The sequence below is a fragment of the Salvelinus fontinalis genome, chromosome 31 (genome assembly GCF_029448725.1).
Source record: "Salvelinus fontinalis isolate EN_2023a chromosome 31, ASM2944872v1, whole genome shotgun sequence".
Classification (NCBI taxonomy): domain Eukaryota; kingdom Metazoa; phylum Chordata; class Actinopteri; order Salmoniformes; family Salmonidae; genus Salvelinus; species Salvelinus fontinalis.
Window position 1 is genome coordinate 22651874 of NC_074695.1, and position 203435 is coordinate 22855308.

Sequence of the window (203435 nt, forward strand, 5' to 3'; positions counted from 1 at the left end):
CTTTAGGTCCTATCTAATTTACCATAGGCTACTGTATATCAATAGTAACACAGATAATTATAATGGTTTTGATCAGTAATAACAGTTTGTATTAACTGTTGAAAATATTGATAATTATATTGAGAACAAAATTATATAATATTACTAATGACTTATTGTTATATTATTAATTAATGTCATTATCTTTGTTATTATTAGCCTACATTATGGAAATCTAATTATCACAATTTAGTAACAATATATCTAATAATAGCAGATAATATAATCATTCTAAATCCATTTTAAAATCACAAATGAACTACAATAATTATGATCATTATTAACAAGTGATCATCATCATAATCAATATTATCATCAAGATGGGCAGACTTTCTTGATCACCTGAGTCCAACTTGTGACAGTAGGTGGTAGTCTTGTGCTGCTGTACAGTGTAGGCAGAAAGTCTAGCCGCAGCCAGTGTGTCACGACTTCTACCGAAGTCGAAGCCTCTCCTTGTTCGGGCGGTGCTCGGCGCTCGATGTCACCGGTCTTCTAGCCATCATTGATCCATTTTTCATTTTCCATTGGTTTTGTCTTGTCTTCCTACACACCTGGTTTCAATCCGATTCAGTACCTGTTGTGTATTTAACCCTCTGTTTCCCCTCATGTCTTTGTCAGAGATTGTTTGTTATTCAGATTTCGTGTTTGTATTGGTGCGCGACGGGTCCTCGTACCCACTTTGTTTTATTTTTATTCATAGTTTTGGAGTTATGTTTTGTTTACAGCCATTAAACAACTCCATTTCATTAAGTTTGATTCTCCTGCGCCTGACTTCCCTGCCACCTATACACACGAGTCTGACACAGTGGGTGAAGAAACCTATAGAATGAACGTGGCATGTTTCTAACCTATGCTAACAAATACCTGTGGCCATTTTATTGAATTTTTTGAATTATTTTCAAGAAACCCAAATCATTTCCTAATAATTATTTATTGCGAGGCTCTTTCTTGAATAAAATCTAATTTGACCAATATTTTTCTTCATATTCATATATTCAGTGTACCAGTATACCACTTTGTACACATTGTAATGACATTATCAAGTATGGATCAAAACACTATGGTTTGTTTTTAACCTTTATTAGAGGGGAAAGAATGGACCAACAACATGCAACTGCATAGATAGGTTGCTTGTATGTAAAATCCAAATTGAAATATTTTCAGGACTCCATCCAATTGCAATAGTTGAATTCATCTTTTAAACACCAGTCTCAATGTCAACAGTGAAGAGGCGACTCCAGGATGCTGGCCTTCTAGGCAGAGTTGGAAAGAAAAAGCCATATCTGACTGGCCAATAAGAATAAAATATTAAGATGGGCAAAAGAACACAGACACTGGACAGAAGAACTCTGCCTAGAAGATCAGCATCCCGGAGTCGCCTCTTCACTGTTGACGTTGAGACTGGTGTTTTGTGGGTACTCTTTAATAAAGCTGCCAGTTGAGGACATGTGAAGTGTCTGTTTCTCAAACTAGACACTCTAATGTACTTGTCCTCTTGCTCAGGTGTGCACCGGGGCCTCACACTCATCTTTCTATTCTGGTTAGAGCCAGTTTGCGGTGTTCTGTGAAAGGAGTAGTACACAGCGTTGTACAAGATCTTCAGTTTCTTGGCAGTTTCTCGCATGGAATAGCCTTCATTTCTCAGAACAAGAATAGACTGACGAGTTTCAGAAGAAAGTTCTTTGTTTCTGGCCATTTTGAGCCTGTAATCGAACCCACAAATGCTGACGCTCCAGGAACTCAACTAGTCTAAAGAAGGCCAGTTTTATTGCTTCTTTATTCAGCACAACTGTTTTCAGCTGTGCTAACATAATTGCAAAAGGGTTTTCTAATGATCAATTAGCCTTTTAAAATTATGAACTTGGATTAGCCTTCACAACATGCCATTGGAACACAGGAGTGATGTTTGTTGAAAATGGGCCTCTGTACGCCTGTGTAGATATTCCACAAAAAATCTGCCATTTCCAGCTACAATAGTCACTAACAACATTAACAATGTCTACTCTGTATTTCTGATCATTTTGATGTTATTTTAATGGACAAACAAATGTGCTTTTCTTTCAAAAACAAGGACGTTTCTAAGTGACCCCAAAATTTTGAATGGTAGTGTACAGTCGTGGCCAAAAGTTTTGAGAATGACACAAATATTAATTTTCACAAAGTCTGCTGCCTCAGTTTGTATGATGGCAATTTGCATATACTCCAGAATGTTATGAAGAGTGATCAGATGAATTGCAATTAATTGCAAAGTCCCTCTTTGTCATGCAAATGACTGAATCCCAAAACAACATTTCCACTGCATTTCAGCCCTGCCACAAAAGGACCAGCTGACATCATGTCAGTGATTCTCTCGTTAACACAGGTGTGAGTGTTGACAATGACAAGGCTGGAGATCACTCTGTCATGCTGATTGAGTTCGAATAACAGACTGGAAGCTTCAAAAGGAGGGTGGTGCTTGGAATCATTGTTCTTCCTCTGTCAGCCATGGTTACCTGCAAGGAATCACATGCCGTCATCATTGCTTTGCACAAAAAGGGCATCACAGGCAAGTGTAACAGTATAACTTTTAACCGTCCCCTCGCCCCGACACGGGCGCAAACCAGGGACCTTCTGCACACATCAACAACGGTCGCCCACGAAGCATCGTTACCCATCGCGCCACAAAGGCGGCGGCCCTTGCAGAGCAAGGGGCAACACTACTTCTAGGTTTCAGAGCAAGTGACGTAACTGATTGAAACGCTGTTAGCACGTACCCGCTAACTAACTAGCCATTTCACATCCGTTACACTCACCCCCCTTTCGACCTCCTCCTTTTCCCGCAGAAACCAGTGATACGGGTCAACAGCATTAATGTAACAGTATAACTTTAAACCGTCCCCTCGCCCCGACACGGGCGCGAACCAGGGACCCTCTGCACACATCAACAACAGTCACCCACGAAGCGTCGTTACCCATCGCTCCACAAAAGCCACGGCCCTTGCAGAGCAAGGGGCAACACTACTAATAGGTTTCAGAGCAAGTGACGTAACTGATTGAAGCGCTACTAGCGCGTACCCGCTAACTAGCTAGCCATTTCACATCCGTTACACAAGGATATTGCTGCCAGTAAGATTGCACCTAAATCAACCATTTATCGGATCATCAAGAACTTCAAGGAGAGCGGTTCAATTGTTGTGAAGAAGGTTTCAGGGCGCCCAAGAAAGTCCAGCAAGGACCGTCTCCTAAAGTTGATTCAGCTGCGGGATCGGGACACCACCAGTACAGAGCTTGCTCAGGGATGGCAGCAAGCAGGTGTGAGGGCATCTGCACGCACAGTGAGGCAAAGACTTTTGGAGGATGGCCTGGTGTCAAGAAGGTCAACAAAGAAGCCACTTCTCTCCAGGAAAAACATCAGGGACAGACTAATATTCTACAAAATGTACAGGGATTGGACTGCTGAGGACTGGGGTAAAGTCATTTTCTCTGATGAATCCCCTTTCCAATTGTTTGGGGCATTCGGAAAAAAGCTTGTCCGGAGAAGACAAGGTGAGTGCTACCATCAGTCTTGTGTCATGCCAACAGTAAAGCATCCTGAGACAATTCATGTGTGGGGTTGCTTCTCAGCCAAAGGAGTGGGCTCACTCACAATTTTGCCTAAGAACACAGCCATGAATAAAGAATGGTACCAACACATCCTCCGAGAGCAACTTCTCCCAACCATCCAGGAACAGTTTGGTGACGAACAATGCCTTTTCCAGCATGATGGAGCACCTTGCCATAAGGCAAAAGTGATAACTAAGTGGCTCGGGGAACAAAACATCGATATTTTGGGTCCGTGGCCAGGAAACTCCCCAGACCTTAATTCCATTGAGAACTTGTGTTCAATCCTCAAGAGGCAGGTGGACAAACAAAACCCCACAAATTCTGACAAACTCCAAGCATTGATTATACAAGAATGGGCTGCCATCAGCCAGGATGTGGCCCAGAAGTTAATTGACAGCATGCCAGGGCGGATTGCAGAGGTCTTGAAAAAGAAGGGTCAACACTGCAAATATTGACTCTTTGCATCAACTTCATGTAACTGTCAATAAAAGCCTTTGACACTTATGAAATGCTTGTAATTATATTTCAGCATTCCATAGTAACATCTGACAAAAATATCTAAAGACACTGGAGCAGAAAACTTTGTGGAAATTAATATTTGTGTCATTCTCAAAACTTTTGGCCACAACTGTACATTCTCAACAACCACATCTGGATACATTGATTCTGTTAAAGGCTTGATTTCCTGAGTTTTATTACATGTATAGCCTTTCTTTGTGGTCCATGATCATCAATCGCATGAACTTGGTAAGAATACCATTATAACAGGTATAACGGCTTAAAACAGATTTCTAAGCAACTTATGAACTAATAATTAACAGCATGGCTATAAAATACTTATGACCCTTTACAAACCCTTTACAGACAGAATGAATGTTACTAGTATATTACTAGTAAATTACAGGTTTGTGCAAATATTTTAATAAACATTCTCAACTAATTCTGAGCTGGCTGAGCTCTGAAATCAGAAAACAGAACATGACAGTTTTCCCACATACATTTAAAGACAACATGCTTTCTGAAAATGAAGTCATATACTGATAGAAAGTATTTTGTTATGTACAAAAAGACAACGAATGTTGTATAGCACCCACTGGTTGTTTTTTGTAATATAAAATACTTGACATCAAATATCTCTGTAGTACAATACAAAATTTAAGACATGTTTAGTCATATTGAAATAACATCAGATCAGAATACAGAATACACAAGTATGAAAATATAAAATAAAATATTAAAAACTAGCGCAGCAACAGAAATGTTTTGGTAAGAGTGTTTGGTAAGGGGTGTCTATAAAAAGAGACAGAGTCCTTTCCTGTCCTTTTTGGATTCCACCATTCTAATCCCTTATTTCCTCTTCCTAGTCATGTATGTCTGCTCTGGAGCCGCCAGCGGCATATCAGCTCTCTCTGTCTCATATCCACAACTTTCCATCCATTTCTAGCGAGAGAGAGATGGAGGAGGGAGGAATAAGTGGTAGGAAATAAATAAGAAGTGACATTAGCAAAAAACAACATATTAAATGAGACATGCAATATTTGTTTTGAACCCCTGCTGTCACATACACTGACCTTTATTGCAGCCTTTAGACATACCTCTCTCTTTCAGTAGGTTGTTTTTGTAGTCTAAGGATAGAAAGTGCAAAAAGGTGGGTCATTAAATTCGCCATGTCATGATGTACCATACCGTATGAGATCTGTGTAGCGGCAGCCATTATTGAGTCACCCTGTTCAAACTCTTTAGTTTATATGAGGTACAGTACGGCCTACAGCAGCATGGGAACCTTACCTGAATTCAGGTATTCCTGGGTGCAGACTTTCAGCTCTGTGGCATCCAATGCGATGTCATCGTAGCCAGTCACATGACTCCTGTTTACCAGTAAGAGAGGGAGGTGGTTAGTGGTAACATTTCAGTGAGAGTTCAGCTCCACCTTAAAATGAGTCATGTTCTCATTATCAAGTGTGACCATCCACCCTACTAAATCAGTTCTGACCGTTCGGATCTGCGCAGGTCGTACTCCAGCCCTAAAACAAGATTAAACATACTTTAATCACACCATTACAGATCACCAATCACACACAGAGCCATTTAACTGATTTAAATATGAAATTGAGGACATTCATACAAATATAAAGTTTGGTTGTGTGTGATAGAGAAGAGTCACGAAGAGATACATACAGTTGAAGTCGGAAGTTTACATACACCTTAGCCAAATACATTTCAACTCAGTTTTTCACAATTCCTGATATTTAATTAAAGTACAAATTCGCTGTCTTAGGTCAGTTAGGATCACCACTTTATTTTAAGAATGTGAAATGTCAGAAAAATAGTGGAGAGAATTGTTTATTTCAGCTTTTATTTCTTTCATCACATTCCCAGTGGGTCAGAAGTTTACATACACTCAATTAGTATTTGGTAGCATTGCCGTTAAATTTTTAACTTCGGTCAAACATTTCGGGTAGCCTTCCACAAGCTTTCCACAATAAGTTGGGTGAATTTTGGCCCATTCCTCCTGACAGAGCTGCTGTAATTGAGTCAGGTTTGTAGGCCTCCATTGCTCGCACACGCTTTTTCAGTTCTGCCCACAAATGTTCTATAGGATTGAGGTCAGGGCTTTGTGATGGCCACTCCAATACCTTGACTTTGTTGTCCTTAAGCCATTTTGCCACAACTTTGGAAGTATGCTTGGGATCATTGTCCATTTGGAAGGCCCATTTACGACGTCCTGACTGATGTCTTGAGATGTTGCTTCAATATATCCACATAATTTTCCTTCCTCATAAAGCCATCTATTTTGTGAAGTGCACCAGTCCCCCCTGCAGCAAAGCACCCCCACAACATGATGCTGCCACCCCCGTGCTTCACGGTTGGGATGGTGTTCTTGGGCTTGCAAGCCTCCCCCTTTTTCCTCCAAACATAACGATGGTCATTATGGCCAAACAGTTCTATTTTTGATTCATCAGACCAGAGGATATTACTCCAGAAAGAACGCTCTTGTCCCCGTGAGCAGTTGCAAACCGTAGTCTGGCTTTTTTATGGCTGTTTTGGAGCAGTGGCTTCTTCCTTGCTGAGAGACCTTTCAGATTATGTCGATATAGGACTCATTTTACTGTGGATATAGATACTTTTGTACCTGTTTCCTCCAGCATCTTCACAAGGTCCTTTGATGTTGATCTGGGATTGATTTGCACTTTCGCACCAAAGTACGTTCATCTCTATGAGACAGAATGCGTCTCCTTCCTGAGCGGTATGACGGCTGCGTGGTCCCATGGAGTCTATACTTGCATACTATTGTTTTTACATATGAACGTGGTACCTTCAGGCGTTTGGAAATTGCTCCCAAGGATGAACCAAACTTGTGGAGGTCTACAATTGTTTTTCTGAGGTCTTGGCTGATTTCTTTTGATTTTTCCATTATGTCAAACAAAGAGGCACTGAGTTTGAAGGTAGGCCTTGAAATACATCCACAGGTACACCTTCAATTGACTCCAATGATGTCAATTAGGCTATCAGAAGCTTCTAAAGCCATGACATAATTTTCTGTAATTTTCCAAGCTGTTTAAAGGCACAGTCAACTTAGTGTATGTAAACTTCTGGCCCACTGGAATTGTGATACAATGAATTATAAATGAAATGATCTCTCTGTAAACAATTGTTGGGAAAATTACTTGTGTCATGCACAAAGTAGATGTCCTAACCGACTTGCCAAAACAGTAGTTTGTTAACAAGAAATTTGTGGAGTGGTTGAAAAATGAGTTTTAATGACTCTAACCTAAGTGTATGTAAACTTCCGACTTCAACTTTGGAAGACACACACACATTACCTCTCTTTCTACGTCGTCGGGTAAGCACAATGACGATTGTTATGATGAAGGCTAGGAGGAGGAAGGTAGCCAGGAAGTAGCCCATCTGCTGGAAGAAGTGCCCTGGGTGCTCAGGGAGGATGACATTGACTACCCGTGGTCTCTCAAGTTCAACCACCTCAGGGCCTGAAGGTAGAAGGACAACACAGTGGATTCATCCGTCCACTAATAACACTCAATACTTTATAAACACAGTCTGGTGGTTCAACGTACATTGTCTTGTTCACATTTTCTTGTATCCATGCTCAGTGAAATTAAAATGTAATTCAAAAGATTTATCTTAATGACAGTTAAAATTATTATATGTAATGCTATATGTCATTTATATTGCATTTTGAAGGACAATTACACCTGTATGTTATTTCTGCTTCAGTTAAAAACAATTGTGCTTATTTTAGGTTGGTTTTCATTTCTCTCAGGGAGTGTAAGGTAGAGAGCGTGAGGTAAGGAAGAGCAGCTTTATGTCAAAACACTTTTCAGCTGTAATGAGTTCCAGACCTGATGCAATGCAGCTGCTATTTTACTCCTTAAAATAGAAATACAGATTAAGCAAGAAAGGAAAGGGAGAAAAGGAAGGTGGGCGGGGAGAGGGGAGGAATTCTGTTGTGTGCAGACAAGTCTGTCTGAATGAGTTTTCCAGTTATTTACTTCTTCTCATAAACACAGTCAACCTTTTGCACAGTATGGAAAAATAAATCCTAGCCGTTGCCATCTCTCTCAGTCCCTGAAACTCCACCAGTCTGACTGGTCAGTGTGAGCAGACATATGACAACACTCACCTCACAGTCATCAAGCCCTCTGCAACACAAACACAACTTCTGCCAGTTTTCAGGCAGAGTTGTGCAATACACCAAAATATCAGACAGAGAGAGGGGGGGGGGGGGGATTTGTTAATTGTGAAAGCCATATGATTTAATAGATAAAAAGAGCTATTTCAGATTGGCATATACAAGTGTTTCTTCCCACACTGAGGTGTTTCTTCCACTGGCTAGAATCTGCTCAAACCCTCTGCACACAATAATATGTCATCCATCCATACTTTTCCATTAGACAATAACAGTTACTGCACCATAACCCTCAAACAGGTCTCGCTCTCACCTGCTGGGGTGAGAACAGAAATGATAGTCATTGGGGATGATGATGGTGGAGACCAAACTTGGGAAGGCTAATGACACTAACACTACTCCATACCCTGCTGAGACCTGTTAGATAACTCAACCCAACCAAAATAGTAGTGATTTCCATCACCTTGGGGCATTTCTCTAGTTTAAATCTATTGTCCTTGCCCAAAGCGCAGGCTTGTCATGACTAGCCGGAGGAAAGGTACGAGGTTGAGGCAGGCTTCAAATAAGAAATGATCTGAGGACAGGTACCACTCCTGGGTGGATCTTGCAAACCGCACCAGTCTTACAGAACAAATTGTAGTCAATTAATCTAATTTAACACTTCCCAATGGGCATCAAGGTTGCTAATTATCTCTTGTCTGTTTGGAATTATGTTAATATGCACAAAACCGCAGTGTCACGATCAAGGTCAACTATCTCTGGAGAACAATTCGTCAAGCCTCAGTTCTCTCTCCGTGTCTCAGCTGTTGACTGTTTCATTTCCGCTGACAGATAAGATGAGAACGTATACGCAGAAACACAGTGTGGCGTGCCATGCGGACTGCAGGGGTCACACAGGGTGTGGTTTTAGTCTTGTTGAAACAATGTGGTTGATTTGCAGCCAATGAGCTGAGGGAAGACGCTGTACACGCTGTTACTGACTTATGCACGTTCTGGTGGTCACAACAGAACTGAGCTCTACCTCAGCTTGCCATAAATGATTACAGTGTAACAAAAGAGGGGGGTAATGACTTCTGCAATTATAGAGGAGTGTAGAGGTCTGTAAGCGCAGATAAGAGTTGGCTGGAGTTAACAAAGGAAAGGGCACAACTAAGTAGGAGAAAAGTCCAGATAAAGTGAAAGACCTCAAGCCATGTATGCATTGATCCATGTGAATGTCTTCCCTGCATACTTTACAATGCTGTTAAATGGGTCAACCTATCTTAAAAGGGTGAAGCAGGATCCAAATCTAACACAGAACCCCCCCAACTATTCCCTTTTATGTCCCAGCTGGCCCAGATGCTGAACAGATGTAGCACACTTCCTTCTGCTGCTGATAAACACGCCACAAGCAGAGGGCCAGAGAGAAGGAGAGAGACTAGAGAGGAAGTGGGTAGGGATATACTACTGTTCTGTAAAGATAGGCTACTGAAGAGAGTCTGGGAAAGATTATGGATGGATGGAAATGTACAGAATGGTTACCTGGAGAGGGTCATGCTTTTTACATTTTAGTCAAGGGGAGGGTTTAGTATTTTTTAAATCTAGTCCAGGGGAGGGTCATGTAGTCTGTAATTGATGACATTTAAACACTTCTCAGTGTTTTAGAATGAGTTGCTCATTAGGATATATATCAATGTGTGCCTGATGCCGCATATCATCTCTGGGGAATATCAAGTGTGCCTATAGGCTATTTAGTGTGGTCGCTATCAAATTAGCCACAGCCTATAGGCTATAGGCTAAAGGCTATGAAGTACATGTTCGGAGAAGCACAAAGCAAAGTTATATTTCTAAGATAGCTTCTGGGATGGTTTAAATTTAACTAGGCTGCATTATGTACTGCAATGGATATTCCAACCATGAGCCCCGGCCTGCTCTACTCTTGCTGATCAAACCTGTGCTGCCTAACCAATGCTGTGCTGTGTAGGCCTACAGTGGCAGTACAGGAGGAGAGTCCAAAAATGATTCAGAAAATAGTTTTTGATTAGGCCTAGTCCAAAAAATGCAATATCTTGCACAAGGACCAGCCTATAGCCTATGCTCTTTAAATAGCCTACCTCCTTGTCAGTGAAAGGCTGTTAAGTTAAGACCAGGATCCGAATTGAGGGGTATGAGAGGGTATACCATAGGCCTACCTTTTATTAAAGACAATGGCAAAAAAGCACAGGCCTAAACCCTCGTTAGCTTACGATTTTGAAGAAAATAAAACGGATCTGATTATAAAGTGATATATAACAGTGCTTTGGTCCGTGATTATTTATGCTAGAAACAAGCTGTAAAATACCCGGATGCATATGGGAATATCATTGTTTAGTTTCTTTGACATTCAGAGATAGAGCTATAACCCTCTATAGCCGAGGAGACAAAAAATGTACTTTGTTTGGGAAGTAATCTAATTCTGTCACTATCAATTGATTTAGCTATTCACTTTCTGTACCATAAAAGATGTTTAAATCCAGACATCTTTTAGGGAAACACTAGTGACCTTCTCTCATTATGTTAACCCACGGAAGAAGAGTAGCCAGCAGTTAAAGCATCCATTTCTCTGCATCAGGTAGGTCTAACCTTTGAAAGCACATGCTCAGATTCATAAGGATGTCACAGATGTAATTATTTGCAAACAGAGAGTTTTTTGCAAACAAGACAGACTGATTTGGCATTGGATAAATATGATAAGATGAACACATAGGCCTATCACTCTGTCCATTACTAGCCTGTCATTTCAGTAATTTGTGTGGTATTAAAAATATTGTGTCAAATTACATAGAATTGCATGAAATGTTTATAAAAGGATATTTTTTTCTCAAATACGATGAAAGAACAACATTCTGGCCCGCAGCCCTGTGTGCTATCAAAATTCTTGCGTTGCCATGTAATGCTTACAGGATGAAGAACAGTTTCTAAAAAGGCATATCTAAGGCTCTGGTCTGTCCAAAAAGGGAGGGTAAATGGTTCTCTGCTATCCACTTTATGCTTAAAAAAATTCAAGCGCTCAGGGAGGGTTTTGGTCAAATATATTTTGCTGAAGGGAGGGCCATCCATTTTCATTTCAGACAGGTCAGATTTTCTCCATGTAACCCTTACTATAAATAACGTTCACTCCCTAATGAAACTAAAAGAGACTAACAGAGAAATCCCAATGCACCAGATGCAAAGCTTAACCATGCTCCCTCTTTCCCCTGGAGTCTGGCTTTACTGCTCCTGTCTGACTCTGTGGAGCTAAAATGGTGAACTAAGCCATTGCTCAACTGTGGAAAAAGGTCTCCAATGAAAATGAGAGCACTTCCGTTATGGCCAATTAGTGGCCTTCCAGACAGACTTTTTCAGACAGGCTGCCTGCTGTCCAACATCACAGTCAGATTCCCCTTTCTCCACACTCCAAAACGCTCAGTTCTCTCTCGCTCTGTCTCCCTCTATGACGTTTTTTCTGCGGCCAAATGCATTATTTCAGTCTTTTTTTCTCGCTCCCTTTTTCTCAGTCTGTTTCTTTTGTTGCTTCTTTCAACCATTCCTTCATTCCCTCTTTCTCTCTCCCTTCCTCTCGTGCAGACAGGGAAAAGGTTTGAGGAGAGATCTGCCACAAAGATGCACTGATTTAACCAACCAAAAATGCCTATACGTAAAAATGACCCATAAATACATCCCAGGAACAGTGTTCTCAGACTACAAAAACCTCTGAAAAGACAGACACACACCAATCAGATGAGGGAAAGCGAAACGCAGAGAAGATGTGAAAAAGAGATTATAGAGAGAAGATAGAATTAATTATAGTTGAAAAGAGAAAGAGAAAAGAGAAAGTGCTTTCAAAGAACAGAACTGAAGTTGCATTCTTACTTTATGTTCTGATGAAGATTTCAAAAGGTTCACATTTCCCATCAGAGAAGCAATTCCTAAAATAAAGGGTAAGGCTGAGTCTCTTACTTGGGTCATCATTGGGGAGTCTGTGGGGGATAGCAAGGACAGTCGGGACAGCGGGGGCAACAGGGGCAGCAGTGAGGACCGGAGGAGGTGGGGGCAGTGAAGGCCCCACCATGAGCCTGAAGATGCGTCTCTCGTGCAGGCCGCAGTAGTGGTGGTGCAGGTGACAGGAGTACAGGCCCTTGTCGACAGGCTGGAGATTAGAGATGGTCAGAGAGAAATCCCCTACAGAGAAGGCATCCTCAGAGACACTCATCTTGTCCACAGGGAAGAGTGGTCCATACTGCCGGCGCTCTCCAGAGGCGTAAAGGTCCACCATGCGGTCAGCTCCATCAGGTCTCACCCCAGGTGGCTGCCAGTCCCAGTGGGCTACCTGCTGCTGGTCCTCCTGCTGGCCCTCCATCCACAGGGGCCGCCTGTTCACACAAGGCAACACCACAGAGCTGCCCAGCAACACCACAAACACTGTCTTGTCCCCGTCCCAGTAACGCTTCTCCTTACGGACTGAGACAGGATAGGTTGAAATGTGTTATCAAAATAAGCGAAACAAATAGTGCCAATACACAAAATTACTTAGAGTTTTACTATTCAGAAATGTATTGAGGGTAGTCACCTGACTTGGTGGTGTTGAGCTGTATCTTGATGGACTGGTGAAGCTGGCAGTAGTGGTGATGCAGATTACAACTATAAACACCTCGATCAGCTGGTCCTACATCTGGAAGAATAACAGACATTACAAGTACATTTCTAGATTCCAAGAATTCGTGTAATATTAATGCCGTCCAGCATGAAATTACTGAATATTTTATGGAGTGTTTACAGTCATAAGCATACAATAGACCACAGGCCCAACTCACTGTTGATGACGAGGGAGAAGTTCCCGTCAGTGAAGGCGGTTTTGGGGATGGTTATGCGGCCCTTGTTGAACCCATTGTATACTCTCTCTTTGACGCCAGCAGACATGTCCAGTATCCTTTCCACAGAGTACTCTGGTGTGCTCCGGAACAGGTCCCAGTGGACCACCCTCTGGCGATCCTTCAGCCGGTCCCGGGTCCATATCATGCGGGAGCTGTGGCAGGGCAGCACGGCCTGGGTCCCGGCTGGGAGGGTGATGTTACGGGCCTCCACCACCACATCTAACTTGCTGCTGCTCTGGCCCCACGCTAATGCAATACACACACATGGGACGTATTAGTAAACTTGGCAAAGACCTAAAACCCCATAAATCACACACTACAAATCAAAGCCGCAAACACATGCATAAATGTTTTGAATGCAATAAAATGAGTTATACAATTAAGTCATATTTTATGAGGACTTACCACTGGGCAGGAAGAAGACAGAAGAAACTGAAACAAATAATAGAAAATGCAACTGAGTCATCATAGCTATCTGAACAATAACAATCTGTCTGGCAGGGTTTGTACTGAGCTGACCCCTGACTTCTGGTCATGATGCTGTTGTTGTGAACGGATAGCTAATACAGTAGCCAGGACTGACTGGTATTACAGCTGGGTAACTGAGACAACTGGGTGGAGGGATAGAGAAAAATAGGCCAACAGAAAACCAAGAAGAATATGTAAGAATGAAGCAGGGAGGAGGAATTTAAATTAAAGGGAGTGTCAGCACCAAAGGAACAATAAAGACCATGATTGTTTTCATTAAAATACTGTATATGCCTGAATTTGTGAAATAAGTAAGCGAGATGTACAGTACCAGTCAAAAGTTTGGACACACCTACTCATTCAAGTTTTATTTTCTTCTACATTGTAGAGTAATAGTGAAGACATCAACACTATGAAATAACACACATGGAATCATGTAGTAACCAAAAAAGTGTTAAACAAATCAAAATAAATTTTCTATTTGAGATTCTTCAAAGTAGCCACCCTTTGCCTTGATGACAGCTTTGCACACTTTTGGCATTCTCTCAACCAGCTTCATTAGGTAGTCTCCTGGAATGCATTTTAATTAACATGTGTGCCTTGTTAAAAGTTAATTTGTGGAATTTCTTTCCTGTGTTGTGACAAGGTAGGAGTAGTATACAGTAGATAGCCCTATTTGGTCAAAGACAAAGTCCATATTATGGCAAGAACAGCTCAAATAAGCAATGAGAAATAACATTCTGTCATTACTTTAAGATATGGTCAGTCAATTCGTACAATTTCAAGAACTTTGAAATGTTCTTTAAGTGTAGTCGTAAAAATCATCAAGCGCTATGATGAAACTGGCTCTGATGACGACTGCCACAGGAAAGGAAGACCCAGTTACCTCTGCCGCAGAGGATAAGTTCATTAGAGTTACCAGCCTCAGATTGCAGCCCAAATAAGAGTTCAAGTAACAGACACGTCTCAACATCAACTGTTCAGAGGAGACTGCGTGAATCAAGCTTTCATGGTCAAATTTCTGCAAAGAAACCACTACTAAAGGACACCCATAATGAGAAGAGACTTGCTTGGGCCAAGAAACACAAGCAATGGACATTAGACCGGTGGAAATCTGTCCTTTGGTCTGATGAGTCCAAATTTGAGATTTTGGGTTCCAACTGCCGTGTCTTTGTGAGATGCAGAGTAGGTGAACGAATGATCTCCACATGTGTAGTTCCCACCGGGAAGCATGGAAGAGGAGGTGTGAGGGTGTGGGGGTGCTTTGCTGGTGACACTGTCAGTGATTTATTTAGAATTCAAGGCAACCACTGTCACACCCTGATCAGTTTTACCTGTCTTTGTGCTTGTCTCCACCCCCCTCCAGGTGTTTCCCATTTTCCCCATTATCCCCTGTGTATTTATACCTGTGTTCTCTGTTGTCTGTTGCCAGCTGGTCTTGTCTCATCAAGCCTTCCAGCGTTTTTCCCCTACTCCTGTTTTCGCGCTAGTCCCTGTTTTCCCAGTTTTGACCATTCGGCCTGCCATGACCCTGAGCCTGCCTGCCGTTCTGTACATTGTGACACTGCCCTGGATTACTGACCTCTGCCTGCCCTGAGCCTGCCTGCCGTTCTGTACCTTTCGGATTCTGATCTGGATTACTGACCTCTGCTTGCCCTTGACCTGTCATTTGCCTGTCCCCTGTTTTGTAATGCACTTTTGTTACTTCGAAATGTCTGCATCTGGGTCTTATCCTGAGGTCTGATAGTACGAACGGGCCATGACTGACTCAGCAGACCCGCAACACCATCTCCTCCCAAGAACCCACCATTGGGAGACACAATGAGTTACTTCGAGGTCTTCTGGATGGATTTCAGACCTTGGCAGAGCGCCATGACTGTGCCTTGAATACATTGCTGGAGCAATTCCGCAGATTATCAGTGAGGCAGCCGGCCACGACAGTAGCCTTCCAGCCCCCCAGTAACACCGCTGTCAGCAGTGCGTCTCTCCAGGCCACCCCGGCTTCCCGAGAACCCGCTTACATCCTCCGAAATGCTTTGCTGGAGGGTCAGGAACCTGTCGGGCGTTTCTCTCCCAGTGTTCCCTCATCTTCGAGCTGCAGCACCCTGGCTTACCCCTGTCAGTACTCACCTCTCCCAAGGTCCCGTTCACGTGGTCCCCAGCTGCTGACCGGGCGTTCCTGGACCTAAAGCACCGCTTCACCACAGCTCCCATATTGATCGATCCGGACTCATCCCATCAGTTCGTGGTGGAGGTCGACGCTTCGGATGTCAGAATGGGGGCCGTCCTGTCCCAGCGTTCTGCCCTAGACCTTAAGCTGCATCCCTGCGCCTTCTTCTCCCATCGCCTTAATGTTGGGGATGGGGGCGCTGTTTAGACTATTTATGCTAATGTGGCTAATTTTTTAAACGGCTTCCCACAAAATCCTTGATCGTACAATATGCATATTATTATTATTATTGGATAGAAAACAGTCTATAGTTTCTATAGGAGTTGAAATTTTGTCTCTAAGTGGAACAGAGCCCATTCTACAGCAATTTCCCTGACATGGAGTCAGATTTGAGAAATGTTGGCCACTTTTCTGAAGTCAGTTAAAAGGGCACTGTCGTTGCTATGACTATACGGACACTTCTTACGTCTTCCCCTGGATGCCTTTACGTGATGACGATTCCAACGGGGTCGATTGCTCGTTCACAGGCCCTACAAATGAAAAAAACCTTTAGCTAGCAAGTCTTTTCTTGCTGCGTAACGCGCGTGGAAGACACCGACCCTCTCCTGTTCCAAGCGTTAGTTTAGCCTGTTATATTTCTCCGGTCATCTTTTCACTCGTTATAGGAGTTACAAACATCATGAAGTAGTTAATTTAAAGCGTTTTATAGCAATTTATATCCGTTTAGTGCGATTTTGGGACATTTATTTTTGCAACGATGTGAAAAGTTGGGCACGCTTTTCAGTTCATCCCGAACGCAGTTGACATTTCCACATGGCAAGAGGACAGCTTTCCACCAAAAGACGATTTCTCCCAAGAAAGGATCCTTTGCCCAAGATACTGATGGAAGAACAGCTCAAGGTAGGACATTTTTATTATGATAAATCGTGTTTCTGTCGAAACATTTTAGTGGCTTAGGACGCCATGTTTTTTGACGTAGCTTCGCTTGGCGCAAACTGTATTGAAAAGTAAGGATAAATTAAAAAATGTAATAACGCAATTGTATTAAGAATTAAATTGTCTATCAATCCCTGTCCACCCTATATTTTTTAGTCACGTTTATGAGTATTTATGTATAAGAGTAGATCACTGTCTAAGTGGCGCAAGGACAAATTCTGACCAGCTGAGTTACATTTCACATTGTCTAACCATGATTTTGGTGGCTAAATATGAACATTTTCGATCAAACTGTATATGCATGTTGTAATGTGATGTTACAGGAGTGTCATCGGAAGAATTCTGAGAAGGTTAGTGAAAAAATTAATATCTTTTGGCGATGTTGACTTTTATCGCTCACTTTGGCTAGAATCAATGCTGGGCTGCTAATTGCTATGTGCTAAGCTAATATAACGATTTATTGTGTTTTCGCTGTAAGACACTTAGAAAATCTGAAATATTGTCTGTATTCACAGGATCTGTGTCTTTCGATTCGTGTATGCTGTGTATTTTTACGAAATGTTTGATGATTAGTAGTTAGGTAAACACGTTGCTCATTGTAATTATTCTAGTCCATTTGTGATGGTGGGTGCAATTGTAAACTATGAAGTCTACCTGAAATATGCACTTTTTTCTAACAAAACCTATCCCATACCATAAATATGTTATCAGACTGTCATCTAATGAGTTTTTTTGTTGGTTAGGGGCTATAAATATCTTAGTTTAGCCGAATTGGTGATGGCTACTGGTGTTGGTGGACAAATAAAAGATGGTGGATTATGCTAATGTGTTTTTAGGTAATAGATGTACATCTTTACATATTGTGTCTTCCCTGTAAAACATTTTAAAAATCGGAAATGTTGACTGGATTCACAAGATCTGTGTCTTTCATTAGCTGTATTGGACTTTAATGTGTGAAAGTTAAATATTTTAAAAATATATTTTTTTTGAATTTCGCGGCACTGGTTTTTCAGTGGGGGGGGGGGGGGTGCCGCTAGCGCCACGCTGATCCTAGACAGGTTAATGCCATGGAGAGGAATTATGATGTGGGGAACAAAGAACTACTCGCAGTGAAGATGGCCTTGGAGGAGTGGAAAAACTGGTTAGAGGGGGCGGAACTTCAATTCATAGTGTGGACGGATCACAAGAACCTGGAATATCTCCACACCGCCAACTGTCTCAACTCCAGGCAAGCTCGACGGGCACTGTCTTTCACCCGGTTCAACTTCACCATCTCATACCGCCCAGGGTCTAAGAATGTTAAGCCTGACGCTCTTTCACGCCGCTATTGCCCCGCTTCTACACCCTCGGGCCCGGGGTGGGGGGGCCCAGCTAACCCGGATGTTTCTCCCAGATGCTGCCCACTCCCCGGTCTTGGAATGGGCTCATTCCTCCAGGCTTGCCTGCCACCCTGGCTCCTGTCGAACCCTGGCCTTTGTGCAACAACGCTTTTGGTGGCCCACCATGGTTTCGGACGATTCTGAGTTCGTCGCCGCCTGCACCGTCTGTGCTCAGAACAAAGCTCTTCGGCATGCTCCGGCTGGCCTCCTTCAACCTCTTCCTGTCCCTCACCCTCTCTGGTCACATATATCCCTGGACTTTGTCACTGGTCTCCCTCCGTCTGAAGGAAACACCACTATCCTCACGGTGGTGGACAGGTTCTCCAAAGCCGCCATTTCATTCCCCTCCCCAAGCTACCTTCTGCCAAGGAGACGGCCCAGCTCATGGTGCAGCACGTCTTTTCCAGATCCATGGACTTCCGGTTGAAATGGTTTCCGACCGTGGTCCTCAGTTCTCGTCTCGGTTCTGGAAGGCGTTCTGCACATTTGGTCATCGGCCAGCCTGTCCTCCGGGTTTCATCCCAAATCCAACGGCCAGTCGGAGCGTGCCAATCAGGACTTGGAGCCTAATCTCGGCCAAACACACCACCTGGAGCCAGCAACTCGTGTGGGTGGAGTACCCCCGGAACACCCTTCCCTGCTTGGCCACTGGGCTCTCTCCCTTCGAGTGCTCCGTGGGTTATCAGCCCCTGCTCTTCCCAGAGCAAGAGGAAGAGGTCAACATACCCTCTGCAAAGATGTTCGTCCGGCGCTGTCGGCGTACCTGGAAGAGTGCTCGGTCGGCTCTTCTCAATACCATCTCCAGTTATCGTCGACCCCGGCTACCCACTATCATCTTGGGCAGAGGGTATGGCTCTCCCCTCGGGATCTGCTCTTCCGGGTAGAGTCCCGCAAACTTTCACCCCATTTTATTGTCCCTTTCCCCATCTCCAAGATGATTAGCCCCTCTACTGTTTGTCTTCTGTTGCCCCATATCCTCCGTATACATCCCCCTTTTCATGTTCTAGGATTAAACCTATGTCTCACAGCCCTTTGTTTCCTGTTTCCAGGCCCATCCCTCTCCCCCGTCTCATCGACGGCTAACCGACATACACGGTGAGGCGCCTCCTGAAGGTACGGCCGTGGGGCAGGGGATCCCAGTATCTGGTTGGCTGGGAGGGTTATGGCCCGGAGCAGAGGTGCTGGGTCCCCGCTAGGAACATCCTGGACCCAGCCCTCATCACTGAGTTCCATCGTCGGCACCCCGGTCAACCAGGTATATGCCTAGGTAGGACGCCAGGGGACATCCCTAGAGGGGGGGTACTGTCACACCCTGATCTGTTTCATCTGTATTTGTGTTTCTCTGCCCCCCTCCAGGTGTCGCCCATTTGCCCCATTATCCCCTGTGTATCAAAGCATTCTGCAGCAATACGCCATTCCATCTGGTTTGCACTTAGTGGGACTATCATCTGTTTTTCAACAGGACAATGACCCAACACACCTCAAGGCTGTGTAAAGGCTATTTGACCAAGAAGGAGAGTGATGGAGTGCTGCATCAGATGACCTGGCCTTCACAATCAGTTGACCTCAACCCAATTGAGATGGTTTGGGATGAGTTGAACTGCAGAGTTTTATTTTTTATTTTTATTTCACCTTTATTTAACCAGGTAGGCTAGTTGAGAACAAGTTCTCATTTGCAACTGCGACCTGGCCAAGATAAAGCATAGCAGTGTGAACAGACAACAACACAGAGTTACACATGGAGTAAACAATAAACAAGTCAATAACATGGTAGAAAAAGAGAATCTATATACAATGTGTGCAAAAGGCATGAGGTAGGCAATAAATCAAATAATTACAATTTAGCAGATTAACACTGGAGTGGTAAATCATCAGATGATCATGTGCAAGAAGAGATACTGGTGTGCAAAAGAGCAGAAAAGTAAATAAATAAAAGCAGTATGGGGGTGAGGTAGGTAAATTGGGTGGGTAGTTTACAGATGGACTATGTACAGCTGCAGCGATCGGTTAGCTGCTCGGATAGCAGATTTTTAAAGTTGTTGAGGGAGATAAAAGTCTCCAACTTCAGAGATTTTTGCAATTCGTTCCAGTCGCAGGCAGCAGAGAACTGGAAGGAAAGGCGTCCAAATGAGGTTTTGGCTTTAGGGATGATCAGTGAGATACACCTGCTGGAGCGCGTGCTACGGGTGGGTGTAGCCATCGTGACCAGTGAACTGAGATAAGGCGGCACTTTACCTAGCATAGCCTTGTAGATGACCTGGAGCCAGTGGGTCTGACGACGAACATGTAGCGAGGGCCAGCCGACTAGGGCATACAGGTCGCAGTGGTGGGTCGTATAAGGTGCTTTAGTAACAAAACGGATGGCACTGTGATAAACTGCATCCAGTTTGCTGAGTAGAGTATTGGAAGCTATTTTGTAGATGACATCGCCGAAGTCGAGGATCGGTAGGATAGTCAGTTTTACTAGGGTAAGTTTGGCGGCGTGAGTGAAGGAGGCTTTGTTCCGGAATAGAAAGCCGACTCTAGATTTGATTTTGGATTGGAGATGTTTGATATGAAGCAAGCCACTGCCGGCTTGCTTCTGAAGCTAAGCAGGGTTGGTCCTGGTCAGTCCCTGGATGGGAGACCAGATGCTGCTGGAAGTGGTGTTGGAGGGCCAGTAGGAGGCACTCTTTCCTCTGGTCTAAAAAAAATATCCCAATGCCCCAGGGCAGTGATTGGGGACACTGCCCTGTGTAGGGTGCCGTCTTTCGGATGGGACGTTAAACGGGTGTCCTGACTCTCTGAGGTCATTAAAGATCCCATGGCACTTATCGTAAGAGTAGGTGTGTTAACCCCGGTGTCCTGGCTAAATTCCCAATCTGGCCCTCAAACCATCATGGTCACCTAAAAAAGTCCCCAGTTTACAATTGGCTCATTCATCCCCCTCCTCTCCCCTGTAACTATTCCCCAGGTCGTTGCTGCAAATGAGAATGTGTTCTCAGTCAACTTACCTGGTAAAATAACGGTAAAATAAAAAAAAAATAAAAAAAATATGAGTCTGGAAGGACAGTTTGCAGTCTAGCCAGACACCTAGGTACTTATAGATGTCCACATATTCTAGGTCGGAACCGTCCAGGGTGGTGATGCTAGTCGGGCGTGCGGGTGCAGGCAGCGAACGGTTGAAAAGCATGCATATGGTTTTACTAGCGTTTAAGAGCAGTTGGAGGCCACGGAAGGAGCGTTGTATGGCATTGAAGCTCGTTTGGAGGTTAGATAGCACAGTGTCCAGGGAAGGGCCGGAAGTATACAGAATGGTGTCGTCTGCGTAGAGGTGGATCAGGGAATCGCCCGCAGCAAGAGCAAAAGAGTGAAGGAAAAGCAGCCAACAAGTGCTCAGCATATGTGGGAACTCCTTCAAGACCGTTGGAAAAGCATTCCAGGTGAAGCTGGTTGAGAGAATGCCAAGAGTGTGCAAAGCTGTAATCAAGAATCAAGGCAAAGGGTGGCTACTTTGAGGAATATAAAATATATTTATAAAATATATTTGTTTAACACTTTTTGGGTTACTACATGATTCCATATGTGTTATTTCATAGTTTTGATGTCTTCACTATTATTCTACAATGTAGAAAATAGTACAAATAAAGAAAAACTCTTCAATGAGTAGGTGTGTCCAAACTTTTGACTGGTACTGTATATACTTCTCTACATGTGTGTTTTAACTCTCTTGGAACTGAAGGATTCCCTGTTGCAAGTCTTCTTTTTCTAACCCAGATTTTCACTAAGTGCTATTACATGTGCTGTTTACCTAAGGGCCAGCAGCAGCAGTGAGATGTATACAGCCCAGGCAGCACACAGAGGATTTATTCATTCCCCTGATAACCTCTTTCAAGGCCAAGGTCTTGGGGGGTAACACAAAGTGACCACTGCCACAGCCCAGCACTACAGCTGGCTGCCTATTACATAGGTCATATATGCCTATTGTAATACCAGTGTATGTTAGCTATTCTTGTCAAGTCACATAGGTTTAGCAGGCAGGCTTATGTTGTGTTTAAATTAACGCCATAAAAATGGATCCTAATGGTTTTGAGTAGGCCTACAGTATTCTGTTTTGAAGGGGTAGTTGTGGGGTTTATGAGAGACAGTAGAGACCAGGTGCTTGTCTCTATGGACATTGAAATAACATGATTTATTTCAAAGGATCGTTCTGGATTAAAATGACTATAACTTCTGACACTTTAATGCTGATGTTTTATATAACTAGACGATACCTAGAAGAGGCAAGATGTCTCATCTATATGATCAACATGTCTATGCATGTCAATGAGTGAAAAAGTGTGTCAGAGTTTGAGTGACTGCAGTCGGAGGGTTTTGTACATTGAGCTCATAATAGTCCAATACTGAGTATGCCACTGTACTTGCATGTGAGAGCCTACTGGAAAATGGTGGCGTGAGCAGCACTGAAGAGTAGAAAGTATTCTGTCGACAGAGAAGAAACTGTGTCTAAAAGCCTATCATTTTCTCCTTGATCTCTGATGCAGTAGCTGACTGACTCAGGCAGCCAAATTAACACTTAAAGACTTAACTACATGCTACTGGATTGCCATGTTTAATGACTGCAACTTTCACAATAACTTAAATATTAAGGTGAATCCCTATTGTGTTTTATATTCAATGTTCAGTTTTAACATTTATTAATTCATGAGGCCACAGGCAAAAATCATGCACATGGTTTCCTCTCCTACGAATTTTTGCAACCACCACGATACTGGTAAATCATTCAACTGTGAACATATTATCACGCTAATGCATTTTTTTTTACAAGAATTCATGAAGAAATGACTTTTTTTCACAGTTCATATAAGACATTGTTATTCGCTAGGAGTCTAAGGCCCCTAAATGTTTTTTGGAGTGGTAATCCCCTTCCCCTGTATCTCGAGTAACTTCAGCTCATTTATGGCGAGACACTCATTACTGACACATATAATGACAGGCTGCAGGGATTGTGCTGACTCTCCTACTCTGACCGCAGTTAACTCAAAACACATCAGAGTGAACCCATAAGAAAAGCACCCACACACCACCAGATAACTGAGGCAGACATGATAACATTTTTTTTGTGTTTACCTCATTTACACAATGCCTGTCCCGGATAAATTTACATTTGTTCAATTCAGTCTATTTGATTTTTATACACTACTCTATCACTGATCGGTCAAAATGATACGCATTCACTTCATAAGTAGATCAAAAAAATCAATAATTAACAAGGTGGTCAAGATTGTAATTATGATTGTTTTCGGCTTACACCATAAAAGTAAGGTGATGGAGATCATCACCTATAGCTACTTTTCTTCACATTGTACAACAAACTTTTAATTGTCAAACAGAACAAACAAAATACCAATGGAGAACAAATGTTCGACTAACCACAGTACAAGAAACACCCCCTTAACTGTGTATAACATCTTAGAAATGCATTTATTAAAGCTTTACCATCTTCCCTGGCATTGACTCTTTAAAATGGTTTGTATAGCCTACTTCTCAAAGCTTTGTTCTTGTTTTAGTAAAAACATAGTTGGAACTTACTTAGAAACAACCGCCACATGTCTTCCAGTCTTTCTCCTACAACTCTTACTCAAAAAATGGGATAAAAGTAGGTAGGTTACAACACAGTGTTTTGCGCATCAATGGATAGAGGACAGCAACACCTGAAGAAAGTTCATCAACCAGCAACAACAAAACTGCAGAAGTCTCCAGTCTGAACCAGCTGTGTATGTCCCTCCTCCGCTTGCCTGTGAAACCCTACACCTTCCTGGCACTGCTACTGAGTGAGAACATCTTTGAAAGTGATCACTTCTTCTGAGCTAATATCACAGCTTACCAGAATAGTTTCATAACTTTGTCACTGACTGAACAACAATAGACTATTTCAGCTGAACATCTTTGAGACTGCCAAATTCACAATGTTCAATGAAACAAAGGTTGTACAATACTGCCACCCACTGTTTGACTTAGGAAACTGCATAGGAGAAGGTATTAAATAACAGCCTATTCTAAGAAGGTATGAACATGCTGCATGATATATAAGATATAAGATAAGTAGAGTGAATAATCAGGATGTGAAAAAAATCTTATTTTTTTCACCTACTTGCAACAACCATCACACTTAACAGGAGAGGGCAGAACACAACTGGAAAATGTCCACATCACTAATGTCTTATTTCAAGTAGCAGAGATGAGAGCAGGCTGATGAGAAGCATGTGATTCCTGTCAGTCAGCAGCGTGCCAGAAGAGTACAGACATTCAGTCTGTACTCTTCAATCTCTCTGATACTTTGGATTGTTTGTTGAAGATCCTCTGTGTATTCCATCCCTCTGGGGATTTCTTCAGTCCAGCTCGCATCCAGATCCTCTGTGTATTCCATCCCTCTGGGGATTTCTTCAGTCCAGCTCGCATCCAGATCCTCTGTGTATTCCATCCCTCTGGGGATTTCTTCAGTCCAGCTCGCATCCAGATCCTCTGTGTATTCCATCCCTCTGGGGATTTCTTCAGTCCAGCTCGCATCCAGATCCTCTGTGTATTCCATCCCTCTGGGGATTTCTTCAGTCCAGCTCGCATCCAGATCCTCTGTGTATTCCATCCCTCTGGGGATTTCTTCAGTCCAGCTCGCATCCAGATCCTCTGTGTATTCCATCCCTCTGGGGATTTCTTCAGTCCAGCTCGCATCCAGATCCTCTGTGTATTCCATCCCTCTGGGGATTTCTTCAGTCCAGCTCGCATCCAGATCCTCTGTGTATTCCATCCCTCTGGGGATTTCTTCAGTCCAGCTCGCATCCAGATCCTCTGAAGATCCATCTCAAAGTGTTTCTGGATACAAGGACACAGTCACTGTTAGAGATCTCATAATGGCTATAATACAGTAAACAGGTCTGTTCATAATATGTTGAATGCGTTGGGAACATAATTACTGAGGTAAACTTAGAGAGCTGTGCAGTTAAGAGTTCATACTCATAACAATAACAACTAAGAGCACAACATTCTTCCTCCGATCTCCAGCCAAAACACTGACCCGATTCTTTTCCCTCTTGCCATCCAACACTCTCCTCCTCGGGAACTTGGTGCGTTTCAGCAGCTTCTTGTACTTGTACCTGTTCATCTTCCGCCGCCGGATCTCCAGCACGTTCTTACATTAGATTCTGAGCTACTTAGTTACTGAGCCTTCACCCTCCTCCAGGAGAGGGCCTCTTAATTAACGGGGGCAGTACCTTGGTGTCCTCCAGTGGCAGAGGAGCCACTAGAAGGGGAGGGAGTAGTGCAGGTAGAGCCAGCTCTTATGTGGGGACACTGATGGATTACGAGGGATGGGGAACTCTTCCAGCTCTGGTTCCAGTGTTGGGGAGGCTGTGTGTTGTCTGCTGCTGTGTCATAGTGTTTGGGTTTTACATATAGAGAAGAGCAACGAGTAAGAAAGACAGGCAGAAAAGAATCACTCAATGACTGTCCTGGAGTCTAGTGCACCTGAGCATTGAATGAGAATAAACAGAATTGTATTAATTTACTGTTTTCAAGTGATAGTGCCACATTTTAGGTTAGCTATAGATCTGACATGTCTTGACACACTTACCAGTTCCTCTGCAAAGCAGACCTAGGTGAGGGGCCACCCTTGAGATAAACATATCTATGACTATTCAAGTGAAGTCATCAGAAATGAATGAGTGAGTATGTTGTTCCAGTGCATGCAGTACCCAAAGGAAAAATGTTAGATAACAACAGTCATGTCAGATGTAAAACCTGCAATATTAAAGGGAAATTTCACACATTTTCAACTTCATATTCATCATGTCCAGCACCACCACAACATCAACGTATGTGAAAATTGTTTTGTACTACAAAAGATAGAGGAAATAAGTGTTTCCAATGACGTCATCGGTGTGCATTGTGTGATTTTAAACAATTATGAGTAGGCATTGCCTATGACTAACTGTATTGCTGGCCCATAGTTCACACTTCAGGCAGTTACCTGGTAACTAGCCAGCTGCTATCTAACATTAGCTTAGCTGACAGCTACCATAGAGATCCTGTTGATTTCCTTGAATGGTAGCTGCTTTGCTAGCTAGCTAGTTTACGCTACTCTGAACACTCAGATTATGATGAAATAATCCCCAAACAGTATTTCAAGTATGACGTTTACTAACGACACATGATTGAATCGACAATTGAACTAATTGATTCCCAATTACTTACTTGGGAATAGCTACAAGTGTAGCTAACATTAGCATAGATTTTAATTTTTTTATGTTACTCCTGAAAAAGACTTCCGGTCAACCCGAGCCACTTGGTTTCCACTAGCTAACTACCACCAACACAAGTCGAAATTGGCTATACATCATAAAAACAAAAATGTGCTTTATGGTCTTAATTTAAGGTTAGGGCCAGGTTTAAAAACACATTTAATATAGATAAATTGTAAAAAAAAATAGGCAGGGTTTATGACTTTGTGGCTGTGGTAACTAATGACAACCAAGTGACTTCATCTTCATCATCATCTTCTACTGCTGCTGCTTGCTTTTTCTTCTTCTTATATGGTATTACTGCATTCAGCAAACAAGGGAATGAGGTGTATCTACCTCTATAGAAAAAATATCCATAGGTGGAGTGGAAGCTAGCCACAATAAGATTTGTCACAGTAATGGCATTTACAGTTCGCCTTTAAAATAAAGGTCCCCCATTAAAAGTCCATAAACTGGATACCAATAGTGGAATCATGACATATTTGGACTAGATAATGCTAAACAAGGTCAGAATGTTGCTATATACATTCTACGAAAGACAATAATTAGTTAGTTTGACACAATAAAAGTATAAATCTGTTGAAATCGCACTTTGAATGTATTAGACTTAGATTTGCATTGGGGGACTTCCACTGAGCGTACAAAACATTATGAACACATGACAAAGATGGACCAGATGAATCCAGGTGAAAGCTATGCTCCCTTATTGATGTCACTTGTTCAATCCACTTCAATCAGTGTAGATGAAGGGGAGGAGACAGGATAAAGAAGAATTTTTAAGCCTTGAGACATGAATGGGCAAGACAAAATATTTAGGTACCTTTGAACAGGGTATGGTAGTAGCTGCCAGGCGCACCAGTTTGTGTCAAGAACGGCAACCAACGCTTGTGGGTTTTTCACACTCAGCAGTTTCCCGTGTGTATCAAGAATGGTCCACCACCCAAAGGACAACCATCCAACTTGACACAACTGTGGGAAGCATTGGAGTCAACATGGGCCAGCATCCCTCTGGAACGCTTTTGACACCTTGTAGAGTCCATGCCCAGACGAATTGAGGCTGTTCTAAAGGGGAAAAGGGGGCGCAGCTCAATATTAGAAAAGTTCCTAATGTGTTGTACACTCAGTGTACAAATTGGCATAAAAAAAAATTCAACATACCTATTTACTCTATTGCAAAAGTGATATTGAATTGTGTTTGGTTGCCAACACAATCAAACATCAACATTTGAAGGAGATGCATATTCTGCTTGGATAGTTCCATCTGTGCCACTGACTTAGTCTGGCTTTAATTCCAGTTTGTCCACAAATCAATCATTGATATGTTGGATTCACGTCTCCATCTCAACCAAAAACGTTAGTTCAAGAATATGACTAAATCAAATCAAACTTTAAATGCACTTTAAACAAAGTTTTATTTGATTTAGTCCTATTCTTTAACTTATATTTTTGGTTTAGATGTGAATCCAACATATTAATTAATTATTAACTTGTAGATTCAATTTCCTCCTGCTTCAATTTCCTCCTCCTCCTCCTCCCACTCCTGCTTCCGGTTTGGAACGAGCGGTCGCATTTGCATTCGCTCTGCAGGTAGTATAACTTTTCATTTCATTTTCATTACATTTCATTACATTTCATTATAGTACAACGGTTTAATTTGTCTAACCTTAGCAATTTCTTCTTAGCTAGCTACTTAGCCGTCTGTGTATAAAAGATAATTGCGTAATTATCGTATTCCGTCGTCTATCGTAGTCAACACTGCTATCTGCCCAGCAGCTAGCAAACGTCCACCGTCTACCGAATAGTAGTATAAACTTTTCATTACATTTCATTATAGTACAACGGTCTGATTTTCATTTTCACTACAGTACAACGGTTTGATTTGTTTGATCTTAGCTAGCTACATAGCCGTCTTTGCATCAAACATAATTGTGTAGTTATTGAGGTTCGCCAGCCAGCTATTTTCGCCCTAACGTAACGCAACGTAGCCAACACTGCTAGCTAGCCAGCTTGCCACCGAATAGCAGCATTGTAGAAACGAGTGCATTACAACGGAACGACTTGATCAGTGTAGTGTTGGCTGACTACACAGTTGTCTTTGCTATCTTTGATTTGTATTTGTTCGATCTTAGTTAGCTACTTAGCTGGCTACATAGCCGTCTTTGTATCGGTGATAATTGTGTAGTTATCAAGGTTCGCTGAGGTTCGCTAGCCAGGTATTCTCGCCCTAACGTAACGTAACGTAGTCAACCCTGCTAGCTAGCCAGCTAGCCACCGATTAGCAGCACTGTAGAAACGATTACATTACAACGGAACGACTTGACTTGTGTAGTGTTAGCTAGCTACATAGTTCTCTTTGCTATCTTTTTATCTAAGATAATTGTGTAGCTTTGAGTAAGTATCGGTTAGCTAGCCAGCTATTTTTCGCCTGCCGCGCTGCCGTCCTCCTACCTAGCCAACACTGCTAGCTAGCCAACTTCTACCGAATAGCAGCACTGTAGAAACTTACATTACAACGGAACGACTTGATTAGCGTAGTGTTAGCTAGTTGTCTTTGCTGTCCTTGTATCCATGATAATTGTGTAGTTTAGAGAAATTTAGTGAAATTGTCGAGGTTACCTAGCCAGCTTCACTTTCAACAACGTAGCCACTGCTAGCCAGGCTACTTCACCAGCCAGCAGTACTATATCATTTTAGTCAATAAGATCTTGTATTTTATTTTTATTTTTTTGCAACGTAAGCTTAACTTTCTGAACATTCGAGACGTGTAGCCCACTTGTCATTCTAATCTCCTTTGCATTAGCGTAGCCTCTTCTGTAGCCTGTCAACCATGTGTCTGTCTATCCCTGTTCTCTCCTCTCTGCACAGACCATACAAACGCTTCACACCGCGTGGCCGCGCCCACCCTAACCTGGTGGTCCCAGCCCGCACGACCCACGTGGAGTTCCAGGTCTCCGGTAGCCTCTGGAACTGCCGATCTGCGGCCAACAAGGCAGAGCTCATCTCAGCCTATGCGTCCCTCCAGTCCCTCGACTTCCTGGCACTGACGGAAACATGGCTCACCACAGATAACACTGCTACTCCTACTGCTCTCTCTTCGTCTGCCCACGTGTTCTCGCACACCCCGAGACCTTCTGGTCAGCAGGGTGGTGGCACCGGGATCCTCATCTCTCCCAAGTGGTCATTCTCTCTTTCTCCCCTTACCCATCTGTCTATCGCCTCCTTTGAATTCCATGCTGTCACAGTTACCAGCCCTTTCAAGCTTAACATCCTTATCATTTATCGCCCTCCAGGTTCCCTTGGAGAGTTCATCAATGAGCTTGATGCCTTGATAAGCTCCTTTCCTGAGGACGGCTCACCTCTCACAGTTCTGGGTGACTTTAACCTCCCCATGCCTACCTTTGACTCATTCCTCTCTGCCTCCTTCTTTCCACTCCTCTCCTCTTTTGACCTCACCCTCTCACCTTCCCCCCCTACTCACAAGGCAGGCAATACGCTTGACCTCATCTTTACTAGATGCTGTTCTTCCACTAACCTCATTGCAACTCCCCTCCAAGTCTCCGACCACTACCTTGTATCCTTTTCCCTCTCGCTCTCATCCAACACTTCCCACACTGCCCCTACTCGGATGGTATCGCGCCGTCCCAACCTCCGCTCTCTCTCCCCCGCTACTCTCTCCTCTTCCATCCTATCATCTCTTCCCTCTGCCCAAACCTTCTCCAACCTATCTCCTGATTCTGCCTCCTCAACCCTCCTCTCCTCCCTTTCTGCATCCTTTGACTCTCTATGTCCCCTATCCTCCAGGCCGGCTCGGTCCTCCCCTCCCGCTCCGTGGCTCGACGACTCATTGCGAGCTCACAGAACAGGGCTCCGGGCAGCCGAGCGGAAATGGAGGAAAACTCGCCTCCCTGCGGACCTGGCATCCTTTCACTCCCTCCTCTCTACATTTTCCTCTTCTGTCTCTGCTGCTAAAGCCACTTTCTACCACTCTAAATTCCAAGCATCTGCCTCTAACCCTAGGAAGCTCTTTGCCACCTTCTCCTCCCTCCTGAATCCTCCTCCCCCTCCCCCCCCTCCTCCCTCTCTGCAGACGACTTCGTCAACCATTTTGAAAAGAAGGTCGACGACATCCGATCCTCGTTTGCTAAGTCAAACGACACCGCTGGTTCTGCTCACACTGCCCAACCCTGTGCTTTGACCTCTTTCTCCCCTCTCTCTCCAGATGAAATCTCGCGTCTTGTGACGGCCGGCCGCCCAACAACCTGCCCGCTTGACCCTATCCCCTCCTCTCTTCTCCAGACCATTTCCGGAGACCTTCTACCTTACCTCACCTCGCTCATCAACTCATCCTTGACCGCTGGCTACGTCCCTTCCGTCTTCAAGAGAGCGAGAGTTGCACCCCTTCTGAAAAAACCTACACTCGATCCCTCCGATGTCAACAACTACAGACCAGTATCCCTTCTTTCTTTTCTCTCCAAAACTCTTGAACGTGCCGTCCTTGGCCAGCTCTCCTGCTATCTCTCTCAGAATGACCTTCTTGATCCAAATCAGTCAGGTTTCAAGACTAGTCACTCAACTGAGACTGCTCTTCTCTGTATCACGGAGGCGCTCCGCACTGCTAAAGCTAACTCTCTCTCCTCTGCTCTCATCCTTCTAGACCTATCGGCTGCCTTCGATACTGTGAACCATCAGATCCTCCTCTCCACCCTCTCCGAGTTGGGCATCTCCGGCGCGGCCCACGCTTGGATTGCGTCCTACCTGACAGGCCGCTCCTACCAGGTGGCGTGGCGAGAATCTGTCTCCTCACCACGCGCTCTCACCACTGGTGTCCCCCAGGGCTCTGTTCTAGGCCCTCTCCTATTCTCGCTATACACCAAGTCACTTGGCTCTGTCATAACCTCACATGGTCTCTCCTATCATTGCTATGCAGACGACACACAATTAATCTTCTCCTTTCCCCCTTCTGATGACCAGGTGGCGAATCGCATCTCTGCATGTCTGGCAGACATATCAGTGTGGATGACGGATCACCACCTCAAGCTGAACCTCGGCAAGACGGAGCTGCTCTTCCTCCCGGGGAAGGACTGTCCGTTCCATGATCTCGCCATCACGGTTGACAACTCCATTGTGTCCTCCTCCCAGAGCGCTAAGAACCTTGGCGTGATCCTGGACAACACCCTGTCGTTCTCCACCAACATCAAGGCGGTGGCCCGTTCCTGTAGGTTCATGCTCTACAACATCCGCAGAGTACGACCCTGCCTCACACAGGAAGCGGCGCAGGTCCTAATCCAGGCACTTGTCATCTCCCGTCTGGATTACTGCAACTCGCTGTTGGCTGGGCTCCCTGCCTGTGCCATTAAACCCCTACAACTCATCCAGAACGCCGCAGCCCGTCTGGTGTTCAACCTTCCCAAGTTCTCTCACGTCACCCCGCTCCTCCGCTCTCTCCACTGGCTTCCAGTTGAAGCTCGCATCCGCTACAAGACCATGGTGCTTGCCTACGGAGCTGTGAGGGGAACGGCACCTCAGTACCTTCAGGCTCTGATCAGGCCCTACACCCAAACAAGGGCACTGCGTTCATCCACCTCTGGCCTGCTCGCCTCCCTACCACTGAGGAAGTACAGTTCCCGCTCAGCCCAGTCAAAACTGTTCGCTGCTCTGGCACCCCAATGGTGGAACAAACTCCCTCACGACGCCAGAACGGCGGAGTCAATCACCACCTTCCGGAGACACCTGAAACCCCACCTCTTCAAGGAATACCTAGGATAAAGCAATCCTTCTGCCCCCCCCCCCCCCCCCTTAAAAGATCTAGATGCACTATTGTAAAGTGGCTGTTCCACTGGATGTCATAAGGTGAATGCACCAATTTGTAAGTCGCTCTGGATAAGAGCGTCTGCTAAATGACTTAAATGTAATGTAAATGTAAATGTAATTTGAAATCAACAAAGCTTAAAACCCTAGGCCTATTTGTATTGTCTATTTTTAGGTGAATCCTGGGTTGAATTGAAACAATAACTGTTAATGACATCTCATAAGCTATATAGAGGTAAAAAGTATTAATGATGATATACAGTATGTTTCATAAAGTATGGTAACATTTGATTTGCTCTGTTAAACACATACATTGAAATTACTTTAATAGCAACAGTCAATCTATAACAATTTTAAGTAGAGACCTCTCAATAATAATTCTCACCATAGCACATTGGTAGTAGTCAGTGGTAAATATCTAAAGCTAAGCAGGGGATTAGTTAAAACCAAGGTTGAGAGACCAAAGGTGTAGCTGTATATAGATCAATTCTACTGTAGGAGGAGCTGCCCAGCCTACTGACATTGTTTCAAAGGTACAAATTCAACATATTTTATACAAGGTTTGTCTATGCAGAAAATTGGTTACCATGATGACATAATCCTGGGGTTTAAATTTCATAGATTCATGTCACGATACGTTTACAAATTACGTTGAAACAATGTTGATGGTGCCGTGGGAAGGGACATTTAGTTTAGTTTTCCTATGTAAATCTGTGGCTTTGCTGTACAGGCAACAGAAAGCATGATGCACTCACTCACTACATCAAACTCTGCAACACGTAATGCATCTGTCGCAGTCATTTTCACACATTGATACCATTCCTCGCCCCCTTGATGATAAGTTACTGACTCAATAATTAGGCCGTGGCTACGAATACAAAGTTTTCGCTCACGCACCGCCGCTTCGGAAACCTTTTTCTCAAAGCTAAGAATCCGGATCACGTTCTGCGCATGTGTTATTTTACGCACACTACGTAACTACTGCTCACACTCCACCTCTCTTTACGTTTCTATCTTTACCCACCCTCTTCTGAACCATGATGATGTAGCCTATCTTTCTGAACAGCTGAAATTAAAATCCCTGTGGCGATTTGAAGGAACATTCATTATTATGCTGCTCTGGTCCATGTGGCACAGTTATAGCATGTAAGAGGAGAGGAGTAGAGGAGCCTCCACTTCTAGAGGGCTCTACTTTTAAAGACTGGTGGTGGTTATCCACATCAAATAACTTATTTATGGGACATTCCTTCAATGGTTTCATTCAGTACAGAGAAAACGATAAAGAGGTATACAGTAGGCTACACACGATTTATTGTTTAACTGTCACAAGTGTTATGATGGCTTGTGGAAGCCTGTTGTAGTTAGGATAAACCTTGGGAGGAAATACCAAATGATGAATTGCATCGTTCTTTAAGTCATCTCTAAACAGGGATCTAGGGCAAGAGGTGAATGTGTACAGTAGCATTATTCACAAACTATAGATATAAGAATGAAATAATATCCAAAAGGCAATTGAATATAAAAGCTATCAGGGCAATTTTAGTTAGATAGACATATACAGTATCTGTTCAATCAATGCCTGTTCTACATTCAGCCTTTCTTGTTCTATGTTGCCATTTTTCACACATAAGGCAACCACAAGTTACTTTATAGTTCGCTTTTTACCTTTTATTGAGCAGACAGTGTGGGCTAGTTTTTGTTTATTTTAAAACTTATTTTCAAATTGTACTTGAAAGCTAAGGGCACCAGTAATAAAAACCTGGCACACAATGTTAAAATGTGGCAGTACTCAATAGAATGAACAGGGTTGTATGTATAATGTATAACTAACTGTATGACACAATCATGATTTCCACTTAAAGAAATGTCATTGTTGGGCTACAGTAGATCTGGCATGTAGTGTCATCTGAGGTTCTATGGTGGGTAGGACTATACTCTATATAACAGGCACAAACTGAAGTATTCATCTCTGTACATTATCAATCTATCAACAGCCTAAGAATTTTTATAAAACAGTGAAATATAGTGTATAATAATAGGCAAACAGTGGTGCCCCATCTCATCCCCAAATAAAACCAAATAAATAAATACAAACATGTTTTTCTTCGACGGTACTGATGGCAACACTTAAGCTGCAGGATTTGTTATGTAGAGTACTGTAGATCGGCAGACAAGCTGATTGGATTGACTAATACAGTAGATTATCCAATACAGTTATGAATTACCCTTGTAGTCATCAACACATTTCTACATACCTGACCTCAGTAACCTGCTTGATACACAACATAACAGAGAGCTGTTTCTGAGGACAGAAAGAACAAAGCTAAAATTTCCTGTTAGCTTACAATGATACAAATGTATGGTGGTTCACAATAATAAATAGGTACCAGTTAGCAATGAACATCCTGTGTGCAAAAACAGTGTGGAACATAAAACAGAACTTCCCCATATACATGTAATCTGAAACCACACATTGTCCAATTACTGGCTGCTTCTGGCCATGTTGATAATTGTAGAAATGAATAATGAAGGTATAGAAAAACTGTGTTTGAAAGGTTTAAGGCTATGTCCATTCTTTCTTGTTACATATCTATCTTCATTTTCATTTACAGTATGAGCAGGTGAGGCTTGAAGTACATTGTATGTTGTGATGACAATATCCCAGCTATTGTATATTGAGAAGAAAATATTCACTGTCAAAGCAATTGTTTTTGGCTGTACAGTTAAAGCTATGGCTAATAGACAAATTACAATCACTTTACCTGTAAAATCACTAACACATTCAACTGTATTCAACAAAAATCACACATATTTGTTGTTGGATATTTGGTATTTGGAATGAAATCGGTTCAATTAATAGATTTTCTCAGGCAGTGCTACTGTCACTATACTGTACAATCCATGTGACTATACCAACATGCCCCTCCCAAAGTCTCTGGCAGAGTTCAATGTCGCTGTAGCTACCGTGTGATCCACGTGTCTACATACAGTAGGCGTCAACAAAACCGAACCAAAGGTACCATTTGTTCACTGAGACAAATACACCTATTTACACAAAACCAGACAGAAGATGTGTGTACAGACAGAGAGGCGAGGGAGTGAGCAGAACGACACGACACTGTGCAAAAGTTGGCCCCTCTGTGTTTGACTTCCTCTCCTGGTATGAGACGCCACCATCAACGCCACCGCCGGGGCTTCTGGGAAGGGGTGGTCTGGCCACACTGACCAGCAGACTATCCAGGGTCCACCTCCTCATCCTCATCGTCGTTCTTGGTTACGGCGAAAGCCTGTGCTCGTCTCATCTCCCAGAAGGATGGTGTCTTATGGGAATGCTTTAGGGACAGGAGACACAAGACAAGACTCTTAGTTAAAGTTGACATGACAAAATGAGATGCAAATGAGGCTACAGTATTATAAGTGGATAAGCAGGGCAGGATTTGTGTGTTCTTTTGAGGAGTTCTAAAACACTTATGAGGAAATACATGTCCAGTAGTTATAGTATATACTGTATAATGGAGTCCACCGCTTTCTAAATCATTCATCCATTATAGAACCCCATTCGGAGAGAGACAGATGGACACAGGAAATAAGATGCAGATGGACACCCAGGAAATAACCAGGCTAACAGTTCTGGACAGGAAGGGTACACAGACAGAGATGCATAGGGAGCAAGAAGGAGTTACACAACAACTACAACAGTTATCACATGACCACAGTAATGAGAATACAGCAGCAGCAGAAGTACAACATCTGAAAACATCTGAAGTTACAATACCAATGTTCACTTAATAGAATAGAATAAGAATTCATGCAAAGGCAGAGAGCACACATCTATTTACAGTGAGCAAGGAATTTCAAACTGTACAATCTGAACTATTGTATTAGACAGAGGAACAGCTGTAGACCCCTAGCCCTTTGAGGCCTAGACCCAGTATGGATGATGTCTCACCAATGAGGACTGACTATCTTTTGGCCGGTCCAGTTTAATGCGGATCTCTGACCCTTTACCCCCATCAAGTTGACCAGGACCTGGATAATAAAACACATGACCTCAACAGTTATGATCCTGGACCAGGTTGTACTGGGAGAAATGTACAGTATATGGCCTTCTCTGACTCAGTACGCCTATAAATCAGACATATCTACATCATCAAACTGCCAAATGTTGTATTTATTTTGGTATGACCTTTATTTAACCAACCCCCTTTTACAATAACAACCTGGCAAGCAACAGTAACTGACTTCTAGACTCATATGTACCTTATGCCCTCTTTTGTGTACGTCTACATTCTCCCCCTAGCTCCCTAGCCTCCTAGCCCCCCAGGCTTCCCTTCTCACCTGGCGAGCTGCCTCGGCTGGTGGTGCTTGTGCTGCTCATACTGTCCTCTAGCCATGTGCTGTAGGTTAACGAGTCCTGCTTGTGCGGCGTCCCCGATGATGACAGGCTCTCCTGGGGAACACACACGGGCAAAAGGTTAGAAGCATGGGCAAAACACGCACACACACAACGCAGGCATGCACCTACACACACACACAAACACACACACTCACCATGCCAGTGTCATAGTCCTCCGTGGCCTCTGTCTCGTTCTCCTCCACCACACTGGCGAAGCTGCTGTCATTGGAGGAGGAGCGGGAAAGGTCGTGACCCTCAGGGATAGACTGAGCCCTGTTGTTACAAAGAGCAAAACAGTCAGTCAGCCAGCCATCCACAATGTGACAGGACCATGCCTGCATTAATAGTCCACCAATAGAAGCAGACACTGTCACACATACACTGTCTGGAGTAGAAGACGTACATATTGTAGGATACTTGGGGGGGGGAGGTACCTAAATCACATTGTCCTAGGGATGTTGAACTTGATAGTGCACTACTCATGTTGATATGATGTAACGGCAGATTTCCTCCTCTTCGTCTGAAGAGGAGGTGTAGCAGGGATCGGACCAAGACGCAGCGTAGTTAGTGTCCATGTTTTAATAATAAACAACTGAACAAGACAATAACAAAAGTGAATCTAACCGAAACAGTCCTATCTGGTGCAATGAACACAAATAAAGAAGACAACCACCCACAAAACCCAACACAAAACAGGCTACCTAAATATGGTTCCCAATCAGAGACTTGGCTTCATCAATAAGTGCATCGATGACGTCATCCCCACAGTGACCGTACGTACATACCCCAACCAGAAGCCATGGATTACAGACAACATCCGCACTGAGCTAAAGGCTAAAGCTGCTGATTTCAAGGAGCGGGACTCTAACCAAGAAGCTTATAAGAAATCCCCCTATGCCCTCTGACGAACCATCAAACAGGCAAACCATCAATACAGGACTAAGATCGAATCGTACTACACTGGCTCTGACGCTCGTTGGATGTGGCAGGGCTTGCAATCCATTACAGACTACAAAGGGAAGCGCAGCTGAGGGCTGCTTAGTGACACGAGCCTACCAGACGTGCTAAACTACTTCTATGCTCGCTTCGAGGCAAATAACACTGAAAAATGCATGAGAGCACCAGCTGTTCTGGAAGAATGTGTGTTCACGCTCTCCGCAGCCGATGTGAGTAAGACCTTTAAACAGGTCAACATACACAAGGCCACAAGGCCAGACGGATTACCAGGACGTGTACCGTAATAACAATATGTTTTTAACATGTTTTAATCATCTCTATATCTGTGTTAAAATGTAATCTACTCACATATTCTTTGTAATCAGCACTTCTGGTGAGCTTTGACTGGAGGAGTTCTCAGACTTGGGGTCCTGAGAGGCATGGTCACTGTCAGGGGTCTTCTGTGTGCCAGGTAAACACTCCCTACCGCTGTGGCTGCTGCTGAGTGGGGACAGGGCGATAGGTGGATACAGGGAAAGGGCGATAGATGGATACAGAGACAGGGCGATAGATGGATACAGAGACAGGGCGATAGATGGATACAGGGACAGGGCGATAGATGGATACAGGGACAGGGCGATAGATGGATACAGGGACAGGGCGATAGATGGATACAGGGACAGGGCGATAGATGGATACAGAGACAGGGCGATAGATGGATACAGGGACAGGGCGATAGATGGATACAGGGCGATAGATACAGGGACAGGGCGATAGATGGATACAGAGACAGGGCGATAGATGGATACAGGGACAGGGCGATAGATGGATACAGAGACAGGGCGATAGATGGATACAGGGACAGGGCGATAGATGGATACAGGGCGATAGATACAGGGACAGGGCGATAGATGGATACAGGGACAGGGCGATAGATGGATACAGGGACAGGGTGATAGATGGATACAGGGACAGGGCGATAGATGGATACAGGGACAGGGCGATAGATGGATACAGGGACAGGGCGATAGATGGATACAGGGACAGGGCGATAGATGGATACAGGGACAGGGCGATAGATGGATACAGGGACAGGGCGATAGATGGATACAGGAACAGGGCGATAGATGGATACAGGGACAGGGCGATAGGGACAGGGCAATAGATACAGGGGCAGGGCAATAGATACAGGGACAGGGCGATAGATACAGGGACAGGGCGATAGATACAGGGGCAGGGCAATAGATACAGGGACAGGGCGATAGATACAGGGACAGGGCGATAGGGACAGGGAAAGGATCAGGACATCAGACAGAAACACAGGATATTATAACTAACATATAATGGGTATCATAAGTATTAACCCCCCTTGGAGTTTTTCACATTTTGTTGCGTGACAAAGTGGTATTGAAATAGATTTAATTTAGATCTACACCAGATACTCCATAATGTCAAAGTGAAAAGAAATTATACATATTTTAACAAATTAATACAAATATAATAACTCAAATGTAGATCGGGAGTAAAATCTGGCTCAACATAAATTACATGGACTGAAATGTGTGAAATAATTGTATGTCCCCCATACATACAACATCTGTAAGGTCCCTCAGTCAAGTATTACATTTCAAGCACAGACAACTACGAAGACCATAGACCTTTTCAAAAGCCTCAAAGAAGGGCAGTGATTGGTGATAGATAACAAGAACAAATCAGACATTGAATATCTCTTTTAGCATGGTCAAGTTAATAATTACACTGTGGATGAAGTATTAAACCACCCAGACACAACAAAGATACCATTGTCCTTCTGAACTGAGCTGCAGGACAGGAAGGAAACAGCTCAGGGATGTCACCATGAGGCCATTGGTGATTTTAAAACAGTTCAATGGCTGTGATAGGAGAAAACAGGATGGATTAACATTGTAGTTAAAAGAATAATAAATATACAGAATAAAAAGGCACAAAAGTAATACTGCAAAAAAACACGACAAAGGAATACTTTTTTTGGCCTAAATGTTTGGGGCAAATCCAACACAACACATCTCTGAGTAACTGCCTACTTATTTTCAAGCATGGTGGTGGCTGCATCATGGTATGGGTATACTTGACATCAGTAACGACTGCAGAGTTTTTCAGGATAAAAATAAACAGGATGGAGCTAAGCACAGGCAAAATCCTAAAAAAAATCCCCGTCCTTCAGTTTGATTTACACCACTGGGTAGAGGAATTTCTTTAATCAGGACAATGGCCGACAACACAAAGCTAAATCTACACTGGAGTTGCTTAGCAAGAAGACAGTGAATGTTCCTGTGGCCAAGTTATAGTTGACTTAAATCTGCTTGAAAATCTATGGCAAGACATGAAAATCAAATCAAATCAAATTTTATTTGTCACATACACATGGTTAGCAGATGTTAATGCGAGTGTAGCGAAATGCTTGTGCTTCTAGTTCCGACAATGCAGTAATAACTAACGAGTAATCTAACCTATCAATTCCACAACTACTACCTTATACACACAAGTGTAAAGGGATAAAGAATATGTACATAAAGATATATGAATGAGTGATGGTACAGAACGGCATAGGCAAGATGGTATCGAGTACAGTATATACATGTGAGATGAGTAATGTAGGGTATGTAAACATAAAAGTGGCATAGTTTAAAGTGGCTAGTGATACATGTATTACATAAAGATGGCAAGATGCAGTAGATGATATAGAGTACAGTATATACATATACATTATATTAAGTGGCATTGTTGAGTGGCTAGTGATACATTTTTTATCAATTTCCATCAATTTCCATTATTAAAGTGGGCTGGAGTTGAGTCAGTATGTTGGCAGCAGCCACTCAATGTTAGTGGTGGCTGTTTAACAGTCTGATGGCCTTGAGATAGAATTTGCTGTCTAGCCATGATCCCCAACACCTGACAGAGCTTGAAGAATATGTGAAAGAATAATGGGCAAATATTGCACAATCCAGGTGTGCAAAGCTCTTTGAGACTTACCCAAGAAGGTGTTTCTAACATGATTGACTCAGGGAGGTAAATACTTATCTAATCAATGTGTATTAGTGTTTTATTTTTCATAAATTAAAAACATTATGTAAAAACATTATGATAGCGTTTTTCTTCCACTTTGACATTATAGACCATTCCAAAAACATCACAATTAAATTCATTTAAATCCCACATCTTAACGCAACAAAATGGGAAACAAAATGTGAATACTTATGATACCCACTGTATCAACATCATATACAAACATCTATCAACATCAATATTTATGTCTATGAACATTGACCCGTCCCTGTTATGTGACTAGGTCACACTTACATTTTCTGGTGGACTTCCTGGATATTCTCAATACCGATGGCACTGCTGCGTCTGGAGATAAAGGGACCAGACTTTTTCCTGGTTGGACTCTTCCCAGGGATGATCAAAGACTGACAGGACAAGAAGAAAACAATCAGTGAGCATCCATGACATCATATCTTTCACAATAACAGCCTATCAATAGCCAAGAACATGGTATCTGTCTTTAATGCTGTGGTTATTGCATTGTTATGCTCTGTTCATTGTTTTCTAGTACATTAGGTGTTATTACACAGTATATCATCACTTGTATTTTCCAAATGTCATGACTTTCCAGGTATTGTATCATTATTCACTATAAATCGTGAGACAATTTAACCATCTCTGCGGAAAGTACAAGATGTTCTATCTTGCATAAGAATGAATCATTATTATCAGGCTACATACAGAGTAACCATTCTTATGCCTTGGAGTTGTGGCTAACAGAGATAAGAAAACATTAGAATATGCAGTTAGAGGCTTAGCAACAAGCCCCAGTGCCACTCAGATTGGCTAGTGAGAGCAGAGCATGAGATGAAAGATGAGTTGTAGCGCTCCAGGGCTTACCACTAAAATGTGCTTTCTGACTGAACACTTTGTTCACCCAATCTCCCTTTGTAAGCTCTCAAAATAAGGACTTGAAAAATAGCTTGTATCTAATGTGGGCTTCAAAGAGCTTGAGAAGAATCTATGTTCTCTAAACCATTAATATCCATAGTTTTAAACAAATGGAGAATTAGCTAAACAAGATTTGCATGTTGAGAGATATGCTTGTGGAGACTACAGAGAGTGAACACACAATACAATATAATAACAAAACAAGGAAATATGCAAAAAAGACCAGTTAAGTGACGGCTAAGGGCATTAAACGGACCACTTGTCTCTATGCACTTATACAAAACGTTATTTGTGCTAGCAAGGAACCTACATTATATCTGATGTCATATGGATCTGTCACGATCGTCGTATGGAATGGACCAAGGTGCGTACATTTTTCTTTATTTTGCAAATGTCGCCAACAAAACAATAATACAACAAAAATTAACGTGAAACTCCGTAAGGCTATACATGCACAAACAAAGACAACTACCCACAACTACCAAAAGGAAAAAAGGCTGCCTAAGTATGATTCCCAATCAGAGACAACGATAGACAGCTGTCCCTGATTGAAAACCATACCCTGTCAAAACATAGAAACAAACAACATAGAATGCCCACCCCAAATCACAGGGCAATCACAGGGCAATCACAAGGCGTGACAGGATCAAAGGCTAGTGTACAGTGTGTTATGTAGTTCAAACAGTTGAGAGAGGCAAGTCATTTCACAAGCCTCAATAATACCATAGCTTTAAAATATGTGTATAATACTGTGTAGACGCAATCTCCTGCTAAGAAATTCACATATTTCATAATACGAGTCGTCCTTTTACATTTCTGGAGTGGTTGCCCTGGAATCCTAAAGTTGTGGTTCACTGATCAACCACAGGAAAAGTGTTTGTCAGGATGCAGTGTAGTCATGCTGAGAAATAAGACACAGAGAGGAAGAGTAGTAAGGAGGGAGTAGTTAGAATTGGATATGAACCTCTTCTACTGTTCCTATCCCTATGGCACTGCCTCGACGTCCATGTTTACTGGGACTTTTCCCTGGGACAAGCAATGACTGAGTCATACAGAGAAAGAGAGAGAGAGAGAGAAAAACAAAACACCATGAGATTGATTACATGCAGCAAGTTACTGTTTGTTAATAAAACAAAATACATTAAAGCATGTGTTATATCTGAACTCTACAAATAAAAGCACAGTTTTAAAATATAGACAGAGAGTGAGACTTTGGGCACCACGGGTGTGACACAGACAGTGAAATAGGGAGAGACACTTTAGCAGAGAAAAAATGGCCCACAGAATTGGGCGTGTAAAGAAGGGGATGATGGAGTCATGGAGAAGAGGAAGAGTAGAAGACAAGTACACATACATATGTTACAGCGTTGGAGAGCGCAGCAGACATGGTCACGAACAAGAAGAAAGCCTCCAGTAGAGTCACATACAGGTTGGTTACAAATATTGTTCAAAGCACTTGTTATTTGTTTCCTGCTTCATCAGTATGTTTTCTTTGAGTCTTTTCTATGCATGTGGCATCTTACACAAAGTGGATGACTTAATAGAGAAAGATCTTGTGACTTTTCAAATTAGGTTCCTCTCAGATTTGATATAAATGTATATCATACGTTTCATCAAAAATCTTAGTGGTATAATACATCCCAAACATACAGGAAACATTCAACCAGTCATGAGCCACGCTTGTATCACTTAGAAGGGCAACTCTTCTGCCACTGGAGTGTCAGACATTTCATTCCATCTGTCTGACAAATGCCAAAAACATTCTCGCCATGTACGCACTACACACTCCCCTTGAACTCTTATAACTAACAAGCTTGTTCTTGATATAAACATCACAAAGCAAACATAAAGCATGAGCAGGAGCTGGCATGTACACAGAGCATACAGTGCAGGGACCCATTCTGATGCAATGCATATGCATGTAATCTTTATCATGAAAACAATATTAAATTGCATTCAATGTTAAAAACACCTTTGATCCAAAGAGATGACTCAGCTCATCCACTATTAATATAAAGGCAAGGGTAGTGACAGTCTAGTAATTCTAGCTGTGTGAGTGTCCAAGTCTAATCATGTGTCAAACATTTGTGCTAAAGCTCAGACACACCGGTAGGATTGTCAAATGTTTGCCTGCCGACAGTACTTAGCGCCTCTGAACAGAGTGTTGGCAGTCAATCTCTTTTGTGTTTACACTGCCGAACCAGAAGTTGGCAGTAGCACTTTTTGGCAATGCATATCCGTGTGTAATACTTATGGTCTCGATTCCAAGCTATCTGCGCTAATGTTTCTATTTTTATAGAAAGCCCTTGTTGATGCTAGCCAGATGGCCACAGCTAGATAACTGCCTAGCAAGATGACGAAGAAACAATTAAATTCACTCTCCATAATCCCAAACTGCCTGTGCCAGCCCATAGCCAAATGTTTCGCTAGCTAACTAACTTTAACATGTTCGCTAGCTAGCGCAACATAGCTCATGGAAACTAGCTAATCGACTGTGACTTAAATATAATGTCAATACTAGCTACTGGTTAGCTAGATTGGAGGAAGTATTTAGTGTTGTGTGCATTATGTCTGTGTACTTAGCTAACTACCATCCCATAGCCTACATTGCTATGAAGTATGACTGGCTCATCCGTGGATGTACAGAGAAAAGGCCCTCTTTTGTTGGCTCCCGCATGTTGGAGTTTGTGCTCTCTGATTGGCTCAAAGCGAAGTTGTTGGCCATTCTACAAGTAGAAGCGGTAGGTTCGTCACTACCATGTCGGCACGCAGTAGGTACCGCTTTTGTTCTAGCAAGAGAAGGAACGGCCTTCCACTGTGATAAGTACCTATCAGCAGTGAGATTCTCTGTGTTTCATGCTTTAGAAGTTAGTGAGTTGAGTTAGGCAGGCAGGCATGTGAGGGGGCTGGGCTCTATCAATGGTTTCTCAGGGAAGGGAGAGGGAGCATCGCTCTCCTCATTCTGGAAGGGTGAAACAGAGAAGGAAATAACGCCAGCTAATGTATGTCACAAACACATGGTAGCATGCTGCAGACAGAACACAACACCACATAAAGCTTGACATTGAGAAGCTGGTGAGCCATTTGACAGAGCAGCAGAGCACAGAGACAAGGATGTTCCCCAGACAGACTAATGGAGATTGATCAAACAGTTGATGCCAGTGTCCTGTATTATGCATAAGGACATTATTGGAAACCCCCAGACAGACAACAACCTGTACAACCAAGGGGAACAACAGAGAAATAGTGGCGTGTAAAGAACTGTTTCACTATAAGATGGAAAGGATCCTCTGTTTTAGTTTCATAATTCAAATTAATTACAAATAGTTTTATGAGGGTGTTTCGTTTATAACTGTTACATATTCAGGAACAAGTGATCATATGTAAAAACACATTAGTCAGTGCATACTAAGCTTATTGCCCCAAGCCTTTTCCCAGCCGTGCCGGGTTACCTTAAAGGTCTCAAAGAAGCCCCCTCCTCCTCCGGACCCGTTCTCCATCTTGTCCTCGTCTCTTCCCAGACCCATCATGGCCTGGCTGTTGATGTGCAAGTCCTCATACAATGTCTCCAGTAAGGCTGATCGTGTACGCTCCTGATAACACAAACAGGTGACAGTTAATATGTAATGATAGGCTGGCAACACTGTCTACCAAGGATGCTGGCTTGTGTCCCTTAGTTGGCTCCTGAAAACAATGACAGAGATCCTTTGAATAACTCACCTTCAGTTTGGCAAATTTCTCAGCTTTATAGCAGGCATACTCAGCATTGATGAGCTTCGTGAAGAGGAACTCCTGGAATTCTGGACCCTGAGATAAAAGAGAACTGGACTGAGTGACACAAATGAAGGAGGAGAGAGAAAACACTGTAGCTGACCGGTGTTTTAAGGAGTTGGGATTGTAGTTGTGCCAACTTACTTTTCTAAAGACGGCCGGGTCTGGCAGGGGTGGTCCAAAGAAAGGTACGTCATTTCTTGCCGTCACTGACACCTAACAGAGGACAATCAAACTGGCCATGAATGATCAATGGTCACAGTATTGTATGTTTGGTATGATGTTGGTTGGCTAGTTTAGTGAAGATCAAGGAGTGCTTTAGCACCTTGTACAGTACATCATCAGTGCAGCCGTTCTCCACCTGCACCACTACGTAGGAATGGAGGAAGTTGGAGGCAATCATATCTGGTACGAAGGGAGTGCTCTCCTCCTGGAACACTATGGCCACGATGTCATTCCCTATGTGCCTCTTCCTCTGCAACTGCAACACGACAGCACGTAAAGCAAAGCTGTATTGAACATTCATGTCACACGGAAATGCTTTCAAGAACGGTAATGAATTTGTCTGTCATGTATTGCTTGAGTAGGAGTAATAAGAGTTTTTTAAACTACTGAATGTTGCAAATGCCTTTCTCTACCACTCTGGGGAGTCCCTTGTCTCTCCCCCTCTCTCTCCCTGTTTGTCTTGGCAGATTTCTGTCTGTCCACAGATGAGCCAGGGTAAACCAACACCAGTTGGAGGGTTGCTGCTCCACCATATCAACCTGGACAACAGCTCTGATTGACTTAACTCTCAGGGGAACCAATCAGCTGCTCCCACTGCAGCTGTGGGCTCTGATTACACATTGTGTGTTCGTCCTGATAACTTATGGTGTGTGTTCGTCTAGATAGGCTTAAGACATTCTTCTGATAAGGTGTCTGTCTGTGTTGGGACAGTTTCCCTGATGAGTGAAGACTGAGGAAGTTTACACTGTAAGACATTATACAGTAGTGCTCCACTGAAGACTGCACTGAAAGAGAAAGATACTTTTTCTAAAGAAAACATACAATATACATAAGCTTTATGGATGTTTCCAGAATGTTCCCAATCATAACGGATCATATGGATACCAATACTCATGTCATACCAATACACAACTACTCATTTAAAACATGATCCATAACAGAATAAACAGTGTGATGATGACAGTCTGCATCAGTAGGAGGAGATCAGAGGGGTTTGTAATAGTACCTGTTGTGTGTCCCCCTCAGTGTAAGGCAGCTTGGTGGACACATGAAACATGACCTCCTTGTTGCGGTAGTTGTGGTAGACGGACTCAGATCCTGTCTGCCCGTGGGTCACATCCAACCCACCACGAAACCTAGACAGATAGATAGAGGGTTTCACTGAATGGTCCAATCTCCAACACACTGTTCAAGACACAATCAATTGCACAATTGTGGTTGTTGTTATTGAATGTACACTACCGTTCAAAAGTTTGGGGTCACTTAGACATGTCCTTGTTTTAGAAAGAAAAGCAATTTTTTTGTCCATTAAAATAACAAAAAATTGATCAAAAATACAGTGTAGACATTGTTAATGTTGTAAATGACTATTGTAGCTGGAAACGGCTGATTTTTAATCAGTGTCTAGTTTGAGAAACAGACGCCTCACAAGTCCTCAACTGGCAGCTTCATTAAATAGTACCCGCAAAAAAACAGTCTCAACGTCAACAGTGAAGAGGCGACTCCGGGATGCTGGCCTTCTAGGCAGATTTCCTCTGTCCAGTGTCTGTTTTCTTTTGCCCATCTTAATATTTTTGAGACTGATGTTTTGTGGGTACTATTTAATGAAGCTGCCAGTTGAGGACTTGTGAGGCATCTGTTTCTCAAACTAGACACTCTAATGTACTTGTCCTCTTGTTCAGTTGTGCACCAGGGCCTCTCACTCTTTCTATTCTGGTTAAAGACAGTTTGCGCTGTTCTGTGAAGGGAGTAGTACACAGCGTTGTACGAGATCTTCAGTTTCTTGTCAAGTTCTCGCATGGAATAGCCTTCATTTCTCAGAACAAGAATAGACTGATGAGTTTCAGAAGAAAGTTCTTTGTTTCTGGCCGTTTTGAGCTTGTAATCAAACCCACAAATGCTGATGCTCCAGGAACTCAACTAGTCTAAAGAAGGCCAGTTTTATTGCTCCGTCAATCAGCACAACCGTTTTCAGCTGTGCTAACATAATTGCAAAAGGGTTTTTTAATGATCAATTAGCCTTTTAAAATTATAAACGTGGATTAGATAACACACCGTGCCATTGGAACACAGGAGTGATGGTTGCTGATAATGGGCCTCTGTACGCCTATGTAGATATTCCATAAAAGATCTGTCGTTTCCAGCTACAATAGTCATTTGCAACATTAAGAATGTCTACACTGTATTTCTGATCAATTTTATGCTATTTTAATGGAATTTTTATTTTCTATTCTTTCAAAAACAAGGACATTTCTTAGTGACCCCAAACTAATCAAACGGTAGTGTATATTAGAACGTTGTGGTGAAGTTCTTACCCTTTGAAGTCATGCAGCTCGACCTTCTCCCCCAGAAACTCGAGGAATTCAACAAAGGCAGGACTCTCAACACTGTTTCCAAACAGCTCTTCTTCTGATGTCTGCAAACCAGGAGTTTATAGAGGCTAACAGCAGTCAGAAACAGAACACAATACCACTGACCAAAGCACTATGAAGATTATACAACTTATTGTATACGAAGCTCTCATGATAACATACTTAAGATTTACGCTATATTGTGAATAGAATAGAACTATAATACTATAATAACTATAATAATAATAATAATGAGTGAACTATAATAATGAGTGAGGAACAATAACACTTTGATCACATAAAACCTCTCTCTGTGTGTGTGTGTGTGTGTGTGTGTGTGTGTGTGTGTGTGTGTGTGTGTGTGTGTGTGTGTGTGTGTGTGTGTGTGTGTGTGTGTGTGTGTGTGTGTGTGTGTGTGTGTGTGTGTGTGTGTGTGTGTGTGTGTGTGTGTGCGCGCGCGCGCGCGTGTGTGTGTATCCAGTCCTCAGTGTCTCTCCTGTATGTTAATGTCTCTCTGGGTGCTGAGAAGAAGAGGAGAGGGTTCTTGAGGCCCCTGGAGCCCCTGTGAGGTCGAGCCTCTTCTGAGTGTGGCCCTTTGCTTTAGAGTTTAAAGATGAAGGATGTGGAGCTCCACTCCCTAGGCTCCATCAGAGGATACAATGACCCTCTACTGAGGCTATGCTGAGGCTTCCGTAGCTTCTCTGGCTCAGTGCCGTAAACAATAGGGTTGTTATTGTAATGAGAAGGAATATTGAAGAGAAACATATGGTTGGCTTAGGCTTAGAGAGACTCTATTAATGTGATGGGGAGGAGGATAAGCATATTATGCATTTTCTTATGAGATTTGCAAGAGATGGTACTCGTGTTAATGCACTCAGGTCAGCTCTCATTCAGTACATTAACTTTTCCATTCTAGTCATTTATCTGATGCTCCAGATCGACAGATCTTAAGATAGTTAGGTGGGACAACCACATATCACAGTCATAGTAAGTACATTTTTCCTCATTGAAGTAGCTATCAGCTAAGTCAGTGCTGGTAGGAAAAGTCAAGTGCGAGTGTTCGTTCATTTATTCATCTTTTTTGTTGTTCAATGTGTGGGGAGCTCTGTGGGATTGAAGAGTTTGGCAGTATGATGATGATGATGATTTAATTCCCAATCGTTTTAACTGATCTTAATGTATCTCCAAGGCTCACCTGTCCAAATTTCTGGTAGATGACTCCGAACTTGAAGTTGTTGCTTATAATGTGTTCATCAAAATTGACAATGAGTCTTGAAGCCTGTTTAGAGATCACAAATTGAACGAATAGTCAGGAGTACGACATTTGTATTATCCATGTAAAAAAAACATATTTCTGTGGTTAAATATCTGAGAACACTTCAAAACCTAATGCTTACTTTTGGGTAGAGGACAGGGTAAAAACGATCCACATTCACCTCTTCACAGACAAGCTAAGGGTCAAAAATAAAAACATAGAAATAACTGTGCTGAGATCAAATTCATGTAATCACGGTACAATTATGACACTTTTCAACATCTTTTCCACAAACAGTACGTGTTGATATTCATCCCCAACCATGATCTCACCTTGGCCATCTGCACCACGTTAGGGAACTCTGTGAGACAGGATATGGGGATAACATCATGGTATGTCTCCAGTTTGGTCCTGGTGGTTTAGGCAATCACAACAACATGTTCTCGTCATGATCATAGTTATGCTTCTTAGAAGCTGTCAGTCTGTCACATGGGCTGGGCATCTGTAATGGATCATCTACCCACTGTAACTAACCCAGCCCTGGCCCTAGTCCCTACATCCACATCCCTCTACCCTCCACCCACACACTTGCCTAAATCTGTCACATCATGCAGAAATGCCAGTGTGCTGTTTACACTCTCACTGGCTTTATGACTCCTATGAGGATGGGATTATCACCACAATAGGGAATGATTCATAAACACTGGAAGTGAATGGAAATTCTCATTTTAGCAACTTTCCATTGATTACAACAGAGTTACAACTGTGCATTGTGCATTACTCAGTTGCCCAGACACAGAATGATGTGAACAATACCAGTATGTTTACAGTTTAGTACTGTATGTATCCACAGTATTCAGATAAAGGAGAACGTATGGATGGATGAGGAGGAGGGGAAAGGGATGAGAACGGAGAGAGAGATGAGAGCCAGCAGAGAGAAGGATGTGATGGAGGAGGCTACGGGTGTTTTACCTGAGCATGAGGCGGAGGTCTTCCTGGTCCCCGATCTCGTCATACTTCATGGACAACACCAGATGTCCCAGAGCTCCGTCCACTGAGTAGTAATTCAAGTGCTCCTGGGGACACAGCACAAGGACAGAGTTTAGCTGAAGAATACTGTCTTTCATACATGCACACACACCAATCCAAACACATTTGAATGAGTTAATGAACTATGTCTCAACTGTATGTGCTAGACAACTGCTGCCATTCCATTCAGGTCTCTGCTCTCCTCTATGGGCACATTAAATTAGTTCATATTACTCTGACTGGTGTAAAACATGTGGCAAAGCCTAGTGCCTCTTCATTAGCACCCGTCTCTGAGGTGCCACCCGACACGTAGAGTAGCTCTTATTAGGTTACCCAGTTGGGATTGTTCTAACACTCATTCACTTTCATTACCATAATGAATAGGAATATATGTGAGTTATGGTGTCTTCATACCAGTTGTATGCCCTTTGGGCTGCATTATGTTGTATGAATAGAAGGTGCTTAACTTCTCTAGGGTAGGGGGCAGCATTTTCACGTTTGGATGAAAAACATACCCAAATTCAACTGCCAGTTACTCATCACCAGGAGATAAGATATGCATATTATTAGTAGATTTGGATAGAAAACACTCTGAAGTTTCTAAAAATGTTTGAATCATGTCTGTGAGTGTAACAGAACTTATTTAGCAGGCAAAACCCAGAGGACAAACCATTCAGAATTTTCTTTTTTTTGAGGTCATTGTCTTTTCAAGGAGTTTTCATTGGGAAACCAGATTTCTAAGCAACTTGCTTGCAGTTCCTTCGGCTTCCACTGGATGTCAACAGTCGTGAGAAATAGGTTGAGGTTATTCCTTTGTGTAATGAAAAAATACGGCCATCTTGAAGTCGAGGCACTCCTGGTGTCCTAGACATGCGTTTCAATTAAACAGAAGGCATGCTACATATCGTTTTAATCCTGTATTGAACACATATCACCCCGTCTTCAATTTTATCGATTATTAACGTTAAAAAATACCTAAAGTTGTATTGCATAGGTAGTTTGACATTTTTGGGAAAAGTTTACAGGTAACCTTTGATATATTTTGTCGTCATGTTTGAGCAAGTTGGAACCGGTGTTTTTCTGGATCAAACGCGCCAAATAAATTGACATTTTGGACATATATCGACGGAATTAATCGAACAAAAGGACCATTTGTGATGTTTATGGGACATATTGGAGTGCCAACAACAGAAGCTCGTCAAAGGTAAGGCATGAATTGTATTTTATTCTGCGTTTTGTGTCGCTCCTGCAGGGTTGAAATGTTTTCTCTCTTTTGTTCTCTCTTTTGTCTGAGGTGCTATGCTCAGATAATAGCATCGTATGCTTTTGCTGAAAAACCTATTTGAATTCTGACATGTTGGCTGGATTCACAACCAGTGTAGCTCTAATGTGATATCTTTCATGTGTGATTTAATGAAAGTTTGATTTTATAGTAATTTTCATAGTCATTCATTTTAATGTGGCGCATTTTCTCAGGCTTTTTGCCAAGTGATACAGTAGCGTCTTGCCTAAACTCAGATTTTTGGATATAAATATGAACTTTACCGAACATAAAATTCATGTATTGTGTAACATGAAGTCCTATGAGTGTCATCTGATGAAGATTATCAAAGGTTAGTGATTCATTTTATCTCTATTTCTGCTTTTTGTTAATGCTCTCTTTAGCTGAAAAAATGGCTGTCTTTTTCTGTGACTTGGCTCATACCTTACATAATCGTTTGGTGTGCTTTCTTCGTAAAACCTTTTTGAAATCGGACACTGGCTGGATTTACAACAAGTGTAGCTTTAAAATGGTGTAAAATACTTGTATGTTTGAGGAATTTAAATTTGGGGATTTGAATTTGGCGCCCTGCAGTATCACTGGCTGTTGATGAGGTGGGACGCAAACGTCCCACATACCCTAGAGGTTTAACAAATGTTTTATACACATGCAGCCTCATTATTCTACAGACAGTGTTTGTTTTGTCTTGTGTTTTAAAGGCAGTTGGAAAAATATGTGATGGAAGGAGAGGAGGAGACAAACTGCAAAAATGATGAACCTGGAATCGAACCCCGGTCTCCTGCAGTATAACCACTCAGCCAAACTCCAACACAACAGTCCCAGTGTTCAGCCTCACCTTGCCCAGAAAGTGCTTCCTGTACATCTTGGCGGTGGAGTTACTCTCCAGCTTGTGTGTGGTGGGGGACAGAGGCTGGATCTGGTCTGGCTCAGCACTGTCACCAAGCTCATGGTTGTTGCCCTCGATCCAGTAACCCCCAAACTGAGGCAGCAGAATCAGGGGGAACCCGCTCTTTCTCCCCAACACCTGGTTCACAGCATAGAAGACACAAGAGGTTGGAGGGTCATTTTTCAATGTGATAGTGATTTTCAATGAATACTGAAATATCAACCATGAAGCACAAATTGCCAACATCCATGTTACTGGTGAAATGATTGCATTGAAGTTGAGTCTCTGTATGTACCTCATGGACACTGGGGTAAGGAATGTAGTCCTCTTCAGTCTACAAAGACAACAATACAGACACATCAATTATTCATCTGTCTCAGTAAGAGTGAGTGGTGCTCTACAACTGATTTAATTGATGCTACTGATTTAAAGTGATGCTTTAATTACCATGGAATCCAGCCAAAGTGCCTGTCTTGTTTAACGCATAAACAGACAATCATACTGCATGATTGATGTTTATATTACTCTGTAACAATAATTGTATTCTAACCTTGTTAGTCTATATATTAGTAGGTAGGGAGGGCTGCCGGATTTGAGCATACCCACTGGGCACAGAAGTCAATTCAACGTATATTCCACGTTGGTTCAACGTAATTCAATTGAATTGACGTGGAAATGACGTTGATTCAACCAGTTTGTGCCCGGTATGTGCCCACTGAGTGAATACAATTCGACAGTCAGTAGTCAGATACAGAGAGATATGAGGAGTAGTGACACATCGGGTGTATTGTGAGAGAGAGAGAGGTCAGGAGACCCAGCGAGAGCGTACTTTGAGCGGGGGAGGAAAGGTGTATCGCTGCTCATCCATTCTGTTGCCCTGAGAGAGAAAGGGAGAGAGAGAAACACACAGAGAGAGAGAGCGGGAGAGAGAGAGAGAGAGAAGAAGATAATTGTCACACGCTAGTTACACATGACAGATGATGTTACATTCCAAACCCAGGTCATCAGAGGTCCAGAGATGTTCATCATCATTACTGATTCACAGCCGTGTCGTACGTCTTATCTGACAGATTAGTTACATTTGAATTCACAGTTTTAGAGGAAGTAACAAAGTACAGGGAGGACTAATCATATTATCAACAGACAAAGAGGTTACAAAGCCATCCATATGTTTATACAGATAGCAGGCAGAAGAGCAAAGGGATGCAGAGTGGGGAGTTGGGGAGAGATAGGTAGGGAGATGTACAACAGAGCAGCCAGTTAACAGCTATCTGGATGGAAAGGCATGGAAGCAGTAATAACCCCTTTGGGGCTGTGTCACACAGACTTGGCATACGAACAGTAAGTGGCCTGAAATTCCCATACTGTCGCTCAGTCCATGAGTGTGCTACAGACCTATGGGTAAAGGACAGACCATGTGAGGGCTGTGAGTCTGTCTGATATGATGGAGCAGATAGTTGCTGCTGTGAGTTTGGTGTGTTTGATATGCGGTCTGTTATTGAGGAGAAGTGGAATCCCTGGAGCATCTGACATACAAACTGACGAGGAATCTTCTGTTCAAATAAATTGTTTTATACATAACTATGTCAACATACATACAGAATAAAAACACAAGCCCATATATAATATCCCCAAGCCCAAATATTATGTATATGTTTATGAAAAATAATCCTTAAGAAATAGAGAAGGAATTCATTCTCTATACAGACTTTGTATTACAGCTCTTACAATAAAGTCATATCTTACTTTATATGACCCTGTAATAAAAATGTACCTTCAGACAGTGTAAAAAGCACACCCTGTTCACCAATGTTGGTACTGTATCAAACACGATCTTACGTTATGATAAGTAGTAAAATGCTGTAATGTTAACCGATATTCCTCTAGTTTGTGCATGGAGGCTGGTTACAGTTTTCAAAGGCCAGGGGACAGGGGGTTATTAGAGGCTCTCTGAAGTGAGGTAATTAGCTGAGGGTCTGGGAATAAGCATCGAGAGAGTGGCTGTCTAAAGTCAGGCACACTGCTCGTGTCCAGACATCTCCTCTCCAACACTGTCTGTCCCAGCTCTGCTAACCTTCAGTACAGAGCACAAGTAGGACAAGCCGTTGTTACAGGAGAGCAAAGCCAAAAAAGCAGCATTTACAGTAAAAGAGACTAAATCACTGGTTAGTGTACATTGTCTAGCTTAGAAACATGAGTTAATAAAGGAACAGCAAGAGATCCAAAATACATTACCTGCATTTTCTCAATCATTTCAAATAAACCTGTGGTCTGGAGAGAGGAGAATGAGATGAGGTGGCAATTAAACTCTATTCAGTATTCTATCAGCGTTAGCGTGGTATGTGTTCCCATTGTATAACAAACTGAGTCTAAGGACTGACTGTGTGAACTTTCTACTATAAAATATTATTTCATAGAACCATCACATAATTAATTTGTTACACATTAGTTCTCCATGGCATTGCACATCTGGCCCTGCGGAAACACACACTCATTGTTTTCTTCCACTCAGAAGTGAGATGAATCTTTCAGTGGAATAATCCTTTAAAAAAAGACTGTTTACATCTCCGAGAGCAACAGATACATAAATCACCAGTGTGATAAACATAAACTGATACAGTATATTGAAGGGCCTGGCGTGTGAGCCTGAATGGAGAAACACGTCCCATCTCACAGAGAGTCTTGCCTGAGCCACAGCTTTCTTCCCTTTGATGATACTGTTTAAGATAATGTTCCATGACAATAGCAACAACAAAATGATAGTATGTCAGCATGTCTGAGTCTCGTTGGGTTGTAAATCTATATGCTAGGAGATGGTCTGCATCATGCTCAGTCTAGGCAGGTTGCCAGCACACGATTCATCAACATCAAGATGGAAGATGCTGTATCTTCCATGCAGCATCAAAAACGATGCAGTGGCATGTTATGTAGGACTATAACGTCCTAAAGGAATTTTGGCATCGTCCATTTCAGAGTTTCAACACTTTACTGGACTTTTTAACAGATTCCATCTGTGTGAACTAATCCGCCCCTCCCTGGTTGAAGTGGACCCTGTTTCATAGTCAACACACCAAAGTAAAGAATGCTTCAACATGTAATAATATTCCCTTACCATTTCACATGCTGAGAAGTTCAGACATGTCACCTTTGATGTTTTCAAATTGTAGTTGATTAGGGTTGGTACTCAGTATCTTAACAGACGGCAGTCTGGATAACACAAAAGTATGAGAATTCCGGTCTCAAAAGATGTCAGAATCCAAAAGGCACACTCACTCAAGGCTGACATGACCAACCAGTTTGTGTACAGTACTATATGATCTGAGTGTCCAGAGTGAGTATCAGTCCTCCGCCATATGCAAACAAAAGTCTGCAACAGTACAAACTAGTACTAACCCTAAAGATAAACATCACTGACTTGGAAAACACACTGTTGAAAACGATGACACTGTCAAAACAGTATGGCCAGCTGAACTATTCAGAGACACATGACATCCTCATTGTCTACATACAGAACAGTCAACTGTCAGAAACACAACTGGAATATGTATACATTATAGGATTTTTCTTAAAGGCACAAATACATTTACAGTATATTGCCTTTACCACTAAATGAACAAGGAACAATCAACATGGTAGTATTCCATAATACTGACCTGGATTTGAACCGGCAATAACCCAAGCTTCTCATCTAAAGAAAGTTCAGTGAATGAGCTCTTTGAATTAAATCTACAAACAACGGTCCTCGTCTTCTTGAAGCCTGGTTTGTTGTAATGTTGTAATGTAGGCCTACTGTACTTTTATAATAATATGAGAGGGTTAAATCATTCATTTTTGATATGCTAACGTTACTTGATGAAGACATTTTGTTAGCTTTAGATACCAGTAACTCTGTGCTTTTGTCTTGAGGCTAAAATGTATTGAGTGTAGCCTACAGACTAGAAAAAATAACTTTAATTGTCCACACATGCTTGTGAATTGTTTCATTATTCAACAATATAATATGGTTCTGTTCCAATAATTAATAGTGTAGGCCTAATATAGTTTGTGATGCTTAGCCTCCTGTCTAGTGGCTACTGTGACATTTAAGATACTTTTGAGCTGCAAAGCAAGAACGTCAACCGAAACCTCTCTCAGCTCGTGACATTCCCGTCACTAATGTGATTTGAAAAGTGTATGTACATATTATGTAACTTGACATTTCAACCCGATAACTCTCTTCGGTGAGAATAAGCCCTTTATGCTTACTCTAGTCCTAATACTTCATACAATCAAAAGAAGAGATCTCTGTCAGAGGTGTGACTAATCTACCCAAGTACTTACTTCGCTGGGTCTCCTCCATGGTCCCACTGTCACCAGTGGAGCATTGAGATGAATCTGACTTTTAGACATTTTCAAAGTAGACTATTTTCCAAGGAAAAATCCTGCAGCTGAAAAATGATTCAGAGTCCCTGGTTTGTGAGTTCAACTGTTGAGTTCAAGTGTCCAGGATTAGAAGAACACATTGCCTGGTGCGTCTTTGTCCAGCCCCAGAGACATGCCTGTATTCCACTGTGGTACTGCAGAGTTCCTCACCCACAGCACAGTGACTCCCCAAACGACTACAGCCATGACCAAGACTCACAGAGGAGGCAGAGGTGGTGACAGACTCAAGGAATCCTCAACTGCATGTTTGTATAATGAGTATGTCCGTAGGTGTGTGTCGTAGGTTGTTCAGCGATTCTCAGTTAAAAATGGTGTCTTTTTACGCTATCTTTGTCTCTCTGTCACTATCTAGGAAGTAGAAAGGGAGGTAATGCATTCCCGAAAGAGCACTGTGTGTACAACACTCCTCCTCTCTCTCTGTGTGTCTGGCAGATGGCCAGAGGTGGAGCATGGTCCTACTCCTCAGGCCGTGATGTTCTCTACAGCTCAGACAAGTCCCTGCAGCACCCGCCTACCCACACTGGAGCTAGGGTAGTTGTGGGCGCTGCTTCACTTTAGAGAGACAATGTTTTGGGCTCATATAGCTACGAATAACTTTATTGTAATACAATTGTAGGCGTACATCAACTGCCATAATTTCAATGAAATTCCTTTCACTTTTTTGGGCTGCTCATTATAACAAAGCTGGATCAAAGAGAAAGGGAATAGAATAGAGAAATAACACTATAAGATCTCATCCCACATATGGCATATTTCCACTAAGGACTTACCCCAATGTTTTACCCAAAATGTCTCACTTTTGTGTTTCCACCTCCACGGCCTGGCTCCAGTATCTCTCTGGGCCATGGCCTCAGTGGACCTGCTCTGACTGGACCAAGGCCCTGGACACTGGTACTTTTCAGCTGTCATTTACATAAATGGCTAACCGGGTACATGGGTTAACACCTCCCACCATTAACATCTCACAAAAAAACTGTCTTGATGATGCAGAGGTTTGTTGATACTGCTCTTTACAAGTTCTCGGTATCAGCCCAGTTCCCCAAAAATAATACTAGAGCTGTTATTAACATAATGACTGGTGACACGCAAAGCCAGCCAGCCAGCCGGTCTGAGAGGTGGCCCACAGGGAACACCACGTCACTTCAATGTGGATAATTGGGTAATATTTGGTTGAGACGTTGATCAATGAGATTACAACCTATATTCAGCCACTCAAAAAGACAGCCAAAAGTTAGCTGAATGTTCAGTGTGTTATCACTATGTTTTCAACCATCTGAAAGCACAATAAAATTCCAATTGAAAAACAATGTCTGATTTTTTTATTTAATTGTCACCCAAATGACTATCACTGTGCTTTCAACCATTTAAAAGCACAGCAAAGCTCAAATGGTAATATAATGTTAGATATTTAGCTGATTTATATTTGACAGAATAATGTGCTATCCACTGTGCTTCAATCAGTTTGTGCCCAGTGGGGGAGGAGTGAACAGCAGTGTGGGATCTGCCTGGCTCAGCCTCAGTTATAATGCCCTGTATGCAGGCCTAGTGCAGGTGTCAGAGCTGGGACCTCTCCTTAGAAAAGACCAATAGGCCTATCATTAGGATAAAGAGCAATAACTCCTCTCTCTACCAGACCTGTTTGTCAGCTGCTACTCAACTCCACCCACCCACCGTCTGTCTTTCTGAGCTACTCGTTAAAACTTTGGAGAGAAGTATCTCGATCTGTGCATACAGTACATCAGCTGGGTCCAGAGTCCTGGACACTACATAATACACTACATAATACAACACATAATACAACACATAATACAATACATAACAAAATACACTATACAATACATAATAAACTACATAATATCACACATAATAAAATACATAATAAACTACATAATACCAGACATAATACACTACATAATAAAATACATAATACACTATATAATACAATACAATACATAATACAGTACATGATACAATAGATAATACACTACATCATACAATACATAATAAAATACATAATACCACACATAATAAACTACATAATACCACACATAATACCACACATAATACACTACATAATACAATACATAATACAATACACAATAAGCTACATCCTACAATACATAATAAACTACATAATAAAATACATAATACACTACATAATAAAATACATAGTACAATACATAATAAACTACATAATACATACTACAATACATAATAAAATACATAATACACTACATACTACAATAGATAATACACTACATAATACAATACACTACATAATAAAATACATAATACCACACATAATAAACTGCATAATACAATACATATTACAATACATAATAGACTACATAATACACTACATAATAAAATACATAATACAATACATAATACAATACACAATAAGCTACATCCTACAATACATAATAAACTACATAATAAAATACATAATACACTACATAATAAAATACATAGTACAATACATAATAAACTACATAATACATACTACAATACATAATAAAATACATAATACACTACATACTACAATAGATAATACACTACATAATAAAATACATAATACCACACATAATAAACTGCATAATACAATACATATTACAATACATAATAGACTACATAATACCATACATAATACACTACATCATACACTACATAACAAAAAACATAATACAATACATAATAAACTACATAGTACCAGACATAATATACTACATAATACACTACATAATACAATACATAATAAAATACATAACACAATACATGATAAAATACACAATACAATACATAATAAAGTACACAATACCACACATAATAAAATACACAATACACTACATAATACACTACATAATACACTACATAATACAATAGATAATACACTACATAATACAATACACTATATAATAAAATACATAATACAATACATAATAATCTACATAATACCACACATAATACACTGCATAATACAATACATAATAAACTACATAATACCAGACATAATACACTACATAATACACTACATAATGCATTACACTACATAATAAAATACATAATACAATACATAATAAACTACATAATACTACACATAATACACTACATAATACGATACATAATACAATACATAATACAATACATAATACAATACAAATTATATGCAAATAACCGTCATGCTCTAAAGTGTTCTTTTATAATTTTTCTTAATCTGGTTTTATTGCTAGCTTGAGTTACCTGGGGTGGCAGAGAGTTGAACAGACAGTTCAGTACCTTTAACCCATCAACAAGTCACACAAAGGCCAATAGTGATGCAGTCAATCTCTCCTCAACTTTGAGCCAGCTTTGAGATTGACATGCATACCACTGACATTTGCCCTTCGTGTACATCTAAGTGCAATACGTGCTACTCTGCTCTGTACCAACTACAATTTTCCTATGTCCTTCTTTGCCGCACGTGACCACACAACTGGGCAGTAGTCCAGGTGTGACAAAGCTAGGTCCTACACGACCTGTCTGGTGGATTAGATGTCAAGAAAGTAGAGCAACGCCTTATCATGGACAGACCTCTTCCCATTTTAGCAACCATTGAGTCTATATGTTTTGACCATGATAGCTTGCCATCTAGGGTTACACAGAGTAGTTTAGTCTCCTCAACTTGCTCAATCGTCACATTATTCAGTAATATATCTGGATGAGGTTTCGTTTTTGAGATATTTAGCACCTGCCTATTGCTGTTTACCCGTTCAAAAACTGACTGGAGCTCTATGTTAAGAGTGTCAGTTATTTATTTTACTGTCGTAGCTGGAATATGTACTGTACAGTTGAGTCATCAGCGTACACAGACAGACAGGCTTTATTCAAGGTCAGTGGAAGGTCATTAGTAAAAACAATGATGGCCCAAGTCGGCTGCCCTGCAGTACATGCACTCAACCGAATGCTTCCATTAAAGAAACTCCTCTGGTTCTCCTAGATGGGTAGGATGTAAGTCCATGACACCGAAGATTTTTCAGCAATAGGTTATGATCAATGATATCAAAAGCTGCACTGAAATCTAACAAATCATCTCCCACAATCCTCTGATTATCAGTTTCTTTCAGCCAATCATCAGTGTCATTACCGAGCATGTTGAGTGCCCTTCCTTATAAGTACGCTGAAAGTCTGTTGTTAATTCGTTTTCTGTAAAATAACATTGTATTTGGTCAAACACATTTCTTCCCGAAAGTTTGCTAAGCACCGGTAATAGGCTGATTGGTTAGCTGTTTGAACCACTAAAGAGTGCTTTGCTATTGTTGGGCAGCGGAACGACCTTTGCCTCCCTCCAGGCCTGAGGGCACACACCGTCTTGTAAGCTTAAATTGAAGATGTGGCAAACAGGAGTAGCAATGTATTCCGCTATCAACTTCAGCAATTTACCATCCAGGTTGTCGGCACCAGGTGGCTTGTCCTTATTAATAGATAGAAGAAAATCACCTCTTCCACACCAACTTTGCAGAACTCAAAACTACAGTGCTTGTCTTTCATTATTTGTTCCGTTATGCATGAATAGGCACAGCGGTTGTTGGTGCATCATGCCTAAGTTTGCTAATCTTGTCAACAAAATAGTTATTAAAGTGGTTGGCAACATCAAAGGGTTTTGTTATGAACAAACCATCTAACTATATGAAGGATGGAGCTGAGCTAGCTTTTTTGCCCAGAATTTCCTTTAAGTTACTCCAGAGCTTTTTACTATCATTCTTTATATCATATATCTTTGTACCATAGTATAGTTTCTTCTTCTTTTTGTTTAGTTTTGTACAATTTACTGCATGTTTGTCCAATCTGCTGTGTTGTGAGAATTATTTGCTATTCCCTTGGCCTCATCCCACTTTAGCCATAGAGTTTTTGGACTAGTACATCAAGTCATAGGGCTGACATCCTTCATAGATCTAACTATGGGGATTTAGCCGTTCTAACAGTCTGTTTCTTGATGGGCGCATGCCTTCATAAATCATATACACAATTTTAAGTCCAGTCTTTGGAACTTTTTTCTAGATATGCCTATTATATTATAATCACTACATCCGATGGGTGTGGATAATGCTTTAGACCAGCCGCATTAGTAAAGATGTGGTCAATACACGTGGATGATTTGGTTCCTGTTCTGTTTGTAAATATCCTGCTAGGTTGACTGATAACCTGAACCAGATTTCTGGAATCAGCTTGAATCTTCTTTTTGAGTGGACAGCTTGAAGACAAGCAGTTAATATTTAGGTCACCCAGAAAATATACCTATCTGTTGATATTACATACATTTTCGAGCATTTCACACATATAGTCCAAATACTGACTTTTAGCACTTGCTGCTCTATAGCAACTTCCTACGAGAATAGATGAACCTGTAGCCATATTACTTCTACATCATCTGACATGAGATCCTCTGCAGCCTAACAGGAATATGACTCTGGGCATATATAGCAACATCTCCTCCATTTGCATTTCTATCTTTCCTGTAAATGCTATAACCATGTAGAGATACTACTGCATCATCAAAGGAATGATCTAAGTGTGTTTCAGAGATGAACAGAATATTAATGTATTCTGATGTTAGTAAGTTGTCAATTTCATGAGCCTTGTTTCTCAGAATGTAAATATGGGCTGTTTTTAATCATTTTCTGGGTTGCTTGTTTGTTTTTAGTACTATTCTGAGAGGCTGATCCAAGGTAGACATGTCAGTGACATTTACATTTGAGCCAATGGTAGTGAGTGGTCTGCCCGCAGAGGCTTCTTTCTTCCTAAAGCAGGCCGTTTCAGTGCAAACAGTGGACATTCTATGGGCATATGATTATTGCTGACAAAACCCCCGGAACTAAAAGTTAAAGGAACATAGATTGGGTTACTAACATTGATTTCACTTCTCTTTCTCTGGGATAAAATACCATTTCCATGTCCTCTGAGCTTATTATGACAGGGAGGACTGTGCTTGCATGATTGTTCCTGGTCTGTAAAATTATGAAATTGACAGTAGAACTGAAATAATTATAGTAGAACTGTCAGTCTCTACAACTGCATGTTACACCGTGTTGATCACCTTTCGTCAAAGTCAAGTGAAACAATCTGTACCTCCATGAAGTCAGAGCAACAATGTGCTAATATACAGTAATTCCAGAGTGGAGACATTTAGAAGAAAAAGCAGCAGGTCATATTTAATCTAATCTCTGTGGTTGGAAAAAAAGTTGGATTTATTTTATTCAGTTAAAGTTGGTAGGAGTCATGTGCCATGTGACGCAGTCTCTGACCGACCTTGACGCTGTGTGTGTGTGTGTGTGTGTGCACATAAGAATGACTGCCCTTTGCAGAGGGCTCTGACCCTCACAGTACCCACACAGTACCCCTCATTCCAACAACTATCAATAAGCACAACCTACAATCTCTCAGCAATGCCTTAAAAGAATACTTCAGAGATGGACATAATATGAATGTTTTCTGATGTTAGTAAGTTGTCAATTTCATGAGCCTTGTTTCTCAGAATACATACAGGATGTTAATATGGGCTGTTTTTAATCCTTTTCTGGGTTGCTTGTTTGTCTTGAGTATTATTCTGAGAGGCTGATCCAAGGTAGACATGTCAGGGATTTTGGCAATGAGGATAGCATGCTAGTTCGCATTGGCTAGGGAAACTGCCTCCTTCATACTGGACACAGAGACATAAAAACGGTATCCACAAGCTCATCTGACTGTGCGGAAGTAGATAAAGGGTCTCATTGCCAAAATCCTGAAGTATCCCTTTAACACACGTTCTTCTTATTGTAACGCTACAGATGACTGTAATGGTCCAATCCTTCACAGATGGGGTTAATTAGGGATTGGCCTGATTTCACCACAAGGCTCGCTAACTCTTGATCTGGTAAACCGTCCACGACTCCCTCTCTACTTCCTGCTTCTCACACTGTCTATCCATCCCCTCCTCAAGATTCAATCCTTCTACTCTTGGTCTGCTACTTAGGTCTAATGTGGTGAAGGCCTACTCAAAGAACTATGCATGGGTGTTGACTGGATTATCAAGGGAAGTGAATGATTCAAGTTAAATAACCCAATCTCAGAACACTCTGTCTTGATCTGTTTCTCGTTCTAACCATTCCATTCTGTTCAGCCAGCCAAGTGTAAGTCCTTCCTTTCTAAGTGTAGGGAATCCTCTTAAACCTCGCTGACATCATCAAGATTGTATCCTCTTAATCACCAAGCTCAGATACCTTTAATCTTTCTGAACCACCCATCCCGGTTCCGGGATAATTGTCATCAGTAACGCTGAATAGCATAGCGCCACAGTCAAATAATATTACTAGAAAATATTCATATTCATGAAATCACAAGTGCAATATTGCAAAACACAGCTTAGCCTTTTGTTAATCCACCTGTCGTCTCAGATTTTGAAATTATGCTTTACAGCGAAAGCAATACAAGCGTTTGTGTAAGTTTATCGATCGCTCAACAAAACATTAAGTACACTTAGCATCAGGTAACTTGGTCACGAAAATCAGAAAAGCAATCAAATTAATCGTTTACCTTTGATGATCTTCGGATGTTTTCACTCACGAGACTCCCAGTTAGACAACAAATGTTCCTTTTGTTCCATAAAGATATTTTTATATCCAAATACCTCCATTCGTTTGGCGCATTATGCTTAGAAATCCACAGGAAAAAGCGGTCACGACAACGCAGACAAGAATAAAATTCCAGATAATATCCATAATGTCCACAGAAACATGTCAAACGTTTTTTATAATCAATCCTCAGGTTGTTTTTCAAATATCTATTCGATAATATATCAACCGGGAGTGTTGGTTTTTCAATGGGACCGGGAGTAACAATGGCCGCCTTTCTCTGTTGCGCACAACTCACTCTGAGAGCCCCCACCTATCCACTTACGCAATGTGATCGTTCTCGCTAATTTTTCAAAATAAAAGCCTGAAACTATGTCTAAAGGCTGTTGACACCTTAGGGAAGCCATAGAAAAAGGAATCTGGTTGATATCCCTTTAAATGGGTGATAGGGATGCATAAGAACAGAGAGGTTTCAAAAACAGAGGCACTTCCTGATTGGATTTTCCTCAGGTTTTAGCCTGCAATATCAGTTATGTTAAACTCACAGACAAAGTTTTGGAAACTTTAGAGTATTTTCTATCCTAATCTGACAATTATATGCACATTCTAGTTTCGGGGGCTGAGAAATAGCCAGTTTCAAATGGGTACGTTTTTTTTAGCCCAAAACAAAAATACTGCCCCCTACACTTAAGAGGTTTTAATCTAATACCTCCCAAAATATCTGAGACAGATTAGTTAGCCTTTCAGTTCAGATGTAAGACCTGTCAAAAGGTATATATTATTTGAAATGGATCACTTGGAAATGGGTGCTGATGACAAGTATTTTGACAAGTACTTTTGCCACAATTTGAATTGTGAATGAATTTAGAGAGTACATTAGTAAGGTAGGTGACACATTGTGGTTTTGGGACAGGGTCATTTCACCTTCAGAATGAATATTATTCAAACAGGCTTTAGGGTAGAGAATAGAGACACACAGGACCGACAGTATGAGCACAGTCTCATGTTACACAGGGTCAGTACAGACAGAACAGAACAGACAGGATGAGTACAGTCTCATGTTACACAGGGTGAGTACAGACAGAACAGAACAGACATGGTGAGTACAGACAGACAAAACTGACAGGGTGAGTACGGTCTCATGTTACACAGGGTCAGTACAGACAGAACAGAACAGACATGGTGAGCACAGTCTCATGTTACACAGGGTCAGTACAGACAGAACAGACATGGTGAGCACAGTCTCATGTTACACAGGGTGAGCACAGTCTCATGTTACACAGGGTCAGTACAGACAGAACAGAACAGACAGGGTGAGCACAGTCTCATGTTACACAGGGTGAGTACAGACAGAACAGAACAGACAGGGTGAGTACAGTCTCATGTTACACAGGGTCAGTACAGACAGAACAGAACAGATATGGTGAGTACAGACAGAACAGACAGGGTGAGCACAGTCTCATGTTACACAGGGTGAGTACAGACAGAACAGACAGGGTGAGCACAGTCTCATGTTACACGGGGTGAGTACAGACAGAACAGAACAGACATGGTGAGCACAGTCTCATGTTACACAGGGTCAGTACAGACAGAACAGAACAGACAGGGTGAGCACAGTCTCATGTTGCACAGGGTCAGTACAGACAGAACAGACCAGATATGGTGAGTACAGACAGATAGAACTGACAGGGTGAGTACGGTCTCAGGTTACACAGGGTCAATACAGACAGACAGAACAGACAGGGCGAGTACAGACAGAGAGAACAGACAGTACCAGTACAGACAGAGAGAACAGACGGTGCGGGTACAGACAGAACTGACAGGGTGAGTACAGACAGAGAGAACAGACAGGATGAGTACAGTCTTAGGTTACACAGGGTCAATACAGACAGACAAAACAGACATGGTGAGCACAGTCTCATGTTACACAGGGTCAGTACAGACAGAACAGAACAGACATGGTGAGTACAGACAGACAGAACTGACAGGGTGAGTACAGACAGACAGAACTGACAGGGTGAGTACAGTCTTAGGTTACACAGGGTCAGTACAGACAGAACAGAACAGACATGGTGAGCACAGTCTCATGTTACACAGGGTCAGTACAGACAGAACAGAACAGACATGGTGAGTACAGACAGACAGAACTGACAGGGTGAGTACAGACAGACAGAACTGACAGGGTGAGTACAGTCTTAGGTTACACAGGGTCAGTACAGACAGAACAGAACAGACATGGTGAGCACAGTCTCATGTTGCACAGGGTCAGTACAGACAGAACAGAACAGACAGGGTGAGTACAGACAGATAGAACTGGCAGAACAGACATGGTGAGTACAGACAGACAAAACTGACAGGGTGAGTACGGTCTCAGGTTACACAGGGTCAGTACAGACAGAACAGAACAGATATGGTGAGTACAGACAGAACAGACAGGGTGAGTACAGACAGACAGAACAGACATGGGGAATACAGACAGACAGAACAGACAGGGTGAGTACAGACAGACAGAACAGACAGGGTGAGTACAGACAGACAGAACAGACAGGGTGAGTACAGACAGTGAGAACAGACAGGGTGAGTACAGGCAGACAGAACAGACAGGGCGAGTACAGACAGACAGAACAGACAGGGCGAGTACAGACAGACATAACAGACAGTACGAGTACAGACAGAGAGAACAGACGGTGCGGGTACAGACAGAACAGACATGGTGAGTACAGACAGAACAGGCATGGTGAGTACAGACAGAGAGAACAGACAGTACGAGTGCAGACAGAACAGGCAGGGTGAGTACAGACAGAGAGAACAGACAGGGTGAGTACAGTCTTAGGTTACACAGGGTCAATACAGACAGACAAAACAGACATGGTGAGTACAGACAGACAGAACTGACAGGGTGAGTACAGTCTTAGGTTACACAGGGTCAATACAGACAGACAGAACTGACAGGGTGAGTACAGACAGAACGGACATGGTGAGTACAGACAGACAGAACAGACAGGATGAGTACAGACAGAGAGAACAGACATGTTGAGTACAGACAGTACGAGTACAGACAGACAGAACAGACATGGTGAGTACAAAGAGACAAAACATACAGGATGAGTACAGACAGAACAGACAGGGTGAGTACAGGCAGATAGAACAGACAGGGTGAGTACAGACAGACAGAACAGACATGGTGAGTACAGACAGATAGAACAGACAGGGTGAGTACAGACAGACAGCAATTACAGAAAATACAGGGTGAGTACAAAGAGACAGAACATACGGGGTGAGTACAGAAAGAACAGACAGGGTGAGTACAGACAGACACAACAGACAGGGCGAGTACAGGCCGTCATAACAGACAGGGTGAGTACAGACAGAACATACAGGGTGAGTACAGACAGACACAACAGACAGGGCGAGTACAGGCAGACATAACAGACAGGGTGAGTACAGACATAACAGACAGGGTGAGTACAGACAGGCACAACAGACATGGTGAGTACAAACAGGCGCAACAGACATGGTGAGTACAGACAGACAGAAATGACAAAACAGATAGGGTGAGTACAGACAGACAGCACAGACAGGGTGAGTACAGACAGACATAACAGACATGGTGAGTACAGACAGACAGAACAGACATGGTGAGTACAGACAGACAGAACAGACAGGGTGAGTACAGACAGACAGAACAGACAGGGTGAGTACAGACAGTGAGAACAGACAGGGTGAGTACAGGCAGACAGAACAGACAGGGCGAGTACAGACAGACAGAACAGACAGGGCGAGTACAGACAGACATAACAGACAGTACGAGTACAGACAGAGAGAACAGACGGTGCGGGTACAGACAGAACAGACATGGTGAGTACAGACAGAACAGGCATGGTGAGTACAGACAGAGAGAACAGACAGTACGAGTGCAGACAGAACAGGCAGGGTGAGTACAGACAGAGAGAACAGACAGGGTGAGTACAGTCTTAGGTTACACAGGGTCAATACAGACAGACAAAACAGACATGGTGAGTACAGACAGACAGAACTGACAGGGTGAGTACAGTCTTAGGTTACACAGGGTCAATACAGACAGACAGAACTGACAGGGTGAGTACAGACAGAACGGACATGGTGAGTACAGACAGACAGAACAGAAAGGATGAGTACAGACAGAGAGAACAGACATGTTGAGTACAGACAGTACGAGTACAGACAGACAGAACAGACATGGTGAGTACAAAGAGACAAAACATACAGGATGAGTACAGACAGAACAGACAGGGTGAGTACAGGCAGATAGAACAGACAGGGTGAGTACAGACAGACAGAACAGACATGGTGAGTACAGACAGATAGAACAGACAGGGTGAGTACAGACAGACACAACAGACAGGGCGAGTACAGGCAGACATAACAGACAGGGTGAGTACAGACATAACAGACAGGGTGAGTACAGACAGGCACAACAGACATGGTGAGTACAAACAGGCGCAACAGACATGGTGAGTACAGACAGACAGAAATGACAAAACAGATAGGGTGAGTACAGACAGACAGCACAGACAGGGTGAGTACAGACAGACATAACAGACATGGTGAGTACAGACAGACAGAACAGACATGGTGAGTACAGACAGAACAGACAGGGTGAGTACAGACAGACAGAACAGACATGGTGAGTACAGACAGAACAGACAGGGCGAGTACAGACAGACAGAACAGACAGGGTGAGTACAGACAGACAGAACAGACAGGGTGAGTACAGACAGTGAGAACAGACAGGGTGAGTACAGGCAGACAGAACAGACAGGGCGAGTACAGACAGACAGAACAGACAGGGCGAGTACAGACAGACATAACAGACAGTACGAGTACAGACAGAGAGAACAGACGGTGCGGGTACAGACAGAACAGACATGGTGAGTACAGACAGAACAGGCATGGTGAGTACAGACAGAGAGAACAGACAGTACGAGTGCAGACAGAACAGGCAGGGTGAGTACAGACAGAGAGAACAGACAGGGTGAGTACAGTCTTAGGTTACACAGGGTCAATACAGACAGACAGAACTGACAGGGTGAGTACAGACAGAACGGACATGGTGAGTACAGACAGACAGAACAGACAGGATGAGTACAGACAGAGAGAACAGACATGTTGAGTACAGACAGTACGAGTACAGACAGACAGAACAGACATGGTGAGTACAAAGAGACATAACATACAGGATGAGTACAGACAGAACAGACAGGGTGAGTACAGGCAGATAGAACAGACAGGGTGAGTACAGACAGACAGAACAGACATGGTGAGTACAGACAGATAGAACAGACAGGGTGAGTACAGACAGACAGCAATTACAGAAAATACAGGGTGAGTACAAAGAGACAGAACATACGGGGTGAGTACAGAAAGAACAGACAGGGTGAGTACAGACAGACACAACAGACAGGGCGAGTACAGGCCGACATAACAGACAGGGTGAGTACAGACAGCACAGACAGGGTGAGTACAGACAGACATAACAGACATGGTGAGTACAGACAGACAGAACAGACATGGTGAGTACAGACAGAACAGACAGGGTGAGTACAGACAGACAGAACAGACATGGGGAGTACAGACAGAACAGACAGGTTGAGTACAGACAGACAGACATGGTGAGTACAGACAGAACAGATATGGTGAGTACAGACAGAACAGACATGGTGAGTACAGGCAGACATAACAGACAGGGTGAGTACAGACAGAACAGATATGGTGAGTACAGGCAGACATAACAGACAGGGTGAGTACAGACAGACAGACAGACAGAACAGACATGGGGAGTACAGACAGACAGACAGAACAGACATGGGGAGTACAGACAGACAGAACAGACATGGTGAGTACAGACAGACAGAACAGACAGGGTGAGTACAGACATAACAGACAGGGTGAGTACAGACAGGCACAACAGACATGGTGAGTACAGGCAGACATAACAGACAGGGTGAGTACAGACAGACAGAACAGACATTGCGAGTACAGACAGAACAGACAGGGTGAGTACAGTCAGACAGAACAGACATGGGGCGTACATACATAACAGACAGGGTGAGTACAGACAGACAGAACAGACATAGGGAGTACATACAGAACAGACAGGGTGAGTACAGACAGACAGACATAACTGACAGAACAGACAGGGTGAGTACAGACACAGAGAACATAGGGTAAGTGAGTGTAGGTTATGCTGGGGGGTGAAAGCTGAGGACGGGTGTCCACAGCACACAAACCCAAACCTCTCCTACCCCACCCTCCCCTCCTACCTTGTGAAACGGTGGAGCGGTGTACGGGAGTGGGGACAGCGGGAGCTGGAACAGCGGTGGCTCTAGTGTGGTAGAGATCCGGGGGTCACCCCCATTTTGTTTCCTACAAACACAGAAACACACAGAGAGAAACATGAACATCAGACAGATCAGAATAAGTCCCTCATATCACACTGAGGTCATGAGGGGAGAGAAGGGGAATAAACAATGTGTCTGAATGCCTCAGGGTTCTAGGGTTAGAATCCCTTACAACTGCAACACAACACAACACAACACAACACACAGCTCTTTAGGAAACACTGGCTGCAGCGTGGTGCCCATTCTGGGAAGCATCACAATGGCCTACGGTGTAAACAGTACACTGAGGTTGAAGAGCAGTATGAAGAGACTGAGTAATCCAATATCATTCTACATCCTCGTCTCTGCTCTGACTTCCTTCCTCTATTGTTCTGGCAGTAGGGTATTATTAGATCATAGATATGATGACTCAGTGACCGGAGGAAAATATATTGTATTACATTTCAGGCTAAATAAGGTTTCTGGGGATATGAGAGTTGAGCTAAAGGGTGACTTTCAATATCTTGTAGAAACCAATACAAATACTGGACGAGCTTGAGACTGGAGAATATGTTACAGTCAACATTTCTGGTGAATACAAGAAATGTATTGCCATTTCTCCCTGATTGTGAATCCCACTGTGTCCAGATGAAGTTCAAGATTAAACTTGATTTGTCCCAGAGAGCAATTTGTTTTGCAGCAAAGGTGCATAAAACACAATATTAAACATACAAAATCCCCATGGAACACAGTGACACAGTTATAGTGAATACAATGATATTGCTAGTACATCAAGTCATAGGGTTGACATCCATCAATACGCATACACTATATATACACAAAAGCATGTGGACACCCCTTCAAATTAGTGGATTCTGCTATTTCAGCCACACCCATTGCTGACAATCAATCAATCGCATTTATTTATAAAGCCCTTCTTACATCAGCTGATGTCACAAAGTGCTGTACAGAACCCCAGCCTAAAACCCCAAACAGCAAGCAATGCAGGTGTAGAAGCACGGTGGCTAGGAAAAACTCCCTAGAAAGACCAGAACCTAGGAAGAAACCTAGAGAGGAGCCAGGCTATGAGGGATGGCCAGTCCTCTTCTGACTGTGCCGGGTGGAGATTATAACAGAACATGGCAGGTGTATAACAGAACTGTATAAAATCGAGCACACAGACATGCAATCTCCATAGACAAACATTGGCATTAGAATGGCCTCAGTGACTTTCAATGTGGTACCGACATAGGATGCCACTTTTCCAACCAGTCAGTTTGTAAAATTTCTGCCCTACTAGAGCTGTCCCAGTGAATTGTAAATGCTGTTATTGTGAAGTGGAAACGTCTAGGAGCAACAACGGCTCAGCCACGAGGTGGTAGGCCACACAAAATCACAGAACAGGACTGTCGAATGCTGAAGCGGTCCAACGGACTAATCTAGGTTTGGCGTATACCAGGGAACGCTACCTGCCCCAATGCATAGTGTCAACTGTAAAGTTTGGTGGAGGAGGAATAATGGTCTGGGGCTGTTTTTCATGGTTCAAGCTAGGCCCCTTAGTTCCAGTGAAGGGAAATCTTAATACTACAGCATACAATTACATTCTAGATGATTCTGTGCTTCCAACTTTTTGGCAACAGTTTGGGGAAGGCCCTTTCCTGTTTCAACATGACAATGCTGCCAGGCGAGCCAGGCGTAATTGCCCAACATCAGTGCCCGACCTCACTAATGCTCGAGGCTGAATGGAAGCAAGTCCATGCAGCAATGTTCCAACATCTGGTGTAAAGCCTTCCCAGAAGAGTGGATGCTGTTATAGCAGCAAAGGGAGGGCCAAATCCATATTAAAGCCTGTGATTTTGGAATAAGATGTTCGACAAGCGGGTGTCCACATACTTTTGGCCAAGACCCCTAGATCATATGAACACACATACGACATGGCAAAAAGTGAATAATTGCAGGAAATGAGCTATAAAACTGTATTTTTTTCTCTTTGCCAACAAGAAGGGTGTGAACAGTCCAGAATTTGCCACCAAGGAAATGTGTGACTGGACCTTCTCAAATAGTACTTGAGTACCACTCTCAACTACCAATTGCGAATTAATATAGTGGTTAGTAGAGCTATGGGTTAGTTGACACAAACACTGTGTATGGACGGAGCCGGAGTGCACACACACACACACACACACACATACACACTGTGGATGGACAGTGCTGGAGTACACACACACCCAGACACACACCCAGACACACACATGCACGCACACACACACTGTGGATGGACAAGGCTGGAGTGCACACACACCCAGACACACACACTGTGGATGGACAGGGCTGGAGTGCACACACACCCAGACACACACACTGTGGATGGACAGGGCTGGAGTGCACACACACCCAGACACACACACTGTGGATGGACAGGGCTGGAGTGCACACACACCCAGACACACACACTGTGGATGGACAGGGCTGGAGTGCACACACACCAGCCAGCAGACTAACTCCCTAAGGAGAAGGTGGTCCTGGTGGTTGTGGGATGTATTTAATTTAGATGTGTAATTTAGAGAGAGAAGATCTGTCAGAAGATCGGAAAGAGATTAGCAACTTGAGTGAGTGATTGCAAGTGTGCATAGTTCTAATATAGATGACTCATTTTCCCCCAATGACATGAATCAGGAGAGAGGAAACACACTGTACCATGCACCACGCACAAACTGTCAGAGCACATAAATAACAACGATATCACATCAGAGCAGTAGGGGAGACTCCTCTCTCCTCTCCACTCTCCTTACTACCAGTATCATGAAACTCCTTAGTATCGTGGCAAGGAAACAAAACACAAAGCAGATTTCACCTAATTAGGAAAACAGCCCTAATGTTGGAAACAAACATCATTATGTTCTCATCCAGAGTCACATGTATTTATTTTCCAAGCTACAGCACACGATATTCTACATACTGCAGGTTTTTAAAGGACCAAAGAGGTCTCTTTCATCTTTTCATTATTGCCCTGGAAAACGTATTGCTATACTGGTACCATCCCTACACATTACATATGCTCTGTGCGCCTGCCTGCCTGCCTGCCTGCCTGCCTGCCTGCCTGCCTGCTACGTGCCTCTACATAAAACTCATGCATATCAGTTTGTAGGAAGCACTAAGCTGCCAAGCTTCACCCCCCCCCCCCCCCCACCACAACAACACAACACAGATTGCATAACAAATCCAACCTATATATAATGCTACAGAATGAAATCAGAGGGTCATAAAGTAAAAGCTGTAGGTTCTATCAGAACAAACATGATGAAACAGAAATAAGAGCAAAGTAAGTTACTCACTCTGTGTCAGCTGTGAGCAGTGTTGCTCCTGGATAAATGTATCAGAGACCAGTTAAAAAGCAGATGGCTAGGACTCTCTCTCTCTCTGCCTCTGCCTGTCACACACCTGCTCTCTCACGCATTCCCTTTCTCTTTATTTCTCTCTCTCAATGATCTTAGCTCTCTTCTCCTTTCTCCCTCCCTCTCTGACACGGTGCCCCTCCCCGCTCATACTGGGACTGGGAGAAAGAAATAAAAGAGAGAGAGAAGGGAGAGAGTGAAGCCTGCCGCTCTGCTCTGAGATTTCTAGAGGTGTGTTCTCTTCTCCTCTGGATACACCTCACCTTAATTAAACAACGTGCCTCACTAGCTAGGACCGGTTGCTCCGGCAACCAAATCAGATGATTCTCCCCCGACAACGGGACAGACGCATGCAAAAGCACACACACAGGCATGCGCGCATCCACGCACTCACGCACGCACCCACGCACCTAACCAACAACACACCTACACCCACCCACCCACCCACACACTGAATAGTGTACTTCATACATTGAGTGTGTTTCTATAGTTATTCTTCCAGTAAGAGAGAATACTAGAGGAGACATACTCTGCCTTGCAGTACCACAGTTTGGAGTGAGAGGCCACACGCAGAAGAGCTTTTAATTACTAAAATGATCAGTGATTGCACTCCTGCAATAAAAAGGAAAGCTTAGATTTTGTCTATTACTGGAACATGTTGAATGTCAGTTTCTTTTGAAGTCCTCCAACCATATTCCGCTCCCACCAGTCCTAATGTCCCTGGCGATGTTCTCTTCTCCTAAAGCATGTTTGTTTGTCCCCTCAGGTACGTAGGAACACTAATGCACTGTCTGACCTGTCTGCCAGTGAGTGCACTGACCTTTCTGTTCTTCCCATAGTCTGAGTCAAGGACCAAGTGGACCTGCTTTCACTAAAACTTGTGCCTTGAAGCACAGTCATGCAGGAGTAGCATTCATCGTATTAGTAGTGTTTGGTATGCTAGGAGAGATAAAGGATTAGAGTCTTTAAAATTGTGTATTGTAGTAATAATTACAAAAAGTAATCCTCACAGATTTACTTCCCAATGCCAGAATAAAAGTGAACAAAAGATTTACTGACGGCCTGTACAGGTCCGAACCGATGCACTCGTCTTTTTGTTTGTTTTTGTAGCCTATTTGAGCTATTCATGGAACACACCGCCTTACCTGGACTTTAAGCTATAGGGCTGCTAGCTGTGGCTAGCCTGCTTTGTTCTTTAGCTTTATGGCTACCGACAGCAATCCAATGGATATCAATGGCCAACCATTGAGTGTCGAATGCTACCGCTGTGAGATGTTCACTAACCAGAAGGACAGACAGCATACGGGACAGGGGTGTCTGGAAAATGTGCCTTTGTTGTGACCGGATGATGGATGATATCGGGCGGCTGCAGAGGGGCATTCCCCAGCTAACCTGAACAATAAGGAGACTCTCATTGGTGAGTTCACCAATGTAGCTATAGCCCAGGCTAAACATATCCCGTTGCTGAACATCTCTCTCACCCAAGGTGATGGAGAGTTGGTCGAAGTCAATCTGTCCCAGTTCTCAGAACAGGTGGCTCAATCGACTCCACTTCACCACAAATACTGGGCAGAGGTGGTTAGGTGAAAGGGCCCGAGGGAGCCTTTCCTTTTTTTTCTTCTTTTATATATATTTTTTATTATTTAACTAGGCTAAGGGACTAAGTCAGTTATAAACAAATTCTTATTTTCAATGACGGCCTAGGAACAGTGGGATACCTGCCTTGTTCAGGGGCAGAACGACATTTGTACCTTGTCAGCTCGGGGATTTGAACTTGCAACTTTTCGGTTATTAGCCCAACGCTCTAACCACTAGGCCCTGCCTGCCGCCCCTTTCCTGCCTTGGAGGAGTCGCTCCGCCTGGTAAAAAGATTTGCACCGCTGGAACGGGACTGTCAGGCCCCAGGACTCTGCTCTGGTCCTGGAGACCCCGATGCCAGGCAGGTAATCGCCAACATCAAACAACCGGGCGACAACATCCCTCTTAGGGCTGACCCTGTTTATTTGACTGGTCGATTGTTTGGTCAATAAAACTGAGATTGTTTTAGTCAAACAGTTGCAAAAAAAAGGGGACTATTCATTGAGGATTCCGTGGTCCAAGAAGAAGAGGAGTGTGGCTAAGATGCACAAAGGCACGTCTCTTTCCTGCCATTTCGTTCGCATTCATGTTTCATTCACACACTTCATTGTGTGAATTGTTTGCCCTTTGATTGTTAGTGTCTATCAATTCCACATAACATATATCACCAGTAATAGTCAACATTTACTGTTAATTCCCATAATTTCTTATCTACAATGCTTGTTTGGTTACAGAAATGTCTGTTAATGCATTCAATATATTATTATTACAGTGGTTTACCATTCTCATTGTCAGAGTGGACACATGGTTTGCAGAGCTCAAACCTATGCTACACTTGTGAGAAACACATTTTGGTTTATTTCATTCCATTTACGAGTTTTGTCAATTTATTCATTGTCTTTTGTTTGGAGCACACCTGTCAATGTTGGGTAAGGACACGCGCCTGATTACGCATAAGAAGCAGGCCTAGGCTACCTGGCCTGCATGCTAATGTAGGCCTATAAATATGCCCATTTGGGATTGGGGACACTGCCCTGTGTAGTGTGCCGTCTTTCGGATGGGACGTTAAACGGGTGTCCTGACTCTCTGAGGTCATTAAAAATCCCATGGCACTTATCGTAAGAGTAGGGGTGTTAACCCCGGTGTCCTGGCTAAATTCCCAATCTGGCCCTCAAACCATCATGGTCACCTAATAATCCCCAGTTTACAATTGGCTCATTCATCCCCCTCCTCTCCCCTGTAACTATTCCCCAGGTCGTTGCTGCAAATGAGAACGTGTTCTCAGTCAACTTACCTGGTAAAATAACGGTAAAATAAAATAAATAAATAAAAATAGTATTTATGATTGTCTGAACAAAGTTATTTTTTCTTCACCTCAAACAGCAAGTAAACAAAGCGTGTTTATAGAATCCATTGAGAATGACAATAGTTCCTCAATGTATTTCTACCACTCGGCATCAAAGGGAAAAATGTCATAAAATACCTGATTTCTTCTTATCCCTTGCACAAATAGCCTACAGCTGTGTCTGTCCCGAGCTCACTGGTGTGGGAAACTGAGGGCCCACAATATTTGATGCAATGTAGATTTGCATCATTTTCATTTAGGTAGAATTTCAATTAACCACATGACAATGATTTTGAGATACAAAGACTATTGTAAAATAAATGAAATTGTTCCACGAAAATGTGCATATGAAAATCATAATTGGCATGCAATTGTAAAATAAATTGGCACTCCAAATGGAAAAGGTTGCTGACCCCCGGTGTAGCCTATTACTGCCAACTTCAGGAGCATATTGGCAGAATCTGCAAAGGTCAGCAGTAGCGAGAGGAGAAGGGTTGGGAACAGAACGAGCAGAACGAGTAGTATGGCTGGTGGCATTGTCACGCTGGAGGGTCATCGGGAATCTGACCATCACTCCTGGTGAGACAAAACCGCGACTCATGAGTGAAGAGCACTTTTTGCCAGTTCTGTCTGGTCCAGCAACGGTGGGTTTGTGCCCATAGGCAACGTTGTTGCCGGTGATGTCTGGTGAGGACCTGCCTTACAACAGGCCTACAAGCCCTCAGTCCAGCCTCTCTCAGCCTATTGCGGACAGTCTGAGCACTGATGGAGGGATTGTGCGTTCCCGGTGTAACTCGGGCAGTTGTTGTTGCCATCCTGTACCTGTCCCGCAGGTGTGATGTTCGGATGTACCGATCCTGTGCAGGTGTTGTTACACGTGGTCTGCTACTGCAAGGACGATCAGCTGTCTGTCCTGTCTTCCTGTAGTGCTGTCTTAGGCGTCTCACAGTATGGACATTGCAATTTATTGCCCTGGCCACATCTGCAGTCCTCATGCCTTCTTGCAGCATGCCTAAGGCATATTCACGCAGATGAGCAGGGACCCTGGGCATCTTTCTTTTGGTGTTTTTCAGAGTCAGTAGAAAGGCTTCTTTAGTGTCCTAAGTTTTCATACTGTGACCTTACTTGCCTACCTGTAAGCTGTTAGTGTTTTAATGACCGTTCCACAGGTGCATGTTCATTAATTGTTTATGGTTCATTGAACAAGCATGGGAAACAGTATTTAAACCCTTTACACGTCGTGAAATTATTATGATTTTTACAAAGTATCTTTGAAAGACAGGGTCCTGAAAAAGGGACGTTTCTTTTTTTGCTGAGCATCAGACACGCTCAGTACATATACAGTACCAGTCAAAAGTTTGGACACACCTACTCATTCAAGGGTTTTTCTCTCTACACTGTAGAATAATAGTGAAGACATCAAAACTATGAAATAACACATATGGAATCATGTCGTAAACAAAAAAGGGTTAAACAAATCCAAAATATATTTTATATTTCAGAACCTTCAAAGTAGTCACCCTTTGAACGAGTTCCCACATATGCTGAGCACAGCTTTTCCTTCACTCTGCGGTCCAACTCATCCCAAACCATCTCAATTGGGTTGAGGTTGGGTGATTGTGGAGGCAAGGTCATCTGATGCAGCACTCCATCACTCTCATTCTTGGTCAAATAGCCCTTACACAGCCTGGAGGTGTGTTGGGTCATTGTCCTCTTGAAAAACAAATGATAGTCCCACTAAGTGCAACCAGATGGGTCTTTTACTTTTACTTCACTACATTAATGTAAAAATAATGTACTTTTTACTGCATACATTTTCCCTGACAGCCAAAAGTACTCGTTACATTTTGAATGCTTAGCAGGACAGGAAAATGATCCAATTCACGCACTTATCAAGAGAACATCCCTGGTCATCCCTACTCCCTCTGATCCAGAGGACTCACTAAACACAAATGCTTTATTTGTCAATTATGTCTGAGTGTTGAAGTGTTCCTCTGGCTGCCAATAAAAATAAAAATACATTAAAAAAAGAAAATGGTGCTGTCTGATTTTGCTTAATGTAAATCATTTGAATTTTACTTTTACTTTTGATACTGAAGAATATTTTAGCAATTACATTTACTTTTGATACTTAAGTATACTTGGGTGACTTTCACTTTTACTTGAGTCAATTTCTATTAAGGTATATTTACTTTTACTAAAGTATGTCAATTGGGTACTTTTTTCCACCACTTTGATTGTGAAAATGGATCTTATTGTAATTCTGGCTTCTCAAACCAACACGTAAATGTTTATTATTACTGAGACTTGGTTAAAAAGTCTGTGCCAGACTTGTCTTCCTTCATTTATTCCTTCCAGCAGCAGCAGCCAGCCATTCTGGGCTTTAGGCAAAGTAGCACTGCACTGGCAGGCTCCCCACAGCCAGATTGAGTCATCCTCTGGAATATGTACACAGTTGGCTGAGCACCAACAACAAGATATGTGATACTGAACCCCACTTCATTGTATGGGGAAGTATAGATGAATATTGACAGACTGTATGTAAAAATGTGCCACACTGCAGGTTTGTCAATTTATGAGCTGTGGGAAAACGATGAAGGAACCACTATGCTACCTTCTGGCTTTCCGTGTCTCATTTGCTGGTGTGTCAGAGAGAGGCAGGAGAAGTGTATTGCGTGGATGGATGGATCTGTGAGATCTGTCTCTGGGTGGCTAGCTGCGTGTGACCATCCGTTGACCCCAGAGCAGCCTGCCCGGCCTGGCCCGGGTTTACAACCCCATCACAGACATATCACACACGGGATCTGAGGCATGGAAAACATGCCAACAAATCAGACCTCAGTATTACAGAACTGATGGGCTGCTCAACGCTCAATCTCTCTCAGCTGCTCTTTTCTCATAGAGAGCTTACATGTGATGAGATACTGTATTTCTCACAGGAAAAACTGGATACATTTGACCACTTCAAGCTTTGATAAAACTGAAGGAATGAGCAGGTCAGCTGCTCTCTACATCTTCCAGTATGATCAATGTGCTCTATCACAGTTGATAGATTAGCTATTACAGTGTTCATATTGCTCTGCCTAGGATAACAGATGGTCTATTCATGTTGATTAGGGGTTTGAGTGGTGTGATAGCCTGTCCTCCCTCCCTCCCTCCGTCACTACATCCCCCCCATCCCTCCCTCAGCCCAGATGACCCTGCTGTGAAGGGGCCAGGGAGGTGAGGAGAGAACAGATGGGACATCATGTACAGTATGTATGAATGTTGTGTATTAAAGGTCAATGAGAGAAGGAGGGATTGAACATCCCAGCCCAGGCAAGGTAACACGCTCCAGCATCACCTCGGGAGGAATTGGACCAACGAATGGCCGGCCCACACTACACTATTTGGTCCAGTATCACTGTAGATGATCTCTAATTCCTTATTCCCTCCCGGGGTCAACAAGCATTTCAATCAAACACCAACCCCCCCCCCCCCCCCCCCCCCCCCCCCCAAAAAAAAACACTGATATTTAAATATAAGGAGGAAGTTTTAAATGTATGTAGGAGATGTTCTGCATGTCCTCCATGGTCCCCATGTTCCCCCCATTCCTCTAATACATTAGCATCATGACAATGAGTAGCTCAGATGTTTTCAGTCAGCCTCTGGCTTAATCTGTTCTAAATAGGTCACATGACAACATCACCTGCTGCCCTGCTCTGCTTTGGTCCGGTCTGCTCTGGTCTGGTCTGGCTGCCACCAGTCACTCCTGTACTACCCTGTCCTTCCTTTTCCCTCTAACAGCCACAGACAGGAGCAGTCCATATGTGTTGTGGACTGAGATCCACCTGCTCCCTTCAGGGGCCCTTGAAATCTTCACCCCACCCCAGCCCCCAGGCAGTGTGATAGAGCTGGCCGGAATGGGTACAATTTCAGAGGGATGGGAGCTGAGATGATGCATCACTGTCTCCTCTGTCTGTCTGTGTGTGTGTGTGTGTGTGTGTGTGTGTGTGTGTTTCAAAAGATGATGCGCACGCACATTTATGAGTTTCTTTTATTGCAAACATTACAATTCAAGTACTCATCATGGGTGCAATAGTATTCGTCACTCCGTGTGCTTTTTCTGCACGGAGCCAGGCATCATGTGTCACAGGCATCACACGCGCTAGCATACTATGTCCTATCCCATCCGCTCAGAGCAATGTGACACACAGGTCACCTCTAGGCAGATATGATGAATTGCATATCCTACTAAAAGTGCATCATTCTCAACATTCTCCTCTGGCAGCATAATGCGTTTTAAGACCATAATCTCCCCTTCCAAATGAAGACGACTTCTAGCCTTAAGAGACAGCAGATCTTGCTAATATTGGACCGCAGTCAAAAGGCAGATTAGTCTGACAGAGAGTCATTCTTAATTGGTTCCTCAACAAAAGCCATTTGGGAAGGTCCATTTGGCCTGTCATTTAACGATAAGGAAACAGTTCTCTTAGTTGTTCCTTAATCCTTATCAAGAGTTAAAGTGTTTGGCTGCCATGGCAAACATAGCACAGTCTGGGAAAGCTTGAAGCATGACTCTTGTGCTTTCCAATATATACAAATGGGGCCACTGTAAGTCATGCAACAATGACAATCTGTTGGAAGACAAAATACAAACTTTTGCTCTTTCAAAATGTTAGCTCTTTCGATATGTTGAATGACTAAGTAAAGTATTCCATTTGTGAGCAAAGTGTTGTGTGAGACCAGCATCCTAACATGCACCTTATTTACCTTTGCCTCCCGCTGACAGTTGCCTGTATCATTAGTATGCATTAAAAATAGCAGGTGATTCTCAATAAACCATGTCCTCTCTCTTGCAGCTTTAGATTCCCAATCCCCAATGCTTTCACTGCAGCTGCCTCCCTCCCTCCCTGCCTGCCCAGATATTCCTGGAAAATAACACCCTAGGGAGATCACCATGATGTCTTTTAAACAATAGTGGGAAACAAAAACAGTCACTTGTATCTCTCTGTTGTGATGTATTATTCTGCTAGAAAACTTGGATCCGCCCTCGTTATCACTGAGTGCTGTCTGTCAGTCAGTCAATCAGATAACAATAACAAAATAGGAAGAGAAAATCTCTGCAGCATAGTGCAGGAAAATGGATTACACCCCCATGTAGATACTTAAAGAGATTCTCCAGTACTTTGGAATACTTTTTAGCCAGTAGTTCTGAAAGTAGCACTCACGAGAAAGTGATCTCAGAAAATTGTGTACTACTTCACATATGTGCAGATGTAACCGATGTGAAATGGCTAGCTAGTTTGCGGGGTGTGCGCTAATATCGTTTCAATCGGTGACGTCACTCGCTCTGAGACCTTGAAGTAGTTGTTCCCCTTGCTCTGCAAGGGCTGTGGCTTTTGAGGCGTGATGGGTAACGATGCTTCGAGGGTGGCTGTTGTCGATGTGTGCAGAGGGTCCCTGATTCGAGCCCAGGTTGGGGCGAGGAGAGGGACGGAAGCTAAACTGTTACACAGATATGTGCATCAAGTCATTGTTCTCTGTCTTGCGCTCTCTGCTGTGTCCACTGAGCTGTTGGGCCCGCCCTGCAATGTATGGCAGTAATTCTGCTTATAGATTATGCATGTATGAACTACACACTCCCAAAGTGGGAGGTTTAAAAAATACTTTCTTAGTTGCCAAAGTACTGGAGCATGTCTTTAAAGCTCCTCTAAACAGGAACTAGAGTGTAAAATGTACTGGAATCATCTAACCTCAGCTCAGTGTCTGGCCTCTGTTGGCTTAAAATACAAATTCTCCTGTATCTAGCCTTCCCACAAAGGACATCCTATTGTATGCTGTTTAACAATCCACACATCACAGATGTCCTTAAAGGACCTTAATGTGGAAGGCCAACTTATCTAACTTCGTTGTTCAAGTATAAAAAAAACATGAGATACCAGACCTGCTCACAGGGTTGGTTAACTCTTGAAGTTCCTTGGGTCTCCACCGAATTAGGTAAATCCGCCTTCAGTTTTAAATCTCCTCATTGTTGGAACCAACTGCAAAATACACTGCAATTGGATGCTCTGATGCCGCTTGGGCAATTACAAATATTGATTGGAGAACTATTTGCTGAGGAATGTGTTTCTCTTGATTGCTTGTTGTACTGTATTTTAGCGTAATAATCGAATTTACATTTGATTTGTCTACGAATTGTATGTGCAGGGCTCCCTTGTGAAAGAGACCCAGGTCTCAATGGTTTAAATAAAAATATCATATAGGAAGTGTGTACATGTTCAAAGATGTTAACACACAGGACAATAATATTAAAGGGGCAATCTGCAGTTGTTACATACATTTTTGACATATAAATTAATGATATGCACCCATTGATTCTTGAAGAATATAACATAGAAATGCTTCATGAGCTTAGTTCAACTGTCGTACCCCATCATAACCCCAAATATACATTTGTTTTACTCCAAATAAAGAACATTTAAACAAACACTATATAGCCTCACAATTCAATACATGGTTAAAACTATAATTTCTCCAGCCCCATCCCGTAGCTTTTTACTGAAACAGAGGCAGGAATACCTTTGTTATTGTTTCAACTGTTGATTGTCGCTTTAAGGGGAAATTAAGACTAAACTGCCCAAAAGGCTACCAAATTACTTCTTCTAATGTGACAAATTCAAACTCGATGTCAAATGAGAAAAGAACAAAGTTTTCTGTCAAGATTACCACACCTGGTGTCTTACTTGAAATCTGAATGTTCGTTTAAGAAAATCCAACTGACATTTATTTACTCGAGGTGTTTAACTGTTGCACCCTCTATAACCACTGGGATTATTATTTGACCCTGCTGGTCATCTATGAACTTTTTAACATATTGAAGAACAATCTGGCCTTAATGACCATGTACTCTTATAATCTCCACCGGCACAACCAGAAGAGGACTGGTCACCCCTCATAGCCTGGTTCCTCTCTAGGTTTCTTACTAGGTCCTTTCCTTTCTAGGGAGTTTTTCTTAGCCACCGTGCTTCTACATCTGCATTGCTTGCTCTTTGGGGTTTTAGGCTGGGTTTCTGTATAGCACTTTGTGACATCTGCTGATGTAAAAATGGCTTTATAAATCAATTTGATTGACTGTATTTGGACTGGTGTGTCTGTGAGAAGTTAGAACCAGGGGGTTAGCTTGTTTCTCTCTTGCTATATTTAGTCAGACAGGACAGACAGCGGGCTGAAGGAGACAGATAGAAGGTCTTGGCTGATTGGGTATGACAGTGTTCTCCCCCCTGTCCCCCTCTTTCTGCCAGCCAGAGAACTCAGCTAGCTACATGCACAGAGGAGTGTGCACATGCAAGGTAACATCTTAATTTGAACCAGTTAGCCACAACAGGAGAAAGTGAATTATTATGTGGATTATAATTCATGGAAATATTTGTAGTGGTTAATACATTTTTTCGTAAGGGAAAAGGCCAAAATTGAAAAAGTGGAAGCCTTTTTAAACCTCAAATACAACACGTTTTAAAAGTCTTGCACTGTAGGAAAGTTCTCCTGCAAGAGGGTGATCAAATTAAGTTCCTACATCTGTAAGCCTGGGTTACATACTCAGTGACTGCTGGACCTCTTCATTGGTCCTGGAGAGTACACAAATAGAGGAGCGTGCACAATGACATCTCTAACCTCAGTTTACCCTAAACAGAGGGAGGGTTCAGCAATGGGTGTTCACAGAACAGAATGACTAAATCAATTTCCTGAATATAAAATCTTTTATACTTTCAAGCTAGAGGCTGAATCCATTGGACAGGGTACCCTTGGCCACTAGAGGGCATACAACCACAGGCAAAGTCACAGCATACACCACCCATACAACACCCTTTTCTAAACCACCGTGCCTGAAGTGTAATATTGTGAAATATGCCTCAACAAATTAGCAGTTTAGCAGTTTCTGCTCATTTAGACATACATTGAAACAGATAATTTGACAACGGGCATGACATTTTTTGTTCCCCTGTAAAACCGATTCCAAGAATCAGTATCCTTCCTTGAGAGAGAGGTTGTGGTTGTGTAAACCTTGGGCCCTGCGGCCTGTATTGATAGTGAGTGTATCTGCAGGAGTAGCCTGCCTGTGTGAGGTCTCTCTGGGGGGAGCTGAGGCATGGATGGCCCTGGTTGAGGCTCAGGGTCCAGCACATGAGGAGTTAGTCTAATGGATGGAGTCACCGTGGAGATGAAGTTACACAATGTCAGGCTGGCTGGCACATTAATCCCCTTGCTCCATGGACGGAGGAGAGGAGTGTAGTATAGGAGGGAGGGTGAGGGAGGTAGGGGGAGAAGCTTCTTACACAACACCTCAGGCACTCCACTCTCCACTCCATCTTCCTCCCTTCATCCCTTCATATTCATCCTTATCTTCCTCCCTTCATCCTCCATCTTCCATCTTCCTCCCTTCATCCTCCCTCCATCTTACTCCCTCCTCCCCTATCTTCCTCCCTTCATCCCCTATTTTCCTCCCTTCATCCTCCGTCTTCCTCCCTTCATCCTCCTCCATCTTCTTCCCTTCATCCTCCATCTTCCTCCCTCCCTTCATTCTCTATCTTCCTCCCTCCCTTCATTCTCTAGCTTCCTCCCTCCCTTCATTCTCTAGCTTCCTCCCTCCATTCATTCTCTAGCTTCCTCCCTCCCTTCATTCTCTATCTTCCTCCCTCCCTTCATTCTCTATCTTCCTCCCTCCCTTCATTCTCTATCTTCCTCCCTCCCTTCATTCTCTATCTTTCTTCCTCCCTTCATTATCCATCTTCCTCCCTTCATTATCCATCTTCCTCCCTTCATTAACCATCTTCCTCCCTTCATTATCCATCTTCCTCCCTTCATTATCCATCTTCCTCCCTTCATCCTCCTCTATCTTTCTCCCTTCATCCTCTATCTTCTATCTTTCTCCCCTGTCAGCTTACCAACCAACATGGGATTCCAACCAATTACTGCTATCCCTTTCAGGGGCTTTTGGAGAGACGGCCACAGGTTAAAGGGGGTCCAGCTGTTTCTGTGACACAAGTCCTCATTCTAAGACCTTGTCTGACAACAATTAAAAATGTGGATGACCATGATAATATCTTGTGAGTTATTCACATGTTTCCCAGAGGATTATTCAAATCCATCAGTAGCAGCAGGAATGATAAAGGGAGATGAAAGCATGTACAGTAGATCGTTCACAGACTGGCTCTGTCCTTTATCTAACTTCACTTTCCCTTCAGGGTGTTTGCAATCACTCTACTCTACATACTCTTTCACATTGCAGAGGGATATAGGAAGAACATAGACACAGCTAAGTGAAACCAACCTCACTTTGTCCATCACAGATCTAAACATTTTGGTTGCACTTCATAGTGATATAGATTGACCTGAGCCCTTGTAAGCCTTGAGCCGTCCTATGTAGTACATGACATTGAGCAAACACAGAGAAACGGAATCCTGGCTCCACAGTCAATGCTAATGAGCCCATACAGCATGAGGGGAGCTAATCACTCTCAAACTGTCTTTACTGCACAGCTCAGTATTAATGCTAATGTCTCAGGTAGGTACAGGCACTAACCTAAATAACTCAAAGAGAAGACCGACAGGGAGAAACAGACTGGTCACAGAGGATATTGCAAATCAACAAAAGTGCCATTTATCCCAAATATCTGTTGGAGGAAGTAAGCCGTCTACCTGAGAAATAAAAACTGGCACCATTATGAAGAAGTAGAGAAAATCACACTAGTATTTTAGCAGCATCTGCTTCTAATCAAATTCCAATTTGCTGACATGGTTTGCCAATGGGCCAATCAAAGGTCTGAACACAAGGTTATCTGCACTTGGTAAATTCTAAATCTGGCACCTTCAGGCTTATCCCAAGTGAAGTGGGTCAACAAATACCCTTATCAATATGGGATTATGCACAGCAAATGCCCTTGCTATTTCTACATGCAAAAACAATGGAAGAATTTCTTTCTATCGCACAAACGAAAGGTAAACTCACCAGAATTTTTTGGGCCTTCCAATTCGGAAAGGTGAGCAAGGCATGTTGGTGTCTTGTGCTTTTATTGTCCTTGTTAGAGGGTAATAGAGAAGCACTAGGCTTCTCTATAATACCTTGTACTGTGTGATGTTTCAGCAGGCTGGTTTCCTGCAACAAGACCTCTATGTGGGCCTACAAAACAAACAGAACTTTCTGGAAGCCCTCTGTCCAAGCCTGAAATGTAAATGCAGCCAGACGATCCCCTTGGCTTTGTTAGCAATTCATTTTTTTCCCACATTGGAGAGACGTTGAGAAAGGACTTTGAGGATAGCTGATACCAGGTACAGCCTGTGTCATTCAACTTTCAACTATGCTCCGCCCAGTTGGCCATGCTTTTTGTTCCAAGGGTTGATCTGGTCTACCAAGGATTTTTTCAGCCCAAAGAAAGAGGTTGTGCAGACCAACGCAAGGCTACTATTGACCACCAAATTACATTCAGCTATATGTATTACAACAGAAACTAAAAATAACACTGTATTCCCGAATTGTCTGACTCCATCCTTGCATTACGTGCTCTGCAGTGTCAGGAAGTACCGGTCCCACTCCCCTTTCCTCCTGTGTTCCAGGTAGTGTTGAGTAATGCAGGCCTGGCTCAACAAGGCAGAGAATGGAGGGTCCTGAGGGCGTACTCTCACAGGGACAAGGCAGAGAGGCACTATCCTGGTGCGGTCACCTAGAGAGAGAGGGTTGGAGGTCGGGCTGACATCCAGGACATCCAGTGCTGCCTTTCAACCTTCAGGACAGCCAGGGAGAGGTGTGCTCCATCTGCTCCTGTCTGTGTGTCTGCAGTGCCGGTGCCAGGTCCACTCCGCATCAGAACAGAGCCTCAGCCTCACCTTGCCTGCGCATCAGCACCACCCTATCCTGCCAACACTGCAGAACAGTTAGGCAGTGCCTGCCTGCAGTTACTGTGGCAACGGGACCTGGGAGGGGGACTGCAGGCAGGGAGAGCGATTGGGCGGGACAGTGTCCCATGTTCGTCGTCTCTCTCAGTGGCTCATTTATCTCGCTTACTCTGTTGCCTCTTAAGTGATACTGTTCAAATTCGTGTCATATTACTAGTGTCTCACTAGTGTCTCACAAACTGAATGCCCTATAGAGAGCCAAACGCCTTACTTTTCATTCACTTGTATGTACACTACTTGACCAAAAGTATGTGGACACCTGCTCGTCGAACATCTCATTGCAAAATCATGGGCATTAATTAGGAGTTGGTCCCCCCTTTGCTGCTATAACAGCCTCCTGTCTACTGGGAAGGCTTTCCACTAGATGTTAGAATATTGCTGCAGGGACTTGCTTCCATTTAGCACAAGAGCATGAGTGAGATTGGGCGGTTAGGCCTGGCTCGCAGTCGGCATTCCAATTCATCCCAAAGATGTTCGATGGGGTTGAGGTCAGGGCTCTGTGCAGGCCAGTTAAGTTCTTCCACACCGATCTCGAGAAACCATTTCTTTATGGACCACGCTTTATGCAAGGGAGCATTGTCAGGGCCTTCCCTAAACTGTTGCCACAAAGTTGGAAGCACAGAATCGTCTAGAATGTCATATGATGTAGCGTTAATATTTCCCTTCATTGGAACTAAGGGGCCTAGCTCGAACCACGAAAAACAGCCCCAGACCATTATTCCTCCTCCACCAAACTTTACAGTTGGCACTATATAATTGGGGCAGGTAGTGTTCTCCTGGCATCCGCCAAACCCAGATAAATCCATCGGACTCCCAGATGATGATGCGTGATTCATCACTCCAGAGAACGCGTCTCCACTGCACGAGAGTCCAATGGCGGCGAGCTTTACACCACTCCAGCCGACGCTTGGCATTGCGCATGGTGATCTTAAGCTTGTGTGCGGCTGCTTGGCTATGGAAACCCATTTCATGAAGCTTCCGACGAACTGTGCTGATGTTGCTTCCAGAGGCATTTCGGAACTCGGTCATGAGTGTTGCAACTGAGGACAGGCAATTTTACTGCTAATGTTTGTCTATGATGATTACATGCCTGTGTGCTCCATTTTATATACCTGTCAGCAGTGGGTGTGGCTAAAATAGCCTAATCCACTCATTTGAAGGGGTGTCCATATACTTTTGTATATATAATGTATCACTATAAATATACTGCAACTTATGGACAATGTGGTCCTCTGTAGCTCAGTTGGTAGAGCATAGCACTTGCAATGCCAGGATAGTGGGTTTGATTCCTGGAACCACCCATACGTACAAATGTATACATGCATGCCTGTAAGTCGCATGCATGTATACATGCGTCTGCTAAATGGCATACAGTGTACTCGGAAAGTATTCCAGACCCCTTGATTTTTTCCACATTTTGTTATATTACAGCCTTATTCTAAAATTGATTAAATTGTCCCCCCCCATCATCAATCTACACACAATACACTATAACGACAAAACAAAAAACAGGTTTTTAGAAATGTTGGCAAATGTAAAAAAAATAATAATAAAAATGAAATTGACATTTACATAAGTATTCAGACCCTTGACTCATTACTTTGTTGAAGCACCTTTGGCAGCGATTATAACCTTCAGTCTTCTTGGGTAAGACGCTAAAAGCTTGGCACTTTCTCCCATTCTTCAAATCAAATCAAATGTTATTAGTCACATGTGCCGAATACAACAGTGCAGACCTTACAGTGAAATGCTTACTTACAAGCCCCCAACCAATAATGCAATTTTAAAAAATACGGATAAGATTAAGAAATAATAGTAACAAGTAATTAAAGAGCAGCAATAAAATGACAATAGCGAGACTATATACAGGGGGGTACCGGTACAGAGTCAATGTGTGGGGGCACCGTTTAGTTGAGGTAATATGTAAACTCAGCAAAAAAAGAAACGTCCTCTCACTGTCAACTGCGTTTATTTGTAAATATTTGTGTGAACATAACAAGATTCAACAACAGACATAAACTGAACAAGTTCCACAGAACACTGACATTCCTGTCTTGCAGGAAATCACGCACAGAACGAGCAGTATGGCTGGTGGCATTGTCATCCTGGAGGGTCATGTCAGGATGAGGCTGCAGGAAGGGTACCACATGAGGGAGGAGGATGTCTTCCCTGTAATGCACAGCGTTGAGATTGCCTGCAATGACAACAAGCTCAGTCCGATGATGCTGTGACACACCGCCCCAGACCATGACGGACCCTCCACCTCCAAATCAATCCCGCTCCAGTGTACAGGCCTCAGTGTAATGGTGTAACGCTCATTCCTTCAACGATAAACACAAATCCGACCATCACTCCTGGTGAAACAAAACCGCGACTTGTCAGTGAAGAGCACTTTTTGCCAGTCCTGTCTGGTCCAGCAACAGTGGGTTTGTGCCCATAGGCGGCGATGTTGCCGGTGATGTCTGGTGAGGACCTGCCTTACAACAGGCCTACAAGCCCTCAGTCCAGCCTCTCTCCGCCTACTGAGGACAGTCTGAGCACTGATGAAGGGATTGTGCGTTCCTGGTTTAACTCGGACAGTTGTTGTTGCCATCCTGTACCTGTCCCGCAGGTGTGATGTTCGGACGTACCAATCCTGTGCAGGTCAGCTGTCCGTCCTGTCTCCCTCCAAACCTTCTTCCATAGGTTTGGAGAGTCTCCCACATGCCTTTTGGCGAACACCAAAAGCAATGGCTTTTCTGGCTACTCCTCCATAAAGCCCAGCTCTGTGGAGAGTACGGCTTAAAGTGGTCCTATGGACAGATACTCCAATCTCCGCTGTGGAGCTTTGCAGCTCCTTCAGGGGTATCTTTGGTCTCTTTATTGCCTCTCTGATTAATGCCTTCCTTGCCTGGTCCGTGAGTTTTGGTGGGCGGCCCTCTCTTGGCAGGTTTGTTGTAGTGCCATATTCTTTCCCTTTTTAAAATAATGGATATAATGGTGCTCCGTGGGATGTTCAAAGATTCTGATATTTATTTATAACCCAACCCTGATCTGTACTTCTCCACAACTTTGTCCCTGACCTGTTTGGAAAGCTCCTTGGTCTTCATGGTGCTGCTTGCTTGGTGGTGCACCTTGCTTAGTGGTGTTGCAGATTCTGGGGCCTTTCAGAACAGCTGCATATATACTGAGATAATGTGACAGATCATGTGAAACTTAGATTGCACACAGCTGGACTTTGTTTAACTAATTATGTGATTTCTGAAGGTAATTGGTTGCACCAGCTCTTATTTAGGGGCTTCATAACAAAGGGGGTGAATACATATGCATGCACCACTTTGTTTAAAAAAATTATAATAATCATTTAAACAAGTAATTTTTTTCATTTCACTTCACCAATTTCGACTATTTTGCATATGTCCATTACATGAAATCCAAATAAAAATCAATTTAAATTACAGGTTGTAATGCAACCAAATAGGAAAAACGCAGAGGGGGATGAATACTTTTGCAAGGCACTGTAGACAGGTGTGAGCCTTTCCAAATCATGTCCAATCAATTTAATTTACTACAGGTGGACTCCAATCAAGTTGTAGAAACATCTCCAGGATGATCAATGGAAACAGGATGGATCTGAGCCTCATAGCTCATGAATTTCGAGTCTCATAGCAAAGGATGTGAATGGTTATATAAATACGGTATTACTGTATTTTTTTTAAACGTATTTTAATTTTGTCATTATGGGGTATTGTGTGTAGATTGATGAGGAATACAATTAATTGAATCCATTTTAGAATAAGGCTGTAACGTAACAAAATGTGGAATAAGGGAAGGGGTCTGAATAGTTTCTGAATGCACTGTACATTCGATTAGAACGTATTGTAGCTGATTCTACATGACACAGAATCAGAAGATGAGCAACTCACCATATGCTTCTGGCCCTGGAGAAGGTCTTGTCCACTCTGAAAAGAACGAAACAGAGGTGAGAGTTAGTCTGGCTGCTGTCCCTTATTATCCATTTACTGTTGTTCTGTGGAATTGCTGGATTTGGCCAAATTACACTACAAAAACAATAGATTTGTGTTTAAGGTATTGTGCTCGTTAAAAAGCCAGCTTCATACAGCTATTCTAGAAATGATCTGGCTCGAAGGACCAGTGCTAGAACAGCTGTCTAAAGGAGCTGGCCTTTTTAACAATACTTCTCACAATCCAGCCGTCTCAATCTACTATAATCAACCATTGTAATACAGGCGGTAACCCAAGAGACGGGAGCACTGTCAACAACATGAATATTTCATGTTTGTTTGCTTTCTAACAAAGAGAGACAGTGCAGTACACATAGAAATAGAATGAATAGAATGGACTTGGAAGCTCTAACCCTGGTAATGTGAAATGTAAACTAATGGGTACTCTCACAATGGCTGCCTGGTATTGTGATGCAATCATTTCAATGGTAATGTAGAATGTTCATTCAAATGATGCCAACTGACGAGGCTCATGCAATGGAATATATTTTTTGTAATGTCAGTTGAGCTGGCTCAATACATCACAGCACAGATAAGGGTACACTTCCTGATTTAACTTCCTATATAGGTTAAGACAATGTCATCACAAATCTGGGACCAGCACCGTTGCTAGCTACCAGTGCCGTTGCTAGCTACCACAGCTGGTCCCATTGTTGCAAAGAGTTATGGGATATTTAGAATCCCGTTGTCTTAACCTTTGTCATCTTCAACCTAGGCATGGGTGCACTCAAAATGGCTAACATGTCCACCCATTATGCCATCATTGACTTGAATGGAGAGGCCCTTTCTATTCATTCTATTTCTAGGGCAGTACGTAAACACTATAGTACAGAAAATGGGTTGGGGAGTAGCAGTTTCTCTAAATATCTCAGGCCACCTGCTAAAGTGGCACTTGTATGGGTCGGTGCCAGTCCTGCATTTCCTGACCACAAACTCAACTTGATCCATATTGATTGCGCGGCGCACCTGTCTTTCGGACAAGGTATGTATGCATGTATGCATGTATGTATGTATGTATGTAAGAAAGGATTTTATTGTATTTAACTAGGCAAGTCAGTTAAGAACAACATCTTATTTACAATGACGGCCTACCAAAAGGCCTCCTGTGGGGACTGGTGCTGGGATTTAAAAAATAATAATATATATATATATAGGGCAAAACACACCACAACACTACATAAAGACCTAAGACAACAACATTGCATGGCAGCAACACATGACAACACATTATGGAAGCAGCACAACACGGTAGCAGCACAAACATGGTACAAACATTATTGGGCACAGACAACAGCACAAAGGGCAAGAAGATAGAGACAACAATACAGCATGCGAAGCAGCCATAACTGTCAGTAAGAGTGTCCATGATTGAGTCTTTCAATGAAGAGATGGAGATAAAAATATCAGGACTTCCTAAAGACTTCTTATGCTTCAGGTGACTTTCTGAGACCAGATGGGTTCAAATGGCTCTATTCTTATGATCAAATGATCCACCGTGGATGTGAATGAAAGAAACTCCCAGCCTGCTATTCTCAGTTTATGCCAGTAGATGGTACTATGTGTCTTGGTACACAAACCAATTTCTGACATGAAATATTTGGGGGAATTTGGCCTTAGTCTTGCTTTTGAACTCCTACAGTATGCTCTAAGACCAGTGAAGAGGCCCAGCGGTCAATATAACTAAGGGGTTGATGACCTTTAATGATTGTTGGGAACTAGGTTAGTGGGATGTCTAAAAAACCTTCTGCAGATGTCTCCTCTCCTGTGCATCTGATCGCACATTAAAGTTTACCCCCTGCTAGGCTGACAGTACATGATCAGATGTCCAAGGCTCTAGTCAAACGTAGTGCACTATGTAGGGAATAGGGTGCTATTTTGGGACACACTCTAGCTCAACACCCAGTTCACCAGAGGCCCTGAAACCCCCTGACCACAGATAGGCCTCTGACAGGGTCCACCCCAGTCTCCTAGTGGAGCTGCAGGAATCCAGGCCTCTTACTCATCTTTCCAGGGACCTCTGTCTATTTCTCACCAGGATTGGTCTACATTTTCAATGGCATCACAACCCAACTTACATCCCAGGAACCCCAGTGCTGTTACTGGAAATAGAGCTGGTTTGAAAACAACTGATGGGTGACCTCTCTCTGCATCACAAGATAGGCATATTTGTAATTTGAGTTAGAATAGCTTGTTATACAAACAGCAAGTAAGCAAAAACAAACAAGTCAATCACTATCATTCTCAGCCACTTTCAACTTAAACCTTCAACCTTGTCTATGTATAGGATGAATCTTTCAGCGAAACCCGCCTAAGTACTTTAGTAGACATGGTTGATAGAAATAACGTCATGGAATAGTTTACAGCAGTACTTTTTCACTGATATTGTGTTAATTTTGAAGGAAAGCCCCATGTGGTTCCTTTACAGAACCAAGAAAACTCTTAAAGCAACTTCCTCCTTCTCAGAAAATAGATCCTCACTGAGGGGAAACAATGATTCAGAGGGGTAATGAATGTTAATTGTACTTTCACAAATCACTGTCCTCCTCATTCTTAAAGGACTATTGTCAGGCTGTTACAATAGTCCTGAGGGTGCTGTATGCCTGACACACATACTGTAGATAAAAACATTGTACAGTATAGAAAATACATACAACTCCTTCGTCAGAAACAATAATATTATTACATTTCTTGGGAGGAGTCTGCATTAACTTAATCTGGATCTTATTGTAAGAAGGGTAGTGCAGGCTTTCTTAGCATCACAAGCATAATATTTTCTAATCTTCACATTTGGGTGAGACCCACTTCTCAGGTTGCCTGGAATTCCCATAAAATGAAATCGGCTAAATTCTTGGCCAGTGGCTCCAACCTAAAATACCTGCTGGGAATATGTTCTATCCTGTTCTGTTCTCGACTATGGAAGGGGTTGGTCAACATAATAATGTGATTTGACACCCACATTGAGACCGAACACGGGTTGCATGCTAGTGCAAAAAGAAGCTTTGTATCACTTCAAAACAAGATTGTGGCATCACTGAACACTAAGCTACAGTACACACTAAGCTACAGTTCACAGTAAGCTACAGATCACAGTAAGCTACAGTACACACTAAGCTACACTAAGCTGCAGTACACACTAAGCTACAGTACACACTAAGCTACAGTACACACTAAGCTACAGTACACACTAAGCTACAGTACACACAAAGCTACAGTACACACAAAGCTACAGTACACACAAAGCTACAGTACACACAAAGCTACAGTACACACTAAGCTACAGTACACACTAAGCTACAGTACACACTAAGCTACAGTACACACTAAGCTACAGTACACACTAAGCTACATTACATACTAAGCTACATTACATACTAAGCTACATTACACACTAAGCTACAGTACACACTAAGCTACACTAAGCTACAGTACACACTAAGCTACAGTACACACTAAGCTACAGTACACACTAAGCTACATTACACACTAAGCTACATTACACACTAAGCTACATTACACACTAAGCTACATTACACACTAAGCTACATTACACACTAAGCTACAGTACACACTAAGCTACATTACACACTAAGCTACACTAAGCTACAGTACACAGTAAGCTACAGTACACACTACGTGTACATTTACATATTTGTTTGGCAATGTGGACATACTTGTCAACTATCATTGTACATACTGAAGAAGACATGTTGTCAGATAAAATATTAAACTGGATCAGGACAAGAACATGATAGGGGCAGGACATACAGAGTTTAAAAATCTGCCATTGAATTGTGGGGTGTGTGAAGGGGGTGTGAGTGTTTGTGTACATAGTGTATGTACAGTCCAGTATGGGTGTTTGTTTTTCATGCTGTAGGAGGTGTAGCCTTCTGTACTTGACATGATAATTGCCCTAGTTTGATTGACTGGGTGAGGGGTAAGTCAATACAAAAGGAATAACAAGCAATAATGGAGGAGAAACTAAGCATTTGTGAAGGCAAAAAGTCCTATAATAGTCTAATGTCAGACATTGTATAAGACTAGTCATTATGTTGCTAATGATAATATCCAAAAGTAAATGTTTCCACAACAATGAAACCTGACCTTTATCTGACTCAGTATCAGTGCAATCAGCACAAAGTGGAATCCCAGTACCAGGCCAGGGCCAAACTGTAACCTTTTAAGCTAACCCTTCCCCTAATCAGAACCCTAACTCCTTAACCTAACTCCTAAACTTAACCCTAACCCCTAGCGAGCTAGATAATGTTAGCCACCTAGCTAGAATTCGTAACGTATTGCATCGTTTGCAAATTCGTAACATATTGTACGTTTTTACTTGTACCCCTTTTTCTCCCCAATTGGTAGTTACAGTCTTGTCCTATCGCTGCAACTCCCTTATGGGCTCGGGAGAGGCGAAGGTCAAGAGACTTGTGTCCTCAGAAACATGACCCTGCCAAGCTACACTGCTTCTTGACACACTGCTCACTTAACCCGGAAGCCAGCCGCACCAATATGTCGGAGGAAACACCGTCCACACGGCCCGCCACAAGTATTCGCTCGAGCACGATGGGACAAGGCTGGTCAAACCCTCCCTTAACTCGGACGATGCTGGGCCAATTGTGCGCTGCCTCATTTATATTTCACCCTCTTAGCTGTTTCACAACACCTGCAGATCTGCAGTCCACATTTATTTATCTGAGGGGACTAGCTCTACTCATCCATAACTTTTTACTTATCAACCTAGAACTAACTAAAGCCACTGCTTCTATTGTTTGGGGACAATGTGGTTAAGGCAAAAACGAAAGTAGGGTGGTTGGTTTGCGTGGATGGGTGGATGGGTGGGCGTATAATGTGAACGTCTAGCAACCCGAAGGTTGCGAGTTTGAATCTCATCATGGACAACTTTAGCATTTTAGCAAATTATACAACTTTTCAATTACTTACTACTTTTTAGCTACTGTGCAACTACTTACCATGTTAGCTAACCCTTCCCCTAACCCAGACCTTAAGTAACCATTTGCCTTATGTAACCGTACAAAGCGTAACATACTAAACGGAGCGTCTCGGATTTACATACAGAATAATATGAAATGCTATGAGCCCAGGTTGATCATAGCTTCCACCGTGACATGGGATCTCACTTCAGGCAACTGGGTAAGGCCGTGTCTACACTTGACATTTACATGCGACTTCTGCTATCAGAATACAAAGATCGCATTGAAAAGACAGGTGCACAAAATTCACATTGCAGTCTGATTGTGTTCAGATCTGGCTGCCCACCTTCTGACACATTGGGTGCGGATTTCTCCTGTCTGGACGCAATCAGGCTACCGAAAGAGCATACAATGGGCGAATTCATCAGCACTATGCCCACAAGTCTGTGTTATGGGAGCGAGAGGCACCTTCTCATTATAAAGTTGGGGGAAATACGTTCCTAGTGTGTGAGGAACGTGTTTGCTGGGCTCATAAATGCTGTTGAGAAGAAAAAAAAAATTTGTGGGGGGGGGCTACAGTTATGCTAACCTGTTTGCAATCCCTTGCTAGCTTGTTGGCTAGCTACAGAACTGCCATCAAATCAATCAAATACACATATTTAGCAGATGTTATTGCGGGTGTAGCGAAATGCTTGTGTTCATAGCTCCAACAGTGCAGTAGTATCTATCAATTCACAACAATATACATCTCTAAAAGTTAAAGAATGGATTTATGAAAAAGACAAATATTAGGACGAGCAATGTCGGAGTGGCATTGACTAAAATACAGTAGAATAGAATACAGTATATACATATGAGATGAGTAAAGCAGTATGTAAACATTATTAAAGTGACTAGTGTTCCATTATTAAAGTGGCCAGAGATTCCATGTCTATGTAGATAGGGCAGCAGCCTCTAAGGTGCAGGGTTGAGTAACCAGGTGGTAACCGGCTAGTGATGGCTATTTAACAGTCTGATGGCCTTGAGATGTAAGCTGTTTTTCAGTCTCTCGGTCCCAGCTTTGATGCACCTGTACTGACCTCGCCTTCTGGATGATAGCGGGATGAACAGGCCATGGCTCGGGGGGTTGATGTCCTTGATGATCTATTTGGCCTTCTTGTGACATCGGGTGCTGTAGGTGTCCTGGAAGTCCGGCAGTGAGCCCGTGGTGATGCGTAGGGCAGACCGTACCACCCTCTGGAGAGCCCTGCGATTGTGGGTGGTGCAGTTGCCGTACCAGGCGGTGATACAGCCAGACAGGATGCTCTCAATTGTGCATCTGTAAACATGTCTGAGTGTCTTAGGGGCCAAGCTGAATTTCTTCAGCCTCCTTCTTCACCACACTGTCTGTGTGGGTGGACCATTTCAGATTGTCACTGATGTGTACGCCGAGGAACTTGAAGCTTTCCACCTTCTCCACTGCAGTCCCATCGGTGTGGATATGGACCTGTTCCCTCTGCTGTTTCCTGAAGTCCACGATCAGCTCCTTCATTTTGTTGACATTGAGGGAGAGGTTATTTTCCTGGACCCACTCTGCCAGGGCCCTCACCTCCTCACTCCCTGTAGGCTGTCTCGTCAATGTTGGTAATCAGGCCTACTACTGTTGTGTCGTCTGCAAACTTGATGATTGAGTTGAAGGGGTGCTTATTGAGTCAGAGGCGTGCTGATTGAGTCGGAGGCGTGCTGATTGCGTCGGAGGCGTGCTGATTGCGTCGGAGGCGTGCTGATTGAGTCGGAGGCGTGCTGATTGAGTCGGAGGCGTGCTGATTGAGTCGGAGGCGTGCTGATTGAGTCGGAGGCGTGCTGATTGAGTCGGAGGCGTGCTGATTGAGTCGGAGGCGTGCTGATTGAGTCGGAGGCGTGCTGATTGAGTCGGAGGCGTGCTGATTGAGTCGGAGGCGTGCTGATTGAGTCGGAGGCGTGCTGATTGAGTCGGAGGCGTGCTGATTGAGTCGGAGGCGTGCTGATTGAGTCGGAGGAGTGCTGATTGAGTCGGAGGCGTGCTGATTGAGTCGGAGGCGTGCTGATTGCGTCGGAGGCGTGCTGATTGCGTCGGAGGCGTGCTGATTGCGTCGGAGGCGTGCTGATTGCGTCGGAGGCGTGCTGATTGCGTCGGAGGCGTGCTGATTGCGTCGGAGGCGTGCTGATTGCGTCGGAGGCGTGCTGATTGCGTCGGAGGCGTGCTGATTGCGTCGGAGGCGTGCTGATTGCGTCGGAGGCGTGCTGATTGCGTCGGAGGCGTGCTGATTGCGTCGGAGGCGTGCTGATTGCGTCGGAGGCGTGCTGATTGCGTCGGAGGCGTGCTGATTGAGTCGGAGGCGTGCGTGGCCACACAGTCATGGGTGAACATGGGTTGTTGTGCTATTATCATATTTGGCCTATTCCACCGTTTGCAGAATACATACTGGCATTTAAAATGATATAGCGCGTAAAAAGGGAATTAGGACACTATGTGGGCATGGTGGACACATTTAAATGTAAGTGTAGACGCATGATGTGTTCGGAATTCCATGATCAGAACATCATGACCAGAATATAAAAACTGCATTAACTGTCAAGTGTAGACACAGCCTAATACACACAATTCCACTCTGCATTTTAAATGCAGAATAAAATTTGAATAATGACTCTTATATTCCCCATGCAAACTATTTAAAGCTGACAGTTAGCTGTACGACATTGTGTTTTTGTGCATACATCATTCGCATCATGGACATGTGCTTTCTAAAGGTTTTGTAACCATGAATTCAAAGGCTCTATGTTCTGTATAAAATAGCGTTCACTGAAATGAAAGGTGGCTGAATATCTTGAGGTGGTTGAATGTCTATTCTGCATTTAAATAAAGCTGATTCTATCCTTCACCCTTCCTCTATTCAGCTGACTAGAAGAACTGTGATGAAAGTAGAAACTAACTGGGAATCATTCAAAATACAGTACCAGTCAAATATTTTGACACACCTACTTATTCAAGGGCTTTTCTTTATTTTTACTATTTTCTACACTGTAGAATAATAGTGAAGACATCAAAACTGAAAAACAAATATGGAATCATGTAGTAACCAAAAAGTGTTAAACAAATCAAAACATATTTTAGATTCTTCAAAGTAGCCACCCTTTGTCTTGATTCTTGATTACAGCGTTGCACACTCTTGGCATTCTCTCAACCAGCTTCACCTGGAATGCTTTTCCAACAGTCTTGAAGGAGTTCCCACATATGCTGAGCACTTGTTGGCTGCTTTTCCTTCACTCTGCGGTCCAACTCATCCCAAACCATCTCAATTGGGTTGAGGTCGGGTGATTGTGGAGGCCAGATGCAGCACTCCATCACTCTCCTTCTTGTTCAAATAGCCATTACACAGCCTGAAGGTGTGTTGGGTCATTGTCCTGATGAAAAACAAATTATAGTCCCACTAAGCGCAAACCACATGGGATGGCGTATATTACTGCAGAATGCTGTGGTAGCCATGCTGGTTAAGTGTTTCTTGAATTCTAAATAAATTACAGTGACAGTGTAACCAGCTAAGCACTCCCAAACCATCACACCTCCTCCTTCATGCCTCGCAGTGGGAACCACACATGTGGAGATCATCCGTTCACCTTTCCTGTGGCGGTCTTTGTGAGAGCCAGTTTCATCATATCGTTTGAAGGTTTTTGCAAATGCACTTGAAGAAACTAAAGTTCTTGAAATTTTCCGGATTGACTGACCTTCATGTCTTAAAGTAATGATGGACTGTCGTTTCTCTTTGCTTATTTGAGCTGTTCTTGCCATAATATGGACTTGGTCTTTTACCAAATAGGGATATCTGTATACCACCCCTACCTTGTCACAACACAACTGATTGACTCAAATGCATTAAGAAGGACAAAAATTGCACAAATTAACTTTTAACAAGGCACACCTGTTAATTCAAATGCATTCCAGGTGACTACCTCATGAAGCTGGTTGAGAGAATGCCAACACTGCAAAGCTGTCTTCAAGACAAAGGGTGGCTACTTTGAAGAATTTAGATTTATTAAAACTTTTTTGGTTACTACATGATTCCATTTGTGTTATTTCATTGTTTTGATGTCTTCATTATTATTCCACAATGTAGAAAATAGTAAAAATAAAGTAAAACCCTGGAATGAGTAGGTGTATCCAAACTTTTGACTGGTACTGTAGATCGGAAAGAAATAATTACAAAAAGCCTCTGAACAACGGCTTCCGTACCATCCTCCAATTCAATGTCTGAATTTCACTATTGTTGTTAGCCAATAGTTGTATGAGCCCAGGTCTAGAGCCAGCAGGCTCTGTACTATATAACATGGGCAGCTGAATGAGCCCATTGATGGAGTAAATGAGAGTGAAGTGGCTGAATGTGCACATTGATGCTCTGGTACAGTGGAGTACAGTGAGGCTGTGTGGCTGGGACTGTGAACACACACTGGTACAAGAGCAGAGCAGAGTAGAGCAAGGCCATGCTAACAGGGCGAGGCTATGCCATTGCTGGCCTGGCTATAACAGATGACACCAGTCACCTCTGAGACACACACACACACATACACACACACAACCTCAGGAGCCTGAAGGTCAGCACACTTGTTTGGTAACACATGTCTTAAACCATGCATCATTAAGCCTTGATCAGAAACATGACAGCTGTCATAGCTTCTATGATAATTCTTGACAAATGGCCGTGGTCCAAAGTTCTATCTTTGCTGGCTAACCAACTAGCTACAGTAGCTGAGATCTATACATTCTGTTATTACAGGAGCACTGTGTACAGGCATCAATTACAGTATACACACAACTGCAGTGTACACACAACTGAAACAACACTTCCCACCTGTTCTGTGCAAGTCATTATTATGGATCCAAGTTCATCTCATGCTTTTCCCTGTTCCTCTAAAGCAGGGTACAGTAGCAGTCCATTGTGAATATCAATGTGAATGTCAGTGTGAATATAAATACTGTTAACAGTGATTGACTGGCACCCTCTCCAGCCCTCTTGTATGGCATAGATATCCTGCTTGTTTTGCCCTACGCCTTGCCATGTATTCATTGACTGATCTTTTGTCATGCAAACTTGACCATGACAAAGAAATTATGCCCACTCCATGTTGTTTTTGTATAGGGATGGGCATGGTTATTTAAATATTTGAATATCCGAATAGACTTTTGTATTTCTTTTCTTTTTCTATTCTTTTTTTTTTATCTACCTTTTTCTCCCCAATTTCATGGTATCCAATTGTTAGTAGTTAATGTCTTGTCTCAACGCTACAACTCCCGTACAGGCTCAGGAGAGACGAAGGTCAAGAGCCATGCATCCTCCGAAACACAACCCAACAAAGCCGTACTGCTTCTTAACACAGCGCGCATCCAACCCGGAAGCCAGCCGCACCAATGTGTCGGAGGAAACACCGTACACCTAGCGACCTGGTCAGCACGCACCGTGCCCGGCCCACCACAGGAGTCGCTAGTGTGCGATGAGACAAGGATATCCCTACTGGCCAAATCCTACCTAACCCGGAGGACGCTAGGCCAATTGTGCGTCGCCCCATGGACCTCCCTGCCGCGGCCGAACCCAGAGTCTCTGGTGCACAGCTAGCACTGTGATACAGTGCCTTAGACCACTGCGCCACCCAGGAGGCCCTTGGACTTTTCTATTTGATTACTTGGGAGAGTATTACATTTTGAGAAGAAAAAAATACAGGCCTATTAACAATGACAAGGCTTCAAATGATCTATGTGGCGTTGCTAAATAGCCTACAAGGATAGACCATTACATTTGAAATGTAAATAAAACAACAGTTTTATGACAGTTTTTATGAGTGCTCCCCATAAGAAAAATGCACAGGTAACCTATAGCCTCGTTTGACAAGATAATCGATCCATCTGACAGGTCATATCAAGAAGCTGATTAAACAGCATGATCATTACACAGGTGCACCTTGTTGCAGGCATAAATGATCTAACTAGCACAAGTCGGTTTGTCTACTTCCTTTCTCTCCCTCTCTGCCACACATATAGACTGTCACACACACCGGCCCCTGCTCGTCTCTTGCCCCTCCCCCAACCTCCATCTGAAACAAGCAGAGCACAGCTCACCGGCTTTCTTGAGTCGCCCGAGCAAGTCTTAATTGAAGTAGAAAAAATAATAATTACAAAATTAAAACTCATGTATTTCGACTATCCAGATATTCGAAAATATAATGATAATGAAATAATTTCAAATGCCCATCCCTATTTGTGTGTTCTGTAGAGATTCGAGAATTCCATTATTTTTTTAAACTCAAACACACACAAGGTTGGATACAACGCTCTTGTGAGAAAGTGGCATCGTGCGCTTGTAGGTGAATATTGGTTCTAAACAACAATAAAGTATCCCTCAGTAAAAGTAAGGCATCTTTCATTCAATTGACCAGGACTATCATTGAAGGAAGTTCCTCTACTCAAATCAGCTGACTGCTTTGCTATAAATCTACCATTTGTTGCTGGTCTGCTCCACTTTCACAACAATGAGCCTTCCACTCTGCTGTTCTTGAACAGAGTCTACACAAACGGATCCATGTCTTTTATCCCCTCAGTCCTTTGCAAATGCACTGTAGCAAAAATAACAGGAGGGGAGAGATCCATAGTGAGCGCATGCAGCCTCTCTGTCTGTGTGTCTGGTCTTGAGCCATGGGGGGAGATGAGTGTGTGTTCAGGCGGAGGTGTTGCTAACATTTACGATAGCAAATTTCAACTTACAAAAAAAAATAACGTTTTCATCTTTTGAGCTTCTAGTCATGAAATCTATGCAGCCTACTCAATCACTTTTTATAGCTACTGTTTACAGGCCTCCTGGGCCCTACACAGCGTTCCTCACTGAGTTCCCTGAATTCCTATCAGACCTTGTAGTCATAGCAGATAATATTCCAATTTTTGATGATTTTAATATTCACATGGAAAAGTCCACAGACCCACTCCAAATGGCTTTCGGAGCCATCATCGACTCAGTAGGTTTTGTCCAACATGTCTCTGGACCTACTCACTGTCACAGTCATACTCTGGACCTAGTTTTGTCCCATGGAATAAATGTTGTGGATCTTAATGTTTTTCCTCATAATCCTGGACTATCGGACCACCATTTTATTACGTTTGCAATCGCAACAAATAATCTGCTTAACCAAGGAGCATCAAAAGTCGTGCTATAAATTCTCAGACAACACAAAGATTCCTTGATGCCCTTCCAGACTCCCTCTGCCTACCCAAGGACGTCAGAGGACAAAAATCAGTTAACCACCTAACTGAGGAACTCAATTTAACCTTGCGCAATACCCTAGATGCAGTTGCACCCATAAAAGCTAAAAACATTTGTCATAAGAAACTAGCTCCCTGGTATACAGAAAATACCCGAGCTCTGAAGCAAGCTTCCAGAAAACTGGAACGGAAATGGCGCCACACCAAACTGGAAGTCTTCCGACTAAATTGGAAAGACAGTACCGTGCAGTATCGAAGAGCCCTCACTGCTGCTCGATCATCCTACTTTTCAACTTAAAACCTGTTAAGGCTAGGGGGTGCTGTTGTCACTATTTATGGAAATCGTGTAATTTTTGAAACGGCTTCCTACAAAATTCTTGATCGTACAATATGCATATTATTATTATTATTGGATAGAAAACAGTCTATAGTTTCTATAGCCGTTGAAATTTTGTCTCTGAGTGGAACAGAACTCATTCTACAGCAATTTCCCTGACATGGAGTCAGATTTCACACATTTTGGCCCCTGTTCTGGAGTCAGTTTTAAGGCCACTGTTATTGCTATGAGTATACGGACACTGCTTACGTCTTCCCCTGGATGCCTTTACGTGATGACGCTTTGAATGGTATCGATTGCCCAATCACAGCCCCTATAAAACAAAAACACGTGTAGGTAGGAACTCTTTTCTAGGTGCGTCAGGCGCGCGGAGGACACCGACCTACTGTTTTTCCAAGCATTAGTGTAGCCAGTTATATTTCTCTGGTCATGTTTCTACTCGTTATAGGAGTTAAAAACATCATAAGGTAGTTAATTTAAAGCGTTTTATAGCAATTTATATCCGTTTAGTGCGATTTTGGGACATTTATTTCTGAGACACTGTGAATCTCTGGGCACCGTTCCAGTTCATGCCGAACGCAATGTGCATTTCTACATGGCAAGAGGACAGCTTTCGACCAAAAGACGATTAGACCCAAGAAAGGATTCTTTGACCAAGATTCTGATGGAAGAACAGCTCAAAGTAGGAACAATTTATTATGATAAATCGTGTTTCTGTCGAAAAATGTTAATGGCTTAGGACGCCATCTTTTTTGACGTAGCTTCGCTTGGCGCAAACTGTATTGAAAAGTAAGGATAATTAAAAAAATGTAAATCCGCGATTGTATTAAGAATTAAATTGTCTATCAATCGCTGTCCACCCTATATTTTTTAGTCACGTTTATGAGTATTTATGTATACGACTACATCACTGTCTAATGTGGCGCAGGACATTTTCTGACCAGCTGGGCTACTTTTCTCATTGTCTAATCATGATTTTGGTGGCTAAATATGCACATTTTCAAACAAACTGTATATGTATGTTGTAATGTGATGTTACAGGAGTGTCATCTGAAGAATTCTGAGAAGGTTAGTGAAAAAATTAATATATTTTGGCGATGTTTACGTTATCGCTCTCTTTGGCTAGAATCAATGCTGGTGTAATGTTTGCACATGTGCTATGCTAATATAACGATTTATTGTGTTTTCGCTGTAAGACACTTAGAAAATCTGAAATATTGTCTGTATTCACAGGATCTGTGTCTTTCGATTAGTGTATGCTGTGTATTTTTACGAAATGTTTGATGATTAGTAGTTAGGTAAACACGTTGCTCATTGTATTTATTCTAGTCCATTTGTGACGGTGGGTGCAATTGTAAACTATGACATCTACCTGAAATATGCACATTTTTCTAACAAAACCTATACTATACCATAAATATGTTATCAGACTGTCATCTGATGAGCTTTTTTCTTGGTTAGTGGCTATCAATATCTTAGTTTAGCCGAATTGGTGATAGCTACTGGTGTTGGTGGACAAAGAAAAGATGGTGGATTATGCTAATGTGTTTAGCTAATAGATTTACATCTTTACATATTGTGTCTTCCCTGTAAAACATTTAAAAAATCGGACATGTTGGCTGGATTCACAAGATCTGTGTCTTTCATTAGCTGTATTGGACTTTAATGTGTGAAAGTTAAATATTAAAAAAAAAATAATAATTGAATTTCGCGGCTCTGCCTTTTCAGTGGGGGGGGGGGGGGGGGTGCCGCTATTTTTTGATACTGTCGCAAAGCTAACTAAAAAGCAGTATTCCCCAAGTGAGGATGGCTTTCACCTCAGCAGTAATAAATTCATGAACTTTTTTGAGGAAAAGATCATGATCATTAGAAAGCAAATTATGGACTCCTCTTTAAATCTGCGTATTCCTCCAAAGCTCAGTTGTCCTGAGTCTGCACAACTCTGCCAAGACCTAGGATCAAGAGAGACACTCAAGAGTTTTAGTACTATATCTCTTGACACAATTATGAAAATAATCATGGCCTCTAAACCGTCAAGCTGCATACTGGACCCTATTCCAACTAAACTACTGAAAGAGCCGCTTCCTGTGCTTGGCCCTCCTATGTTGAACATAATAAATGTCTCTCTATCCACCGGATGCGTACCAAACTCACTAAAAGTGGCAGTAATAAAGCCTCTCTTGAAAAAGCCAAACCTTGATCCAGAAAATATAAAAAACTATCGGCCTATATCGAATCTTCCATTCCTCTCAAAACATTTTGAAAAAGCTGTTGCGCAGCAACTCACTGCCTTCCTGAAGACAAACAATGTATACGAAATGCTTCAGTCTGGTTTTAGATCCCATCATAGCACTGAGACTGCACTTGTGAAGGTTGTAAATGACCTTTTAATGGCATCAGACCGAGGCTCTGCATCTGTCCTCGTGCTCCTAGATCTTAGTGCTGCCTTTGATACCATAGATCCCCACATTCTTTTGGAGAGACTAGAAACCCAAATTGTTCTACACGGACAAGTTCTGGCCTGGTTTAGATCTTATCTGTCGGAAAGATATCAGTTTGTCCTCTGACAAATCAACTGTAAATTTCGGTGTTCCTCAAAGTTCCGTTTTAGGACCACTATTGTTTTCACTATATATTTTACCTCTTGGGGATGTCATTCGAAAACATAATGTTAACTTTCACTGCTATGCGGATGACACACAGCTGTACATTTCAATGAAACATGGTGAAGCCCCAAATTGCCCTCGCTAGAAGCCTGTGTTTCAGACATAAGGAAGTGGATGGCTGAAAACGTTTTACTTTTAAACTCGGACAAAACAGAGATGCTTGTTCTAGTTCCCAAGAAACAAAGAGATCTTCTGTTGCATCTGACAATTAATCTTGATGGTTGAAAAGTCGTCTCAAATAAAACTGTGAAGGACCTCGGCGTTACTCTGGACCCTGATCTCTCTTTTGACGAACATATCAAGACTGTTTCAAGGACAGCTTTTTTCCATCTACGTAACATTGCAAAAATCAGAAACTTTCTGTCCAAAAATGATGCAGAAAAATTAATCCATGCTTTTGTTACTTCTAGGTTAGACTACTGCAATGCTCTACTTTCCGGCTACCCGGATAAAGCACTAAATAAACTTCAGTTAGTGCTAAATACGGCTGCTAGAATCCTGACTAGAACCAAAAAATGTGATATATTACTCCAGTGCTAGCCTCCCTACACTGGCTTCCTGTTAAGGCAAGGGCTGATTTCAAGGTTTTACTGCAAACCTACAAAGCGTTACATGGGCTTGCTCCTACCTATCTTTCTGAGTTGGTCCTGCCGTACATACTTACACGTACGCTACGGTCACAAGACGCGGGCCTCCTAATTGTCCCTAGAATTTCTAAGCAAACAGCTGGAGGCAGGGCTTTCTCCTATAGAGCTCCATTTTTATGGAATGGTCTGCCTACCTATGTGAGAGATGCAGACTCGGTCTCAACCTTTAAGTCTTTACTGAAGACTCATCTCTTCAGTAGGTCATATGATTGAGTGTAGTCTGGCCCAGGAGTGTGAAGGTGAACGGAAAGGCTCTGGAGCAACGAACCGCCCTTGCTGTCTCTGCCTGGCCGGTTCCCCTCTCTCCACTGGGATTCTCTGCCTCTAACCCTATTACAGGGGCTGAGTCACTGGCTTACTGGTGCTCTTTCATGCCGTCCCTAGGAGGGGTGCGTCACTTGAGTGGGTTGAGTCACTGACGTGATCTTCCTGTCCGGGTTGGCGCCCCCCCCTTGGGTTGTGCCGTGGCGGAGATCTTTGTGGGCTATACTCGGCCTTGTCTCAGGATGGTAAGTTGGTGGTTGAAGATATCCCTCTAGTGTTGTGGGGGTTGTGCTTTGGCAAAGTGGGTGGGGTTATATCCTTCCTGTTTGGCCCTGTCCGGGGGTATCATCGGATGGGGCCACAGTGTCTCCTGACCCCTCCTGTCTCAGCCTCCAGTATTTATGCTGCAGTAGTTTATGTGTCGGGGGGCTAGGGTCAGTTTGTTATATCTGGAGTCCTTCTCCTGTCGTGTCCTGTGTGAATTTAAGTATGCTCTCTCTAATTCTCTCTTTCTCTCTTTCTCGGAGGACCTGAGCCCTAGGACCATGCCTCAGGACTACCTGGCATGATGACTCCTTGCTGTCCCTAGTCCACCTGGCCGTGCTGATGCTCCAGTTTCAACTGTTCTGCCTGCGGCTATGGAACCCTGACCTGTTCACCGGACATGCTACCTGTCCCAGACCTGCTGTTTCCAACTCTCTAGAGACAGCAGGAGCGGTAGAGATACTCTTAATGATCAGCTATGAAAGCGAACTGACATTTACTCCAGAGGTGCTGACTTGCTGCACTCTCGACAACTACTGTGATTATTATTATTTGACCATGCTGGTCATTTATGAACATTTGAACATCTTGGCCATGTTCTGTTATAATCTCCACCCGGCACAGCCAGAAGAGGACTGGCCACCACTCATAGCCTGGTTCCTCTCTAGGTTTCTTCCTAGGTTTTGGCCTTTCTAGGGAGTTTTTCCTAGCCACTGTGCTTCTGCACCTGCATTGCTTGCTGTTTGGGGTTTTAGGCTGGGTTTCTGTACAGCTCTTTGAGATATCAACTGATGTAAGAAGGGCTATATAAATACATTTGATTTGTTTTGATTCAGATCTGGGACAAAGACATACCTCACTGTTTATTTCATGAGTCCCATGAAGAGTGTATGAGGAAGGGGATGTGAGCTGTGTGCTAAGGGAGAGACCATGTAGGAGACTACAACATGGAGGAGACTACAAAGAGATGACAAATTAAACTGTCTCATTTAGTATATGACAGAGACAGAGCCCGTGGCTCACCATGTATTGGGCTGGTCTGCTCGGGGGAAACCAACCCACAACCCATGTTTCGTGTACACAAAATCCCCTGCATGGAGACAGCAGTCAGAAAGAGACCTCTAAAAAAAGGAACTGAGTAGGACTGACTACCACAGCACCACATAATAAACTGTACAGTATACTATGTCAATAAATCCATTGGATTGTGAACAGACTCGATTCTGAGAGGATGGCATACCCATATCAGTATTCATGAAATGTACCTCAATAAATATCTTACATGAGGTGGAAACTAAAAACATTCAAAGGATTATGTGACAAATGGTGTTGGAAGCCCTGATTTGGAGATGAGGAGCTGCTCCTCTGACATTTAAATGAGACAAAGTAGAGTGACGGAAATACCAATCTATAGACAGAATAGTTTAATTCCTCACAGTGAATGCCAAAGGGATGAAGGGGAGGATACAGTGGATGTCACCTGGTGACGTGGGAAATCAGACTGACCTATCAAAATGCCAAAAGTGCAAACAAAGTGGAAAGTGCCAACAGATATACAATTAAAATACTCCTAATTCTTCAAATCTGTTTTCCACAAACAACTGGAACAATCTCTATTCCTCAGGTTTGCACACTCTGAATGATAGGGACACGCACGTACACACATGTCCTTGAGAGAAGCTATTTGGACATACTATAGAGCACCTGTTACAGTTTGCCACATTTTTCAGATGTAAGTGGTATATTTTCAAAACGTCAAAAGTACAAAAATCTAAACTGATAATACTTTTAATACCCCCTATCTTATGTTCAGAACCCTTGCAATATTTGATTAAATAAAGTATAATTTTCCATACAGTATTTGACTATTTTTTTAATAATTTGTATCCAATGGCAGGTTGTGAGCATGTTGAGAAATACTGTATGTCAGTCTTACAGTTTCATTATCCTCAGATAGCATATTTGTAGGACAAATCATCCCAAATAGGGGTATTGAAAAGCAGTTGGCTACTGTAAAAACATAGCACGGTGGTGTATGCCATTTCTGCTCCATGCAACATTGTACAAGATCACCTTTCGATGATACTTGTCGACTGATACAGTATTGCCTGTCTCTGTGCTTAAAATTCATCAGCTTACAGTGAGTGTATCAATGAAATTCAGATAATGAGTGGAATATATTGTTATATACAACCCAGGTATTATACCAGTGCATTGTACACTACACCATAGTTCCAAATGGTAGCACATAGTGACTCTTTCCACTTGTTCCTATTAAAGCATACTGGCTGATGGAGAATGGTGATAGTGTATCAGTTGTCGGAGAAAGTCACATAGAAAAGGTGATCTTGTACAATGTGCAGAAATGGCACACAACACCATGCTACATTTTTACAGTAGCCAACTGCTTTACAATACCCCTTATTTCTGATGATTTGTCCTATGTATGTACTGTATGAGGATAACGAAACTGTAAGACTGACATTTCATAACATGCTCACAACTTGCCATTGGATGCAAATTATTTAAAAAAAATTGCATGTCAAGTTACAGTCAAAAATTGTATGGAAAATTATATTTACCATCCACTATTCTTTATATTCAGTTCATTAAAAATAATTGTTTTGAAATGTGTATCGCCTTTTTGCTATTGGATTAAATGGTAGTTTAAAGCTCCAGTGCTTTTCCTGTGTTTTATATAGATTTCCACACTATGAGGTTGGAATAATTCAGTGAAATTCAGCCTGTTGTGGTGGGATGGAGTTTTGATAGACCAATAAGAGAGTGTTTCCCTCCTGACAGACCACTGTCAGACAGAACTTGCTAAATTCTTGCTTGAGAAATTGTTCTTTGCTAAGAAGCATTTTTTTTAAAACATTTTTGACCGTTTTTATTGAAAACAATCACAGTAAGGTATTTAATTGTTACCCAGAAATGATTTGATATTGAGATACAAACGGCTGCATTGGACCTTTAAATTACTAAATGGTAAGTCTATCTGATACATTGGTGACTAAACAAAATGTTCTCATATTTCATGGAAAACTTTGATTTTGGATGAATGACTCAGGTGTAAAACCGCACTGAATGCACAAATTAAGGTTCTAAACATAAGATGGGGGCATAAGTGTTATCAGTTTTGAGTTTTGTACTTAGAGATTTGAAAATATACCACTTAGATCAAATTTTTTGGGGACAAAGTGATTGAAAAATGTTTTATGTACAGAAACTTTGATTGTACATTCATTGGGGTTTCACATATCTTTCACCCCTGAGTCAACCCACCTCTACCATCCGATCCATTGGCCAGCATGTATTCACTGGAAAATAAACTGGATGATCTCTGTTTGAGATATCTTATGTTTCACCGAGTCATGGCTGAATGAAGACATGGAGCTGGCTTGGTTTTCCATGCATTGGCAGGACAGAACAGCTACATCTGGTAAGACGAGGGGTGGGGGTGTGTATCTATTTGTCAATAACAACTGGTGCGCAATGTCTAATATTAAAGAAGTCTCGAGGTATTGCTCGCCTGAGATAGTGTGATCTACAGCTTATCATAGGGTACTCTATCTACCAAGATAATTTTCATCTACTGTATATTATTTGTAGCCGTCTATTTATCACCACAAACCGATGCTGACACTAAGACCACACTCAACGAGCTGTATAAAGCCATAAGCAAACAAGAAAATACTCATCCAGAAGTGGTGCTCCTAGTGGCCGGGGGACTTTAATGCAGGCAAACTTAAATCCGTTTTACTTCATTTCTACCAGCATATCACAGGTGCAAGCAGAGGGGAAAAAAACTCTAGACCACCTTTACTCAACACACAGAGGTGCATACAAAGCTCTCCCTTGCCCTCCATTTGGAAAATCTGACCATAATTCTATCCTCCTGATTCCTGCTTACAAGCAAAAACTAAAGCAGGAAGTACCAGTGACTCACTCAATATGGAAATGGTCAGATGACGCGGATGTAATGCTACAGGACGGTTTTGCTAGCACAGACTAGAATATGTTCTGGAATTCATCCAATGGCATTGAGGAGTATACCACCTCAGTCTCCGGCTTCATCAATAAGTGCGTCGAAGATGTCGTCCCCACGGTGACCGTACGTATATATCCCAACCAGAAGCCATGGATTACAGGCAACATCCGCACCGAGCTAAAGGCTAGAGCTGCCGCTTTCAAGGCTTATAAAAAATCCTGCTATGCCCTCAGACGAACCATCAAACAGGCAAAATGTCAATACAGGACTAAGATTGAATCCTATCACACCGGCTCAGACGCTCTTCGAATGTGGCAGGGCTTGCAAACTATTACGTACTACAAAGGGAAACCCAGCCGCAAGCTGCCCAGTGCCGTGAGCCTACCAGATGAGCTAAATGCCTTTTATGTTAGCTTCGAGGCAAGCAACACTGAAGCATGCATGAGAGCAACAGCTGTTCCAGAAAACTGTGTGATCGTGCTCTCCATAGCCAATGTGAATAAATAGGTCAACATTCACAATGCCAGATGCCCAGACGGAATACCAAGGCGTGTACTCAGTAAATGCGCGGACCAACTGGCAAGTGTTTTCACTGACATTTTCAACCTCTCCCTGACCGAGTCTGTAATACCTACATGTTTCAAACAGACCACCATTGTCCCTGTGCCCAAGGACGCGAAGGTAACATGGCTAAATGACTACTGCTCGTAGCACTCACGTCGGTAGCCATGACGTGCTTTGAAAGGCTGGTCATGACTCACATTAACACCGTCATCCCGGAAACACTAGACCCACTCCAATTCGCATACCGCCTCAACAGATCCACAGATGACAAAATCTCAAGAGCAGTCCACACTGCCCTTTCCCACCTGGACAAAAGGAACACCTATGTGAGAATGCTATTCATTGACTACAGCTCAGCGTTCAACACTATAGTGCCCTCAAACTCATCACGAAGCTAAGGACCCTGGGACTAAATACCTCCCTCTGCAACTGGATCCTGGACTTCCTGACAGGCCGCCCCCAGGTGGTAAGGGTAGGCAACAACACAACTGACACCCTGATCCTTAACACAGGGGCCCCTCAGGGGTGCGTACTTAATGCCCTCCTGTACTCCTTGTTCACCCACGACTGCGTGGCCAAGCACAACTCCAACACCATCATTAAGTTTGCTGGCGACACAACAGTGGTAGGCCTGATCACCAACAACGATGAGACAGCCTATAGGGAGGAGGTCATAGACCTGGCAGTGTGGTGCCAGAACTACAATGTCTCCCTCAATGTGAGCAAGACAAAGGAGCTGATCGTGGACTATAGGAAAAGGAGGGCCGAACAGGCCCCCATTATTAACATCCACAGAGCTGTAGTGGAGCGGGCTAAGAGTTTCAAATTCCTTGATGTCCACACCACCAACAAACTATCATGGTCCAAACACACCAAGACAGCCGTGAAGAGGACACAACAACACCTTTTCCCCCTCAGGAGACTGAAAAGATGTGGCATGGATCCTCAAAGTTCTACAGCTGCACCATCAAGAGCATACTGACTGATTGCATCACCACCTGGTATGGTAACTGCTCGGCATCCGACCGTAAGGCGCTACTGAGGGTAGTGCGTACGGCCCAGTACATCACTGTGGCCAAGCTTCCTGCCATTCAGGACCTATATAACTAGGCAGTCAGAGGAAGGTCCTAAAAATTGTCAAAGACTCCAGTCACCCAAGTCATAGACTGTTCTCTCTGCTAGTGCATGGAAAACGATACCGGAGCACCAAATCTAGGTCTAAAGGACTCCTTAACAGCTTCTACCCCCAAGCCATAAGACTGTTGAACAATTAATCAAATGGCCACCCGGACTATTTACATTGACCCCCCGCCCTTTTTACACTGCTGTTACTTGCTGTTTATTATCTATGCATAGTCACTTTACCCCTACCTACATGTACAAATTACCTCGACTAACCTGTACCCCAGCACATTGAGTCGGTACCGGTACACCCTGTATAAAGCCTTGTTATTGTCATTTTACTGTGTTACTTTTTCTTCGATTTTTCACTTGAGTTTATTAAGTAAATATTTTCTTAACTCTATTTCTTGAACTGCATTGTAGGTTAAGGGCTTGTAAGTAAGCATTTCACTGTAAGGTCTACACCTGTTGTATTCATCAAATGTAACAAATAACATTTGATTTGATTTGAAAGACCTTGTATATTTTTATGTTCCAGGAATGGTGTACAGATCCTTGCGACATGGGGCCATGCATTATCATGCTGAAATATGAGGTTAAGGGCGGAGGTTGAGTGGCATTACAATGGGCCTCAGGATCCCTTCACGGTATCTCTGTGCATTTAAATTGCCATCAATAAAATGCAATTGTGTTCGTTGTCCTAAGCTTATGCCTGCCCATACCATAACCCCACCACCACCATGGGGCACTTTGTTCACAACGTTGACATCAGCAAACCTCTCGCTCACATGACACCATCTGCACGGTACATTTGAAACTGGGATTCCCACTTGAAGAGAAAACTTCTCCAGTGGCCAAGGTGAGAATTGCCCACTGAAGTTGGTTATGACGCCAAACTGCAGTCAGGTCAAGACCCTGGTGAGGACGACTAGCATGTAAATGAGCTTCCCTGAGACGGTTTCCGACCGTTTGAGCAGAAGACTGTCCGGGTGTTTTGTCTCAGACGATCCCGCAGGTGAAGATGCCGGGTGTGGAAGTCCTGGGCTGGCATGGTTACACGTGGTCTGCAGTGGTGAGGCCGGTTGGACTTACTGCCAAATTCTCTAAAATGAGTTGGAGGTGGCTTATAGTAGATACATGAACATTACATTTTCTGGCAACAGCTCTGGTGGACATTCCTGCAGTCAGCAAGCCAATTGCACGCTCCCTCAAATCATTATTTTGATTCAGTAGTTATCCGTTTTGATCAGTTTGAGTAAGTGTTAGTTGATTTATATTGTTAACAAATGAAAAGAAAATCATATCAAAAGTGAAGTGAATATTGTATTTTGAAAATCAGATAGATTGAATATATATCCAAATTGAAAGATTGATTTGGTGCAGTCAACAGGTGAATTTGTTTGTTGTATTTAGCCAATTGAAAATGTGCTTAGTGTTTTGAAACATGAGCCACAAACTTGTGAAATTGCACCAAAGTGATTGAAAAAAAACTGTATTAGGTAAAAATATAGAAATGCACACTGTTCAGCAGTTATCAAACTATATAAACTCAGCAAAAAAGAAACGTCCTCTCACTGTCAACTGCGTTTATTTTCAGCAAACTTAACGTGTAAATATTTGTATGAACATAACAAGATTGAACAACAGACATAAACTGAACAAGGTCCACAGACATGTGACTAACAGAAATTGAATAATGTGACCGTGAACAAAGGAGGGGTCAAAATCAAAAGTAACAGTCAGTATCTGGTGTGGCCACCAGCTGCATTAAGCACTGCATGAACAGGGGCCCTGGGCATCTTTCTTTTGGTGTTTTTCAGAGTCAGTAGAAAGGCCTCTTTAGTGTCCTAAGTTTTCATAACTGTGACCTTAATTGCCTACCGTCTCTAAGCTGTTAGTGTCTTAATGACCGTTCCACAGGTGCATGTTCATTAATTGTTTATTGAACAAGCATGGGAAACCCTTTACAATGAAGATCTGTGAAGTTATTTGGATTTTTACGAATTATCCTTGAAAGACAAGGTCCTGAAAAAGGTTTACGTTAGCTAGGCACTACATCATTTGGTTCAGTAGTTTTAATTTTAATTGAGTGATAGTTAATTGTATTGATAACAAATGACAAGAAATCGTATCAAAAGTAAAGTGAATATTGTATTTTGAAAGCAGATACTTACAATGAATATGTATTCAAATTGAAACAGTGATTTGTTGCAGTGAACAACTGACTTTGTGAATTTGTTTGTTGTACTCAATGAGTCAATGAGTTGTTATCAATAAATCATCACAATAAGGTGCAGAGTGTTCGATTTGCCTGTTGGGCAAGGAGACCAGCATCTCTGCTTAAACCATTAATAACTGTGTGACGTTTTCAATGGATTGTTAAATAAATGTTAACTATTTGGTTGTAATATCACCACCTCTTGAAGAGCACAGTTTCAGATTACTCCATGCAAAACAATTGTGCACATTTAGCTCTATCATCATCAGACTTATAGGCCACAGCCAGTAACTGCATTCTTTTCATGATCAGTAAACATCACTTGATCATGGAATTTCAGATAAATGAGGGTAGCCTCACGATATCTATCAATATTGGCCACCATTAATTGGATATTTGAGTGATAGAAAATAAAAGTGAACTATACCTGACAAGTATGAGTGGTTTAGGTTGATTTCCCATCCTTTGTGGGCTCGGCCTGTCAAGCATCAGAAGGGCACATTTGCCGATGCACTGTTAACTGATAATGTTCACTTTGCAAGCTACCGGTAGAAACTTTGTACAGTTGGCTAAACAACATAGGCTTACCTAGCGAAGTTAACTAACATTATCCCCTTTTCACATTGTTTTTAAGAGTGTTTCAATCACGATTGTTGCTGACTGACACGATTGATGGACCACGTCAAATTGGCTAGCTAGCTAATAACAGATAATATCAATATAGCTAGTTAGCATGGTCATTTTCAGGGGATAAACTAGATAGCTATATCCAAATGTTGTTTGATTTGCTTGCCATCTATGGTGGTGATGACAGTAGCCCGACTGACAACTTTACTAGGACGAGGACTTGCCCGATCAAGCTCTTTCCAAAAGCCTTATCGCTGATGAAGCAAGTTAAATGACACGTGTTGTTTCCTTAGCTAGCTAGCTACATGCCAAATGGATCTGTCAACCCTCACGTATCTGAAAATACAGTGGCAAGAAAAAGTATGTGAACCCTTTGGAATTACCTGGATTTCTGCATAAATTGGTCATCAAATTTGATCTGATCTTCATCTAAGTCACAACAATAGACAAATATAGTGTGCTTAAACTAATAACACACAACTTCTTGTATTTTTCTTGTCTATATTGAATACATAATTTAAACATTCACGGTGTAGGTTGGAAAAAGTATGTGATCCCCTAGGATAATGATTTCTCCAAAATCTAATTGTTCAGGAGTCAGCCAACCTGGAGTCCAATCAATGAGACAAGATTGGAGATGTTGGTTAAAGCTGCCTTGCCCTATAAAACACACTCACAAAATTTGAGTTTGCTACTCACAAGAAGAATTTCCTAATGTGAACCATGCCTCGAACAAAAGAGATCTCAGAAGATCTAAGATTAAGAATTGCTGACTTGCAAAAAGCTGGAAAGGGTTACACAAGTATCTCTAAAAGCCTTAATTTCTCTCACCAATCCATGGTAAGAGAAATTATCTATAAATGGAGAAAGTTCAGCACTGATGCTACTCTCCCTAGGAGTGGCCGTCCTGCAAAGATGACTGCAAGAGCACAGCACAGAATGCTCAATGAGGTTAAGAAGAATCCTAGTGTCAGCTAAAGACTTAAAGAAATCTCTGGAACACAATAACATCTCTGTTGATGAGTCTACAATACGTAAAACACTAAACAAGAATGGTGTTCATGGGAGGACACCACGGAAGAAGCCACTGCTGTCCAAAAAAAACATTGCTGCACATCTGAAGTTCACAAAAGTGCACCTGGATGTTCCACAGCGCTACTGGCAAACTATTCTGTGGACAGATGAAACTACAGCTGAGTTGTTTAGAAGGAACACAACACTATGTGTGGAGAGAAAAACGCACAGCACACCAACATCAAAATCTCCTCCCAATTGTAAAGTATGGTGGAGGGAGCATCATGGTTTGGGGCTGCTTTGCTGCCTCAGTGCCTGGACAGCTTGCTGTCATCGACGGAAAAATGAATTTCCAAGTTTATCAAGACATTTTGCAGGAGAATGTTAGGCTATGTTAGCCAATTGAAGCTCAACAGAAGTTGGGTGATGCAAAAAACAACAACCCAAACAGGACAACAACCCAAAAACACAGAAGTAAATCAACAACAGAATGGCTTCAACAGAAGAAAATACACCTTCTGGAGTGGCCCAGTCAGAGTCCTGACCTCAACCCGATTGAGATGCTGTGGCATGACCTCAAGAGAGCAGTTCACACCAGACATCCCAATAATATTGCTGAACTGAAACAGTTTGGTAAAGAGGAATAGTCCAAAATTCCTCCTGACTGTTATGCAGGTCTGATCCGCAACTACAGAAAACATTTGGTTGAGGTTATTGCTGCCAAAGTAGGGTCAACCAATTATTAAAACCAAGTGTTCCCATACTTTTCCCACCCTGCATTGTGAATGTTTACACAGTATGTTCAATACATACATGAAATGTATTATTGCTTGTGTGTTATTAGTTTAAGCAGACTGTGTTTATCTGTTGTTGTGACCTAGATGAAGATCAGATCACATTTTATGACCAATGTATGCAGAAATCTAGGTATTTCCAAAGGGTCCACATCCTTTTTCTTGCCACTGTACATAATCAATTGATGTTGACTAATCATGAAAGTATGCAGTTACTTGCTGTATAACTCCGATGACAGAGCTAAATGGGGAATAATTGGAAATGTGTAGTTCTGACTATGCTCTTCCAAGAGGTGATGATATTAAAACCAAATAGTTTAAACATTTATTTAACAATCTCTTGAAAACGCCATGTAGTTGCCAATGGTTTTAGTATAGCTAGGGGTCTCCTTGCCCCCCAGCAGCCAAATTAAACGCTCCGCACCGTATTGTGACGTTTTATTGATAATGGCCTATTGAAAATGTGCTTAGAGTTTTGAAACACAAGCCATTTTGATTATCTGTTTTACATGTTTGTGCCTAGAGTTGTGAAAATGTACAACATACTTGTGAAAATTGCACCAAAGTGATTGAAAACACCTAATTGTGGTGTTAATTCCTACATGGTGTCTATAGGGGAGTATCCAGCAGGTCAGAGGAGGGAGAAGCCACCTGAGATCTCCATTTACACTGTTACTGGAAAACCTAGGATACCGTACAGTACAACCCAAAAACATACAAAGTGTTCACATGATCAGACAGATAGAAGACTTTAGAAACACACTCATACTGTGTAGAGACTCTGCTTATCCAATCTGTAAGTGAGGAACCTGTTGCATAAAGAGAGTCAATCAAATCAAGATCGCTTGATAGATTGATTAAATAGACTGATGTTTGTTTACAGTTAACAACCTGTCTCTGTGTGTGTGTGTGTGTGTGTGTGTGTGTGTGTGTGTGTGTGTGTGTGTGTGTGTGTGTGTGTGTGTGTGTGTGTGTGTGTGTGTGTGTGTGTGTGTGTGTGTGTGTGTGTGTGTGTTTAACTGCAGAGTGAGCCACAGTGTCTACTCTAATTCAATAATCTCTCCCTCTTTACAGTCTTCTATCAGAGTTCCTGTCTGTGCAGCTTCCACTGAAACTCTCTTCTCTCCCTCTTCACCACCCTCCACCCTGCCAACCCTCCCGTGACTGTCAGTCAGTCAGGGAATCAGCGTTTAGCTGGGGTTGAGTCTGTAATAGCTGATGTTAAATAATGCAGCACAACCAGGGTCAACTGCATTGTCATGTTCAGGGAAGCAGGGAATGGTTTATAGCAAGCACAGCGACTTCAAACAGAAATCACACCCCTTGGTGACAAGCAGGCAGGCACACACAATCACATTCACAAGCCTGTGTACACGTGCAAGCACACACAAGCACACACACGCACAGTAAAAGGTGCAGAGTAAGGTTGAACAGCTCTGTAAATGAGAATGCTATTCCCTCTTACCCTCCATACGCTCCAAAGGTGAAACTCCTCTTTCTCTGCGCCATGCCGGCTAATGTAGTGGGAAGTGGACCAACAGTGTGTGAGTCAACTCAGCACTGAATGGAGCCTCTACTTCTGTCACTGACTCCCTCACGTCGACTCTGTATGTGTGTATGAGAGAGAGTGTGTGGCTGCTCTGCTCCACTCCCCCTTCCTCCCTCCATCCCTCCCTTCCTTCCTCCCTCCCTCGTACGCTCGCTCCATAGTAGGGGGCTGCTGACGATATCAGTCTCCCAGAGAACCAGTAGGAGCCCTCTTCATCCCCTTACCCTCGTCATTGAGACCAGAGGGGACAGGAGGACAGGCACCAAATGTCTATCTCCTTATCTCTAATAGATTCATCATCCGATAAGGATTAATTCAATAGTTTGCTGATGGGTGCAATTAATGAGAGTACTATTTATACAATTCAGATGAGGACAGAAAAGGAGTGCCATTGGAGGTAATGTCATAGATGACAGAAGACAACAAGTTCAACGTGGTGAGAAATGTGATGCAGCTCTTTATCTTCATAATCTGTTGGGAACTTTTCATTCCTCTCTCTCTGTTTCTCTGTTTCTCTCTATATCTCTCCGTCTATCTCTGTCTATCTCTGTCTCTCTCTCTGCGGCAGCTGGTCAAACAGCACAGTGCCAGAGGCTTTACTGATCAGGCCAAACAGATCATTACTCTTCTCAAACATTGAAATCACAAAGAGACACCACAAGCTCTAAGATTTCAACTGTTCCATCATAGTGAATACGAGAGCTCCCAGTTACAAGAAATGAGTCAAAAACAGGAAGGAAGTACCACTCTCTCACCACTTACTATCTCTTACTACCACATACAGCAATTCCCCTTAGCAAGTAGTGTAACCCTAGTGCTACAGGAGAGATGTTTAGATCTGATACTAGGGTGTGTTCAATCCTGTAGCGCTGTACATCACTATAGAGATTGACTTCATTGATTAACTGGTGTACATTCTTGGACAGAATAGTCAACTCCTCTGGCAGACAGCTCCACATGAGTCACTGGTAAAGCAGGATCACTGCTACCATAGGAATAGAGTCAAAAAACACTGGGATTATTTTTTTATGCAAGTCAGTTAAGAACAAATTCTTGTTTACAATGACAGCCTACCCCGGCCAAACCTAGACGACGCTGGGCCAATTGTGCACCACCCTATGGGACTGGCAATCACGGGTGGATGTGATACAGCCTGGATTCAAACCAGGGATGGCAGTGACACCTCTTGCACTGAGATGTAGTGCCTTAGACCGCTGCACCACTTGGGAGCCTTAATCTACAAGCAACGTTCAAGTTTTATATATATATATATATAACACTATATAACACTATATATAACACTCCATTCTTAACTATGCTAAAGACAATTACTCATACTGTGAATTACCTACAGAATGCAAAAAGGCATCATTGTAAGTGAACGTAGGATTGGACAGGCAGAGACATTTTCTGTTTGAAATAAGACATGTTTTCCATTCTATCTGACTGGAACTAATTCCATCAGGAACGAGGAACAAAACTCTCCAATCTAGTTGCTCACTTTCCCTTTAGGACCAGTGAGGTCCAACACCATAACTGCAGAGCACTCATTGTAATTAGAAGGATAGGCACTTAATTAATCAATGTAACTGATTAATAAACATAAACAGATAGACAGTTACATCATCTGTTTGCTCAAATAACGTACTGTATGCTAGATTAATTGATCCTATGATCTGTGTACATGATACAGACAACAATCTTCAAAAGTACCAGAGAGCCCACTGTGAAAATGTGATATACTTGTAGAGTATATTGTTCAAAACAATATGTCTTAAAATGTACAAAATCAAAAAGGGTACTTTTGAGATATGAATATTTTATTGTTCAATAAATGAATGTGATATGTTTTATTCCAGAATCTAGACATACTCCATATTTGAGAGCACACTATAATGAGACCAAGATGTCTGTATCACGTACAGTTCATGGATCATAGGGCCTTTATATAGGTCTAAAAAGGTCTAAATGATACAAATGTAAAAAGCATGTCAAATCCTTCCTCCCAATGAAGTTTATATGTGAGAATTGCCTGAACAATCTAACATACCCAAAATATTTCCGGGCTGTCCTAGCGTGGAATCTCCCAACACTGATATCACCCTCTAGCAAAACAACATGAAAAAAAAGAAACAGTGCATTTTACAAAATATAGAGTTGAACTTAAAGAGTAATTAGTCATTGATCCACTATACATCACCCTCCAGCCAAAAAACAACAACATGAAAGAAAAATAAATAGATTTACAAAATATAGTGTTGAACTAAGTGGGGAGATAGTCAATGTTAGGAAAACCCAATTATAACGTATTCTCAACAACAAGCATTGATCAATGGCACAGGAGGTTGGTGGCACCTCAATGGTGATGACGGGCTCGTGGTAATGGATGGAGCGGAAGAGGTGGCATGTTATCAAACACATCAAGCACATGGTTTCCTTGTGTTTGATGCCATTCAAATCGCTCCGTTCCAGCCATTATTATGACCCGTCCTCCCCTCAGCAGCCTCCACTGATTGATGGATACCTTATTAAAAAAGTACAATGAGTGAACAAAATATTAGGAACTTACCATTACATAGAATGACCAGGTGAATCCAGGTGAAAGCTATGATCCCTTATTGATGTCACTTGTTAAATCCACTTCAATCAGTGTAGATGAAGGGGAGGAGACAAGATAAAGAAGGATTTTTAAGCCTTGAGACAATAAGACATGGATTGTGTATGTGTGCCATTCACAGGGTGAATGGGCAAGACAAAAGATTTAAGTGCCTTTGAATGGAGTATGGTAGTAGGTGCCAGGCCCACCGGTTTGAGTGTGTCAAGAACTGCAACGCTGCTGGGTTTTTCGACACTCAACATTTTCCCGTGGGTATCAAGAATGGGCCACCACCAAAAGGACATCCAGCCAACTTGACACACCCCCGGAAGGCATTGGAGTCAACATAGGCCAGCATCCCTGTGGAACGCTTTCGACACCTTGTAGAGTCCATGACCCGACGAATTGAGGCTGTTCTGAGGGCAAAAGTGGGTGCAACTAAATATCAGGAAGGTGTTCCTAATGTTTTGTACACTCAGTATATATTATGAACACACAACAGAGACGGTCTTACTACATCCTCTGTTGTAAATGGAGCAGGTTGTCTCCTCTAGACCGGCAATCTGTTAATGTGTAAATAAGGCTGCGTGCATTCAATAATGTATCTCCAATCTGGGCTATGTGGAGAGAATAGATGGAGAGCAGGAGATATGGCCAGGGAGGGCTGATGCAGATTGGGCTCTGGTTTTAGCAGCCAGGCAGGAAATTTGCTATTAAAAAATAAATCAGCGTGTGTCTGGGCTGGAGGAGCGGTGGCTGATGAAACGAGCAGCTTTCTGTGTACAGCTCCTTTCTTTCAGGTCTGGGACCCCCATTCATCCTTTCTATCCCTTTTTAAAATAAATCACATTTTCCCTGTGGAGAGGTGTAATGTGTTAAAGGCAAGCCAAACAATATCTATCATGTGGGTTTGCAAACAAACTAGGCTGAAATAGGTCTGGGTCCACAGCACAACCTCTTTATACTCTCCAAGTTTAAAGTAGAGTAAAATAGTTGATACATAGATTTATCCTTGCCGATAACCAACAGATTTCATTCATCCAACCCAACAGAGGCGTCTCTTTAAAGATGAAATACGCAGTAGGGGCAACAGGGCCACTATCCGCCCACCGGCATTGTTATTGTTTTTGTTGACGCAGTGAAGGTGAGGAGCGTCGTGCAATGTGGTAAAACAAACTGCAGTTCATATTCTGCTGTTCAATCTCGTGTGCAATGGTGTACGAGAAAAAAAATGGTGTTCGTTGTTTGCAGTAACTTCTTATATCCCCGATCTGACCTGTTTCAATACGCAGAGACAATATCCCTGATCTGACCTGTTTCAATACGCAGAGACAATATCCCTGATCTTACCTGTTTCAATACGCAGAGGCAATATCCCTGATCTTACCTGTTTCAATACGCAGAGACAATATCCCTGATCTGACCTGTTTCAATATGCAGAGACAATATCCCTGATCTGACCTGTTTCAATACGCAGAGACAATATCCCTCATCTGACCTGTTTCAATATGCAGAGGCAATATCCCTGATCTGACCTGTTTCAATACACAGAGGCAATATCCCTCATCTGACCTGTTTCAATACGCAGAGGCAATATCCCTGATCTGACCTGTTTCAATATGCAGAGGTAATATCCCTGATCTTACCTGTTTCAATACGCAGAGGCAATATCCCTCATCTGACCTGTTTCAATACGCAGAGGCAATATCCCTGATCTGACCTGTTTCAATACGCAGAGGCAATATCCCTGATCTGACCTGTTTCAATACGCAGAGGCAATATCCCTGATCTGACCTGTTTCAATACGCAGAGGCAATATCCCTGATCTGACCTGTTTCAATACGCAGAGGCAATATCCCTGATCTTACCTGTGCACATAGCAATCTCTTGCTTTTAGGTAGGTTATACATAATATCTCTCTCACATACAAATTCATCCTCAATGTAACAAAAGGTTCTATGTTGTTGTTGACTGTTTGACATGGGTGGTGTTAAGGCCACTGGGCTGTGCGTGGTTGTACAGTGTCCCACAGGGCCCTGGGAGCTACACACACATCCGCATGCACACGCACACCATTGGGATGTGCTCCACACACTGTGGCCTTTCATAGGGTCTCATTAGAGGGGCAGGATATTATGGCTGACACAGCACATGAAAAGGAGTGTTGTTGTTCAGGCTACCCTATTGGAACTCTCTCTCAGCTATTACCTCACTCACTCTTTCTCTTTCTGTGTCTCAGTCAACACAACAGCTAGGCCTACATGTTTAATGTATACTGCAGATGAGAGGGAGAAGGAGACTCACAGGTGACCAATGGAAAGGGGATGGAAGTGCAGAACATTTTAACCTCCTGAAAATATCTATAATTGAGTTTATAAACTGAAGACGTGACATGAAAGCTATTAGGCATCATATAGTGTATTATGAATGACTTGCAAGGCAGTTCTGTGGTGAGGTGAAGGCGATAGGGACACATTGCTCTTAGGCATCGATTGATCTCTGTTCCCAGAGAGAGAGAAAGATCTATTCCAGTTGTAATGGATCCTCTGTGGCCCAGGCAGCCCCTCTCCCACGCAATCCATAGACCCAGCCCGGTGAAGACAGACCGAACAGCACAGAACATAACACAACTCCACTTGATTTCCCACAGCAGAGAAAAAACAATGGATAAATGGCAGTTTTTAGTCTTTTAACGACTGTAGGATAGTGTAAAAGTGAAAAGCTGACATGCCTTGCGTTGGAATAACCCAGAACAATATTACCTGTTTGGATAAATGAATAGGCATGCACAGTGAAACGATCGTAATCAGATTAGAAAGTATTAATAATAATGAATCAAACATTTAATGTTTTATCAACAGTGTGACTAAATCAGTGTGTACTGTACTGTACCTAATAGCCTAGTGAGGATGTCCATGGGGGACAGGGCAGGGAGGGCAGAGTAAGAGTGTCCTCTGCTGGAAAACTGAGGAATTGATACATTTCATCAGCCATCAAGGAGCTGCCGAAGGGGTGACAGTGATAGCTCTCGTTATATGTCCTGAGCCACAGGCCTACTGGAATACTCCTCAGTATGCCCAGGGGTCCTCCACAGTCACTTTGTACATGAGGGGAGTTTCTAGATGTGTCAGCCAGAGAGATGCTCACAAAATAGTGGGGCGTGAGGGTAGGGGGATAAGGCAGGGAGTTTGGGGCCCCGTCATGTACATGGCACACTTGGGACAGTCACACTGACAGGGGCCTGGCTGGCTTTAACTCCCTGAGACTGTCTGCAAAGATCAGCCTCCTTATGGAAAGAGAGCGAGAGCGAGAGCGAGAGCGAGACAGAGACAGAGACAGAGACAGAGACAGAGACAGAGACAGAGACAGAGACAGAGACAGAGAGAGAAAGAGAGAGAGAGAGAGAGAGAGAGAGAGAGAGAGAGAGAGAGAGAGAGAGAGAGAGAGAGCACAGACCATTCCGTAGGGGAGAGCAGGAGAGTGGAAAGAGCAGAGCAGCTACAGGAGCTACTAAGGCTACTACTTATGAACGTATTATTTAACTCAAAGGGTGAACTAGCAGCCATTGTGAGTTTTCCCATAGCAAAGCAGGAAGTTAAAGCAGGAAGTAAAAGCAGGAAGTGTACCCTTCAATATGTGCTGTGAGTTGTTGATTCAACTCAACTGATATTACAAAAAGTACATTCCACTGTATGAGCCACATCAGTTAACATCATTTGAATGACCATTCAACATTACCATATAAATTATTACATCACAATACCTGGCAGCCATTGTGCGTGCATCCATGAGTTTATCAGTCAAATTGCCAGGGTTAGAGATTTCAAGCCCGTTCTACTCATTATATTTCTAGGATGACTCATTCACGGCCAATTATCATGGTACATGTACTGTATCTAAGTAACCCACAGAAACCTACAGTAAGACAGCAGAGAATACCAATTCCCAGCGAGCTAGTGGTTAGCTACATCAGCAAACATATGGCTGAGGTTGAGGTTATAGAATACCATACTGCATGTATTTGGATAGACATTGTAAGACCAACTGTCAATCTACTATGGTCAGGGTCCCAACATGCCTATGATAGCGATATGAACTGACCAGTGTACACAAAAAGGCAAAAGCAAATGAGTTTCACATGCTTTCATGACAAGGGGAGTCATCAGTCAAGTCATGCCTGAAGGCCACTGATGCAGGAGTCATACATGCCTCCTTGTTGGTTTCCACAGGTGAAAAATGTCATAGTATATTTTATTAATTCATTACTATTGACTGGACTCACCATGTTATTTGCAACTCAGTGGGACAGAATGCACACAGAGAGGAAACACGCAGAAATTATTACATGGGTAGAAACTGGGAACCCACAGCAGGCAGTCAGTCAGCTAGTATATATTTAAGATATCAGGCACGAGGAGGTGCGTTATATGTCTAATATACCACGGCTAAGGGCTGTTCTTAGGCACGACCCCATAATGACAAAGCAAAAAAAGGTAATTTATATTAAAATAATATTTTTGTAATTTCACATTTACATAAGTATTAATACCCTTTACTCAGTACTTTGTTTAGGCACATTGTGTAATCTAAAACAATAATCTGTTTCCATTATGTGGAACTGTGTCCAAAATTGTTGTAGATTCAAGTACCGAATATTGAGCTGATAAGCCAGCACCAACTTTTTGAAGGACCTGCAGTAGCAGATGTGTTAACCTCTTGATGCTAGGGGTCAGATTTTTTTATTTTTTTTAAATAACGTTCCCAATAGAAAACACTCCAAAGTTTCCAAAACTGTCAAAATATTGTCTGTGAGTATAACAAAAGTGATTCTGCAGGCGAAAACCTGAGAAAATCTAACCCGGAAGTGATTTTTTTGTTTCCTGGCCCGTCTTTCTTCCATTTAAAGGGGTATCAACCAGATTCCTTTTCCAATGGCTTCCTCAGGCTGTGACCAGGCTTTAGACATAGTTTCAGGCTTTTATTTTGAAAAATTTGCGAGATTTTTCAAAAGGTGTCCTCTGAATAGTTCCTGCGCGCGAGAGAGGTAGCTCTCCATTTTCGTTTTCTCTCTTATTGAATAGGTTTACGGTCCGGTTGAAATATTATCGATGATGTTTGTTAAAAACAACCTGAGGATTGATTATAAAAAACATTTGACATGTTTCTACGACCATTACGGATACTTTTTGGAATTTTCGTCGAACGGAACGAGGCTTTGGTTTTCTGAACATAACGCGCAACCCAAATGGCGTTTTTTTGTTATAAAAGTAATATTTATCGAACAAAAAGAACATTTGTTGTGTAACTGGGAGTCTCGTGAGTGCAAACATCTGAAGATTATCAAAGGTAAGCGATTAATTTTATTGATTTTCTGACTTTTGTGACCATGCTAATTTGGGTCAGCTGTTCTAGCATTGATTGATACACTCACAAAAGCTTGGATTTCTTTCACAGTAAAGCATATTTTCAAAATCTGACATGATAGGTGGATTAACAACAAGCTAAGCTGTGTTTTGGTATATTTCACTTGTGATTGCATGATTATAAATATTTTTAGTAATATTTTTGAATCTGATACGTTTGGGAATTTTCTTCTGCCTTTCAGGACCGGAACGAGGCTGTAGTTTTCTGAACATAACGCGCAACCCAAATGGCGTTTTTTTTGTTATAAAAGTAATATTTATCGAACAAAAATAACATTTATTGTGTAACTGGGAGTCTCGTGAGTGCAAACATCCGAAGATTATCAAAGGTAAGCGATTAATTTGATTGCTTTTCTGACTTTCGTGACCATGCTAATTTGGGTCAGCTGTTCTAGCATTGATTGATACACTCACAAAAGCTTGGATTTCTTTCGCTGTAAAGCATATTTTCAAAATCTGACACGATAGGTGGATTAACAACAAGCTAAGCTGTGTTTTGGTATATTTCACTTGTGATTGCATGATTATAAATATTTTTAGTAATATGTTGCGCCCTGCAACTCAGTGGTTGTTTAGGAAAATGATCCCGTAAAAGGGATCCGTAGCGCAGAGAAGTTAAACAACAGGTTTCATATTTTGACTAGTTGATGGGAGAGTCAGTACAGGACATACAGTACCAGTCAACAGTTTGGACACACCTACTCATTCAAGGGTTTTTCTTTATTTTGACTATTTTCTACATTGTAGACTAGTGAATACATCAAAGCTATGAAATAACACATATGGAATCATGTACAGTAGTAACCAAAAAAGTGTTAAACAAATCAAAATATATTTTAGATTTTAGATTCTTCAAAGTAGCCACCCTTTGCCTTGATGACAGCTTTGCTCACTCAACTTTGAAAATTTCTTCAAGTGCAGTCGCAAAAACCATCAATCGCTATGATGAAACTGGCTCTCATGAGAACCGCCACAGGAAAGGAAGACCCAGAGATACTTCTGCTGTAGAGGATAACTTCCCTAGAGTTAACTGCACCTCAGATTGCAGCCCAAATAAATGCTTCACAGAGTTCAAGTAACATCAACTGTTCAAAGGAGACTGTGTGAATCAGGCCTTCATGGTCGAATTGCTACAAAGAAACGACTACTAAAGGACACCAATAAGAAGAAGAGACTTTCTTGGGCCAAGAAACATGAGAAATGGACATTAAACTGGTGGAAATCTGTCCTTTGGTCTGTTGAGTCCAAATCTGAGATTGTTGGTTCCAACCGCTGTGTCTTTGTGAGACGCAGAGTAGGTGAACGGATGATCTCCGCATGTGTGGTTCTGTTATGAATTTGATGAATAATGACTAAATGAAGTATACATTTAACGTGGAACTATAACTAACATAATTCTACCCTGTCTCTGTATAATGATAAATAATGTTTGTCCATAAGAAAGAGGGACTGTTAGCAGGCAAGGAACTGTGGCAGACAACTTGTGACCACTGTGGAACTGATAACAGGGAAGGAAGTCTCCCCACCCAGGGAGGGGAGAAACCTTGGGCTTGTAATAGATTGTATAACTTCTTGCAACTATAGGGGGTGCTGTTTCGCATTAGCATAATTTGCTCTACAGATTAAACTGCCTAGTACTCAATTCTTGCTCGTACAATATGCATATTATTGTTATTATTGGATAGAAAACACTCTCTAGTTTCTATAGCAGTTTGAATTATGTCTCTGAGTGGAACAGAACTCATTCTACAGCACTTTTCCTCCCAGTGAGTGAGTTTTCAGAACTCTTGGCCTCTGGTTCCAGATCAGTTTTAAAGCCACTGTAAATCCTATGAGGATACAAACACTGCCCACGCCTTCCTCTAGATGTCAGTAAGTGGTGACAATTTGAATGGAGTCGATTGCGCAATCATGGCCTCTATAAATGACAAAATACCGGAAGTAGCGTTCTTTTGGACTCTGCGCTCAACGCAAGAAGGATATCTGACTGGCCTTTTTCCAAGCCTTGGTTTAGCCAGTAATATAGCGTCGGTCATGTTTTTACTCGTTATAGGTGTTAGAAACATCATAAGGTAGTTAATTTAAACCGTTTTATAGCAATTTATATCCGTTTAGTGCGATTTTGAGGCATTTCTATGTGATGCTCTTTGAAGAGCCGGGCACGTTTCGGGGTCCCGGTCGAACGTTAGTGGGCATTTCGACGGACAGAGGGCATCTTTCGACCAAAAGAAGATTAGACCCAAGAAAGGATACATTGCCCAAGAATCTGATGGAAGATCACCTCAAAGTAAGAAATATTTAAGATGATAAATCGTTGTTCTGTCGAAAAATTTTAAACGCATATTCCGCCATTTTGTTTGGCATAGCTTCGCTTGGCGAACCCTGTATTGCACAGTAAGGATAATTTTAGAAATGTAATTCAGCGATTGCATTAAGAACTAATTTGTCTTTCGATAGCTGTCCAACTTATATTTTTTTAGTCAAGTTTATGAATAGATATCCATGAGACAAGATCACTGTGAAAGATGGCGACCGACATTTTCAGGCTAGTTTTGCTAGTATTGTCATTGTATAACCACGTTTTTTTATGGCTAAATATGCACATTTTCGAACAAACTCTATATGTATGTTGTAATATGATGTTACAGGAGTGTCATCTGAAGAATTCTGAGAAGGTTACTGAAAAAATTAATATATTTTGGCGATGATAACGATATCGCTCTCTTTGGCTTGAATCAATGGTCGGGTAACGTTTGCATATGTGGTATGCTAATATAACGATTTATTGTGTTTTCGCCGTAAAACACTTAGAAAATCTGAAATGTTGTCTGAATTCACAAGATCTGTGTCTTTCCATTGCTATGTGCTGTGTATTTTTAAGAAATGTTTTATGATGAGTAAATTGGTAATACAAGTTGCTCTCTGTAGTAATTCTAGGAGCTTTGGTGAGATTTGTGATGGTGGCTGCAATGGCAAACTATGATTTATACCTGAAATATGCACATTTTTCTAACAAAACCTATCCTATACCATAAATATGTTATCAGACTGTCATCTGATGAGGTTTTTTCGTGGTTAGTGGCTATCAATATCTTAGTTTAGCCGAATTGGTGATAGCTACTGGTGGAGAGAGAAAATGGTGGACAAAGAAAAATGGTGTCTTTTGCTAACGTGGTTAGCTAATAGATTTACATATTTTGTCTTCCCTGTAAAACATTTTAAAAATCTGAAATGGTGGCTTTATTCACAGGATCTGTATTTTTCATTAGGTGTCTTGGACTTGTGATTTAATGATATTTAGATGCTACTATTTAATTGTGACGCTATGCTAGCGATGCTAATCAGTGTGCGGGGGGGTGCTCCCGGACCCGGGGTAGAGGCTCGTGAAAGGATAACAGGTGGCAGTCAATGTATGAGAAGGAGAAGACTTGTGAACTATATTGTCATTCTCTTAGAGGAGGAGGGACAGTTATGATGAAATGAGAGGTATATAAACCAATGTACATGTAAGGATGGGGGGAGCTCTCGTAAATAAACTTTTTTGACTATTGTAGACTGGCCTCTGTCTGTTTCATTTCAATAAGAACCTTACAAATTCTTAGTAACAGACAGAGTAGTTTAATTGAAGTTCAGTTTATGAACATTGAGAACATAATTCTCTTAACAGGTTCCTACTGTGAAGCATGGAGGAGGAGGTGTGATGGTGTTGGGGTGCTTTGCTGGTGACAGTCTGTGATTTATTTAGAATTCAAGGCACACTTAACCAGCATGGCTACCACAGCATTTTGCAGTGATATGCCATCCCATCTGGTTTGCGCTTAATGGGACTATCATTTGTTTTTCAACAAGACAATGACCTAACACACCTCCAGGCGGTATAAGGGCTATTTGACCAAGAAGGAGATGGAGTGCTGCATCAGATGACGTGGCCTCCACAATCACCCAACCTCAACCCAATTGAGATAGTTTGGGATGAGTTGGACCGCAGAGTGAAGGATAAGCAGCCAACAAGTGCTCAGCATATGTGGGAACTCCTTCAAGACTGTTGGAAAAGCATTCCAGGTGAATCTGGTTGAGAGAATTCCAAGAGTGTGCAAAACTGTCATCAAGGCCAAGGGGGGCTACTTTGAAGAAACTTTTTTAGTTACTACATGATTCCATGTGTTATTTCACAGTTTTAAGTCTTCACCAATATTCTACAATGTAGAAAACAGTAAAAATAAAGAAAAACCCTGGAATTAGGTGTGTCCAAACGTTTGACTGGTACTGTATGTGTGAAATTTGTTTTGATGTAGAATGGACCATTATCATGCACCTGTCTCTAACCAGGAAAAGAAAAGACATGGTCTCTCTCTCGCTCACACACATATGTAATTGTTATCCCAGCACCCATCACCAATCTCAGTGACTCGCCCTAAATATAAATTATAGGAGTGTCATATGTACAGGCCCTCTGGTAATCATGTAATGAAACCAGGCAAGCAAGTATGCATCACCATGAGTACACCTTGATAAATAACCACTCACAGAGCCAAGCCAGTGATGCAAGCAAACATGAGGTAAATATAGCACAATTACAGAGGCAGAGGAGAGGATGGTGGTGGTAGTGGTGGGGTGACTCATTCCAAAGCCATCAAAGAGAAAGTACTGTCTCCAGCTTTAATAATCTGCTAGCTGTCAGTTCTTGTACAGTTGACATCACATCTGCATCCCAAACACTATTTCCTACATACTGCACTACTTTTGACCAGAGCCCTATGCACTACTGTCTATAGGGAATTGAGTGCCCACATCGTCAGAGTGGGTGTTGAAACAGCAGCACACAGATGTGGTCTCCAGATAAATCATTGATTGCAGAGGAATCAGATGCATTCATACCACCATGCCTTGTAAAAAAAGACTATTAGTACCAACATCCACCTCTAGATAGTGTTTGTGCTACAGTAGCTAGCTGCCTGGCCTGCAACAGCTATGAAGACCACTGAACAGATGTATAATTACCACTTCATTGTTAACATAGCTATCAGTAGGCACATGTACAGTACATTTCAAACAGGAATAGAAATAGAAAAAATATGACGTTACTTCAGTGTGTTAGTCCTGCAAGTTAAACTCGACCACCGTCTGAGCCTCCTTTAACAACATTGACCCTAGTAATTACAAGCCTGTAATTGAGACAACACTGACCGTGCTATAATTAAGATGGTGTTCATTACCATATTATAGCACAGTACATCATACTGTAGAATGTAATTGGGGAGAGAGAAAATGAAAGAGAGAGAAAGAGAGAATGAGGAAGTGAGAGAATGAAAATGAGAGAGAGAATGAGGAAGGAGAGAAAAATAATCTGATGCACACCGACAGACCCCAATGTCACATAGTTTGACTTCTACAGTGCAGTCAGAATACAAGCAGCATGATAATGAAATAAGCAGAGAGAGCATAATCTCCTGAGCAGCCAGCCAGCCCAGCGGCCTCATAGACTTCTAGCTACCGCATAAATAATCCATGATATGAGATCTGGCGGAGCTTTAATGGAAATTGACTGGGAGAAGTTCAGAGGCTTTTCTCTCTCCTCAGCTAGTTCTGATGCACTGGAGGTACTGGAGGGAGAGTAATGAGCAGCACTGAGGGGCTGACTGACTGGCTACACTGTTAGACAGACTGAATGTAGGTCTGATGAATGCTAACTGATGCTTAGGTTGGAGATAATGTGGAAGGGTAATGTTTTAGGATACACTCTTTTCATGGCACTTCGATACAAAGTGATTTTCGTAGCAGTTTAGGAGAGCATTTTCACTAAACCGTTTCCTAACCTTAACCTCAGTCTCCTAACCTACTACGTTAATTCTCCTAACATGCTGCGTAAGTTCGCCTAACCTGCTATGAAAAAGTAACTTCGGTACCGAAGTGCTGTGAAAAAGTGTTTCCTTATTATTTTTAGGTGATTAGATGAAAATGGTAGGCTATATATTTAGGGTATCCATTTTGTAGAGTACAGTTATTATTTCCTACTTGGTAGACAACTGAGTGGCGCAGCGGTCAAGGCACTGCATCTCAGTGCTAGAGGCGTCACTACAGACCCTGGTTCGATTCCAGGCAGTTTCACAACCGGCCGTGATTGGGAGTGCCATAGGGTGGCGTACAATTGGCCCAGTGTCGTCCGTGTTAGGCTGGGGTAGGCTGTCATTGTAAATAAGAATTTGTTCTTAACTGACTTGTCTAGTTAAATAAAGGTTCAATGAAACATGTAAAAAAAAACACTACAAAGCTACAATTGTCTTATTCTGAGCTTCAAAATCCTTGGCTTTACGCCAACAAAGGTTAATGAGGTCAGGGAAGGACAAAGAAACAAGGTAGGAGATTCAGTGCCATCCATCATAGTGAAACATGAGCCAAGCTTTAAACGAGGAGCAACCATAAATGAACCATTGGAAGTAGATTGATCAAGATGTCTTGTATTTGGACTGATTTACTGTACATGTAAATAAATCAGGAGACCAATACAACTCTAAAAACCATCATGCACTCTATGGCCTTGTAAAGTTTATATAGCCTATATTCATTAACCCTACCAGTAATGACCTACACATACTATATAGGTAAGGAATACATAATTCACACACAACTCCTGCCTACACAATAATACATCATAATAAATGCCTACCTACTGTAAGTATGCAGCAGTGCCAGCGGGATATGTTCCATAAAGTCACCCCACAACAGTCCCAGGTCCCTAGAGACACACAGACAGAAAGACAGAAAGGAGCCAATTATCAGCTGGCCTCAGGCTACTGTCCCCAGAGTCCCCCGTGAAGCCACAGGATCCAGGGTGAGAATGGGATTTCCAAGGTCACTGTTCTACAGCTGAGCCCACAGATTGTTTTAACCCTCTAACTGGCACACCAATAAATAAATATCAGAAATAAATAAAAAATCAGAAATTATGTGTATTTAGCTTTAAAGGTGATGATGATTCCATACATTGAAACTACTGTAGTTAGGTGGAGTTTGCCTTCTCCCTGTAGTCTATAACTGGAAAGCTGCAAAAACGCACTACTAGCTCTGCTGTTGTGAGTCATAGAGAGATTGGGAAATCAGCGAATTGTGGACAAATTCTTAGTTTCATTGAAAGCATATGGCCGAGTTAGCTATTTTTATCAAAGGTACCATCGGTTTTGAGTCAGGAAATATGAACTTTTCCACCTAAAACGATTGCAAAAATCCTTATTTTTATGTAGCCGACTGCATCAACAACAGAGATCTGTAACAACTGCATGTGCGCTCTGGTGGGACATACTCTGTGACATATGTGCCCTTATTTGGAGCTTGATGTCACAGATGCGAGTTTTATGGGGGAAGAAGGAGCTGGCACAAAGTTTTAAAGACTTATCACAGGTAGCCTAAAGTTTGTTCTGAAAAGTGGAAATCCGAAGAGATGGCAGCAAGAGCAAGCTTGTGTTCTGTCCCTGGCTGCAAGACATCTAGAGAACAAGGAACAAAATGTCACTGTTTTCTGTTGAAAGATGCAGAAGATGGCAAGTAGCAATAAAAATCAGTAAATACAATGTAAACACTGCTACAGCCAATCTTGCAAATCTACTGTACATGTGTGTAGTAGCCTAAGCAATTCATCAACGATGACTATCAAAGAGATATACAATCAGAAATGGGGAAAAAACACTGAAGAAAACTCAGACACAGCTGTTCCTTCTGTATTCCCATGGACTGGATATGCTGCCGTGCCAAAATACAGAGAGGCAAGTGTCAAAGCAAACATGCAGAGGTACAGTATGTAGTCTAATCAGCAGTTCGAGTGGATCTAATTCTGTTGTAACCATTGCACCATATTATGTAAACATTACCTAGGCGCTCTACCGGTTAGCGTATGTGCCCTGTGTTTATGACAAGGGGGTTAAGGAGATCATAGACAGTAATTGTGTCACCTTGCATTACAGAATAGACTGAATAAAAATGAAAGGTGTTGTTGTATTTTAATTACTTAGGATCGGTCTACTCTCTTTTTTTCATAATCACAATCTCTAATGTCTGTGTGTATTCGTAACCCCCACCTCATGACTATCCTAAAAATATAATACATTTTAGCCCCATTGCCATAAAAAAATATATTACAGAATGTAAACTTGGTATCACTTTATACTTGTGTTAGGATGGATGTTTTTCTTTGTCAATACACATAACAATAATAATATGGCATATAACCCAATCTATATCAACTGTTAATACCTTTCACATTTAGAAATGTATGTATCATGAACTCACATTGTGTCACAAATAACAGTGAGGTCAATTTCCCCATCTCACTCGCAGGTTAAGTCCTCAATAGATTGGTCTTCAAAGGACCAAGCAACAGCAAGCTCCTCTGTCACCCGTGTGAAATGATGTTGTCTACTAGATATTTTCACACCTTTTCCCAATGTCTGATGTGTTGGCTAGCTATGGCATATTTGCATGACAACATTTCAGGCAACTGTATAGCCTTGTGTGGAATACCTGAACCCAGGAACCAGTCTTTTAGCACAATGGCCATAGTAAAAAAAGTTTTACAGGTTAGTAAACATGGTATCACTTGACTTGTGTGTTAGGGTGGAAGTTTTTCTTTGTCAATACAAATTTAAATTTAAATTGAATTTAACTAGGCAAGTCAGTTAAGAACAAATTCTTATTTACAATGACGGCCTACCCCGGCCAAACCCGGACACATAACAATAATAGTTTGGCTTATAACAATGACAATTTGGGCAGGACACAAGCTACAACTGCCACTGGTACTTGAAGAACTTCAATTAATGGATAAAACCGATTGACTTTATATACATATTTTTATTATAAAATGTATCAAGCATGTAAACTGCATCTACAAAACATTTTAAGAACACTTGCTCTTTCCAAAACATAGACTAACAAGGTGAATCCAGGTGAAAGCTATGATCTGATATTGATGTCACTTGTTAAATCCACTTCAATCAGTGTAGATGAAGGGGAGGTGACAGGTTAAACAAGGATTTTTAAGCATTGCGACAATTGAGACATGGATTGTGTATGTGTTCCATTTAGAGGGTGAATGGTCAAGACAAAAGATTTAAGTGCCATTGAACGAGGTATGGTAGTAGGTGCCAGGCACACCGGTTTGAGTGTCAAGAACTGAAATGCTTCTGGGTTTTTCATATTCAACAGTTACCCGTGTGTATCAAGAATGGGCCACCACCCAAAGGACATCCAGTCAACTTGACACAACTGTGGGAAGCATTGGAGTCAACATGGGCCAGCATCCCTGTGCAACATTTGACACCTTGTAGAGTCCATGGCCCAACAAATTGAGTCTGTTCTGAGGGCATAAGGGGTTGCAACTGAATAGTATGAAGGTGTTCCTAATGTTTTGTACATTCAGTGTACATCGCATTCTGAATACATTATGTTTAACATAATATAAAGTACCATCTTTCCTGTTACAACATAAGCTACTTGTATTTTGTGAAACACCAACATTTAGGCTGTGTTCCTGAAACAGTGCAAGCAGTGGGTTGCCAAAACAATCTATTAACCATAACAATTCCAATTAATGGAGAAACTGGTTGACCAGGTGTTGGAGCGGCGACAAGATCTGACGGTGGTTTACAGGGATCCTTCATCCCACCTGCCCAAGCCTAATCTTCCAGCCAACATTGCCACAATGGATAGACCTGATAATGAGGACCTGGTCAGAAGAAATTGTTCCAGGATTAATGTTGCCATAAACAGACTTTTGGGATGCAAATACAATAGTTGCTTACATTGTGCTGAATGCTAGGTTGTTTTGTTTTCTATATGCAACCAAATGTCTTCCCTAAACAATGTGTTCATTTTGTGCTCCATTTTTTGTGAATACAAATATATTATAAAAACAACAAAATACTTGCTTTATTGATCTATTTGCATGGATATTCTTTATTTTTACAGTCACAGTACCAAACCTGACACACAACATACACATTAGAGGCTGGGAGCAGCACATACTGTACCTGTAACTTTGACTATTCACAAGTCCTGTGAGTCTTCCACTTCCTGAGAACCAGTGTGAAACCCCCATATGGCGATGTTTCGCTCAGATGGCATTTACCACGCAGGATGGGAGAGGAATCATGACTGCTGGATGCAGTGTCTCACCACCGACGACCCACTCCGAAACGATGCGGTATGAGACCAGTCGGAACTGTTTGGAATGACAATTATAGATCGAAGGGTAAAGTGGATTTGATCATCTGGAGCAGCAGTCATGTTTCTTGACAATATGAAAACAGGTTCTTATTTTCTGTTCTTCGATTTTGTGTTACATCTGCTCCTGCAACGCCCTCTACTGCTCATCTTGTGTCTCCTTGATCTGCCACCTCCCCCAGTGCTCTTTCCCTCTGTGTGTGTGTGTGTGTGTGTGTGTGTGTGTGTGTGTGTGTGTGTGTGTGTGTGTGTGTGTGTGTGTGTGTGTGTGTGTGTGTGTGTGTGTGTGTGTGTGTGTGTGTGTGTGTGTGTGTGTGTGTGTGTGTGTGTGTGGAGACAGGTGTGCTGGAGTCAGAGCAGATCCCCACCAGCTGCACCCTGTTCCATAATCAAGACCTCTACTAATACTCAGCCCTGCCACATCCACGCTGCCAGATTGTAATTTCTGCTCATTCTGCCCGCTCTGACTCTGGTCCCTGTCTCCAGTCCCACGTCTCGTCATCCTGCTACTCTGTCCTGGATTCCCCACTCTACTACTCCCTTGGATTCCCTTTCAGAACTGCTTACCCTTTCTCAACCCCTCTCGCCTCAGCCTCCGCACTTGGTTTCAAGCTTCCCCTGACCTGCACTCCATCTCCCCCGTGTTTCAATAAATACCTTGGTATACTTTATCCCATTCTCCTCGTCTGAGTCTGCTCTTGGGTTCCCCTGTTCCACTCCGCATAACATTTTGCTGTTATTTCAAGTTCAAACTGTAGGGCTATATTTCATACAGTGCCTTCAGAATGTATTCATACCCCTTGACTTATTCCACAATTTGTGTTACAGCCTGCATTCAAAATGTATTTAAATAGATTTTTTCGCACCATGTACACACAATACCCCATAATGACAATGTGAAAACACGTTTTAGAAATGTTTACACGGCTTCCCGAGTGGCGCTGCGGTCAAGGCACTGCATCGCAGTGTTGCAGCGTCACTACAGCCTCGATCCCAGGCTGTATCACAACCGGCCATGACCGGGAGTCCCATAGGGCGGCGCACAATTGGCCCAGCCTCATCCGGGTTAGGGGAGGGTTTGGGAGGGCTTTACTTGGCTCATCGCACTCTAGCGACTATTTATGGCGGGCCGGGTGTCGCAGTCAGCTTGAACGGTGTTTCCTCCGATACCCTTCACCTCTCCCGAGTCCGTTGGGGAGTTGCAGGGTTGAGACAAGATCGTAATTGGATAAAGAAATTGGGGAGAAAAAGGGGTAAAATTACAACAACAAATTAGGAAATGTTTGCAAATGTATTAAATGAAATACAGATATCAAATTTACATAAGTATTCACACCCAAGTTAATACTTTGTAGAAGCATGTTTGGCAGCGATTATAGCTGTGAGTCTTCCTGGGTAAGTATCTAAGAGCTTTCCACAGCTGGATTGTGCAACATTTGTCCATTATTCTTTTGAAAATTCTTCAAGCTCTGTCAAATTGGTTGTTGATCACTGCTAGACAACTATTTTCAGGTCTTGCCATAGATTTAAGTAGATTTAAGTCAAAACTTTAACTCGTTCACTCAGGAATATTCAGTCTTCTTGGTAAGCAACTCCAGTGTAAATTTGCCCTTGTGTTGTAGGTTATTGCCCTGCTGAAAGGTGAATTAATCTCCCAGTGTCTGCATTAGAAAACCTCCCTGGTCTTTGTGGTGAAATTTGTGTTTGAAATTCACTGCTCTACTGAGGGACCTTAGAGATAATTGTATGTGTGGGGTACAGAGATGTGGTGGTCATTCAAAAATCATGTTAAACACTATTATTGCACACAGAGTGAGTCCATGCAACATATTATGTGACTTGTTAAGCACATTTTTACTCCTGAACTTATTTAGACTTGTCATAACAAAGGCGTTGAATACTTATTGACATTTTAGCTTTACATTACTTTTCAATAGATATTTCTTCGTTCAGGACACCAGAGTTGATGTGGTCAGCAAAATCCCTGTGGTCGTGAAAGCAAACTGGATCATGTAATCAAATTCTCTGTGTAACGGCTTTCTTCTGTGGACGAAGGACAGGACCAATGCGCAGCGTGGTAATTGTCCATAATGTTTAATTAAAGACAATAAACGTGAACACTACAAAATACAAAACAACAAATGTGAAAAACCGAAACAGTTCTGTCTGGTGCAGACACACGAAGACTGAAGACAACCACCCACAAAACCCAACACAAAACAGGCTACCTAAATATGGTTCCCAATCAGAGACAATGACTAACACCTGCCTCTGATTGAGAACCATATCAGGCCAAACACAGAAACGGGAAAACTAGACACACAACATAGAATGCCCACTCAGCTCACGTCCTGACCAACACTAAAACAAAGAAAACACAAAAGAACTATGGTCAGAACGTGACACTCTGCAGCATAAGCATTCTTCATGAGTCACACTTACCACAACTGCTCCACCAATCTGTGTTCATCCTGGGGATGTGGTCCTGCTGCGGCCTTGGTGGCTAGAGCCGCCATATGAAGCTCAATTTGCCTCAATTCTTCATCAGAATACTCTGGCTCAAATAAATACGGTTAGAAAACAGCATCAGCGCACCTCAAGTACTTAACCTATCACTCGCAAGGTTTTTTGTCATCAGACATGATTGGTTGTTGTTTCATTTGTATAAGTAATATGTAACGCTAAGCTACTGTCTTCAACTCTACCCCGAAAGGAACTTGAATAAAAGGTCTTACAGGCAGTTTTTACATAAAGGTATTCCCCCAGGAGAGCGCACATTTGCAGTTGTTACCTATCTCCGCTGTTGTTGCAGTTGGCTACATAAAATAATGTAAAATAATTGCAATCTTTTTAGGTGGGAAGGTACACATTTCCTGACTCAAAACCGATAGTACTTTTGATAAAAATATAAATTCTGTTACGGCCGTTAAAAGAGGAGGACCAAGGTGCAGCGTGGTAAGCGTACATTTTCTTTATTAAATAAAAACGACGCAGAACAAAACAATAAACACTACAAAAACAAACGGTGAAGCTAAAGGCTATGTGCCCTAAACAAAGTCAACTTCCCACAAAGACAGGTGGAAAAAAGAGCTACCTAAGTATGGTTCTCAATCAGAGACAACGATAGACAACTGCCTCTGATTGAGAACCACACCCGGCCAAACATAAAGAAATAGAAAACATAGAAATAAAGAAACAAGAATGCCCACCCTAGTCACACCCTGGCCTAACCAAAATGGAGAATAAAAGCCTCTCTATGGCCAGGGCGTGACAAATTTGGGCGTACGCTTTCAATAAAACAACGAATTTGTCAACAATTCGCAGATTTCTTAATCACTCTTTGACTGACAACAGAGCAGAGCACAAAGAAACCTCACGAGACACATGGCCCGTTTTTGCAGCTTTCAAGTCCTTGATTGCAGGGAGAGAGAGGGACAAACTCCACCTAACTTGTTTCAATGTATGGAATCACTTGGGAAATCTTTGCTTTTAGGTAAACTTCCCCTTTAATATTGGCCATCAATTCATATTTTTTTATTTGCATGACTTAAAATTTGATAGATAATGCATCACAAACATCTCAACCAGCCGCTTGAGTTGTCCAATTAGGGGTGTACTGGAGTTTTCTGACTTTTTAAATAATACAAAAAATGATACATTCATTAACATTATGTATGCTTCAGTTACTTATACTGGAAGACAGGTGTAGTTAAATGAGGACTGATATCAAATATGAATAAAATATTATAGATGTACGTCAAAATAGGAATATTTAAATATATGTAAATTATTGCATAAGACATGCCACCAGAGGTCTCTTCACAATGCCCAAGTCCAGAAAAGACTATGGGAGGCACACAGTACTACATAGAGGCATGACTACATAGAACTCTATTGCACATCAGGTAACTGATGCAAGAAGTAGAATCAGATAAAAAATAACAGATGATGAAAATACACCTTAAGGAACAGTGGGGACTATGAAGAGATACAGACACACACATACAGTAGACATGCTAACACACTCTACACAGACGTACACATATTTTGTATTGTAGATATGTGATAGTAGAGTAGTGGCCTTTTTGTGAAAAGTGTTATGAAATGTCATGTAATATTTGTAATTGTATACAACTGCCTTAATGTTGCTGGACCCCAGGAAGAGTAGGCAGCAGCTAATGGGGATCCTTAATAAATACAAATGTTTATATGCTCATAATTCCTGTAAAATGACATGTACTGAATAATATTGTGAAACATATTGAAGATTACAGGCAGACAGTAAATATTGATGTTTTCATATTTATATGTTTTTATTTGCACATTTCAAAACATCCCATAACAAATATTTATCCATTGTCCATAACAGCTAGCTTTGACTAAATTGCATTCCTTTAAAACCTCTGATGTAAAGTCCCGTTTAAATATGTATTTTCCATTATAAGTAAGGTGAAATCTTATAGTTAGTAATTTTCTAAATTGATTATACTATATTTAGAAAGTATAAGTCATTTCAAGTCATACAGTTTTGTTGAATAGGAAATACAAATATGAAATATTTGATATGATGTATCATATTTGTTCTGTGTACTTGAGCTTGTGTCCTCAATAGTGACTAAACCTCAGCAATTTATAACTATTTTACCAGAAAGGTGAGATTGAACCTTTCTTTCAGTATGCAGCATTACTAGTTATTGTTTATGGCCCTCATGATAAATCATACATTTTTGGGATTACGTAGATTACATTTTCCATTACACACACATCTAACCACCTGGTAGAGCATATTTCCTAAAACAACATTTTAATAATTTCATCCTTCCAAAATGATATTTGAAAATGATACTGTCTTGTAATTTCCCGTTTTATACACAATTAGTACTGAAAATGTGTGATAAAAAAACGTTTATTTTACCTTTTCTAAACTATCTGGGATTTATTTTCGAGAACAGATTCTGAAGATCTGAACTGGTTAAGAAAATCATATTGCCTCTTTGAGACCATTTAAATCATTGCAATTTCTCAGAGGATGAATTATAGATACTCAAACTCTTTCATTCGGATTTCAATTAAAAAAATCCTTGCCAAGAGTGAGAATCAAAAATGCAACTGTCAACAATACTTGTGAATCTGTTTTTAGTCTGTGCCACCCGCTAACTACCAACCGACACAGTGGGCCAAGTGGAACACAATACTGGCATCCCATTACCTATGATGGAGGGTAAACCTGGGAACTCACAATCAATGCTCAGCTCTGAAGCTGCCTGAAGGGGAAACAGTTATAATGCTTCTCAAATGCCACCCTTTTCTCAATATGGTGCACTGCATTTGACCAGTGGCAAAAACACCACATCACTTTCATTCCTTCCTATGCATATTTGAGAACAATCAATACTCATTATCCATGGTAGTGTATCGAATACCTTTAGTCATTTAATCAAGGAGACGTGTCCTATATAGACAGCCGTTTTTCCCGGATTCTTTCTGCTGAGATATAAAGGAGGTGAATGAGATGAATGGCCTATAGGACCGTTTTGTTCAATGATGTATAGCCCCTGTCAGCTCTATGGACCAGGTAAATTAACTTAGTACAGCTGAGACTAAGGAGAATATCAATCAATATACATGGCAGAGGAGATGACCTATGCATAACATGCTGCCACAGTTAAAAACTATTTAACAGTCCAAAACGATTTAACCGACATGGGACACAATGAAAAGGCTAATGTGAACAACACATTCTGACAGAGAAAGCTGCTGGGAAACTACAGAAAGAGTCTAGGCCTAATGAATTAAATAAAGGGAAAAAATCTGCTATTGAGAGTTCTGTTTTGTCTCAGAGTGACAGCTCCTTATAAAAATCAATTCTAAAATCATAAAACCAACGCCCTTAGTATTAGACAAAGCCCAACAGTGGGCCCTTCTCAAACTAAACTTGCGTTCTGTAGAAATGTTTAACAAGTGAAAACAATTTAACAAAAAAATGTGCACTAAACAATCTGTTTCGATGGTCAAACATGTTCACTTTCAAATTCACGCCCCATGCCCGTATTAACTACAAAAACAATTTCAAAAGGAGCATGTAGCCTAATAACCCTGATTCAATACGCAACAAAGCTTGAAATACGTATGAAACATGCATGTTTTTTTGCTTACCTCTTTCTTTGACAGGAGTTTGGGTGCTCCGTCTGTCTCGTGCGGCTGCGGCAGCTGAGGTGCACTGGTACTCTGCTCAGGATGATGATGATGATGAGGTGCTTGTTGCCTAGCGACGCGCAACCATCAGCCAATGAAATCATTTTCAAGAAGAATGTGCAAAATAGTCGATGCCTTCAGCTTATCATACATAACCTACTAGGAGCTTCAATAACAGTTGAGAGCCAGCTCTTGGTAGTGGAACAGTTGGTTTTTCTCAGTCAGCCATAATGACATTTTAAAATGCAAAATCTGGGAAAAACTGATGTGCCTTCATGAGAGTAAAGTAGCCTATACTTACAGTGTATCGGCTACAGAACAGCTTCAATGCACCCTGGCATAGATTCTACAATATCTGGAACTCTATTGGAGAGATGCGACTCCATTCTTCCACAAGGAAATTCCATTATTTGGTGTTTTGATCATGGTGGTGGAAAATTCTGTCTCGGGCGTCGCTCCAGAATCTCCCATAAGTGTTCAATTGGTTTGAGATCTGGTCACTGAGACACACACACACTTTAAACCCCCTATGGCCCTTTGAGACCCCTCTTTTAAAGTCACTGGGATCTCTTCTAGCCATGGTAGCCAAAATAATGGGCAACTGGGCATTTTTATAAATGACCATAAGCATGATGGGATGTTAATTGCTTAATTAACTCAGGAACCACACCTGTGTTAAATATACTCTGTATCTCTCATTTACTCAAGTGTTTCCTTTATTTTAGTAGTTAACTGTATGTGATAGCTGGCGAAGTGGTAGACTTGTGGAGCAGGAGCAGCTCAAATCAATTTGAATGGATGCCTACCTCAAAAGTTCATACACATTTCTTGATTATCTAACTTCTTGTTCTTCCAATGCACAATTACATTTTATGGACATTAAAGCTTGAATTGGACCAGTCAACAATCAATAGGCTACACATGCAACATCATGACAAATGAAAAAAGTTACAACAGTGACAAAATTGTTTAAATTTAGTCATTTTCTATAGAATGTATACAAGCACAAAAACAGTTTTTTAAAAGCAGGTATAGTATTTTGAACATACATTGTTAACATACAGTACGTGCTATGTCTTCATCACGAAATAGACATGTGTCCATGATGGGCACTTGCTGCATCGGTCTTTGCTTGCTGGCCATCAAATGCAACCAGATATTTTGTTTGCCAGTCTCACAGGGATGGGTGTATGACCCATTAGTTAATAACTAACATGTACAATGAAGGGTGTTTAAGTTAAAGGTTTCTGAAGTGCATGTCTATTATTGGTTCACTTAGATCTGCCAGAGAGTAACTCCTATATAGGCCATGATACTACTCACAGTATTCAATTACAGAAATAGCAATAACCTAAGCTTATTCTCTGAATAATACTGATCTACAGTGCCCTCTAGTGGGCTGTTTTGTGAATGTCCATGTTGAGAACCCAGCAAGGAGAACCCAGCAATGACAACCCATTGTTGGCTCAGCGGATATGGGCCATCTCCTCTAGGAAAGGGGTCTTCATGCAGCCACTGCAAATCTGGTCCATCCACAGGGGCACCTCATGCTGTAGAGGGATGTATAGGGGGTAGAAGGTATAGGAGAAGTCGTAATTTAGCACACAGCTGATGGAGGCCATGTTGAACAGGTTCTTTGTTCTTAGTCTGAAAAAAGGGGACATGGTCCTAGAAGAGGGAGAATATCATGTAAAGGACAGTATGTACCAAGGTTTAATTAGTGAGTGAAAGAATATAATAAAATATAATACTATTTTGTTCACCAGAGTTAGGGCCTCTTTACACTACACTACTTTGACGACACAAACTAGGTCCAGGAGAGGTACTGTGTAAAGAGACAGATCTAGATTCAGATCCTTCCAGAGGTAGTGTGGGAGACATCTACACCACATACCCCCCCCCCCCCCCCCCCCTCTGAGTGGTACAGTGTAAAGACAGGCTCTCCCACACCACATGTCCCTGCAAGAATTACCTTAATACCAGTAGACAGCATTTTTATTCTGTTAGCCACATTGAAAGTTAAAGGCTTTTAAAATAGCCACACATTTGTGAATCATTGCATTAATCAAGTGTGCAACACTATGTGCAATATGGTTTAGATGAGAAGCTCCTGTATAGTTTGAATTGCTGTCCTTATTTTGTTTGTCTATATACTATGGTATTTACAGTATTCTAATACTGAAGCAGGAATGTAGCTTTGGCCTCACCACATCCAAATCTGATGAAGAGAAATAGATCTCACAAAACATATTTTAATAATGTGCAGACACCCTTAGCTTCTGTCTTGGGTTTCACCTTTCAGCAGGCAGCATAAACATACATTTCATAACTGTGTTCATATGACTTCAACATGTGTATAGTACATTGGTTCCTACTGTAGCTTACCATTATAATCATCAATCAAATCAAAGTTTATTGGTCGCATAAACAGATTTGCAGATGTTATCGCAGGTGCAGCGAAATGCTTATATTTCTAGCTCCTACAGTGCAGTAATATCTAGCAAAAACAATACACACATAATCCAAAAAGTTTAAAAAGTTTAATATCAGAACAAGCCATATCAGAACAAGCAATATAAGCATGAGCAATGTCAGAGTCCAGAATATAAAGTATGGCAGTACGGTCAGTACATTAATAGAAAATGTGCATACAGTATTAATTATATAGGATAAACCATGACTAGAATACGGTATTCGGAAAGTATTCAGACCCCTTGACTTTTCCACATTTTGTTACATTACAGCCTTATTCTAAAATTAATTAAATACATAAATAGTTTCCCCCATCAATCTACACACAATACCCCATAATGTCAAAGTGAAAATAGCTTTTTAGACTTTTTTGCAAATGTATTAAAAATAAAAAACAGAAAGACAGGTGCATCCTGTTTCCATTGATCATCCTTGGGATGTTTCAACAACTTTATTGGAGTCCACCTGTGGTAAATTAAATTGATTGGACATGATTTGGAAAGGCACAGACCTGTCTATATAAGGTCCTACAGTTGACAGTGCATGTAAGAGTAAAAACCAAGCCATGAGGTCGAATGAATTGTTCGTAGAGACAGGATTGGGTCGAGGCACAGATCTGAGGAGGGGTACAAAAAATGTCTGCAGCATTGAAGGTCCTCAAGAACACAGTGGCCTCCATAATTCTGAAATGGAAGTTTGGAACCACCAAGACTCTTCCAAGAGGTGGCTGCCCAGCCAAACCGAGCAATTGGGAGAGAAGGGCCTTGGTCAGGGAGGTGACCAAAAGCCCGATGGTCACTCTGACAGAGCTCCAGAGTTCCTCTGTGGAGATGAAAGAACCTTCCAGAGGGACAACCATCTTTACAGCACTCCACCAATCAGGCATTTATAGTAGGGTGGCAAGACTGAAGCCACTACTCAGTAAAAGGCACATGACAGCCCGCTTGGAGTTTGCCAAAAGGCACCTAAAGGACTCTGACCACGAGAAACAAGATTCTCTGGTCTGATGAAACCAAGATTGAACACTTTGACCTGAATGCCAAGCCTCAAGTCTGGAGGAAACCTGGCAACATCCCTACGGTGAAGCATGGTGCTGGCAGCATCATGCTGTGGGGATATTTTTCAGCGGCAGGGACTGGGAGACTAGTCAGGATCGAGGGAAAGATGAATGGAGCAAAGTACAGAGAGATCGTTGATGAAAACCTGCTCCAGAGCGCTCAGGACTTCAGACTGGGGCGAAGGTTCACCTTCCAACAGGACAACGACCCTAAGCACACAGTCAAGACAACGCAGGAGTGGCTTTGGGACAAGTCTCTGAATGTCCTTGAGTGGCCCAGCCAGAGCCCAGACTTGAACCCGATCGAACATCTCTGGAGAGACCTGAAAATAGCTGTGCAGCAAGACTCCCCATCCAACCTGACAGAGGTTGAGAGAATCTGCAGAGAAGAATGGGAGAAACTCCCCAAATACAGGTGTGCCAAGCTTGTAGCATCACACCCAAGAATACTCTAGGCTGTTATCGATGCCAAAGGGTCTGAATAGTTATGTCGATGTGATATTTCAGTTTTATTTTTATTTATTTTTTGCAAACAACTCTAAGAATCTGTTTTTGCTTTGTCATTATGGGTTATTGTGTGTAGATTGATCAGGGGGGGGAAACGATTTAATCCATATTCTAATAGGGCTGTAAAAAAATTGGAAAGTCAAGGGGTCTGAATACTTTCCGAATGCACTGTACATATACAGTAACAGTATGTAAACATTGTTAAAGTGACCAGTGTTCCATGTCTCTATATACATGGTGAGATAAAAGATTCACTCACAGCCAAGTCACTATAGAGACGGTCCCCAAAGTAGAGCACACTGGACCCTCTCCAGCCTCTCAGCCTCAGAAAGTCATACAGAACACAACCAAATGTCTCTGTATGATGTTCATGGGGGGGATTAGGTCACAAGCATTGTAGTTTAATAGTGAAGGTGTTCAGACTTGTTTGTAGATGTGTCCTTTGTCCAGACTGTTTATTTTGTCCCGCTAGAGGTCCCCATTTCCATCTAAGCGTCTAAATGGTCTGTGAGAGGGCCAACATTGGACAGCAATTTGAATATGTTTCCAATAAACACATGACAACATAAAAACCCTTCATACTCACTTCACAGTCATTGAAGAAGTGTGATATGCCTGCCTGAACAATGACCCCGTCAATGAAGTCCCTCCAGTCTTTCCCCACCATGTACCTCATGCCTTTATCCCTACAATCAGAGTAATCATAGTGATTGGTCCAATCTTACGGAGAAAGCAACAGAGTGGTGTCTCGTTCCATTCATCAAAATACACGGTGCTCACTGTGAATGACATATGCTTGTGCTTACTCTTCCCATTCAGCAATACTGTTCTGACTGAATGATACTTCGGTGTTTGTGCTTCCGCTATCAATCATGTTCGGTATTTATGAAAAATAAGTGGTTGACATTAGGAGAATTACTCATCCTCTTTAATGATCCATCCTAATTATGGTCAATTTACCATCAAATCAATATGTCATCCAAACCAACATATGACCCTGGGTCTTCATCCTCAGAAGGACACTCACACAAAGCTGAAGGGGCTGTTGGTGATGAGGAACAGTTTCTTCCCATGGCTGACCAGGCATTGCAGAAAAGCATAATGCTCGTCCCCTCGCAGAATGTACTTCTCTATGGAGGGTGGAAGACGAGGGAAATGTACACAACAACATCAACAACGACAACAATTCAAACTTTTACATTTTGCAGGCGTAAAAAAGAAAAGGTGTTTGACTGGACACCACAAACAGAATCCAACATTGCTCACCCAGATCTTGCATGATCCATTTGTACATGTAACCTTTGATGTGAACCATTCCAATGGCTTCCTGAGGATAAAAACATCAATGTTTCCGTATGCCTTTAAGGAGCACAAACAGTAAGTAAATATACATAAATATACTTAAATTCAGCTACAGTATGTACCCATAGAAAATGATCAATTCAACATGCTTATACTCAGGTTTTGAATATCACGCTCTCTACTCCGACCCAGTCTAATTGATGAGGGAGGATATAGAGAGCTAGATCTCGTCTTTCTCTGGCAGACAAAGTGAATCTGAGCGGGACAAACTGTATCCTAAACCCTTTCACCCCAGTGTGGAATGAGAACAGCTATTGTTCCAGAGTCCACACGTCTGAATCCCTGGCAACCTCTCTCTAGGTGGACAGACAGCTGAACCTGCTGGTGAACATCCCCACTGTGCCCAAAGGGTCAAATGAACCGGGCAGAGGGTTTAGAAAACCAGCAAGAGGGAGTGAAAGAACATTACACAGGGTGAGAAAGGGCATGAGAAACAGGCATTGTGCTGAGACACTCACTGAGACATCTTTGATGAGGTGCTCAGGATCGTACTCAATGTCGTTGAAGATGAAGAAATCATTGGCCACAGCCAGGAGGGTCATCTCTGGGATGGAGAAGATGTTCATGAACTGCTTCACTGAGATCCTATGGACAATTACAAGTCAACTACTTACTGTATGCTTATAAACCCTCAGTTTTGTATGGTTATAAACACACTCGTCAACATATTACTATGGCTCTAAAATTGGGTGTGATTAGCAAGAAATGCAGTTACAAAATGGGTATTAAAGACTTATTTCTAAACATGATATTACCACCCGGTGCTTCTAGCTCTAATGAGGCACCATGTTTGGAACCACTCTTTCCAAGGAGGAAAAAATGAAACCAGTGCCCAAAGTGAGCGAGGCCTGTACACAGAGCTAATCCCTAATTTATGAAGACAGAGAGCCCAGTACCAGATCCAGAGGATTGTGGGTAGTGTGGGCATACAGTATGTTTGAGATGGAAGATTAGGAGGCAGGGGAAGCATGTTGTGATTCCTCCACAGGGAGGCATTCAATAGACATAGAAGAATGTGAACCTGAGTGAAAACATCAAAGCCCCAGGTCTTACAGACTGAACCTGATGAACAAAAACTCCCTGCTGGAACAAAGTGCTCCACTCACTCAATTTGCAAGTTACAGGAAAATCCATGGTCCAAATGTCGCCTAACCTTCCAAAATTCAAAAGACGCCAACACCTGCGAAATTGTGATTTGTCCAAAGTACTGGAACTAACGTTGCGCGTTACCTCACGCATCCCGATGTATCATGAATGATCTACGGTACCATTTATGTTTCTGTAGTCTGTCCGTAGAGTTCGCTGATCTGGTGTAGGGGGACATGGTGGGTAGCCCCACAGAGCCTCAGGACCTCATCTGGAACTGGGTTCAGCCCCCTATAGGGTCACAGTTTTAGTACCAAACAAATATACAGTACCAATCAAAGGTTTGGACACCCACTCATTACAGGGTTCTTTATTTTTACTATATTCTGCATTGTAGAATAATAGTGAAGACATCATGTAGTATCCAAAAAAAGTGTTAAACAAATCAAAATATATTTTATATTTGAGATTCTTCAAAGTAGCCACCCTGTGCCTTGATGACAGGTTTGCACAATCTTGGCATTATCTCAACCAGCTTCACCTGGAATGCTTTTCCAACAGTCTTGGAGTTCCCACATATGCTGAGACCTTGATGCCTGCTTTTCCTTCACTCTGCGGTCAAACTCATCCCAAACTATCTCAATTGGGTTGAGGTTGGGTGATTGTGGAGGCCAGGTAATCTGATGCAGCACTCCATCACTCTCCTTCTTGATCAAATAGCCCTAACACAGCCTGGAGGTGTGTTGGGTCATTGTCCTTTTGAAAAACCAATGATAGCAGGACTAATCGCAAACCAGATGGGATGGCGTATCGCTGCAGAATGCTGTGGTAGCCATGCTGGTTGTGTGCCTTGAATTCTAAATAAATCACTGACAGTGTCATCAGCAAAGTACCCTCACAACTCCTCCTCCATGCTTCACGGTGGGAACTACACATGCAGAGATAATCCGTTCACCTACTCTGCGTCTCACAAAGACACAGCGTTTGGAACCAAAAATCACAAATGTGAACTAATCAGACCAAAGGACAGATTTCCACCGGTCTAATGTCCATTGCTCATGTTTCTTGGCCCAAGCAAGTTTCTTATTGGTGTCCTTTAGTTGTGGTTTCTTGGCAGCAATTCGACCATGAAGGCCTGATTCACGCAATCTCCTTGAACAGTTGATGTTGAGATGTGTCTGTTACTTGAACTCTGAAGCATTTATTTGGGCTTCAATTTCTGAGGCTGATAACTCTAATAAACGTATCCTCTGCCGCAGAGGTAACTGGGTCTTCCTTTCCTGTGGCGGTCCTCGTGAGAGCCAGTTGCATCATAGCGCTTGATGGTTTTTGTGACTGCACTTGAAGAACTTTTTTAAGTTCTTGAGATTTTCCGGATTGACTGACCTTCATGTCTTAAAGTGATGGACTGTTGTTTCTCTTTGATTATTTTAGTTGTTATTGCCATGATATGGACTTTGTCTTTTACCAAATAGAGATATCTTCTGTATTCCACCCCTACCTTGTCACAACACAACTGATTGGCTCAAACACATTAAGGAAAGAAAGTCCATAAATTAACTTTTAACAAGGCACACTTGTTCATTGAAATGTATTCCAGGTAACTACCTCATGAAGCTGGTTGAGAGAATGCCAAGAGTGTGCAAAGTTGTCATCAAGGCCAAGAGTGTCTACTTTGAAGATATATTTTTATTTGTTTTTTTTGGTTACTACATGACTACATATGTGTTCTTTCTGTTAGGGTTGCGTCAATCAAATCTGGTATCAGGATAGAATGCGACACGGAGTCACTAAATATGTTCTATGACTTTTTATTATAGTGAAGCGATAAATGGTAAATGCAATTTTCGTATATACGAGTTCACTGTATCACCATGCAGGGCAAAGCAGAGAACTAACTTATTCTTACAAAGTTCTTCTTATATATTCTGACAGAAATAGTTCCCGCTTCTGAGCTGGCCTGTCAGAGTAGAGGCTGAGTGTGGTTTAGACTTACTCAGCCTGTCGTTGGTGCACAGGCTGGTCCCAGCCCCCAGGCGCTCCAGCTGTCCGGCGTTGCAGATTACCTCATTGTTTTCTATGCATGTGTCAATAGCTCAACATACTGTTCCTGCTCAAGGTTAACCACAGCCTTCCCGCTAGTCACACCATATGTTGCAAAATGTTACTTCCAGCACACACAGACACCCCCATTATAGGCCAAGCATATTTTCAACCCTCACATAGTTTTGATGTCTTCACTAATATTCTACAATGTAGAAAATAGTAAAAAATAAAGAAAAACCCTGGAATGAGTAGGTGTTTCCAAACTTTTGACAGGTAAAATATATATATACAGTGGGGCAAAAAAGTAGTCAGCCACCAATTGTTCAAGTTCCCCCACTTAAAAAGATGAGAGGCCTGTAATTTTCATCATAGGTACACTTCAACTATGACAGACAAAATGAGAAAAAAAAATCCAGAAAATCACATTGTAGGATTTTTAATGAATTTATTTGCAAATTATGGTGGAAAATAAGTATTTGGTCACCTACAAACAAGCAAGATTTCTGGCTCACACAGACCTGTAACTTCTTCTTTAAGAGGCTCCTCTGTCCTCCACTCGTTACCTGTATTAATGGCACCTGTTTGAACTTGTTATCAGTATAAAAGACACCTGTCCACAACCTCAAACAGTCACACTCCAAACTCCACTATGGCCAAGACCAAAGAGCTGTCAAAGGACACCAGAAACAAAAATGTAGACCTGCACCAGGCTGGGAAGACTGAATCTGCAATAGGTAAGCAGCTTGGTTTGAAGAAATCAACTGTGGGAGCAATTATTAGGAAATGGAAGACATACAAGACCACCGATAATCTCCCTCGATCTGGGGCTCCACGCAAGATCTCACCCCGTGGGGTCAAAATGATCACAAGAACGGTGAGCAAAAATCCCAGAACCACACAGGGGGACCTAGTGAATGACCTGCAGAGAGCTGGGACCAAAGTAACAAAGCCTACCATCAGTAACACACTACGCCGCCAGGGACTCAAATCCTGCAGTCCCAGACGTGTCCCCCTGCTTAAGCCAGTACATGTCCAGGCCCGTCTGAAGTTTGCTAAAGAGCATTTGGATGATCCAGAAGAAGATTGGGAGAATGTCATATGGTCAGATAAAATCAAAATATAACTTTTTGGTAAAAACTCAACTCGTCGTGTTTAGAGGACAAAGAATGCTGAGTTGCATCCAAAGAACACCATACCTACTGTGAAGCATGGGGGTGGAAACATCATGCTTTGGGGCTGTTTTTCTGCAAAGGGACCAGGACGACTGATCCGTGTAAAGGAAAGAATGAATGGGGCCATGTATCGTGAGATTTTGTGAAAACCTCCTTCCATCAGCAAGGGCATTGAAGATGAAACGTGGCTGGGTCTTTCAGCATGACAATGATCCCAAACACACCGCCCGGGCAACGAAGGAGTGGCTTCGTAAGAAGCATTTCAAGGTCCTGGAGTGGCCTAGCCAGTCTCCAGATCTCAACCCCATAGAAAATCTTTGGAGGGAGTTGAAAGTCCGTATTGCCCAGCAACAGCCCCAAAACATCACTGCTCTAGAGGAGATCTGCATGGAGGAATGGGCCAAAATACCAGCAGCAGTGTGTGAAAACCTTGTGAAGACTTACAGAAAACGTTTGACCTCTGTCATTGCCAACAAAGGGTATATAACAAAGTATTGAGAAACTTTTGTTATTGACCAAATACTTATTTTCCACCATAATTTGCAAATAAATTCATAAAAAATTCTACAATGTGATTTTCTGGAATTTCTCTCATTTTGTCTGTCATAATTGAAGTGTACCTATGATGAAAATTACAGGCCTCTCATCTTTTTAAGTGGGATAACTTGCACAATTGGTGGCTGACTAAATACTTTTTTGCCCCACTGTATATATATTTTACCTTAATTTTATCAGGGAGTCATACTGAGACCAAGGTCTATTTTACAAATGAGCCCTGAACTACATAAATAACAGAAAATACACACATAAAAATATAAATACAAAATGCAAGCAGAAAAAAGTCATAAAAACAGACACATTCATCAGTAAAAAGGTCATTCAGCTTCCTGAATTGGTCGAGAGGCTTAGAATTGAAAGGGTCTCCATTCAAGTCAATGATGGCATAATTGGTGGACTGGCATCCATTTTCAGTGTACCCATGCCTAGGTTTAAGATGACAAACGTTAAGACAACGAAATTCTAATATCCCAATACTCTTTGCAACAATGGGACGAGCTATGCTTGTTAGCAACAGCGCTGGCAGTTAGCAATGCCGCTGGTGCCAAACCTGTAGATTTTCGACCTAGACCCATGCCAGGAAGTAGAGCAGGAAGTGTACCCTTCAATCTGTGCTGTGATTTGTTGAGTCAACTCAACTGACATTACAAAAAATACATTCCATTACATGAGCCACACCAGTTAGCATCATTTGAATGAACATTCTACTTTATTAACATGGCAACCCAGCATCAGTTTAAGAACATTCCAAAATACCCTGTAAATGATTGCATCATAATACCAGGCAGTCATTCAAATTAAATCAAATTTACTTATATAGCCCTTCGTACATCAGCTAATATCTCGAAGTGCTGTACAGAACGCCAGCCTAAAACCCCAAACAGCAAGCAATGCAGGTGTAGAAGCACGGTGGCTAGGAAAAACTCCCTAGAAAGGCCAAAACCTAGGAAGAAACCTTGAGAGGAACCAGGCTATGAGGGGTGGCTAGTCCTCTTCTGGCTGTGCTGGGTGGAGATTATAACAGAACATGGCCAAGATGTTCAAATGTTCATAAATGACCAGCATGGTCAAATAATAATAATCACAGTAGTTATCGAGGGTGTAGCAAGTCAGCACCTCAGGAGTAAATGTCAGTTGGCTATTCATAGCCGATCATTAAGAGTATCTCTACTGCTCCTGCGGTCTCTAGAGAGTTGAAAACAGCAGATCTGGGACAGGTAGCTCATCCGGTGGACAGGTCAGGGTTCCATAGCCGCAGGCAGAACAGTTTAAACTGGAACAGCAGCAAGGCCAGGTGGACTGGGAACAGCAAGGAGTCATCATGCCCAGTAGTCCTGACGGGCTCAGGTCCTCCGAGAGAGAGAAAGAAAGAGAGAAGGAGAGAATTAGAGAGAGCATACTTAAATTCACACAGGACACCGGATAAGACAGGAGAAGTACTCCAGATATAACTGACCCTAGCCCCCCGACACATAAACTACTGGAGCATAAATACTGGAGGCTGAGACAGGAGTGGTCAGGAGACACTGTGGCCCCATCCGATGATACCCCCGGACAGGGCCAAACAGGAAGGATATAACCCCACCCACTTTGCCAAAGCACAGCCCCCGCACCACTAGAGGTATATCTTCAACCACCAACTTACAATCCTGAGACAAGGCCGAGTATAGCCCACAAAGACCTCCGCCACGGCACAAGCCAAGGGGGGGCGCCAACCCAGACAGGAAGATCACGTCAGTGACTCAACCCACTCAAGTGACGCACCCCTCCTAGGGACGGCATGAAAGATCACCAGTAAGCCTGTGACTCAGCCCCTGTAATAGAGTTAGAGGCAGAGAATCCCAGTGGAGAGAGGGGAACCGGCCAGGCAGAGACAGCAAGGGCGGCTCGTTGCTCCAGAGCCTTTCCGTTCACCTTCACACTCCTGGGCCAGACTACACTCAATCATATGACCTACTGAAGAGATAAGTCTTCAGTAAAGACTTAAAGGTTGAGACCGAGTCTGCGTCTCTCACATGGGTAGGCAGACCATTCCATAAAAATGGAGATCTATAGGAGAAAGCCCTGCCTCCAGCTGTTTGCTTAGAAATTCTAGGGACAATTAGGAGGCCTGCGTCTTGTGACCGTAGTGTACGTGTAGGTATGTACGGCAGGACCAACTCGGAAAGATAGGTAGGAGCAAGCCCATGTAACGCTTTGTAGGTTAATAGTAAAACCTTGAAATCAGCCCTTGCCTTAACAGGAAGCCAGTGTAGGGAAGCTAGCACTGGAGTAAAATTATCAAGTTTTTTGGTTCTAGTCAGGATTCTAGCAGCTGTATTTAGCACTAACTGAAGTTTATTTAGTGCTTTATCCGGGTAGCCGGAAAGTAGAGCATTACAGTAGTCTAACCTAGAAGTAACAAAAGCATGGATTAATTTTTCTGCGTCATTTTTGGACAGAAAGTTTCTGATTTTTGCAATGTTACGTAGATGGAAAAAAGCTGTCCTTGAAACAGTCTTGATATGTTTGTCAAAAGAGAGATCAGGGTCCAGAGTAACGCCGAGGTCCTTCACAGTTTTATTTGAGACGACTTTACAACCATCAAGATTAATTGTCAGATTCAACAGAAGATCTCTTTGTTTCTTGGGACCTAGAACAAGCATCTCTGTTTTGTCTGAGTTTAAAACTTCCTTATGTCTGAAACATAGGCTTCTAGCGAGGGCAATTTGGGGCTTCACCATGTTTCATTGAAATGTACAGCTGTGTGTCATCCACATATCAGTGAAAGTTAACATTATGTTTTCGAATGACATCCCCAAGAGGTAAAATATATAGTGAAAACAATAGTGGTCCTAAAACGGAACCTTCAGGAACACCGAAATGTACAGTTGATTTGTCAGAGGACAAACCATTCACAGAAACTGATATCTTTCCGACAGATAAGATCTAAACCAGGCCAGAACTTGTCCGTGTAGACCAATTTGGGTTTCCAATCTCTCCAAAAGAATGTGGTGATCTATGGTATCAAAGGCAGCACTAAGGTCTAGGAGCACGAGGACAGATGCAGAGCCTCGGTCTGACGCCATTAAAAGGTAATTTACCACCTTCACAAGTGCAGTCTCAGTGCTATGATGGGGTCTAAAACCAGACTGAAGCATTTTGTATACATTGTTTGTCTTCAGGAAGGCAGTGAGTTGCTGCGCAACAGCTTTTTCAACATTTTTGGAGAGGAATGGAAGATTCGATATAGGCCGATAGTTTATCTTTTCTGGGTCAAGTTTTGGCTTTTTCAAGAGAGGCTTTATTACTGCCACTTTTAGTGAGTTTGGTACACATCCGGTGGATAGAGAGCCGTTTATTATGTTCAACATAGGAGGGCCAAGTACATGAAGCAGCTCTTTCAGTAGTTTAGTTGGAATAGGGTCCAGTATGCAGCCATGATTATTTTCATCATTGTGTCAAGAGATATAGTACTAAAACACTTAAGTGTCTCTCTTGATCCTAGGTCCTGGCAGAGTTGTGCAGACTCAGGACAGCTGAGCTTTGGAGGAATACGCAGATTTAAAGAGGAGTCCATAATTTGCTTTCTAATGATCATGATCTTTTCCTCAAAGAAGTTCATGAATTTATTACTGCTGAAGTGAAAGCCATCCTCACTTGAGGAATGCTGCTTTTTAGTTAGCTTTGCGACAGTATCAAAAAGAAATTTTGGATTGTTCTTATTTTCCTCGATTAAGTTGGAAAAGTAGGATGATTGAGCAGCAGTGAGGGCTCTTCGATACTGCATGGTACTGTCTTTCCAAGCTAGTCGGAAGACTTCCAGTTTGGTGTGGCGCTATTTCCGTTCCAATTTTCTGGAAGCTTGCTTCAGAGCTTGGGTATTTTCTGTATACCAGGGAGCTAGTTTCTTATGACAAATGTTTTTAGTTTTTATGGGTGCAACTGCATCTAGGGTATTGCGCAAGGTTAAATTGAGTTCCTCAGTTAGGTGGTTAACTGATTTTTGTCCTCTGACGTCCTTGGGTAGGCAGAAGGAGTCTGGAAGGGCATCAAGGAATCTTTGTGTTGTCTAAGAATTAATAGCACGACTTTTGATGCTCCTTGGTTGGGGTCTGAGCAGATTATTTGTTGCGATTTCAAACGTAATAAAATGGTGGTCCGATAGTCCAGGATTATGAGGAAAAACATTACGATCTACAACATTTATTCCATGGGACAAAACTAGGTCCAGAGTATGACTGTGGCAGTGAGTAGGTCCAGAGACATGTTGGACAAAACCCACTGAGTCGATGATGGCTCCAAAAGCCTTTTGGAGTGGGTCTGTGGACTTTTCCATGTGAATATTAAAATCACCAAAAATTTGAATAGTATCTGCTATGACTACAAGGTCCGATAGGAATTCAGGGAACTCAGTGAGGAACGCTGTATATGGCCCAGTAGCTATAAAAAGTGATTGAGTAGGCTGCATAGATTTCATGACTAGAAGCTCAAAAGACGAAAACGTCATTTTTTTTTGTAAATGGAAATTTGCTATCGTAAATGTTAGCAACACCTCAGCCTTTGCGGGATACACGGGGGATATGGCCACTAGTGTAACCAGGAGGTGAGGCCTCATTTAACACAGTAAATTCATCAGGCTTAAGCCATGTTTCAGTCAGGCCAATCACATCAAGATTATGATCAGTGATTAGTTCATTGACTATAACTGCTTTTGATGTGAGGGATCTAACATTAAGTAGCCCTATTTTGAGATGTGAGGTATCACGATCTCTTTCAATAATGGCAGGAATGGAGGAGGTCTTTATCCTAGTGAGATTGCTAAGGCGAACACCGCCATGTTTAGTTTTGCCCAACCTAGGTCGAGGCACAGACACAGTCTCAATGGGGATAGCTGAGCTGACTACACTGACTATGCTAGTGGCAGACTCCACTAAGCTGGCAGGCTGGCTAACAGCCTGCTGCCTGGCCTGCATCCTATTTCATTGTGGAGCTAGAGGAGTTAGAGCCCTGTCTATGTTGGTAGATAAGATGAGAGCACCCCTCCAGCTAGGATGGAGTCCGTCACTCCTCTGCAGGTCAGGCTTGGTCCTGTTTGTGGGTGAGTCCCAGAAAGAGGGCCAATTATCTACAAATTCTATCTTTTGGGAGGGGCAGAAAACAGTTTTCAACCAGCGATTGAGTTGTGAGACTGTGAGACCCTCCCGGGTGGCGCAGTGGTCTAGGGCAGTGGTCTAGGGCACTGCATCGCAGTGTTAGCTGCGCCACCAGAGTCTCTGGGTTCGCGCCCAGGCTCTGTCGCAGCCGGCTGCAACCGGGAGGTCCGTGGGGCGACGCACAATTGGCATAGCGTCGTCCGGGTTAGGGAGGGTTTGGCCGGTAGGGATATCCTTGTCTCAGTATGTAAAAATGTAATGAAATGTAAAATATGTAATAAAATGTATGCACTCTACTGTAAGTCGCTCTGGATAAGAGCGTCTGCTAAATGACGTAAATGTAAATGTAATGCTGTAGAGCTCATCACTCCCCCTAACTGGGAAGGGGCCAGAGACAATTACTCGATGCCGACACATCTTTCTAGCTGATTTAGACGCTGAAGCTATGTTGCGCTTGGTGACCTCTGTTTCATCCTGACATCGTTGGTGCCGACGTGGATAACAATATCTCTATACTCTCTACACTCGCCAGTTTTAGCTTTAGCCAGCACCATCTTCAGATTAGCCTTAACGTCGGTAGCCCTGCCCCCTGGTAAACAGTATATGATCGCTGGGTGATTCGTTTTAAGTCTAATACTGCGGGGAATGGAGTCGCCAATAACTAGGGTTTTCAATTTGTCAGAGCTAATGGTGGGAAGCTTCGGCGTCTCAGACCCCGTAACGGGAGGAGTAGAGACAAGAGAAGACTCGGCCTCAGACTCCGACTCGCTACTTAATGGGGAAAACCGGTTGAAAGTTTCTGTCGGCTGAATGAGCGACACCAGTTGAGCATTCCTACAGCATTTCCCTCCAGAAGCCATGAGAAAGTTGTCCGGCTGCGGGGACTGTGCGGGGGAGATTTATACTACTATCTGTACTTACTGGTGGCACAGACGCTGTTTCATCCTTTCCTACACTGAAATTACCCTTGCCTAACGATTGCGTCTGAAGCTGGGCTTGCAGCACAGCTATCCTCGCCATAAGGCGATCGTTCTCCTGTATATTATGAGTACAGCGACTGCAATTAGAAGGCATCATGTTAATGTTACTACTTAGCTTCGGCTGTTGAAGGTGCTGACGAACCATGTCCAGATAAAGCGTCCGGAGTGAAAAAGTTGAATGAGGGAAAAACAAAAATATAAACGGTAATTAAAAAGTAAAAACTGTAAAGTTGTCAGCTAGCAAAGTAAGGTTGGCAACAAAATGCACAGCAACACGTCTGCAAGTTCAAGAGGAAGAGACACACAATCAGACAAACAATTACCATTGTGAGTGTACGCATGAGTTCACCAGTGAAATTGCCAGGGTTAGAGTTTCAAGCATGTTATATTCATTATATTTATATGTTTAGTACACTGACTGACCCATACATTGCAGAGTGTTATTCACCTACCCATAAACAGAACTCACTGATACACAGTCCCCAGCTGAATGTAATGGAAAGCATCTATCTTCATCAGGAGACCATGGTGAGGACAAAACAGTACTGTAAACCCATGGTACCTTGAGATTATATGTTTAAATAAGGTCAGAGCGATATAATAGAGGCATAATTGCTGTATGATGTTTACCTTTTGAATATCATAGTGAAGACCCTATGCAGCGAAGTTTGGGATGTAGTAATATAGGCGGATACCTTCACGATACTGTCAAACAAGAGCAGAAAATGATCAGTATGTGTTGTGTATTGGAAGTTAAGTTAGAGCACACAAACCTTGTAGTGCTCGATGAGGAAGTCTGGCAGTGTTATAGATCATATTGTTGAGGGCGTTGGAGTAGAAGGCCATGGTGTAGTCATAGTCAAACCCATAGACGTCCACCTCCGCCAGGCTGACCTCATTGTTTGCATAGATAGTGGAGGTGTTGAGCAGGTTACACACACATCTGGTGGGATCAGGTCTGGGGAGAGACGGCACAGAGACATATTGGAGAGACAACATAGTAGACTGATACTGTGTTTAGGATATCTCAATCAGCATCAGAGATTACATAAACAATGTTCCTTCTGGCCCTCCCGAGTGGCGCCACTACAGCCCCAGGTTCGATCCCAGTCTGTGTCACAGCCGACCGTGACTGGGAGACCCATGAGGCGGCGCACAATTAGCCCAGCATTGTCCGGGTTAGGGGAGGGTTTGGCCGGCCGGGATTTCCTTGTCCCATCGTGCTCTAGTGTCTTCTTGTGGTGGGCCAAGCGCCTGCAAGCTGACTTTGGTCGACAGTTGTATGGTATTTCCTCCGACACATTGGTGCAGCTGGCTTCCGGGTTAAGCGAGCAGTGTGTCAAGAAGCGGTGCGGCTTGGTTAGGTCGTGTTACGGAGGACGCTTGCTCTCAACCTTCCCACTCCTGATTCCATACGGGAGTCGCAGCGATGGGACAAGATATCACGAAAAAGGGGTACAAGTACACAAAAAAAGAAGTTCCTTCTAACCTGTGTGGGTGCTCAGTAGCCCCGAGACTGCCATGCAAATCCTCGTGAATGCCGCACAAAGCGCAGAAGAAATATCAGACACCAGATTGAACTTCACTTAACTATTTGAGTTCCCCCTTAGTTAAGACTTTCAACGTTTCCCTTTACTGGGGCAATTGTTATTGAATCAACACAATATTAGCCACTTTCAATGCAACATACCAAAACGAACTATGCAAGAGATTTTGTTGTAGGCAGAATACATCAGAGTATGATTCTATTGCGCACGACAGCCCTATAGTACGGTGCGGCATAACCAATCAGAGCTGCAGTAGGCATATTTAAGTGATAATGCCCTCGGAGCCGGTGTTTGGAGGACCCTTGGCAAGGGTGTTGTTAGCAGCAAACCGTGCCAATATATTCTCCAAACACCGGCTTCGAGGGCATTATCATTTTTATACAAGAAGCCTTATCACTTTTATACAACGGGTTGGTTACCAACATTTTCAAATAATGATTAACATATTTTCCATTAAAAATATGTTGGTTAATTTATTCATACTATTTCATCCTTGCACAAGATATAGTCGCGGCACAAATCTAAGGTTGCTACCCAAGCAAGCTCGTCGTTCGTTCTATCGGTTCGGTTGACAGAGACTTGACCCAGTCGTTCAGTCTTTTGTTCTGCATCTATGGATGTGTGTTAGTCTTCGTTCTAAATGTTCCATTGCCATAAAGGCTGGCAAGATTCTTCTCCCTTGCTTGCTAGCCAACTACGGCTAATTTACAGTCACGTAAAGCCAGAATAACAGCAAAGTAGCTGCATTTGCATAAACTGTTTTCTATTGACATTTATTTGGATACATGCATAACAATGAGCTAATGAGGCACGATTTCACCTGGCATAGAAAATGTTCTCACTCGTCAGGAAACTGTTGTTCAGAGGAGCTAACAAACACCTCAGCTAACACAGTATCTTCAAACTGAAGCAGGAAAGACTGCAAACTAGCTGCACTTTGATTCATTTGACATTTCTTTGTATATATCCATAAAAATGATGCCAGCTGATTCATGATATCTACTGGCTGAGAAACGATGCCTGCCTGTCAGATTACTTGTTAGATATTACTGCATGGTCGGAACTAGAAGCACAAGAATTTCGCTACACTTGCATTAACATCTGCTAACCATGTGTATGTGACAAATAAAATGTGATTTGTCTCGTCCCGACTCCCAACATGTTCATTACTATGGAACAGCTGGAGATCAAATTTGAATATTGAAACAATGTAGCAAATGTCGGAGAGACAGACAGCAAGGTTTATATAAATCTCGGCTATTGAAAACTAAATGTTAGTCTAAAAGAAATCCGAGATAATGTCTAGATGCTTTTTATAGTGGAGATCAAAGTTTATAAAGTGCCTGGCTGGGCTGAAGAGACAGTGGATTGCACAGTCAGATGGAACAGAGTAAATAGACATTTTATTTAGCCGGTGGTAACTTGTGGAATAGACACCAGCTGGAATGCAGTTTTAACCAATCAGCAATCAGGATTAGTCCCACCATTTGTATAAATGTAAATAGACCTTTCAATCAATCAAGTTTATTTTATATAGCCCTTCGTACATCAGCTAATATCTCGAAGTGCTGTACAGAGACCCAGCCTAAAACCCCAAACAGCTAGAATGCAGGTGTAGAAGGTGTAGAAGCACCTTTGCCCTATATGGATCTGTGCCATTTACTTTGAACTGGACTGTGTTTACAGCTGTGGTCATGAGTAGATGGGCTTTTTTTGTTTTTTAGATGAAAGCAAGAGCTGCATGTAGCAAAATGTGCACATTTTGTTCATACCCTTTGCTAGTTAGTGAGTTATTAGCCCAGTTATTGTTTTTGATGGTAGGCCTACATTATGATCAAATATCCACATTAGCCTACCTGGCCACTATCAAAACTGTAACTTAAAGCAGGTAGAGCCTCAGTGTTTACAGTCAACGTGCTCTGGAAGTTGCACAGAATTTTCAAAGACCTGAAATTTGCTCAGTGCCAAATGGAACAACGGACATAACTACAGCTTTATACGATTTAAGGACTTACATTTTCAGTACTAATCAGTTTGAGGTGCTGCCAACCGGAGTGCACAATGACTATGTACCTGAAGCAAAGAACAAAGTTTAGGCAAGCAACAACAGGATTACAGGGAATCATATGGGGTAAGACATTTCAAATACTGTACAGGATTTGAAGAGGCAAATTTACTTTTGCCCACACACAAAAACAAACAGCAAAATGTGTTTATAAGATAGATCACTGGACCAAAAAGATTAGCAAAATTACTGACTTATTTTGTGTGAATTGTAAGGATTTCAACAATGCATATTTTTTTGTGCTCCCTGTTATTCCTGAGCAATCATATCAGTTACACAGCAAACACAGACTCAGATTAAAAAGACCCCCACATTCTGAAATTGCATTTAGACCAGACCATAGTCCTGAGGTTGTTTTGATATTCCCTGGATGAGTGTTGGTTTCAACAATTCCATTTTCTCAGAACAAGACTAATGACTGACAGGACTGCCATCCAGCTGTCATGTTTGACCCACTTTCAAACCTAAAGATGAACTGTTACAGCACTAGTCTAGAAGAGGATGAACTGATACGATCCTTGTGCATATTGTCTTCAACCGACAGATGACAAAACTCACATCAGTAACTGATGGGGAGTACTGAATCCTTCCCCATCAGCACCCAAATGGCTCTAGTTGCACATTGTAAGCAATGTATGTCACCATAAGTGGATGCACATTACAAATGATGGGAATCCCTTAAAGTTTAGCCTACCTGACGGAGAGTGATAGGGGGATTTCTGACAAAGGAAAACTAAGTTCGCTACCACTTATCGTTTCATCTCATTACAACGTGCCCATAGGTATGTCCTATGATCTGCTTTTGGGTCGGTGGAGGAGTACGATCGGCCGGAAATGGCTCCTTGGGACGCTTCTTGCCTCCAACCTAATGTCTGAGCTGCAGTTGTTGAGGAAGCAGCAGGTAAAGGTATCGCTGCCGACCTGTAATTTAATTCACAGCTTTGATCTTTACATTTCTTCTCTCCATTAGTTCAACCATTTTCCTAAATGCACGGCCCAGTGCGGTATCCACTTTTTTGCAGGTTATTCTAAGAAAAAAAACGTCAGAACCAATGCATACAAATATACCGGTATTGTTTACAATTACTATAAAAAGGAACTTCAATGAATTTGCCGGCTGATTACAAATAATACTTTTTTCTGCTGATATAACAGGTTTAACTTCACTCTACGCACCCGGTATAGGGAGAAGGGCCTGGAGTTAATTGAACCAATCACAATAAGTTGGGCAAATCCAACGGAGTAGATACAATGTAACAAATGAAACTTCAAATAAATTGGACACAACTTGCTTCAAAAGATGTATTGCCTCAACTTTTGACTTGCCATATTAGGGGAAGGATCTTGAAGTATTAATCATAAAGGCAAAGAAAACACACAGTAAGATTATTATGTCATCAACCCAACAATTAGACAGTGGTGTTGCTTTATTCTCCATCACACAATAAGTCGTTCACAGGTCAACAAAATTAACTTACTTTACATACACAGAAATTGATGTGGATTATTTGGGCATATTAGGTTCTATCGACAAATAAAATGAATGTACTAATTAATTTTGTCCACACATACAGACGTATGATGATCAGTTACATTTACAAAACACCTACCTGTACAAACACATTTGTGAAAGAGTGAGAAGGGGGGGGGGGGGGGTTTAAGGACAAAGAAAATGTACAAACTACAACAAGTACCAAAGAGCCTATTAGTTTCCCGAAAAGCTAAACAAAACCCCATAATCATATAAAAAATTAACTACACATCTCATCCCTACAACAGTGTTCAACATATTTAAAAAGGTGATTTAGTCTAAACATGAAATGACTGGAGCAAGAGGAAAACCAAGGCACTGTTTTCAACATTGGAACCCCCAATTAGCATGATGTATTGACCTTCACTAAACACAGCACGGAAACCCACCTGGACCAAGTTGATTTGAGCCTGTTTTTTTCTTATATTTAAATGATAAAACAAATTGCCAAATCACTAAGGCTACTAGATATAAAGGTGGATGTGCCCCACCGTGGACCCTGCACTGTAGAAGGCTGGCAGTGTGGTCCAGTAGGGACAATCTATTAGAAGAACCACGACCACTGCAACCCTGCTGCCAGGAGACGAGGGGGGAATTAAATAGTTAGAATCCATAGAAATATAATTACACAGATGTCTGTTCTCGTAATTCTATTTCTATGGAACCGTCAGCCTTTGAGGCACTCCTTACTCAGATCCTGGAAAACAGCAGTCTGCAGGGCCTTCAGTCTCAGAGCTATCTGCATAGTTTGAAAATAATCATGCCCGTCAAATATCTCCCATCTTTTTGTTAGCTAGTTCATTCAACTGTGATATAAACCTGAGGTGCTGAGGGTACAGAAGAATAATTTCCATCAGTGATATTGATCTCCTGACTGAAGGGCATGGCTGGTAGGCCAAAGCCAAACAGTCGGGTAAGTCACAGGACGAAGAGAAGGATTTAACAGTTACTGCCAGTAGAAGATGCAGAGCTAAAGAAATAAATAAACCTCAAAACATGAGACAGTACTCTTCAGTGTGCATTTAGTATTTCAATTATGATTAGTAAGGCTGCTGTGTTTTAAAATGCCCATGAAACCAAAACGGCACACCTATTCCCTACCTATTGCACTAGTTTCCACCAAATCGACATGAGCCCAGGTCAAAAGTAGTGCACAATATACAGTAGGGAATAGGGTGCCATTTCAGATGCAGCCATGGAGGTCAGGCTTTGCAGCAGTTGTCCAGGGGGGATGCTGTCTGACACTAGAAGAACGTTGCCAGACAGACTTCGGCATGTTGCCAGGCTAAACGTCTTCACTAGTGTCAAAAAACTATGCAGCAGCATCAAAATGTAATATATTTGCATAAATATACATCAACAGCAGGAGAACACAGCAGGACAGGGTTTTCAGTTTGAAAGAAAGGGTAAATAATACTGTGAAGGTCAGAAAAACAGTCCTTTACTTCATAACATTATAAATAAAATCAGAGTATGTTTTCTTCTTTAACTCTCCTTTCCTGGTTGCATGCAGGTAGGCATCTTGGGTCCATACAGAGGGTAGGAAGACGGAAAGGGCAGCCAGTCCACTGGGTCTGATGAGTAGAGTAGAAAGGTCTGGGAGCTGACTCAGGAGGTGTGGGATGAAGAGGATGTGTTTGGAGGAATGACGACTTCAGGAGGAAGGGAAGGCGTTTGTTTCAGGAGGTGGACATGGAGAACACGGTTCTTGTGGAGGACTGGGGGGTTGGGGTGATCGTGACGACTGACTGGTTTTACCGCTGCAGACACAGGGGGAGACAGAGACATAAAAAGGAAATTTAGTAATAAACCGAAGGACCAAAACAAACTGAAAAAGGATACTGTCACTGATCCACACAGCACAACAATAAGTTAAGACAACAGGTCAAAAAAAAGAGATTAAGTATTAACAAGAGGTTATGAGACTATGTGGTGCCATCAGGAGACAATCAATGTATTTTGCTTGTCTACTTTCTCTAACTTGGGCAACATTCTTGAGCACTTATGCTGATAAAACTCTAAAGCGTCATTGGTTGTGTGAGCGTGATCCTCTGGGCTGTGAACTACGAGCCCTGGCTGGTTGTGGGTGAGGAGGATCACTGGTGCCCCTATAACTAGGCCTACTCTTTGATTCTGAGCCTGGGGCCCGTCTGGTCCTACTGGACTGACTTGGGAGAGAGAGGGGAGCTGCTGTAAGGCACCTTGGGGTTGGAGAAGAATTGGAAGATCTTGTGGACACCAACTCTGAAGAACTTGATTTGTAAACAACGTTTTGTTGTTTTCTATGAACAGAAACCTCCAAGGTTGGCTTAACAGTGCCTTGTGGGTCTAATACGTTGACAGAAGGGATAAAGAGAGACCTGGTAGAGGCCGGATTCTCTATCGATCTGGAATAGGAAGACTTTACTCTGGAGGCAGAGGACGAGGAGCACAAAGTGTGATTGGTGAAAAAGGTATCTTCATGATTAGGGCCTGAAGCCCATCTGGCACCCCTTACAAGAGCCCTCCCAAAGACTACACTATCCAGGGAGCTGGAAGACCCTCTACAGGAGTCAGACTTGGTGTCATCCTGTTCCTCCCAAAGACGCAACCCTGCTCGGAACACATCAGTGACACTACGACTTCTAATGAACGTGGCATCCCTGGGGAGCTTGGCTGCTCTGCGTAGTCGGGGAGTGGTACGGGTAGAGGAGGAAGGGGTATATATAGGAGGAAGAGGGTCAGGATGGAAGGAAGTAGTGGTGGAGGAAGACCGGGTTCTTACAGGGCTGGTGTGGAGGCTGCGGGTAAGGGCTCGGAAGTGGTGGCTGGCGGTGCTGGACACAGGGTTAGGGACTGGGCTGGAGCGGGGGCTGTTCCTGCTCCGTACGGGGCTGTTACGTCGGGGGCTCCGGCCCGTTTTGGTGCCCAGCTCCTTAGCCCTGGCGCGGCGAGGGCTGTTGCCGAGGCCGTGGGGGGACAGAGGGGCCTCCAGGTCCTCCAGGCGCTGGGTCAGGGCTAGCTTCTGCTGGATGGCCATGCGGAGCAGGGAGTTCAGGGTCTTCTTCTCATCCTCAGCCGCTGCTAGCTGCCTCTGCATCTCATCCAGCTGGGTGACATACTGGTCACACCTGGAGACACATGCATGTTAGAGCAACACAATCACACACATTTAGTAGACATGTTAGACAGATAAAATGTATACTAACTGTACACACATAGAAAACATTATCTGAATAATGTATTGCTCATCATCTCAACAGCTATGACAAACACACAGAGGAAAATGACAGCCATTTATAAGACAAGACAGACAGTAAGATCACATGGGACAAACCCAAGAGAAGAGAGAAACCCAAGAAAATACAAAGAAAGCAACGTTTAATTTCTGAATTAGTTGAATAATAGTTTGAGTTTCTGAGTGTGAGGCACTCTATATTACCACATGATGGCACCATTACAAAACATTTCCCAAATCAAATTTCAGTCAAGGTCTCTGGACGTAGCAACAGACTGTAGGCTTCTGCCGCACCCTGCATTAGAGGGCCTTTCAAACACCAGGCTTAATCAAATGGCAGCTCATTTAATGCCTAGTGAAGAGACAGAGCTTAATGTCTTTCCAGGAAAAAAAGCATATTCAGAGAAAATACTCCTTTCCTTAAAAGCCCTTCTGAGCTTGCAGTACTGAACAATCGCTAAATTAACATCCCTCTAATAGTAACACAGATACATTAAAAACAACGCATCCAAATGTGAAATCACTACAGTAACAGTAGCTACAGTATTCAATGCCGTACAGAACTGTGCAAGCAACGACAACAGACACGATCACAAATAACAAATGCCTTTGTTCGGCCACACACTAGTTTAGGACATACATGCCAACACTGAAAAACACATCTGCCTGCCAATAAACAGAGTATCACACGTGAGGCAGGCTCTGCACATGTTAACTCGGTGTCAGTCCACTCTTGGTTGCTAGCAGCTTTCCCTACAGAGACTGTTGGAGGTGGAGTAGAGGGGGAGAAGGGGCCATTGCGTGGAGTCTCCCTGACCCGACGGACAGGTCGGTCCAGGCTGAGGCTCCAAACAGAGCAGTAGCACGTGAGTGCTAACCTGCATGTGAGGAGAGGGATTGTGGCAGACTGCAGAGGGGTAATCTGATTAGATGACACTGTAGTGGCGGAAGCTCTAGCATGCATCCCAAATAGCACCCTCTTCCCTATTTAGTGCACTATTTTTGACCAGGGTCCTTAGGGCTCTGCTCAAAAGTAGAGCACTATTTAGGGAACGGGTTCCATTTGGGTCGCATCCAAGCTCTAGTCTACCATGTCATGGAATGTCTGACTGTCTCATCTAAACATGAGCCACAGGAGCACAAACATGACGATTAGCTGCTTAAAGATGGAGAACAATTAGTTCCACTGGAGTCCACTGCTAGGTGTAGATCTGCTCACAGCAGCAGAGGGAGGATAGTCTGTGGATGTGCAGCAGTGTAGAAAATAGGCCTGGAACGCTAATCTCAGAGTAGGCCTAACACAGGAATTTGGACATCATGCAATATGTATATTTTTGATTGCAGCACATCAGCAATTGACGCACACAACTGAAATCCTTTTTGTGTGTGTTTTCCTCAGACTTGAAATAGTGTATTCACTTGTGATGAGGATTTCTGTTTTGAAATTGTCAAACAAATAGAGGTTACTGTACTCCTCCAACTCAGGTTTCTAGATTGCTGTTATTCTTGGTGATTGGGAATATAAAAAGGACAGTATATAAATGACTGTACCGGCTGGCGAACATCACCCTCAGTGAGGAGAAGGTGGCAGCGTCCTCCTTCAGGGCCTTAAGCTCGTTCCTCAGCTTCACCATGGTCTCAGACACCATGCTCTTCTCTGTCTCGTACTTGGTCTTCAGGTTGCTCAGAGCCAACTCTGCTGTCTGGAATAGAAACATTAGGATTCATTGTTACAGCTGGGGAAAATACATCAAGTACATAACAGATGGCAAAGTTGACCGCTCATCTGTTAGTGCAACGTACCAAAAAAAAAAAAAAAAAAAAAAAAAGGCAGATGGGACATTTTTAGCAATGAAAATACCAACCCTTTATTTAAACAGAAACAAGAAATACAGCATCGACCCTGTCAAAGAAAATTACCAACAATTAACTGGTAAATATCTTAATTCTAAAGTGAAAGCGTATGCCCTGTTTACTGTAAGTCGCTCTGGAGTGTCTGGTAAATGACTAAAAAGTAAATAAAGGCCATATTTACATAACTGTGCTAGAAGGGAACAAAGGTTAACCACATGTTCTATCATAGTAATTTATTAAAACATCATAGTTGTCTGAATCTTTGTGGCAGTGGAATAGAAGAGCGCCAGACATCTGAATTCAGAGGCTAACCCGTGACAGAGAGGCTCGCCTAATCGAGCAGAGATTAGCCTTAGAGTTTGTGTGTGTGTGTGTGTGAGACAGCGGGAAAGAGGAGAGAAGAGAGAGAGACCGTGAAGGGGTTGACAGAAGAAGGTCAGCCAGGGCTGGAGGCGTACAGAGTAGAGGGGGAGGAAGGAGCAGTGTACTGGAAGATCTCTGAGGAAGACGTCATCATACTCCATCTCTGACTCAGTCTACACTCAAGACCGTCCAATCATGTCTCACCTACCCCTTCACCCCTCTTTTTAGGGAATATCATTTGGTTTTCATAGAAAAATATATATAGATCACAAACAAATATGAGACAATTGAACGAGGAACATCCCCTCCAGGCAGACTGATGGTTCTAGCAGTCAGAAGACAGACCTTACTGGTGTTGCTATGGGTCAGATACCCAAGGCTTTATCGACAAGCCAAGAAAACAGAACAGGATACAAAAAAATAGAAAGACCAGAGGAAAAGTCTGATTGGATGTTCAGTTGTTATCGAGTCAGGACATTATCTAGTGACTTTGGTCTGAGGATTACAGGTCATGGACACGTCAGGCTGAGAGTCAGTCAGCCCCAGACCCTCAATGAAAAAATAAGATTAAACTTCTTTTCAAGACAAAAATAGAACTACACCTCATTGGTGACCATTTGGTAAGACCAATTATGATAGTCATGTCTGTACATTTTGTTGCACAGTAAGTGACCCATCTGAGGCTGATGGTTGTGTGTGTCGTGTCTGTATGTGTGCGTGTTCAACTTGACGTGTCCATTGCATGACCTTGTTTGTTGTAATTCGTTACCTGTTTGTTGGCTTTGAGGACAGTCCTGAGAGTGGCGATCTGTTCTCTCTTGGTGCTGAGGAGAGACTTGAGCTTCAGCACCTCCTCCGTGAGGGCCTCACTTTCCAGCTCCCCTCCACAGCTGATCCCTCCCGAATAGGGCAGCGTGCCCCGGTGGCGACACAGGTCCACCGCCACCTGAGGGAAACAGGCATGACAAGTGCTTATTGCCTTAGTGACGTTATTCAGCATACTTTCAGTTTCACTGACATGATGGACCACTCAGGAAACACCTGTGCCTGAATAGGTCTTTCCACCGAACTAAAGCAATGTAAGAATTATCCAAAATATCTCTCATATGTAGTATTAGTAGTCTACTACACTACAGTTCCCAGATATCTACTTCCCAAATAATACCAAGCGCCAGACATTCTGCTTAACAGCTTTCCGAAAGAAGCCAAATAATACATTTTGTACCGTGGGACCAGAATTCAGCACGGCATACTATGACAACCTCTTAAGGATCCAACCCTTGTTTTCAATTTTCACCTAAAATGACATACCCAAATCTAACTGCCTATAGCTCAGGACCTGAAGCAAGGATATGCATATTCTTGGTACCATTTGAAAGGAAACACTTTGTGGGAATGTGAAATGAATGTAGGAGACTAACACATTAGATCTGGTAAAAGATAAAAGAAAAAAAACGTGTGTTTATTAATGAACCCTCCATTAAATATGTATGTTTAGTGGAAGACAATATGGTGGCGGCACTCGTACCTGGAGGTGTTTGATTTGGCAGCGGATGACAGCCACCAGGTTACGTACGTTGGAGGGGTCCCTGAAGTCCAGCGTGGGGGAGCCAGGGCAGACTGGGGTGGGGGAGGAGCAGCGTGTCGAGGGGGAGTTGTCACGGGAGTCCTGGGGAGTACCAGGCCTACTGTCTCCATCTCCTCCATGCACTGCTTTCGCAAACAACTCGTTGGAGCGGCGCTTGTTACGTCCGTGATGGGGGTGCAGGTGGTTGGACCTCCCTCCACTCCCCCCTGACTGGCCCCTGGCCCCGTCACGGTAGTAGTCCAGGGTGACGCGTTTGGGCGTGAGGTTGTTGCACACACAGATGTGGTGGTAGAGGTTGGCCAGCTCCTCAGAGAAGGCCAGGAGCTCCTCCTGTGCCACGCTGAGATGACCCTCAGAATCAGTAGCCACTTTCCTCGTCGCTCCGATCTCCTTCTCCAGCTCGCTGATGCGCTCCTGGTCCTGCCGGCTGGACTTGATGCACTGGCGGATCTTCTCAGCCAGCTCATGGGCCTCTCCCCTCCATCGCTCCTTCTCCTGCCGGCAGCGCTGCTCCAGGGCCGAGTAACGTTTCCCTGCCTGGGACAGCTCCTCACGCAGCTTCAGCAGCTCCTCGCCGGCCGCCTTCATCCGGGCCTCCAGCACCTCAGTGCTCTTTACGTCCAGCTCATAGTCGTAGTTATCCGCACCGTTCTCCAGGGTCCTGCTGCTGCCGTCCCCCCGGTCACCTGCTGCCTTCCCCTGGGGCAGGATGTGTTTCTGCAGTTGCACGGCCTCCAGCTGCTGGGTCAGGGAGCCCACCTTGTCTTCCTGCTCACTGAAGGCCTGCTGGGACAGCTCCAACTGCCTCTGGAGGTCCTGGACCGTGTTGGCCAGACCAGTCTTATCCCTCTCAGCCTAGAGAAAGAGAAGAACATAAAAAAGGACTGAAAACCATTGCTTAATTTTTGGCTTCATACTGCTAAATATACACTACCGGTCCAAACTTTTAGAACAGCTACTCATTCAAGGGTTTTTCTTTATTTTTCCTATTTTCTACATTGTATAATAATAGTGAAGACATCAAAACTATTAAATAACACATATGGAATCATGTAGTAATCAAAAAAGTGTTCAACAAATCAACATATATTTTACAGCTTTGCACACTTGGCATTCTCTCATTCTTGCCATAATATGGACTTGGTCTTTTACCAAATAGGGCTATCTTCTGTATACCACCCCTACCATGTCACAACACAACTGATTGGCTCAAACACCAAGGAAAGAAATTCCACACATTAACTTAAGAATGCACACCTGTTAATTGAAATGCATTCCAGATGACTACCTCATGAAGCTGGTTGAGAGAATGCCAAGAGTGTGCAAAGCTGTCATCAAGGCAAAGGGAGGCTATTTGAAGAATCACAAATATAAAATATATTTACATTTGTTTAACACTTTTTTGGTTACTACATGATTCCTTCCAGATGTTATTTCATAGTTTTGATGTCTTCACTACTATTCTACAATGTAGAAAACAGTAAAAATAAAGAAAAACCATTGAATGAGTAGGTGTTCTAAAACGTTTGACTGGTAGTGTATAATAGATGGAATTACATATTTTCCAGTTATTTACAAGTGCCACTTTGTTCCAGAACCATTGCTTAAAACAGGTATTTGCTTCATAGATTGCTAAATGTATAGTAAAAGCAAAACATGGCATTTTTAATTTTGAGTTTCCTGACAGATTATTTACTGTACTGTACCAAGAATTCAGGCGACTGCACTGAACAACACATTCAGCACTAGACAAGTGATGTCAGTTATATATTTCAACAGGTTGATATTTCTTCTCAGTGAGACAAGAGATGTTCTCTCAGACGGTTAACATACATTTCGCCCTGGAGTGCCTTTTCATCTAACTAATTTATTATTTATGTAGTGGAGCAGCACTGGCTCAACCCACTCAAGTACTCTTATAACACCTGCTGGGCTTGTGGTGAGCAACAGCAATACCAACCTCCAGCTAAGTGCATTATACATTTACACAGTGCTGGACTTGAGCAGGAACTCATTGGAACTTACAGGCACCTCACATTTTCTAGTGCTCGAGACCCTGCACCTCTTACAGAATATTAGCTCAAATGCATTGCACTCCTTTTGAGTGCCGGTATTGTTTGGTATTGTTTATAAATAAACAATACCGGCACTCAAAATGAGTGCAAGCACCTATTTCAGTACAAGTCAAGCACTGCATTTATTTACATAATGGAAATCGTTGACCAACGGCAACAAGAGTTCGGAGCAGAGCTATAGGAATGTGTAGGAAAGACTGAGCAGAGCTATAGGAATGTGTAGGAAAGACTGAGCAGAGCTATAGGAATGTGTAGGAAAGACTGAGCAGAGCTATAGGAATGTGTAGGAAAGACTGAGCAGAGCTATAGGAATGTGTAGGAAAGTGCCAATTTAATGTGCAATACGGCCTTTGTTGAGCCATTTGAACCTTTACTGTCAGTAGTCACGAGAGAGACTCATTGAGTGATCCAATTCTATTTGTAGCAGGATGTGGTCTATAGCCGGAAACAGCAAACATAGCAGGCCTGCCTCTCAGTCATGCAAAACTAACCTGCCTGAAACCTTCATAATCTCATAGAAAGTACAAGCCCAAAGGACAAGTAGCATAATTAGAGCAGAGCTAAATCTAGGCATTGACACGTGGTCTACAGACCATGTCTGTTTCAATGTGGTTGCATTTAAACAATTCTTCACTGAAAGAAAATGTAAACAGATGATTCCTTGAAGTGAGTTAGTATACATTATACAGAATGTGCCTGCTAAACATAATCATTCTAAATCCCTTCTCCAGGCTGCCAATCATCGGTCTCTGAAGCACCTCTCACTCACAAGGCTCTCTCAAATATCTAAATTCTTATTAGCCAATGCCCGTCACGTGATCGGGTCCTTCTCACAGGTATCACAGCTCCGAAACAGGCTACAAGTGAAGACAGAAATCGGGACGCAACTGCACGCATCCCTCTTATTGAATTCCTAGGTGCATATTGAAGATATTAGAAAAACTGTCCACATATACTGTGTTAGCCAACAAGATGAGTAGGCCTAATGAACAGCAAAAGCACTAGCCTTTGTCAATATACTATCCCCATAGTACAAAAGTTGACCTATTCTATTGGTCAGCTTGTCCTGTGCGAGAAATAAATATTCCAAACATACTCTGGGACAGTTGTGGGACGCGATTGATCCGACATTCATACAACCACTATACATCAAAAAATATTTTCTAAGAAATGAGGCTGAGAAACGTTTTCTAAGAAACGTTTAGCTTAAAAATGTTTGATTAACTATTAGTCTATTTCTTCACATTATAAGCGCTGCGATGTGCACACGGCAGTACACTATTAGCGTGAATGCTCCAAAATGCAATTAGCGGTAAAACACCATTCTCAAAAGTGCACCGCAAATGCGAGCGGTTTCATATGACAGAGAGTAAAATAACCTTCAGAAATGTAGAATGATCTAAAGACAACAAGCATGGGTGGTTAATATGACTAGGATTGTGTCTTGGGTTGCTGGACATGAAAGAACGTTGCGAACATGAGAGAATTACTGGTTTCGATGGCTTATGAGAAAGTGTTCATAAAAAAATCCCATGGTAAAAACATGGTAAGACATACCTCATGAAATTACAAAAAAATAGCAGGTTTAAACAATTACATTTATGGTTCAATCGCTTCAAAATGTTGACTGCCTCCGCTCAGATTGCAAGGTGGGCGATGTTGCAGTGAGCAACAGGCATTGGCCTTTCGGAACGAACATGGCTCAAGTATGTCGACAGAATCAAGCCTTTAGATATTAATAATGATCCTACATTATATTTCTCAAACATGACTGGCATTTAGTGTATATGCAGTTGAAGTCGGAAGTACACATACACCTTAGACAAATACATTTAAACTCAGTTTTCACAATTACTGACATTTAATCTGAGTAAAAAAATCCCTGTCTTAAATCAGTTAGGATCACCACTTTATTTTAAGAATAGAGAGAATAATTTATTTCAGCTTTTATTTCTTTCATCACATTCCCAGTGGGTCAGAAGTTTACATATACTCAATTAGTATTTGATAGCATTGCCTTTAAATTGTTTAACTTGGGTCAAACGTTTCAGGTAGCCTTCCACAAGCTTCCCACAATAAGTTGGGTGAATTTTGTCCCATTCCTCCTGACAGAGATTGTGTAACTGAGTCAGGTTTGTAGGCCTCCTTACTCGTACACGCTTTTTCAGTTCTGCCCACACATTTTCTATAGGATTGAGATCAGGGCTTTGTGATAGCCACTCCAATACCTTGACTTTGTTGTCCTTAAGCCATTTTGCCACAACTTCGGAAGTATGCTTGGGGTCATTGTCCATTTGGAAGACCCATTTGCGACCAAGCTTTAACTTCCTGACGGATGTCTTGAGATATTGCATCACTATATCCACAATTTTCCTGCCTCAATGCCAACTAGTGCACCAGTCCCTCATGCACCAGTCCCTCATGCAGTAAAGCATCCCTACAACATGCTGCTGCCACCCCCGTGCTTCACGGTTGGGATGGTGTTCTTCGGCTTGCAAGCCTCCTCCTTTTCCCTCCAAATATAACGATGTTCATTATAGCCAAACAGTTTTATTTTTGTTCCATCAGACCAGAGGACATTTCTCCAAAAAGTACGATCTTTGTCCCCATGTGCAGTTGCAAACCAGTCAGTTTTTTTTTATGGCGGTTTTGGAGCAGTGGCTTCTTCCTTGCCGAGCGGCCTTTCAGGTAACGTCGATATAGGACTCGTTTTACTGTGGATATAGATACTTTTGTACGCGTTTCCTCCAGCATCTTCACAAGGTCCTTTACTGCTGTTCTGAGATTGATTTGCACTTTTCGCACCAAAGTACGTTCATCTCTAGGAGACAGAATGCGTCTCCTTCCTGAGCAGTATGACGGCTGCGTGGTACCATGTGTTTATACTTGCATACTATTGTTTGTACAGAGGAACGAGGTACCTTCAGGCATTTGGAAATTGCTCCCAAGAATGAACCAGACTTGTGAAGGTCTACAATTTTTTTTCTGAGGTATTGGCTGATTTCTTTTGATTTTCCCATGATGTCAAGCAAAGAGGCACTGAGTTTGAAGGTAGGCCTTGAAATACATCCACAGGTACACCTCCAATTGACTCAAATGATGTCAATTAACCTATCAGAAGCTTCTAAAGCCATGACAATTTTCTGGAATTTTCCAAGCTGTTTAAAGGCACAGTCAACTTAGTGTATGTAAACTTCTGACCCACTGGAATTGTGATACAAGTAAAATAATCTGTCTGTAAACAATTGTTGTTAAAATTTACTTCTGTCATGCACAAAGTAGATGTCCTAACCGACTTGCCAAAACTATAGTTTGTTAACAAGAAATGTGTGGAGTGGTTGAAAAACTAGTTTTAATGACTCCAACCTAAGTGTATGTATGTATGTATGTATGTATGTATGTATGTATGTATGTATGTATGTATGTATGTATGTATGTATGTATGTATGTATGTATGTATGTATGTATGTATACACACACACTTTCAAGCACCTCCATGTCAACATCGCTCTGGACATGACAGGCTGTAGCCAATACGCACTGGCTAACACCTACACGTAGGCTAATTATTTATGTACATTAACATACACTTACAGTATTATTTTCTTAAAGGAATAGCTAGTGTTTGTCAGTTTTCAAATAAATTTAATTGGCTATTTTGGTTAATGGCCTTGGTGCCCTAGTAGATGGCCTCTGTGACCTGAAATATATATGTTTTACCCTTATTTCACCAGGTAAGATGACTGAGAAAACATTCATATTTACAGCAACGACCTGGAGGATAATTACAGGGCAGAGAGGGGTATGATAGAGACAATTGGAAGCTGTGCATAATTAGATGGCCATGATGGTATAAGGGGCCAGATTGGGAATTTAGCCAGGAGACCAGGGTTAACACCCATACTCTTACAATAAGTGCCATGGGATCTTTAGTGACCACAGAGTCAGGACACCTGTTTAACGCCCCACCTGAAAGATTGGGCACCTCTTGAAGGCCAAATGGCCCTTCCCCTAAAATCACGAAATTCTAGGCCTGCATAAAGTAATTTAATGGAATCTCTGTGGATATGAGCCTGTTGTTTACCTGCATGAGCTGCTGTTTGAGCTTCTGGCTGTCTGAGAGGTGCAGCTCACTGAGAAGGTCAGACACCAGGCCAGGGGCAGGCCTCAGGAACACATCACTGTTCCTGGGGGTGGAGAAGCGCTGGACGTGCCCGTTTGCCTTGAGGTTAGGATTAGTAGGAGCGCAACCAGACCCTGGGCCATTGTTGTAACCGCTGTCCTGGTCGTGCTCCTGGTCCTCAGAGCTCCTCTGGCCCCCTCCGCTGTCGCCACTGTCATCCAGCTGCTCCAGGTGCAGCTCCAGGTTGCCCACAGAGTCGAAGGGGTTGAGGGCCAGGGCTGAGAGCTCCCTCCTCAGGCTGTTCTTTTGCTCCCTCTCCTCTTTCAGGGCCTCCAGGGCCTCGTCCAGTTGATGCTCAGCGATCTCCCTCAGCTGCGCCGCCTCTTCCAGCTGGGCCCGGAGAACCTCATCCTGCTCCTCCTTGTGGGTGAGCTCCAACTTCACCGCCTCAAACTCCACCTGCAGATGACAAGAGAGGGGGCATGTGAGGACAGAGACTCAAAAAGAGTAGGCCTGAGTATGTTAACACTGTGGGAGTAGTGTTTTGAATGTTCCGGACAAATTTTCCTTAAGGAACAATAAAAGTGAATCTTATCTTGTCATGTCTGTTGGGTGGTACTGGACTAGGAATATGTAACCGTAAAATGCATAGATTATTATTACTCTTGACCATAGAACACCGACAGGAATGTTCTACATCAGTTACTTATGGCTGGCAGTTGGTAAAATATTTTAAAACCTTTTGAATAATTGATCTGCACTACTTGGCCAACTCATGAGTAAACTGACAAACGAGTTAGCAGAGTTTACGTCACATTTATAGTAGGCCTACGCGTGACCAGGATGAGAATCTTATCTCTTCTGATTATTCACTGAGAAGTCCCACTGGAGCGATGCCATTGTCTCACATCAACTGAGAGGACTCCCCAACAATGAGTGTGGGTCAAGACAGATTGACAGGGGAAAACACAGTCAAGGCACTGTCAGCCAAACTCAGAACATACACCAGACAAGGCTAGCCCTTATTCATGAACCACTGGGAAAGAATCCTCAGATACTAAACCCAGCAGGAGATGGAGACTCAAATGGACAGGAAGAATAGAAACCAACCAACCACAGAATGATCTGGAACCTGCTATTGTCCATTAAGAAATAAACACATTCCTACTGTTTGGTATGACATGGCACATTTTTCAGCGGTTACACAAGGTTCTGAGTAAATCTGGGTATGCATTCCATGACCCTTTTGGGAAGAGTAGGAGTATTCTGGCCCAAGTCCCAAACTGGCTGTTGATGGGAGACCAGGGTTTGTTCAGTAGGGCACACTGCGGTTAAACGTCATTCAATAGAAAACTACAATCATATTGGACAAGTTCAGCTATATTCTCAGTTTCAAAAGATGTTCTTCATACTGAACACAGCTCTGTTGTTACCCGAGTGTTGATTACATAGAAATAGAATGAATAGAATGGGCTTGGAAGCTCTAACCCAGTCAATTTGACTGGTAAACTCATGGGTACGCTCGCAATACTCATGTCATAATAAGGAATTCCCCTCGACCACGCCCACAAACATTCTTTCCCATTGACCTCCCAGGGTAAAAGAACCAACTTTGCTGTTCATTTTTGGTTATACAAAAATGACAAAACATGCCAAAAAGCTGCTGTGTTGTTCCATGTACATGTAACCAGGTCAAAAAACCCACGTAGGGTAATGGAGCCTGCGAGAAGAGAAGATGCTTCAGGCAATTCGGCACTGGAGAGCGGGGACCCAGTGTCCAAGCAGACTACACATAGCTATTGTGTGTGTGTGGAAAATATTTCAAATCACAGGTAAAGACATTTAACTTGTTTAGAATAGTTTGTTTGAAACACCACTCACTACTTGTAGCTGTATAGTCTGTTTGTGATGTTGGTCTTGGCAAACAATGTTCCGGTCTGTAGCTCGCTAGCACTCGCGTAGCTGCTAACACCATCATGAAAAGGGGCAAAAGGGAAGCCCTTCAATATTATGTTTTTCTAAGTAGTGAGAATGCCCAGGAGCAAGCAATGTTGAAAAGTAATTTTTAGACATGTTGCACTTTTCTTAAATGTCGTTTCATAATTGACTAAAACAAGCAGACCAGAAAATTGTGAGCCAATGGGGTAACCTAGGTAACCACAGGTTGTTTTCCCCACAGGCGGGCAGGGCCGCAATGTTCTATCTAATACCGACTGGGATTATGGCTGCCTGGTATTGTGATGGAATCATTTCCAGGGTATTTTGGAATGTTCTATAAATTGATGCTGGGTTGCCATGCTAATAAAGTAGAATGTTGCTTCAAATGATGCTAACTGATGTGACTCATGCAATGGAATGTCTTTTTTGTAATTTCAGTTGAGTTGACTCAACAAAATCACAGCACAGATTGAAGGGTACACTTCCTGCTTTTACTTCCTGGCATTGTTACACTCAAAATGGCTGCCAGTCCACCCGATATGTCATCATTATCCCATTTCCACCATTTTTTTTTTTTTACATTGCTATGGGCACAGCCAAACAATGGAAGTGATGGATTCGACTTCAGCTTTACTTCCATACTGCAGCTCGCTGGTGGTAAACTTGCCAGAGTCAATTATTTTAAAAGAGTCAATTTATAGAGTATAAAAGTCAAGTAAACAAGTGTACAAGTGCAATTTTATATTTATTTCATTCAAGTTCACTAACATTAGCTAGACTTACTAGTAGGCTAGTTCTGTTGTGATAATAATGCTAGTTGTGTTGGGCCATCCACCAATCCAATAACTACAACAATAACTGTAATAATAAACTACAGGCTAAATAACTTCAAAACATTGGTGAGCATCCACACTAGAGTAAAGTTTATCATTCTACAGTCCTACACCAGTCAATCAACTGATCAACGCATCCTATGGCAATCTGCCTATTGTGGTAACAAGACCATTCATGAGGTCTAAAGCACAGATACTGGTTCAGACCATTCAGGGTTTTCATGGTGTTTTCATTGTAATAGTGACAACTGCAAATAATACTTCAATGTATCTGACAGATCTGGCTAATTCATCTATATGGGCCATATGATGATGATGCACACTTCTTCGAAAATATATATAATAATCTATTGAGCTCACAAGCAACTAATTAATATATTATGGTGGGAGATTATAATACGGTTTTAAGTACCTCAATGGATCACAAAAGAAATCACACTACAAACTATCACCCTCAAGCACTTAAGCAGATCACGAAGATCATGGATACAATAGAACTAGTGGATATATGGAGGCTGAAAACCCCTGACCTAGGGAGATATACATGGAGGAGGCTTAATCAAGCTAGCCGTCTTGATTACTTCCTAGTCTCGTTCTTGCTGGCATCAAAAGTTTAAAAAGTATTAATAGGAGACCGAATGTGATCAAACCATCTAATTGGCTTCCATATAATTCTTACAGAATTTCCACGTAGAAGGGGATATTGCATGACAATTTGTTCTTAACTAAGACAAAATAATTCAGAATGGACTTTTTTTTGCACAACATAGGTACAGCAGATCCCCTTATTGTATGGGACACTTAAATGTAGTTTTAGAGGCCATTCAATACAATAGTCATCATTAAAACAAAATCAGTTTAGGTCAAAAGAGATTAGACTAATAAAGGAAATAACAGTGCAGGTAGATGGTAATGGAAACTGTACTAGTGGCTCAAAATAGGTTAGAGGAAAAACAAAGAAATGGAGGTACTTATTCAAGAATGATTAAGTGTAATTTATTACAAAAATAAAGGAAATTGGATGGAAAATTGAAAACTTTTTAAAATCTTCAACTGAAATGCTACCAAAAATAATTTGCAGAAAGTCGTTAAATTGAGTCATTCATGAGTCACCAAATTATATTATGAAAGAGGAAGCAAAATATTTTCTGCATGTTCTCTTTTCAGTCTCCATTTCCACTGAATGATGTTAACTAAGGATTTCTTTCATAATAATAATGTAAATTGAACAAATTTACAGAAAGACCTGTGTGAAGGCCAATTTACAGAAGAGGAACTTTGAAAATATTTGATTGCCTCAGTCTGAAAAAACACCAGGGCTTGATGGTATACCAGTATCAGACCTTTTTTGATGTGCTCAAAGATCCATGAGAGGATCTGCAGAGAGGAATGGGAGAAACTTCCCAAATACAGGTGTGCCAAGCTTTTAGCGACATACCCAAGAAGACTCAAGGCTGTAATCGCTGCCAAAGATAGGTCTGAATACTTATGTAAATGTAATATTTCAGTTGTACATTTTTAATACATTTGCAAAAATGTCTATAAACCTGTTTTTGCTTTGTCATTATGGGATATTGTGTGTAGATTGATGAGATAAAATTGTATTTTTTTTTATCCATTTAAGAATAAGACTGTAACGTAACAAAATGTGGAAAAAGTCAAGGGGTGTGAATACTTTCCGAATGCACTGTACATACAGACCTAATGAAAAATATAGTAACTCGTATTTAAACGTAGCAATTCAACAACAAACTCTGTTTAGCCTGCGCATCTTTTACAGCATGTCATTGCCTCGATGCTCAATTGTCATTGCCTCGATGCTCAATTGTTATTTTTCCAATGGTTGTCAATTCCTTTAGGTCTTCTTTTTCACTGTGCTCATCTCTGTATTTTCTATGCTGTAGGCCTGTTTTACATTAAGCAATTAGCAAGAGCAAGCCTGCTTCTTTCCCCAAATAGACTATTAGGCCAAGCATAAAAAAAGTTGCAAAATAAATATCCTATAGCTTTTGTAGCCTATAGCTTTTCCTGGGATTTAATGACAAGAGCAATGGCCTATTACGGAGAGGCTTGCGTAGCTTATAGCCTGTTGCGCATGGGAACAGCTGGAAGAGAGAGCCTACTGATGTGCAGCCGAAGTAAATATTAGCTAGATATTAGGCCATTCATTAGCTAAATATTTCCATATCAAAGTGTAAGAAAAATAAGTTAACAGTGAATGTTAATCAGATAACAAAATCATAGGTAGCCTTCACTTTGGGCTCCTGAGGCTGCGCTGAGTGCACTCCCTCACAGTTCCCAGGTACGCAGCTCGAAAAGCTACCCTAACGTTACAGTTTTTTTAGGGACAAGAAATATATCCTTCTAGGCTACAAGACAATGTAATGAAGAATGTTATTATTATTTTCAAGTGAGTACAAAACTCTAGTCTACGCTGTCAACTGCAGTGAATAGCGTGTCATTTGAATAACCTCTCAAAAGCCTGATGTTTTGAATGCATATTAATTTTGAAATAACTTGCCTGCCTGCGATTGGACAACCATTTGGATCAGTTGTTTTTTTCCCCCTCTACAGTTTAGGCTACAAGGTCAAGGCACATTAACAGGACATATGGTATTTTTTGTCAATATGGTATTTTTTGTCATGACGTATCAGCTAACAGAAATGCTAATGCAAGGATTTCTAGTGAGGCACATATGAATTATGATAATGCGCAAGCGCGGAGGAAGTTATATCTATAGTTTCCACGTTTGGCTTTAGTCGTTTAAAAGAGTTTTAAAAATTAGGTGGACACAGAGCGTACATATCATTAGGAACACCTTCTCTTCCCATAACATAGACTGACCAGGTGAAAACTATGATCCCTTATTTATGTCACCTTTAAAATCCACTTCAATCAGTGTAGATGAAGGGGAGGAGACAGGTTAAAGAAGGACTTTTAAGCCTCGAGACAATTGAGACATGGATTGTGTATGTGTGCTATTCAGAGGGTGAATGGACAAGACAAAAGATTTAAGTGCCTTTAAACGGGGTATGGTAGTTGTTGCCAGGCGCACCGGTTTGTCAAGAACTGCAACGCTGCTGGGTTTTTCATGCTCAACAGTTTCCCATGTATCAATAAGGTTCCACCACCCAAAGGACATCCAGCCAACTTGACAACTGTGGGAAGCATTGGAGTCAACCTGGGCCAGCATCCCTGTGGAACGCTTTCGACATCTTGTAAACTTGTAGAGTCCATGCCCCAAACAATTGGGGCATGGCTGTTCTGAGGGCAAAAGGGGGTGCAACTCAATATTGGGATGCTGTTCCAAAAATTTTGTACACTTAAGTGTCTATCATTACCCATTATGCCATCTTTCTGATTGCATTCTGTATTTGATGTGTGTATTTTCTGTAGTTCAGGGCTCATCTGTAAAAGAGACCTTGGTCTCAGTGTGACACCCTGATAAAATAAAAGGTTCATTTAAATAAAATTGACTTGAATGGAGACACCCTTTCTATTCATTCTATTTCTATGGTTGATTATCAGTGAGGTGAGTGGTGAGAAGGGAGAGACTCTGACCTGGTTCTGCTTGAGTACAGACACCTGTTTCTGCAGACAGGTGTTCTCCTCCTCCAGCTCACTGTTGTCCTGGAGCTGCCGGAGCTCCCGCACCTTATACTCCTTCATCTCATTCCTCATGTGGCCCTTCTCCGCCTCCCAACACTCACACTCCTGTGAACACAAACACGCTCTCAGTGGAACTAATTACACTTTAACGTTATGGAAGCACTGCACATTGCTCCTTACTAAACATTAACACACAATTAAGGGCGTAAAGTATTTCCTTATTTGACTAATACTAGGAATACCTACATTTGAGTTGAATGGAGAGATGAACAAATGACATTAAATAGAGTTTTATCTTTCCATACGCAAGAAAATATTGGTGTGTAAAGCATTCAGTATCTCAGTGAATGGGTAGGCCGTATATTTATACCTTCTTTAGCTGGGAGGAGAGGCCAGCCAGACGGTCGATCTCTGCGTGAGCGTTGCCCAGAGTGATACGCGCCTGCCGTAACTCGGCCTGAAGCTCAGCCATGCTGGTTGCCATGGCAGCCTCCTTGCTGGCAGTTTCCTGCAGCAGGCACTCCTCCCGGGTCTCCCCATCTGCTGCTGCACGCTTGTGGTGGTTCACAGACTCTGCCAGAGCCTACAGACACAGACAGACAAAAACAAAAAAGGGCACCATTTATTTGTATAGAGAGTTGGTTGGGTGACCACCATATGGTGGTCTGTATGGCACAAGGTCTATCAATGGGGTGAAAACTACAACACAGTGCCAAGTGGCACATGTACTGAAAACGCAGCACTTTTTACTTAGACCCAAAACAACAAAGATGTATATCTGTGCCAGTGGAAATACGACTCCACAGACCGGCTGTCGAAATCTGAGCAGTCTTTAGTACATCCCATGCATAACTTAGGCCTACATTTCCTCAGTTGAGAATGTGGTAATACAAACCAGTTTAATCTATGGGACAAGCCAAAGAGGAATATATTCTTTCAAATGACAGTAGACATCACCAGTCTGTCTAGAAAATAAGTCAATGAAATAAACTGTCACTACTGGATATGGACCACACACAGAACCACTGACCATGACTGTGTGAGGGTTGGATGGATTGGACATGGTAGGAAAAAGATTGTAGAATCCCATGAGAAGCTGTCTCTAATCATGTCTGTTGAGCAGCCATGCACAAGGACAACACCCCATGTCACTAGCCAGGGAAGGATTACTGAGACTGCCTGGTGCTGCTACTGCCCTAGCTCAAACCAGTCTGGTATGATATATAATCAAACTAATTTGAATTTATGTTTTAGCGCGATGTTTCAAATGCTTGTATCTCCTTCGTTCCTTCTGTGCTGAGTAAACTGTGCACCTTCCCACTCGAAAACAGATACCAAGCCCCTCCCCCTGCCACTCAACAACAAAGACAAAAGATCCCTTCTTCCTCTCTGACAACAAGCAGTTTCAACTCGCTATTTGCATTTGATGTTTGGTCCATTAGAAATCAGTCGATTTCCCTTCTAACGAAACCCTTTACATGTCTCAACTTTCAAAATTTAGAACAGAGCAGACCCTACAAAAATGGGAGTATCAAAAAATGATTGTGGAACATTTATTTTGTTTATTTTGTGCGCTAGCAGCATTATAGCCACATACTGTTGGGTGTTAGCGGTCTAGTCCGTGTTTTATAAATGTGCAATGAGCATAACATGCATTTATACAGTGGGGAGAACAAGTATTTGATACACTGCCGATTTTGCAGGTTTTCCTACTTACAAAGCACGTAGAGGTCTGTAATTTTTTATCATAGGTACACTTCAACTGTGAGAAACGGAATCTAAAACAAAAATCCAGAAAATCACATTGTATGATTTTTAAGTAATTAATTTGCATTTTATTGCATGACATAAGTATTTGATACATCAGAAAAGCAGACCTTAATATTTGGTACAGAAACCTTTGTTTGCAATTACAGAGATCATACGTTTCCTGTAGTTCTTGACCAGGTTTGCACACACTGCAGCAGGGATTTTGGCCCACTCCTCTATACAGATCTTCTCCAAATACTTCAGGTTTCGGGGCTGTCGCTGGGCAATACGGACTTTCAGCTCCCTCCAAAGATTTTCTATTGGGTTCAGGTCTGGAGACTGGCTAGGCCACTCCAGGACCTTGAGATGCTTCTTACGGAGCCACTCCTTAGTTGCCCTGGCTGTGTGTTTCGGGTCGTTGTCATGCTGGAAGATCCAGCCACGACCCATCTTCAATGCTCTTACTGAGGGTAGGAGGTTGTTGGCCAAGATCTCGCGATACATGGCCCCATCCATCCTCCCCTCAATACGGTGCAGTCGTCCTGTCCCCTTTGCAGAAAAGCATCCCCAAAGAATGATGTTTCCACCTCCATGCTTCACGGTTGGGATGGTGTTCTTGGGGTTGTACACATCCTTCTTCTTCCTCCAAACACGGCGAGTGGAGTTTAGACCAAAAAGCTATATTTTTGTCTCATCAGACCACACGACCTTCTCCCATTCCTCCTCTGGATCATCCAGATGGTCATTGGCAAACTTCAGACGGGCCTGGACATGTGCTGGCTTGAGTAGGGGGATTTTAATCCATGACGGCGTAGTGTGTTACTAATGGTTTTCTTTGAGACTGTGGTCCCAGCTCTCTTCAGGTCATTGACCAGGTCCTGCCGTGTAGTTCTGGGCTGATCCCTCACCTTCCTCATGATCATTGATGCCCCACGAGGTGAGATCTTGCATGGATCCCCAGACCGAGGGTGATTGACCATCATCTTGAACTTCTTTCATTTTCTAATAATTGCGCCAACAGTTGTTGCCTTCTCACCAAGCTGCTTGCCTATTGTCCTGTAACCCATCCCAGCCTTGTGCAGGTCTACAATTTTATCGCTGATGTCCTTACACAGCTCTTTGGTCTTGGCCATTGTGGAGAGGTTGGAGTCTGTTTGATTGAGTGTGTGGACAGGTGTCTTTTATACAGGTAACGAGTTCAAACAGGTACAGTTAATACAGGTAATGAGTGGAGAACAGGAGGGCTTCTTAAAGAAAAACTAACAGGTCTGTGAGAGCCGGAATTCTTACTGGTTGGTAGGTGATCAAATACTTACGTCATGCAATAAAATGCAAATTAATTACTTAAAAATCATACAATGTGATTTTCTGGATTTTTGTTTTAGATTCCGTCTCTCACAGTTGAAGTGTACCGATGATAAATTACAGACCTCTACATGCTTTGTAAGTAGGAAAACCTGCAAAATCGGCAGTGTATCAAATACTTATTCTCCCCACTGTATAAGGAATTGACTTGACAACTCGTTCTCATTCTGAGAAATGCTAATCTTCTTATCCAGGTAGGCCACTTGATTTCAAAATCTAAAGTGAACAGGCTGTTGTTCAAACAGGTTGCAGACGGACAGGATGGTGTATTCAAAACAATTAAACCACAGATAGAACAATGAGACAGATATTTCACCGGACATATCAATGTGAAGCATCCGTTTGGCGTTTACACTCACTACCACCCAGAAGGCAAGGTCAGTAAAGGTGCATCAAAGCTGGGACCGAGAGACTGAAAAACAGCTTAAATCTCAAGGCCATCAGATTGTTAAATAGCCATCACTAGCCGGCTACCACCCTGGAATCTCTGGCCACTTTAATAAAGGAACACTAGGAACACTACTGCAAAATATGTGTGTGTGACCAATACAATTTGATTTGCAGAAACAAACCATCCCTTAGCATCGGTAATCTCTTAACAAGGACATGCTGAGCACAGACATGTAAACCCTTTCGCCTAACTTCATTCTATTCTCGCTGGCCTCTACCCTACTAATATAATTTGGTCGTTACACTAGGCGAAATATCTGTTGACTCATTCAACGTCAAAACGTATTACGGGGGTGGTAAATAGGCCTATATCTCATGATTAGTTGAGGCTTGACATTAAGGCTTGTCCAGGGCAAGTACATATAAAAAATATTTAAAAAAAATCAGACCAGAAAATTGTTTTCAGTAAAAGAAAATATACCAATATCAAACAATTACTCTGATCAGAATTGGATAAAGAAAACATTTAAGACAGAGCTAGTCTCAACAAGGCAGTGCAAAAGACCCGGTCAGAAATGTTTTGTTATTTTCTCTCTCCAATAAACGTAGGATGATCTGGGCCAATAGCCGAAGTCAATTTTTTATAGCGGACACTCAGATGTCATATTGTTATAGAAACTCAAATTGTCTATTTTCTCTACATTTTATATGAATATGACTTGGCCTAGTAAGCCACTCTTTCAGTTTAACGCATGATAGATTTATCCTACCGCGCTATTTCAAGATCAGTTCTAGGTCCTCAGAAAGTTCAAAGTTGTTTTTGAATAACCCCAAAACATGTGAGGCCTATGGTAATAATAAGATGGGACAAATAGCAAGATATAAAAATCGAATGAGAAATTTGAACAAAGCTTACAGTTGAGCAAAGCAGTTATAAGACAAAAATGCATGTGAAACCAGAAGAAGAAAAAAACTCCTTGCCGTTGCAAATCAAACAACCAAAAGGTTAATCCTATCTGAAATATCATAAAACCATACATTTATGAAGAATATTTTCAAAAATAGTCTAATAGTGTTTAATTCTCTCTTTCTCTCTCTCGGAGGACCTGAGCCCTAGGACCATGCCACAGGACTACCTGGCATGATGACTCCTTGCTGTCCCCAGTCCACCTGGCCGTGCTGCTGCTCCAGTTTCAACTGTTCTGCCTGCGGCTATGGAACCCTGACCTGTTTACTGGACGTGCAACCTGTCCCAGACCTGCTGTTTTCAACTCTAGAGACTGCAGGAGCGGTAGAGAAACTCTTAATGATCGGCTATGAAAAGCTAACTGACATTTACTCCTGAGGTGCTGACTTGCTGCACCCTCGACAACTACTGTGATTATCATTATTTGACCATGCTTGTCATTTATGAACATTTGAACATCTTGGCCATGTTCTGTTATAATCTCCACCCGGCACAGCCAGAAGAGGACTGGCCACCACTCATAGCCTGGTTCCTCTCTAGGTTTCTTCCTAGGTGTTGGCCTTTCTAGGGAGTTTTTCCTAGCCACCGTGCTTCTACACCTGCATTGCTTGCTGTTTGGGGTTTTAGGCTGGGTTTCTGTACAGCACTGAGATATCAGCTGATGTAAGAAGGGCTATATAAATACATTTGATTTGATGTCCTAAAGTTGCAGCTTTTAAATGGGAATAATTATGGAAGTCGGAGTCCGTGCTATTCTCATATGTTATTTTTGAATGACAAATATTTTGTGCCACAAGAAGTGAAATTTAACAAGAAATATCAAGATGACAAGTCAAAATAAAACAGGCTACAGCTGAGAAAAGCTTATGAAATAAATGCCTAGTTAGTCTAAGCCTATTTCCATATTATTTTAGCAATGTGCAACCTACCTAAAATGCATATAGTAGCCTAATAAGAGAAGAGGATGAGACAAACATGTGAATCAGTTTATAATGATCCAGTTGTGAGTACATCAGAGTTGCTCTGCAGCCCATGATGACTTACAACTCATCACAAGACGCACAGCCAGCGAGGCTCGTTGACTGTGTCACTCACTTCATGCCACAGCAGAGTTCAATAGGCTATTCGAAAAGATTTGGCTCCACTAAATACACTGCTCAAAAAAAAATAAAGGGAACACTTAAACAACACAATGTAACTCCAAGTCAATCACACTTCTGTGAAATCAAACTGTCCACTTAGGAAGCAACACTGATTGACAATAAATGTCACATGCTGTTGTGCAAATGGAATAGACAAAAGGTGGAAATTATAGGCAATTAGCAAGCCACCCCCAATAAAGGAGTGGTTCTGCAGGTGGTGACCACAGACCACTTCTCAGTTCCTATGCTTCCTGGCTGATGTTTTGGTCACTTTTGAATGCTGGCGGTGCTTTCACTCTAGTGGTAGCATGAGACGGAGTCTACAACCCACACAAGTGGCTCAGGTAGTGCAGCTCATCCAGGATGGCACATCAATGCGAAAATGTGCATGTGTCTGCTCAAACAGTCAGAAACAGACTCCATGAGGGTGGTATGAGGGCCCGACGTCCACAGGTGGGGGTTGTGCTTACAGCCCAACACCGTGCAGGACGTTTGGCATTTGCCAGAGAACACCAAGATTGGCAAATTCGCTACTGGCGCCCTGTGCTCTTCACAGATGAAAGCAGGTTCACCCGCACATATGACAGAGTCTGGAGACGCCTTCTAATGCCTGCAACATCCTCCAGCATGACCGGTGGGTCAGTCATGGTGTGGGGTGGCATTTCTTTGGGGGGCCGCACAGCCCTCCATGTGCTCGCCAGAGGTAGCCTGACTGCCATTAGGTACCAAGATGAGATCCTCAGGCCCCTTGTGAGGCCATATGCTGGTGCGGTTGGCCCTGGGTTCCTCCTAATGCAAGACAATGCTAGACCTCATGTGGCTGGAGTGTGTCAGCAGTTCCTGCAAAAGGAAGGCATTGATGCTATGGACTGGCCCGCCCGTTCCCCAGACCTGAATCCAATTGAGCACATCTGGGACATCATGTCTCGCTCCATCCACCAACGCCACACCACAGACTGTCCAGGAGTTGGCGGATGCTTTAGTCCAGGTCTGGGAGGAGATCCCTCAGGAGACCATCCGCCACCTCATCAGGAGCATGCCCAGGCGTTGTAGGGAGGTCATACAGGCACGTGGAGGCCACACACACTACTGAGCCTCATTTTGACTTGTTTTAAGGACATTACATCAAAGTTGGATCAGCCTGTAGTGTGGTTTTCCACTTTCATTTTGAGTGTGACTCCAAATCCAGACATCCATGGGTTGATAAATTAGATTTCCATTGATAATTTTTGTGTGATTTTGTTGTCAGCACATTCAACTATGTAAAGAAAAAAGTATTTAATAAGAATATTTCATTCATTCAGATCTAGGATGTGTTATTTTAGTGTTCCCTTTATTTTTTTGAGCAGTGTATATTGGGTGTTTTGTCTATGTCATGATTCCTCTCGTCTATGGGCAAGTGCAGAAAAAATATTCTGATCTCTGCTATGTACTCAACGCTTTTGGCCAATGGTGTTACTGGCCTTTTGGGGAGCTGACAAGTGACTTCAGCTTTCGGACAAGTAATAATACAAATGTAAAAAATTTATAAATGTCCTACTGGTCTGATTATGTAATTCACTAAAGAAATGTGAACAAGCAACCTTTGCTGACCATGCAGTTACATAAAATATGGTATTTACTCACAACATGCAATGCATGATGGGCAGTTCCATTGTAACAGAATTACGCTGAGACTGCACTTTAAAATGTATACCAAACAAAAACCATTGATTTCAAAGTTTAAAGGCCCACGGTCTGGGCGGTAGGTCTGGGCAATAAAGCCTAAAAAATCATATCCCAATGAACTTTATTCTAGTCGTGAAAATATTAAATGTGTCGATGTACTTCCTAATAACAATGCCCCCCATCCTGCTGACTTGAACTGCTGAACCGTTTTTGAATTGAGATGCATTTATGGATGAGAAAGTAAACTTGCCATTTCCAAAAAGTTTAGCGGGGAGGCCCTCCCCCCGCGATCGATTGCCTAGGACAGGGCTCTCCAAACCTGTTTGCGGAGAGCTACCATCCTGAAGGTTCACACTCCAACCCTAATCTAGCGCATCTGATTCAATAATTAGCTGGTTGATAAACTGAATCAGGTTAGTTACAACTGGGGTTGGAGCAAAAACCTACAGGAAGTTAGCTCTCAAGGAACAGGGTTGGAGAGCCTGACCTAGGACATCAACAGCCAGCCAGAGTTTCATTAAATAAGATATAGGCACAATACTTTTTATTGCAGATTTAGGCCTAATTAAACTGATGCATTTGGCAATGTTCAACTTCAATTCACTGACATTATAAGGAATAGCTTAGCCATACTCATTGATAGCCTAATATATACTTTAGGTGAATATACGAGGCATTGCAAGATACAGATTACCAAGATATAGCCTATGCGCTATGAAAAACACATGTAGAATAGCTTAGACTATTTGTTGATAGGCCGTACTTTAATGAACTTGCCCGAGACATTGCAAGTCAAGAAATTGAGAGATACAGCATTGCGATAGCCTATAGATCTTTTGATTACCGATGCATGGTTTTGACTGTCTGCCTGGTGGCCTATCTATCTATCTATCTATCTTTATATTCAAGTTGACTTGGATCTATTTGCAAGCTAACAAGGCATAACAGTTTAAATTGTTATGATTGAACACACCCTACTGTCCATCTCCCAACAGTTTGAACAGCATGCTAGCCTGTCCACTTTGTTCAGATGTTGAAATCAAGGGACCTAACTTTTCTCAGAATGAGAACGGGTTGCCAATTCCTTATAGAATTGTGTTTTACGCGTATTGCACATTTACAAAACAGACTAGACAGCTAGTATAACAGTCTTTGGCTAAAATGCTGCAAGCAGTACATGGTACCGCAATGCCGTGCGTGACAAAGTGAGCATACATTTCCCAGAATCAATGTTCAATGACAATCCCCTTTTAGTAGTGTCGCAATTGGCGGAGTTGAGATATTAAAAGGGTATCGTTAACTTCTCTATTATAGTAAAATAATGTTTCAATGTGTTTCGGTGTCCATATGACCAATTCTGTTGGACCAAACCTCAAATGCAAATAGGGAGTTCAAACCGCTTGTTAGAAGAAGTGATCTCTCATATTTGTTGTTGTGAGTGGCAGGGGGAGGGGCTTGGTGTGTTTGTATAAACAGAGAGGAAGAAGCGAGGGGTTTCACTCTCACCAAAAATCGGTCCAAAATAAAACCCAATACATTTTTATGAACTTATTTTGGATCTAAGCTTATTGCCTGCATTCCCACATGTGGGACAACGACTCCCATTGTTAGGGTAGAGACATGAGCATCTCGTCATTATAAACAGATCTCTGGTGTAAATGGTAAGGTGCACACAGCACAGAAGGAGCGAAGGAAACAAGACCAAAAAGACAGACATAAACGCTCATGAAAGGGAAAAATAAAAACTTGATTCTTGCGATACGGTCATTTGGAATATCACGCAAAAACATACATTTGAATTAATTGAATTCAATAGATATATTGCCCAGCCCTACAATGCAGCCTTAAAAATAAATTATGTCTGGGTAACAATTAAGTACCTTACTGTGTTTTCAATTAAAATGGTCAAAAATAAATAAATAGATTCTTAGCAAATAACAATTCCTTAAGCTAGGACTGTCTGGGAGTGGCCTGAGTGGGGAGGGGAAAACTGAAAACTAGCTGTTATGGCAGAGGTTTGGAAGTGTCTTGTTGGTCTATCAACTAATTTACCACCTGGTGATGTCTCCAGGCAGGCCAAAACTTCCATCCACCAAAACAGGCTGACATTTTAGGCAGTCTTTTCAAACATCTCTTACACTAAAAGGGCATTATCATAATTTTCACAGTATTATTCCAGCCTCAGTGTGGAAATATATATAAAAACACAGGGAAACTACATTTGACTGCACTGGGCCTTTAACAAACCATAGAACTCTATGCACAAGGACTAATTTAACAATTTACACTGAGCATTTTATAAAAACACATTTACAGGACAAACTGAAGATACAAAGTTTGGTAACAATAAAACGGAGGGAGTTTTACTGTAATTTCTGCAGTTTTTCCAGTAAAATGTTAGTATTTTCCCCTGTGTAAATTGTTCAAAGTCGTCACTGTGCACAAGAGTTATGGTTTTTTCAAATATGAAATAATTTGTTTTTGTTTAGCATACATTTGAAAGTGAAAAATAATTTTACTTTAAAATGAGGCATTTAAAACAGACCCTGCACAAATAGGTCTACCATTGTATGTTGGATGCTACTAGATGGAATAATTAATTAACAAAAACAATAGTCAGAATGTGACTGTACATTCCTTTACAATATACATTTTTATGAGATTATTTATTTACATGAATGCCGCTTAACCTTTATACCAGTGATAATGATTTGCATGCTACGAATAATATCTTTCCCTGCCCTGTTCACCCCTCTAATGCCATGCAGTCTACATTCAACAGAGCAGCTTAAAATTAATTCCAGTTTCCACTTCCAACATGGGATATGCTGACTAATGTGCTCTCATCCCTCCATCACAGATCCCTAGCAGAGATAAACAGTATCACATCAACATCATACAACACTACAGGAGCAGAAACCGACCTGTCCTCCTCTATCACACAAACTGAATGATTCATATGAACCCTAGGCTATGCCTCTTGAGTCTTGGGGAAACTGTCATTCAGCCAAGTTAGTAACAGAGTTCAACATGATAGAGTATCTTCATGGAACCTATCAAATGTTCAGTAGGCAATTCATACATTTCTATGTAACACTGGATTAAGAACAACTCCCAAGCAACATTATGATTGTGATTATTTCTTGGTTTAGAACAGTTTAGCTAAAAGCTTCTGTCCTAACAGGAAGTCCATTGTGTGGCTAATCCCAGGTTGGTCAATACAGAGCAGCGTGTGACTGGCACTTGTTCACATTTAAGTAGTTAGTGTGGAGCCTGATTAGACAAAGCAATACAAAATCTATCACCACTGTGCACACGTAGTAGTAGCTGTACAGTTGGAATTAAGGATGGTATAGCTATAGACATTGAACATTTCTGCTGACCTCTTTGAGTTGCTGTTGCTCTTGTTTGAGGGTCTCGTACTCCTCCTCCAGCTGGGTGTGTTTCTTCTTCAGTTCAGCGCTCTCCTCCAGTACCACTAAGCCATAACGGGCTGCCTGTAGTTTCTCCTCGTTGGCCTCCCGGAGCTCCAAATTCAGCCTCACCACCTCCGCCCTCAGGTCCATACCCTCCATCTCCATCTCATCTAGCTCCACCTCAGTCCCTGCTTGGCCTGCCTCCTCAAGCATCCTGTCCTCTTCCACCTCCTTCCCCAATACTCCGCTGAGACACCTGCTTCCTCTTTCAATCCTCCTGACACATTACTGCTCGCTGTGGGGGAGGAGAAAGAAAACAGCCCAGGAACATTGATTGTGTCATCAACCTTTTCAAAGCCACAAATAGTAACCAATGAGTTGAAAGCAACTTCAAACTAACCTGAGATTTAACAATATGATTTGCTATCCTAAGAGTTGCTGGCAACTGACAACTGGCTAAAATGGCGTGAAGTGAATAATAAACTTGGCAGCCCAGTCACAGACGGTCACGAGTCAGATTATGTGGTTAACGTTAGATGAGTTTATATGGCTCCTCTCAGTCTCTTTACTTGTGATCTTTGTTGTTAGGGTAAAGAAAAATGCAACTGTCCGTCTGTAGCTAACGTTACTGTGTGCAGGCATTCAATCAGCTTATAGGCTAACGTTACCTTGCCAAACATGTTGGAAACTAACTAGAAGCATTCCGGTGTACCTGCAAATTATGTGTAGGCGACCAATACAATTATATTTAATTTGTTAGCAGTAGTTAGCGAAATAGCTAGTTAACGCTTTAAATTGATTCTTAAAGCGAACTAACAGTTAAGACACGAAGATTCGCAGATAGCTAGCCAACGTTCCCATTTTCTGAGCTAGCTGCACTAGTTAGTTGTCAGAACTGTCAAAACAAAGACTTCTAGCTATCTGTGGTCAGACGAGCTAGCTAGGCTAATTGTCTACCTAGAATTTCAGCCGCTAACATATCAATCAAGCGCATAGCTAACATTAGCTAGCTGGCTAAATTACTCACCTCCAATATCGATTCACGTTTGTGGCCAAAAGTACAGATTGTTATTTCAAAATCTTGTGTCGAAATTAAGCTAACCGGCAACCCTCTGAGAGAATTTGACACTTCTTCGTCGAGTCTCTGTGTGGACAAGCTAACCGCCCCGGTTTTCCAGCCAATGTGCTTTTTGCTTTCTAGCTTGAGTTAGCACTTTGAAAGTCATTGCGCGCCGAAGCAACGAGAGAGTGAGTAGACACAGACCAGTGAAAGACTGCCCCCTAGCAACGTCTAGTGTCACAACATTTGGAATGACTACAGACCATAGACTTACAGACATCGCATCATTGAATCTCTACTACTACGGCGTCCGTGAGAGCAAGGGCAGTGACATTGAAGCCATTCCCATTTTGAAGTAGGGGTTGGAACCTGTTCAAGGAACAGAATAGAAAAAAAGCAATTTTTGAGGAACAGAATCAGAACTGGGAACGAAAGTGATCTATACTGTTCTGGAACTGAACCATTATTTTAAAAGCATGGGAAACGGTTAATCATGTTATTTTACGTTCCTGGCATGTTTTTTTCAGTCCCACAAAAAAACGCAACAAAGTACCTATATAAAGCCCTGACTCTCACTCAGAAACATATTCCAGTGCCCGCCTGTCAGATGGAAATATTTTATAGTCTGTTTATGCTACCTGCCCTTCCCCCTGCGAAGGATAGGATACTGTATCCTACTGGCGAAGTTACAAGCGTGATTCAGAAATTAGGGAGAGATTTTTAATTAGAGAAGAATTGATTAACTTTTTCAATGCTAGTTAAGGATACTATAGTTATCACGTTTCACATTGGATTTATTAACTACAAAAAGGTAAGACGTATTTTTATTCTGGTGCTGCTCTGCACACACAAGCTTGTTAGCTAGCTATCTAGCTAGCTAACGGTAGCTCTGGTCCAATGTTAAGGCAACTCTCAGAAGTTCAAAGACATTCAAAGTTACTTCATAGAAGCCGCTCATCCGTAGATATAATTCTGTGGGCCTAATTCAGATAATGCATATCATAACAAGATTCTCAGTGTTTCAAGCCAAGCCTCCTCCTCCCTTTCTCGCTCCCTCCCCACCCACATAATGTAAGTCTCATCTTGCGCTGTACACTTGTCTGTCTATCACACATATAAACCACTAGGCTATTGCTTGCCAGCTCCATACTATGCTGCTCTATCAGCACTGATTGGTGAAGTTATTTAATGTTGAGTTTCATGTAAAAAAAAAAAATCAGAGGTTAAAAAAGGAATAGAAAGGAACAATATAAACAGGTACTTTTTGGGGGGGCTCTAAACGGTTCTGTTCAGAATGTAAAAATTGACAATAATTTTGGTTCCAACCCCTGTTTTGAAGTAGTCAATAATCTTCTTCTTCTTTTACTACTTCTATGAGTTGGCAAAGAAACTGAAAAGGTAGTTTGAAAAGGTATAAAGCCAAGGTTGGCGATTTAGTGCCACCTGCAGTTATGGAGTGTTTGCTCACGGATATACTTCATTGGCTGATCCCTACTGGTGACCTGGATGGAATTATGTGATCCTTCCTTAACCCATAAGAAGTCCAACCCAGTTGACAACTTCAAAATGGTGAAAGTCGTCATGCTAAAACAAGGTTTTGGGTACTAGAGTTCTCTATCTATCTCTATGCTACAGACAGACACACACACACACACACACACACACACACACACACACACACACACACACACACACACACACACACACACACACACACACACACACACACACACACACATATATACACAATTATGTTTTATCAAATCAATTGTTACAAAAAGTTTTCATTTCAAAGATAATGTCAAATAAACAGTTAAAAACAACGCATACAACTCGTTGCATGCTTCTCATCCATGTTCTCTTTTTCTTATTGGAAGAGCATAAACTTATTTTATTTTTTAAATTCATTATACAAATTGATCAACAACTTACATCCCTACATCAAACATGTCTAACAAAACAAAACACAGGTATAAACAAGAAAATACAATATACATACAAAAAATATATATAAATAAAAAAAATATATTAAAACATTATTTAAAAAATATGACAATTCTAGTGCAATTGTATTCACTCAGAATTTTTACAAATTATAATGATTCAGGACATGCTAACTGGTTGAACGCGACGTGTATAACTACAACGAGGTAGTAAGTCTGACAAGGCAGCAGCTACGTTTCCTGGGGTCCAGCAAAATTAAGGCAGTTTATACCATTTTTAAAACCTGACAATACATTCACAGATTTCACAACACACTGTGTGCCCTCAGTGTCTTACTCCACCACTACCACATATCTACAGTACAAAATCCAAGTGTACGTGTGTGTGTATAGTGCGTATGTTATCTTGTGTGTGTGTGTGTGTGTGTGTGTGTGTGTGTGTGTGTGTGTGTGTGTGTGTGTGTGTGTGTGTGTGTGTGTGTGTGTGTGTGTGTGTGTGTGTGTGTGTGTGTGTGTAAGCATGTGTCTGTGCCTATGTTTGTGTTGATTCACAGTTCCCGCTGTTCCATAAGTTTTTTATTAATCCATTTTTTAAAATCTAATTTTACTGCTTGCATCAGTTACTTGATGTGGAATAAAGTTCCATGTAGTCATAGCTCTATGTAGTACTGTGCGCCTCCCATAATCTGTTCTGGACTTGGGGACTGTGAATAGACCTCTTGTGGCATGTCTTGTGGGGTATGCATGGGTGTCCAAGCTGTGCACCAGTAGTTCAAACAGACATCTCGGTGCATTCAACATGTCAATACCTCTCATAAATACAAGTAGTGATGAAGTCAATCTTTCCTCCACTTTGATCCAGGAGATTGACATGCATATTATTAATATTAGCTCTCTGTGTACATCCAAGGGCCAGCCGGGCTGCCCTGTTCTGAGCCAATTGCAATTTTCCTAAGTCCTTTTTTGTGGCACCTGACCACACGACTAAACAGTAGTCAAGGTGCGACAAAACTAGGGCCTGTAGGACCTCCCTTGTTGATAGTGTTGTTAAGAAGGTAGAGCAGTGCTTTATTATGGACATACTTCTCCCTATCTTAGCTACTGTTGTATCAATATGTTTTGACCATGAGTTTACAATCCAGGGTTACTCCAAGCAGTTTAGTCACCTCAATTTGCTAAATTTCCACATTAATCATTACCAGATTTAGTTGAGGTTTAGGGTTTAGCGAATGATTTGTCCCAAATACAAGGCTTTTAGTTTCAGAAATATTTAGGACTAACTTATTCCTTGCCACTCACTCTGAAACTAACTGCAACTCTTTGTTAAGTGTTGCAGTCATTTCAGTTGCTGTAGTAGCTGACATGTATAGTGTTGAGTCATCCGCATACACAGACACTCTGGCTTTACTCAAAGCCAGTGGCATGTCATTAGTAAAGATTGAAAAATGCAAGGGGCCTTGACAGCTGCCCTGGGGAATTCCTGATTCTGGAGAGGAGACGCTTGGAGAGGCTTCCATTAAAGAACACCCTCTGTGCTCTGTTGGACAGGTAACTTGGGTAACTCTGTTGTCAATTTGTTTATTGTAAAATAGCATTGTATCTGGTCAAACACAATTCTTTCCCAAAAAGTTTACTAAGGGTTGGTAACAGGCTGATTGGTCGACTATTTGAGCCAGTAAAGGGGCTTTACCATTCTTAGGTAGCGGAATGACTTTTGCTTCCCTCCAAGCCTGAGGGCACACACTTTCTAGTAGGCTTAAATTGACGTCATGACTTGTCCTTGTTTTTTTCAGAGTCCCTGTTGTCTTGAAAGCACCATCATTACTACTTAACCAGAGTTGGATGACCATTCAAAACGATTTTTCCCAGTCTGAGCTCATTTCTTTTCAAGTTCCCATTTGTCTTGAAAGCACTGAAGTCGGAAGTCGGAGATTTCCGAGTTTCCAATTCCCAGTAGTTTTGAACGTGGCATTAGATGGGAGTTTCTGACTGGTTTTGGAACTGTGATAACAGGCAGCCTCTCCCCGCTTTGCTCAATGAGATATATAGTGACTATCGTATATGATTAAATCGAACTTAAATAATATAATGAGTAATTCAGGAATGTCACGAGTTAATTGACACAAGAAAAACAAGAAAAAAACACAAGGTAAAATAGCAACTCTATAACAACATCTATTTTGTTTGACTTACGTTCCATCTCTGCGGTACAGTTTATAACCATTGCTATGAACGCTAAGAAGCCAACCTTACTGAAACATAGGCTGAATCACTCATTGGTCTATCCCTCTGTTCTGTCACAGATCTTCACAAGGATCCTCTCAAAATCCCTCACCCTTCATCCACCCTCCTCTACTTTCTTCACTGCCTCAGCATACAACATCTTCTGCTCTACTCTGACCCTGGCCACCTCAACCTGCCTCTCTCGCTCCGAACACCTCTGATCCCAGATACATGGACACCCTTACAGTTGACAAATCGAATTCTATTGGCCACATACACATGGTTAGCAGATGTTATTGTGAGTGTAGCGAAATGCTTGTACTTCTAGTTCCGACAGTGCAGAAATATCGAACATGTAATCTAACAATTCCGCAACAACTACCTAATACACACAAATCTAAGTAAAGAATGTACACATGTAAATATATGGATGAGCAATGACAGAGTGGCATAGGCAATCTGCAAAATATGGTATAAAATACAGTATATACATATGAGATGAGTGATGCAAGATATTTAAACATTATTAGCCCGACCAACCAGTGCCCCCGCACATTGGCTAACCGGCACTGCGCCCAGCCCGCCACAGGAGTCGCTGGAGCGCGATGAGACAAGGAAATCCCTACCGGCCACCGATGAGACAAGGAAATCCCTACCGGCTACCGGCCAAACCCTCCCTAACCCGGACGACGCTGGCCCAATTGTGCGTCGCCCCACGGACCTCCCGGTCGCGACCGGCTGCGACAGAGCCTGGGGGCGAACCCAGAAACTCTGGTGGCGCAGTTAGCACTGCGATGCAGTGCCCTAGACCACTGCGCCATCCGGGAGGCCCTCAACCCCTCTTTTACGCTACTGCTACTCTCTGTTTATCATATACGCATAGTCACTTTAACCATATCTACATGTACATACTACCTCAATCAGCCCGACTAACCGGTGCCTGTATATAGCCTCGTTACTGTATATAGTCTCGCTACTGTTATTTTTCACTGTCTTTTTACTGTTATTTTTATTTCTTTACTTACCTATTGTTCACCTAATACCTTTATTTATTTTAAATTGCACTGTTGGTAAGTAAGCATTTCACTGTAAGGTCTACACCTGTTGTATTCAGCGCACGTGACAAATAAACTTTGATTTGATTATTAAAGTGACCAGTGATCCATTTATAACTTTTCCCACCAAAACTACACATTCTTCGGTCCCATATCCTCCTGCACACTTCCCACGTCTTAGAATCTCCTTCCTACACACTGCTGTGACATTCCCATAAATCTGGCACCTATAACACAGCAGTGTATTCGGTACAAAACCTCTAACAGCATAACTCCCCACCGAATCTGCATCGCAGCAAACGGTGGGCGTCACAAACACCAGGAATCTTCAACTTAAATTGCTCGACCTCCACACTTAACACTACCCCAGAAATCACTCCCTTCAATGGTGCCATGTACTTAAGCGCAAAGCAAGATACAGGTCTTTCCCCAAGTTACGTCACATGGAGCGCCTGCTCCCTCTAATCTGAAGAAACACAAACAAACATCACAACAGGCCTGGTCCCACCCTCTTCAAAACTCTCACTGGACCAAACATATCTTTATCATGACCATGAACATCGATGCAAGGCTCGGGCACCATGTTCCTCACAACACCTTCTACCCCTTCCATTTCATCTCCAGAACTCGAACTGGCGTCCGGCTCACTCTGTTTAATCTTGACACCAATCTTCCTCAACAGACCCTCTCCCTTGTTATTTCTAGCTTCAACAGATTGAAACCCGTCCTCTGCCTGTCACCCTGGCCATAGAGAGG

General features: G+C 42.3%; 3 protein-coding genes and 1 pseudogene across 14 annotated transcripts; all 4 read right to left on the bottom strand.

The window, feature by feature from the left end:
* Positions 1 to 1103: 1103 nt before the first annotated feature.
* Positions 1104 to 26384, bottom strand: LOC129829831 (matrix remodeling-associated protein 8-like). The gene is made up of 11 exons (XM_055891779.1): positions 25148 to 26384; positions 23665 to 24945; positions 13546 to 13572; positions 13081 to 13386; positions 12837 to 12938; positions 12227 to 12727; positions 7446 to 7610; positions 5615 to 5645; positions 5410 to 5489; positions 5193 to 5246; positions 1104 to 5061 (listed from the first exon to the last, which is right to left on the bottom strand). Exons 2-11 carry the CDS (start codon positions 23681 to 23683, stop codon positions 5036 to 5038), a joined length of 1311 nt encoding a protein of 436 aa, XP_055747754.1. The 5' UTR covers positions 23684 to 24945; positions 25148 to 26384; the 3' UTR covers positions 1104 to 5035.
* A 7082-nt stretch (positions 26385 to 33466) lies between these two features.
* On the bottom strand, positions 33467 to 144609 carry LOC129829832 (rap1 GTPase-activating protein 1-like). Of its 12 annotated transcripts, none has more exons than XM_055891786.1 (25): positions 144544 to 144609; positions 134840 to 134908; positions 91806 to 91841; positions 70594 to 70696; positions 54519 to 54554; positions 53113 to 53160; positions 52579 to 52617; positions 52233 to 52421; positions 50059 to 50162; positions 49419 to 49497; positions 49229 to 49282; positions 49027 to 49110; positions 47796 to 47896; positions 46487 to 46616; positions 45581 to 45736; positions 45400 to 45471; positions 45205 to 45291; positions 44937 to 45077; positions 42449 to 42526; positions 40849 to 40958; positions 37879 to 38010; positions 36729 to 36867; positions 36516 to 36627; positions 36127 to 36206; positions 33467 to 35509 (listed from the first exon to the last, which is right to left on the bottom strand). In XM_055891786.1, the coding sequence occupies exons 2-25, from the start codon at positions 134878 to 134880 to the stop codon at positions 35411 to 35413; spliced, it is 2250 nt and encodes a 749-aa protein (XP_055747761.1). In that variant the 5' UTR covers positions 134881 to 134908; positions 144544 to 144609; the 3' UTR covers positions 33467 to 35410. The 12 variants fall into 12 exon arrangements, with proteins under 12 accessions (XP_055747761.1, XP_055747766.1, XP_055747767.1 ...); XM_055891791.1 differs by lacking the exon at positions 144544 to 144609 and adding an exon at positions 122723 to 122793 and having other exon boundaries at positions 134844 to 134881; XM_055891792.1 differs by lacking the exon at positions 134840 to 134908 and having other exon boundaries at positions 144544 to 144562.
* Positions 144610 to 146048: 1439 nt separating this feature from the next.
* LOC129829932 (5'-nucleotidase domain-containing protein 2-like) lies at positions 146049 to 162440 on the bottom strand (annotated as a pseudogene).
* A 3515-nt stretch (positions 162441 to 165955) lies between these two features.
* Positions 165956 to 197750, bottom strand: LOC129829833 (protein bicaudal D homolog 2-like). Its single transcript, XM_055891793.1, has 10 exons — positions 197426 to 197750; positions 196366 to 196693; positions 186072 to 186284; positions 185654 to 185806; positions 179282 to 179779; positions 173063 to 173977; positions 172304 to 172480; positions 170869 to 171020; positions 168865 to 169210; positions 165956 to 167860 (listed from the first exon to the last, which is right to left on the bottom strand). The coding sequence occupies exons 2-10, from the start codon at positions 196609 to 196611 to the stop codon at positions 167855 to 167857; spliced, it is 2706 nt and encodes a 901-aa protein (XP_055747768.1). The 5' UTR covers positions 196612 to 196693; positions 197426 to 197750; the 3' UTR covers positions 165956 to 167854.
* Between the last annotated feature and the right edge of the window lie 5685 nt (positions 197751 to 203435).

What these genes read in the sequence shown, in the direction of transcription:
- LOC129829831 (XM_055891779.1), bottom strand. An exon ending in TGTCTTCTTCCTGCCCAGTG is followed by an intron (nt 13,387 to 13,545) that starts GTAAGTCCTCAT and finishes GTATTGCATTAG; the next exon opens with CGTGGGGCCAGAGCAGCAGC. An exon ending in GCTCAACACCACCAAGTCAG is followed by an intron (nt 12,728 to 12,836) that starts GTGACTACCCTC and finishes ATCCTGTCTCAG; the next exon opens with TCCGTAAGGAGAAGCGTTAC.
- LOC129829832 (XM_055891785.1), bottom strand. Translation starts at nt 120,113, where the DNA reads ATGGCGCAGAGAAAGAGGAGTTTCACCTTTGGAGCGTATGGAGG. An exon ending in CCTTTCCTCCCCCGCTCAAA is followed by an intron (nt 52,618 to 53,112) that starts GTACGCTCTCGC and finishes TTGTCTTTGTAG; the next exon opens with ACTGAAGAGGACTACATTCC. An exon ending in GCTTCTTTGAGACCTTTAAG is followed by an intron (nt 42,527 to 44,936) that starts GTAACCCGGCAC and finishes TGTATGACTCAG; the next exon opens with TCATTGCTTGTCCCAGGGAA.
- LOC129829833 (XM_055891793.1), bottom strand. Translation starts at nt 196,611, where the DNA reads ATGCTTGAGGAGGCAGGCCAAGCAGGGACTGAGGTGGAGCTAGATGAG. An exon ending in AGCAACAGCAACTCAAAGAG is followed by an intron (nt 186,285 to 196,365) that starts GTCAGCAGAAAT and finishes CTGTGTCTGTAG; the next exon opens with GCTCTGGCAGAGTCTGTGAA. An exon ending in TCCTCAAAGCCAACAAACAG is followed by an intron (nt 171,021 to 172,303) that starts GTAACGAATTAC and finishes TTTCTATTCCAG; the next exon opens with ACAGCAGAGTTGGCTCTGAG.